This window comes from Schistocerca gregaria, chromosome 2 (assembly GCF_023897955.1).
Source record: "Schistocerca gregaria isolate iqSchGreg1 chromosome 2, iqSchGreg1.2, whole genome shotgun sequence".
Classification (NCBI taxonomy): Eukaryota; Metazoa; Arthropoda; class Insecta; order Orthoptera; family Acrididae; genus Schistocerca; species Schistocerca gregaria.
Genome location: NC_064921.1, coordinates 813597799 through 813886156, shown reverse-complemented (window position 1 = coordinate 813886156; position 288358 = coordinate 813597799). Strand labels below are relative to the sequence as shown.

At 42.8% G+C, this 288358-nt stretch overlaps 2 protein-coding genes across 2 annotated transcripts; one reads left to right on the top strand and one right to left on the bottom strand.

Annotated features, from left to right (window-relative positions):
* Positions 1–40171: 40171 nt before the first annotated feature.
* On the top strand, positions 40172–40990 carry LOC126335989 (uncharacterized). The gene is made up of 2 exons (XM_049999465.1): positions 40172–40319; positions 40374–40990. The coding sequence occupies exons 1-2, from the start codon at positions 40172–40174 to the stop codon at positions 40988–40990; spliced, it is 765 nt and encodes a 254-aa protein (XP_049855422.1).
* Positions 40991–98640: 57650 nt separating this feature from the next.
* LOC126335987 (uncharacterized) lies at positions 98641–251376 on the bottom strand. Its single transcript, XM_049999464.1, has 5 exons — positions 251347–251376; positions 249590–249999; positions 231612–232056; positions 201128–201283; positions 98641–98781 (listed from the first exon to the last, which is right to left on the bottom strand). The coding sequence occupies exons 1-5, from the start codon at positions 251374–251376 to the stop codon at positions 98641–98643; spliced, it is 1182 nt and encodes a 393-aa protein (XP_049855421.1).
* Positions 251377–288358: the final 36982 nt, after the last annotated feature.

The following is a 288358-nucleotide window of genomic DNA, read 5'->3' as shown; positions in this document are numbered from 1 at the left end:
CTTTCACCACAAGTACCCTTTCATTAGCAACTTTGATATATTGTATATCGTAAATAGTTTAGCAGGTTGGACATGGAGGCCTTAGCCTTAGTTTCTAGATTTAACGTACTCTAATCTCTTCTAGTTAAGTTAGTTTTTAGGATGGTAGATGTTAAAGGCATGGTGAGCGACGGCCAGCGTCTTGAGCGTCATTCCAAGACCTGGGCCGCCGCCCACCACCAGGTGACGGGCAACATTATACCTATCCCTTCTCTATTCAGTTCTCTTCCTTTCTTCTTTCTTTGTTTATTAATATCTAATTTGATTTAGTATTAGTTATAAGTTTTTTTTAATGCTGCACACACAAAAAAAAAAACATATCAAATGGATGTAAACAGAGCCCGCCTCCCTGTGGCGGGACACGGGCAACGGTGTAAGTGGGGATGGGAGCCGGGGTGGTGGTGGCAACATACGGCCCACTATAAGAAATTAGACGGTGGGTCATAAAATATAAGCAGCAAGTGAAAAAAAAAAAGATCCTAGCGGTTAGCTGACGACGTGGGTATCCGTCCCTTATCGTAGGGCCTTCCAGCTTAACACGGTTCTGCTCTCGGCTTCTGTTCTCGTTTCTCCCTTCGGAACTGCGTCTGTCTCACGGTGGGAAGGTATGTCATGCATAAGGTGAACATCAACAAAAGCAAAATGAGGATAATGGAACGTAGTCGAATTAAGTCGGGCGATGCTCAGGGAATTAGATTAAGAAATGAGACACTTAAAGTAGTAAAGGAGTTTCGCTATTTGGGGAGCAAAATAACTAATGACGGCCGAAGTAGAGATGATATAAAATGTAGACTGGCAATAGCAAGGAAAGCGTTTCTGAAGAAGAGAAATTTGTTAACATCGAATATAGATTTAAGTGTCGGGAAGTCGTTTCTGAAAGTATTTGTATGGAGTGTAGCCATGTGTGGAAGTGAAACATGGACGATAAATAGTTTGCACAACAAGAGAATAGAAGCTTTCGAAATGTGGTGCTACAGAAGAATGATGAAGATTAGATGGGTAGATCACATAACTAATGAGGAGGTATTGAACAGAATTGGGGAGAAGAGGCGTTTGTGGCACAACTTGACTAGAAGAAGGGATAGATTGGTAGGACATGTTCTGAGGCATCAAGGGATCACCAATTTAGTATTGAAGGGCAGCGTGAAGGGTAAAAATCGTAGAGGGAGACCAAGAGATGAATACAATAAGCAGATTCGGAAGGATGTAGGTTGCAGTAGGTACAGGGAGAAGAAGAAGCTTGCACAGGATAGAGTAGCATGGAGAGCTGCATCGAACCAGTCTCAGGACTGAAAACCACAACAACAACAACAACAACAAATTAAGAATTCAGGAAGCCGCACAAGATTTCATCAACGCGGAGACCACTTGTGTGAAATCAGAAGACTGCAATTAATTTAAAGTCACAGTTTTTCAGACATTCATACGCAAAAATGCTGTTGGTTTCTACAAAGAGCAGCTCCATAGTCCACGAATGGGACGGGACGGATCTATTAGGAACATTGCTGACAGAATTCGAAATATTGACGCTCGAATATACGAGCTGCTTGAAGACAGAATGAGAATCGCATTCAGCTGTGCGAAGCCGATCAGAGAGCTTTAGACACATTCATTCACGAGTCGTACGGTGAGGAAGTATGCAAATCAGTCAGATTGGCGTTATTTAAGATCTTTCAGGAAACAATAGAACCTGTTGTTAGCTTTGTGGAAGCATTAAGATAGCCGAACGATATAAGAAAACAAGAGCTTCGCGTATTCAACACAAATACACAATGTTACAGATGTAACAAGTCTGGTGATAACGGAAAGACTGTAAGGGAAAACCACTTTGCTACAACTGTGGGATACAGGGTCAGATATCGAAAGACTGCCGCAGTAAGACAAAGAGTAATGCGAACAGAACACAACTTGGCAGATCGTTAAACGAGTACGGGGACCTGCGTGCCACCACATCGTCCGCCCCCTGTGCGAGACAATGATTCCTGTTAGCTCCACCGAAAATCAGACGAATAATGACTTTGTGATAGGTGCTGAATATCGTGGACGTCAGATCAAGCTACTTATTTTATTGACACTGGAACGCAGATCTCACTAACATGGTGTTACATTGGCAAAAGAGATAAGACCGCCAAACAAATAATGAAACGCGCAACGACAATGTACTTGGATTTGATTTCTTGTCCGCTAAGGAGGAAGAAATATTTGTAGAAACTACTATCTAGGAGATCACACTCCAGATCGTAGTCAAAGGATCAGCAACACTGACGTCGTGGGATCGATCAACCAGACCTACGCATCAGTTCAAACCCTCCGAGTCGATGATAACAGATTGATCAGCCGCAGCGAATTCCCCAGGGAACAGGAAAAACAATCTACCTCGAAGTCAAGTCATCCCGATGCAAAGAAGGAACTTTGTTATTGAGCGGTCGCATAAATTTCACTTACTGGACAAAATGCTTGGTTATGTTGCCAGAGGCGTTGGAATAGCTACAGTGGCGAACAGAATGTAGCTGGAGTCCCAATAACAATAATGAGTATGAGCAACGAAGACGTTTTATTGCCACGAGGAACCAAAACTGCTGCAAGAGTCGAGCATAAGTAAAAGTGATGCCATACAGATTCGAAATGAAGTTTCAAATGTCGCAGTTACGAAGACAGATGTTTCTAGTGTTGTTGTTGTCTTCAGTCCTGAGACTGGTTTGATGCAGCTCTCCATGCTACTCTATCCTGTGCAAGCTGCTTCATCTCCCAGTACCTACTGCAACCTACATCCTTCTGAATCTGCTTAGTGTACTCATCTCTCGGTCTCCCTCTACGATTTTTACCCTCCACGCTGCCCTCCAATGCTAAATTTGTGATCCCTTGATGCCTCGAAACATGTCCTACCAACCGATCCCTTCTTCTAGTCAAGTTGTGCCACAAACTTCTCTTCTCCCCAATCCTATTCAATACCTCCTCATTAGTTACGTGATCTATCCACCTTATCTTCAGTATTCTTCTGTAGCACCACATTTCGAAAGCTTCTATTCTCTTCTTGTCCAAACTAGTTATCGTCCATGTTTCACTTCCATACATGGCTACACTCCAAACAAATACTTTCAGAAACGACTTCCTGATACATAAATCTATATTCGATGTTAACAAATTTCTCTTCTTCAGAAACGCTTTCCTTGCCATTGCCAGTCTACATTTTATATCCTCTCTACTTCGACCATCATCAGTTATTTTACTTCCTAAATAGCAAAACTCCTTTACTACTTTAAGTGTCTCATTTCCTAATCTAATTCCCTCAGCATCACCCGATTTAATTTGACTACATTCCATTATCCTCGTTTTGCTTTTGTTGATGTTCATCTTATATCCTCCGTTCAAGACACTGTCCATTCCGTTCAACTGCTCTTCCAAGTCCTTTGCCGTCTCTGACAGAATTACAATGTCATCGGCGAACCTCAAAGTTTTTACTTCGTCTCCCTGAATTTTAATACCTACTCCAAATTTTTCTTTTGTTTCCTTTACTGCTTGCTCAATATACAGATTGAATAACATCGGGGAGAGGCTACAACCCTGTCTCACTCCTTTCCCAACCACTGCTTCCCTTTCATGCCCCTCGACTCTTATGACTGCCATCTGGTTTCTGTACAAATTATAAATAGCCTTTCGCTCCCTGTATTTTACCCCTGCCACCTTTAGAATTTGAAAAAGAGTATTCAGGGCAACATTGTCAAAAGCTTTCTCTAAGTCTACAAATGCTAGAAACGTAGGTTTGCCTTTTCTTAATCTAGCTTCTAAGATAAGTCGTAAGGACAGTATTGCCTCACGTGTTCCAACATTTCGACGGAATCCAAACTGATCCTCCCCGAGGTCTGCATCAACCAGTTTTTCCATTCGTCTGTAAAGAATTCGCGTTAGTATTTTGCAGCCGTGGCTTATTAAACTGATAGTTCGGTAATTTTCACATCTGTCAGCACCTGCTTTCTTTGGGATTGGAATTATTATATTCTTCTTGAAATCTGAGGGTATTTCGCCTGTCTCATACATCTTGCTCACCAGCTGGTAGAGTTTTCTCAGGACTGGTTGTCCCAAGGCCGTCAGTAGTTCTAATGGAATGTTGTCTACTCCGGGGGCCTTGTTTCGACTCAGGTCTTTCAGTGCTCTGTCAAACTCTTCACGCAGTATCGTATCTCCCATTTCGTCTACATCTACATCCTCTTCCATTTCCATAATATTGTCCTCAAGTACATCGCCCTTGTATAAACCTTCTATATACTCCTTCCACCTTTCTGCCTTCCCTTCTTTGCTAAGAACTGGGCTGCCATCTGAGCTCTTGATATTCATACACTTGGTTCTCTTCTCTCCAAAGGTCTCTTTAATTTTCCTGTAGGCAGTATCTATCTTACCCCTAGTGAGATAAGCTTCTACATCCTTACATTTGTCCTCTAGCCATCCCTGTTTAGCCATTTTGCACTTCCTGTCGATCTCATTTTTGAGACGTTTGTATTCCTTTTTGCCTGCTTCATTTACTGCATTTTTATATTTTCTCCTTTTATCAATTAAACTCAATATTTCTTCTGTTACCCAAGGATTTCTAGCAGCCGTCGTCTTTGTACCTACTTTATCCTCTGCTGCCTTCACTACTACATCCCTCAGAGCTACCCATTCTTCTTCTACTGTATTTCTTTCCCCTATTCCTGTCAATTGTTCCCTTATGCTCTCCCTGAAACTCTGTACAACCTCTGGTTCTTTCAGTTTATCCAGGTCCCATCTCCTTAATTTCCCACATTTTTGCAGTTTCTTCAGTTTTAATCTACAGGTCATAACCAATAGATTGTGGTCAGAGTCCACATCTGCCCCTGGAAATGTCTTACAACTTAAAACTTGGTTCCTAAATCTCTGTCTTACCATTATATAATCTATCTGATACCTTTTAGTATCTCCAGGGTTCTTCCACGTATACAACCTTCTTTCATGATTCTTAAACCAAGTGTTAGCTATGATTAAGTTGTGCTCTGTGCAAAATTCTACTAGGCGGCTTCCTCTTTCATTTCTTAGCCCCAATCCGTATTCACCTACTATGTTTCCTTCTCTCCCTTTTCCTACACTCGAATTCCAGTCACCCATTACTATTAAATTTTCATCTCCCTTCACTATCTGAACAATTTCTTTTATTTCATCGTACATTTCTTCAATTTCTTCATCATCTGCAGAGCTAGTTGGCATATAAACTTGTACTACTGTAGTAGGTGTGGGCTTCGTATCTATCTTGGCCACAATAATGCGTTCACTATGCTGTTTGTAGTAGCTTACCCGCATTCCTATTTTCCTATTCATTATTAAACCTACTCCTGCATTACCCCTATTTGATTTTGTGTTTATAACCCTGTAGTCACCTGACCAGAAGTCTTGTTCCTCCTGCCACCGAACTTCACTAATTCCCACTATATCTAACTTTAACCTATCCATTTCCCTTTTTAAATTTTCTAACCTACCTGCCCGATTAAGGGATCTGACATTCCACGCTCCGATCCGTAGAACGCCAGTTTTCTTTCTCCTGATAACGACATCCTCCTGAGTAGTCCCCGCCCGGAGATCCGAATGGGGGACTATTTTACCTCCGGAATATTTTACCCAAGAGGATGCCATCATCATTTAATCATACAGTAAAGCTGCATGTCGTCGGGAAAAATTACGGCTGTAGTTTCCCCTTGCTTTCAGCCGTTCGCAGTCCCAGCACAGCAAGGCCGTTTTGGTTAATGTTACAAGGCCAGATCAGTCAATCATCCAGACTGTTGCCCCTGCAACTACTGAAAAGGCTGCTGCCCCTCTTCAGGAACCACACGTTTGTCTGGCCTCTCAACAGATACCCCTCCGTTGTGGTTGCACCTACGGTACGGCCATCTGTATCGCTGAGGCACGCAAGCCTCCCCACCAACGGCAAGGTCCATGGTTCATGGGGGGGTTTCTAGTGGTACCGAAAAATTAATAATGAAAGAAAGAGCAAGATTTTTCTTAATTTGGAACATTTGACAGTTGGAGAGCAGAAGATTTTTAGCGCCTGATTTACTGGAATATGCAGATCTTTTCCAACAACGTTCAAATTTACCTGCCACTCACCTGGTTCAACATTGTATACATACTGGAAACGCATCACCGGTCACTCAGACATCTTACAGAATACCATTCAGTCAGAGAGAGCTGATAGAAGAAATGGTTAATGAACAGTTGGAAGCCGGAATTATAGAATCAAGAGATCCTGCAGGTTAACCATCATATTCAGCAGCTATCATTGTTAAGAAGAAATCTGTTTCCGGAGAACCACAGTTCCATTTTTGTGTGGAGTACTGACCACTGAATGCAGTAACCACACCAGACATCTACCCCTTACCAAGCCTGGTAGAAACCCTGGATTACTTGGGTAAATGTCGAAGTTCTTCGGTTTGTGATCTAAGAAGACGATATCATGAGCTGACAATGCATCCAGGTTATCGAGCGAAAACTTCGTTTGCTACAACATGTGCGTATAAATACTTACGTTTGTCATTTGAATTCCGCAACTTGCCAGCCACCTTTCAGCCCCTGACGGATTCCGCTTTACGAGGTCTCACACTAACACAAGCTCCTGTACACCTCTGCGACGTAATGATTTTCGATGAAAACATGAATCAGCCTACTGAGAGACTTCAAGCAGTTTTAGAGCGTATAACAGGCTCAAAACTGTCCTTGTCAATAGATTAACGTCACTTTGCGCAGAATCAAGTGAACTACCTTGAACATGTTGTAACTAGTGAAGGTGTCTGTCCTGATCCAAAATTAATTGAAGTTGTCAAGAATTTTCCGCGACCACTGAATTTAAATGAATTACAATCATTCTTGGGAATAGCAAATTTATACAGCCATTTCACAGCCGGCTCTGGAAATACAGCTACTGATAAAGGTCAATAGAATACATGAAGGCAGTCCAAGAACTTAAATCTGCCCTAACTAAATCTGCTTCAAATCTTGCTGTCGGTGCTATTTTGTCTCAAGAAATTGATGAACACTCAATAACATTAACTTACAAACAATTAAACAAAGCAGAATGTAACTATACTACACCAGAGAAGAGTTTTGTGCTTTGGATTTTGGTATAACACATAACAGAAATTTTTTGACAGGGAGAGAATTAACAATGATTACAGGCCATGTCACTCTTAAATGACTATTGAGCTTAAAGGACCTAAGTTCCAGACTAACAAAGTGGGCTTTGAGACTGAGTGAGTTTCAATTTAAAGTTGTTCATCGACCTGGCAAACTACACGTGATGAGCCGAAAGGTACGTGTTTGTGGTAGAATAAGTCGCAAGGATAAGTTCAAAGCAGAACAGGAGGAGGATCTACTGTGCAACATATGGAAAAATGATCTCCGTCTTGTCGAAATGGATGCTTTGTTGTACAAGATCACTAGCAACGGAAACCGCCTAGTTATTCAGGTAAGCATGAGAGAGCAAATCATGAGAGTACAACACGATTCTTTATTATCTGGTCACTGTGATAAGCAAGCAAGAAACATTAAAATAACTGGGGTATATTGGTGGCCAAGACGTAAAGCTGACGATTTTGAGTTTGTTTCACACTGTGATTCGTGGAACAGACGGAATAATTCGGGAAAAACTAAGACACCATCACAAGAACTGCCAGAGACTAGGTTCCCAGTCGAAAGAGTTAGACTTGATGACATTGGACCTTTGCCTAAGACTAAAGGTGGGAATAAATACATATTGACCATGTTAGATCATTTCTCCATATATCCTCTCATGATACGAACACCAGATCAGAGTGCTGACACTGATGTTAAGATTTTTGTAAAAGAGTGGATTCTATAGTCTGGATCACGATTAAGTGTAATCAGTGACCAAGGATCAAATTTCATGAGTAAACAGCTTAAACAGATTTGTAAACTAATGCAAACAACGCAGCTAAGAACTTCACCAGCACACCCAGAAGGAAATGGACGCGTTGAGCGAGTTTACAGAACAGTGATTAAGATGGTTAGCCACTACGTAAGTGGCAAGCATGACAATTGGGCTGTGTGTTTTCCGTACGTCGTGATCGCTCACAGTGCAAAAATGCACATGTCAACTGGCATAAGTCCGTACGAAATTGTATGTGGAAGGAGGATGCATTCATCATTGGACTTTACACGATCAACGCCTGTAATCATAAATGAACACGTGAAGTAATTAGCGCGCAAGCTAAATGAGGCATGGAAGGGGGTGAGAAGGCGGAATCATCAATCTTTTCTGCAGCAAGCGAAACAACACGATCGCCAAGCAGTTGTACCACAGTACCGAGTCGGAGATACCTGAGCAACGTGGGATTAAAGAAGAGTCAGGCGAAGAAGTTTAAGAAGTTTTGGAAAGGACCGTATTCGATATTGGAGATGTTGTCGCCAGTCACTCTTAAGCTCCAACTGCCTTTTCGTTCGATTGTCGTTCATGTCAATCGTGTAAAGCCATTTCTGGGTATACTTCCTGTAGCATCGCTACCCGTCGACGAAGACCGATGTAGGGGCCACCCAGCTGTTCCAGGAGCAGCGCGAAGTTGCAGTCCGGACTTCGAGGCCGAGGCGTCGCAGTACACAGAGCGATCCAGCCCCAGACACTCCTACGATCTTCGTAGACGTGTGTAGTGTGAGTGAATGTAAAACGTGTGCTTATTTCTGAGCCATGTGCCCATATTAACGTGTTGTGCAAATATAGACTGCAGCTGTTAAGTAAAGTTAGCAAGTGTAACTAAATATTACTCCACAGATTACCACAAGAGACACAATTGTATTACATGTATATACATTGTTAATCTCTAGTGCTTGGAAATATTTAACCATGTTTACTGTTATTCTAATCTTTTCTATGACAATATGCTCCATTAATGCTATTGTAGTAGTACCACATCGACGTGCAAGTCGCCGAAATGGCCTCAAATCGAAAGACTTGCACCCGGCGAATGCCCTACCCGACGGCAGGCCCTAATCACAGTAGTAGCACAGACAACAGGTGTTTTGTTTGAGCCACGATCAGACATGGTAGCTTCAATAAATAATGCTAAGCTTGTACTTAAACACAGTTTCACTGAGATTCAACAACAATTCAATTGTATTAAGAAGCAAATTGATGTTATTTGTTCAGTCAAAGATTATGACACAGTTTTGGAAATGGGAATATCTTGGTATAATAATTGGAGTACCGCCAAAATTCAGGTAGAGTCTACATTTTCTAGCTATGAAAGAGAGATTAACTGTTTCTCAAACCTTTTGCCACACAAAATCTTGATTAGGTACAAACGTGCCTGGTTTGAGTTTGGAGGAAGTGTCCTTCGTACTGTATTTGGTACTTTAACATGTCGAGATCTATTAGACGTTAAAGACAAAATCGTAGCTCTTGAACAAAAGTCTAGTACGAATTCAATTGACCTGTCTAATAAAATAATTGTATTAAGTAATATGCAAAGAACCATTGCTAATCACAAAGTTTTTATTGAAAAAATTGTAAAGCAATTTCTTAACATGATTCGTGTTGAGATGAATGCAACCATCCGCGAACTTGCAAGTTATCCAGGCATGGGACGCCACAATGAAAGTTAACCAATAGTGGTGACTGTATAAAATGACTGAGACTGTAGTAACATTTACTAAGAACATTTATTTTTTGAAAGAAAAAACAGACATAAATTATAGTTATTGATTGAATACTGTAAACAATTAACAGTTGGGCTAATAGAACAATGGACAAGGATCCTGGGTGGTAGAAGTGAGTCAAGTACTCTGGCCCTAAAAAATGGATAACGCAATCTGAATTGACCTGACGCTGAGCAGACTTTGATTGATCAAACCTACTGATGTTTATGCAGGTGCAGCTGAAAGAATGTGGCGATTGAGATCTGTACGCCCTGACAAGGCTGGAGTAGCGGTACATTACCCTGTTTGCTTCGTGTGGTGATGTAAACTGCAGCTGGTGAGAAGTGCACGGAGGTGGCGAGAAGTGGGGGCGGCACCTGTGAATCGACCGCGGCCACGAAAGAAATGCAAAAATTTTACGGTCTAGCGATCAGGCAGACGGATCGCAATTTACTGTCTACCAGAGCCCTGAAATCATGGTAGATTTCAGTGTATGACACACCCGTTCGTACCAAGGACCAATTTGGCCACTTATACGACAGAGTGCACAAGGATACCAAACGTCAACACTAGTAAACCAATAATGAATAACTGTGTCCTTGGTAAACGAGTAGTCTGAGACACACTGAGTCACACTGTCGGTACAGTAAGAACTTCACCACAGGCTCTCCAGTCTAACTACTTGCAAGTGAAGTCAGTCTCAGGACAGGTCCCAAGCACCAACCACACATGCCACAGCTTCGACCAGAAGATGCTTCCAGACCGTATTCCAGAACCCGAATGCCTTACACCTTTTCAGATAAAAAAAATCCGTTTTTCCACAAAGTGCACGAATGACACCGCCTTCACCCCATCTTGAGCCAATCACAGGGCTTTAGAGGGTCTAAGTCTCCCCTCTTCCACGAAAACACAAATCCCTCCTACACAACAGCACAAACTCATGTTGAACCAGCCCAAGAGCTAAGAAATCTGCATCTCTGGGAAAAAAGAAACTCCCAATTACTAGCTTTCTTAAGTTTTAGCAGAGGGACAAGATGTTTTTCTCTGAAGTCGCGCCGCTTTCCACAGCAACAAGCGAACAGATACAGTCGTAAATATCTTTAACTGATTCTCCTGTGCCTTGGAGAATGTTAGTCGTAGCTATGAGGTGTAATAAAGATTGTATCTCTAAAAGTTTCTCAGCTGCCGAAGTTTCTTATACAACCAAGGCGGCCGATGGAAGTGAGTCACAGGCCTATTTGGAGTACTGGCGAACACTTATTACAGGAGGCTCTGCACACAATGCCTGGTTCACAACTCCACTGTGTAGATGCGTGCCCTCTGTCTGTCGTCCCCAGCCTAGCCTTCAGCTGGCGCCAGTGCAGGTATAACGGCATTGTCCTACTGGAGACCCATATCTACTAGGGGCTGTTCTGTCTGCCCTGTACAGCTGTGGGCCTGTCCAGCTAGATTTACTGCGGGATGGGCTCGTTGCCAATTGCTTTCCAATTCCAACATGCCGTGTCTACAAACTAAGAACCACAAAAATACCCCATGCCTTTAGCAACCTACCAGGCTCCATCAACGTCTGCTCAGGCCGTTAACTTTCTAGAGTCTCATGGTGCGTAAAGTTGTAACAAAATGCTTAATAATTTTCTGTATACGACAAATAGGTGAGAGAGTAACTTGTCCTCTCTCAAACTCAGTGAAGGATTAAATGCTGTGAATGGCCACTTAGATTTAAACACTCTGTTTTTAAAAATTACTGAAATTCTATCAATTGCTCTTAATTTAAGAACAGCTCTAGAAAGTAGTTCAAATTATTGCTTAAGCAGTGTGCTACTGCACCCAGACCAATTCTTACAGGTATTGCTAATAAGTGAACGTATGTTAGATGTAATGTTAGATGTAATGTCTACTATGATTTACCCTGTTAATTATTATGCCTAATATAATTTAACTACAAGACACTCTTTAATGATTGAAGATAAATTAACTGTTATTGTTTCTATACCCATTGGTACATCAAAGCATAACTTTGAAACGTACAAAATTTATATTTACCCTGTGATGCGGCAACAGGCAGGACTTAATCACGTAAGGGACTACTTACTGATCAGTAAGGATGGAAAATACTTTTCGTCTCTAAATGAGCATAAACCGTATATATGTTAATGTAGTCATAACTTAATTAGCCCAAGATTGGCAGTATTTTTAGACAGTAGAATGTATAGTAGTGAGAAAAAATTGTTCATGGATAATCCTCCGAGAGATGATTGCCCAAGGAAATTAATGTATTTGCATCAGCCGTTTCTTAAACGATCTTCTGAAGGTATAAATTACTCTTCAATTCGTCTCTCGATGTCACATTTAGATGTACAACTTCTGGTACGCCGGATCACCCTTACACACTCAAATTAAACGGTAGTGGATTAATTTAAATGCCACCCGTTCTGATTTATTTCATGTGATCTGTTTGCTATGCCTTCCATATTGCCAACTACTTATCATGCAATTGGAAAGCTCCCATTAACGGGAATGTTACCAGTTGATTATAACGTACCATACATAGTAGCATATACAAACCATTCCCTGTCCAGTTTCCGCAGGGATAATGATATAGGTATGGATATTCAAGAATATATAATGACTACTGACAATGAGTTGAGTTCCATTTGAGCAGCAAATAGGATTAAGTCTTTTGTAATCTTCCACTAATGTTAATACATACAATACTGGCCATTAAAATTGCTACACCAAGAAGAAATGCAGATGATAAACGGGGATTCATTGGACAAATATATTATACTAGAACTGACATGTGATTACATTTTCAAACCATTTGAGTGCATAGATCCTGAGAAATTAGTACCCAAAACAACCACCTCTGGCCGTAATAACCGCCTTGATACGCCTGGGCATTGAGTCAAACAGAGCTTGGATGGCGTGTACAGGTACAGCTGGCCATGCAGCTTCAACACGATACCACAGTTCATCAAGAGTAGTGACTGGCGCATTGTAATGAGCCAGTTGCTCGGCCACGTTGACCAGACGTTTTCAGTTGGTGAGAGATCTGGAGACTGTGCTGGCCAGGGCAGCAGTCGAACATTTTCTGTATCCAGAAAGGCCCGTACAGGACATGCAACATACGGTGGTGCATTATGCTGCTGAAATGTAGGGTTTCGCAGGGATCGAATGAAGGGTAGATCCACGGGTCGTAACACATCTGAAATGTAACGTCCACTGTTCAAAGTGCCGTCAGTGCGAACAAGAGGTGACCGAGACTTGTAAGCAATGGCACCCCATACCGTCACGCCGGGTGATACTCCAGTATGGCGATGACGAATACACGCTTCCTATGGGCGTTCACCATGATGGCGCCATACACGGATGCGACCATCATGATGCTGTAAACAGAACCTGGATTTATCCGAAAAATGACGTTTTGCCATTCATGCACCCAGGTTCGTCGTTGAGTACACCATCGCAGGCGCTCCTGTCTGTGATGCAGCGTCAAGGGTAACCGCAGGCACGGTCTCCCAGCTGATAGTCCATGCTGCTGCAAACGTCGTCGAACTGTTCGTGCAGATGGTTGTTGTCTTGCAAAGGTCCCCATCTGTTGAATCAGGGATCGAGACGTGGCTGCACGATCCGTTACAGCATGCGGATAAGATGCCTGTCATCTCGACAGTTAGTGTTACGAGGCCGTTGGGATCCAGAACGGCGTTCCGTATTACCCCCCTGAACCCACCGATTCCATATTCTCCTAACAGTCATTGGATCTCGACGAACGCGAGCAGCAATGTCGCCATACGATAAACCGCAGTCGCGATAGGCTTAAATCCGACCTTTATCAAAGTCGGAAACGTGATGGTACGCATTTCTCCTGCTTACACGAGGCATCACAACAACGTTTCACCAGGCAACGCCGGTCAACTGCTGTTTGTGTATGAGAAATCGGTTGGCAACTTCCCTCATGTCAGCACGTTGTAGGTTTCGCCACAGGCGCCAACCTTGTGTGAATGCTCTGAAAAGCTAATCATTTGCATAACACAGCATCTTCTTCCTGTCGGTTAAATTTCGCGTCTGTAGCACGTCATCTTAGTTGTGTAGCAATTTTAATGGCCAGTAGTGTACTTAATTGTCAGTATTGTGTTATTCTTGCTTTTATCAATGTGTCTTGTGTCTACAACGTATGTTATGTATCAAGTCGTCACTTTGAAACCCGCTCGTCAGTAACAATCGTTACTGTGTCTGCAATTGAGGTAAGCGTTGCAACGCTTTCTGATGCCACAAGCGGCGAAAGAGATTCGTTAGGGCGAGGTGGTCGTCGTGAGCAACATTCGGTAGCTCATCTTTTTTGGGGGCTGTGATATAAGATTGACAGGCTTAGACGGAGCCGCCACGTGCGGATAAAAGTGCGAGCTGGCGTTGTCGTTGAATCCCAACGAACTCCGGTGTCAGCACTCGCCGTCCGCAGTGCTCCTCCACGCACAAACACACACACACACACACACACACACACACACACACACACACACACACACACAGAGAGAGAGAGAGAGAGAGAGAGAGAGAGAGAGAGAGAGAGAGAGAGAAGAGAGAGAGAGAGAGAGAGAGAGAGTAGTCGCGTCGTTCCGCTGGCCACGTGCAAGGACGGAACAGTTTCCAACGCTCATGGTTCGTACACGGAATTATGTGTTTTTTGACTCACAATGGAGTATTGACTAATCCGTATTTGTTCGTGGTAGGACGTTAGACACAGTTATGACGGGTCGGCGTAGCACGTACGTTATTATAAATCAAATGAAATTGCAACTGCGAATAATGACTGCCGTCAGCTATCAGCTGTAGAATGTGATGACGACAGTGAAAATTTGTACCGGACCGAGACTCGAACCCGGATTTCTTGCTTATCACGAGCGGTGGCCTTACCACTCAGCTATCCGTGCACGAGTCTCGGCCAAACCCAAACTTCCATACGTCGTCAACCATACGTCTACTATCTGTACTAGCACATCCATTACGTGTATTCCCGAACAGATCAGAAGTTGTGCTTGAAAGTCGCATGCCCGGTACCGGTAGATAACTACGATATTGCAGTGTCTGTGTTGTTCTGCTGGCGATGCACTGCGGCGACCACAGCTGTTACGATTACCGTCGTCTTTCCATTCTACAGCTGATGGTAGTCATTATTCGCAATTGCAAATTCATCTGTTGCGTTCCGTTGAAAGGGTACAGTACTGCCCGACATAGAAAAAATGTACAACAACATACTTTATTGTTCTTGTCAGAACAGCGTTTTTGTAGAAAACACCACTTTATTTAATACACCGATGCCAATTACCAATGTAGGAAAGAAGGGCTATTTGTATGTTTAATTATTCAGATGTGCACTTCCTTAAAATACATCCGTTAATCCAGTTTGGTAATGTCTGTGAATTGAATGAATGGCTGGTCGTCTGCTGACCACAGTTAGTGAAGGTAGATTCTATAATCATATTTGAGACGGTGCTCTGGTCACCTATGGCCGAACCAGAGAGAGGAAGTATACCAGAGCACTAGAGGGCCTGGAATGTGGCTAGTACAGCACCGAAGGTCGCTAAATTCGTTATATTTGTCTTGAATGAGGTTAAGAGAGTGTGGGAGAGAATGAAATAGCGAATACGGTGGCAAGGACCTCCCCACTTTTGCGCAAGCGCGGGATGACCGGATGAATGGCCATGTTTCAGCACTCTGTCGCTGGTTCCTGAGGTGTGAAGACGTGCTCTGTCTGTGATCCAGAAAAACAAATTTAAATGAAAGTGGCATGCATGTGGAATATTTAGGAGTAGATGAATTAATAATTTCTCTTTTCAGAAACTTTTGGTGGGAGGCTGATGTAAATAGTTCTGGAAAAGAAAGGGAGGTAAAAATTCATGGGAAACATACGAAGTGACAAAGAAATCACGTGTTGTAATCGTAAGACGGAAAGACTAGCGTGTGGTAGTATTAAGATGAAATACTTGCGTGTGTAATTCTAAGTTGAAAATAATTAAGATTTCCATGTGCAGGAATTGAATTAGAGACAAGCACTTCCACGTGGTTGGTACAGTGTGAGTCTCAAACTGACTGTGAGACATTATAAATAATTAGAAGAGCTTGTCAAGGCATTCTGTTGAGGATCACCGTGTGAGATAAATAAGATACCAAAACTTAAATTATGAGATACATTCGTGTGACGCCAGCTTGACAATCCTCCAGACTTTGTGGTAGGAAAATCATTACGTGGGTCAGTGACGTGTCAATCTGGGATGACTATTGTTTGATGTGGGAAAGCAGAACGAGTAGAAAACCAAACATTTTGTTTTTAGAAATGTGTTTTATACTGTCAGTGTGATTTATTTTGTGTATTTAATCTGTGTGATTTGCATGAGCAGTAGCGAATTTTGTGAGTGAATCATGATTTTTTCTAGTACAGCACGAAAGTCAGTATATTCGTTATGTTGGTCTTGAATGAGGCTAAGAGGGTGTGGGAGAGAAGGAAGTAGCACCACATTTCGAAAGTTTCTATTCTCTTCTTGTCTAAACTATTTATCGTCCATGTTTCAATTCCATATATGGCTACTCTCCATACAAGTACTTTCAGAAACGACTTCCTGACACTGAAATATATACTCGATGTTAACAAATTTCTCTTCTTCAGAAACGCATTCCTTGCCATTGCCAGTCTACATTTTATATCCTCTCTACTTCGACCATCATCAGCTATTTTGCTCCCCAAATAGCAAAACTCCTTTACTACTTTAAGTGTCTCATTTCCTAATCTAATTCCCTCAGCATCATCCGATTTAATTTGACTACATTCCATTATCCTCGTTTTGCTTTTGTTGATGTTCATTTTATACCCTACTTTCATGACACTATCCATTCCGTTCAACTGCTCTTCCAACTCCTTTGCTGTCTCTGACAGAATTACAATGTCATCGGCGAACCTCAAAGTTTTTATTTCTTCTCCATGGACTTTAATACCTACTCCGAATTTTTCTTTTGTTTCCTTTACTGCTTGCTCAATATACAGATTGAATAACTTCGGGGATAGGCTACAACCCTATCTCGCTCACTTCCCAACCACTGCTTCCCTTTCATGTCCCAAGACACCTATAACTGCCATCTGGTTTCTGTACAAATTGTAAATAGCCTTTCGCTCCCTGTATTTTACCCCTGCCACCTTCAGAATTTGAAAGAGAGTATTCCAGTCAACATTGTCAAAAGCTTTCTCTAAGTCTACAAATGCTAGAAATGTATGTTTGCCTTTCCTTAACCTATTTGCTAAGATAAGTCGTAGGGTAAGTATTGCCTCACGTGTTCCAACATTTCTGCGGAATCCTACCAGTTTTTCCATTCGTTTGTAGAGAATTCGCGTTACTATTTAGCAGCTGTGACTTATTAAACTGATAGTTCGGTAATTTTCACATCTGTCAACACCTGCTTTCTTTGGGATTGGAATTATTATATTCTTCTTGAAGTCTGAGGGTATTTCGCCTGTCCCATACATCTTGCTCACCAGATGGTAGAGTTTTGTCAGCACTTGCTCTCCCAAGGCCGTCAGTAGTTACAATGGAATGTTGTCTACTCCTGGGGCCTTGTTTCGACTCAGTTCCTTCAGTGCTCTGTCAAACTCTTCACGTAGTATCGTATCTCCCATTTCATCTTTATCTACATCCTCTTCCATTTCCATAATATTGTCCTCAAGTACATCACCCTTGTATAGACCCTCTATATACTCCATCCACTTTCCTGCTTTCCCTTCTTTGCTTAGAACTGGCTTTCCATCTGAGCTCTTGATATTCATACAAGTGGCTCTCTTTTCTCCAAAGGTCTCTTTAATTTTCCTGTAGGCGTTATCTATCTTACACCAAGTGAGAGAAGCCTCTACATCCTTAGATTTGTACTCTAGCCATGCCTGCTTAGCCATTTTGCACTCCATTCCATTTCATTTTTGAGACGTTTGTATTCATTTTTGCCTGCTTGATTTACTGCGTTGTTATATTTTCGCCTTTCATCAATTAAATTCAATATTTCTTCTGTTGGCCAAGGATTTCTACTCGCCCTCGTCTTTTTACCTACTTGATCCTCTGCTGCCTTCACTACTTCATCCCTCAGAGCTACCTATTCATCTTCTACTGCATATCTTTCCCCTATTCCTGTCACTTGTTCCCTTATGCTCTCCCTGAAACTCTGCACAACCTCTAGTTCTTTCAGTTTATCCAGGTCCCATCTCCTTAAATTCCCAACTTTTTTCAGTTTCTTCAGTTTTAATCTGCAGTTCATTACCAATAGATTGTGATCAGAGTCCACATCTGCCCCTGGAAATGTCTTACAATTTAAAACCTGGTTCCTAAATCTCTGTCTTACCATTATATAATCTATCTGAAACCTGTCAGTATCTCCAGGATTCTTCCATGTATACAACCTTCTTTTATGATTCTTGAACCAAGTGTTAGCTATGATTAAGTTATGCCCTGTGCAAAATTCTACCAGGTGGCTCCCTCTTTCATTTCTCTCTTCCAATCCATATTCACCCACTATGTTTCCTTCTCTCTTTTCCTACTCTCGAATTCCAGTCACCCATGACTATTAAATTTTCGACTCCCTTCACTACCTCAATAATTGCTTTTATCGTATCATACATTCATCAATTTCTTCATCATCTGCAGAGCTAGTTGGCATATAAACTTGTACTACTGTAGTAGGTGTGGGCTTTGTATCTATCTTCGCCACAATAATGCGTTCACTGTGCTGTCTGTAGTAGCTTACCCGCACTCCTATCTTTTTTATTCATTATTAAATCTACATCTACATCTACATGACTACTCTGCAATTCACATTTAAGTGCTTGGCAGAGGGTTCATCGAACCACAATCATACTATCTCTCTACTATTCCACTCCCGAACAGCGAGCGGGAAAAACGAACACCTAAACCTTTCTGTTCGAGCTCTGATTTCTCTTACTTTATTTTGATGATCATTCCTACCTATGTAGGTTGGGCTCAACAAAATATTTTCGCATTCGGAAGAGAAAGTTGGTGACTGAAATTTCGTAAAAAGGTCTCGCCGCGACGAAAAACGTCTATGCTGTAATGACTTCCATCCCAACTCGTGTATCATATCTGCCACACTCTCTCCCCTATAACGCGATAATACAAAACGAGCTGCCCTTCTTTGCACCCTCTCGATGTCCTCCGTCAATCCCACCTGGTAAGGATCCCACACCGCGCAGCAATATTCTAACAGAGGACGAACGAGTGTAGTGTAAGCTGTCTCTTTAGTGGACTTGTTGCATCTTCTAAGTGTCCTGCCAATGAAACGCAACCTTTGGCTCGCCTTCCCGACAATATTATCTATGTGGTCCTTCCAACTGAAGTTGTTTGTAATTTTAACACCCAGGTACTTAGTTGAATTGACAGCCTTGAGAATTGTACTATTTATCGAGTAATCGAATTCCAACGGATTTCTTTTGGAACTCATGTGGATCATCTCACACTTTTCGTTATTTAGCGTCAACTGCCACCTGACACACCATACAGCAATCTTTTCTAAATCGCTTTGCAACTGATACTGGTCTTCGGATGACCTTACTAGACGGTAAATTACAGCATCATCTGCGAACAACCTAAGAGAACTGCTCAGATTGTCACCCAGGTCATTTATATAGATCAGGAACAGTAGAGGTCCCAGGACGCTTCCCTGGGGAACACCTGATATCACTTCAGTTTTACTCGATGATTTGCCGTCTATTACTACGAACTGCGACCTTCCTGACAGGAAATCACGAATCCAGTCGCACAACTGAGACGATACCCCATAGCTCCGCAGCTTGATTAGAAGTCGCTTGTGAGGAACGGTGTCAAAAGCTTTCCGGAAATCTAGAAATACGGAATCAACTTGAGATCCCCTGTCGATAGCGGCCATTACTTCGTGCGAATAAAGAGCTAGCTGCGTTGCACAAGAGCGATGTTTTCTGAAGCCATGCTGATTACGTGTCAAAAGATCGTTCCCTTCGAGGTGATTCATAATGTTTGAATACAGTATATGCTCCAAAACCCTACTGCAAACCGACGTCAATGATATAGGTCTGTAGTGAAATGGATTACTCCTACTACCCTTCTTGAACACTGGTGCGACCTGCGCAATTTTCCAATCTGTAGGTACAGATCTGTCGGTGAGCGAGCGGTTGTATATGAGTGCTAAGTAGGGAGCTATAGTATCAGCGTAATCTGAAAGGAACCTAATCGGTATACAATCTGGACCTGAAGACTTGCCCGTATCAAGCGATTTGAGTTGCTTCGCAACCCCTAAGGTATCTACTTCTAAGAAACTGATGCTAGCAGATGTTCGTGTTTCAAATTCTGGAATATTCCATTCGTCTTCCCTGGTGAAGGAATTTCGGAAAACTGCGTTCAATAACTCCGCTTTAGCGGCGCAGTCGTCGATAACAGTACCATCGGCACTGCGCAGCGAAGGTATTGACTGCGTCTTGCCGCTTGTGTACTTTACATACGACCAGAATTTCTTCGGATTTTCTACCAAATTTCGAGACAATGTTTCGTTGTGGAACCTATTAAAGGCATCTCGCATCGAAGTACGTGCCAAATTTCACGCGTCTGTAAATTTTAGCCCATCTTCAGGATTTCGCGTTCTTCTGAACTTCGCATGCTTTTTCCGTTGCCTCTGCAACAGCGTTCGGACCTTTTTTGTGTACCACGGGGGATCCGTTACATCTCTTACCAATTTATGAGGTATGAATATCTCAATTGCTGTTGCTACTATATCTTTGAATTTGAGCCACATCTCGTCTACATTCGCATAGTCAGTTCGGAAGGAATGGAAATTGTCTTTTAGGAAGGCTTCTAGTGGCACTTTATCCGCTTTTTTAAATAAAATTATTTTGCGTTTGTTTCTGATGGATTTGGAAGAAATGGTATTGAGCCTAGCTACAATGACCTTGTGATCACTAATCCCTGTATCAGTCATGATGCTCTCTATCAGCTCTGGATTGTTTGTGGCCAAGAGGTCAAGTGTGTTTTCGCAACCATTTACAATTCGCGTGGGTTCGTGGACTAACTGCTCTAAATAATTTTCGGAGAATGCATTTAGGACAATCTCGGAAGACGTTTTGTGCCTACCACCGGTTTTGAACAAGTATTTTTGCCAACATACCGAGGGTAGGTTGAAGTCCCCACCAACTATAACCGTATGAGTGGGGTATTTATTTGTTACGAGACTCAAACTTTCTCTGAACTGTTCCGCAACTGTATCATCGGAGTCTGTGGGTCGGTAGAAGGAGCCAATTATTAACTTAATTCGGCTGTTAAGTATAACCTCCACCCACACCAATTCGCACAGAGTATCTACTTCGACTTCACTACAAGATAAACCACTACTGACAGACACCAACACTCCACCACCAATTCTGCCTAATCTATCTTTCCTGAACACCGTCTGAGACTTCGTAAAAATTTCTGCAGAACTTATTTCAGGCTTTAGCCAGCTTTCTGTACCTATAACGATATCAGCTTCTGTGCTTTCTATTAGCGCTTGAAGCTCAGGGACTTTTCCAGCGCAACTACAACAGTTTACAACTATAATTCCGACTGTTCCTTGATCCAAGCACGTCCTGTAATTGCCAAGCACCCTTTGACATTGCAGCCCATCCCGCACTTTCCCGAGGCCTTCTAACCTAAAAAACCGCCCAGTCCACGCCACACAGCCTCCGCTACCCGTGTAGCCGCCAGCTGAGTGTAGTGAACTCCTGACCTATTCAGCGGAACCCGAAACCCCACCACCCTATGGCGCAAGTCAAGGAATCTGCAGCCAATACGGTCGCAAAACCGTCTGAGCCTCTGATTCAGACCCTCCACCCGGCTCTGCACCAAAGGTCCGCAGTCGGTTCTGTCAACGATGCTGCAGATGGTGAGCTCTGCCTTCATCTCGTAAGCAAGACCGGCAGCCTTCACCAAATCAGATAGCCGCTGGAATCCAGAGAGAATTTCCTCAGATCCAAAGCGACACACGTCATTAGTGCCGACATGTGCCACCACCTGCAGCTGGCTGCACCCTGTGCTCTTCATGGCATCCGGAAGGACCCTTTCCACATCAGGAATAACTCCTCCCGGAATGCACACGGAGTGCACACTGGATTTCTTCCCCTCCTTAGCCGCCATATCCCTAAGGGGCCCCATTACGCGCCTAACATTGGAGCTCCCAACTCCCAACTACCTACTCCTGCATTACTCCTATTTGATTTTGTATTTATAACCCTGTGTTCACCTGACCAGAAGTCTTGTTCCTCCTGCCACCGAACTTCACTAATTCCCACTATATCTAACTTTTACCTATCCATTTCCCTTTTTTTAGTTTTCTAACCTACCTGCCCGATTAAGGGATCTGTCATTCCACGCTCTGATCCGTAGCATGCCACTTTTCTTTCTCCTGATAACGATGCCTTCCTGAGTAGTCCCCACCTGGAGATCCGAATGGGGACTATTTTACCTCCGGAATGTTTTACCCTAGAGGACGCCATCATCATTTAACCATACAGTAAAGCTGCATGCTCTCGGGTAAAATTACGGCTGTAGTTTCCCTTTACTTTCAGCCGTTCGCAGTATCAGCACAGCAAGGCCGTTTTGGTTTGTGTTGCAAGGCCAGATCAGTCAATCATCCAGCCTGTTCCCCTGCAACTATTGAAAAGCCTGCTGCCCCTATTCAGGAACCACACGTTTGTCTGACCTCTCAACAGATACCCCTCCGTTGTGGTTGCACCTACGGTACGGCCATCTGTATCGCTGAGGCACGCAAGCCTCCCCACCAACGGCAAGGTCCATGGTTCATGGAGGTAGGTCGAGACCATAGAATAGTAAAATGCTTATATCATATCATTCCCCACTGGGTGGAGAACCACTTGTTCAACTATTGCGTTTAAGTGTAATGTTAGGGATTTTTTCATCATTAGAGTGAAAGAATTTATTGTAATAAAAGAGGAGATATATGAAACAAATAGTGGTCTTGATTACTGAGTTGTGGGTAGCCATTTTGTTGCGGTATTTTACCATAACCTCCATTTTATTGCTGGGATGTCTAAGCTCTGGATAAAATATAGACCACAGGAAGGAAATGTGGCCTTGCCAGAGTGGAGTGAGTCCATCAGAAATGAGCACTAGCTACTAGTCAGATGCGTTATCCATTCCGTTGCATTAAAAAGTAAGGACGAGAATAAATTATAGCTAAACTGATAGGCACTAGGGCTCATATGCAGTGGGTATGATAATTATGAAAACATTTCTTATGTGCGAATAATAAAAGCACTCGCTTGGCAAGCCACTCATCTAGTAGGCCTGACTACTAGATGAAACAGAATGGGGTAGGAACCTCCCATTGTAAGAGCTGTGGTCGCCGCAGTCAATTGTCACTAGAATAACACAGGCACTGCGATATCGCTATTATGAATGTCCTTACAGAAATAAAGTAGTGATGACTAATAACTTGTAATTCGCGTATTTCTGTACCTCATTGACCCAAAGCCCGCAATATTCCTGACAAGTACCAAGGGAGACCCTCAGCCGAGGATACAGTCCTCATAAACGCCTTATGTCAAAGTCATTTGGGTTTATTCCTTTTTTAAATTACTGAAAGTATGATTTAAAATGTTTGGAAATTAAGATAAGTGCGATAGGTAACGACAATGAGAAGTCCTCACAGAGCAGCAAAATAAATGTTTTCTCCCCTTATTATTTTTCACGTTTCTTTCTCTTGCTTGTTTGCCAATTTTAAAAATAATCCACTCAGTTTTGTCACTAATCTCTTTCCACGTCCATTGTATTCCGATAATCCACTCTCTAAACTGCCCATTTCATGTTTACTTCTGTTAAATCTTTTTTAACCCATTATTATTATTATTATTATTATTATTATTATTATTATTACCTTTTTATTTAAAAAAAATTATTTTTCGAGCCTTCTGCTCACTCCCAGTTGCACCTAATTTCCTTGATATTTCCGCTGTATTAAATGATTTTACAAAATTTTTTGAAAGTAATTTCCACCGTTTGACTGTTAATTATTCATTTATTTTACACAGTCGCGATTTCGGCTTCATAGCCATTCTCCAATCCATGTTGAAATGTTGAAATATATCTGACCTGTCTGTGACTAGTCACTGTCGAAGAAGCACATTTCTGGTCTTAAAGGCCAGTTGTAGTGTTACAGGATATGAGTACAATCCAAGATAAATAATATGGCTGGCGTTGTGCGCAGAAAAACCATTAACACAGACCATGACGTATTTAAAATACTCTGTATTAATAGCTCTTCTGTGCACAAAGTCAGCCATTTTATGTATCTTCGATATGTGCTGATATCCTGCTACACGATAGCTGTCTATAAGACCAAAAATGTGAGATCAGAGATGTGTTTGTTCGAATATGACAAGTCAGAGGCAGATGAGATATATTTTAACGTTTCAACAGGCAATTGAGAATGGCTATAAAGCCGAAATCATGATTGTGTAAAATAACTGAATAGTTAACTTTCTAAATTTCTTTCAAAATGTTTCACTTGACTGCTGTCCGCCACGTACAAAGGGTTTTACTATACTTTTTAAATGTAAATGTTGTGAGCTGCGACTGTGTTACTATCGAATTTACTTGCGACTGGATAAATACTGAAGTTAATGTTGAAAAACAAACCACTGAAGACCCGTATCGTTTCACGCACCAAACACTGTGGTGGTGCGTGAAATCATGTGGATTTGCAGCTGTTTGCTACTCATTAGGAACTTCAGCTAAATTGTACATAGTTCTCCGACGTGCACTGCAAACGTTCTGTCCCTGTGTGGTGGAGATAACGGTAGCGTTCACAAGTGAAGATATAAACATACACTCCTGGAAATGGAAAAAAGAACACATTGACACCGGTGTGTCAGATCCACAATACTTGCTCCGGACACTGCGAGAGGGCTGTACAAGCAATGATCACACGCACGGCACAGCGGACACACCAGGAACCGCGGTGTTGGCCGTCGAATGGCGCTAGCTGCGCAGCATTTGTGCACCGCCGCCGTCAGTGTCAGCCAGTTTGCCGTGGCATACGGAGCTCCATCGCAGTCTTTAACACTGGTAGCATGCCGCGACAGCGTGGACGTGAACCGTATGTGCAGTTGACGGACTTTGAGCGAGGGCGTATAGTGGGCATGCGGGAGGCCGGGTGGACGTACCGCCGAATTGCTCAACACGTGGGGCGTGAGGTCTCCACAGTACATCGATGTTGTCGCCAGTGGCCGGCGGAAGGTGCACGTGCCCGTCGACCTGGGACCGGACCGCAGCGACGCACGGATGCACGCCAAGACCGTAGGATCCTACGGAGTGCCGTAGGGGACCGCACCGCCACTTCCCAGCAAATTAGGGACACTGTTGCTCCTGGGGTATCGGCGAGGACCATTCGCAACCGTCTCCATGAAGCTGGGCTACGGTCCCGCACACCGTCAGGCCGTCTTCCGCTCACGGCCCACATCGTGCAGCCCGCCCCTGGCCAGCAAGATCTCCGGATCTGTCCCCCATTGAGCATGTTTGGGGCTGGATGAAGCGTCGTCTCACGCGGTCTGCACGTAAAGCACGAACGCTGGTCCAACTGAGGCGCCAGGTGGAAATGGCATGGCAAGCTGTTCCACAGGACTACATCCAGCATCTCTACGATCGTCTCCATGGGAGAATAGCAGCCTACATTGCTGCGAAAGGTGGATATACACTGTACTAGTGCCGACATTGTGCATGCTCTGTTGCCTGTGTCTATGTGCCTGTGGTTCTGTCAGTGTGATCATGTGATGTATCTGACCCCAGGAATGTGTCAATAAAGTTTCCCCTTCCTGGGACAATGAATTCACGGTGTTCTTATTTCAGTTTCCAGGAGTGTATTTAAAGTGGCACGTCAGAGTGTGTTTTACAAACTTTTCATCTGTTACAGTGAGCCTTTGTGATGGCTGTTTTTCAAGTTTCGTTCTTCATAGTACTTGTGCACCAATTAGAGAATATTCCTCTTCTAAGCCGCAGGTGTGTCTGCTCCTTCGCCATATCTTTGTTCTTCCGGCTGCTGAGGAGTTAATAAAGAGTGGCTTTTCCCACTGACGTTGTTTAAACCTCTTCTGAATGCATTTCCGATGTTATCGCAAATGGATCAGTGTTTCCCTAATGTATTTTTATAATCTCTCGTTGGATCTTCTTAGCCTGGCGCACAATTCCTCTGCCTTCATTTTTCATTTCAGATTGTATCAGTTGACGCATAATATGAGAATTCATATGCTGAGTCACAGAAATGACATGAAACCCTACGGTGTCACAACGTGATGCCTCCATTCGCCTGAGACCTCGCCTTCCCACTTTGCGGGTCTGTCGATGTCCGGCGAGTGTGTCGATGCTCTGCGAGTCTGTATCAGCTCAGTGGTGTATAAACCTGTTCGTTATCAGCAGTCTTCCTGTATTTCCGCCTGCAGACAAGGTGCCATGTTGTGTCAAGTCTAATAGCCCAAACCTGTGTGCATTTAGTGGGACATTATAATTCTTCAGTCTGAATCTCTTATTTCGAATCAGCTATACACTGTTGTTAGTATCCCTGCGTTAACTTAATACTCCAAGTGCTTGGAGAAGGAAAGGTTTCTTTAAATTACTTTTGGTCTCTTATTCCCCTTTTAAGGACAAAGTGATTGATTTTTATTGTGTGCAAGATTTCCTTGTTATTGTTTTGTCGACACATCTCTTTATTTCTTTGGAGCTCAATCACACAATGTTATTTTACATTTATGAGTTCATATTTTTTGATCAGTATCGTATGCTAATCTCTAGAAAGGCAAATTATAACGAATATATGAGAATAGTCGTGCACTATGTCAATGCAATCAAAAGACAAGGATATTTATGTCACATATTTTGATACTCGCAAACTCACTCATTAAATCTATAGGGTACTTCCCGTTGGCCTAAATTCATGAATTTGGCAAGAAACAAGCTTTCACAATACAAATAAGGGAAAAAACTAAAAAATTATTAATTTTCAATTACATCACACGGAAAAAACATTTTTTGCATTTGTTATCCATCTGTCTGTTAAGACTCATTTTTCTGAGGGCCATTTAAAGGTTTCAATTCGAAGTTTATGTCACATATTAAGGTCAATAGTCCCTTGGAGACGTAAGCTTCTAACTCAACGCAATCATAGATATGGCCAGTTACATCAGACATTTTGACACTCGCAAAGTCACTCATCATTACCGTCCTGCAGATTACTTCTTGTTCACCTAGAATCATACAGTTTCAAAGAATGCAAGGTTTCACAATACAAGTAAAGCAAAATATGCTAGAGTTGTTAGCTTGTAGTTATATAACACGAGAAGCATATATTTATCATTCTAGAAAATCTTGGAATTCCCAGGACCGATATCTTGCCAGTATCGATATAACAGGAAACATAATCGTACATATTCTCGATTCCACGGAGGGGTGAGCTATCTACATACATTATTAAGTTTTTGCGGTCCTACTTGCACTTACCCAGATTTTCGTTATCGATTTTCTGCACCAGGTCATCAGTAGTAACGGATGATTGCTCAATTCGTGTGAGTCGATCTTTAAACACTTTACACCATTTTCTATCCGTTACTTTTCTCATAACGATTTCTGCATACATTTCACTGATTTATCGATGAATTTCCGCTGTTTTATGTCTCTTGTAGTTAAGAAATGAATTATTGTTATTATTGAGCCGTGCTTCTCCAAATTAAGCGTTTTCATGAACTTCGCTGTCTATTTGTGTTTGGCTTCCAGCCCTTGTTGCGGTTACGTCGTGGTTCTTCTTCCTTCTACGTGTGGCAGCAGTGATGTGTATCAATATATGCGCCGTGTACCATCTTTGGTTTGGTGTATATAGTTTCCGGCAAGGGGGTGTGGAGTCAGTCGGTCGGTTGTTGCGGACGAGGGAAGTTCTTCGCGCCGTGCAGTCGGCTGAGGCCGCCGGCAGTGCCTGTGTGGTGTCGGAGCGTGTGTGGAGCTGTCTGATCGCTACGAGCTTCGTGGTTCGCCGACTGAGGACGTCAAGTTGAATAGTGGTTTCAACTACCCAAGCCACGTTTATTCATGATGTTATGGTTCACTGTTGGGAGGTTTTCCGATGAGTAACACTGAGTGGTTCTATTGCTGAGATTTAGTCGCCATGCGGTGCAATTAACTGTTTTGGTCGACTACGATTTGAGTGCACCAGTGGGGTTTTCTGTCTTGTGGCCGTTAGTGTCCCGGTTACCTGCCCTGGCCACTATCTTCAATTCAGGCAGCGCTCTTTCCTCACCTGTTGTCGCTGTCCAACAAGGTGTATAATTTTGACAGATAACACGTACTCCATTGTGGATTATCACGTTTGTAACATTGCCGGTTGGGGTTCTCACGTACTGATTGACGGGAAGCAGTTGTTGTGTCGGTCGGTCCGTGCCTGACCCCTGGTTGGGTCCCGACGGATCAAGTATAGTTTGGCTCACCACCCGTCTCACCTAAGTGAACGAGGGCAGACCGACCTCCCTGGAGGCCTTCTTAGTGCCACCTATGTTTAATTATCTGTTGTCAGGTATTTTAAATTTTAGGCTTATGGTTATTGTTGTTTCTTAAAATTTTGCAAAACTAATTTTCAGATTTACCTTTCAAGCTTAAATATTGCGGCCTTGTGCCTTTCAAGATTATGGTTACATATTTTGAAACTTTGAAGTGTGATTGTGGCCCTCAGCTATTGGTTTTTGCACCTTGCATATGTTGTTTCTTCACATTATTTTATTGCTATCTTAATTGGATTTTGATCTTGTTGATTTTTAAAATTTCTTGTAGTTAAACATGCTGGCCTTCTGCCTTTAAAGGTCTATGGTAATATATACTGAAGTTTTGAAATTTAATTGTGGCCCTCAGCCATTTGTGTTGCACCTTGCATATATTGCCTTTGGGTTTTAAATTATTTTATTGCTATCTTAATTGAATTTTTGATTCCTTAGAGGATTTTTGTTGGCCTTCTGTCTTTAAAGGTCTGTGGTAACATATTCTAAAATTTGTGAAATTGTGACCCTCAGCCAATTGTATTGCACATTGCGTATGTTGTTTTTGAATTATTTTAGTGCTATCTTAATTGGTATGTTGTTAAGATTTCTTGTTTAAGGTCTTCAGCCGTGAAAGAGTTACTAAATTACAATGAATGACTGATCTCAGCCCCTGGCCCTTTCCACAATCCTATTACCTGTTCTGCCCAGCGGGTTTAGCGCGCGTATCAATTATTATTAGTAGTATTATTATTATTGAACATCCGACGTCGTTTTCGGTCAGATGAGCCATTTTAAACACATATAAATGTTCATGTAAGCGAAAGCTACCATAGTGACGTTCCTGCATATCGAACAGCTGAAGTACTTAAAAAGCATGTGCATTACGTAAACAGCAAAGCAAAAACGGTCGTATTTCAAAACATCACTTATTTTAAAGATGCGCTTAGTTTTAATAGAAAATTCAAAATGCGGCAGGATTTAGTTTGTAGGTAAATATCAACACGGTAGTCCGCAAATAAATACGTATATTTGTAAATAAGTGCGCTGTGAACGGTAGTGTTTCCTCAGCATGGCGTGCTAAGCGGCGCGCGCCGCCCATTATGGGCGCCAAATTGAATCGGAAGCAGGTTCGCGTGCAGATAACGGCAGAGGAGCAGGGAGCTGCTAATTAACGCCTCTGCCGAGCAGATGGCTCACCCCCCACCAGGTCCACCTGCCCCAACGCAGATTAGTTTCCTTCTAGTTATTTTATTCCAGAAATGTAAAGGAGAAGAAAGATTAGGTAGAATTAACCCGGTAACAACAGTTCACTGTGCCATTACTGACAACTTCTGTACCATATACATTTATGGCCATCAAAACTGAAATGCTAGGAAGGTAGGGAATTTCAGTTATGAGTGATTCGAAAAGAAAGAACAGATCTCAATTGTTTATTACAAACTATAGAGGAACGTTCAAAGTTTTAACACAACTGCGCTGCTGTATTTTTGTGGTAACATGAGAACTACCCCACAAGAGAAATCAATTTGCGTGTGGAAATATGCGCAGAGTGAATCCACTGTTAAACTGCAACGTGCATTCCGCTTTTGATACAGTAATAAGTCGCCTATGTGCAAGCAGATCTATGATCAGCACACAAAATTCTTGGAAGGTGGTTGCATATGCAAAGGGAAGAGTACTGGTCGGCCACGCCCGTCTGATGAGAATGTCGAGCGGATCCGAGATGCGTTCACACGGAGCCCTCCGAATGCCGCAAGACGGGCAGGTCCGAACTTCAACTTCCTCAAACAGTTGTGTACGTGTTTTGAAACGACACCTGAGTATGAAGCTTTTCAAGTTGCATTTACTAAAGCTATTGCGTTCCGCCCACTATAACATAAGGTACGAATTTTGCCATTAAATTCACTAGGAAATAGCAGACTACGCTTTTTCCGAACGACTCATCTTTTACCGACAAATCGACGTTTACTCTATCGGGTAATGTGAGCCGCCATAATATAATTGTTACTGGGATCACGAAATCCTGGCATTGCCATTGAACATAAAAGGCTCACCGAAATTGAATGTGTTTTATACTTTTTTGTTCACATACACCTTCAGGTGCGGCCTTATCTTAACATCACCATCCCACAGCGTTGGAATGGAAGAGGTGGGCAACAAGCTCCTGTTCATTGCTTTTGGCCTCCCAGGTCATCAGGCATCACACCTTGCGATATTTTTCTGTGGGAGAACATAAAAGACAGAGTCTTTGTCCCACCTACGGCAGTTATTCTTCAAGAGCTGAGATATCGATCTGTTGAGGCTGTCGTTCCAATAAACAGGATCCCACTGACTCGTGTGTGGAATGAAATGGACTACCGTTTCGATGACTGTCGAACAACGCGTGGTGCTCATGTTGAGTTCATGACATGGCGTATGTGCGAACATAAAAATCTGAAACTTCCTGTATCCAGTGTCATGCGCTATGTCTTCTTTCATAGTTTATCTGTAATAAAGAACTAAAATCTGTTCTTTCTCTTTGAATCACCCTGTATTATATATAGACAATGAAATAAGTAGGACACATCCATAAGTTTTTTTTCAGCATGTCAAATCAAACACCTATAAGATCGCTCAACAGTGTTTGTGGTGGACACTTTTGTAACATGCTTTGCTGAGAGGTGAACGTCACGCAACAGGTTACCACTCGGAAACTGTTTAGTGGCAGCCATGAGTAGCTCTGACTGGTGACAGTGCTGACAACCCGAAGCTTGCAAGAAACAGTAAATTCTCACTTTATAAAAATAATGGACAGTAGTGATTGCATATAAACTACATGAAACTTCTGATAAGTGTGTTAATCGAAGTGTTAACCAAAGAAACAATTTAAGAGCATCCCAAAAATGTGATTTTAACTCAACCTTCCAAATATATCAAATCCCTTTAAGATATTAAACTTGCAATAAATGCATAATGTTTTACAAAGCAAGCAGTAGCAAATTTCTTTTAAAAAATATATGAATCATTTAAGATATACCCACCCCCAAAAGGAGCTTTCAACTCAAGCTTACAAATATGTATAAACTGCTTTATGTAAGTCTTGATTCGGTGAGCTGTGTACAGAACAGTGGATCCTCTGTTGTCGCAGGTCCATGCGTCCTTCCACCCCCTCAGACCGGCGTGGCCCTGATGTTGGCAAAACTGGAACACACTAAGGCGTGTGTTAACGGTCGGTTCTACACCATTTTCTACGAAGTAGTATTAATAAATGCACTCGGGAATGGAATATGAATCCGTTCAGAAAAAGGACAGTGCCTTTGTGAAACTACAGTCAATATGGAAGCACCGAGCTACCAGAGGATCAAAAGTCAGCTGGCAGAAACCAAGGCCTGCAACCTCCACGCAACCATATTGATCCAAAACACAAGAGAGACGTTACAGACAGCCAGGAAAACTCAGAAAGGTGGCCAACAGATGGAAGGTTAAACCTAACAGCTGCCTAAATTAGGTAACTCCAAAGCAGAGAGCAGCTTACAAACTTCAAGACTGGGGTTCCAGGACATACACCCATTACCTTTAAGATATCAGGAAATGTCTAGAATAGAACGCCAGGTGGGCCTTCATATTAATAGACTAAATATGAAACAGCTGTCACCAAGCTCATTCTTTCGGGAATTACTTAAGCAAACAGCTAAGACATCAGAGTTTTTTTAACCATGCTCATGATGTCTGGGATCACAGCGCTACAACCACTCTACCAAATAACAGAAGGTCACTAAGTAGTGGAAAAACGACCTGAGCAGACTATTTTCCCCTTCAACTAAGCGGAAACACCTGTGGGCCTCTCATTCTGGAAAGCGATGTGGCCTCCTCCTGTCAGTTCTGGCGCTCACATCCAGATTCACGCTGCCACTTCCGTCCGGCCAGAGCCGCTCCACAACACTCTCTTGCCTCGATCAGTCCATCCACCGTACTGCCGGTCGTGATCCCTGGAATCTAGCTGCCGCCTCGTGATCATCGCCTCCACCAGAACAAGGACATCTCAGAAGCGAATAAACAATGGACAAGCAGCCGCCGGAGCACGGCTCACGAGCAAATGCTGGTGCGAGCGGCAGGCATTTGTTCCTGTCAGCTGGTGTGGGGCCGGAGACACAACAGATGAACAGATGACACAGGTCGCCCACCGTGTCCATATCTACATATATACTGCGCTAGCCACCAATCGAAGTGTGGCGGAGGGCACATTTCGCGCCAAAGTTGTATCCCCCCCCCCCCTCTACTCTGTTCCACTTACGGATCGTGCGAGGGACAAACGACTGTCTGAACTCCTCAGTACGAGTTCTAATTTCCCTTATCTTTGAATGGTGATTATTGCGTGATTTTAAAGATGGTGGTAATAATACACTCCTGGAAATGGAAAAAAGAACACATTGACACCGGTGTGTCAGACCCACCATACTTGCTCCGGACACTGCGAGAGGGCTGTACAAGCAATGATCACACGCACGGCACAGCGGACACACCAGAAACCGCGGTGTTGGCCGTCGAATGGCGCTAGCTGCGCAGCATTTGTGCACCGCCGCCGTCAGTTTCAGCCAGTTTGCATACGGAGCTCCATCGCAGTCTTTAACACTGGTAGCATGCCGAGACAGCGTAGACGTGAACCGTATGTGCAGTTGACGGACTTTGAGCGAGGGCGTATAGTGGGCATGCGGGAGGCCGGGTGGACGTACCGCCGAATTGCTCAACACGTGGGGCGTGAGGTCTCCACAGTACATCGATGTTGTCGCCAGTGGTCGGCGGAAGGTGCACGTGCCCGTCGACCTGGGACCGGACCGCAGCGACGCACGGATGCACGCCAAGACCGTAGGATCCTACGCAGTGCCGTAGGGGACCGCACCGCCACTTCCCAGCAAATTAGGGACACTGTTGCTCCTGGGGTATCGGCGAGGACCATTCGCAACCGTCTCCATGAAGCTGGGCTACGGTCCCGCACACCGTTAGGCCGTCTTCCTCTCAAGCCCCAACATCGTGCAGCCCGCCTCCAGTGCTGTCGCGACAGGCGTGAATGGAGGGACGAATGGAGACGTGTCGTTTTCAGCGATGAGAGTCGCTTCTGCCTTGGTGCCAATGATGGTCGTATGCGTGTTTGGCGCCGTGCAGATGAGCGCCACAGTCAGGACTGCATACGACCGAGGCACACAGGGCAACATCCGGCATCATGGTGTGGGGAGTGATCTCCTACACTGGCCGTACACCTCTGGTGATCGTCGAGGGGACACTGAATAGTGCACGGTACATCCAAACCGTCATCGAACCTATCGTTCTAACATTCCTAGACCGGCAAGGGAACTTGCTGTTCCAACAGGACAATGCACGTCCGCATGGATCCCGTGCCACCCAACGTGCTCTAGAAGGTGTAAGACAACTACCTTGGCCAGCAAGATCTCCGGATCTGTCCCCCATTGAGCATGTTTGGGACTGGATGAAGCGTCGTCTCACGCGATCTGCACGTCCAGCACAAACGCTGGTCCAACTGAGGCGCCAGGTGGAAATGGCATGGCAAGCCGTTCCACAGGACTACATCCAGCATCTCTACGATCGTCTCCATGGGAGAATAGCAGCCTGCATTTCTGCGAAAGGTGGATATACACTGTACTAGTGCCGACATTGTGCATGCTCTGTTGCCTGTGTCTATGTGCCTGTGGTTGTGTCAGTGTGATCATGTGATGTATCTGACCCCAGGAATGTGTCAATAAAGTTTCCCCTTCCTGGGACAATGAATTCACGGTGTTCTTATTTCAATTTCCAGGAGTGTATATACTCTACATCCTTGATGAAGATCGAATTTCGGAAGTTAGTGAGCAGCCCCTTCCGTTTAGCGCGCCGTCTATCTGTAAGTGTGTACCTCTTCAAACTTTCCAAGAGATCTGTAACGCTCTCGCGATGGCTGAATGTACAAGTCACGAATCTTGCCGCTCTTCTTTGGACCTTCTCAATCTCTTGAATCAGACCCAACTGGTAAGGGTCCCACACAGACGAACAGTACTCTAAGACTGGACGAACTAATTTATTGTAAGCTATTTCCTTTGTTGAAGGATTGCATCACTTCAAGATTCTACCAATCAACCGACATCTAGATATCGCCTTACCCGTTACTTGTGTAATCTGATCATTCCATTTGAGATCATTTCGAATAGTAACACCCACATACTTGATGGATGTTACCGCTTCCAAAGACTGGGCATTTCTTTTGTACTCGTGCATTAATGGGGATTTTCGCCTTGTTATACACAGTACGTTACATTTACTAATATTGACAACTGCCAGTCATTACACCACTCATTTCTTTTCTGCAAATCCTCCTTGATTTGTTCACTACTTTCGTGTGATACTATTTTCCTGTAGACTACAGCATCATTCGGAAACAGTCTAATGCCGCTGTCAATACCATCAACCAGTTCGTTTATGTAAATCGTAAAAAGCAGAGATCTATTACGCTGCCCTGGGGCACACCTGAAGTTAGTGGACGCCGTGTCAACTACGCCGCACGCCGCCGATGCCGTCACAGTTGTCTGCAGTCAGCGAGCTGGTGACCACGTGTCCACATTGTGTTTCTATACAGAGTTATCTAAAATGAAATGTTTGAGAAAAGACTTTAATGCTGACCTGTGTCACATTAATCTGAAGTTACTCATCGTGCCACATTTTATCTTTGCGTGACACAGAAAGAAGCGACTCTATCAAATTTTGTCAACTGTTGAACCAAAGACAACTCAGATTTTAAAACCATGACTACAATTACTTTGATAATACCGGTATAAAGCAAAACAACTTAATGTTAAATTATCCCTCTCTCGTAATGGTAACTTACCACCAAATTCTAAATCTGAAACAAAATTTTTTATGCCAAACAAAGAAAAGTAAATGGGATTTTATCCCTTAACACATTTTTTTCGTCAGCTGTGGCCAAATGCCAAATGAGCAGGGATGGAATTGGACAAACTGTAATGTGATGTTGTGCCTCATCAAGTTAAATCTAAACATTGTAAAGAAGTCTCGTCCGGTGGTGAAGGAAAGTAAACCTTGTAATAAGGACAGATAATTTATCAATACAACACGCAAATAACCAAATAACTGAAAGTTTACTACGTGGTTAAAGCAAAAGAAAATATTTCTGAAAACAATTTGTCGTCAGAAAATCTGTACTAATTCATTCAATAAACAGTAAAATTCTTTTGCAATTTTTAAGCAAAAGCTTCTATATGGAGCTGTTAATTGGTTGAATGCATGCAATGTGTTCTGTCCATCACATCACATAACAAGAGGGATACAAAACTTTATATACTGCATGAAGGATGTTTATGTCTTCCCCCCAAAGTGATTTCAGAACTGTAAATGTATTAATACTCTGATTTACGACAAAATAACATTTACTGTTTTTCTCTATATAAAGAAATACGCTTTGTAGTTGAAGTCGAAATAATATCGTTTCAACAGAGACATTTGCTAATAGAGCCAAGAGAAAACGAGCAACGTATGGTACGGTTAAAGAAACAAGCGACGAATTTGTACTTCATTTAATCTCGCCAGTTTGTGGCGCTTTTCTCTCTTGCATATCACTAAGTATAATCATTTATTTCTATGTACGTCTGTATTTAGTTAAATATATGATATTTAATTGAAATGTGGAAGTCGAGTATATTTAGAAAATCACGTCTCTATGATTCCTGCGATAATAACTATTAACGTGAATGAATATTTGTGTCTTTCTGTTCACAGCCAGTAAATAAAGGATTGCTGGCGGATTATTCGAGGATAGAACTTATTTTATATATTTGAATATCCGTAAGACGGACCGCCCTTCACTTATGAACAATGTTAAGCTCATCTATCAATTACCGCCGAACAATGACGTTGGCAGTCGTTTCAATGGATTGATGGTATTTTGCACCACGATATTATTGGACAGCTACGTAAATGGATGGTTAATTATCATCTGTTATCAGTAATAATCAATATCATTTTCTCATATTTTCTGCTAACGTTTGCCATCTATGGACGTTTTTCTCGTCTGTCGCTGAAGTGTACAACAATTAGTAACTTTCTTTACCAAGAGATACTGGGAAAGCCTTGCTTAAGGGGATCACACCGTGGCTCGGTCGAAAACCGATTTTCGGTTTTCATCATATTTCGATAAGTTAGGGTTTCATTGAAGTATTCTGAAACGGATTTTGCTTAAAAAACTTTTTCGAGCATTCAAAGAGCATTTTTCTACCAAGTGTGTTTATGTGGCACACCCACTTTTCCATCACCCACTTTTCTACATATATTTTAGATCTTTGTATCCCCTACATTGCACGTTAGGGACTTTTTTTTAACTCCCGAGTGTGTTGGCTACCCTTGGAAGACAACGGTCGGCATTCTTTTGTTTCTGCTGTTTGTAAACAACACGCTTTCAAACACGTGGTTAGTTTTGTTGAAGTGTGATTGCGAGTAGCTGTTATCCTTGAGTTTATAGTGCTTGTTTACGTGTGGTTTGTTGTGTTTATTGAAGATGACGAAACGTAAAGGCAGTTTAAAGAAGCGACAATTTAGAGGAAGCAAGTTTAGAAAGCTCTCTGTAGAAGAGGTTAAGTCGCCTGGCAACGATGTTTATAATTGTAATTCTTCAACAAGTGCACCATCAAAGAAGCTCTCACCATTTTGAGAGAGTTACAACGAATTTACTGTAAGTGACAAGGGGTGCAGTAGCATTATTATAAATTTGAGAACGTTATCAGACGTAATTTCTAAATTTGTACAATTTAGACAGTGTGGTGAGTCATAGAGTGTAAAAATTTGTGAATGTATCAGTGAGAGAAAAGGCCTAGCAATTGCTTTTGGATTTAATTTGCACTAACTGCTCAGCTGTGATTTCATTCACGAGTTCTTCAAAATCAGATGCAAGTGGCCCTTGTGAAATCAATACTACATTGGTTTATGCATTACGATCCATTGGCAAGGGCTTGGCTGCTGGAAGAACATTTTGTTCAGTGATGAACTTACATCAACCTCCAAATAAATTTTAAAAACAGATTGCAATATCAGAGAAAGCTGTATGTGAGGTCAGTGAGGAAAGCATGAAATTGGCTGCTAGGGAGCAGTGGAAGAAAATGATGAATGTTTGTATATTGCAGTTGCACTTGATAGAAGTTGGCAGAAAAGAGGACATATTTATCTGAATGGAGTAGTGGCTGCCACGAGTGTAGACACCGGAAAAGTGTTAGATGTGGAGAAAAATGTCTAAATATAATGTTGTAATGTCAATCAACATAAAGAACACAGCTGTGTAGCTAATTTTATAGGAACAAGTGGTGGTATGGAAATTCATGTAGTACAACAAATATTTCATCACTCTGAAGAAACAAGAGGTGTATGGTACACCAAATATTTGGGCCATGGCTACAGTAAAGCATACAACAATGTGGTGAACTCTAAACCATATGGAGATGCCATTGTTAGCAAAGTGTAATGCGTAGGCCATGTTCAAAAACGTTTGGGAACAAGGCTAAGAAAACTGGCTGTTGATATGAGAGGGAAAAAAAATTAGAAGATGGAAAATTGTTGACCGGACAGGGTCGGTTAACGAAAACTGTATATAAGACTTGCAGGTATACTATGGGCAGGCAATTAGGAGAAACAAAGAAAATCTTGAGGCAATGAAGAGAGATGTTTGGGCCATATTCTTCCATAGGTCCTCTGCTATGTCATGGATTGTGTCCATCAGGAGAAAATACGTGGTGCAAATACAATAAGGCTCAGGCAACTGGAGAATCTTATTCTCACCAGCATTCTTAAACCTATTTTCAGAGACTTGGCTCATCCTGACCTTCTCAGGAAATGTCTGCATGGGCAGACACACAACCCAAATCAATGTTTCAACAGCATAATTTGGAACCTCCTTCCTAAACCTGTATTTGTTGGCATGTATACAATGAAAGTAGGAGTTCGTGGTGCTTTTATTACATTCAATTGTGGTAATATTGGAAAGTGTTGGGTACTGGAAAAGCTGGGAATTAGTCCTGCTGAAAATATGATCACTGGGCTGCAACATTGCGATAAAACGAGGATAGCGGATGCAGACAGGTCTGCATCTAATATGGCCAAGAAAGCGAGACAGATATCCACGAAGGTGAAAAAGAAGCTAGAAGCTCTGCTAGAGGCCAAAGAAGGGCCATCATACGCAGCAGGACAGTTTTAATTAACTGTAAGTAACAAGTTTCAAAAGTTTTTTCTTTAAAGTCAATTTCCCGCAATCTAAATTTTTCAGTGCATTTGCCATATCAGAAACTATCATAGATAAATGAATAAAATTTTCATGACTGTGCATGTCATAAAAAGCAACCTCTGGTAATACATTCATTAATATTCCCCCATTACGAAGTTCTCAAAAAATATTTTCTGCAGAAAAAACTTAATATTTTTTGTTAATAAGTTTAAAAAAGTATTTCTTAAAAACTATAAAATGGATGAAGTAGATTTTAGTACAGTTGACTGTATTAGCATAATGTAACATACAGTAAAAATGTTAAGGTCCTGCATCAAATGTTTTTTTTTTCAGAAATGGGTTAAATACTTGTCTAAATTAACAGGGATTTGATAGGCAGGGCGTGGTCCCCTTAACGTTTATCTCCCAGAATCTTTTCGTGCACTATAAGTTTGTAGAGAGAGAGAGAAACGTTTCATTGTCAAACAGTGTATATGTTGCAAGAGCAAGTCATTAATGCTTACTTTCGCATGGGCAGCATGTCAGGTGGTGTAGTGTGAACGCGTGGATACAGAATGGGTACAGCTTCGACCATGCTGGAAACGTCAGATGTGTGTACATATTACAGTAACACATAAAAAATATGTGCTCTTATACGCGTTACACCCAGCACGCTAACGTTTTTCATTTAATGTAATGTGCTTAATTGTGTAAATGTTTTAGAGCAAAAAAAAATCTCTGAAGCTGCCAGTATTTCGGCAAAACTAAAAGTGTTTATGTTAAGGTAGACCCACAATCTCATATTATTTGTGACACGGCTGCTGAAGCTGGGTGGGACTTCTCGACCCGTCACAACCTGACATGCGGAACGCTGTCTTCTAGAACGGCGAGGCTTCCGGCGCGAGCGGTGGTGTGGCGCCACGAGCGGCTGCAGATGAAAGGAGGAAGCGCGGCGCATGCGCAGAAGCGCGTGCTGTACTGCCACTGGCAGAAGGCGACCGCAGACTGCGCCGCCGGCAGTAGCGGGCCGGTCCTGCTCAGCTCGCGAATCAGTCTGCACGCACGGGGCTTCCGCGCCCCTGAAAACGAACCACTTGTTGCTGCGCGCGGTCCAACCGGTTCACACCGGACTGCAAATCGTGCGGTGTCTCCCACGTGATAACAGTGCGGGAGTTTTAAGCCTCTGAACTCGATGTGTCCACGTACTGCGAGAGTATCGTCTTCCTGACGTCAGGGGACACTGATACCGATTGCAGGTGTGCTGGTACTAATTGGTGCAGAGATACTTCACCGCTGGCGGGAAATAACAACTGGAAGTAATATATGCTCAGTGTGTGTCGTATCTGGACAGCTGCGACACGGGGCGTGTAGACGTGACTTTCCGCCGGCTACAGATCACCGTAAATTACGCGTTGACGATAAATGCAGACGTCTAACGGCGAAGTCAAACAATGTATACTGAACCCCTTAGGAGAGTAAGGAACAGTTTCAGAACACAGCGCTGTGGTGCTGTTATTCCGCATTACAGAGCGAGCTCGAAGTAGCCTGGCGCCGCAGTGTCTCGTTCTGTGGCTAACTAGGGCGCGAGCCGTTATGAAGCTGGGCGGTGGCGTAGCGGAAGTGCGAGCAGCGGCCGGCAGCGGCGGCAGGTAGCAGCCACCGGAGCGGGCGCACAGATGCCGGCGCGCTGGGCGTCGTCGCAGCGGCCGCTGCTGGTACGAACGGTGTGGGTGGACGGCGCGCGCCACGCCATCCTCTCCGCAGACGACCCCGCCGCCCACGGGACGCCCGCCGCACGCTGCTGCCGCTCCGCCCCCGGGGGCGGCGCAGCTTCCTCGCCCGCGGTGGCGGCCAGGACGGTGGCGGCGGTGGCAGCAGGGGGGCGGCGCCTGCTGCGCGTCAGCTTCCTGTTAGGGCCCGAGCCGCCACAGGGACCCGCGCCGCCCCCGCTGCACCCCCACGGCGCCCGGGGCCACCCGCGCCGCCGCTGGCCCCCGGCGTCGCGCCGCCCCCGCTGCTGCGGCCGACCCTTCGTGCCGCTAAGGCCGCCCCCGTCTCCCAGTAGCAGCGACTGCGGGGGCGGCGGCAGCGCGACCGTCAGCGACGACGAGGAGGCGGCGGTGGCGATCGAGAGTCCGGCGGCGGAGCAGCTGGCCGGCCCTCTGTCGGAGCGCGTGCTGCGCTGGCTGCACCTGGCGGGCCGCGACGCGCCCGCGCCGCCCTCGCCGCCCCAACAGCCGCCGCCGCTGCCTCCACCGCTGCCCGCGTCGCCCCGGCCGCTGAGGACACCGCGCCGCGTGGTGCGCACAGTCAGCCTGGAGGCGTCCCCGCCGTCGCCGCCGCCCCCGCCTTCGCCCCCTTCTTCGCCGCTGCCTTCGCCGCCTCCGTCCCCGGAACCGGAGCAGAAGGCGGGCCAGAGTCGCCCCCAGCTGCACGTGTTCGTGCCCGCGTTGCCGCGGGACTGCGACACCCTCAGCTGCCACAGTGATTCCTGATTCACGATTCATCTGCACGGTCGCATGAACACCATCACCATACACTGTGCCTCGTTTCCATTAAACACTACATATCCTACCGCAATTTGACATTAAATGACCCGTTAATACTCTCGTTTTAATGTTATCATCACCAGGAAGGTTGAAGAATTTTCAGGGCAGCAGTAAGAACGTCTATCATTATTTTTCTTCTTAAAGCATCTCAGCTTTCTCTCAAATAGAACGATTTTTCTGTGTACTACATCACAAAGAATGCCAAGTTGACTATTTTCATTCTTACAGTGGCTAAAAGCGGCCATTGCAGACCGTTAATATCTTACGAGACATTATACAGATTTGTAAGACGCCTATCAACATTCACACATTAACCGACAACAAAAACCACACATGTTTACAATTCATTGAATCACGTGACACGCTTGTGTTGCACAGTAATCCTGTCGCGAAATTTGATAGTTCTTGCTATCCTTCACTGAACAATTCTGTCTAGAAGAAATATTTTAAATAAATTTTAAAGGAGCATTCAAACCTTATAAAAAGATTCAAGTAACTGGATTAGCTTTTAATAGTTCTTTTATTACAGGATCATACACAACCGGTTTCGCGACGATTTAATCGCATTCTCAGAGGTATACATATCACTAATTTATTATGGGTCATTGAAGATACACCGTATCCCAGTGCTAAATTAGTAATATGTACATCTGATGATGCGCTTAAATCTTCGTGAAGCTGGTCGTATATGAACCCTTAATAAAGGAACTATTAACAACTAATGCGGCTATCAGAAGTTTCTTGAAAGATTTTAATATCTTTTATATTTAAAAAAAATATTTCTATTATGCATCTAAGATGTGGATACCCAAAACGTAAAATCATGTTTCATACGTAAGAAACTGTGTGAACAGTGAAATGTTGCTGCAATACGATTCTTTCCTGGAACGCTGGATAAATTTCTTTATCTCAAATGTTCTTCGTTTGTTGTGGACAATATTATTCTCTCTAACATTTTCAGATACTATTTTCTCCTCAAAGTTATGACAAATATTATTTATACGCTATATTATTGAAATGCACTGTAAAGCAGCAGAATTTCCTAGTACCGTTTTATGCGTATTCTTGCTATTTAATTTAAAGGGAGTGTTACCGACTTCCGATTTAGCAATGTCTGAACTCCTGTTACATTCCTTTCTATGCATTGTCTTATGTTACAGATTATTCATTTTGTCACATACATACAACTGAAGCAAAGAGATGCCTGTTTATTTCCCGAAGGTAAAGTTAATCGTTTCAGACATGGGTGTCTGCATTAATATCCGCAATTCAGGAAATGACAACTTGCGAACACAAAGACTTGATGATATTACGTTTCATGTACACACTGAATCGTAATTTTTTCTGCAGTGAATTGCTGTCGAAACCCTGCTGATGTAGATATCTGCTCTTTATGCCTATCTACTACTTAATACCATAAACGGCGTTTCGTTTAAATTAACATATTACTGACTAAAAATGTGAAACTTTAGATTTAACAGCCTGCTAACGGAAAATAAATGAAATGTTTGACTTAATAGAGATTTATTGACTGTTACTGCGCTGTATGACGTCAAATAAAAGAAATATATTCTTCACCTATCAGATGCTTGAAACATAAAACATTCACTGAAAATAAAGATACCTATTTCAGAGTTCTGCCACACTACGTCTGTTAATTTAGTATACAGTTTATAACAGGTTTAAGTGCAGATATTTTTAAATGTGGTGCCTGAATATCTACACACATCATTGTGTTGGTTGCTGTTTTCTCCCTGGATCAAATAGTCTTGCCAAAAATACATCACGAACTTAACAACCTGGTGTTTTCTGCACAGCTGTAACTGCACCACTAAGTAGAATACGCCTGACCTACTGCCCAGCGGGAAATAACCATTAATGCCTTGCTCTGGCCACATGTGCTTGGTGATACTGAGCAACTTAGAAACTTACGTCTTATTATATCCTCATCATCGTCATCATCATCATCATCATCATCAGAATCAGTGTTCTTCCTCTACGTTTTCTCATAATTGTTTCCTACCCTTATGATATAAACCATTTTGTATCTTCTGCGTCCTATTCCTTTTCTCCCATTCACCGTTCCTTCCATTGTATCCAACAGTAAACAATCTTTTCCCATCGAGCGTTTCCTTTTCCTGATTACCTTTAAAATTTCCCTCTCAATCCCCATTCTTCTCAGCACCTCCTCATTTCTCACTTCGTCTACCCATTTTATCCCTGCCATCCTCCTCCAAATCCACATCTCAAATGCTTCTATTCTTCATTCTTTCTCTTTCCTTAGTGGCCATGTCTCAGCTCCATATAATAGCATGTTTCATATGAAGCACTTCGCCAGTCTCTTCTCAGGTCCTTGTCCATGCACGCAGTTAGAATCCTCTTCTTCTTATTAAATGCCTCGGTGACAATTACGTAGGACTTGTAAAAGCTATAATTATCAATATGCAAATGACGTAAATGCAGATACAATGTTGTTCAGTATACCGTCCTCAGTCATTAGTAAAAATATCTGCACTTGAACCAATTACATTCTGTATAGATGTTCCTGTGATTACAGTTCTAAGAGTCCTGTGACGAAGAAGTCAGGTGTTGAGGTTGGTTGGAATATGTCTTTGAAAAGGTAAGTTCTCTGCCACTGGCACGAGTCTAGGCAAATTACATATACAGTGTCTCCTTTTGGAAGTAATACAGTTATGTGCCCTCCTGTAGGAAGCCGAGGGGGGGGGGGGGGGGGCAGACGAGTATGGATAACCTTCATTTAAAAGGTCCGGGCTGATAGACCGTGGTCGATATATAAAACTTTCTCCTAACGCTTCGTCTCCGACTGCGGGAGACATCTTCAGACGTAAAATGGCGAACTGCAACCAGAAGTCGAGGGAGTGCTGAATGTATGGGCAGTGCAGAGAGCACCACACTCCATCACGTGACCTCGGCTGTGTGTACTCGGTTCACCTCTGTGGTAGAGCCAACATTCTCGAATCAAAGTAATCGAACGTCATTCTTAAGTTGCACTGTTGACATGCAAACTTTATCTAATTTAACAACTTTCTCTTTACTGTTAAAATTATTATTGCGTTTATAAATCTGACTAGCCTCTGTATACACACGGGCATCATAATATGATGTCTCAATGAATTTTATGTCATGATCAAGATGTTCCTGTAAGGCCGATTTATCCATATGTCCCAGACGGAAATTCCTCTTGTTCAACCAGAAGGGTGTTAACACTTCTTTCTGTGGTACCTATATAAACTCGATCACAACTACAAGGAATTTTATGTACACCCCGTGTAGCCAAAGATGTCGTATATCTTTTGGCGATCTTTGCGTCTTCCTGGTGGGTCTGAAGGTAGTTTCCACACCATACCTGCTCAATGCTTTCCCAATGACATATGAAATCATAGCGATGAATGAAAGGAAGACATTGCCTTTGGGTGGCCGTCGTTCCTCGTCGATTCTGAATCTCTCCCTAGAGGGAAATGCTCATTCTATCTCCTTGTTCGAATAACCATTCTTCTCGAATGTCGACCGTAGATGTTCAGGTTCATCTTTTAAATACACTATGTGATCAAAAGTATCCGTACACCTCCAAAACCATACGTTTTTCATGTTAGGTGCATCGTGCTGCCACCTACAGCCACGTAGTCCATATCAGCGACCTCAGCAGTCATTAGACACCGTGAGAGAGCAGAATGGGGCGCTCCGCGGAACACGCGGACTTCGTACGTGGCCAGGTGAGTGGATGTTACTTGTGTCACACGTCTGTGCGTGAGATTTTCACACTCTTGAAGATCCCTAGGTCCACTGTTTGCGATGCGATAGTGAAGTGGAAAAATGAAGGGAAATGTGTATCACAAAAGCGTACAGGCCGACCTGGTCTGTTGACTGACAGAGACTGCCGACAGTTGAAGAGGGTCGTAATGTGTAATAGGCAGACATTATCTATTCTGTTGGCCATTACTCTCCGTCCCCATAGTAATTTTTTTGGGGGTTGATACTGTTAAGATGTATCAGGAAGGCATCCAATTCCTCTGCACCGTATGTCCATACTACGAAAGTAATATCGACTTAGCGGTACCATCTGGCTGGTCTTTTACTGTCAGTCTACACCGCCCGTTGTTCAAAGTTCTGCATAAATTGCTTATAGCCGAACTAAGAGGATTGCCCATTGGCACCCCTTCAGTCTGTTCATAAAAATCGTTATTCAACTGGAAATATCTGCTGGAAAAGAATCTGCTGCACATGTCATAGTTTCGTTACTGTAATTATGGTAAATAATGACATCACGTCAGAAATAACAAGGATATCACCTTGGTCAACGTGCATTTCTTTTAATTTCCCTGTGAAGTGATATGAAGTTTTAATATGACTCTCAGTTCCATCAACATGAGGTTGCAGCAGTGAGGCGAGGTGTTTAATTTGTGGGTGGGAGACACAATTAGGCCTCAAAGAAATCTGTGGTTTGTGCACCTTGGGTAATCCATAGAGCCTAGGCCGCTACGCTTCCGTTATCGTCAAAGGTCAGTGAAGGCGCTTTGACCAGTCGATTAGTGACTTTTAAAATCTTCGTCGTCGGATCATTCTGAAGTTTTTTTTATAATTGATGCGATCAAAAATATTATTGTTCGTTTTATGATAGTCCTCACTCCTCAACAGTCCCGCAGTCGGAGGGGAAACGTTAGGAGGAAGCTTTATGTATCGAACATGGCCTATTTACCTCGCCAGTTTTAAGTGATGTCAGTACTAACAGTGAACGCTTACATTGTATGATGGACAGTCTTGTCAACGAGGCATTATTCGCTTCAACGTCATTATTTCACACAAGCATGACATAGCATGGCATTATGTTCTTATTCCTTTATCATTTGCTGCATTCTCATAAATACCGCTGTTACTGCATGTAATACGGGTTAGTGAAACTGCTGGGCACCTAAACGACGGTGACCGAATGAGTATTTGAGCAACTGAGAAATTAAAGGATTGACGTGTAGTGTCTTAATCATTGCTAAAATAACTCGATTTAGCATACCAGGTGATTTCCTTTTACTATGGAAGTGATTTGCGGTGTACAGTCAAGACTCCACGTTCCACGTTGGTTTCGTGAGGAAGAGTAACGATTTCCGTATTCTTCTTCAATAGCACGTTACATCAAAGTTGTAGTTCTCCGGAAACATTATTACACAGACAAAAATTTTAAACAATTTTGCGTTCTTGTGTACTTCCGTAGTATCAGTTTCATCATGTATGAATGATTCAGTTTTGTTAACATAAGAGTTGGGCTATTTATTTACAAAATCGAATATTTAATGATGTCATAAGCGAATCCAAATGTGAGAGGATTAGCGAACCTCACCAGTATCCAGTGCCATTGCCTAATGTAGGATTACTCCTATGCGTTTCCATTACAGCAAGATATGAAACATAGGTTTTCAGTTCGAGTATCTAACATTGAAACAACCTCCGGGAAACTGAGAAAATTTTACAACTGATTTATGTTTCTCCGAACACATAAACTCTTGACAAATAGCGCAATTTCTACCTAAAGATTTGTGTCCTTTACAGTGGCAATAAAATATATCATTTCCAGATCCTATTTTTATCGTTCACCACAAGATTGCGTTTTTTGTCTGAGCAGTGAAAAATATTTTTCGAGAATATTTTCTCCTTAAAATGACTTGTTCACCACACTTTTGTCTGCCGTTGTTGAGCAGCACCCAAAACAAATCCTATACAACTTTCTGGTGGGACCTTACAGCTACTGCGGTGAATTATGAGGTATCTTGTGCTTTTAAATTCTTCTCGGATTTTACCTCTGTTTTTGTCATAGGACGGTAAGGTTAGTGGCAGCTGTTCTTTTCCAGCTTTTTGTGCCGTTTCTTTGACTGTAAATAAACCATCGGTTATTTTGTATCACTTATCGCATTCTTCCTAATAAGTTCGCCACATAATTCTCTTAATTCGTTTTGTGTATGTGGTACTCGTATAAGCTGTAATGGATCGACATTTTTTTAGATGAATGTTATATGTTTCATCAATAATTGCTCAGTTCAATAAATGTAATAAATTCATTTGTTCACTTTTCCCCTTAAGAGTTTTTTTATTGTTTTTCTATTTTTGAACTCCGCCTTTTGCAAAACACAGTTTAGTTCCTTCTATATATCGACGCATGTTTCGACGCCATTCGTCATGTTCTGTGGGCCAAATTTATTTCTGTAAAATATAATACGAAGTTCATGGCGATTCTCCATTCTAGGCCTAAAAACTACAACACACATATTTTTCTTGGTTCTTTGGATTGGTCATCTGAAAATTACATTGCTAGTGAAAATGTATTTTTACAGATCAGCTTTACTGTGCCATTTTTTGTCGTTTTGACAGCATGTCATCTGCAAAGTAGTCACAAGAAATTTTGTGTATTTCTGAAATACTTTTTGGTGGGTAGTGGCTATGTATGTTACTGTACTTGCAAGTTTCATCCTGTCGTGTGTGTCTTGTGCATATCTTCTTCTGTTGCTATTGTGTACACCGTTTTCACACCGTTTTTATGTAATTTCACTCCTGCCTTTTTTATACATACGTATTTTCCACAAAACGTGGTTTGAGCAGACACTTACGTCTCCATACTCATTGACAGGTGCTACGTTATTGTCGTTGCTCTCTTGTTCGTGCTTGCCTTTGGTAGGAGAAATGTGTGTGTGTAATATGAGGCAGAGCTGGAAAAAGTGTGTGTGTGTGTGGGGGGGGGGGGGGGGAGGAATTGAGAAAAAAAGATATTTCTGGTTATTTGATTACTATATTTTAATTGGGGAAGTGTCTCTGTATACACTTTAAGGAAAGAAAATTCACCGCGCAGCTGGAGATGATAGTAGTAAGACGACATGTCGATACCAGGACCTACAGTTTTTGCGGATTTCATTCCGTGTAATCAGCTGAACAGTAACTGTGCCTCATAGACAGGCGCCTGAACAGTATAAGCAGATGTCTATTTGAGAGAGGACGTATAATTGGACTCAGAGAAGCCGGTTGCAGTAATCGGCGAATCGTTCAACATTTGAGTAGGAACCATGCCAATAATCGAGGATGTTGGCAGGAATGGGTGAACCATGGTCGAACAGCGTCACGAAGGAAGCAGTCGAACTACGGAGACGATAGAACATGAGGACAGAACAATCGTCAGAATGGCACTCAGATCCCCGGTGTCATCATTATCATGTAAGGCTGGTCCTGGCGGAGGTCCGAGTCCTCCCTCAGGCATGGGTGCGTGTGTTTGAGGAACCCTTAGCACAGGATGGGGGCACGTAGAGGAGCTATGGCTCAAGCTCAGAAGAATAATTGACCATGCACTGCATAGGCATTTCATCGGAGGGATCCTCCGTGGTAATCAGTCACTGTAAAGATTTATAAAGAAACAGGGACTACTGCATACTATCTCTAAAGAAAAGCATAGGGCTTCAGATAGAAAGATGTTGAATGAAACGTCTTCGGTTGTCAAGAGAATAATGCGTGAAGCGTGCAGTGACTACCGCAGGAGAAGATCATGGAATGACCTTTCACAAAACTCAAAGAAATTCTGGTCGTATGTAAAGGCTGTTAGTGGCACCAAATTTAGTGACCAGTGGCTCACGGATGAGACAGGAACTGAAATTGAGGGCAGCAAAGGAAACGCAGAAATGCGTAACTCTGTTTTGTAATGTACTCTTACGTAGGAAATGAACAAAAACTCCAGCACCCGATGGAAACCCTATCAGGTTCTATCCTGAATTTGCGCTTAAGGTAGCCCCTATTCTAACTGTAATCTATGGTGGATCCCTCTAACAAAAAATTGTACCCAGTAGATGGAAGAAAGCATAGGCCACACCCGTTTACAAGAAATATGGTAGAAGTGATCCACAAAACAACCGTCCAATATCATTGACATCGATCTGTTGTAGAATTATAGAACTTATTTTGAGCTCAAACGTAATTGAATATCTGGAACAGAATGACCTCCTCCATCCCAACCAGCATAGATTCTGAAAAAATGATCATTTAAAACCCAGCTCGCACTTTTTTCATGTCTCATACTGAAGGCTTTGGACAATTCAGTCAGGTGGAATAGTATTTCTCGATTTCTGTAAAACAGTTGGTTCAGTAACACAGCTGTGCTTTGGAGTTGCGACTTGAAGTCGCTCAAGAGGTATGCTAGCATTATGATTAGACAAATAAACATATATCATGCTGATTGGAAGCTAATGACAGATCTCTTATGTTCCATAGAAATGTTGTATTGACTTCATACTCTTTACTACGTGTTTCGAGCATGGCCCATTATCAGACAATTTGTTAAAAAATATAAACATCATGAGCACAACTCACACAGTAAGGTAATACAAGCGACAGAAAAATTTAGAGAATACAAACCAATGCATAAATAAAGTTGCATAAGCACTGACATACAATGCACGAAATTTCACAGAGCAAGCAGTCAAGTGTATTAGTGGAACACGAAATCTAAAGTGAACAAATGTGGCTGACCAAAGCGAAGTAAACAAAAAGTCCGCCAGATGGCGTGCCGACTTAGCTCTCCAAACGATGCCAAATACAAGACACATTACAGAAAGTTACAAAAAGCCGCTGTAACATGGAATATCATCAAGAATCATAGTTTCAATGGGGACAACCAGTATAGTATAGTAAAAGACATTAAAAAATAAATGTATTAAATGCCAATAACAAATCATATCAGTATCTTATACAGACTATGTGATTCATCTAGAATCAGGGATGTAAGGTATGAAAAATAGAGGATATTTTACAAAAAAAAATAATTTTTACACAAGTATAGGATTTCAGATTTAATATCGCGAAATAAAAGCACAGGAATAAATCATAAAACTATTAGTAAAAAAGCTGCCGAAAGCTGCACACAGGACAGTACAGACGCAGTCCTTGCAACCACTTTCAAGAATGAAATATATATATATATATATATATATATCACACAATAATCAAAACAGACGAAAGTACATAGGTAAATAGTAATCTCAGTGGAACATCCTTGCATGTAAAGTCAGTGCGGCCAGAACTTACGAGGACACCATTTAAAAATGATGAGCAAACCACCAAATCTTTATTAAAAAAACACCAGAAACCTATCGCAGGAGTAGCATGCAGTTCGAGGGGGAAAAGGTGGGGGGAGGAGGGCGAAGCCCAATCATCGGTAATATATGTACATAATAACAAGAGATAACAAGCGACACTTTGTGAAAATGTATATCTGGCTGTCATAGCTTGCCTAACACTTGGAATTTTACTAGCTACTGGGACGGATACATGATACGTGGACGACATAATATGCATGATAGATGAACCTAAGAATAGAGAATAGCAACTACGCAAAGGCACATAAATACTGTACACAAAAACTTAACGTTTATAGTACAAGAAGGACAAGAAAACTTACTCTAGACATAACCAAAAGAAAAGACAATAACAAACACGCATTTGACATATACCGAAAACCGGCAACAAGTGACACTGTCTTAAATGCAACCTCAAACGACCTACAGAATCAGAAACAGTGTCCGGGTCAGATACATGTTCAACAACTTCATCTCGATTCCCCTAAACATTTCTGATTATGAAAATGAGTTGGTTTTTATAAAACAAATAGCATTAAAGAAGAAACAACGGTAGACAGCACACCAACACATACAACCTGCACTACAATAAAAGAAATGGCATACAACGACCTACCACAACAAATTCACTCATAAAATAGGTAACATATTCAAGACACTAGGCTTAAACATTAAACACAAAACAAACAACTCACTAGTAAAGCACACCCGAAAACTGATATTAAAACCGGAAGATATCTACAATGTGATATCTAACAGTTCAGTTGCAGAGATTGTGAAAAAGTAGAGTGAGTGGCAGCATTGAAATACGGTACAAACCATTCAGTATCTGCAGGTCATCTAAAACAGGAATACAATAGACCAAGCAATATTGAAGAATATATGAATAGCGCAAGAGTCAGTAAAACAGACACCTCGTCCCTTTCCCAGAAAACTTACGCATACACAAAGCATTAACACGAGATAAATAGTTGTTCAATGACCAAATAAATATTGGGAACCAATCACTATATAAAATAATCGAAAAATCCACACGAAAACAGCGTTTTTCATCTTTCTCCTCTCTCACCCAACCCTCCCCCAATTTCTTTTCACTTCTTACTCCTTACCTTTTCCTCCACCTCACTCTTCGTCACACTACTGTGCACGTATGCCTACTCATCTTTGGTTCTCACTCCACCACCTATTTAAAAAAAAAAGAACCTCTCCATGACCATTTCTTGATCACTCTTACACGGCATTTAAATACACAGCAACATAAATAAATAAAATAACACACATATAAATAACTAGAAAAGCATACGTCAAAGACAAACCAGTGTCAGTGATATGTCGGCAGCACAATACACACCTAGAAGTATAGAAATAAACAGTAAAGACTGGTGTACGAAAAAGTGTGCTATGTAAAACGTAAGAAATGCATAGTTCTGCAGAACACCGAAAAATTAGTCTATAGGTATCAGTGTATAATGTCGAAATACACCAAAGACGTGCTAGCACATTACGTTTTCTGGTGTAGGCGAGAAACCAATTAGAAGTCACCGTAAGTAAAAACCAGCAAATTGTTGACGAACTGTTTTTCGATCTTAGAAAAATATCAAATTGTAAATATTTTAATTGTAGACCACTTCACCTAACAAAAACACGCATTTTCTTGTAACGACGGAACGAAAATACCCTCAGCAGTTTCCGAGAAAGCCTACTTACGAAGTTTCAAAAACCGGCTTTAAATCATGACTGGGAATATACTACGACCACCAGCGTACTGCTCCCATAGGGTTCATGAACACATGTTTAGATTAATCACAGGACGCCCAGAGGCATTTAAACAATCATCCTTCCCGCGCACCATATGTGAATGGAACTGGAAAGAGCCCTGATGTCTGGTGCGTACTCTCTCCCATGCACTTCGCAGTTGTTTGCAGACTACAGATGTACACTGTCCAGTAGTATCAATGTGACCACCTGTCAAAAGCTTGCTTAACCACCATTTGCAGCGTGGTCCATTGTGAAACGTGCAGGAAGAGTGCCTGTGGGTTTCAGATCACAACGCTTCCTCCTCTGGACCCTCCTCTTTCAGACGCTTCACACCATTAATGCCAGCGATCATCTGTCTGATAGAGCATAAAATGTGGTTCATCTGTAAACTCCACCTGTCACCTCTCAGTGGACACGTAGTTAAAGTTACGGTGGGCAAATTCGATTCTTCGTCATCAGTGGACAGCTGCCGGCACAAGTGCTTGAAACAGACGCCTGCTGTGGAGGCCAATATGCAGCAACGTTAACTAAACAGTCGTTGGAGAGGCCTTGTTGACAGCTTCTTAGTTCTGTTGAGTGGTACATAAGATAAGAAAATAAATTAGTGAAATCAAGGTGAAGTAGAAATTACAAAATAAATGAAAAACTTGGCTTAGTTTAGAGAGTTACATACTGGCAAACAGCAGGCAGAGCAGAAGAGACAATGACCGTGAAGTTAGCAAGTTCAGGAGAAGCCATCGTCCTCCCCACATAAGCGGACGCTGTCGATTCAGCCGTCAGGGCATCCCCGACCGGCTCACGTGTTTCTCAGTTGTCACATGTGAGCAAAGGCCCTCGCCTACATTCCAAGAGCCAATGGCCGATGTTAAGAAGATTCTTCGAGAAGCTTTTCAACGTGGCAGAAGAGGCAATGACCGGCTCACGTGTTTCTCAGTTGTCACATGTGATCAAAGGCCCTCGCCTACATTCCAAGAGCCAATGATCGACGTTAAGAAGATTCTTCGAGAAGCTTTTCAACGTGACAGAAGTCGTTTACCTCCAGTGAACTGAAGTGAATACATAAGCGAGACGCAGTGGGCCCGACAAGGGAGAAGAGTAGCAGTAGTTTTCAGACAGTTTCGGTGCTGAAGACCGTCATGCAAGAAGAGACTACATCATACCCAGACGCACCAAGTCCTGCGCTGTAATGGAATAGCAAGCAGCAGCCTCGGCCCCAGAAGACAGAAGTTAAAAGGTATTTGAAGACTGATTTTTACGTACCCGGGTGATTCGTGAGGACGGGAAGGAGACGGCCTCACATCAGCAGTCACCTGTGAGCTGGGAAGAAGATCGGACAGCCAAAGATTGGCAAGCTGGAGTCCGTTGTTCGAGTCCGGGACACTGGCCTTCCCCCGCCGCGCCGCTCCGCTGGCCGACGCACAACACTGTCACACGCGACCGCTTAGAGAAGAGAAACGCTGTGACGCCACATCCAAGGTGTCACCATCGGATGCACGACTTCGCTCTCAATAATTAAACGGGCCACAGCACGATGCGCGTCTCCAGTCAACGGCGGGGTGGCGACACGAGATACATTCCACCACGCGTAATCAGACGCCGCCGCTGCCGCAGCAGAAGGCTTCGCAAACGACACAGCTGCCGCTCTCCAAGCCAGAACATCCAGTAAGAAACAGTTGTACAAAACTTTCAATAAAAGTTATCTTATGTAACAAGGCTGTTTCATTCTACCTCATACCCGAGCCAAGGAAAACCCACCCTGCCCACATGTTGTTAAGAGAGAAAAATTAATTTATTTAGTATTTTCACCCTGACATAATGCTTTAGAATCAAATGTCCTTTGCAGTAATGCTCATCCTGACAATTGCCTAGCACCAAAAGAGAAAACCCAGCAACATTTAGTATCAGAGGTGTTAACAGTTCATATGGGTAGTCAGATGGCGACACTTTGCTAAGCACAGCAGACCACGGCTACACACGAACAGTTTACAGATTTAGCAGTTTCAGAAATGCTTCCCTGTTTGGCCAGAAGCCAACAATCATACCCTTTTGGATATCAGATAAATCGTTCCGTTTCCGCATTACGACAACGGCAGGTCCCGAGTTCGAGTTTCGGTCCGGCACACAGTTTTAATCTTCGAGCAAGTTTTAGCGATTGCTCTGTTTTCCGCGTCCCCTCGGCAAGCTTTATACACCCTCTACTGTTTCTGCCACCACCTGCACACTGACGTCGAACATATCCTGTAGCGACATCAATGTGCGTGGACCGTGTGTATATAGATGCAGAAGTAGGAATAATCATCCCACATCTTTACAGGCGTAACTGACAGTCATCTGGACTCTAGTTCCTCGTAACTGTGCAGATGTTAGCCTCGCGTCCAAGCCGCAGTGAGTGCAGTGTGACGCCTGATACTAGATAGTCTCTGTTCTCAATTGGCACGCCCTTCTCGCGAACTACACGTTTTTCAGTGGCGCCCTTTTGTCTCCTTGACACAGAAGGACTTCAATCCAGTTTTTCCTAACCTAACCTAACCTATCCTATCGTTAAAATTACAACTAACGATCGTAAATAAGGACTAGGGAACTATACAGTAGTTTTATAGATGATCTACATGTATAGAAATTGTTCATATTTATTACAACAATGATTAAGCAAATCCTAAATAATAACGGAGTATAAGCAGAATACCGGGAAAGCATTATTTATAATCAACTGAAAATTACGAATATCATGTAGTCCTAATGTTAGTTTTACAATGTGACACATTATCTGTGTACAACTATCCAATGAAATGCAAGAAACATAGCGTTGGCCATGCTTGCCTCATGAAAGTAAATGAACGTCAGAGATTGGTTCTCTTTTCAAGACAGAGCAGGAGGCTGTCTTGCAACAGAACAAGGATTCGTAGAGAGCAATTAGTCACAGTGTTGAAATTGGAATGAGCTCCGCAATACCCTCCCCGGTAATTTGGTTATTTCAGAAAGCACCACGAACTTTAATTGCTCGTACTCTTAATGGTTTCACATTACAGATGACGCCTTAGAGGTGAAAAACTATCCATGTCTCAAGAGCGACATTGTACTATGGTGGTTTTGGAGCAAGAAGACGTGATGCATTTGATTTTACTGAACATAAACGTTGTTATCGAACATCGGAACATAACTCGTTCGATACAGTTCCCGACAGCCGTTTAATGAACAAAGTAAGAGCATATGGACTATCAGAGCAATTGTGTGATTGGATTGAATAGTTCCTAGATAACAGAACGCAGCATGTCATTCTCAATGGAGAGAAGTCTTCCGAAGTAAGAGTGATTTAAGGTGTGCCGCAGGGGAGTGTCGTAGGACCGTTGCTATTCAGAATTTACATAAATGACCTTGTGGATGACATCGGAAGTTCACTGAGGCTTTTTGCGGATGATGCTGTGGAATATCGAGAGGTTGTAACAATGGAAAATTGTACTGAAATGCAGGAGGATCTGCAGCGAATTGACGCATGGTGCAGGGAATGGCTATTCAATCTCAGTGTAGACAGGTGTAATGTGCTGCGAATACAGAGAAAAAAAAATGTTATATCATTTAGCTACAATATAGCAGATCAGAAACTGGAAGCAGTTAATTCCATAAATTATCTGGGAGTACGCGTTAGGAGTGATTTAAAAGGGAATGATCATATAAAGTTGATCGTCGGTAAAGCAGATGCCAGACTGAGATTCATTGGAAGAATCCTAAGGAAATATAATCCGCAAACAAAGGAAGTAGATTACAGTACACTTGTTCGCCCACTGCTTGAATACTGCTAACCAATGTGGGATCCGTACCAGATAGGGTTGATAGAAGAGATAGAGAAGATGCAACGAAGAGCAGCGCGCTTCGTTACAGGATCATTTAGTAATCGCGAAAGCATTACGGAGACGATACAACTCCAGTGGAAGACTCTGCAGGAGAGACGCTCAGTAGCTCGGTACGGGCTTTTGTTGAAGTTTCGAGAACATACCTTCACCGAGGAGTCAAGCAGTATATTGCTCCCCCTACGTATATCTCGCGAAGAGACCATGAGGATAAAATCAGAGAGATTAGAGCACACACAGAGACATACCGACAATCCTTCTTTCCACGAACAATACGAGACTGGAATAAAAGGGAGAACCGATAGAGGTACTCAAGGTACCTTCCGTCACACGCTGTCAGGTGGCTTGCGGAGTATGAATGTAGATGTAAATGTAGCTGTAGAACTCACGAATCGGCTTCTTGTACTTGGGAAGTGCTGTGTATCTGTCCGCAGGCATCTGGTAACGTCTATCTCGATCTTCTACATTAGATGTTACAACTCATTAGCACTACTTTTTATTCCAGTGGTTGAACAACACCTAGTTACATGAGGCTGACCGGCTAATGATCATCTTCAGTGCGGATGCACTCACATTGCTCAAACTCTTACGGGATTCGGTAGATTGACTGCCGCAAGTAACGAGTATAGTGGGCAGGGGCACTATAAATGTAGTGTGTGAACAGTAAGTTGGGAATGTGGGTCTCAAGGCGAGCGTGCCAGAGACGTCCCGGCAGTCGCGCTGTGCTCCGTGTCCTCGATCGCTTAGTCGGATAGACTGTCTGATAAGCAAGCAGGAGATCCCGGGTTCGAGCTCCAGTTGGGACACACATTTCCAACTGTTCCCGTTGATATTTATCGACCCCTCTAAGCAGAAAATGGTCTGGATTTCATTGTAATTTCATTTCTAGTTAGACGGTGACATTAACATCCCGTTTCCAGAATTCTGGAAAAATCTCCAGGCTGTGGCTAAGGCATGTCTCCGCAATATCCTTTCTTCCAGGAGTTGTAGTTCTGCGAGGTTCATAGAAGAGCTTCAGTGAAGTTTTGAAGGTAGGTACGAGGTACTGGCAGAACTGAAGCTGTGAGGACCGGTCGTCAGTCGTGTTGGATAGCACAGTCAGTAGAGCACTTGCCCGAGAAAGGCAAAGGTCCCGAGTTCGAACCTCGGTCCGGCACGCAGTTTTAATCTGTCAGTAAGTTTCAACATTCTGGTTGTTCAGAAGATCAGGAGCCTTCGTGCATGAGAGAAATATTAAATTTCAAAAAGTTAAGAATTTCATTCTCATGTTAATCGATCGTCCAATTATAAGTTTTTATAGGTGGTACTGTTTTCTTTCACATTCGAATAATTCAAGTTAAAGGGGCGAATCGCATTCCGCAGTGCTTGATGACAAACATTGGTTTGGAGTATCCTTTCTAAATTTCTCAGACAATTTCATTAAAGACCTTCTGTCACAGTTAGGTTGATGTTAGTCCCAGCTATCGCTTAGGTACAGAAATTTGTATATGCTGATTCATTGCTATTATTCTTCTAGTTGGTGTTATTACTAGTCAGTTATACACTACACGCAAATCAGTGTAGTGCAAGGAATAAAACGTTGGTCATTCTTACCCCGTCAAAAGAAACAGACGAAGGAGGTTTGTCCGCTCATCAAGTCAGAAAGGACGCAATGACGCGATTGGCAATGCACCGTTGCTGCGTTGCTGCGTTGTGGCAATGATCGGCAACGGGCAGTTCTGGAAAGCGCCGAGCAGTCACCATCGGAGCAACAGGACGCAGTCCGGATTCCTCGGCGACCGAAGTTTTCAATCGATTTCCGAGTAATATCCACGTGCGTGCGCGGTCTGAGGGCCGAGGCAGACACGCGACACGCGCACAAGAATACAGACGCAGGAGGAAGGTCGATGCCAGCTGCTACATAACACATATACGCATATTGTACACAGCGGGGAACATCGCACACTAGTTCGAAGTTGCCACGTTACCGGCACTTTGAGCGCTCAGCAGCAGTCTCGAGTAAATGTTGACTCCTATCATGTTTTTACGCAGCCAGCGGCTGAGAAGTGTTTATTGTGCTATATCTAACGAGTCAGCCAAAACCGGTGTATCCAGTAAACAGATTATCTGAGCACTGACTGAAACAAATGTTTGTAATGACGTATTGTATGCTGTTCTTCCCCACTGGAAAATGGTGCGCTGAGTAAATGACAGAGTACGGTTCAGAACGCACCATTGCTTTCAGTTAGTGTGGTCATACCTGAGTGATAATGTGTGGCTGAGGAGGGAAGGTAGGAAGTGGAACCATTTTGTGTAATTGGAAGATTAACCCATCTTGTTACGTGCAGTGTCTTTCATTACGTAAGGGACTGTAGTTTATCAATGCTTCCATGCTCACTAAACTATCTTGTCGTGAACCAGCAATTGCCATATCAAGGCAACAGCTATAGCCATTTCTTTTGGGTAAAAGTCAGAAATCAAATGAATGACAGTGTTATAAACAAATTGTAAGCAATAAACCAGTACTGCTCACGTTTCGGACGGTGAAACATTGCCTGTTATTTGCTTTCCCTTCCATTAGACCAGTGGTTCTCAAAGTTTTGAACTTCGGGAGAATTTGAAACAGCGCTAATAACTGTGGGCGTACTATACACACATTTCTGAAGAATATTTTACAACAGTCAATATAGGAAATAAATACTGTGATAAAATAACAATTGAATCATTTTATTTTGAATTTCGTGTCCAGACTACAAAAAATTCAATTTATATTAATAAAAAAACATAATTATCACAATATGAACAAATAATTTTTGTGTAAAAATGTGAAAGATTCATGAAGCACGGTTGTCACCCAAATGCGACGGTAGAGCGCTATGTTGCCTCCTACCCTGCCAAGAAGAAAGGCATGAGAAATTGTTAAGTGAAACGTATTAAAATGATATAATACAATAAAACTAACGATTAATTCAAATTATAGAGAAAAGTAATACGGCAATACAAATGGAACGTATCTTATGTCTACCCATTCTAGTGTTTATGGGAAACATGAGCCTGATGTGTCTTCGCCATTTCTTAAATGTTCGGAGACATATTTCAAAAACAAACTCTCACTTTCTCGTCAACACACTGAAGTGTTCCTCACTTTCTACATTTAAATGTGGTGAGGGCAGAAAATCCTAACTCATATAAGTATGACATAAAAAGTTGAATTAAAATGTTCAAAGCCTTTTTAGATATTGACACATATTTTTGTTTTATAGAAGTCCAAAAGGCTCCAAGAGACAACTACTTATGCTCAGTTATCAGTCCACGATCAGTAGATATAGCTGCCAGTTCTTCTTCTTCTGTTAATGTTAAGTAGGAATCACCTGAAGTTTCCATGAATGTGTTTGGAATCCAGTCGTACTGTTCAATGTTGAGGGGTGGAAAATATGACTCAGTTTCTCTTCTAAGCTTATTAAATGATCTACTACTTTAGGAAGTACTTCATTTACGCACGTGCTCCTTATCAACGAGAACATATCCAAATTACCTTGAACAGTTTTTCTTTTGTGGGTCGCTTTAATTTTGTCGGTGAATATGAGAATATTTTCTTCTTTCTCTTGCGAGCTAGTGTTCAAAATATTGAACTGCTGAAATGTATCGGCCAAATACTGCAATCTGGCAATCCAGAATTCACTCTGAGGGGGTTGCAAAAATGTAAATGTTTCATTTCCTCGAAAAACACGAGAAGTTCTTTTCGTAGCTCATACAAACGGGTATTTTCCCCCTCGATAACCACCTGTGTGTAAAAGCGACCGTCTGTGTTCCGGCTCCATATCGATGTAAAGTTTTTCGAATAAACGGGTTCTGACAGGTCTTGTTTTAATAAAATTTACCATCTGAACAACTTGCTCTAAGACTCCTCTCAATTTTTCTCCCAGTGTTTTTGCTATTAAGGCCTCCCTATGAAGAAAACAGTGTGTTATGATAACATCTTCATTTTGTTTTCAAAATAAATAAATAAATAAGGCCCTTCGCACAGTCTACAATTGAAAGGTCGCCATCTATACAAATGCCTACACACGACTTCCGTGTTAACTGCCACTTATTAAGATAATCATTTACAATGTTGAAAACGTCCTCACTTTTAGTAGACACACTTAATTTTTTTGTAAAAAGGAACCGGTTTTACTATTTGATCTTGATTAATGAAACGGACAAATGTTAACAGTTGCGATTGGTTGGTAATGTCTGTTGATTCATCAACTTGCAATGCAAGGCCTGAATCCTTGATTTCATTGCTGCATACATTTTTTCTCAGTATCAGTAGAAATTTTTATAATACTCCTGTTGCTTGTTTTCATAGCTGCTTTATTTCCTAGCATCGTCATCGTTTTTTGCAAGTAGGCAAAATAACTGACTCACCTAGAGTATGAGCTTTCATACTCTTTCCTATTATTTCCTAGACAGGTAGGAAGCGATCAGAGCTTTATCAGAAACAGACATTACACTTTAAATGAGTTTGCTGCCCTTGTTTGCTGTTCAGACAATCCCTTGAAATAGCTTACAGGTTTATCTTGCCAATGTGAATACATTGTTTTAAAATGCTTGCTTAGGTTACAACGAAGCAGAGATTAATTTGCCGTTTTATATCCACATACTAAGCATAGTGGGGACGATACTCTTCACTCCCAGTCCAAGTGGAACCATAGCTTATGTAGCTTTCATTGTGCTTACGAGTAGGGCGCTGTTCTGCTTTTTTACTTGTGCTTAGCAGAATCGGATTCTTAGATGGCATGCTTGTTTTCCAGAAACCTGCCCATTTTATTCGATTGTATTTTGCATATAAGATGCACTTCAAGTACTTTGAAAATAAGCACTACGCTGTATAAAAAACACTAGTTCCACGCACGTTAACAACACCTCTCTGATGTTTCAGCTGAAAGCTCTACGATAACGTCAAGCGCACAACAATGGAAATGCGTTGTCTTCCGGGCCTTGATTCTTGTGCCTCCATAGGTTAACAGTGCTGCCAACGATAATTTACAAGTTCTTCGCTGGATCAGTAAACTGCCGAGGAAATGACGCTCGGAAGTAATATGACTTTCATGTTCACAAGTGCTACTCATCTGTAGCAAAGAACATGAAATGAAATTCTTTCAGTCACGGACAGCTCGAGGTCAAACAATAAGCACCTCTCACAGATAATTTCCTCTTTCAGTTTCTCTTTTCAATAATATTTCATTGACAACACAAAGGTATGCATTTTCAATAAAATATTATTAAAACGTGTCGGATTGCGAATGTTATTTATAATTTTTTTATACACGGTCGCGGTACCTAAATAGGTCATAATGGTCAGTGATAAAAATATGCAATTCACTTCCTACGTGCTTTTGCAGCACCACTCGGAGTTAGGTGGCATAGGTTGGCAATCATTGGGAACGACACGATACCTTCCGAATTCCATGGATAAGGTATGATCACATGCCTAGCGCCCAAGGCTCAATTTCAGCATGGCTATCATCATAAAAGAAAAACGTCCATAGGTAAATATCAGCTGCGAAACAAAAGCACGACGGTATCAGATAATATCCGTAAGAGTATCCGTCGGAAAAATCCATCAGTCGCAAATATTTTTTCACCGTTTTGTCCTGATTCTGAACGTTTGGATATGACCAGAAATCCATTAACGCTTGACAACGCTGTGGATTAACTCAATGTTTATTTACAAACTTAAAGAGCGACACAAGTGTCGTACCGTTTGGATACGAAAAGAAGGAACGGAACGAGGCGTGCGAAAATAATTTGCACGGCGCCTAAAGAGTGAAGGGTGGTCAGAGGGGGATGGTTAGGAAAATTTCACTACCAGTACTAGTTATCCGCGGATGCTTGTGCACCTGGTACCGACCGGCGACTAAGGTAGTTGTGCTTTACACACAGAAGTAAAAAGGTTCGCTAAAAGCGCATTATTTCTATCAAAAATTGTGAAATGGAGGTAACGCTGTTGTAATGCAGTTCTAGTGCAAGGAGTTGAAGAAAATGGCATTTGAGGCATTTATTAATTATGAATGACCATGAAGCATTACAACATATCAAGTAAGTTATTGTGTTGGCCACACCAAACTTTACCATGGATATAGTCTTACAATTAAATACAGTTACGTTTATTATTGATGATGAGGTCCGATACTCCGAGGAGCGTAAGGGGTCGGTGCGAGTCTCCCGCCGACTAGGCAAGGTCCTAGAGGAAATGGTTTGCCATTGCCTTCCTTCGACCCTAATGGGGATGAATTATGATTAAGACGACACAACAACACCCAGTCATCTCGAGGCACGGAAAATCCCTTACCCCCCGGGAATCGAAACCGGAACCCTGTGTGCTGGAAGCCAGAAGGCTACCGCAAGACCACGAGCTGTGGACTCAGTCAATATTAAACGAATTAATCACTCGGACCACTGCATATTGTTATGATTGTAGCAATGTTACAATTATATGACCATTTTGTTTCTCCAATCCGCAGCATTCTGCCACACGAATAATTATTTTTCTCGCCCCACTGCGAATAACATTTTCTCAAAAATTCCTTACACTTATCGGTGGTGTAAGGGATGTTCTCGATGGGCCAGAAATGGGTTTATCAACTCTCATTATTTTGAAATACCTTTGCTGAGTTCCCAAACAGCCGCTACTGTTAGACAGCTAAGGTTAGCAGCAATGGAAGAGAGAAGACAGTCGGCATGAAACCTTCCGAATCCTATCAACACTACAAGGTGAATCAGCCACCTTATTTCCTTAACAAAAGTGAACTTTTCGACAAAACTAAAGGACTCGATCCATATTATACCTGTCGTCGAATGGATAAAATTGTGTAGCTATATGTTCTCTTATATTCGGCCATATGTTTTCCTAAAATTTTGGAAGACACACCCGTAAAGGTTCTAGGGCGCACCAGTGCGCATTCTTGAGAACCACTGCATTAGAATGATGAAATAGTCCCATTACCTCGTTTGTCGGTCATTCTTGCATAATTGCATTTCGCCTTATATTACATTCAAAGCATTACGCAGGTTTTCATTCATTTCTATGCATAACATTTCGCTTGGGCACCATGGTAAGTCGTGCCATAGTTATTCTTAACAACAATGGCATTACATGGTATTCCTCGAGGGGACTATGCTACTATCGCTCTCTGCATTCATATATACAGAATCATGTTTCGTCATTATATACACATGCAATAAAAGCGTTACTCATACTTTTCTTTTATACGGCATTGATATCGGAATCTGACGAAATTCACGATTGTCACCATGAATGGCGACATACTTAGTACAGTGAAAGGACAACAGCATTGCAAGGTCCTGTTACACAGAACATCAGACACCTGTCAGTTATGTCCCAGAAATTATCGACGCACACACGTGAGACAGTAGTAATGGACTGTACAAATACACTGCTCGCCATTAAAATTACAGTCCCATGCAAGCGGGATGCAGAAAACGTTAAACTGGCGCGAAGCGTATGCATGTTTGGATATGCAACTGATTAGCATTTCAGCACAGCCGCCCAAAGCAGCTAAGACCAACGCCGTCTGCATCACGTACACAGGGAACCACCTGTAATGAAGTTACAAACTTTGAGGGAGGATGGAGAAGGGTAAACGTATCAATCTGAGGTAAACAACGCTGGTCCGTAAACGATATAACTGAAAATTAACAGGGTGGCGCATGTAACACTGATTAAAAATTGTACCTCTAGTTATATTTGATTCAAATTTCGCTCCACCATGTTTTGTTTCATGGGAATGTCGGCAAAGGTCATGTTACAGCAATATCGCGTTTCTATTGTTTCGCAGTCAGCGTTTGATCATTGCCGATTATAAACGTTCATCTGTTCAACAGAGTGACAAGGTATTTCTCCTTTATGCTGAGTTACAAAATGTCGCAGCAACGCAAAAAAGACGTAGCGCAATATTCCACATGCTTGAGCTCCATCAAGGAACACAATTTATTTTATTTATTTATTTATTTATGCATTTATTTCACCTGGCAAGATTAGGGCCTTCAGGCCCTCTCTTACACCTAACCAGGCATACTCAGATTGAACGAGTTACAGTTTCTACATAACATTAAGGAAATATAGCCTATTATGCAGTATTGATGTTAAAGAAAAAATAGATATTATAACAGTAGTACAATGATAATTATAACAATAAAAATAATTATAACAATCAAGAATAATAATAATAATAATATTAATGACTATGTATATGAAAGTCCCATTGTTAGTTGGGAATTTTCTCGTTATGTTCTTGCAGCTTGTGAGTTATTCTCATCGAGCAGAGACATAAGACGATAGGATGGGGTGAAAGAGATATATAAGAGGTAGATAGGTTAGAGGAAGAGAAATAGAACGGTAAAAGTCGAAGCTGTGATGGAGAGGAGAAAGAAAGAGATGGGAGGGGCACAACAATGGTGGCTATACCGTCCCTAATACGTAAGTCTTGAGTTCCCTCTTGAATATTGAGTAGTTCTGGATAAGACGAAGATCATAGGGGAGCGCGTTCCATAGTCGTATGGCTGAGATGGAGAATGACACGGAGAAAGATTTTGTGTTATGTAAAGGTACAGCCAAGATGATAGACGTATCCGATCTGGTGTTGCGATTGTGGAATGATGATAGGTGTTTAATGTGAGAAGATAAGTATTGGGGGCACCAGTGGCTAAGAAATCGATGAAGTAAGCACACCGTGTGGAGATCGCGTGCCTTATGTGGGCGTATCCAACCTAGCTTGGAGTATGACGGACTGATATGATCATACAACCTAATATTGCACACGTATCTAACGCAAACATTCATCACTAGCTCGAGGCATCTAGAATTTTCACTATTTGTGCCGTGTTGAACTACATCGCAGTAGTAAAGATTAGGCAAGACTAGTGTTTGGACTAATTTTTGTTTAACATGGGTTGGAAATATTTTTCTAAATTTTTGAATTGCATGTAGGGAGGAGAGCGATTTCCGACAAGCTGTGACTGTTTGTTCTTCCCAGTTTAGGTGTTCATCCAAGATTATTCCAAGGTCTTTTACTCTTTTTTGGTATGGTAGTTCTCAGAGTAACAAGAAAATCTGAAGGAGGTAAGTTGGTGGAAGTGAAACGATCCTCCGGAAAACATCACAGCGTTACGGCTCGCCATTCACTGAAGCCCAAACAAGTCATACCTGCAGGCAGCAAGAGAAATGGAGGTACCTCACCTTTCTGTGCAAAGACTTTTACAGAGAGATTTCAGGTTCCTCCCTTGCAATATGACTGTGTTGCAGAAGCTGACTGAGCACAACAAACCGAGAAGACTGGAGTATTCATTATGGGCAGAAGGAAAAGATGAAATAATGCTCAACATATGGTTCGCAGACGAAGCTTATTTCCACCTCGACGGAAGAATAAACAAAGAAAATGTCTGATTTTGGGGTAGAGAAAAACTGCAAAATGTTCTTGTTTGTGAAAATACGGCGCTTGCGAAAAAAGTGACTGTATGGGTAGCTCTGTTCAGAAACTGTCAATGGTGACCGAAGGAAGACAATGTTGGAAAATGACTTTGTACCATATCGTCTTGCCTTCAATCTTCCAGGGAACACGCAGTCTTTTATGCAAGATGGTCCAACACCTCATATGGTAACGCTGCACTGGATTTTCCACGGGAAATGTGAGGCAATCGTGCCATGTCCCGTCATTAACAGAAGCTCCACCATGGGTGATCCTTATAGCCTCCTTCAACTTCAGATTTAAACTCCATGTCCTTTTTTGTGGGTAGATTTTAAAGAGAAACTGTTCCCTTTTAGATGAAAGAATATTATGGAAATGCGAGGTCGGATAGTGCAATTATGCAACGAGATAACTGAGGAATATGTCTACTCGCCTTCGCGAAGTTGTCCGCATTAGTGGAGCGCGTATTGCACACATGATGAAGTGAAATGCATTTATGTGGCCTGTACTACCTCTGTGAAACATTTTAAAACTTTAGTTTCGGAAATAAAAGTGTTGTGACAATATCAAATGTGTCAAGTATTCTTGCGCCCCTCGTTCTGACACCTCTGACAGTGGGCTTCATCTACTGCAAGCTCTTTGCTGTCCATATTTCGGGAGGAGGCAGTGTGGACCAAAATAAGAAAAAAATGTCCAGTAAGTACTGGCTCTGAAGTGTATACCGTAAGAGCTATGAGCACTTGTTCAGTGGAAGACATGCAATTCACAGTAGCACAGAGGCTACGAGCACTGGTTCATCTTCGCTCCTGTGAAACACATCTCTTCTACTGAACAAGTCCTCATAGCTCTTACGGTATTCACTTCAGATCCAGTACTTACTGGACGTTTTTTTCTTATTTTGGTCCGTACTAGAGGAGAGAGAGAGCTTGTAGTATAAGTGGGCCACTGTCAGAGGTAAAAGAACGATTTTGCCTCAAACCTTTCGTCCTGAACCAGGTTCCCTTGCCTAAAACTGATACATTTACCCTAAACAATCATACCTCAATATTTGTAACGTCATCACCGATATTACCAAGTATATAACGAAAGAATATGAAACACATTTGACTTTTGTTTGGTTGTTAGAAGATCGTATTGTGCCAGGTGAACGAGGATATAACGCCCGTCATCACGTGTAGTGTCGGAATTCGACAGCAGCGCGACCGTGGCCCGTCCATATTGTAGTTCACCGTTCTGCTATATTGCTGTTTGGCTTGTTCGGAACATCAAGCTTCTCATGTTATAAGAGCATGAAACAGATAGTTCAGGCTGACCAGACTGGACCACTATGTCATCGGATCTTACGCCCATAGAAAATGTCTGGCGCCATCTGGAGCAGCAGCTGAAACATAGAGAGCAATATCCCATCATTTTCTCACTCTGTTCATTGAATCACCAATATGTATCTTCAGCTGTATTTGGCCTTCCTCAAAAGCTTTCATTCTCTTCCTCATCGGATTGAGACCATTATCAAGGTTAGAGTATTTTAGCTTTCTCTCTCCTGGTGGGTGATTAATTTTATGCCCAGTGTGTTTGTGTTAAATGTATAAGTCTTCAGTTCATTATAAAAAATTATTGACATTGTACCATCACTACATTACTTTTCTCTGATCTAACGAAAGGCGTATAGAAGTAACGACTGAAAACGTGCCCAGCTTCTTGACAAAGAGAGAGTGATTAAGTAAAACGTAATTTACATTTCCGGTCCACGATTCGGATTCTCCGTAAAATAACAAATCGATTCACGTAGGTCAAGGGTTGCTCCAAATATTACTTCAAAGTTTGGTGGAATTAATTTTCAAGTAAATTGTATCAAAAGAATTTTCCCCGACAATAGGATGGCTTGCCTAATCAGAGGAATGTCGTCTCGTGGGGGGTGGAGTAATTTTCCTAAATCCGGATTAATTATTCCTAATATCTTGTAAAATAGCGAAATTCCACAAGAGCTCGCTAAACCAAAACTTTGAAATTCACGTCGCTACTGCGCGGCGGAGAGACGCTATACTACACAGCCCTTCTCAGAATAGTCGTCACTGCAGAACCACCGATCTCCGAGCTATGGTCTGGCTTCTCTGCCCCTGACAAATCGTATCTGGCACCCTAATTTGGTTGGCCGCGGGCTCTTTTTTCTGCTGGCGTACCTATACAGTCGTACGGTGTCCACGAGAACATAGGTGTAGAGAGAGGTGTTCGACATCTCAGTCGGTCGCAGTTCTTGGTCATAGCAGGTCGTTATCCTAAATACTGAGGGTGTCTCCGCCATTTTCGTCTCTGAGTTCGTATTTCCTTTACTTTGGAGCACCCATGAACTGCACAGCTTGTGTTAATCCAACAGTGATCACTAATCTCAGCTGCTATTTCATAGTGATGCAACCATTAGCATCCTGATCGGCTGGTGAGGATAGCTATGTGTGCCTTCGCTGTAAGTAATTTATGCTGCATCCTCCTGGACGTGAGTCATCCTGGTTCTCTTCGCTAGTAATCATTCTAACGTAACAGCCTAATTTCTCTCTCTCTCTCTCTAAACAGGGCCGTACGACTTATACAGACGGCCGTTTATATTCCAGTTACTTGTTTTATATGTCTCGGCAGCAGCAAGACATCTTCGTGCCAGGTTCGACTTCATTATGGGTGCAGTAATCGTTTTTGGATTTAAGAGGCTACCTCGCATTTCAGTGTCTTTTTGGAACAATAATATCAACTTTTACAAAATCTGTCTGCTTTCTTGGCTGTAGGATTTTACTCCCTCCTACACTGAAGAGCCAAAGAAACTAGTACACCTGCTTAATGTCGTGCAGGACCTCAGCGAGCACGCAGAAGTGCCGCAACACGACGTGGCATGGATTCGACTAATGTCTCAAGTAGTGCTAGGGGGAACTGACACCATGAATCTTGCAGAGCTGTCCCCAAATCCGTAAGAGTACGATGCGGTGGAGATCTCTTCTGAACAGCACGTTGCAAGGCATTCTAGATATGTTCAGTAATGTTCTTACCTGGGGATTTTGGTGGGCAGCGGAAGTGTTTAAACTCAGTAGAGTGTTGTGGTAGCCACTCTGTAGTGATTGTGAAGGTTTGGTATGCCGCATTGTCCTGCCGGAATTGCGCAAGTCCGGCCGAATGCACAATCGACATTAATTGATGCAGGTGATCAGACAGGATGCTTACGTACGTGTCACCTGCCAGGGTCGTATCTATACGTATAAGAGGTCCCATATCACTCCAACACCCCCAGACCATTACAGAGCCTCCACCACTTGAACAGACCACTACTGACATGCAGGGCCCATGGATTCATGAGGGTGTCTCCACACCCGTACTCGTCCATCCGCTCGATACTATTTGAAACAAAGCTCGCCCGACCAGGCAACTGGTTTCCAATCATCAACAGTCCATTGTCGGTGTTGACGGGCCCAGGCGAGACGTAAGGCTTTGTGTCGTGCAGTCATCAAGGGCACACGAGTGATGTTCGCCTCCGAAAGCCCATATCGATGTTGTTTCATTGAATGAATCCCACGCTGACACTTGTTGAGGGCCCAGCACTGAAATCTGCAGCAATTTGCGAAAGGGTTGCACTTTCCTCACCTGGAAGGATTCTCTTCAGCCGTCGTTGGTCCCGTTCTTGCTGGATCTTTTTCCCGCCGCATCGATGTCGGAGATTTGATATTTTACCGGATTCCTGATATTCGCAAACTCGCGAAATGGTCGTAGGGGAAAATCTCCACTTCTGGAAGATGCTGTGTCCTATCGCTCGTGCGCCGACTTTAACACCATCTTCAAACTCACTTAAATCTTGATAACCTGCCATTGTAGCTGCAGTAACAGACCAAAGAACTGCGCCAGACACTCGTAGTCTTATACAGCGTTCCCGACTTCAGAGCCGTTAGTTGCCTGTTAACACATCTCTGTCTGAATACGCGTGCCTATACCAGTAGCATTGGCGCTTCCGTGTATATAGTATTAGAAACCACTGCCAGACGAAACAGAATCATTTGCTGTCCACGGTCAACACAACAGCAAGAGACCAAATGTCCAGCTAAATGGGAACCAAAAGGTATACAGCTTCAGTAATTCATCAGTCTTCATTAGAATACACGACAGTTTCTACAAGATGTGCACGTGCCCAAAAATATAACTTCGCTTACATTCTCAGAGCTGAGACCGTCGCCAGTTTCTATTGCCCGTTGTACGTATGAGAACGGCGTGTTGCAGCAAAGGCAGAAGAGCAGGAACGTTTCGTCGAGCAGGGGCTGCGTTATGGCTCTCGCTGTCGTGCAGAAATACGCTCGCGTGACGCAGGCGTGCTGTGCGGCTTCCGGCCGCCTGCGTTGTCGGTCGGCCGGTCTCACATATTCAGTGCAGCGACGCCCCCTTCATCTTCGTGGCCTTGTCCCCTTTCGCAACGGAAAAATGGAACAGGAAAAGAAAATATTGCGCTCGTGTACGTCTAAAATTTCTCTTTATAAAGGTCGTAAATTTTACTTCGTGTACGAGGTCTGTTCAAAAAATTCCGGAACTTTGTCCACAAAATTTTTCCACGCTTACCTTTCACTTATTGTGCACGGTCTTCTTCGAAATACTCTCCTCCACAACTGATACATCACTCTCAACGCCATTTCCACATCCGGAAGCAGTCTTGGTACGCCTCTTGTAGGTCGCGCGAAGCACCCTCTGAGGATTTTCTTTTATCTCGTCTATCGTTTCAAATCACTGTCCTTTGCCTGCATGTCGTGGTCGTGCGGTAGCGTTCTCGCTTCCCACGCCCGGGTTCCCGGGTTCGATTCCCGGCGGGGTCAGTGATTCTTTCTGCCTCGTGATGGCTGGGTGTTGTGTGATGTCCTTAGGTTAGGTTTAAGTAGTTCTAAGTTCTAGGGGACTGATGACCTAAGATGTTAAGTCCCATAGTGCTCAGAACCATTTGAACCTCGGTCCTTTCATTGGGAAACAAGAAAAAATTCCGCATGGGTCGGGTGTGGAGAGTACGGAGGATTATTTTATCCAATAATCACGCACCGATAGCGATGAACGTGCGGGTGTGTTTTCATGATTTTCTCGCAGATGTCGCGATACGTCCCGAGAGTACCATCGATTAACAATTTGTCCCTGTGGCACGAACCCATGATAACCTAATCCTTCAAAGTCAAAGAAAACTATCAGTATGGCTTTAACATCTGACCTGACGAGCTTTTTTGTAGTCTTGGAGAACCTTTCCCGACCCATTGTGAAGACTGGACCTTGGTCTCAACATCATAACCGTAGACCCACGTCTCATCACCAGTTATGATTCTCTCAAGGAACATATCGTTCTCATTTGCGCGATCCAAAAGCTCTGCACAGATTGTGAAGCGAATGTCTTTCTGGTCTAGACTCATAAGCCCTGGGACGAACTTGGCGGCAACACGCTGCATTCCAAAATGATGTGTCAGGATTTCATGACGCGGTTCTTCTGAAATGCTACATTCTTCTGCAATGTCTCAGACAGTCAGTTGTCTATTGGTGCACAGAATTTCGTTTACCTTCCTGACTTGAGCGTCGTCGATATACGTCGAATAGCGTCCTGAACGAGTGTCATCTATAACTTAGCTCCGGCAATTTTTGAACAGTATGAACCATTCGTAACACCGAATACGGCTTAGGCACTCATCATCGTAGGCTTCCTGCTTCATTTGGTGTGCATCTATTAAGGTTTTCTTGAGTTTCACGAAAAATTTAATGCAGACTCGTTGCTCCTCTAACTCTGCCATCTCTAAATTCGCAAACTGTGCGACACAACGTTCTGCTCAATACAACACTGAATAAGAAATAACAGACGTACAACATAGAAACTTCTATCAGTTACACATTATACACTGGTATGTGCAGGGATGCCAACTGCATTTCACTCCGACTCGTCACTGGCGCTAAATTACGAATGTTCCGAAATTTTGTGAATAGACGTCGTATACGTAAATAAAATTTTGCTACCGATAATTAAACACGACGTTTTTGAAGATGGAACTGTTTTTCATCCCTTTATCCGTGATATATTAAGCACACAACTGAAGAACGGTGAAAGTTTTTTTACATATTTATTGAACGAGTTGGGTGTCCTTGCCACGTTATATTTGAAGGAAAACTCAAACTTCCGCCGTCTTCTTTTATTCGTCATCAGAAACAGCTGAATGTCGTGTCTGCTTTTGTAATTGCCAACTATTCTGTCTCTGCTGCATGAAGGATATTAAGTCATTTAACAGCTTTCTGAGACAATTAAACTAAGAACATTCTAGGTATATGAAAAATCGAATTACTAAAGTCACAAATTCAATCATCAAATTAATACGTCATACTGTCACTGTCAAAGCTGTGAAGTTTAGCTTTTTTATTTGCTTTTTATTTTTATATCCATAACAACGAGTTGTGTGCAATGGTCATTTTGGACTTAACATTCTTTACGGAGAAAACACACCTATAACCAGTAGTAGCTCAAGTTTTGACAGATCTAAATCAGCGTCCGGTCGTGGCAGTCCTGCGGTCTTGGGCATCTCGTCACGGCTTGCGCGGCTCCCCCCGTCGGAAGTTCGAGTCTTCCCTCTGGCATGGGTGCATGTGTTGTCCTTAGCGTAGGTTACTTAAGTTAGATTAAGTAGTGCGTAAGCCTAGGGACCGATGACCTCAGCAGTTTGGTCCCACAGTCCTTACCACAAATTTCCAAATTTTCCCTAAATCACCGTCACGGCCTGTATATGCATGCTACTGTGTTTATGTCATGGCACGTGGGCTAAAAATATGTAGGACTTATTGTTAACTGTTTTGCTACTGTGATGGATGATATTTTTCTATTTATTTCTTTATCTTTTGTGAAAGTATCTTAGGTTATAGAACTTGTGTAATTGCGCGTTTTGAAGATTTGTTGGGGAATTTATGTATATTTCCTACGTACGAATGTTTATGTGATTTATATTTATTTGTCATTTTGCGCGAATGTGAGGCACACCCAGAGAAATTAATTTTCTATATATGACCACAGACGTGTGTCTGCGTATGTGATATCTGAAATTGGTTAAAATGGCTCTGATCACTGTGGGACTGAACATCTGAGGTCATCTGTCCTCTAGAACTTAGAACTACTTAAACCTAAGTAATCTATGAACATCACGCACATCCATGCCCGAGGCAGGATACGAACCTGCGACCGTAGCGGTCACGTGGTTCCAGACTGAAGTGCCTAGAACCGCTGTGATATCTGAAATAAATCCAGATGCCAGAGAGAAAGACACATGGCAGTAGCCATAGATATCAGCAAGAGAGAGAGAGAGAAAGAGAGAGAAAGAGATTTTGAAAAACTATTGTGTGGATATTATTTCGTAGATTCGAATTGTGTCTTGCGACATAAAACGTGCAGATACAATTTACAAAATTTTAGTGTCTGTTCAAGTAACAGCAACTGCTCTACGTGAAACTTTCTATTGTCGGTATACGGTGATTGACTCGTTTTTTGCATTTAATATTTTCATTAATGTTTTCATCATATTAAAGTTCCTCGGTCAATAAAAATATCAAATGTACAAAATCCATTTATTACATAACAAAGAATTTCCGCCTACATCCAAAAATTTGATTCTGTCAAACCATTTATAGTTTTCAGAACATCAAATTACTTAGAGAAGGTTGTTTGTGCGCAGAAAATAAAAGGTCAGAACAAGTGGTATTATCGACCTATTGGAATTAAATGCGCCTTAAACAATTGTTGGACAGCGTATGGCGTGCATAGATAATAAATTAACAATACAACGAGAATGGCTTTCTTCAGAGAAGGTAAGATCGTTGGCCTTATCGTCTAAACGAAAATCAAGAAAACCTAGATGTGTGAAACAGAGATTTCATTAACGATCCAAAAGCTTAGTGAAGACTGACCACCTTCCCATCTCCTCTATATCTCTTTTGTTACGCAACCTTCCCTTCTACAATAACCTATGAAACTTTCCCTTAGGATTTATATATCTTGCTTAATGATAACAAATGAAACATTCCGTTTGAAATTAATTGTCTTTCTCAATCTTCGCATACAAATTTAAATGCTGCTTATTAAAAGTGATTTTCTGATTATTTCTAGGAAACATAGAATGTGTCGTCGTGGTGGCCCTCAGTCGTTACCTGCAATAAACCAAAACTGTTCCTTACCTTTTTTACTGTTACTGGATCCCCCTCTGACTGCTACATCGAACTGCGACATGAATATACTTACTATGTTTTACTATACTCTATTATATGCTGATGGGCTGTCATAAGAAGTGGCTGTATTTATTACCAAAGGTGACGTCATTCTTTAATAGCAAAGCTGACCTTATACTTTACCTAATTTGACTGAAGTTACGTAATTCATAGCTACACTTTCTCTTGACAACAATAAAATTTTGCAAAGTTTTACGTTGATGGTTTTTGGGATGGATTATAATCAATAATGCAATATTTCTGGCAAAAATTAATTATATTCTGAATGAAATGATTTTACAAACGTTCAAATTGGACTTACTTTTTACAATAATCTTACAACTAGCATTGCGCAAACATACCTTCAGTAGTCTTGAGTTTCTCAAAAAAATAATTCAATAATATTAGTTCCTCTTATGATAGTAGTTAGCTGATGTCTCTGTACATCCTTTTATAATCTCTTGTAAATCATAGCTGGTGGCTGGCAGGCACACCGGTCCTCTCAAGCTCTCGCTTCAGACCTGCTACCGACTCGCTCTACATCTCGCTCACTACTGACTTCTTACGAACTTCTAAAGTGCGGTCTCTCCCGCCAACAATGCTTTCTAATGCAGAGAAAACCTGCTAACATTACAAAATATATCAATGCGCTGTATTTCCCGCTCTTTTCATAAAATGTATCTATACGCGGTCTCTCCCGCCCGTTTTAAAATATATCAATGTACGGTCTCTACTGCCAATACTTTGGTTCATAGATTCCCTGCTGCCACAATTATTTCCAACATGACAAATATTAATTATTCCTACTTAATCCTATTAATAAAATATAAACATCTTCCACAAATTGTGGTTTGACAATAGATAATAGAAATATACACGTCTTACAAGGCTTCCAACAAACATTAACTGAAAACACTATGGGTTCACAAAAATATATTAAGACTGTTCCATTCAATATGAAAGTGTTTCACGTAGATGAGGTTGTGTGACTGATTTATTGGATAACAATTATTGATAAATGAAAAATACTCTGTAAGAAGAGTTTTCTTAAATTTTTTAACCTAATTTTGGAAACGAATTTAAAATCATTCAGCTGAAAGGTCTTAATAATAAACTGCACATAACAAGTTTCGTTAAATTCAGTTTTCTGTTTGTGAAAATGATAAGTTACTTTTAGTAAGACAGATACCTTGAACTTTACGTAAAATTCACACAAATTAATCAACTCATGCTACACTGTTAACTAGGTGCTATTACTTTTTTTTATTCTGTCTCTAATCTATAAGACTATATGTACGTCGTTTGTGTAATTTTGTTATTTTCAAGCTGAACAGGTTTTGTCTTTATGACGCTGCATTTGAGACTGATTTTCTGGTATCAATATGTGTGACATCAGAGCGCTGTAATTTATCCATTTAGGTAGAAGTAATATTCTCTCCTGGGAGCACAGTTTTAGTACTTGACATCGTAGATCGAGTTGGAAACGAGGAAAATAATGACAATCACTATATAATCGAAGCACATAGTATTCTCAGAATCATATAGTAAAATTCGCGCCAGAATAATTAAGAGGCTGCATAGAGTAGAAAGCAATCGTTCACGTTGCCTGGTTACAACACACCAGTCTGAAAAGTAATGAAGGGCTACCGACCAGTTAGAATGTTGTATGTCAAAGATCATGTAATTAATCTTTTCCTTGTCCTGTAACCATTCTTAATTTCTTTTCAGTATATATTATCTATGATGTGATATGATACGATAATATATGATTAACTTCGGGACACTAGTTCACTGTTATCTTCTGTGAAGAATTCTTAAGATTACGATATAACCTGTAAAAACCATACTGAGTCGAGTCTTAGAGTAAACGTGCTTATTTACTTTGTCCGTTATTGTAATTCTCTAGGAGCCTGCGTTATTATGTTGCATCAAGACAAAACATATGATCATTAGAGTAGAGCAAATGAGTGAAGACACTGACGGGAGATATAATCCCAGCAGGCAATTAATTTTGTTTCAGACTGGATACTTCTTTAATACATCATATGATTCTGTTGCACAAATGTAATGGAAATGTAGAGTTAACATGAAGATTGATGTACATCTCGGAGAACACACACGAGACTGTTACTCACTGGACAGAATGCTACCGTACAAATGGAAGGTATTGTGCTTCTGAGAAGTAGTTGGTATATGCCGTTAACATGTTCGCCACAACTCTAATTTATCAACTAGCAAACAAGCCGGTTTAGTACCTAAATCTAAATACCTGTTTAGCAGGATGAATGTACACAATACCCACGAATTTCTTTATATTTGTCCGAATATGCAATCGGAAGATACCTCTACATCTACACCTACATCATACTCTGCAAGCCACCTAATGGTGCGTGGCGTAGGGTACGTTCGGTACAACTATCTGATCCCTCGAATCCTGTTCCTTTCGCGAATAGTGCATGGAAACAATAATTGTCGGTAAGCCTTTGTATTGGCTCTAATTTCTCGAATTTTCTCCTCGTGGTCAATAAGTGAGGTGCGTGTGGGGGAAGTAATATGTTATCTGACTCCTCCTGAAAATTGCTGTCCCGAAATTTCAATAGCAAATCGCTCCATGATGCATAGCGCCTCTCCTGTAACGTCTGCCAGTGGAGTTGGTTTATCATCTCAGTAACGCTCTCTCGCCATCAAAACGATCCCGTGACGAAACGCGCCGTTCTTCGTTGGATCTTCTCTATCTACTCTATCAGTCCTCCCTGATAGGGATCCCAGGTAGACGAACCATACTCAAGAATCGGCCGAACAAGCGCCTTATAAGCCACTTCTTTCGTGGATGAGTTACATTTCCTTAAGATTCTTCCGATGAATCTGAGTCTGGTGTCTGCTTTTCCCATCTGTTTTAACGTCGCTCTCGATAGTTACTCCTAGATATTTTACGGCAGATGCTGTTTCCAGCAGTTTGTCATCAATAGTATAGCGGTACAGTAGTGTATTTCTTTTCCGATGTATTCGCAATATGTTACATTTATTTACGTTCAGGGTCAACTGCCAGAGTCTGCACCATTCATCAATTCTTTGCAGGTCGTTCTGCAAATTCTTAATATCTTCTATCGTTGCTACTTTGGTACAGACAACTGCGTTATCTACGAATAGCCTTGCAGAACATCCGACGCTTTCTACTATATCATTAATATATATTGTAAACAGCAACGGTCCTATCACACTTCCCTGTGGTTCTCCTTATATTACCTTTACATCTGTCTATTTAGTTCCGTAAGAGCGACGTGTTGAGTCCTATCAGCAAGCAAGTCTTGAATCCAATAGCAGGTCTGCTCCGATACTACGTAAGCTGGTATTTCTTTTGTTAAACCGCAATGCGAGACGGAGACAAGAACACGGCATCAATCTGAGCGCCGTTGTCCACTGCTCTGCGCATCTCATGGAGGAACAGAGTTTCGCAGGATCTCTGTTTGCGGAATCCATATTGATTTTTATAGAGGAGATATTCATTTTCCAAGAGCGTCATATTCTTGAGCATTAAACATGTGCCATAATTCTACAACAGATTGACGTCATCGATATAGGACTATACTTGTGTGGATCTGTCTTACGGGCTTACTTAAAAACGGGAATGACTTGCGCTTTTCTCCAGTCGTTAGGTACCTGAAGACTTTCCGCTACTAAGCGATTGACGCTGCTTTTCAATTTCACGATCGGTTATCTCAATATCTGTCATTTCGACGTTTACACGACAATTGAAAGGAAGGACAGTGTTACGACCTTCCGCGGTGAAATAACTTCTAAAGACAGAACTCAGTATTTCTGCCTTCTCTCCGTTATCTTCTGTTTCGGTGCCGGTGTGGTCGCTGAGAAAATGAATAGATGATTTTGACCCACTTACTGATTTTACACTTGACCAAAATCTCTCAGGGTTTTGCTCAGGTCGGTTGACAACGTCTTACTTTCAAAATCATTAAACTCTTCTCTCATTGCTCTCCTTACGCTCATTTTCGCTTCGTTCAGCTTTTGTTTGTCAGCTGGCTTTTTACTTCTCTTGAATCTGAGATGAAATGCTCTTTGTTTACGTACCGCATTTCTAACACGACTGTTAAATCATGGTGGATCTTTCCCATCCCTTAAAATCTTGCTCGGAACATACTTGTCTAGGGCGTATTAAACGATGCATTTGAATTTTTTCCATGTGTTCTCCCCATCTTCGTCCTCATCACCGAATATTGAATGCTGACTGCTGAGATAATCTGAAATTTGTATCCAGTCACTCTTACTGAGCAAATATATCTTCCTACCTTTCTCAACATTCCTTGTAGGACCCGTCGTCACAGATGCGTTCACAGCCTTATGATCACTGATACCTTCCTCTACGTTAACTGATTCGGTAAGCTCAGGTCTGTTAGTTGCCAGGAGGTCTGAGAAGTTACACTCGCGAGTTAGTTCTCTAAATATCTGCTCAAGGTAGTTTTCGGACAAGACATCCATAACAATGCCACACAATTCCCTGTCTCACATACATATAGTGTAAAGTTCGTAGCAGTTCTGAGTGAATAACCTAACATAGTAATTGAAATTAAGTTTGACCATCGAAGTATTGTTATACAATCAGAACAGATTTTTAGGGTTGATATAGTTTAGAACATTTAAACAACTTTTAATATAAAAGTTAGATTTCTGCACTCTTAGTTTTTTCTCTAGATACTGTTGTTCTTCAAAATTAGAAGTGCCTGAAAGATAGGTTGGAGACCAGTAGACATCTTTCTGTAGAATCATTTGAAAAACTTTTTACGTTCGAAAGTTCCGAAGACGGTGAGAGATCTCGCGGCTGACATGTCGACTTTTGTCAGAGCAATGACAGATATCTCCTGCCAAGTCTAACAGTCTTCTCATTAGGTGCACTTTCACTATGAATGCTTAAGGTGTAAAGTTGGAGCCAGTACTGTGGTAGTAATGTGGCGAAGTACTCTCATCATTAAGGCTGGATAGATTGTTGTTCTTATTGTTTCTATTGTCGCCTTCAGTCCGTAGAGTAGTATGATGCAATGTCCCATGCTAGCCTGTCTGTACAAGTCTCTTCACCTGTACAAAACTATTGCAATCGACATCCACTTGAACCTGATCACTATATTGGAGCCGTGGATTCCCGCTTCAATTTTTATTACCCAGGCTTCCCACCATTACAAACTGACTATTCGTTGATACCTCAGGATGTGTCGTAGCAACTAATTTCTTCTTTCAATCACGTTTTGCCGCAAACTTGTTTCTACCTCCTCATTAGCCATTATATCTAGCCGCCTAATCTTCAGCATTCTTCTGCAGCACCACATTTCAGAACTTTCTATTCTCTTTTTGTCTGAACCTTTAATCGCCGACATTTCACTTTCGTACAAGACTACACTCTAGACAAAGGTGTTCAAAAAGACTTCCTAACAGAAATTTATATTCGATGTTGACAGATTTTTCTTTTCTGCATTTTATATCTTCTCATTTTCGTTCGTCATGTTATTTTCCTATGCAGATAGCAAATCACATCTGCTGCGTTTACTGTGTCTTTTCCTAATCTAATTCTATCTGATTTAATCCGACTACATTCCTTTAGCCTCATTTACTGATGTTTAACCTCTTTCAAAAACGCTATATTTTGGATTTCAGCAGCTCTCCCAAGTTCTTTGCAACTCTGAAAGAATTAGAATGTTATCAAAAAATCTTAAATTTTTTTATTTCTTCTCGCTTAATTTTAATTCCGCTCCAAAATTTGTTCTTGATTTCCTTTACTGCTTGTTCACCGTACAGACTGAGTAACTTCATGAATAGGCTTCAGTCCTGCAGTCGGTTTACTGTACACGTTTCGAATAGCCTGTCGCTCCCTGTATTTTATCACTGCACCTTCAGAATTTCAACGAGCATATTCCAGGTAACATTGCGAAAGCTTTCTCTAAATCTACAGAATTTATAAACGAAAGGTTCAACCTGTCTTCTAAGATAAGTTGTAGCGCCATTATTGCCCTACGTGTTCTTACGCTTCTCCGAAACCCAAAATGATCTTCCCCAAGGTCGTCCCCTATCAGTTTCTCAATTTTTCTTATTAAACTTTCGGGGCAGTAACATTTACATTTATCAGCTCCTGCCATCTTTGGAATTGGAAGCACACTGACGGAAAAAAACCACAACACCAAAAAGTAGTTAATGTATAGTAATGAAGTTCCTGGACTGCATTTGTCTAGTGACATATTTAAGTGATTAACATTGAGAGATCAATGTAAGCGCGCGATATCCCGTTGCAAATGTGAAATGCTGGTACATTAACAACCGGTGTAAGTGCCAGATTTTTTGCATGCAAGCATGCAAACGTGCGTGTACAGGTGCCGGATGTCAGTCTGTGGTACGGAGTTCTATAAGTGTTGCACTTGATCGGTCAATAGACGTTCAGAAATAACAATGACACCGTAGTAAATAATATTTAGAAATCAAAATCAAGAAAATATTTCCTTTTGGCTATTGATTTACTTAACTACCAGGTTTCGTTGAACACTGACACAGCCGGCCGGAGTGGCCTTGCGGTTCTAGGCGCTACAGTCTGGAACCGAGCGACCGCTACGGTCGCAGGTTCGAATCCTGCCTCGGCCATGAATGTGTGTGATATCCATAGGTTAGTTAGGTTTAATTAGTTCTAAGTTCTAGGCGACTGATAACCTCAGAAGTCAAGTCGCATAGCGCTCAGAGCCATTTGAACCATATGAACACTGACACAGTAAAAGAATGTTGTGAGAGTATATGAATTATAACACATTACAGAGAAATTTCTGTGCTGCTGCGAGGAACTGCTGTACAGAATAAGGGAAAGAGATAAGCCATTAAAAATGAAAACCTTCTGTTCACACTTTTCTCTACTATATGTAAGAGTACCCCCCCCCCCCCCCCCCCCCCCCATGAACCATGGACCTTGCCGTTGGTGGGGAGGCTTGTGTGCCTCAGCGATACAGATAGCCGTACCGTAGGTGCAACCACAACGGAGGGGTATCTGTTGAGAGGCCAGACAAACGCGTGGTTCCTGAAGAGGGGCAGCAGCCTTTTCAGTAGTTGCAGGGGCAACAGTCTGGATGATTGACTGATCTGGCCTTGTAACACTAACCAAAACGGCAATGCTGTTCTGGAACGGTTGAAAGGGAAACTACAGCCGTAATTTTTCCCGAGGGCATGCAGCTTTACTGTATGGTTAATGATGATGGCGTCCTCTTGGGTAAAATATTCCGGAGGTAAAATAGTCCCCCATTCGGATCTCCGGGCGGGGACTACTCAAGAGGACGTCGATATCAGGAGAAAGAAAACTGGCCTTCTACGGATCGGAGAGTGAAATGTCAGATCCCTTATCGGGCAGGTACGTTAGAAAATTTAAAAAGGGAAATGGAGAGGTTAAAGTTAGATATAGTGGGATTTAGTGACTTTCGGTGGCAGGAGAAACAAGACTTTTGGTCAGGCGAATACAGGATTATAAATACAAAGTCAAATAGGGGTAATGCAGGAGTAGGTTTCATAATGAATAAAAAAATAGGAATGCGGCTAAGCTACTACAAACAGCATAGTGAACGCATTAATGTGGCCAAAATAGACACGAAGGCCATGCCTACTACAGTAGTACAAGTCTATATGCCAACTAGCTCTGCAGATGATGAAGAAATTGATGAAATGTATGATTAGATAAAAGAAATTATTGAGGTAGTGAAGGGAGACGAAAATTTAATAGTCATGGTGGACTGGAATTCGGTAGTAGGAAAAGAGAGAGAAGGAAACATAGTAGGTGAATATGGATTGGGGCTAAGAAATGAAAGAGGAAGCCGCCTGGTAGAATTTTGCACAGAGCACAACTCCATCATTGCTAACACTTGGTTCAAGAATCATAAAAGAAGGTTGTATACATGGAAGAAGCCTGGAGATCTGGCAGATTTGAAATAGATTATATAATGGTAAGACAGAGATTTAGGAACCAGGTTTTAAATTGTAAGACCTTTCCAGTGGCAGAAGTGGACTCTGACCACAATCTATTGGTTATGAACTGTATATTGAAACTGAAGAAACTGCGAAAAGATGGGAATATAAGGAGATGGGACCTGGATAAACTGAAAGAACCAAAGATTGTAGAGAGTTTCAGGGATAGAGGAAGGGAACAAATGGCAGGAACGGGGGAAAGAAATACAGAAGAAGAAGAATGGGTAGCTCTGAGGGATAACGTAGTGAAGGCAGCCGAGGATCAAGTAGGTAAAAAGACGAGGGCTAGTAGAAATCCTTGGGTAACATAAGAAATATTGAATGTAATTGATGAAAGGAGAAAACATAAAAATGCAGTATTTGAAGCAGGCAAAAAGGAATACAAACGTCTGAAAAATGAGATCGACAGGAAGTGCAAAATGGCTAAACATGAATGGCTAGAGGATAAATGTAAGGATGTAGAGGCTTAGCTCACTAGGGGTATGATAGATACTGCTTACAGGAAAATTAGAGAGATCTTTGGAGACAAGAAAACCACTTGTATGAATATCAAGAGCTCAGATGGAAACTCAGTTCTAAGCAAAGAAGGGAAAGCAGAAAGGTGGAAGGAGTATATAGAGGGTCTATACAAGGGCAATGCACTTGAGGACAATATTATGGGAATGGAAGAGAATGTAGATGAAGGTGCAATGGGAGATATGATGCTGCGTGAAGAGTTTGACAGAGCACTGAAAAACCTAAGTCGAAACAAGGCCCCTGGAGTAGACAACATTCCAATAGAACTGACCGCCTTGGGAGAGCCAGTCCTGACAAAACTCAACCATCTGGTGAGCAAGATGTATGAGACAGGCGAAATACCCTCAGACATCAAGAAGAATATAATAATTCCAATCCCAAAGAAAGCAGATGTTGACAGATGTGAAAATTATCGAACTATCAGTTTAATAAGTCACAGCTGCAAAATAGTAACGCGAATTCTTTACAGACGAATGGAAAAACTAGTAGAAGCCGACCTTGGGGAGATCAATTTATATTCCGTAGAAATATTGGAACACGTGAGGCAATACTGACCCTACGGCTTATCTTAGAAGCTAGATTAAGGAAAGGCAAACCTACGTTTGTAGCATTTGTAGAGTTAGAGAAAGCTCTTGACGATGTTGACTGGAATACTCTCTTTAAAATTCTGAAGGTGGCAGGGGTAAAATATAGGGAGCGAAAGGCTATTTACAATTTGTATGGAAACCAAATGGCAGTTATAAGAGTTGACAGCCGTGAAACTGAAGCAGTGGCTGGGAAGGGAGTGAGACAGGGTTGTAGCCTATCCCCGATGTCATTCAATCTGTATATTGAGCAAACAGTAAAGGAAACAGAAGAAAAATGACATTGTAATTCTGTCAGAGACAGAAAAAGACTTGGAAGAGCATTTGAACGGAATGGATAGTGTCTTGAAATGAGGATATAAGATGAACATCAACAAAAGCAAAACGAGGATAATGGTATGTAGTCGAATTAAGTCGGTTGATGTTGAGGGTATTAGATTAGGAAATGAGACACTTAAAGTAGTAAAGGAGTTTTGCTATTTAGGGAGCAATATAACTGGTGATAGTCGAAGTGGAGAGGATATAAAATGTAGACTGGCTATGGGAAGGAAAGCGTTTCTGAAGAAGAGAAATTTGTTAACATCGAGTATAGATTTAAATGTCAGGAAGAGATGAATACACCAAGCAGATTCAGAAGGATGTAGGTTGCAGTAGATACTGGGAGACGAAGAAGCTTGCACGGGATAGAGTAGCATGGAGAGCTGCATCAAACCAGTCTCAGGACTGAAGACCACAACAACAACAACAATGTAAGAGTAGTGGAATAAAACCGACACGAGGACATTTTTGATATCAAATTAACTCCAGCCTTCCACACCCCTCCCTTCTGGGAGTACCAGGACTCGAACCTGGTTCCTTTCCCTTTGAAGTTTGGAACGGAGAAGAAGAGGTTCTGCGCAATTAATTGACTAATTACTTAAATTAATCGATTAATTACCCCTCTCTCCCATACAAGAAAAATTGGCGGGAAATTACAAAATTGACGGGAAACTTAAAATCGCCATGAAATTCAAATTTTCGTGGTAAATTCGAATTTTCGCTGTAAATTCAAATTCTAATTCCATTGATTTCCAGAGGACATAGTAATAATAATAATAATAAAAATAATACATATATACATTCATTTTGCTTAAGGATTACAAGGATAACGCACAAGAAATTAGCGTTCATACGGAGGCATAGAGACAGCCTTTTTTCCATCTCTTTACTTGCTAGTGGAGTAGGAAAGAAAATGACTACTAGTCGTACAGTACACCCTGAACCACGGTCCGTAAGATGGCTTGCGAAGAATGTACTGTATATAGAGGTAGTGTATAGTTAATCTACCCTTATTTAGATGTGGTCAATCCATTATAGGCCCGTAAAACACACTGAAAGATATTGTCTTTTATTTATCGACAAAACAAAGGACGAAATATCTGCTGCTGATTGTGTGTCAGTAAAAGCTTTCGTATTAACCTCTAATTTTCTCATTGCAGTCGCTTCGCGAGACGTGCGTGAGACGCTGTAATATATTTGCCCACAACATTTAGAAGAAGATCTTAAGGTCGTATGTTGGAAGACTCTGTGAGAAGTTGTGTCAGAAAATATAACTCTTAGGCCTTTCAGGGGCAGAGGAGGGCTGGACGTAGGTCGGAAATAGCATGCCTCGTCTCAGTGGTTGGAGCAAAAAATGGCACTCTCCTCAACAAGAAGAATTTTAGTGTGCCTACACTCACTACAGGACCGTTTTGCCATAACAGTTTTAAAGCGTGTAAGGCCGATGGAGACGTGACCGCCCTGCAGGAGCGCCACCGCACACGCCCCTCCGCCGCAGGCAGAGAGAAGTTCGCGGTGTAGCGGGTGCGCGGGTTGCCTACTGGGCCGGCGCGGTTGGCGGAGTGCGGTGTGCGGTGCCAGGCACGGCGCCGCCTCCACCGCCGCCGCCGGTCTCCCTCCCTCCGACTCTTCCTCTCCGCCTCCGTCTGAGCACTGCGCGCCCACCTCTCCTGGAAACCAGCTGTCCGCTCACCACCCGTACGGTACACCGCACTCCACTATCCTAAAACAAACTCGGGAAATACGAATCCACCAGTGAAATACTAATCCAAAAGTTTACGCCCGTATTAATGAGATACACTGAGGTGACAAAAGTAACAGGATAGCGATAAGCACATACAGGGACAATTTTTGAAATATGAAACAAAACGAAAATTAGATACAAAATACGGACTGCGCACACTTTATTCAACGTGTTAAGGTCACTACAGACATTCGGATTTAGGTTGTGACATGTTCGACATGCCTGCCATCATTGGCGCAGACAAATAGCCAAATTCTGTACGACCCGCTGAAGCGTCGGAACATCTGTGCTGTCAATGACTTTCTGAATGGCTGTTTTTCGCTCAGCAATGGTTTTGGGGTTGTTGCTTGCCAGAAAGGAGTCGCATTTATTCAGATCCGGAGTATATGGTGGCCAATCGCGGCCCATACCAGTGGCCTCTGCTTACCCCGGAGTCAGAATGCGGTCCCGCTTCGATGGGGTGGAGCTCCGTCTTGTATGAACCACATCTTGTCGAAATCAGGATCACTTTGGATAATGGGGATGAAATCATCTTCCAAAACCCTCACGTGCTGTTCGGTAGTCAGTCTGCCATCATAGAACATCGCATCGATTATTCCGTTACTGGACACAGCACACCACAGAGTCATCCGCTTAGTGTGAAGAGACTTCTCGATCGTGAAATGCGGATTCTCAGTCCCCCGGACGCACCAGTTTTGCTTATTGACGAACCCATCCAAATGAAAGTGGGCTTCGTCGCTAAACCAAACCATAATGCAAATACTAATTCCCATCATGCCACACGGCCATCCATGCAGTTTGAACGTCCTAACGCATACCGTTCAAAAGTTATGACGATTTTATTTCATGAAGTTCAATAATTTTCACTATGTACAGAGACAGTGGTAGTATGGTGTACAGAAGATATAAAAGCGCAGTGCATTGTCACAGCTATCATTTATACGCAGGTGACTGGTGTGAAAAGGTTTCCGACATGATAATGGCCACACGACAGGAATTATCAAATTTTGAACGCGGAATGCTAGTTGCAGCTAGATCCGCGGGATATTCCATTCCGGAAATCGTTAGGGAATTCAGTATCTCGATCTACACAGTGTCAAAGAGTGTGTCGACAATACATAATCTCAGGATTACCTCTCACCACACAACGCAGTGGCTGATGATTTTCACTTAGCGACCGACAGCAGCTACGTTTGAGTGGAGGTGTCAGTGCTAACAGGCAAGCAACACTACGCGAAATAACCGCAGAAATCAGTATGGCATATATGGCGAACATTAGGACAGTAAGGCGAAATTTGGCGTTAATTGGCTACGGCAGCAGACGTCCTACGCGGGTATTATTGGTAACAGCAAGACATCGTCTGCCCCGCCTCTGCTGGGCTCGTGACCATATCGGTTGGACCCTAGAGTACTGGAAAACCGTGATCTGGTCAGATGAGTTCCGATTTCAGTTGGTAAGGGTTGGTCATAAGGTTGGAGTATGGCTCAGACCCCACGAACACATGAACCCAAGTCGTCAACAAGTGACTCTGCAAGCTGGTGATGGCTCCATAATGCTGCTGTATTTACATGGAATGGGCTGGGTCCTCTGGTGCAACTGAACCGATCATTGTCCGGCTGCTTGTGCTCAAACAACGCTGGGTTTTTATTGATGACAATGCGCCATGGCAATGTGCCACAATTGTTCGCAATTGGTTTGAAGAAGATTCTGGACAGTTCGAGCTAATGATCTGGCTACCCATTGAACATTTATGGGACGTAACTGAGAGGTGAGTTCATGCTTAAAATTTTGAAACACTTTCGCAGTTATGGACGACAGTATTGCTCAATATTTCTGCGGGAGCTTCCAAAGACTTGTTGAGTCGTTCCCAGATCGACTTCCTGCACTACGTTGGGGACAAAACCAGGTGCAACACGACATTACGAGGTATCTCATGACTTTTGTCACCTCGGTGTACATATAGCCTCCGTATGTCTTGTGTATCTACAACATTTAGGACCATTGCCAGATTACTCCATTTCTGAATATTCGAACTGTTTTTTTATTGTTGTAAAATACTTAATTTCCGTACAAATATCTCTTTTTTAACCCATCTTCAGTGGACTTCTTTCTGAAATGATACGGAATTTCGCTTTTACAGATGATGCTTTCAGACAGGAGGCAGCTGACACCATAATGTTTACGTAAATAAAGTTTTACTACGGCTACTTGTCCGTCCTCCCAAATCAGCGTTTCCTCTCATCTGGTTACAGTTAGGAGACACACCGGCAAACATTCGGCGCAAATGCGCATCAAAATATTTTTTCTCCTTTTACCCTTGGCTTTCCATTGACTAAATATATAAAGGCCACACAGCCACTAAAACGAAATGTGAAAAAGAGAAAAGCAAATTCCACAACATTCAATATGTTCCTCTCAAGATAGGTCTTAGATATGCTCACCATATTTTGCTGTTAGTATGAGTGGAGGTTTTGGCAAGTGAGAAGTTCTTAACCAACTATATTCAGTTTTGCATTGAAAAATTTGGTTACGAATCACTGCTGAATCCTGGAACTTCTGCTCCTCACACCACTGCTATCCTTATCGGCAAATAAATCAACATTTTGACTAGTCTGCATTTTCTTAATCATGAACAATTCATGACATAACTTCCTGGTTAGTTCAAAAATTAGAAACAAAGTACTATTGCATACAGGCGATCTCTGATAATACCAGGACGTGGTGAAAAATGCCAGCCGGAGTGATCGAGTGGTTCTATGCGCTACAGTCTGGAACCGTGCGACCGCTACGGTCGCAGGTTCGAACCCTGCGTCCGGCATGGATGTGTGTGATGCCCTTAGGTTAGTTGTGTTTAAGTAGTTCCAAGTTCTAGGGGACTGATGACCTCAGAGCCATTTAAACCACTTTTTGCGGTGGAAAATAATGCCTCCGAAGTTTTTATGTGAAGACTTTTAAGGATTTGTAAGTAAAACAAACTTTATTAACATTCTACATATTTATTCTTCATGTCTACATATTTATTTCTCAGCGTAGTCACCGTGGTGACGAACACATTATCCCAATGAGAGACCAGTTTGTTGATACCACCACTGTAGAATGTTTGACTTTGTTGACGGAGCCAAACCCTCACCTCTGCTTGTACCGCTTCATCACTATGAAACTGGAGTCCAATAAGGTGTGTATAACTTTTGGAAACAGACGAAAATGAGATGGGGCCAAGTCGGGATTGTACGGAGGGTGATCTATGATTGTGAATCGAAGGCATCGGATCATTGCAGATGTCGCAGCACCAGCGTGTGATCTGGCATTGCTATGCTGAATGTGAGGGTGCTCCATGTGTGGACTAACATTTCTGCGGTTAGAAATTGGATTACAGCACGCTGTTTCTCACGCACCAACGTAGTTACGTTACACATTGCCATATGACACGCTATAATTCAAATAGTTCAAATTGCTCCAAGCACCACGGGACATCTGAGGTCATCAGTCCCCTAGAACTTAGAACTACTGAAACATAACTAACCTAAGGACATCACACACATCCATGCCCGAGGTAGGATTCGAACCTGCGACCGTAACAGCCGCGTGGTTCCGGACTGAAGCGCCTAGAACCGCTCGTCCCCAACGGCCGGTGGAGAGGCTACATTTCAGAGCGCTCTAACGGAAGAGGATTGCTACTTGCGTCAGTGAAGTGGCAAAGTAGACCGAGTAATACCAGTGACATGTAGTACCTCAACTGATATTAAAAACATAATAAAAAAATTCAAAAGCAAAACTTTTCAGCATGCTCTCGTAGTATGTGCTGTGGCGCCTCTCCACGGAGTTAGGCATTCTAACTGTCTCATTTACCTGTTGTCCCTCCTAAGAATCATCAGTTCATTTTCTCTGGTGTTTGCCGGCCTGTGTGGCCGAGCGGTTCTAGGGGCTACAGTCTGGTACCGCGCGACCGCTACGGTCGCAGGTTCGAATACTGCCTCTCGCATAGATGTGTGTGATGTCCTTAGGTTAGTTTGGTTTAAGTAGTTCTAAGTTCCAGGGGACTGATGACCTCAGAAGTTAAGTCCCATAGTGCTCAGAGCCATTTCTCTTGTCTTTGGCAGAAACTGATAATTTTTTTAGCAATGTATACCTGGTGTCAGCTCAAACACTGAACGAGACGTATTTCATACGATGTCCAGTGGCGACGGAAAGCGTCGGTTTGTTTCACGTTACAAACAAACCGAACTTTAAAGCAAAATTTTACGTCCCCATTGAATAGAGCGATCCCAAATAAGTGTATTGTTTTATTTTTTTATCCGTATGTATTAACGGGTGTTTTGTGATGTTTACAAACAATTCAGACTAATCAGAGGATTACGCAACTGAAATTTCATTTTACCTAGGTAAAGTTCTACGAGATTTACCGATGCTTTAATGAATTAATTAACAGTCCTTTGAGTAAAACTATCTATCGGAATCAAGATATTTTGACCTAGAGTTCCGACTGAAATACGTCAGTTGTTTCAAAAGGCTTTAACTAAAAGAAATGTAAAAAGTAAGATCAGCAAAGCATTGCAGTTTTAATTTATGAAAGCTGTCCCCCACAAAACGTGCGATTAAGATGTAGTTGTTACTTCCAGTATATGTTACTAAATCTTGGGATGATATTTAAGCCACACAAATAAAGCTGCTACACTGAATCTGAATCCAAGTAGAAAAATGAACATGGAAGGTGATGGACAATTTCAAGCAATTTTATTAGTGGCGTAAGGTAACTGCATGTTTCATCAGAATCAACTTTTGTTCCGTAAAATTTTAAGTTATACTTTTCAAAGGAAATTTCACATGAGGCAATCGATTAGTAAGTAAGTCAAGCGGTGCGATCGATCTTTGACTGACATCACCTTATAATACTTAAAGTGATATTCTCTATTAAATTGCTCTATTGAAACATGAGAGTGAAAAACGATATCCATTTGTGTAAGCAACACCTTTTGCATTCACTTTCCCGGTTTGCAGGGACAGTGACGTAGAACTGCCCTAGGGGCGGCAGCAGCTGGCGTGGGCTGCAAGCTGCATTCCTGCGGCTTGCTGCCGCTTCCTGCCCCCTGCCATCCACCCCCGCAATAGCCGCTGTCACGCAAACCTAGAGGCTCCGCTGCTTTGCCTGAACAGTAACACCGATGCTCACGGCAGGACTGAAACAGTGCAAACAGGGCAGCAAACCAGTCGGCGCTGGTGTTCGAGATTCCTGCCGTCTTCACGCCATGTTTGCATTTCTCTCTGCCTTGTTTCCGTCCCGTTTAGGAACGCAGGCGAGAATCACAGCACTTGTTGCTCCAAAATACAATGCGATGTCTATTTCTTGGCACGCACCCAACCAAAAGTGATTTATGCTGCGGCTAAGTTGACTATGCATCTGTGTATTCTATTTATTAACTCTGTATGAGCAACCATTTCTCTAACGTTCGATATGCTAGGCGTTCCAGCTCCTCATTAGGAATCTATGATTATACACTGAATCGTTAAAACTGGTATAGGCATGTGTATCCAAATACAGAGATATGTAAACAGGCAGAATACGGCACTGCGGTCGGAAACGCCTGCCTAAGAGAAGTGTCTGGCGCAGTTGTTAGATCGGTTACGGTTGCTACAGTGGCAGATTATCAAGATTTAAATGAGTTTGAACGTAGTGTTATAGTTGGCGCACAAGTGATGGGGCTCACCAAGGTAGCGATGAAGTGTGGATTCTCCCGTGCAACCATTTCACGAGTGTACCGTGAATATCACGAATCCGGTAAAGCATCAGTCTCCGACATCGCAGCGGTAGGAAAAAGATTCTGCAAGGACAGGACCAACGACGACTGAAGAGAGTCATTCAACGTCACTGAAGGACAACGAAACATCATCGGTATGCGCTTTCGGAGCCGAACGCTCACTCGTGTAACCTTGATGACTGCATAACACAAAGCTTTACTCGTCGCCTGGGCCCGTCATCACCGACATTGGGCTGTTGATGACTGGAAACCAGTTGCCTGGTCGGACGAGTCTCGTTTCAAATTGTATCGAGCGGATGGACGTGTACGGGTATGGAGACAACCTCATGAATCCAAGTCAGAAGGGAACTGTTCAAGCTGGTGGAGGCTCTGTAATAGTGTGGGACGTGTGCAGTTGGAGTGATATGGGATTCGTGTACTTGTAGATACGACTCTGACAGGTGACACGTACGTAACTATCCTGTCTGATCGCCTGCATCCATTCATGTCATGTGTGCATTCTGACGGACTTGGGCAATTGAAGCAGGAAAATGCGACACTCCACACTTCCCGAATGCCTACAAAGTGGCTTCAGGAGCACTCTTGCGAGGTTAAACACTTCCGACGCCCACCAAACTCCCCAGACATGAATTTTATTGAGCATATCTGTGATGACCGGCCGCTGTGGTCGAGCGGTTCTAGGCGCTTCAGTCCGGAACCGCGCTGCACTTACGGTCGCAGGTTCGAATCCTCCCTCGGGCATGCATGTGTGTGATGTCCTTAAGTTAGTTAGGTTTGAGTAGTTTTTAAGTCTGGGGGACTGATGACCTCAGATGTTAAGTCCCGTAGTGCTTAGAGCCATTTGAACCATTTTTTAATCTGTGATGCCGCGGAACCTGCTGTTCAGAAGAGATCTCCACTGTCTCGTTCTCTTACTGATTTATGGACGGCCCTGCAGAATTCATGGTGTCAGTTCCCTCCAGCACTACTTGAGACATCAGTATAGTCCGTGCTACATCGTGTTGCGGCACTTCTGCTTGCTCGCTGGGGTCCTACACGATATTTGGCAGGTGTACCAGTTTCTTTGGCTCTTCAGTGTATATGTGCAGCCATTTACCTATCGTTCGATTTGCTTGGCGATCTAGCTCCACATTATGGAGCCAAGGTTATGGCTCACTAGGTGTGCATGAAGTATTCAGTTTAAATATGAGTGCAATTATCATTTCGTTCTTTTATTCCTTATATGTATTGTATTTTAAGAAGGTGGTACAAACGACAGGTTTCGTTTTTAATTAGAAAGGCTTATCAGTGGTAATTCTATAAGCACTCCACATGTAATACTTTTCTATGATTGATTCCTGGAGATTAAAACAATGTTTGCTTCTGAATACGGATTGCAAATGATCTCTTTCTGGAATGTCAGTATGAGTACAAGTTAGAATTATAACGCGTTTATGTGTCGAGTGTATTAAGTCATTGTAATCTAATCACGTGCTACAAGTCCATAGCCATATTTGCCTTCTTGGTGTTTCGACTGTTTTTTTCACGGAAAAGTTTTGTGACATTACCAAATTTTTGTCCTTAGTTTTAAAGGAGATTTAAATGGCATAATTAGTAGCCGTCCATTCTCTGATTCTTAGGTTTCTTTAGATAGTACTAGTGGATTTATTCTTATTTAAACTTGTATTATTTATAGTGCCATGAAGAATATTAGAGTCTCGGTATAAGCATAAAACTGCCACAGGAGGATGGCTACAATTTGTGGCAATAGTTACTGCCTGAAAAAAACTTCCAAGACAGGTCAATCCAGTGCACTTGAGTCTAGGGGAAAAAAAAGAAAAATCTGCTGCAACTGTGATGTTTTCACACAGGTTTAATATTTCTCACAATAAAATAGACACTGATTAGTAAATGTAAGGGAAGAGAGACAAACGCCTAAGTCATTAAAATGAACAGGAAAATGACTGCTGAATGATGGGACTTTCATGACAGAGACCGCTATCGCCAAGTACTAATGCCAAGATAGTGGATGGAGCCGCAATTAAAGTCCCTGTGACAGATCTTTTTATTTCTAGCCAGTAAGGTCTTTCTACGCCCCGTTAACGGCTGCTGTTGGTAAGTACTGAGCGACTTAGAATATGGAAAGACAGAAAGTGGCAAGTGGCAATTACGAATCACGGTTTAATTACTGCATTTAATTACTGCACTGCTTTCGGTTTTAAATGGAAGACACAAACTTTGTTTGCAATTTTCCGTGTAATAAATATTTGTGTTTTTTTATTCTGTAGTAGACAAGGGAAAAAACAGTTTCAGATAAACCATAATGACAGCTCGCTCGGTTAGCCGTGCGATCTAACGCACGCCTTTCCGGGCGGGAAGGAGCGCCTGGTCCCCGGCACGAATCCGCCAGGCGGATTTGTGTCAAGATCCGGTGAACCCGCTAGTCTGTGGATGGTTTTTAGGCGGTTTTCCATCTGCCTTGGCGAATGCGGGCTGGTTCCCCTTATTCCGCCTCAGTTACACTATGTCGGCGATTGCTGCGCAAACAAGTTCTCCACGTACGTGTACACCACCATTACTCTACCACGCAAACATAGGGGTTACACTCGTCTGGTGTGGGACGTTCCCTTGGGCGTCCACCGGGGGCCGAACCACACAATAACGCTGGGTTCGGTATGGGGCGGCGAAGGGTTGAAGTGGACAGTGGTTGTTGTCGTGGGGTTGTGGACCTCTGGGGCTGTGGCGGGGACGGAGCCTCTCCATCGTTTCTAGGTCCCCGCTTAACATACAATACAACCATAATGACACAAGGAGTCAGTGACTTTGACAGCCATTTGCGCGAATTGATCGGCAGCCAACCGCCTACGCCAGAATGCTTCGTCTGACTGGCCATACGATGCATTCTTCGGCTGTATTCCTGCAGTCGGGCAGTCGTAAGTACGTTGCGGCAAAATGTCCCACTAACCTGTTGTCTCTCGAAAGCGCTACGTGTTATGGTGACCCAGTTGCAACAGAGGCCGTCCACTGCACTGGCGGCTAGCGTCGTCTTAACATATTTAGAGCCATAGAAAGGTCTCAAAACAACAAATCGGCTATAAGACACTCTTGTAACTCTGTTAAATTGGACTCGTGTTTTTCGTATCCTTATGACGTCGAAATTACTGTGTCACTGAAGAACTTCGACTGGCTTCTTTCGTCGTCATGAAATGAAAAACAACTTTCGGTGACAGTCAATAGAAGAGAGGCTTCCAGCAACAAGCATATACGAGCACAAACACCAGCTACAGACAACGAAAAATTAGATTCAGTTGTTGATTCTACTTCCAATACTGAAGAGCTCCGCCAGATTTATTGGTTGTAGCAGGTAAAAGTTTTTGTTTCACATTATGTAATCTTTAAGTTGAAATGGTTCAAATGGCTCTGAGCACTATGGGAATTATCTTCTGAGGGCATCAGTCCCCTAGAACGTAGAACTACCCAAACCTAATCAACCCAAGGACATCACACACATCTATGACCGAGGCAGGACTCGAACCTGCGACCGCAGTGGTCGCACGGTTACAGACTGTAGCGGCTAGAACTGCTCGGCCACCCCGGCCGGCAATCTTTAAGTCGTACATCGTAAGCAATAAGCACTATCTAGGAATGCACTATAGAATAAGAATCACGGTTCTGCGAGGAACAAACCGCGGCACGATAAACAACGCAACCAAACAGCGACTGCCATTTGAAATACTTTTTTCAACTGTGTGGCGCGTTGGTTAAGATTACGCTGCAAGACAGCGAGAAAGATTACGCAAGTGCTCTTACTCCCCCAACCACCTCACGCCCACGCACACGCTTCCTCTTCGTTTCTAATGGTTACTAATTCAGGGAGGCCCATTAGACACACATATCAGCGCTTTCTTTCGAGCTGCATGTTCTATAGCAGCTGCAATCCAAACAGCTGAGAAACGCTTCGAGTGAACGGGAACATTCCCGTTCAATTTGGATGTCTTCACAGCAGAAGACCACTCTGTCAGAAATCACTGAGAGACCTGAATGTCTAACAACTGAAGAAGGCAAAGGAGTTTAATAGGAGCCCACCAAAAGAATGCTGCTCCTCAGCGAGAGATGATTTGTCTGTGCAGACACGAGAAGAAAAACCGAGTACTTGTCACAAATGAAGTTCAGAGACCTGATGTACGAATAGGTATCGAGTATTTATCCACTGCCAAGATATGATCGATCCACAACAAAGAAGAATGTGGCGACAAATAAACATCCGCGATTTTGTTTAAGTGAAAGTACAAATTGTATCATAAACAAACAAACTAAACCAGAGAAAACCAAGAAGAGACAGAATACCAGTATCAACAACGCAGAATCTCTTGGGCTTATCTGGAATTAACCGCGCCGTCTTCAGGAGCAACCAGGTCCAAATTCAAGGAGGAATCTGATGCTTTGAATTGACCAGGGTGTGGTGAAGTTTACAAGGAGGCTATCACGGAACACTGAATTATGTGTGATAATTGCTCCCAATAGTGAAATGAAGAATGCGCAGGTTATGAAGAACATGATGAATTTTGTCGTGATTTATGTTGGTGCATACTGTTCGACTACGTGACGCACTCTTACAGACGATGCGGCCAAGAGTACGAGCGACTTGTTTCGGCGTAACGACAAGCGCCGACACGAGGATCAAGAGCGTAACCGTATAGAGGGCTGTGACACAACATCAGCCAATAGCAGGCTGACTAGGACGTCACCACAAGAGCGCCACCTATACGAAGAGAATAAAAGCGACTAGCCTCGGCCATATACGTAGTTTGCAACCACTACAGAACAATTGTTTGAAGTGGAGTCTAGGTGTCCCAAGACAAGAGAAATACACGAGCTGACTGCAGAAAAAACGTCACTGAGAAGATAAAAGATCAGGCCACTCGTGTTTTTCACAAATTTGACGATTATCGGGGGAATGTCCGCCAACCTGCGAATGTGGGCCAGGCCCCACCACGACAATGACACAAATTCAAGGTGCCTCGATCCATTATTGCACCCCCACGGGACCATCAAAGATGATGCAATCTTCAGTTATTCGGTGTAGTTACTGTCCATCACTCGTACCGCTACCTAAACAACACTCTCAAAGGACTCAAGGACCCACAGTGAGCCCAAGTCCCTTTGCAAGCGAATACACAATAAGTGAAACCACTTCTCACACCTTACCATTCCAGAAGAAAAAATCGCCAAAGGCGATCACTCTTTAGACACAACACACACAAAAAAAAAAACGGCCGCTCTAGAAGAGCCGCACTGGAAGACGAGCCGTGACTTGTGAACAATATCACTTACTTGCACGGAAATTGTAAACATTGAAGGACACTGCATGCCGCCCAATTGCTTGCGACCAATCTTGGTAAAGACGCCAAGTTAAGTATTGTCAATCTACTTTATTGTAATAAAATCCATTAATGTGATTTTCTTGAATTGTTGTTTAGCTATCTGAGAAAGCAGCATCCTAGACATCCTATATTGCACGAGTGGGCAGGATACCATACGAGAAGTGTATGTTGACATGTAAACTTTGTGTTAAAAGTTATGCAGTTGTAACTGATACATGTTGTTCTCAAATAAACCAAAATTATTTTTTTCTAAGAAAAGATTGTTTTAACCTCCTAACCTACCACATATGAGCGGTTAAATTCTAAGTGCGTACTCTTTCCCATCCTTCCCCTGTATCTCGGTCATACCATTTTCAAATGGAAAAGGAAAGAAGGGAAGTGACAATGGTACGTAAAGTGCCCTTCGTCTGCAGGACTTGCGGGGTGTAGAAGTGGGTGTGGTTGTAGACAGTAACCTGTTGTATCCTGGCCGCTCGTCAAATAGTGGGTGTCTAGGAAACCTGCTTCTTGGATCGCTAAACAATAATTCAAGCAAATCGAATTAATGAGTATTATTACAAAAAATGAATGACACTACTTAACTTTGAGAAGTACAGAGGCGTCCCAAGCAAACGGCAACTTGTAATATAATCAACGTCTTTCAGTGTAACGATTCCAATCCCCTTAGGCTTCCAAGCTATAGAAAATTCCCCTTAGTAGGATTTCGTATTTCTCATTTCTACAGCAATGCAAGTTAGTGTATTTTTGGTTGGTATTCTTGACATTCACAACAATCAGTTTACTTTCAGAGTAAGTGATTGTTGATGTCAGTCAGCTGTTATTTATCTTGTAACCTTGCAGTGAGTGGGTGCAGTTCCCTACTGTTCACATCGAGACTTAGAAGTGACAAAAAGAATACGTGACTCGTCTTTAGAAAGAGTTCTGAATGAAATTTTAGATGAAGATTCTGACTCAGGTAGTGAAAGTGAATATGAGGATCGTGTTATGGAGTATGATTCAGATCGAGAAAGTGATGTGGATGTTAGAGGAGATGAAGATAGCGCAGCTTCAGGCAGTGACCGTCAGGATGTTATTGTGGCCAATTCTGGAAGAAGGTACGTAACCACACAACGTAGAATTCCTCGGAGGTCTGTTGCTAAGATAGTAAGAGAGCAGGCAGGAGTAACTCCAACTGGTGTTTTCCATTCACCTGGAGAAGCCTTGAAGTTACTTCTTACGCCTGACATCATGGATGTTATAGTAAAACATTCAAATGAAGAGGCAGTTAGGCGAAATGTTAATTTGACTAATGAGAAAGAATTGAATGCCTTTATAGGAATCCTGATACTTATGGGGGCAAGTAAGGGCAATTCTGTCAGTGTACACGATCTTTGGTCAGACCTAATGAGTCGGCCAGTTTACAAGGGTATTATGGCAAGAGAACGTTTCAAGGAACTTATTGCAATCATAAGGTTTGATGACAAAAGTACCCACCAGCCAAGAAGGGAAGCAGGCAAGTTCACAGTAATCCGGGACGTTTTCAACAAAGTGAATGATAGGTTTCCACTACTGGATAAACCAGGGGTCCACCTCACAATTGGTGAGATGCCCAGCTTGTTTAGAGGGCGGTGCCCCTTCACAGTATTTATGAAGGATAAATCAGGCAAGTATGGAATCCTTATACGCATGATGCAGTTGACAGATACGTCTTGAATATGGAACACTATGCAGGTAATGTTCATAATTTGTCGAAAGAAGAACGGGGTTCAGCAGCTGTTCTCAAACGTCTGGTAGCACCTGTGAAAAATACTGGTCGAAATATTACTACAGACCGATACTACACATCGGTGGATTTGGCGGAAGAGTTATACCAAGACTACAAAGTTGCTACAGCGGGAACTCTCCAGTCACACAGGAAGCATATTCCAGACATAATGAAGAACACGTCAAATCGAGAGCTATATTCACCAATGTTCTTATCCACAGACCCATCAACAGGTAGGCCTCCAGTAACTTTGGTGTCCTACATGGCAAAAACGAAACCAAGTAAAAACTTACTGATGTCAACAATGCACCAAGATAAAGGCACTGTTGTAGGAGAGAAGAATAAAACCGAGATAAATGCATATTATAAATCCACTAAAGGTGGAATTGATACCATTGATCAAATGGTGCGTATGTACACCTGCAAGAGGGATACAAAGAGATGGCCTCTATATGTATTTTACTCTCTCATCGACATTTGTGCTATCAATGCAACCACCATATTCATCCAGCAACATCGAAGATGGAATGAAAAGAAACACAACAAACGGAAACTTTATCTTCTTCAAGCTGGGATGGAACTAGTGAAATTGCAGGTAGAAGAAAGAAGCGCCAATTCAAGAGGGTTATCTAACCAAATTGTTCAATCAAGGGAGACTATTCTACAAAAGAAAATCAAAGAAGTGAGAACAGAAGCTCGTCAGTGTCCTGCAAGGAAAGGTCGGTACCATGTTTGTGTACGGAAAGCTAAAACAAAGAAGCAAAAGTACAACAATCTAAGTAAACCAAAACAGTATTGTGGACAGTGTCATAAACATGTGTGTAACACACATTCAGAAAAAACTGTAAAGTGTGCCTCTTGCCTTGAAGTTGAGGACTCAGGGTAGTCTATTGTATATGAACACATCTGTATTTTGTATTGTAATATGTCAATTTTTAGTCACTCAATCCAATATTTATAACAATTAACAACACTTATAAACCGATGCCTTAGTTAAAACACATAAACAATTTTGAAAGTTGTAATTTTTCGTCAGTAAATTTATTTAATACCTGTGGCTTCGCCGAACCCTCCCCCCCCCCCCCCCCCCCTTAGGCATATAAGTTAGGAAAAAAGTCTTGGCCGTCCTAGTATTAATATGTCGCGGCGTACGGCTCTAATTAACATCCTCGTCACAGTGTCCGGTCTGACAGGCAGCACAGTATGTCAGTGCCTGACAGCTTCTCGCTAGCCGCTGCGTCGCTCGCCGCGCGGTCACGACGTTCTGCCACGAGGACGAGCAGCGGGCAGCCGCGCGACAGCAAGTAGAGCAGCTGTCCGCCACACACGTCGCCATAAATTCGCGCCATTGATCTGGGCCGTAATGCCGCACGACATCGGCCCTTGTGTGTCCTCTTTCTGTCACTCCTACTGTTCGTAGCCACGGAACCGACAGCTCGTACGATGGGAAGCGCAGCAATATACTCAGAGGCCGCGTCAGACTAAACGGTGACCTAAATACGGACGATCGTTCATCTTCGTCCTCCGTAACTTGATAAAATCTGAAAACCGCCAACTGCCAGTCAGTCGTCAGGCAAGTAAAATTCTTTCCGGAAAACGGACAGAGTGTTGAACTTTATACAAAATGCTAGTCTCATAAAGCAGCGAATGCAGAGAGAGCAATGTTACGTAAAGCAAACGAACCAAGCTGATAGAATTGCACCACCAATATGAATAATGCAAGAGGGCCACGTGAATATTTATCTTTTACTTTATACCCCGAGTGAGGTGACGCAGTGGTTAGCACACGGAACTCGCATGAGGACGACGATTAAAACCCACGTCCGGTCATTCTGATTTAGGTTTTCCGTGATTTCTCTATATCGTTTCAGACGAATGCCGGAATTATTCCTTTCTAAGGCAATACATGTTCCGTTTCTCATCCTTCCCTAATTCGATGGGACAGATGATCTCGGTGTTTGGTCCCCTTCTCCACATCAACCAACCGACCACCTTACAACTTTAGACAACCATAGGCTTCCCAGTATACCCTTGCAGTTATTCAGTAACCGATTTTTCCTCAACAGTTTTCTTTGTATGACCTAACACTATTCATATAAATCTGCACTGTTTTCCCACTACGATTTCTTGATCTATTTAACTGTGGACTTCCCCTAGGCCAGCGGTCAGCCAACCACGGCTCATGAGCCACATGCAGCTCTTTGCCACCTTGAGTGTGACTGTTCCACAAAACACGTCTTGTGGGAGCACACGTACAGTAGGACGGAAACTTCACGGTCCATGCGCGAAAGGCTTTAATTGTTCAAAATGGTTCAAGTGGCTCTGAGCACTATGGGACTTAACTTCTGAGGTCATCAGTCCCCTAAAACGTAGAACTACTTAAACCTATCTAACCTAAGGACATCACACACATCCATGCCCGAGGCAGGATTCTACCCTGCGACCGTAGCGGTCGCGCGCTTCCAGACTGTAGTGCCTAGAACCGCTCGGTCACCCCAGCCGGCACTTTAATTGTGCTTAAAATCCACGCCACTACGGTTGGCTCTTCCAGCCACCTCTGTGTAAGGGGATTTGCTTCCTCAGCGTTCATAGACGAAATAAGGTTGGGCAGTAAGGGTACTGCACTACTATTGCCTGACAATGTGACGTCACTGAGAAACGGGCTCAGCCTCGGAAAAAGTGCTATAACACGTAAGCCACGCATTTACGCGATATATTTCTGAACTACTGTAGTTTCTACTGAAATAATGAAATTTAAGATGTTATTCTGTTAGTGGTAGAACGTTACTGCCACATTCTATAACTTGCTCAACTTTTACAAAGGCAGCGGTGATCTGAATAATGTTCTAGTAACTAAGGGCCCCGATTACTGGCATCACTCTGTTGAGTGTGGTTGCACTCAGTGGGGTAATGGTGCTGAAAACGGGCTGGGAGTCTCAATGGATACACTGATGACTAAAAGGCAAGCGTTTATTCAACTTTGCGTACAGACTGTATCGCTGGATGAAGGGGGCAAACACACTTCAATAGCTCCTTCAATTCGGAGGACAGATGCTCACGCAGGCGTTCTGCAATGCCGACGGCAGAGCTGAAGACGTGCCAGCAGTCCCTGTGTGCCAAGGCCATGAAGTGAGCGGCGCTGCGTCTGTGCTACAATGGCTCTCCAGTCGGTGAATGGTTCCTTCCCGAGCCTCACCGTGGCGCCACTTGGCGACTGCTGTGCGCGGGATGCAACGGACCGCTCTCCTCCCCCCTTCCCCTGCAGGAATCTTGACAGCAGCTGATACGTATGGCAGTGGCGCTGAGGCAGCAAGACCTGCAAGGTACTCAGTGGTGTGGCAGGCAGCTAGCCCCACCTGGGCTCGAACTCAAGGCTGGTACTGGTGATGCCCAGTCTCTCATCGTCTGGCGTGGGTCTGGTACCGTCGTAGTGCTACTGGACTCCAAATTTCCTCTGCTTCAGTCCTATTTTTATACCTCTGGCTTCAACAAAACATGATCTGACTTCATTAAACTCTTACGCTTGGTATCTCGCTTGTATATCGGGTGGTTTCTTAACCCTTTGACTTGGAACCACTGTCGGAACTTCATCCTTCTAACAACAGTTCTCCTTACGCTTTCCCAAGTCAGCATATTTCCAGAGCCACCCCTCTCGAGAAAAACCACCCGGAACTGCACTGCTGCTACGGTCGCAGGTTCGAATCCTACCTCGGGCATGGATGTGTGTGGTGTCCTTAGGATAGTTAGGTTTAAGTAGTTCTAAGTATATGGGATTGATGACCTAAGATCTTAAGCCCCATAGTGCTTAGAGCCATTTGAACCATTTTTGAGAAAACCACTTACAGTATTACCATTCCGAATACTTCGAGAATGTTCTCACGTAACTCCTTCAACTGTAACGCTCAGTACAAACTGACTTCTCCTCAAAAGTCTTAGCTCCCTCGCACTTCAGCTCACCCAAAATAATTTCCTGGAGCCTGGTGATACTATACACTACGGATTTCTACTTAAACTACGGTTTAACTGGTTTCTCTTGTACAGGAGACACAACTCGTGACAGTTCTACATTGGCAACAGTTTTCTGTCGCCACATTTTAACTTCGGAATGATTTTCAGACAGAACGTTTTCGTCCTTCACCCAGTTCATACTCGTCTCTTGCATCAGACTTCGGCTGTGCTACAAACTGCTCGCCGCGCACGTAATCTACCTGCCCTGCAACGCCAAGGCTGCAACCCAGTGTTTGCGACCGCACTTCATCCTGAACCCCTGGCGTACACTCTTCAACTATTCATCTACACCGTAATTCATACAGTAATAGAACAATAATATATTGAATTTAGACGTGGAAATAATATTATGATATTTAATGTAATACGCCATTATTCTTACTTTATACAATCACATAAACTGTAATGTTCCAAAAAATCGAATAAATGAGCAGAATTGACTTAGTACATCAATGAATTGGCTTCTAAAAGCAACTTCCCTAGTAGTGTACCTTCGGTGTTCCATTCTTTGTACTAATAGGCTACGTTGCTTCTAATCATATGCAACTCGCAATCTATGGCTGATATCGTACCAATATTGCACGAAAATCTCATTGCAAAGTTCGGCTCTAGCCACTCAGTGTCGCTTATATTAAAACGGTCACTTATTATTGTATTAAGTTCTTCAATATAGTCGTCTGGAATATGTCTATCGGTTGTCAGCCTTTCTGTCTTCACACAAACTTCATTCGTTCCATAGATGCAATCGTTTATCGCTGGGATGACGATGAAAATTTATGTTTCCACATCGACAACATAAGGTGGGTTTTACGTGTTGCCCACACATCGTTTACGCGTCTTCTTCAAAACAATTGCCATAATAATCTTCTTTTGCTAAAACGTCACCTCCGTTACAGATAACTCTTAGTGAGTATAGTGGTTTAAAAGGTAGCAGATTTTTTTTTGTTAAAATTCTCTTTATGAAACATATAATACCACCAAAGATTATAAGTAAAATACAGAGTATGTGTTTTTACTATTGAGATTCGACAACAAGATCAAAACTATAGCGATTTCCTCAGCCTGTTCACTATCAACAACAAACTGATCGATTAGGCATCACTACAGGCATGCTAGCAGCTGTTGCTGAATGGATACCTTTCCGCACGTTAAATTTGTTAGTTAAATCTGCTGCTATTATAAAATCTAACAATATTTTTTTAATTTGACAGTATTTCAGATAAATGGTTCGTAAACGGAACGGAGTCGGTAGGAGAGGTTTATCAAAACAGGCTGTGAACTTCAACGTGGTGATGCTTTCAACAGATGACCGAGATAAGAATATTCTTTGGTCTTATCGGGAGATTCGCCAGCTGCAGGCTCTTCAAACACCTTGAAACGTTGACTGGCACTGAACGACTGAGACTGCATCAGACTACTTTGCAGCTCCTTACTCGACAGGATTGACAGTAGCGGAAGTACTCACAAAGTAACCAAGGATTACAATGCCTGGAGTGGCTGCTACCCACTGACTGCCAAAAAACCAGCATCTGAAATTTAGGATAGCCATAAGCGTTCTCCGTAACTGGAGACACTTACGTAAATGAAAAGTTAAATACACAGTTCCGCGCACAGTCTTAATAATATTGTGTTACAGTGATCACCATCAGTAGATCTCGACTTACTACTGATTAAAAAGCCTATTTTTGGATGTTGAAGTAATTTGAAACGAACGGTTCACAAACTTAACATTAGAGCGTAAAAGGAAAGCTTTAAGTTTTCAGTTACCTGTAAATGATGTGCGGTATTCTTTTAAACTACACCACAAGGTAGTTCTCCATGTTATTCATTTTGTAGACTCTAGTACAATAAACGAATAAAAATTTGAGATCAATGTAAGTAATTTTGTATATAGTCTCAGTTATAATTTATTATTCGCCTCTTAAAGTTTCTCTTGTTAATTGTCAAGTAAGCATTGAACCCAGCTACCCGTAGATTACGTTAGGAACAACTACGAATTTTAACAACTTATTCTCATTTTACGAACAATGAGCCGCAGTCTTTACATCAGGTTCTCCGCACAGTAACTTACAGAAAAAGTGCAAAAGGGGTCAACAAATAATATTTCGCACAGAGTAAGAAATTAAAGTTGCGTATCATTCATATCCCATGAACCATGGACCTTGCCGTTAATGGGGAGGCTTGTGTGCCTCAGCGATACAGATAGCCATACCGTAGGTGCAACCATAACGGAGAGGTATCTGTTGAGAGGCCAGACAAACGTGTGGTTCCTGAAGAGGGGCAGCAGCCTTTTCAGTAGTTGCAGGGGCAACAGTCTGGATGATTGCCTGATCTGGCTATGTAACCCTAACCAAAACGGCCTTGCTGTGCTGGTACTGCGAACGGTTGAAAGCAAGGGGAAACTACAGCCGTTATTTTTCCCGAGGGCATTCAGCTCTACTGTATGTTTAATGATGATGGCGACCTCTTGGGTAAAGTATTCCCGAGGTAAAATAGTCCCCCATTCGGATCTCCGGGCGGGGACTACTCAGGAGGACGTCGTTATCACGAGAAAGAAAACTGGCGTTCTACGAATCAGAGCGTGGAACGTCAGATCCCTTAATCGGGAAGGTAGGCTAGAAAATTTAAAAAGGGAAATGGATAGGTTAAAGTTAGATATAGTGGGAATGATTGAAGTTCGGTGGCAGGAGGAACAAGACTTTTGGTCAGGCGAATACAGGGTTATAAATTTAGGGTAATGCAGGAGTAGGGTTGTGAGACCTTAACTTTTCCCCACGAATTGAATGTTCAAATAACTTAGTGGTTTGCTGCCGGGTGACGTCGTCGACCACCGCCGATATTTCGACAGGAGCACACCCTGCCATTCTCAAGGCACAAATGCAAAAAGGAAGCAATGTGCAAGGAAATTTAATACCTTGGTTCACAGAGGAGAAACAAGGAAGATACCACACACAGTAACCGCAAAGTAAACAAATCAAAGATAACCACCATCAGAAATGTCGATAGTTACTATTATTCAACAGGTGAGGTAGCCATAATTCTGTCCCTCTGTTTTTTGATGAGAGACAGAGCCGGATTCCAAGCAGCATTTAGACAAAATCCACTATCTCTGTTTATAAGGTTTGCTTGATAGTTTGATTTCAACCGCCTCCTTAATAACACTATCCCAATAGCTGGACGTGCAAGCCAGAATCTCCGTGTTGTTGTATTCCATAGGATGACCGGTGTCGAGGCAATGTTCTGCAATAGCGGATTTGCTCGGCTGTTGTAAGCGTGTGTCACACTTATGTTCAGTACACCGGTCTTCCACAGTCCTGATTGTCTGACCAATATATGACATGCCACAACTGCAAGGAATCCGATAGACACCAGCCTTACGCAAACCAAGATCATCTTTTACGGACGCCAACAGGGCCTTAATCTTAGAAGGTGGTCGAAAAACACATTTCACATCAAATTTCAGCAAAATACGGCCAATCCTGTTAGAAATGCTTCCTGCGTAAAGCAAAAAGGCCGTAGACTTAGGTGCGACTTCGTTGCTATCATCACTCACCCGTTGCACCGAAGGCTGATAGCGCAACTCACGTCTGATCTGCCTCTCACTAAAACCATTCTGACGAAAGGTGCCTTCGAGGTGTGATAGCTCAGCCGCCAAACTTTCAGGGTCTGAGATAACGTGGGCCCTGTGAACCAAGGTATGAAATACCCCTTTACGCTGAGCTGGATGGTGACAACTATCAGCTCGCAGATACAAGTCAGTGTGGGTGGGCTTCCTATAAACAGAATGTCCCAACGTACCATCAGTCTTCGTTCTGATCAAAACATCGAGGAAGGGAAGGCATCCATTCTTCTCCACCTCCATAGTAAATTCAATATTTGGGTGGATTGAATTCAGGTGTTCCAAGAACCGGTTTAAATTCTCACTACCATGAGGCCAAACAACGAAAGTATCATCTACTTATCTGAAAAAGCATCTAGGTTTCAAGACTGCTGACTCCAATGCACGTTCCTCAAAGTCCTCCATGAACAAATTAGCCACAATAGGTGACAATGGGCTTCCCATTGCAACTCCATCAGTCTGTTCGTAGTACTGACCATTGAATAAAAAGTAAGTGGAAGTCAGCACATGTCGAAACAAATTTGTTAACTCGACACCAAACTAACCTCAATTAGCTGCAATGAATAAGAGAGAGGAACGCGAGTGATAAGAGAAACCACATCAAAACTGACTAAGATATCAGAGTCTTTCACACGCAATCCCTGCAAACGACGTAAGAAATCTGCAGAGTTCTTAATGTGGTGTTCACACCTACCTACTAGTGGGCTCATCAAACTACCAAGATGTTTAGCTACACGATATGTAGGAGCACCAATATTAGAAACAATAGGCCTCAACGGGACAGCCTCTTTATGGACCTTAGGAAGGCCATATAATCTAGGTGGTACAGCACAGTAAGAATTAAGACTCTTGATGGTCTCCTGTGACAAAGAACTTTTCTTCAGGAGGTTATTAGTCTTTCTCTCAACACTCTTAGTAGGATCAGCACCAATTTTGCGATACGCCGAATCAGAAAGTAGACACTGCATCTGTTGAATGTAATCGTGCTGTTCAACAAAACCGTGGCTTTTCCCTTGTCCGCAGGTAAAATAACAATATCAGGATCCATTCTAAGTGAGCGTAAAGCAGCCGCCTGAGCTGCTGTAATGTTACACTTGGGTGGACGGGCCCCAGTCGACACACGACAAGCTTCCCTCCTAACCTCTTCCGCAGCCTCGGAAGGTAGTTTATAAACAGCCTGTTCAATAGAACTAATAAAATCAACGACTGGCACGCTCTTAGGCGTCGGTGCGAAGTTCAAACCTTTCCTCATCACAGACAAAGCTGCGTCGTCAAACGATTTCTCCGTGAGATTGATCACAGAACGTCGAGAATTAAAATTATTATTAGACACTGAGCCAAGGAAACATTCAAACTTCGCCGAATGACGGGCAGATACAGATTGAAATTCCCAGTCAGACTGCGACCAAAACTACTTTCCGAGGCTGCGGAAGAGGTTAGGAGGGAAGCTTGTCGTGTGTCGACTGGGGCCCGTCCACCCAAGTGTAACATTACAGCAGCTCAGGCGGCTGCTTTACGCTCACTTAGAATGGATCCTGATATTGTTATTTTACCTGCGGACAAGGGAAAAGCCACGGTTTTGTTGAACAGCACGATTACATTCAACAGATGCAGTGTCTACTTTCTGATTCGGCGTATCGCAAAATTGGTGCTGATCCTACTAAGAGTGTTGAGAGAAAGACTAATAACCTCCTGAAGAAAAGTTCTTTGTCACAGGAGACCATCAAGAGTCTTAATTCTTACTGTGCTGTACCACCTAGATTATATGGCCTTCCTAAGGTCCATAAAGAGGCTGTCCCGTTGAGGCCTATTGTTTCTAATATTGGTGCTCCTACATATCGTGTAGCTAAACATCTTGCTAGTTTGATGAGCCCACTAGTAGGTAGGTGTGAACACCACATTAAGAGCTCTGCAGATTTCTTACGCCGTTTGCAGGGATTGCGTGTGAAAGACTCTGATATTTTAGTCAGTTTTGATGTGGTTTCTCTTATCACTCGCGTTCCTCTCTCTTATTCATTGCAGCTAATTGGGTTAAGTTTGGTGTCGAGTTAACAAATTTGTTCCGACATGTGCTGACTTCCACTTACTTTTTATTCAGTGGTCAGTACTACGAACAGACTGATGGAGTTGCAATGGGAAGCCCATTGTCACCTATTGTGGCTAATTTGTTCATGGAGGACTTTGAGGAACGTGCATTGGAGTCAGCAGTCTTGAAACCTGGGTGCTTTTTCAGATAAGTAGATGATATTTTCGTTGTTTGGCCTCATGGTAGTGAGAATTTAAACCGGTTCTTGGAACACCTGAATTCAATCCACCCAAATATTGAATTTACTATGAAGGTGGAGAAGAATGGATGCCTTCCCTTCCTCGATGTTTTGATCAGAACGAAGACTGATGGTACGTTGGGACATTCTGTTTATAGGAAGCCCACCCACACTGACTTGTATCTGCGAGCTGATAGTTGTCACCATCCAGCTCAGCGTAAAGGGGTATTTCATACCTTGGTTCACAGGGCCCACGTTATCTCAGACCCTGAAAGTTTGGCGGCTGAGCTATCACACCTCGAAGGCACCTTTCGTCAGAATGGTTTTAGTGAGAGGCAGATCAGACGTGAGTTGCGCTATCAGCCTTCTGTGCAACGGGTGAGTGATGATAGCAACGAAGTCGCACCTAAGTCTACGGCCTTTTTGCCTTACGCAGGAAGAATTTCTAACAGGATTGGCAGTATTTTGCGGAAATTTGATGTGAAATGTGTTTTTCGACCACCTTCTAAGATTAAGGCCCTGTTGGCGTCCGTAAAAGATGATCTTGGTTTGCGTAAGGCTGGTGTCTATCGGATTCCTTGCAGTTGTGGCATGTCATATATTGGTCAGACAATCAGGACTGTGGAAGACCGGTGTACTGAACATAAGTGTGACACACGCTTACAACAGCCGAGCAAATCCGCTATTGCAGAACATTGCCTCGACACCGGTCATCCTATGGAATACAACAACACGGAGATTCTGGCTTGCACGTCCAGCTATTGGGATAGTGTTATTAAGGAAGCGGTTGAAATCAAACTATCAAGCAACTTTATAAATAGAGATAGTGGATTTTGTCTAAATGCTGCTTGGAATCCGGTTCTGTCTCTCATCAAAAAACAGAGGGACAGAATTAGGGCTACCTCACCTGTTGAATAATAGTAACTATCGACATTTCTGATGGTGGTTATCTTTGATTTGATTACTTTGCGGTTACTGTGTGTGGTATCGTCCTTGTTTCTTCTCTGTGAACCGAGGTATTAAATTTCCTTGCACATTGCTTCCTTTTTGCATTTGTGCCTTGAGATTGGCAGGGTGTGCTCCTGTCGAAATATCGATGGTGGTCGACGACGTCACCCGGAAGCAAACCCGTAAGTTATTTGAACAAGAGTAGGGTTAATAATGAATAAAAAAAAGGAATGCGGGTAAGCTCCTACAAACAGCATAGTGAACGCATTATTGTGGCCAAGATAGACACGAAGCCCACGCCTACCACAGTAGCACAAGTCTATATGCCAACTAGCTCTGCAGATGACGAACAAATTGAAGAAATGTATGATGCAATAAAAGAAATTATTGATAGTGAAGGGAGACTACAGTAGCACAAGTCTATATGCCAACTAGCTCTGCAGATGACGAACAAATTGAAGGAATGTATGATGAAATAAAAGAAATTATTGATAGTGTAGGGAGACGAAAATTTAATAGTCATGGGTGACTGGAATTCGGTAGTAGGAAAAGGAAGAGATGGAAAAGTAGTAGGTGGATATGGATTGGGCCTAAGAAATGAAAGAGGAAGTCGCCTGGTAGAATTATGCACAAAGCACAACTTAATCATAGCTAACACTTGGTTTAAGAATAATAAAAGAAGGTTGTATACATGGAAGAAGCCGGGAGGTACTGACAGGTTTCAGATAGATTGTATAATGGTAAGACAGAGATTTAGGAACCAGGTTTTAAATTGTAAGACATTTCCAGGGGCAGGTGTGGACTCTGACCACAATCTATTCGTTATGAACTGCAGATTATAACTGAAGAAACTGCAAAAAGGTGGGAATTTAAGGAGATGGGACCTGGATAAACTCAAAGAACCAGAGGTTTTACAGAGTTTCAGGGAGAGCATAAGGGAACAATTGACAGGAATGGGGGAAAGAAGTACAGTAGAAGAAGAATGGGTAGCTCTGAGGGATGAAGTAGTGAAGGCAGAAGAGAATCAAGTAGGTAAAAAGACAAGGGCTAGTAGAAATCCTTGGGTAACAGAAGAAATATTGAATTTAATTGATGAAAGGAGAAAATATAAAAATGCAGTAAATGAAGTAGGCAAAAAGAAATACAAACTTCTCAAAAATGAGGTCGACAGGAAGTGCAAAATGGCTAAGCAGGGATGGCTAGAGGACAAATGTAAGGATGTAGAGGCTTATGTCACTAGGGATAAAGAAAAGAAAACCACTTGTATGAATATCAAGAGCTCAGATGGAAACCCAGTTCTAAGCAAAGAAGGGAAAGCAGAAAGGTGGAAGGAGTATATAGAGGGTCTATACAAGGGCGATGTATTTGAGGACAATATTACGGAAATGGAAGAGAATGTAGATGAAGATGAAATGGGAGATACGATACTGCGCAAAGGGTTCGACAGAAAACTAAAAGACCTGAGTCGAAACAAGGCCCCGGGAGTAGATAACATTCCATTAGAGCTACTGACAGCATTGGGAGAGCCAGTCCTGACAAAACTCAACCATCTGGTGAGCAAGATGTATGAGACAGGCGAAATACCCTCAGACTTCAAGAACAATATAATAATTCCAATCCCAAAGAAAGCAGGTGCTGACAGATGTGAAAATTACCGAACTATCAGTTTAAGAAGCCACGGCTGCTAAATAGTAACGCGAATTCTTCACAGACGAATGGAAAAACTAGTAGAAGCCGATCTCGGGGAAGATCAGTTTGGATTCTGTAGAAATATTGGAACACGTGAGGCAATACTGGCCCTACGACTTATCTTGGAAGCTAGATTAAGGAAAGGCAAACCTACGTTTCTTGCATTTGTAGACTTAGAGAAAGCTTTAGACAATGTTGACTGGAATACTCTCAGATTCTAAAGGTGGCAGGGGTAAAATACAGGGAACGAAAGGTTATTTACAATTTGTACAGAAACCAAATGGCAGTTATAAGAGCTGAGGGCCATGAAAGGGAAGCAATGGTTGGGAAGGGAGTGAGACAGCGTTGTAGCGTCTCCCCGATGTTATTCAATCTGCATATTGAGCAAGCAGTGAAACAAACTAAAGAAAAATTCGGAGTAGTTATTAAAATCGATGGAGAATAAATAAAAACCTTGAGGTGAGTAGCGTGGAGAGCTGCATCAAACCAGTCTCAGGACTGAAGACCACAACAACATCATTCAATAATTTGTCTGTGTCAAAACATTAAAAAAAATTGTTACGAGACTGTATTGGCTGCGTATAGATTTATTGTACACACTGATCTGTACAAGTGGGTAACAATAAGTTCTAGAGCTACTGGAAGCCTTGTAGGCTGAGAGCTGTTCTCGAATCAACAGTATGAATCTGTCTTTCCGCTCACCGCTGGTGACTGGAACAGGAAAGGGAGAAGTGGCAGTCTTACACAAAGTACTTTCCACTCTGAAGCTTCCTACCAAATTAAACTGTGTGCCGGTCCGAGACTCAAACTTGGGACTTTGCCTTTCCTGGGCACCTCGTCGACCTGCAGACTGTGTGTTATGTCGCTTGATGTTGTGGAGGTCCCACAATGACACGCAAGTAGGCTGTGTTACAATACCTTCCTCTTCTGTGATAACAAGTAATTTACATTTAAGTAAATTAGTTATACGATATATATTCATAAAGGGTACACGAGATGTAATTTTTTAATTTTGTAGCTATAACAATGTAAACATATAATTCCAGGTACTAATCGTAACTAAACTTTTGCAATGACAATGGAACTCAAGTTTTGTGTATGTTGTTTCGATACAGCAAGATTTTAGCAGGCCATATGTAGTATTGTTACGGTAAATACGTTCATATGAAATTCAGACTGACAGACAAATCTATATTTCGTAAATTTAAGGGTTTCTAGTGATGAACAGTTTTGTAATATAATAAAGTAATTGTTGATTGATGTACTTAAATCAGAGCTATTTCATATATGCTCCTTAACATTTTGATAGGGTTAATAGCTGTATATTGTGCGTTTTGTAGACTCTGATCTTCAGACAGTCTTTGAATGTTCTATCGCTAGTATGACACCTATGGATGAATAGTGTCTTCAGTTATCACGCCATTAAGCGTCTCGTATTTTACATAACAAAACAATGTAACTTCTTTAAGAATTTTTCACAAAACTTTGCATGGTCTCGAGAGACTGCATGTTCAGCATTCCTGAAAATTTATTTTTTATGTAATGATATCAAGTAATATGACCATGAGCTGTATGCAAATTTTGTATGGTTTGAGAGGTTGGTACGTTCAGTCATCCTACAGGTATCATAACGGCTTCTTTGTATCACTTAGTTCTTTTAATATTGTGACTGGATCTGCGTTAGGAATATTACACATATGAAGCAGGTACCTAACATTTCATTTATAAGAGTATTCCTTGGTTCTGTGTAGTATCTATTGATATGATCCTACCATGTTTGATAATTTTGAGATGACTGAAATATGTCTTGCCATGTGTTTCACCACATCACCTACTGTGTGCAGTCTGAATTCGAGTGTTATAGATGAACCTAACATGTTTTCTTTATGGCATGATGTTTTTTGATAGTTATGATTTGCCACGCATGTGCGTTATTGATATTACATTGTAATTATAATATAGGTCATGAATGGCGATTGGTATATAATGGTTGCTTTTAAAATAACAGTGCCAAATTTTTGTCTTTTTCGTGGTTGTAGTTGCCCGAGGATGGTCCATTTCTGTCTGAAACTGATTACTTAATAAAGTAAAAGTGTGCTCCCTGCCGCCGTTGGATAAGGAGCTGCCAGCAGCAAGTCGTATACCCCTAGCTTACTTATTTGTTACATAGTTAAATTCTTAATTTCTTTGCGTGTTTTTGGTACTTGCATTGTTTATTTCATAAATTTCGGGCGTATTATAGTATTTGAGAGTTGTAGCATCGCGTTTTAGTACCTGAATAGTGCAAATTCACGTAGTCGTCTGTCTTCTGTTTTTGTTTTGAACGGCCAGTGTCGGTTCGTCACAGTCAATGTGCTCCCTGCCGCCGTTGGATAAGGAGCTGCCAGCAGCAAGTCGTATACCCCTAGCTTACTTATTTCTTACATAGTTTAATTCTTAATTTCTTTGGGTGTGTTTTGGTACTTGCATTGTTTAATTCATACATTTCGGGCGTATTTCAGTATATGAGACTTGTAGCATCGCGCTTTAGTGTTTACATCGTAGATTCTTACTTAAATTGCGTGTGAGTTTCGTATAGGAGGTGTAAATTCGAGTTTTAGTTACTGTAATCGTAAATTCAGGCAGATTGTAGAACAGTCTTTAGGCATTTGTACAGGTTAGTTGATACATTCTTTGCGTGTTTCGCTTGCGTTATCTAGGCACAGACTCGTGTTTCAGTAACTGTTGTTCAACACCGATTAGAATGGACAGGGACTGCGATTGCTGTGTTCGGATGAGGGCTGAGCTGGCATCCCTTCGCTCACAGCTGCAAGCGGCGCTGACTTCGGTCGCGCAGCTTGAGGCTGTTGCCAATGGGCACCACTGTGGGGAGCCGGACTTGGGTATCACGGGGATGTCAACCTCGTCCCGTCTGTCCCCAGACCGGTCTGCCGCTGTGGTTGCCCCGGTTGCTGCCCGCGGTGGGGCTGAGCCCTCGCGTGTGGTTGATTGGGAGGTCGTTCCAAGGCGTGGCAGGCAGCGAAAGACGTCCCCGGAGGCTGATCAGGAAGCCTCCCCGGTGCGTCTGACAAACAGGTTTGAGGCACTGTCTCTGGCTGAGCCAGATGCAGCTGCCTGCCCTGTTTCTGAGGATCATTCTCAACCTTCAAGGTCCGGGCAATCGCAGAGGGTGGGCTTATTGGTAGTTGGAAGCTCCAATGTTAGGCGCGTAATGGGGCGCCTTACGGATATGGCGGCTAAGGAGGGGAAGAAATCCAGTGTGCACTCCGTGTGCATTCCGGGAGTGGCCATTCCTGATATGGAAAGGGTCCTTCTGGATGCCATGAAGAGCACAGGGTGCAGCCAGCTGCAGGTGGTGGCACATGTCGGCACTAATGACGTGTGTCGCTTTGGATCAGAAGAAATTCTCTCTGGATTCCAGTGGCTATCTGATTTGGTGAAGGCTGCCGGTCTTGCTTACGAGATGAAGGCAGAGCTCACCATCTGCAGCATCGTCGACAGAACCTACTGCGGACCTTTGGTGCAGAGCTGGGTGGAGGGTCTGAATCAGAGGCTCAGACGGTTTTGCGACCGTGTTGGCTGCAGATCCCTTGACTTGCGCCATAGGGTGGTGGGGTTTCGGGTTCCGCTGAATAGATCAGGAGTTCACTACACTCAGCTGGCGGCTACACGGGTAGCGGAGGCTGTGTGGCGTGGACTGGGCGGTTTTTTAGGTTAGAAGGCCTCGGGAAAGTACGGGGTGGGCTGCAAACTCAGAGGGTGTACGGTAAATACAGGACGTGCTTGGATCAAGGAACAGTCGTAATTGTAGTTGTAAATTGTTGTAGTTCTGCTGGTAAAGTCCCTGAGCTTCAAGCGCTAATAGAAAGCACAGAAGCTGAAATCATTATAGGTACAGAAAGCTGGCTAAAGCCTGAAATACACTCCTGGAAATTGAAATAAGAACACAGTGAATTCATTGTCCCAGGAAGGGGAAACTTTATTGACACATTCCTGGGGTCAGATACATCACATGATCACACTGACACAACCACAGGCACATAGACACAGGCAACAGAGCATGCACAATGTCGGCACTAGTACAGTGTATATCCACCTTTTGCAGCAATGCAGGCTGCTATTCTCCCATGGAGACGATCGTAGAGATGCTGGATGTAGTCCTGTGGAACGGCTTGCCATGCCATTTCCACCTGGCGCCTCAGCTGGACCAGCGTTCTTGCTGGACGTGCAGACCACGTGAGACGACGCTTCATCCAGTCCCAAACATGCTCAATGGGGGACAGATCCGGAGATCTTGCTGGCCAGGGTAGTTGACTTACACCTTCTAGAGCACGTTGGGTGGCACGGGATACATGCGGACGTGCATTGTCCTGTTGGAACAGCAAGTTCCCTTGCCGGTCTATGAATGGTAGAACGATGGGTTCGATGACGGTTTGGATGTACCGTGCACTAGTCAGTGTCCCCTCGACGATCACCAGAGGTGTACAGCCAGCCCACACCATAATGCCGGGTGTTGGCCCTGTGTGCCTCGGTCGTATGCAGTCCTGATTGTGGCGCTCACCTGCACGGCGCCAAACACGCATACGACCATCATTGGTACCAAGGCAGAAGCAACTCCCATCGCTGAAGACGACACGTCTCCATTCGTCCCTCCATTCACGCCTGTCGCGACACCACTGGAGGCGGGCTGCACGATGTTGGGGCGTGAGCGGAAGACGGCCTAACGGTTTGCGGGACCGTAGCCCAGCTTCATGGAGACGGTTGCGAATGGTCCTCGCCGATACCCCAGGAGCAACAGTGTCCCTAATTTGCTGGGAAGTGGCGGTGCGGTCCCCTACGGCACTGCGTACGATCCTACGGTCTTGGCGTGCATCCGTGCGTCGCTGCGGTCCGGTCCCAGGTCGACGGGCACGTGCACCTTCCGCCGAGCACTGGCGACAACATCGATGTACTGTGGAGACCTCACGCCCCACGTGTTGAGCAATTCGGCGGTACGTCCACCCGGCCTCCCGCATGCCCACTATACGCCCTCGCTCAAAGTCCGTCAACTGCACATACGGTTCACGTCCACGCTGTCGCGGCATGCTACCAGTGTTAAAGACTGCGATGGAGCTCCGTATGCCACGGCAAACTGGCTGACATTGACGGCGGCAGTGCACAAATGCTGCGCAGCTAGCGCCATTCGACGGCTAACACCGCGGTTCCTGGTGTGTCCGCTGTGCCGTGCGTGTGATCATTGCTTGTACAGCCCGCTAGCAGTGTCCGGAGCAAGTATGGTGGGTCTGACACACCGGTGTCAATGTGTTCCTTTTTCCATTTCCAGGAGTGTAAGTTCTGCAGAAATTTTTACGAAGTCTCAGACGGTGTTCAGGAAAGATAGATTAGGCAGATTTGGTGGTGGAGTGTTTGTGTCTGTCAGTAGTAGTTATCTTGTAGTGAAGTAGAAGTAGATACTCCGTGTGAATTGGTATGGGTGGAGGTTATACTTAACAGCCGAACTAAGTTAATAATTGGCCCCTTCTACTGACCCCAGACTCCGATGATATAGTTGCGGAACAGTTCAGAGAAAATTTGAGTCTCGTAACAAATAAATACCCCACTTATACGGTTATAGTTGGTGGGGACTTCAACCGTCCCTCGATATGTTGGCAAAAATACTTGATCATAACCGGTGGTAGGCAGAAAACATCTTCCGAGATTGTCCTAAATGCTTTCTCCGAAAATTATTTCGAGCAGTTAGTCCACGAACCCACGCGAATTTTAAATGGTTGCGAAAACATACTTGACCTCTTAGCCACAAACAATCCAGAGCTGATAGAGAGCATCATGACTGATACAGGGATTAGTGATCACAAGGTCGTTGTAGCTAGACTCAATACCGTTTCTTCCAAATCCACCAGAAACAAAAGGAAAATAATTTTATTTAAAAAAGCCGATAAAGTGTCATTAGAAGCCCTCCTAAGAGACAATCTCCATTCCTTCCAAACTGACTATGCAAATGTAGACGAGAAGTGGCTCAAATTCAAAGATATAGTAGCAACAGCAATTGAGAGATTCATACCTCATAAATCGGTAAGAGATGGAACGGATCCCCCGTGGTACACAAAACAGATCCGAACGCTGTTGCAGAGGCAACGGAAAAAGCATGCGAAGATCAGAAGAATGCGAAATCCCGAGGATTGGCTAAAATTTACAGACGCGCGAAATTTGGCACAGACGTCAATGCGAGATGCCTTTAATAGGTTCCACATCGAAACATTGTCTCTAAATTTGGTAGAAAATCCGATTAAATTCTGGTCGTATGTAAGACGCAGTCAATACCTTCGCTGCGCAGTGCCGATGGTACTGTTACCGACGACTGTACCGCTAAAGCGGAGTTATTGAACGCAGTTTTGCGAAATTCCTTCACCAGGGAAGACGAATGGAATATTCCAGAATTTGAAACACGAACAGCTGCTAGCATGAGTTTCTTAGAAGTAGATACCTTAGGGGTTGCGAAGCAACTCAAATCGCTTGATACGGGCAAGTCTTCAGGTCCAGATTGTATACCGATTAGGTTCCTTTCAGATTACGCTGATACAATAGCTCCCTACTTAGCACTCATATACAACCGCTCGCTCACCGATAGATCTGTACCTACAGATTGGAAAATTGCGCAGGTCGCACCAGTGTTTAAGAAGGGTAGTAGGAGTAATCCATCGGACTACAGACCTAGATCATTGACGTCAGTTTGCAGTAGGGATATGGAGCATATAGTGTATTCAAACATTATGAATCACCTCGAAGGAAACGATCTATTGATATGTAATCAGCATGGTTTTAGAAAACATCGCTCTTGTGCAACGCAACTAGATCTTTATTCGCACGAACAATGGCCGCTATCGACAGGGGCTCTCAAGTTGATTCCGTATTTCTAGATTTCCGGAAAGTTTTTGACACCGTTCCCCACAAGTGGCTTTTAATCAAGCTGCGGGCCTATGGGGTATCGTCTCAGTTGTGCGACTGGATTCGTGATTTCCTGCCGGGAAGGTCGCAGTTCGTAGTAATAGATGGCAAATCATCGAGTAAAACTGAAGTGATATCAGGTGTTCCCCAGGGAAGCGTCCTGGGACCTCTGCTGTTCCTGATCTATATAAATGACCTGGGTGACAATCTGAGCAGTTCTCTTAGGATGTTCGCAGATGATGCTGTAATTTACCGTCTAGTAGGGTCAGCCGAAGACCAGTATCAGTTTGCAAAGCGATTTAGAAAAGATTGCTGTATGGTATGGCAGGTGGCAGTTGACGCTAAATAACGAAAAGTGTGAAGTGATCCACATGAGTTCCAAAAGAAATCCGTTGGAATTCGATTACTCGATAAACAGTACAATTCTCAAGGCTGTCAATTCAACTAAGTACCTGGGTGTTAAAATTACGAAGAATTTCAGTTGGAAAGACCACATAGATAATATTGTGGGGAAGGCGAGCCAAAGGTTGCGTTTCATTGGCAGGACACTTAGAAGATGCAACAAGTCCACTAAAGAGACAGCTTACACTAGACTCGTTCGTCCTCTGTTAAAATATTGCTGCGCGGTGTGGGATCCTTACCAGGTGGGCCTTGACGGAGGACATCGAAAGGGTGCAAAAAATGGCATCCCGTTTTGTATTATCACGTAATAAGGGAGAGAGTGTGGCAGATATGATACGCGAATTGGGATGGAAGTCATTACAGCAAAGACGTTTTTCTTCGCGGCGACATCTTTTTACGAAATTTCAGTCACCAACTTTCTCTTCCGAATGCGAAAATATTTTGTTGAGCCCAACCTACATAGGTAGGAATGATCATCAAAATAAAATACGAGAAATCAGAACTCGAACAGAAAGGTTTAGGTGTTCGTTTTTCCCGCGCGCTGTTAGGGAGTGGAATGGTACAGAGATAGTATGATTGTGGTTCGATGAACCCTCTGCCAAGCACTTAAATGTGAATTGCAGAGTAGTCATGTAGATGTAGATGTAGATGTAACAATACAGATGTGTGCAAACCAAGCTTTTCCACATATTTCCAGAAGCTGTAACTCATCGCCTCCTCAAAATAATGTGCACAAAGTATCTTCCATCACATACAACAAGGTCACAAATAGATTGTAGATCTAGATATACATTAATTAACCTTTTAAAAGAAATTATTCTGCTATTGTCACGTCGGAAAAGGTGGCAGTTTGGTATTACTAACGTTATCGGATCATCTCTCTGTGATATTCTTATTGTGAACAGCTCAGAAAACATCATTACACGTCTCGAGTTTCGTGCATGCCTGTGGGATACGAAGATAATTTCAAAATAAAAGTAATAAAATGTAATAAATATTTACTATTTTTATTAGAATTTACTTTTCTTTAACATACAGAAGATGAATGCTACGATACTTTTATTTCATACGATTAGCTTGTTCATACGCAAATCACAGATAGTATTGCGATAATATTTTGGGAAATAATTCAAATCAACATCGGAACACTGTCGGCGCTGTTAACCATTCTCCGTGACAGACGGACATTCTGTTGGGTTCCTGACAGCGGCAACATTAGATTTACTGGCGTTGTAACAGCCGCAGTGATCTCGTTAAACTTCGACCAAATACATCCGTTGCCTCACAGAAATAACCACATCTGGCCTCAGAGAATGTCCTTATTCGTGCTTTCTCTTAGAAACTATGAATGGCTGAAGGTAATAAAAGAATACCTTACATCATGAGTTTACCACAACAGCTTCAAGTCTTTTTATAGACAGAGTTGCATGTCGGAAACTAATTTTGATCACTTTTTCTTAACTTCCTGCAGCAAGACGAATCAAAAATAACTGCACTGTTTGCTGTTTTAGAGAAAAACTGATGCAGCGAAAGTGACATATTTCTTGAAAATTCTAGCGCGAATGTATTACCCATTATGGACTCCTCGTAAAGGTTACGATTCACTAGATAATATACAAATTATTGTCGATAAATACTTCAGTCACTAACATTTTCATTTTAACACCATTATGCGTTTAGATGGTCATGCCATTATCTTCAGGTGGAATATGGTATTTTTACGTGGTTGAATTAACTTGAGACATATAGATGTCTTGTCTGTCCGGCAGACGGCACTGTGGTAGTGAGGTTACGTGTCATGTTGCTCAGGTGCACTCATGACGACACCCTTGTCTCTGATGAACACTCGCTGTCGAGGACATCATACTGGGTTCTATTACTTGGGTAGTCCTCGAGGCACACACATATCTGTGAACTTTTTCCATATGATCTTACCTTAGTTAACAGCCTGCAATGGGGCACCATGTCAAATGCTTTCCGGCAATCTAGAAATATGGGATATGTCTGCTGCCCTTCATCCATAGTTCTCAGTATATCGTGTGAGAAAAGGGCAAGCTGAGCTTCGCACGAGCGACGCTTTCTAAAACCATGCCGATTCGTGGACATTAGTTTTTCAGTCTCAAGAAAATTGAGAATGTGTTCAACGATTCCGCAGTGAACAGAAGTGTGATTTGACCGCTATTGTTCTCTATATGCATAAATGGTTTTGCTGATAGGGTGAGCAGAAATCTGCGGTTGTTTACCGATGGTGGCGTAGTGTACGGTGATGTGTTGAAATTGAGTGATTGTGTCTTACACAAAATTTCCAGTTGGTGTGATGAATAGCAGCTAGCTCTAAATGAGGAAAAATGTAAGTTAATGCTGATGAGTAGGAAGAACAAACCTGTAACGTTCGGATACAGTATCACTAGTGTCCTGCTTGACACAGTCAAGTCGTTTGAATATCTGGGCGTGACGCAGCAAAGCGATATGAGGTGGAACGAACATGTGAGAAGTGTGGTACGGTAGGCGAATGGTTGACTTCGGTTTATTGGGAGATTTTTAGGAAAGAGTGGTTCCTCCATAAAGGAGACCGCATATAGGACGCCGGTGTGACCTATTTTTGAGTACTGCTCGAGCGTTTGGGATCCGTACCAGATCGGATTGAAGGAAGACATCGAAGCAATTCGGAGGGTGGTTGCTAGATTTGTTTCCAGTAGGTTCGAACAACACGTTAAGCTTTATGGACATACTTCGGGAACTAAAATTGGAATCCAGGAGAGAAGACGACGTTCTTTTCGAGAAACACTATTGACAAATATTAGGGGACCGGCATTTGAAACTGGCTGCAGAACTATTCTACTGCTCCACATATGCACTGCGCGTAAGGACAACGTAGACAAGATGCGAGAAGTTAGAGCTCATACGGAGACATATAGATTGTATTGTATTGTATTAAGCCAGGGACTTAGAAATGACGGAGAGGTTTCGTCCCCCCACAACAGACCACAGCAGTCCATCCACCTCACCGCCGCCCCACACCGAAACAACCAGAGTTACTGAGCCGTTAGGCCCCAATTGACACCCCCCTCCCCACCCCCCCCCCCCCCCCCACCCCCACGAACGTCACAGACCAGACGAGTGTAACCCCAAATGTTTGCTTGGGGAGGTAATTATGGTGTATGCGTACGTGCAGAAAGTGTTTGCGCAGCAATCGCCGACATATTGTAACTGAGGCGGAATAAGGAGAACCAGAACGCATTCGCCGAGGTAGATAGAAAACCGCCTTAAAAACTAGCCACATGCTGGCTAGCACACCGGACCTCGTCACTGACCTGTTCATGGTACAACCACACTCTATTATCCGAATCCTTTCCTGGCGGAGTGGGCGAATGACAGTTTCAGGCGGCCTTGATAGCTTTCCATCATGGTGAACGTACCCGGTGGAGTAGTTCCTTATCGTGTTTAACGTACGCCTACAATACCGACATGCACAATACGCACGAGGCCACACCATCTAGCTTGATCTTTGAGTTCAAACATAATTCGTCATTCGCGAATTAGTGGTCACTCAATGATTTGCTTCTAGAGAGGATGAACTCTCCTCGGATCCGTGCTAATTGGAAGCGCGCCCTTGATAACTTGATGGTTGCCCAGGAAAGATGGAAATTCATTGTAATACTGGAAGAGGGCCGATCGCTCTGAAACGAAGGCACCAGGAGTGGGTGAAGGATTTTGGGGCAACAAGAAGTGGGGCAGATAAAATTATGAAAAACCTTTTGCCCACATTTCTGGAATCTGTCCGAATTTTGCGCTTCCTCACCCCGGTCACCTTGCTAGTCGAGAACCCCCACAACAGGACTTTTAGAGCCCATGTATCTCAAGGCGAAATACCCTCAGACTTCAGAAACAATATAATAATTCCAATCCCATAGAAAGCAGGTGTTGACAGATGTGAAAATTATCGAACTATCAGTTTAAGAAGTCACGGCTGGAAAATAGTAACGCGAATTCTTTACAGACGAATGCAAAAACTAGTAGAAGCCGATCTCGGGGAAGATCAGTTTGGATTCCGTATAAATATTGGAACACTTGAGGCAATACTCACCCTACGACTTACCTTAGAAGCTAGATTAAAGAAAGGCAAACCTAAGTTTCTAGCATTTGTAGACTTAGAGAAAGCTTTTGATAATGTTGACTGGAACACTCTCTTCCAAATTCTGAAGGTGGCAGGGGTAAAATACAGAGAGCGAAAGGCTATTTACAATTTGTACAGAAACCAGATGGTAGTTATAAGAGTCAAGGGGCATGAAAGGGAAGCAGTGGTTGAGAAGGGAGTGAGACAGAATTGTAGCCTATCCTCTATGTTATTCAGTCCGTATATTGAGCAAGCAGTATAGGAAACAAAAGAAAAAGTCGAAGTAGGTATTAAAATCTACGGAGAAGAAATAAAAACTTTGAGGTTCGCCGATGAAATAGTAATTCTGTCAGAGACAGCAAAGGACTTGGAAGAGCAGTTGAACGGAATAGACAGTGTCTTGAAAGAAGGATATAAGATGAACATCAACAAAAGCAAAACGAGGATAATGGAATGTAGTCGAATTAAGTCGGGTGATGCTGAGGGAATTGAATTAGAAAATGAGAGACTTAAACTAGCAAAGGAGTTTGCTATTTGGGGAGCAAAATAACTGATGATGGTCGAAGTAGAGAGGATATAAAATGTAGACTGGCAATGGCAAGGAAAGCCTTTCTGAAGAAGAGAAATTTGTTAACATCGAGTATAGATTTAAGTGTCAGAAAGTCGTTTCTGAAAGTATTTGTATGGAGCGTAGCCATGCATGGGAGTGAAACATGGGCGATGGTGCTACAGAAGAATGATGAAGATTAGATGGGTAGATCACATAACTAACGAGGAGGTATTGAATAGGATTGGGGAGAAGGGAAGACGAGAAGAAGGGATCGGTTGGTAGGACATGTTCTGAGGCATCAAGGGATCACCAATTTAGTATTGGAGGGCAGCGTGGAGAGTAAAAATCGTAGAGGGAGACCAAGAGATGAATACACCAAGCAGATTCAGAAGGATGTAGGTTGTAGTAGGTACTGGGAGATGAAGAAGCTTGCACAGGATAGAGTAGCATGGAGAGATGTATCAAACCAGACTCAGGACTGAAGACCACAACAACAACATATCTCAAGTTAGACGATATGTGAAGAAGGATGCACCAAAATAAAAACTGGTACTTCTGTTGGTGGAACTAGTGCTATAAATGTTTGTTCCTCAGCGTAGTAGATGGAGAGCCTTGCCCAGTTGAGGCCACCATGTTGCTTTCCCTTTGTTAAAAATAAGACTTTTGAGGCTAAGATTAACTGTTTTATCGCTCCTTACTATTGTAATAGCGAGTTGCAACCAGGATCCGCTTCCCTTGGGCTTCAGTTTGGCGGGTGAGGATGTACCGACATTAAGTCGTCACGAGCTGGAGCGACTTGGATTCCAGCGCCGCCTCGTCGGCACTTGCTGTGGTGCGGCTCCGGGAGCGGTGTGGGGGTGGGGCCCGTCTGCTTGCAGCCGGTCCTTGCCGGCCACATCGCGACCTCTTTATCCGCGAATGTGTGCCTGTGAGTGTAGCTGTGTGTGAAATTTATGTGTGAATGTGTCATTCCACGTGAGAGTGCCTTTTTTAGCCAGAAAACACACAACAAAGTAGAACACACACCACCACCACAAATTTCACCAAAAAACTAACAAACCTCACAGGTACAGAATTAACAGAGAAAGAAACAGCTATTAGAGAAAGGGCTGAAACACATCAGCACAAAGATAAACAACAACTAAACAGAAAATCTTATCGTAGAAGTAGGAAGTATCTCGATAGAGGAAGTGAGACAAGAAAATAACACTGTAACTGTTGGGCTAGCAAGAGAACTAGTGAAGAAAGAAATAAACATAATCTCCATGCCAAAGAAAGAGCAAAAAACAGAAAACACCATTTAGAAATTAAAAGAAAAACCACAATCCAACATTAGTCATAAAAGCTGATAAAGTGAACATCACAGTGCTAGTCAATAAAGAACAACAGAGAAAACAAAACATGTCATCTCTCCAAACAGTATCACAAAATTGAACTCTGATCCTACAGCACGTTCCCCAGCATACATAAACAGCAACCTAAGACATCAGACAGACTCAAACAAAAACAACACATCACACAGAAGTACCCAGAAGCACCAACACTCAGAAGCCAAACCCAAGTTCAAATGGCTCTGAGCACTATGGGACTCAACATCTTAGGTCATAAGTCCCCTAGAACTTAGAACTACTTAAACCTAACTAACCTAAGGACATCACATACACCCATGCCCGAGGCAGTATTCGAACCAGCGACCGTAGCAGCCCCGCGGTTCCGGACTGCAACGCCAGAACCGCACGGCCATCGCGACCGGCTAAACCCAAGTTCACAAACCACTTATTCCGTTAAGGCCAGTACTGTAATCAATATCATAAATGCACCATCATATCATGCGGCAAAACACCTGAACAAAATGATAATGCAACACTATGAAATGAAAAACAGTGTAAAACAAAAATGAACTCATAACACAAATAAAACTTATGCCTTTCACAAACAGCATCACCCGTTTCTTTCGATATAGAGAAAATGTACACCTCGACAGCCACTGCAGACACAATAAAACTAACTGAAGGAAACCCTACTGACATACAACAAACTACCTGCAGACAGAATTCATGAAATAACCAAAAGCCTTGAAGGAGTAACATCCTAGAATTACTTAAAATTAGAAAAGTAATTTTATTTACAAAAATATAAGCTTCCACTGGGATCCCCAACATCAGGAACATTTGCGAATAGTCATCAACCATGTAGAAACACATTCTTCGATTCAACCATAAAAAAGAAAGGATACAAAGTTCTTTGCTGGTACAAGTATGTGGATGACATTTTCCATGTGTTATTGTTTCATTGCAGTACATGAGACACGGATTCATTCGCACATCAATGTTATTCACCATTAACAGTTCTTGTAGGGGTTTTTCATATGTCCTTCATATGTTATGGCCATAGGTAGTGCCTATATTTGGTCCTCTGAGACGCCTTGGATATTCATTTTACGTATATGATGTTAGTGTGCCCCTCAGTGGTTTACATCTCAGCACTTTATTCTTTGACACAACGCATAGATCATGTTTCTTCACTTTACTTGTTTCTGATGTTTTAGTCTCTTTCACTCATTTATCATTTTCTACAGTTATTTTGTTGTTCAGTAAGCTATTTCAGGATTGTGCAGATAATGTATCTTCCGACTGGCCAATAAAAATCATAGAATATTTCTTTAATCAAGTTATTAATTAATAGTATACTTGTACTATGTAATGGGTGTGAATTCGTTTAGTATATTTCAGTTATATGAACTGTAAATTCACTTGCAGAGTCTTGTCCTGGATTCTCAATCTGTTTTTAATCTGTCTTAGTATTGTGTCATTGATAAGTTGGTAATGCTATCGTTACAGTTTATGTATACAGGCCAGAAGATGGTGCACTGAAGCGCCAAAACTCGTAGCTACACAATAAATAACATAAGGACGGCTGTAGGTGTTTCATTGTGTTACAATAGCGAACTACAAATCTGACAAAATTGTTCATGCGTCGTCCATGCATCTGCAAAATACAATATTAGCAGGTCTACGACACATGTTACAGGTACTAATTAATGTGAAAGAATTACAAACAATTCAACTCGTAGCCACAAACACAACAACCGTATAGGAGAAAGACAAAATCAAAACATAACTAAATAAAAATGAAAAAAAACAGAGAACACAAAGACAAAAGGATCCAGAGACACTACAGCACATGTGAAAACACAAAACAGTAACGCTCATGACTTGAATAACAGAAAGTAATGGTACACTTTAACATACAAAGACAAATCAATGCACAGGATAGCAAATATGTTAAAGAAACTGATATTACATACTCCTTACAGAATAAGAAACACACTCCAGTCACATTTAAAAACAGACAACCCAGGTCAAAAATACCAAGGAGCATGCATACACCAGTAACCAGTAAGAATGCCAAGAATGTGAATCAGTATATTTGAGGATGACGGGCAGGGACTTCAAAACTAGGTATAAGAAACATATAAGAAGCTAAAAGTATGAAAATAACTAGTCTACCTTTCCTGAACACCTGATAAAACATGAACATGAGCCATCAAATATGAAATTATTAGAGTTAACAATAACAATAACTCCTCACATTATAGGAAAGCTCATATACAAAGAACCCTTGCAATGTAAACGATCTCTCCCTCTCTCTCCCTCTCCCTCTCCCTCTCTCTCTCTCTCTCTCTCTCTCTATATATATATATATATATATATATATATATATATATATATATATATATATATATATATATATATATATACTACACCCAATAAACGCCTGAAAGATAAGAGAATAACACGAGAAAACGTAACATAGTAACATAATTGTAACTTCAACTTAATGCATTTCTCTTACAGCGGTATATTAAACGGAACACGTATTACAGACCACTGAAGATGCTTCATAAAAGAAGCGAAACAAGTATGACAAAAAGCAAACTGCCTTTCATTTAGCTGCAAAGAAACATGCCTCCATGAATTTTGAAGCAGCTAAGGATCGACGGAAAACGGATATAAGTGACAAGAAAGTAAAAGAATTTCTGAAGAAAAGGTTTATTTGAAACTGTCATGAAGTCATTTTTGAAAGAGAATTTTGTAATATTAAGTGAATAACTGATGCACCAAACGTTGACCCAATGGGCACTAATCTGTTTCTTCCCAATCTAACAGACGTCAGGGACCGAGGTCGTGCAGTCCTTCGAATAGTGGGATCGCATTCAGGGCGACGATTTTACGAATCCTCGTCCAGCCACCCCGATTCGGGTTTTCCGTGATTTTCTTAAATCGCTCTACGCAAATCCCAGGTTGGTTGCTTTGAAAAGGGCATGGCAAGTTTCCTTCTCTGTCCTTCGTGCTCCATTCCAAATGAGGTCAATGTCATTGGGATGTTACTATAATCTTCCTTCCTTTCTTCATTTGATAGATGTTACTCACTTCCTTGTGGTCTCGACGGCACAGCACTCTTGGCGACAGTGACTCCTTACTGTTTGACCTTCGTTCAATGTGAAAACCGGAAAGGCACATCAAGGTGAGTCCGAGGTGTGCAGTCAAGTGGAATAGGTGTGAGCAAATTAGCAGAATTGTTTATCATCATTCAAACCTGCATTCAAAGACCAGTCATCAACTCTATTAACACATTTGGACAGTGTCACGTAGGCAGTGAAAACTTGTATTGCTAGGAGCTCACTCAATTTCGCATAACAATCTCGTAAACACTATCCTAGCTAAGAAAGTAGTGTACTGTGTATGAACTCGAAATCTATTTTCGAAAGTGAGTGCAACTGCCCCCCTGCACTGCGCTAGGTATCACATCTCTTATACAGGTTTAGGCTAAAAGAGTTCGTGTTTCCGACTCCAACGCACTCACGCTCGTGACCCATCATGTCTACCACTCATGCAGATACCCGCACTCCATGCCTGACGTCCCAGCATCGAAAATCTGCCTGCCTCGCTGTTGGCTGATCCATTTTACCTTCATGGTGTGGGACGGCGGGTGGAAATTATTTGTTGATATTAAAATGTTTTGTAATGTAGAAAAGACGCATTTCCCGGCCGAGTAGCAACATATGTGGGGCGGCAGGTGGAATTTATTTGTTGTATAATAAATGTGGAATGTCTTTCCCAACGATGCACCCTATGTGGGGCGGCGGGTGGAAATAATTGTTAATGGAATGTTCCTATTATTTATTTAATGCTGTTGTTTGCCGTTCTCAACACTGGCTCTCTAACTACAATATTGGCAACCAGAAAGTGATTAGCAAAACGTGAAGCCCGTAATTAGAATTCATAGTGCCCACTTCAACTGAGAAATACACTTATAGCTACAGCTTATAGCTCTAAGGAATTAGGAGATTGTCTGGGATTCATAATCAAAAATGATTCTTCTAAAAGGTGCACTATATTCTGAAAGTCACAGACCAAAAAAGAATCCACACAATCCAACTACCAGAGCAGTTCAGAATCTAATGCGCTGATACAACTATAACTGTTCAAATTAAATGTTTAAGTGAATGCTCGCCATAATTTGATGATAATGTTCATCAAACGCCACGCTAAATAATGGTAGAATGACTGTCCCGCAGCGGCACGTGAAAATACGACATACGCAAACTAAAGATAGATCATTAAAGTCATCACAGAATTAACACTTCACTCGTAAATGATCTCATGGTTACGTGTATCCTGAGTAACTTATTACAGCATCCGAGGCTGTTTCTAGCAACGATAACGACGCGACGCGACTCCCGGCACACGTGGTGCGCTGATCAGCGTCTGGAGAGAACTGGGGCCTTTTTTCCTCGTACAGCATTCTTATATATAAATCCGCGATGCGGACGGCTAAGGGAACGCCTGAGTAAATCTGCTGTCCCGACTTGCCGCTGGGCTAGTAATGCACCACTTTTAGTTATTGAATAAACCATTGCTTCCTTTGGTGATGGCCAATGAAGCTCTCAATTTAAATGTGCAATCAGCACACAGGTAAGTAATCATAATAAAAGTCTGACATAGCTAAGTCAAATATTTTGGGCGAGAGAATTAATTTAATTACACTACACGCCGTAGACAAGCTCTGAACTTGCCCTTTGGAGATACGTTATCACTATAGTTTTACAGTTATTCAGTTGAAATTTCTCACATCCTTATGAATATAGCGGATCTACCTTCTACTTAAATTTAGACATCCTACCTTTATTTATTCACCTACTTAATCTATCTTGCTTCCTTAATTTTTAAGACAAAAATCAGAAAATCATGAATTTCAACTAAAATTTTAATTTGTGAGATCCAGAATACTGTTCCTACTAAATTGTTATGCAAAAGGAATCTAAATATAAATTTTTAAGTTTCTAGCTCTTTTCTGTTGCGCTAATGATTTTTACAGAAAAACTTCCAAATTTTGAAAGCGGTTAAAGTTATTGAACTGATATTCAACACATATTGATTTAGTATTACTCCTGACATGTAGCAACGTTTCAGGTTATTTACTTGATTTTTAAAGTATTGAGCAACATTTATGACGTCAGAGCTAATTACAGCGGACTGGCTGGCACACAATGGAAAGACTGATGTGAATTTTATACGGCATGAGTAGGCTGCTTCCCTACAGTGGACCCGCTTTGACACATCTTTTCCGCCGCCGTGGTGGCCGAGTGGTTCCAGGCGCTACAGTCTGGAACCGCGCTACCGCTACGGTCGCAGGTTCTAGTCCTGCCTCGGGCATGGATGTGTGTGATGTCCTTAGGTTAGTTAGGTTTATGTAGTTCTATGTTTAGGGGACTGATGACCTCAGATGTTAGGTCCCACAGTGATTGGGGCCATTTAAACCATTTGATAGCAGGAAAAGGAATTTGTAGTTCTCCACTTGTAGACTTTGTAAACAATACTTTTTAAATCCAACTTACAGGCCAAGCGAAGTATGTGTCTCGCGATGAGGGCAGTACTCAACGTGCAATAATCACTTGCAGAGCCGGCCGCGGTGGTCTCGCGGTTCTAGGCGCTCAGTCCGGAACCGTGCGACTGCTACGGTCGCAGGTTCGAATCCTGCCTCGGGCATGGATGTGTGTGATGTCCTTAGGTTAGTTAGGTTTAAGTAGTTCTAAGTTCTAGTGGACTAATGACCACAGCAGTTGAGTCCCATAGTGCTCAGAGCCATTTGAACCATTTTCACTTGCAGATGGGATATGGCAGCACTAGCAATGGAGGCTACATGAACATCGGTTTTCGGGCCAATGTTGGAAGCATTTCAGGAACGGTTATATCTGTAAACACTTCGCGTGCCGCTATGGTTAAAGTATGCCGTGCATGGTAAAATGGCGTTACTCGAAGCAGGAAACTTTAGTGCACCACTGGCCACAGATGACAGAGACGAACGACAGCTGCGGAGAGATGCACGGGCGAATACAGGTGCAACAGCTGAGCAACTGCTTGCAGATGAACGAAGGAGCTATCAACAATGTCTCCTCAAAGAACGTTCAGTGAAAGTTGCTGCATATGGGCCTCCGCTGCTGGCGTCTGTTTTCTGTACCCATGCTGATTGTTGCACATCCGTCACGAAGGCTGGAATTTGCACGCCAGTACAGCAACTGGACGTCCACTAGGGGCGATAGGTGGCCTTTTCAGAAAGTCACGTTTTAAGCTCCATCGACAGATGGCGTGAAACGTCTGAAAGGGTACATCCCGCAACGATTTTCAGAGCGTTATTATCTCGGGTAAATTTTCGTGGGATTTCCTAGATAATCTCATCATTCTGACAGACACAGCGGAGCAACCGAAGCATGCATGGGATGTGTTCACTCTTACTTGCAGTTTGTTTTTTCCTCGGCGCTTTGGCATCTACCAGCAGGATAATGCAACATGTCATACAGCTCACAGTGTACGTGCGTGATTCGAAGAGCATCAGGATGAGTCTACCGTATTCTCGTGACCACCAGACCCCCGATTTAAACCGAATAGAGAATTTGTGGCACTACCTGTATTGGGCTATTCACGCCCTGGATCGTCAATCGAGAAACCTCGCGCAGCTGACCTAGCCAGCTGGCCATGGCGCTAGTCACCATGGTTCAGCACCCATGTCGGTTCCTTTCAGAACCTCACTGACTCTCTTCCTGCATGTATCGTAGCGGTACACTCTGCAAAACGTGGTTATTTAGGCTTTTGACAGTTGTTCTTATGAATGTGATTGGACAATACATATAATCGTAAGCGCTCGTGTATCAGCGCAGACGGAAATTGGCTGAGTTAGTGATGCTCTTGTTCACGGTGAACGACTGTTATGTGTAGGTGCCTAAGGTGATCTTAGGCTACTGAAAATCTGAGGAAAGTCATTTAATACAAAAAATATGTTTCTTTATTAGGATAGTGCGGAGAATGATACATTTGATTTCCGTATTACGATATATATGTCTAGTAATAGCAAAATTTATTGAACATTCCATTCCGTATTGTCCACTACAAGTCTGAGTGTTTACTAAAGCTATAATACTTCCTTTGAAACTGTTATGACAGATATTAGTGAAGTGTCGTTCTGTTGCTTGAGACTAATTTCGATGTACGCCTACAATACTAATTGTTTGGCGCAAATGACTCTACTGAGAATGTTTCTCCAGACTCAATAACATCTTGTCCCGCTACATCTAGTCGCTATTAGAAGGCCGGCTTCTGGAGACAGGGACAGGACCTGCTCTCCATCTTGGAAATACTAGACAGAACTTCCCTCAAGTCCAAAGAGATTTTTGTCGTATATGAAGTATGTTAGTGGCAAGAAACAATCGATGCCTTCTCTGCGCGATAATAATGGAGATACTATCGAAGACAGTGCTGCCAAAGCAGAGTTACTAAACACAGCCTTCCGAAGTGCCTTCACAAAAGAAGACGAAGTAAATATTCCAGAATTCGTATCGAGAACAGCTACCAACATGAGTAACGTAGAAGTAAATATCCTCGGAGTAGTGAAGAAAACTCAAATCACTTAATAAAAGAAAGTCTTCTGGTCCAGACTGTATACCAATTAGGTACCTTTCGGAGTATGCTGATGCATTAGCTCCATACTTAACAATCACATACAACCGTTCGCTTGACGAAAGATCCGTACCCAAAGACCGGAAAGTTGCACAGGTCTCACCAATATTCAAGAAATGTAGTAGGAGTAATCCATTAAATTACAGGCCCATATCGTTAACGTCGATATGCAGCAGGATTTTAGAACATATATTGTGTTCGAAAATTATGAATTACCTCGAAGGAAACGGTCTATTGTCACACAGTCAACATGGGTTTAAAAAACATCGTTTCTGTGAAACACAACTACCTCTTTATTCACATGAAGTACTGAGTGCTACTGACAAGGGATTTCAGATCGATTCCGTATTCTTGGATTTCCGGAAGGCTTTTGACACTGTACCACACAAGCGGCTCGTAGTAAAATTGCGTGCTTATGGAATATCGTCTCAGTTATGTGACTTCCTGACAGAGAGGTCACAGTTCGTAGTAATTGACTGGAAGTCATAGCGTAAAACAAAAGTGATTTCAGGCGTTTCCCAAGGTAGTGTTACAGGCCCTATGCTGTTCTTTATCTATATAAACGATTTGGGAGACAATCTGAGCAGCCGTCTTCGGGTGTTCGCAAATGACGCTGTCGCGTATCGACTAATAAAGTCATCAGAAGATCAAAACAAATTGTAAAACGATTATGAAAAAATATCTGAATGGTGCGAAAAGTGGCAGTTGACCCTAAATAACGAAAAGTGAGAGGTCATCCACATGAGTGCTAAAAGAAACTCGCTAAACTTCGGTTACACGATAAATCAGTCTAATCAAAAAGCCGGAAATTCAACTAAATACGTAGGTATTACAATTAGGAACAACTTAAATTGGAAAGAACACATATAAAATGTTGTGGGGAAGGTTAACCAAAGGCTGCGTTTTATTGGAAGGACACTTAGCAAAGGTAACAGACCTACTAATGAGACTGCCAACACTACGCTTGTCCGTCCTCTTTTAGAATACTGCGGTGAAGTGTGGGATCCTTACCAGGTAGGACTGACGGAGTACATCGAAAAAGTTCAAAGAATGGCAGCACGTTTTGTATTATCGCGAAATATGGGAGAGAGTGTCACAGAAATGATACAGCATTTGGGCTGGAAATCATTAAAAGAAAGGCGTTTTTTGTTGCGACGGAATCTTCTCACGAAATTCCAATCACCAACTTTCTCCTCCGAATGCGAAAATGTTTTGTTGAGAACGACTTACATAGGGCGGAACGACCACCACGATAAAAAAAGGGAAATCAGAGCTCGCACGGAAAGATATAGGTGTTCATTCTTTTCATTCTATGTTGTTGTTGTTGTTGTCTTCAGTCCTGAGACTGGTTTGATGCAGCTCTCCATGCTACTCTATCCTATGCAAGCTTCTTCATCTCCCAGTACCTACTGCAACCTACATCCTTCTGAATCTGCTTAGTGTATTCGTCTCTTGGTCTCCCTCTACGATTTTTACCCTCCACGCTCCCCTCCAATGCTAAATTTGTGATCCCTTGATGCCTCAAAACATGTCCTACTAACCGATCCCTTCTTCTAGTCAAGTTGTGCCACAAACTTCTCTTCTCCCCAATCCTATTCAATACCTCCTCACTAGTTACGTGATCTATCCACCTTATCTTCAGCATTCTTCTGTAGCACCACATTTCGAAAGCTTCTATTCTCTTCATGTCCAAACTAGTTATCTTCCATGTTTCACTTCCATACATGGCTACACTCCAAACAAATACTTTCAGAAATGACTTCCTGATACATAAATCTATACTCGATGTTAACAAATTTCTCTTCTTCAGAAAGGCTTTCTTTGTCATTGCCAGTCTACATTTTATATCCTCTCTACTTCGGCCATCATCAGTTATTTTGCTCCCCAAATAGCAAAACTCCTTTACTACTTTAAGTGTCTCATTTCCTAATCTAATTCCCTCAGCATCACCCGATTTAATCTGACTACATTCCATTATCCTCGATTTGCTTTTGTTGATGTTCATCTTATATCCTCCTTTCAAGACACTGTCCATTACGTTCAACTGCCCTTCCAAGTCCTTTGCCGTCTCTGACAGAATTACAATGTCATCGGCGAACCTCAAAGTTTTTACTTCTTCTCCATGAATTTTAATACCTACTCCAAATTTTTCTTTTGTTTCCTTTACTGCTTGCTCAATATACAGATTGAATAACATCGGGGAGAGGCTACAACCCTGTCTCACTCCTTTCCCAACCACTGCTTCCCTTTCATGCCCCTCGACTCTTATAACTGCCATCTGGTTTCTGTACAAATTGTAAATAGCCTTTCGCTCCCTGTATTTTACCCCTGCCACTTTCAGGGCAGTAGGTTTGCCTTTTCTTAATCTTTCTTCAAAGATAAGTAGTAAGGTCAGTATTGCCTCACGTGTTCCAACATTTCTACGGAATCCAAAATGATCCTCACCGAGGTCCGCATCTACCAGTTTTTCCATTCGTCTGTAAGGAATTCGCGTTAGTATTTTGCAGCTGTGACTTATTAAACTGATAGTTCGGTAATTTTCACATCTGTCAGCACCTGCTTTCTTTGGGGTTGGAATTATTATATTCTTTAATTCTATAAGAGATTGGAATAATAGAGAATTGTGTTCCAACATTTCTACGGAATCCATACTGATCCTCACCGAGGTCCGCATCTACCAGTTTTTCCATTCGTCTGTAAGGAATTCGCGTTAGTATTTTGCAGCTGTGACTTATTAAACTGATAGTTCGGTAATTTTCACATCTGTCAGCACCTGCTTTCTTTGGGGTTGGAATTATTATATTCTTTAATTCTATAAGAGATTGGAATAATAGAGAATTGTGAAGGTGGTTCGATGAACCCTCTGCCAGGCACTTAAATGTGATTTGCAGAGTATCCATGTAGATGCAGATAAAGTCGGTTCTTTGGTTGGTGGTCTGGACCGACCACGCTGCTTTGAAAAGCGAATGATTTTCGCAAGACGGACGAAATTTCTTAACACCTTTTTGATCATAAACACCTGTGGGAGATGGTTGCAAGCAGTGCTTTATACCACTTACTGTGGGCCTTAACAGGAAATGGCCAGATGAAATGCTCATGTGCATTATATTGCTAGTTTTGTAACTCGTAAAAACTGGAGTTAACCGACAGTGATCACGATGGTAGGACAGGAACCGTGGGCCCTCATTGTTGGCAGTGGTAATCACGAGAATGTATGGTCTAAGAAGATTGGGTCCCGAATGGCCACGTAGCGTTACTGAGAGGAAAGACCATCGTTTTAGGGGTGTGGCTCATGTGCATTATATTGCATCTGCAGCAGCTATTTCAGCAGAAGTTGGCACCACAGTGGTACAAGGAACTGTTATAAACCAGTTTCTTCAAGGACACCTCTGATCCAGATGCCCTGTACCGTGCTTTCCACTGACTCCAAACCACCGCTATTTGCTACATTAGTAGTGACAAGCGAGAGCTCATTGGAGGACAGGTTGTAGATCTGTTGTGTTTTGTGATGAAACATGGTTCTGCTTCAGTTCCAGTGATTGCCCTGTTTTGGTTTGAAGGAAACCAGTTGAGGGCCTGCAACCAACTTGTGTGCATGCTATACCGAATGGACCTACGTCTGGGGTTTGATTTCGTATGATAGCACAAGCGCTCTTATGGTTATTGCACGCACGGCAACAGCACATTTGTGCATCGATCTCGTGATTCGACCTGCTGTGCTGCCATTTATGAACCATGAACAGTATTGCAGGTGGTGTTTTCCAAGAGGATAGTGCTCGCCGACATACCGTTGTTGTAACCCAGTAGCACTACACATTGCCAACATGTTGCTTTGGTTTGCTGGTTCACCAGATCTGTTTCCAGTGTAGCTCATATTGGGAAATCATCGGACGACAACCACAGCATCATCCACAAACAGCATTAACCATCCAAGTATGTAGTACCTATACCATGAGTCGTCAGGTATACTTGTGGACTCGTATTCTCGTATTTCCTTCTACACTAGTGTAGTCCACTTATACCAGACATCAAAGTCAAGTGACGAGTTCTCAGTTAAAATATAAAGTGGCGGTAACTGGCAACACAAGTCTCCTGGATGTATGGGAACTCCAATGCAGGAGATGACTTCATACGATCTGCTGGTGAGTTGAAAGCGAGTATACAGACCTTATTTCTGTTCTCTAGCAGGGAATATGAATCCTGTCGAAAAGAAGAGCAAGTTACGCTGTACAGTTGATTATAAAATTAAAAAAGTAAAAGTGCTAATACTTTACATGCATTTATTGCACTCGTGAATCCCAATTTCCACTCTTTTTCTACATCCTTATGAGAATAACGCTCAGTGTCGGGACAGTGAGTGACAGTGAACGTTCGTTGAGTGACGCAGACTTACGTCGATAGGAGGCGGGCGGCGCCGCAGCAGAGGTGAGTCGGGACCGACGCTGCTAACCGGCGGCAGGGGCAACCGCGACGACCCGCCGCACGCGATCGCTATCGAGGACGGTCGCCGTTTTGCGCTCGCTCCCGCCTAGAGCTGCCGATGTTATCGCTGTCACTCGCGCTGAAGTGACAGTCCGCCAGAGACGAGTGCAGTCACATTCCGTTCATGGATTTTCATGAATGGAATTAGGTTTTGACGTTATATACTCAAAACATGTCTGGTCTCACTTTGTCAACCAATGTTAAGACAAATATGTCGTGTCCGTCGTAAATGTCTACACTGTATAGAGTGGAAGGTGGTGTGCAATTTGCTCCACCACTACCACTTCTTACCATCGTTGTGATACGTTGTTTATTGTCTTCACCCCACAGACTCATTCGATTCAGCCCTTCCCACTAGTCTACCCTCCGAAGTTCTCCTCATCTCTGCATGAATATGGCAGCCTATATCAATTTGAACCTGCTTACTATAGTGAAACCTCGGTCTCTCTGTATAGTTTTTATCCCCCATTACCAAATTCAGGATTTCTTGATTGATCAAGATTCAGCCTGTCAACTGATCCCTTTCTATAGTCTAGTTGTAAGATAACTTTCTTTTTTCTCAATTTCGATTCACTACTTTTTCCTCACTTATTCGACCTACCCACCTAAGATTCAACGTTCCTCTGCAGCAGCACATTTCAAAACCTTCTATTCTGCTGTCTGAAGTGTTTGTCGTCTGCGTTTCACTTCTTCCAGAGAAATACCTTCAGAAAATGCTTCCTACCATTTCAGCGTATGCTCGATTTTAGCAGTTTCTTCCTTTCAGAAATGATTTTCTTAATATTGCCAGTCTATATTTTATAGCATCTCTACCTCGGTCCTCATCAAATACTTTACTGCCCAAACAGCAAAACTCATCTACTACTTTTATCGTCTCATTCCCTAATCTAATTTCCTCTGCATCGCATTTTTCAATTCGATTACACACCACTATCCCTGTTTTACTTTTTCTTATGTTCATTTTATAACTTCTTTTCAAGGTACCATCCATTGCTTTCAACTTCCAAGTGCTTCACCATCCCTGATAGTATTATAATGTTGTCAGAAAAAGTTTTTTTCTTCTTTAATATCCTTCGACTTGTCTAAGTATGGTCTGGTTTCTGAGCAAGTAATGGATAACATTCCCTCCATGGATTTTTTCCCTGCTACCTTTGGAATCTCAAAGTATGTGTTCCAGTCAGCACTGCCAAAACATTTCCCTAATAATGAACAAATGCTGTTACGTAGTTTTGTGTTTTTAAACTTCGTATTTACTAAATGTATAACGGTTTCTGTCTTGCATGTTAGGCTTTGTTAAATAAATTACGAACAAAGACAGAGACAATTAAGAATGGATATAACGTGAAACTCATAGCGAAGGCTACAACAAATCCGATACCTAATCAGAACACACCATTTACCCCTCCAGTACTTTTCTTTCAGATGGGCCAACTAAGAACCACGAGTCAATATCAGTTACTTATTCGTTGTTCTCTTCTTTTCTTCCAGTACTCTTTCATCCGTACACTATGTTTTTCCTTCCTGTATTCTGACATCTTCTTATCAATATCTTCCACTTTTATACGTTTGAGACCTTCCATATTCAATAGTTCTTCCCTAAATTCTTCTTTGTTCATTGTTTCTTCAGATTTTTAATTACTTTTTTCTGAATCCTTTTTTACTTCAAGGGTCCATCTTGTAGTTGACTTCTTATCCCAATAATATACGAAGATCTGCTTGGTTAATCTACTGTCTTACATTAAATGTAAATGCCTAAAATTAACCAATGTTCTATTTCTTACTGCTCCTGATATTTCTGTCTAACTTTCATCATTACTACATCATTTCTAACCTTCCGCAATTTTTCGTGGGCGTAATATTTTCCTAATCATTTGCCTTTCTAATATTTCAAATTTATCTGAATTATAGTTTAATGCTACATATTCTCTTGCATATAGACAGCCTGGTTTCAGTACTCTAATATAATGTTTTATTTTTTGCATTTTTTAAACAGGAATGTTTGATTCTAAATTTCTTTGGTTATACCTTATGACCTTAGTGTTTTACATATCCTTTCCTCTACAGGAACTTTTCCTAAACCGTTTCCTTGGTTTACCTCCACAAGATACGTAATTTTTTTAACTTTTCCATTTGGCCAGTTCCTGTTTTCAGAAATGTTGGTGCACTTTTAATGTTTGTACAAAATTTGATTTTCTCTGCAGAACTTCTTAAAGTTGTCTTACTGGAATTTCGTTCTAAGAGATTAACTTGTGTTACAGCAGATGTTACATTTTCAGAAAATGTAGGAAGTCATTTGCAAATGTGAGTCAATTTATTTCAGTATTTTTCTTTCCTCTCCCCAGCCTTATTTGTGATGTTATATTAACTGAGTTTTTCATTCCAAATTCTCATTATTTTTTCTACAACACAGTTGCCATACACCTGTGTTTATTTCGAAGGGCTGAGATATTTATCCCATAAACTTCACTTTGTATACAGTGTCTGTATACTCTCAAGTACATTTGTAGATGTTACACTTGGTGAGCTTACTACATTTGTAAAAGTTGTGCAGAAACCACAGTTTGCATACACACTTACTTCTAGTTGGAACAGGTGCCCATATTGCATCACTGATAAACTGTCGACTCTCCATTTGATGTTAGACCGTTATAATCACGTAATTTTTCTTTATATAGCGTATTTTTGCTAAATACTTTCGGCAGATGGAATGTTGGTTTATTCTAGTTGATGCTTTATGTTTACATTGCAATCGTTGCTAGTCAGTGATGTTAGTTTGGTCTGATTCATGAAGGTAAGAAAAAAAATGGAGTTGTCATTACGACAAAAACGTGAGGCTGACGTCCGTTGTCTTATATGGCACAAAAACATTAGGTTCATAGCGTTTATACCTCCATATGCCACTGCGGTGATACTTCCCCATAGCGTCACTCTGACGTGTTCATATCCAGTTATAATAACTATCGACTTTCGTGGTCGAATCGCAAATAACATCTGGTGCTTTGATTGTGTGGAGATGTAGTTGTTTCACAAAAAATTGAACTCCAATAATCGTTGGCTTTGTTGACGTGCACAAGATACGATACCATGCCTTTGGTTCTTTTTCCATTGTATACATTTATGTGTTAACAAAGAATTCACAGGTACTTTTTTTTTGCAAACGAACATTAAAAATGTTGTGTATACGGAGTGAAAGCTGAAAATGAAGAATAAGAAGCAGTACCAGTAAACAAACAAACATTGATTTCGGAGTTCCTGCTTCATTTGCTATCGATACAAATACAGTAAAGGTGATATCAAATGGAATACGAATGTATCCTTTTCGCATCATAACCGTCCCTTCTTGGTTATTCGAAATATATCAACAAAAACAAGTGACATTAACGAACCCCTTGTTCATTAAGGATGTCGTCTGCATCATTTGTGTGTGTGTGTGCTTGTGTGTGTGTGTGTGTGTGTGTGTGTGTGTGTGTGTGTGTTTGTGCCCGCGTGTCTAGTTCTAATTCTTCCAAGATGTTCTTCCAAGATGTCCATGTTATGTCGTTTCGGTATTCTGTGTAAAACCTGTAACGTATTTTCGTAAGTTCTGGCTTGTGGTTTTGCTTGTTGAGATGCTGGTAAAAGCTCGATTGCTGTCGTAAATTTCTTGTGTGTTCTTTGATCCCGTGTTAAAATTTCTTCCTGTTTGACCACTATAAAGTTTTGCATAGTCGTTACACGAAATTAAGTATACGCCTGGGTTTGCAAAAATCGGGATTTTTTCCCCGAGATCGAATTTTCATTTTTAGATCGTTATTTCTTAGGAAAGCTAGTTTTATGATTGGTTTGTTTAAGATTTGGTTTATTTTATTCGATATTTGTCCCAAGTATATCACCGCTACGAATTTTGCTGTAAGTTTTATTTTCTCTTATTAATTTTATGTCTTTGTGAATGGTTTGCGTTTTAGGTTTCGTATGTTTTTGTCCAGTTTGTTATTTGGGATGAAATAATTTTGTAGGGCTGTATATTGTAATACTGTAAACTCTTTTGTATTGCTTAGTGTTCGAGCGGTAGAATAATTGTTCTACTGGTCATTGATTTGAAATAGGCGTATTTTTGTGATTTTGGTGACAGGAACGTTCATTGATCATGCTGTCTGTAGTAGTTAGTTTCCTGTAAATTTCAAATGTGTGATGATTATTGTCGGTAATTTTAAGGTCAAGAAAGTTTATGGAGTTGTTTGTTTCTGTTTCCAGTGTAAATTTTATTTTTGTATGCAAGTTGTAGATTTCTTGGTGAATTTTTCAAATATCTTCATCGTTTCCATCCGCTAGTACCAAGTGTCAGCAACATATTTGTGGTAATATATAATTTTGCTGAGTATTGGCAATTTTAAGCAGATTTTTTTTTCTTCCAGTGTGATGCTAAATATGTTCCCAATTGTGCTGGCAATATAGTTTCCCATCGCTACACCATCGGCCTGTGTGTAAATTCTGTGATTGAATTCCAAATAATTTTGTTTGGGTGTTAGTTTTAGGTGATTTTATATGTTCCTGTGATAGAGGTTTTTACGTGTCGCAGAAGGTTGTTTTTTATAATTGTGATTGTTTCCTATACTGATATGTTTGTATAGACATTTTTAATAACAAAGGAAATAAATTTGTCATTTTGAGGTATTTTTATATCTTTTATCTCATGTGCTAATGTTCTTGAGTTGTTTATTTTGTGTTTCTTGTTATATGTATATAGGTTGGTTAGTAATTTGTTAAGATACTTAATAAGATAAGCAGAGCTGTCAGTATAGTTAATAACTGGACAAATAGGAATTATTTGTTTATGCATTTTCGACTGTGTGTGTAGCGTTGGTGTACTGGGTTCGTGATTATGGAAGCTTTCTTTCCTTGCTCTGTTAATCTTATATTATAATTTTCAATGTATTTCTTTATTTGTGCTGTATACTTGTTAGTGGGATTGTTTGGTAATTCTGTAATGTTGTTGTCTTTGAACGAAGTTGATACTTTCTTAGCATAATCATATTCATTGTGATTTACAGTAATTATACTACTGCCTTTACCGGATTTTACTGCTATTTCGTTATACGAATATGTTGATTGGTGTACCATATATTTTTTTCTCCGAGGCTATGTGAAGGACAGAGAGTTCGTCGCCATATTGCGTGGCTTTCACGAATTCTGTACTCCGACTGTGGAAGTTATCGGTACTATAAATCTGGGCATGTTGCCGCCATCCTGGATGGAAATTGAATCCGCACAAAACGTCCTTCATCTCATGATCTGAGGCTATAATTTTTTTGAAAACTTATCTTTATATACAACTTACTGTTGAGAAAGAGAAAAAACTAATTTCTTTTAATTTTGTGATGGGAGCAAATTGAAAACAGGCATTTTGGTGTAGATCCCTGTGTATAGATGTACTGTAGACATCGAAAAACAGTGCTCTCAATTTATTAACCCTTAATGCTATGTAACATTTTGCTAATTAAAATTTAAATCAGAAGTGTATAAAAAGACAGAAGCATGTAAACGCCACTTAAAAACTAAACACTTAATCATTAGTTTATAAATTTAATGTTGACATGGGTCATTAAACGCACACAGGAAACATAAAGTGTACAGCTGATGCTTTGACTGGCGGTACGGGTTGGCTTAGTGTACTTTTATAGTGGACGGACTCGAGCAACAAGGTTCTATAAAAACGTTAGCCTTGTTACTAACAATGATCTTATACAAGTTCTAATGGAGTCCTGACATTACGCCTAGTGTTCGGAATGATTTCCTAGTAGCTAGTTCCAGTTCCGTGCAGATGCACATGGGTTACGTGTCGATGACCGTGACTTTTGTCGAGTGGAGAAGTATTTCTTTTGATGGGAAACTAATTAGTATGACAATAGTGTACTTTCTTTGATCAAGATTCTGCTATATCAAAATATATGTTTCTGACGCTAAGCTTTGCATTTGCGTAATAATTAGTGTTTGCCTAGTTCTTGCACAGGCTGATAACTTACAGGTCGTGTGATGAATTTTTAGGTCTTGATTTATTATTATATCCAGAACATGGAAGTAAGCCAGTACTGCAGTTAGAGGCTTTTCCATGTACTTACTTTATAGATAGATCAAAAGACTCACGCCGCACTGTATTTCCGTTCCTAGTGTTGCCAATATGAGATTCCTAGAGACGTTCATAATTCTCTTAGACATTACTTTGAATTACGTTCTGGCTAACGCATAGATTGTTTTACTTTGGTGAATATTTATTCTCATGAGGTTGGTGGAAGTGTGATTGGTTGGTTGGCTGATGTGAGGGAGGGGATCAAACAGCGAGCTCATCGGTCCCATCGTATTAGGGAAGGATGGGTAAGGGAGTCAGCCGTACACTTTCAAAGGAACTATCGAGGCATTTGCCTGAAGTGATTTGTCTATATCACGGAAAACCTAAATGAGGGTGGCCGGACGCTGGTTTGAACCGTCGTCCTGCCGCATGCGAGTCTAGTGTGCTAACCACTGCAGTACCTCGCTCGGTGAAGAGTGATTGACAGCCACCTTGTTAAGCTATATATGGAAAGGCAGATACCTGAAATCAATATATATAGTGTGCTCTTGGTAATTTAATGCTGCCAAACAGTACTGGATTTTCTAAATCCGTATATTTATGTCATTCCGTCACAAATAAGTTACTTGGTGCAGCTGAGTAAAATTAAGACAACTTCCTGAGAAGCGTGTCAACACAGAAGTTATGCTAGGGCTCCCTGCTGTTTGGCGAGCACGACTACCAAAGCATCAGGATTGTCACATTATTCGTCACCAAGCGCAGGGACCACGAGCATAAATAATATCGATGCAGCCTGTAGGCAAAGAAACCACTATTTAGATAGTCCACTTACTTCACACCAGAGCTTCAGACATGTTGTGGCGTACGTGACCAGCTCCGTACAGTAGCAAAACAAATACGCTGTAGGCAAATATATATATATATATATATATATATATATATATATATATATATATATATATATATATGATGGGCGGGGACTACTCAGGAGGATGTCGTTATCAGGAGAAAGAAAACTGGCGTTCTACGGATCGGAGCGTGGAATGTCAGATCCCTTAATCGGGCAGGTAGGTTAGAAAATTTAAAAAGGGAAATGGATAGGTTAAAGTTAGATATAGTGGGAATTAGTGAAGTTCGGTGGCAGGAGGAACAAGACTTCTGGACAGGTGACTACAGGGTTATAAACACAAAATCAAATAGGGGTAATGCAGGAGTAGGTTTAATAATGAATAGGAAAATAGGAATGCGGGTAAGCTACTACAAACAGCATAGTGAACGCATTATTGTGGCCAAGATAGATACGAAGCCCACACCTACTACAGTAGTACAAGTTTATATGCCAACTAGCTCTGCAGATGATGAAGAAATTGAAGAAATGTACAATGAAATAAAAGAAATCATTCAGATAGTGAAGGGAGACGAAAATTTAATAGTAATGGGTGACTGGAATTCGAGTGTAGGAAAAGAGAGAGAAGGAAACATAGTAGGTGAATATGGATTGGGGCTAAGAAATGAAAGAGGAAGCCGCCTAGTAGAATTTTGCACAGAGCACAACTTAATAATAGCTAACACTTGGTTTAAGAATCATGAAAGAAGGTTGTATACGTGGAAGAACCCTGGAGATACTAAAAGGTATCAGATAGATTATATAATGGTAAGACAGAGATTTAGGAACCAGGTTTTAAGTTGTAAGACATTTCCAGGGGCAGATGTGGACTCTGACCACAATCTATTGGTTATGACCTGTAGAGTAAAACTGAAGAAACTGCAAAAATGTGGGAAATTAAGGAGATGGGACCTGGATAAACTGAAAGAACCAGAGGTTGTACAGAGTTTCAGAGAGAGCATAAGGGAACAATTGACAGGAATAGGGGAAAGAAATACAGTAGAAGAAGAATGGGTAGCTCTGAGGGATGTAGTAGTGAAGGCAGCAGAGGATAAAGTAGGTACAAAGACGAGGGCTGCTAGAAATCCTTGGGTAACAGAAGAAATATTGAATTTAATTGATGAAAGGAGAAAATATAAAAATGCAGTAAATGAAGCAGGCAAAAAGGAATACAAACGTCTCAAAAATGAGATCGACAGGAAGTGCAAAATGGCTAAACAGGGATGGCTAGAGGACAAATGTAAGGATGTAGAAGCTTATCTCACTAGGGGTAAGATAGATACTGCCTACAGGAAAATTAAAGAGACCTTTGGAGAGAAGAGAACCATGTGTATGAATATCAAGAGCTCAGATGGCAGCCCAGTTCTAAGCAAAGAAGGGAAGGCAGAAAGGTGGAAGGAGTATATAGAAGGTTTATACAAGGGCGATGTACTTGAGGACAATATTATGGAAATAGAAGAGGATGTAGATGAAGACGAAATGGGAGATACGATACTGCGTGAAGAGTTTGACAGAGCACTGAAAGACCTGAGTCGAAACAAGGCCCCCGGAGTAGACAACATTCCATTAGAACTACTGACGGCCTTGGGAGAGCCAGTCATGACAAAACTCTACCAGCTGGTGAGCAAGATGTATGAGACAGGCGAAATACCCTCAGACTTCAAGAAGAATATAATAATTCCAATCCCAAAGAAAGCAGGTGCTGACAGATGTGAAAATTACCGAACTATCAGTTTAATAAGCCACGGCTGCAAAATACTAACGCGAATTCTTTACAGACGAATGGAAAAACTGGTAGATGCAGACCTCGGGGAGGATCAGTTTGGATTCCGTCGAAATGTTGGAACACGTGAGGCAATACTGACCTTACGACTTATCTTAGAAGAAAGATTAAGAAAAGGCAAACCTACGTTTCTAGCATTTGTAGACTTAGAGAAAGCTTTTGACAATGTTGACTGGAATACTCTTTTTCAAATTCTAAAGGTGGCAGGGGTAAAATACAGGGAGCGAAAGGCTATTTATAATTTGTACAGAAACCAGATGGCAGTAATAAGAGTCGAGGGGCATGAAAGGGAAGCAGTGGTTGGGAAAGGAGTGAGACAGGGTTGTAGCCTCTCCCCGATGTTATTCAATCTGTATATTGAGCAAGCAGTAATTGAAACAAAAGAAAAATTCGGAGTAGGTATTAAAATTCATGGAGACGAAGTAAAAACTTTGAGGTTCGCCGATGACATTGTAATTCTGTCAGAGACGGCAAAGGACTTGGAAGAGCAGTTGAACGGAATGGACAGTGTCTTGAAAGGAGGATATAAGATGAACATTAACAAAAGCAAACCGAGGATAATGGAATGTAGTCAAATTAAATCGGGTGATGCTGAGGGAATTAGATTAGGAAATGAGACACTTAAAGTAGTAAAGGAGTTTTGCTATTTGGGAAGTAAAATAACTGATGATGGTCGAAGTAGAGAGGATATAAAATGTAGACTGGCAATGGCAAGGAAAGCGTTTCTGAAGAAGAGAAATTTGTTAACATCGAATATAGAATTATGTATCAGGAAGTCGTTTCTGAAAGTATTTGTTTGGAGTGTAGCCATGTATGGAAGTGAAACATGGACGATAACTAGTTTGGACGAGAAGAGAATAGAAGCTTTCGAAATGTGGTGCTACAGAAGAATGCTGAAGATTAGATGGGTAGATCGCATAACTAATGAGGAAGTATTGAATAGGATTGGGGAGAAGAGAAGTCTGTGGCACAACTTGACCAGAAGAAGGGATCGGTTGGTAGGACATGTTCTGAGGCATCAAGGGATCACAAATTTAGCATTGGAGGGCAGCGTGGAGGGTAAAAATCGTAGAGGGAGACCGAGAGATGAGTACACTAAGCAGATTCAGAAGGATGTAGGTTGCAGTAGGTACTGGGAGATGAAGCAGCTTGCACAGGATAGAGTAGCATGGAGAGCTGCAACAAACCAGTCTCAGGACTGAAGACAACAACATATGATGGAGAGGAGAAAGAAAGAAATGGGAGGTGCACAACAATGGTGGCTATACCGTCCCTAATATGTAAGTTTTGAGTTCCCTCTTGAATGTTGAGTAGTTCTGGATAAGACGCAGATCACAGGGGAGCGCGTTCCATAGTTGTATGGCTGAGATGGAGAATGACACGGAGAAAGATTTTGTGTTATGTAAAGGTACAGCCAAGATGATAGACGTATCCGATCTAGCAATATCTACGACTTGGCGACCATTACAACAGGAAACATACAGAAATATGCAGTCAAATGGCGATGTATTCTTTTAAAAATGCTCAGCTCCATTGGAATATTTTTATTTCAGTACAGTTGGAGAGTATCTGAAATGCTTTCCGATTAGAGGCGGAATACCAGTTGGATGAGACATGAAAGGGAACCAGGATTGAGGAGGGAGACGTGCTAGCCTAGTACGTGTACTTGTGCAAAGCCCATGTGCGAGGGCATGTGGCTAGTGAGCAGGAGACCCGGTTTCGAATCCTGGCCTTGTATTGTAATCATGTGAACCGGGGACCTAGAAAAGACGGAGAGGCTCCGTCCCCGCAGCAGCCGCAGTGGTGCACAACCCCACGACGACCACAGCAGTCCACTTCACCCCTCCGCCGCCACACACCAAACCCAGGGTTATTGTGCGGTTTGGCCCCCGGTGAACGACCAGTGTAATCCCTATGTTTGCGTGGTAGAGAAATGGTGGTGTACGCGTACGTGGAAAACTGGTTTGCGCAGCAGTCGCCGACATAGGTCCTGGCCTTGGTACAAATTTTCATTCGTCGCTTCAGTCTGCATTTATACGTCATAGACGTTTGAGATTTCAGAAGTTGCATTTGAAGTACAAATAATCCTAATTTTTGGTCAAAGGGTCACAGTCTGACAGCCACCATCTATGAGGAGAGGTGTACTCCGGTCATACACTCCTGGAAATGGAAAAAAGAACACATTGACACCGGTGTGTCAGACCCACCATACTTGCTCCGGACACTGCGAGAGGGCTGTACAAGCAATGATCACACGCACGGCACAGCGGACACACCAGGAACCGCGGTGTTGGCCGTCGAATGGCGCTAGCTGCGCAGCATTTGTGCACCGCCGCCGTCAGTGTCAGCCAGTTTGCCGTGGCATACGGAGCTCCATCGCAGTCTTTAACACTGGTAGCATGCCGCGACAGTGTGGACGTGAACCGTATGTGCAGTTGACGGACTTTGAGCGACGGCGTATAGTGGGCATGCGGGAGGCCGGGTGGACGTACCGCCGAATTGCTCAACACGTGGGGCGTGAGGTCTCCACAGTACATCGATGTTGTCGCCAGTGGTCGGCGGAAGGTGCACGTGCCCGTCGACCTGGGACCGGACCGCAGCGACGCACCGATGCACGCCAAGACCGTAGGATCCTACGCATTGCCGTAGGGGACCGCACCGCCACTTCCCAGCAAATTAGGGACACTGTTGCTCCTGGGGTATCGGCGAGGACCATTCGCAACCGTCTCCATGAAGCTGGGCTACTGTCCCGCACACCGTTAGGCCGTCTTCCGCTCACGCCCCAACATCGTGCAGCCCGCCTCCAGTGGTGTCGCGACAGGCGTGAATGGAGGGACGAATGGAGACGTGTCGTCTTCAGCGATGAGAGTCGCTTCTGCCTTGGTGCCAATGATGGTCGTATGCGTGTTTGGCGCCGTGCAGGTGAGCGCCACAATCAGGACTGCATATGACCGAGGCACTCAGGGCCAACACCCGGCATCATGGTGTGGGGAGCAATCTCCTACACTGGCCGTACACCTCTAGTGATCGTCGAGGGGACACTGAATAGGGCACGGTACATCCAAACCGTCACCGAACCCATCGTTCTACCATTCCTAGACCGGCAAGGGAACTTGCTGTTCCAACAGGACAATGCACGTCCGCATGTATCCCGTGCCACCCAACGTGCTCTAGAAGGTGTAAGTCAACTACCCTGGCCAGCAAGATCTGTCCCCCATTGAGCATGTTTGGGACTGGATGAAGCGTCGTCTCACGCGGTCTGCACGTCCAGCACGAACGCTGGTCCAACTGAGGCGCCAGGTGGAAATGGCATGGCAAGCCGTTCCACAGGACTACATCCAGCATCTCTACGATCGTCTCCATGGGAGAATAGCAGCCTGCATTGCTGCGAAAGGTGGATATACATTGTACTAGTGCCGACATTGCGCATGCTGTGTTGCCTGTGTCTATGTGCCTGTGGTTGTGTCAGTGTGATCATGTGATGTATCTGACCCCAGGAATGTGTCAATAAAGTTTCCCCTTCCTGGGACAATGAATTCACGGTGTTCTTATTTCAATTTCCAGGAGTGTATGTCGACATGGTTCTTCAAGCAGCCACCACGAGACTTGGCCACCACCAACTGCAGACCTCCTGCTGACTCTAAGTCGGATGCTCTCAGTCTGTGGGCCACGATCTGCTCTCCTTCCAGCCGCTGCCAGCTATCTGTCCTGGATGGATGGTAGCTGCTCGAGTCTGGAGCAGTTCATCCACACGACCACCTCCGCCTATGTGGGCATACTGTCTCTGTACGCCTCTGCTCATAAGAGCGGGCGCTTATGACGAGGGCAGTCTTCCTCAACAATGACCACAGTGGGGCTCCGCATCCCCCGGTGTGTCCTATCCTGAGCTCCAAAGCTGCTCTTGAGTGGCACATATGATGCCCTCCCCACCCCTCCCAACCCCCCTCGTCAACTGCTGGCATCTCAGCAGGCCGCGCGCTGTGAGCCGCCTGATGCATCAGACCCTTCCCATTTGCTGCCTTCAGCACTCGACTGGGAGCCCATTGCCACGACAGAGCATTGCTTCGAATGTTGTAGTTTGCTGTTTAATAAAATATAGGATTTCTCATGCTCTTGCTCTGAGCAACCATTGGTCATCGCCCTGATAACAACGCCCTCCTCCCCCCACAACCGAATCCTGCCGCTGTGGAGGCATGATGAGAGGACTTTGCACCTCGAAAGTAAATACTGCACTACTGGCAATTAAAATTGCTACACCACGAAGATGACGTGCTACAGGAGCGAAATTTAACCGACAGGAAGAAGATTCTGTGATATGCAAATTATTAGTTTTTCAGAGCATTCACACAAGGTTGGCGCTTGTGGCGACACCTACAACGTGCTAACATGAGGAAAGTTTCCAACCGATTTCTCATACACAAACAGCAGTTGACCGGCGTTGCCTGGTGAAACGTTGTTGTGATGCCTCGTGTAAGGATGAGAAATGTGCACCATCACGTTTCAGACTTTGGTGAAGGTCGGATTGTAGCCTATTGCGATTGCGGTTTATCGTATTGCGACATTGCTGTTCGCGTTGGTCGAGATCCAATGACTGTTAGCAGAATATGGAATCGGTGGGTTCAGGAGGGTAATACGGAACGCCGTGATGGATCCCAGCGGCCTCGTATCACTAGCAGCCGAGATGGCAGGCATCTTATCCACATGGCTGTAATGGATCGTGCAACCACATCTCCATCCCTGAGTCAGCAGATGGGGACGTTTGCAAGACAACGACCATCTGCACGGACGACGTTTGCAGCAGCATGGACTGGCAATTCGGAGACCATGGCTGCGGTTACCCTTGACGCTGCATCACAGACAGGAGCGCCTGTGATGGTGAACTCAACGACGAACCTGGTTGCACGAATGGCAAAACGTCATTTTTTCGAATGAATCCAGGTTCTGTTTACAGCATCATCATGGTCGCATCCGTGTTTGGCAACATCGCGGTGAACGCACATTGGAAGCGTGTATTCGTCATCGCCATACTGGCGTATCACCGGGCGTGATGGTATGGGATGCCGTTGGTTACAGGTCTCGGTCACCTCTTGTTTGCAATGACGGCACTTTGAACAGTGGACGTTACATTTAAGATGTGTTTCGACCCGTGGCTCTACCCTTCTTTCGATCCCTGCGAAATCCCACATTTCAGCAGGATAATGCACGATCGCATGTTGCAGGTCCTGGTCAATGGTGGCCGAGCAACTGGCTCGTCACAATACATCAGTGACTACTCTTGATGAACTGTGGTATCGTGCTGAAGCTGCATGGGCAGCTGTACCTGTACACATCGTCCAAGCTCTGTTTGACTGAATGCCCAGGCGTATCAAGGCAGTTATTACGGCCAGAGGTGGTTGTTCTGGGTACTGATTTCTCAGGATTTATGCACCCAAATTGCGTGAAAATGCAATCACATATCAGTTCTAGTATAATATATTTGTCCAATGAATACCTGTTTGTCATCTGCATTTCTTCTTGGTGTAGCAATTTTAATGGCCTGTAGTGTATCTTCATTATAGTCTCCGGAACATAATTGTAGAGGTTAATCACTTCCTTCCCTGGCCACTTCTTCAGAAGTTTCCGAAGAGTGTAACACTGAGAGAGTGGAGTGGCTAGGTTTGGGTGCAATGAATACTGTAAGTGCTATTTCGTCAGTGTTTAAAGTTTTCTCAGGTGCTACAGCCTGTTGCTAATTCTGTTGGTACACAACCTACATTGGGAGATAACAATCAATTCACCAAGCACTTATGTTACTGGACACTGACACACTGCTGGTATCAAGCTTCAGGTTTCATCATAGTTGTTATGAGCATCAGTCCAGCAAAAGTGGTCTTAAATACACATAATTAATTATAAAAGCCACAAACCCATTATGTTACCAGGTCTTTTCTCCCTACCTGTCAGCTTTGGGACCTCACATACGTCGCATTCACATTTTTCTTTATTTTACAGTGTTTTGTTTAATAGTGTGTCCAAAATGTGCTCCTAATGGAGGTGACCTTTTTTCAGCTCAAACAATACTCTGTTTTCCAACTCAGTCGTATTATAATATGGAGAAATGGATGCTACTGTTCCGGGATACAAGCTGGACGTGTTTTTCCCAGAAATCGTGCTGCTACAGGAAATACATAATGTTTTTCTCTCCTCTTCGTTTCCTCGGCCCTCATTGCCATCCTACACAATGAAAGCTGGTCAATAGAGAAACACGCGAAAGTCTCCATTTTGCTCATTTAAATGGTTTTATTCCCAAGGACACCAATTTAAATTCATAATTGCCCTCGTATTTTATGTAACCTACTTGCAAACTAAATGTATCAAAAGAGTTTTTAGAATTATGACTATTAGATCACATAGTAATAAGGTACATAACGGAGGGTTTGGCACATACCCGTTATATTGGCTGCTTTCAAACGTTTTACCAGAAGTTGGCACTTTCCGCGAGCTACTTAAAGTGATTCTCTGAGCGGTTCCCTCGTGGAACCTGCAACTTGTAATGCGGCCAAAGTTCCTCAGATTTACGGACGGAGCGCCGTCAGCGGTGACCCGGTTTTTGAGCCGACTTTAAACTGTGGGGGTAAGTAACGCTCTTGTCACGCACGCAGGACTAACTGTGACCCGCCGCCGCCGTCGCCGGTCACGCCACCTGTCAACTGCAGCGAGTTTCGCAGTAATTAGGGCGACGCAAGCTAGCAGGGGACGACCCCCATGGCCACTCTCGTCCCCCTACCAGAGCAAAAGCACCAGTAATTTGTAACATGTCTCGTCTGTGGTCAGATCACGAGAGTAAGTAGCGTATTTATCTAACTGGCGGCGAGAGTTCTTCACTAATCGTACAGTAGTCTTTGGCATTTCGGTAGTATTTGTGCGTTTACCGATATCAATCGAACTGAAACTGTTCGTGTCGTCCTCGTCGCCTCAGCAAGAGAGAAATATACCGACGTCTGAGCAAGAATATTAAGAAAAGCCAACGCAGAGGTGGGGGAGTGTGTATTCACTGCATCCGCAATTCGGAGGATTTCATACAGCTGCGCAAGCAACTACATATTACGGAATATGATATAATGGCCATTTTTCATGTGGTCTCCCTGTTTAATGAGGTACCACTGAAAGGCTGCCTGGAAACGATTGTAGAGAAGTTTGACGAGTATCTGATGAACCCGTTCAGGCATAGATTTACGTCAACATAGTTTCTGCATGCTACTTCATGTATGTGGATGACACCTTTGTGTTCTGACCTCATGGTAGTGAAAGTCTCTATAACTATTTGGAAACTCTTAACTTTAGCAACACAAATATAAAGTTCACCATGGAACTGAAAAAGGATGGTCAGATGCCATTTCTGGATGAGCTGCTGCAAAGGACAGCAGATCGTTCGTTTGGCCACAGTGTGATGCACACTGATTTATATCTGCAAGCCAGTAGCTGTCATCACCCAGCGTAGGGGAAGGAAGTTCTTAAGATATTGGTCCACAGATGCACACACATCGTCAGACCAAGGTAGTGTGATATCAGAAATAGGGCATCTATGCTCAGTCTTCTGCAAAAATGGGTGCATGATCAGAGGGATTCAGAAGGTGATCCAACCAGCCACTCTGCCACTAGCTAGAGAAGAGGAGCAAGATGAGGCAAAGACTGTGGTTTTCATGCGTTATGTGGAATCTACGTCTGTCAAGATCAAGAGGATTCTCAAAAACATAACTACAAGTGTGTGATAGGCCCACCTATTAAAATGTTATGCCTACTGGGTAGTGTGAAAGATGGCCTTGATTTACGGAAACGATGAATTGTACTCCTTTTGGTTTCTAAAGTAACGTTGACCAAATAGGACTTCCTAGTGTTCACTATATGTTTCTCCAGAGCACAGTAAATTTCTTAGCGTTTGTCAATAACTCCCGTAAATTTTCCGTTATATGTTGACGTCTCTTAGTTGATTCTGAACCCGAACTACTGCAAACTTTCTTTACCTTTTTCGTGTAGCAATAGATTCATTTCTTACATTTAGTCCACCGTTCTCAGTAAGCTGTTTGATTCTTCCTGCTAGATTAGATTTATTGCAGTTAATCTTCTGGCTGTCATTTATCCAATCCATGAGAAGTGAAAGAGACATATTGCATACATTGATGATCTAAACATACTTAACGGTGTGCTGATTCACTTTTGGAGCGCAATACAGCAGCAGTTCCGCTCGGCAAGTCCTTGGTGAGTTTCCGGGGGTGTACAGCACCACCAGATGCCTACATGTAATTTACAAGAGTCAGCCAGCGAATTGCGGGCGCGGAGCTGGCGGCCGATAGCGTTCTAGCTGTGTTCCGTTGTGTTTAGATCAGGCGAATCTCGTGCCCAAGATTCAACGTGAGCTCACTCTCATATGTACACTTACATTCTTCTTTAACACATTGATTATCAGTGGTTTCTGCATGAAATCACCATTTATGAATTTTTTTTCGAAGTACCAGTGCCTTTCGCATAAAACCACCAACGCTATTGGAAGGTACAGTCACCTAGGGGTCTACCGAGATACTTCCACGAATGTAATGGTTCGTAGCAACCACTTACAGAGTTCAAAGCAACAATAGGCGCGGATATTATGCTATATCGTTGTAAGAGATTCTAACATGCGTTTTTGGAGGTGATTATATAAAGGTAAAGAGAAAGTAAGTATATCTAATGCTATTGTAACGTAAAGTGCAGTTTGTGGTACCGCTTCTATGAGCTGTTGCGAAGTGAAAGCACTGGCACAGTACTTTTGATATGACTTCACTAAATTTTAGGCTCATTTTGCTTCTTATTTTGGACTTTGTTTTAGGCATTATGAGTTATAGAAAGTTGCGAGATGTGGGACTGTATCTACAAAAAATACGAAATGGCCTTCAAATTCTCTCATGCATGACGACTGTTTGAAAACTATATGTCAAATGGTTCCATAGTGAAACCACTTCCTCAAAACAATTAGTTGTTTATTTTATCCGATTTTTTCTTGTACTCGTTGCTCGCTATGATAATAAACATTAATTTTGTTAAACATTTAAAAATTATATTCCAATGTGAAATCATATTTAAAACAATTGATTGTTTACTTTTTGCCATTTTTTTCTTGTATTCGTTGCTTACTATGATGATAAAAGTCATTTTGTTAAATATTTTAAAATTAACTTTTTTATGTTTTCGGGAGTCAAATGGTTAGTTATTTTTAAACTGAATGACTAATTATGTGTTTTATTGTCGTGTGAGTGTTAATAAATGAAGATTCTACAAAACGTGTTTTTACGTAAATCCTAAAACACAATTAATATCCCATAAAACTAGGAATAACACCACTGGACTAGCCAGTTAAGATAAGTTTTGGGTACCAATGTAGTGGCTGCACTGTGGTGACAAATGGACCTGGGCCATCTCTTCTCACTACAAAGGCGAGTCAAAACAATGTGACCACTGCTCACTGCGAGGGAGAAAACCGCCTCGTCCTGTTGTGGAAACGTGGTGAGGTAAGCAAAGGGAAATGGGTGTTTTAGCTGCACCTACCTGTGGCTTTTATGCAACCACAGTGCCTTTGGAAGCATCAGGGAGATGGCGGCACCACCCCAATTTTTACATCAAATTTATATGCAAATTAACTAATTTGATCAATTATTAATACCCAAACCACGCCCGCACCCACATCCTCTCACAGATGACATGTGTTTTCCTCAGCCAGCATGTCGGTCCCCATCCCTGTCCTCTACCTATCCCCACCCCTCCCACCTACCCTATTTCTAAGAATTTCTAATTTTGGCTGGAATTTTGAATATTGGTGGAAATTTCGAATTTTTGTGGGAATTTCTATGTCCCAAGGCTGTGCTGATGACTCACCCCATCCCACTCGCGATTTGGAGGGGAATTAAAAATGGCGGTGCACTTTCTGGGACTCGAACCCTGGTCTGTTTGGATGGAAAAGCCCATCTGCACCGCCCAATACTTGGAAACTGTCCAGATGCAGGAGAGGAAGGTAAGGTTAGTGTCTTTCTTCTTTAGTGTTCAACCCTGAGGTTGGTTTGCAGCAGAGCGCCATTCCTCTCTTCTGTCTGCTTTCCTCTTCATTTCCACATATGTGTTACATCCAACGTCATTCATGATCTGTTGCATGTATGATATCCTTGGTCGCCCCCGCCGATTCCTTCCCTCAATAACTCCTTCTGCTATTGTTCCAATGATATTGTTGTGTCGTAGGATGTGCCCTACAAGTTTGTCTCTTCTTGTTTGGATGTGCCTCCACAGAGATCTGGTTTCCTGTACTCTTCTAAGCACCTCTTCATTTGTTACTTTGTCTGTCCAGCTGATCTTCATCATCCTTCTATAGCACCACATCTCCAGGGCCTCTAGCCGTCTTCTCTCTGCTCTTCCAACTGTCCAACTGCTCTTCCAAGGTTAGTGTACTTTATATATTTTAGTTGGAGAATGAAGTAAAGATTGGTCCTAATTACACAACTACAGTATATGCACAGTACTACAAACAGACTGCTAAAATCACAATATTGCTCAATAACTGACGATGACATACAGTTTGTGCTGTCCTGTTGGGAAAAACTTTCGCAACACCACTCTACAGACGGACTCAAACTCTATCCTTCACCAACAAGCCATGGGAGAAAAAAGCTGGACTGGGTAGGTACTATCGTCATTTGTTTGAGAAATATGGTCATTTGATGAGCTGCTGATGTTGGACAGCGGTGAGTTTAATCATTCTCTTACCTGTAAGGATACAGCTAAGGACTGAATCTATCGCTGTTTGGCGACGGGGTCAGGGATATTCTCTGCCTCGTGATGGCTGAGTGTTGGATGTTGTCCTTAGGTTAGTTAGGTTTAAGTAGTGCTAAGTTCTAGGGGACTGATGACCATAGATGTTAAGTCCCATAGTGCTCAGAGCCATTTGAACCATTTTTTTTTTTATCGCTGTCCGCTGAGGAGCGTAGGGGACGATGCGGGAGACCCGCACCGCCGACTAGGTACGGTCCTAGCGGGGGTGGTTTGCCATTGCCTTCCTCCAACCGTAATGGGGATGAATGATGACGATGAAGATGACAACAACACCCACTCATCTCGAGGCAGGAATCGAACCACGAATCGAACCCGGGACCCCGTGCGCAGGAAGCGAGAACTCTACCGCAAGACCACGAGCACCTTAACTAATGGAAAGTGCTTCACACCTCTAATTTCACATCAAAATTGTCATCAAAAATACCTGCACTCGTAATGAATAGATCACAATGCAACACATACACAGAGGCAAATTGTTGTCCCAAAACATTGCAGATGGGCAGCAGGTGGGGGTGCATTCTCCTTAATGTACGATCACTAACTGCCAAAGTTAGAGGCCCTCTTATCTCCCCTCACTCCTCCCCCCTTTCCACGATCCCTCCCTCCACCTACGGGAAGGGCACAGGCTCTTTCAAATGATCAACTGCTACTGCGCACAGTGCATTTATCTGTGGCCTATCTCCCTTCTGCCGGCAGATGAGCGACACCCAGCCTGCCTTGAAGCGACAAAAGTATGTAAAGCCACCTACACAATATGAGATAAATGAAGGCCGTCCCCCACACTGGAGCAAAGGTGCCTAGGGCGACCCCCCCCCCCCCCCCCACACACACACACACAAAAGACCATCACCACACCACTTCCGTAATACAAACCATTCTGAATGTGTAAACACTGTACCTTAACAATTGTATTTAACGTCAATACACTTCCTATAATCGTGCTGCAGGATACTATTTGCATCTCACTATTTTCCAACATCCAGTGAAGTGCACCTCCATCAATTACAGATTACCAAAATTCAAATATCAGGCTATACACCCACAATACATGTCCATGAGAGCTTGCCTTGTATTAGAACCTCCTATAAGATTTTACCATGTCTCACTTTTTTCCATTATATCAGAACCAATTACTGTCTCCCAGTTTTGCTCCATAACTCCCCAGTATCGACCTGTGTGTCAAATTTCTGCCGTACCACAGACAATGATTCGCAATAGGAGCTGATTCTTGCGTTCTAGTTTTATAAGCAATTTCATCATCACAGCTTGTTTCATGCAATCTACTCACACGTCGGGAAAAATCACTGTCATTTCTAGTTTCCACAATGACCGATAATTCAGGTGATGTCTACCTTTACACCTATTTTTAAACATGCAATCGTCACGATAATAAGAAAAACAGTCATGATTCCATGAGACTAGATACAGTTGCCTTCTATTAGTTTTATGAGCAAAGTCAATGTAGTTTTGAGAGAACTATCTGCATCCACACTTTGTAATAGAACCTCCTATAAGACGTAACTGCATCTCTTCCAGTATGTCGAAAAATCAATACCATCATGAGTTGACATTGAGCATATTACATATACACATATCGTTGGACGTAGCCAGTGCTCAACGTCACTTGTTGAGAGCTGCAAAAAATTTTCTCAGCTGTACTGGAGGAAGACAACAGAATATTATCACAAGAGAGGTTTTCTGTATTGTTCCTTCATAAGTAGTTTTGTAAGGCAGCAGATTGAATGAATGTCAATTTTGCACCTTACAAGAAATTTTTTGTGTGTCGAACAAGTAGAGGAATATGTCACCTGCCATACTTTGGCGGTAATGAGTAGATTTACCTAGCAAAATGTACAGTATGTAATGCAAAGTGATGACACTCAATTCGATGGTATTAACACACTGAACCCAAACCCTGCATGTCAATGAGCATAATGTGAAAAAAACTGCTGGAAGAAACATTTTTGTTTGTGGGCAGAAGCGAGTTGAGCCATCACGGCCCGAGTACAACGAAACACTTGTAAAAGAGGTGTAGTGACCCGCATTGAGAGGGACAACGAACGTTCCAGGAGATACATCAGGGGAGCAGGTAGTAGCACTGAGCTGCTTGCTACAGAGAAATTTAAAGGTAGGCCATCTGCGATTGGAAGATGTAGTTCCCACAAGATGAAAGGAACGCTCCCATTGGTTTGAAAAAGTCATGACGTGAAGCACGAAAGGACACAGGTGGGGACAGTTTGCTACGAAAGACACAAGACCGCAAACTTTGGAGATTCTCCTCTGAACCAGTGGCAAGTGTAGAACAGGGCGCTCACGCTCTATACGACGCCAAAAGAGGAATTTGGTGTGAATACTGCGTTCACGTGTGCTGACGTTCAGCTACATCTACATCTACATCCATACTCCGCAAGCCACCTGACGGTGTGTGGCGGAGGGTACCCTGAATACCTCTATCGGTTCTCCCTTCTATTCCAGTCTCGTATTGTACGTGGAAAGAAGGATTGTCGGTATGCTTCTGTGTGGGCTCTAATCTCTCTGATTTTATCCTCATGGTCTCTTCGCGAGATATACGTAGGAGGGAGCAATATACTGCTTGACTCTTCGGTGAAGGTATGTTCTCTAAACTTTAACAAAAGCCCGTACCGAGCTACTGAGCGTCTCTCCTGCAGAGTCTTCCACTGGAGTTTATCTATCATCTCAGTAACGCTTTCGCAATTACTAAATGATCCTGTAACGAAGCGCGCTGCTCTCCGTTGGATCTTCTCTATCTCTTCTATCAACCCTACCTGGTGCGGATCCCACACTGCTGAGCAGTATTCAAGCATTGGGCGAACAAGCGTACTGTAACCTACTTCCTTTGTTGTCGGATTGCATTTCCTTAGGATTCTTCCAATGAACCTCAGTCTGGCATCTGCTTTACCGACGATCAACTTTATATGATCATTCCATTTTAAATCACTCCTAATCCGTACTCCCAGATAATTTATGGAATTAACTGCTTCCAGTTGCTGACCTGCTATTTTGTAGCTAAATGATAAGGGACCTATATTTCTATGTATTCGCATCACATTACACTTGTCTACATTGAGATTCAATTGCCATTCCGTGCACCATGCGTCAATTCGCTGCAGATCCTCCTGCATTTCAGTACAATTTTCCATTGTTGCAACCTCTCGATACACCACAGCATCATCTGCTAGAAGTTAGCTGAAGAATCGTTGAGCTCTGATAGTGGAGAAACGAAATAGACACATAGTTTCTAGTTCTCACAAGAACTGAGAGGGCATTGAAGTATACACGCTGCACCATCTATGCACTTGCATATCGCCATATTTTCCATACTAGGGGATGAGAGCAAGTTTTCTCGCCTAACAAGAGACATAGGAGAGTTTCAGCTGACAAAATCAGAAATGATTTTGATTACCTTTTTACAGGATTTTCAGAGGGCGAGATTAGCCATGAAGCTGACAGCACATAGCAGCTAAAAGGTAATTGACACTGGCAGAGGCATAAACTTGTTTGTTCACCAGCCTGCATCCACTGTGAGCTTGAGCAACCTTGAGTAATATTTTGCTCATCTTGTCCAAAAACTAATCATCATCCGTAGACTAGAATGATCCTAAATAGTACCAAACCTAGAAATTGATGATTTGTCGTAATATTGGCCAACTTCATGGTGTTGTAGTGTGAGTGTGTGTGTGTGTGTTTTTTTTTGTCAAGCAGCGTAATGGATTGTTCCAACAAGTACCCTTTGACTCCTGAACCCTTTGACCACTAATGAAGTCAGACAGACGCTCCTACTGTACCAACAAGAACTGCTTGAAAAACATTCAGAAACAAATATCTTCTAGAGTCATCCGCTGTAAGGAAAAAGACACAAATATATTCTATATTCTTAAGTAACTAGTGGAATACTTGGGTATTAGAATACTGCTAGGTAGTGTTAGAAAAACATTAAAAGAACGAAAAATATTATTTACTGCAAAAAAATTCTGAGAAATCAAGCGAAACTTTTTCTTATAAATTAATACATTTCCGGGTTCTTTCCAGAACAGTAGATTGCCTCTTATGGATAGGAATGCTATTATTTTACAAAGTATGGAAAGGTTCTGTTTTCCCTTTTCTTTAAGAATGTTATTTACTCAGCAGAATGGATGAGAGCCGCGCCTACACAACTTGGATATCTTTTCTAAGTACGGTCAAGGCTGTCGTGTGAGAAATGTAATGGAGTGTACTGTTAGGGAGGAAAGATGGGGCTTGTATACGCTGTAGCGCATAATACCGTGAGCTGCGACGACTGCTTATTGCGACGCTCGCTGCTGACAAATTGACCTTCCCCAATCAAAATCTCCCTACCTCTTGATGAAGTCAAGGAATCCTATCTGCCCCTAGTCTATTGGCATGGTACACCGGTCAGATAATCAGACCACAGCGATGCCACTCAATATTCGCTCGCAGGCATTTAACTAGTGTTCTGTTCGTGTTCACACCGCACAATAAGTGTGGCGGCCAATGCAGTGAACAATGCTTAATCGCGAGCGACTCAATACAGAGTATCACTCCGATTCGATAACGACAGAGGTGCTCTCCTAATTAAGTACTGAGGAGAGACTTTGTTCCTCACTCTTTGCATACACATACGAGCGCACTCACTCTCGTTACGAGTTCCTGCTGCAAGAGCGACAACGGGATGGCCCCTTTTTCTGGAAATATTGGAAGGGTATATCATTCACTGTCTTCCCTCACTCCTCTGACTCTTTGCGTCAGAAATATTCCGCCAATCAGCGTTGCTCTTTTAAACGGGAGAATGACGTGTCATTTAAGTCGACCAACGCGGAAATAAGTACCATCTCTGCTGGCGTATACTGTCCTCCTGTGAGAACACTGTAACTATGCAGTCGGTCCATCAAAAAATGCGTCTTCTGGCCGCTCCCACACAATGTAGTAGAATTAGCTTTTAAGTCGAACACGGGAGTCATCCCTTCTCTCTGGCAAACGCTATCCTCTCTCTGGGCGGTCGCTCCGGCCGAAGTAGGTGTGTGTTGCCTCACCCCTCTGAAAGGACGGGCCTCCCAGCGGGCTGATGGCCGTCATGCTGTGCACCCTAGCCTCGACTTTTTGAATCTCGGTGCGCACTTGCGATTTACTTATTACACTTGCATACCGCTTACATAAATTCATACAAAATCGACTCTACCTTATCGAGTTTGGGTTCGAATGAAGCGTCTTAATGAGCAGAATACGATTGTGAGGACGGAATATGTAAGAAATGAAGGTCAGGAGACCACGCCACCTTGCGGTAGTAGGAATAATTTTGTAGAGAACCTTCTATTTAACGTTGATATTATGGCGTTCAGTGTTATTTCTACTAAACAGGGCGTAATGCATGATATTGACAACTATCCTGTAAGTGTATGTCACAATCTATGTAAATTCGTGTACTTCTTTCCCAATTATTCTGAAATTAAACAAATTGGCTGACACCACGTGGTAAAGATGGAGAGACCTATGCTGGCACAGTGGATATCTGTTACTTGATGAGGGGGAGCGTGGGAGTAAATGTAGAGGTCATCACCCTCAGACAGTTGTTTGGAAGCGCTCCTCAATGCTGCAACTCTTCCTGTTTCCAATGCTGCCTTCCACATGTCTTTTCCTTTCATCAATAAGACAATAGCATCTCTTCATTCCTACTGCCTCATATGTGTTATGAACAACACATTCCTGTGATGGTCAACACCAGAACCGTAATCATGTACATGACTGCAAAATGAGGAAACAGTACTCTTGAAATGGAACACCAAGTCATCTGCTACGTGCTACCCGTAGCTGTGGAAGATGAGATTAAGTGTATAGGTCATCACCTTCTAATAGGAGTTGGAAACACTCTATAATGCCACAAACTGTTGCATTTTCCATATGTTGTAATCTCTTACACATTTTCGTCAATAATAAATGTAGCCTGTTTTATTTCTACCGCCCTGTGTGTCGTGGGAGCTGCACAATTTACACCATGCGATATTCAGCTCTCTGTTAGAGCCAATGGATCGAAATGTGTTAATTTCAGTTTAGGATCTGACACAGACCTCGATGTCATGGTAGAAAAACAAAATATACGGCGGTGTACAAAGCTGTAGTTATACACTGCCTGTATGTATTACAGCCGAAAAAACAATATACTAAACTACTTATGAAGGACCAATATTGGAAACCTCTCTTGTCATAATATTCTGTGGTCTTCCTCCAGTACAAATGACAAAATTTTACACAGATCTGAACAAGTGACTTTGAGCACTGGCTACCAGCAGCGTTATCTGTATGTGTAATATGTTCAAAGTAAACTCATGATTATATTTGTTTTTCGATATAGTGGAAGAGACACAGTTCAGTCTTATGGGGGGGTTCTATTATAAGGAGTGGTATAACTAGTTAAAGTGTGGATGTAGATAGTTCTCTCAAAACTACAATGAATTTGCTCATAACGCTAATAGAAATCAGCTGTATCTACTCTCGTGCAATCATGACTGTTTTATTATTATTGTCACGATTGCATGCTTAAAAATAAGTGTAAAAGTAGACATCACTAGAATTATTGGTCGTTTTGGAACCTAACAATGATAAAACTAGAACACAAGAACCAGTTGCTATTGCGAATCATTGTCTGTGGTACGGTAGAAATTTGACACACAGGTCGGTACTGGGGAGTTACGGAGCAAAGATGTCAAATTTAAGTTCAGAGACAGTAATTGGTTTGATGTAATGGAAGAAATTGAGACATGGCAAAATCTTATAGGAGGTTCTATTACAAGACAGTTTTTCATGGACATGTATAGTGGGTGTAAAGCCCTACATCTGAATTTCGGTCATCTGTAATTGGCGGAGGTGCACTTCATTGGATGTTGGAAAATAATGAGATGCAAATTGTATCCTGCAGTCAAAAGTAAAAACTGTACTGATGGTGCATATAAAACTAAAAGAAAATGGACTATGCCTATTTTTGAGGAAATAAGACAATTATTAACGCCACCATCATGTTTTTCTCCTTAATAGATGCACGGTTATAGGAGGTGCGTGGACATTAAATAAAATTGTTAAGGTACAGTGTTTTCGCACTCAGAATGGTTGGTATTTGCAGGATTGTTGTGGTGATGGTTCTTTGTGTGTGGGTGTGAGTGTGTGTGTGTGTGTGTGTGTGGTCGCCCTAGGCAGCTGTGCCCCAACAAGGGCGCAGCGTGTGGCTTGAGTCGGCCTTCGTTTATCTGATATTGTTTGGGTGACTTTACATGCTTTTGTCGCTTCAAGGCAGGCTAGGTGTAGCTCATCTAGCCGCAGAAGGGCGATAGGCCACAGATAAATGCACTGTGCACAGTAGTAGTTGACTATTTGTAAAAGCCTGTGCCCTTCCCGTAGGTGGAGGGAGGGATCATGGGAAGGAGGGGACGGGTGGGGGCAGGTAAGAGGGCCTCTAATTTCGGCAGTTTGTGATTGTACACTGAGGAGAATGCACCATCAACTGTTGTGCATCTGCAATGTTTTGGGGCAGCAATTTGCCTCAGTACTTGTGTTGCATGTGACCCATTCATTACGAATATACGTTTTTTCATGACAATTTTTATGTGTAGTTAGAGGTGTGAAGCATTTCCTGTCAGTTGTGGTAGCATGTTTTGGCTTCGATTACCTGGGCTGCGGGGCGAGGCGTCTGTAGCGAACTCTGACGTCAAATAGCGAGAGATACAGTCGCCAGCGGTATGCTTATAGGTAACGGGCTCATGAGTTTAATAACTCATCTCTGTCCAACACCAGCAGCTCGGCAATTGAATGTATTTCCCAAACAAAAAGTGATTGTAGCTGCCATTCAAACCTTTTTCCTGGGGATTGTAGGTGTAGGATAGAGTCTGAGTGCATCTATCACTGGTTTCGAGTGGTATTGTGAAATTTTTTCCCAGCACTATAACACTAGTTGTATGGCATCGTCAATACTTGAGCTGTATTGCTTTTTTTCAGTGCTTTTGTAGCGCTATGCATATACTGTACTAGTGTAGTTAGTACCCCATTGTAAACTTCAGTTTCCCAACAAAAATAAATGAATTACACTAACCTAACCATCCTCTCCTGCATCTGGACAGCTTCCATGTGTTGGGGAGTGCTCGTAGGCTTTTCCATCTCAAATTACCAGAAAAGGCACCGCCATTTTGAATTCCTGGACAGTTCCCAAGGGGAGGGGGGGGGGGACGCCAGGACTGCTATGATACAAGGAAACTCCCACTAAAATTCAAAATTCGCGCCAAAATTCGAAAGTACCATCAAACTTCTGAATTCAAGGCAGTAGGTTAGCGGGGGAACGGATGGTGAGGGGGGAGGTGTCGGGGACCTACATGCAGGCTGAGGAAAACACATGACGTTATCTGGGGATGGAAGTGACGGTGGGCGTGGTTGTGGGGGGGGGGGGTAATTAATTAATCAATTTCATTATTTTGCATATCAATTTGATACCAAGTTGGGATGTACAACCATCTCCCTACTATGTTCAGATACCACGAGCAAGATTTTCATATTCTCTCTCTCGCAATGGATGAACTATTGGTCCTACAGGAAAAATGAACAAGATCTTCTTGTATAGCGTTTAATGAAACTTATAAAATATAGAGTGCAGCAATCAGTCGTCCTTTTTTAGACTTTATTACGCAAATCCATATTTCGGCTAGTACCTAGGCATTCTCAATGCACTATTTTACATTCTCAATGCATGTAAGTCCCTGTTGCTCGGGCGTCAGTCACAATTGATTCAAAAACTGTGACTGACCCCTGAACAACACGGACTTACTTGCATTGAGAATAGAAAATAGTGCATTGAGAATGGCTAGCTACTAGCCGAAATATGGATTTGCGTAATAAAATCTAAAAAAGGGCGACTGATTGCTCCACTCTATAATTTATTAGTCACATAACAGTCGCTGACCTGAGAAGTTATGTCCCATAGTGCTCAGAGCCATATACTCGAAGCAGGGAGAAATGGGGACTCGTTCCAGCGACGATACGGGCTGCTAATAAGGAAATCCATTCGTATAAGCGATTCTGACAGAAGGCAGGTTGTTGTGGCCCAGAGCTCGGAAAGAAGCAATTGGGAATCTGCGAAGCTGGTCGACTGTTCGCTTGCTACTACCGTTGCGTCTATGGAAAGTGTTTCAAAGACGGTAAAAGAGTAGGTAAAGAAGTATTGGACGTCCACCATTCACCGCAGAACGTGGGTTTCGGAGGCTTGTCCGTTCTGTAGAGCAGGATAGGCGACGGTCTGTGGCACCTCTGACGCCAGAGTATGGTGCTAGTGCAAACACGAGTGTTCCGGAGCACACTGTTCGGCGCACACTGTTTAAAATAGAGCACTGCAACAGACGGCACCTATGTGTTCCAGTGTTGACCCAATGACATCGGCAGTTGCACCTGCAGCGCGGACGGCATCATAGAGACTGGAGCGAGTGTCAATGTCAGCGTATGGTCGATTAGTATTTCTTGTTATACCATGTCGATATCCGTGTCTTGATACGCCGTAATACAGGCGAAACTGCAGCTCTAAACATGCACTGCCTCATGGACTAAAGCTGATGGGAGCTGTGGGACATGCACCTGCGCTTCCTTGAGGCCTATGATAGCAGTCGAAATCACCATGACACCTGTGGACTATATAAACTTTATTGAGGACCATCTGCATTGCTTCGTTACAATGTTACGGTAGGCCGACATTGTCTGAAGATGTTTGGTTTGTGGGGAGCTCAACAGTGCGGTCATCAGCGCCCGTACGAAGTCCCAATTTTTACACAGTCCAATTTCTAACACAGTCCAATCTAGCCAATCTCACGAATGACGATGATGAGGATGAAATGATGAGGACAACACAAACAACCAATTCTCGGGGCAGAGAAAATCCCTAGCTCGGCCGGGAATCGAACCTGGGACCCCGTAATCCAGAGGCGACATTGTCCGTGTTGACAATTCGCGTTATGCAGGGTGTTCGCTAATTCCCGTTACAGACATCTAGGACTTGCTGAGTGGAGCGAGTACATAATATTTTAAATAGGAACCCAAGTCCGGAAACGTACTCTTTCCGTTCTACGACGGTTTTAATTCAGATGTGTAACGCGTCCATAACTGCTGTGAGAAAGTCAAAAGTCTCAGAGCTGAATGTTCTGGTATGCAGTAGGGTGGACAAGATGGCGTGTACTACTTCTTGAGCGGTCGTATGCAACGTTTAATCTGATAGACTCCTGTAGAGACGAAGGCACATCTGCTGGCACAAGTTGTGGCCGATGAGCTACAAATTGAAGAGCCACCAGATAGGGTGGAGAGTGTGTACCAAAACATGCTCCGTCTAACGACATATGTGGTCGCCAAATAAAGCCGCTGTTGTAATGCGTCAGTACTGCTCTGCACCTACAGTTTGCTGGGTTCTTTCTGTTTTGGAATAATGTAAATACGTAATGTTTAAGTGTTAATTCAAACAAATGTGCGTAAGTGATAAATGGATGTTTCGTTAAGTCTCCTTTCGAATTGTTACCTAATAACTGTACTGCGCACACATAATTCAGTTCCTCAATCAGAAGTGGATGAGTTAAATATCTGGAGTCAAACCGTCGCAAAATGGAAACGGTACATTTCTGAACATGGGTTCCTGTTCAAAATACTATGTACTCACTCCCTTCTACAAGTCCTAGAAGTTTGTAATGGGAATTTCCGAATATCCTGTACAATGCTCCTATAGACATTCATGTACACTATGTGATCAAAGATATCTGGACACACGCAAAAACATACGTTTTTCATATTAGGTGCATTGTGCTACCACCTGCTGCCAGGTACTCCGTATCAGTGACCTCAGTAGTCATTAGACATCGTGAGAGAGCAGAATGGGGCGCTCCGCGGAGCTCACGGACTTCGAACGTGGTCAGTTGATTGGGTGTCACTTGTGTCATACGTTTCTACGCAAGATTTCCACACTCCTAAACATTCCTAGGTCCATTGTTTCCTATGTGATAGTGAAGTGGAAACGTGAAGGGACACGTACAGCACAAAAGCCTACTGGTCGACCTCGTCTGTTGACTGACGGAGTCCACCGACTCTTGAAGAGGGTCGTAATGTTTAATAGGCTCACATCTATCCAGACTATCACACAATTATTCCATACCACATCAGGATCCACTGTAAGTACAATGACAGTTAGGCGGGAGGTGAGAAAACTTGGATTTCATGCTCTAGTGGCTGATTATAAGCCACACATCACGTTGGTGAATGCCAAATGACGCCTCGCATGGTGTAAGGAGCGTAAACAATTAACGATTGAACAGTGGAATCACGGTATACAATGTGGTGGTCCGATGGCAGGGTGCGGGTATGGCGAATTCCCAGTGAGCGTCATCTGCCAGTATGTGTAGTGTCAACAGTAAAATTCGGAGGCGATGGTGTTATGGTGTGGTCGTGTTTTAAATGGACGGGGCTTGCACCCCTTGTTGTTTTGCGTCGCACTATCACAGACAAACCTACATTGATGTTTTAAGCACCTTCTTGCTTCCCACTGTTGAACAGCAATGCGGGGATGGCGACTGCATATTTCAATACGATCGAGCACCTGTTCATAATGCACGGCCTATGGCGGAGTGGGTACATGACAAAACGTTCCTGTAATGGACTGTCCTGCACAGAGTCCTGACCTGAATCCTATAAAACACCTTTGGGGTGTTTTGGAAAGACGACTTCGTGCCAGGTCTCACCGACAGGTGATACCTCTCCACAGTGCAGCACTCCGTGAAGAATGGGCTGCCATTCCCCAAGAAACCTCTCAGCAACTGACTGAACGTATGCCTGCGAGAGTGGAGGCTGTCATCAAGGCTACGGTTGGGCCAACATCATATTGAATTCCAGCATTATCGATGGAGGGCGTCACAAATTTGTAAGTTATTTTCAGCCAAGTGTCCGGATACTTTTGATCACATAGTGTATGTTCGATGGTGGCACAGACGCTGCGCGACGAGACACAGATGCTCATTAAATATTACGAAATTTTATTTGCAGATTGTGAAACTAAATTTACTTCCGCTGTACTACTTATCGTTGACATATGAACATTTGTGCCGGCCCAAGGCTCAAACCCAGATTTCATTGTTGAAGTCGCAAGGTCAGAATTGTACTGCTGTATTCTGAGGGACAAGATAGTGAACTCAGGTTGTTGTTTTTTCCACCAAATTCGCCTGATCTGAACCCGCTATCGGGTGTCCTCATCGCGCCCACTAACTACGGGTCGCAATTTACTTGAATAGCGTGACCTGTGCTGAGATATACGGAGCCACGTACCTTCGGAAACCTTCTAAGGACTTATCGATTTCATGTCACTCAGAATCTCTGCTGTATGGCATTCCAGATGTCTATCATCACTCATTTAAGCAAGTGGTTAAGTTGTTTAGGCTCGTCGGTTCCTTATCTCTTTGGCACTTATCGAAGCACATGCTCTGACATTTCTCTCTCGCATATCTTCAGGAGTAATTGACACGTCTTTATAAACAACGTCTTTTACGAATCCCCACAAGAAAAAATACAGAGGCGTCAAGTCTCGCGAACGAGCCGGTCACGACACATCTCCTCCACGTCCAATCCAACAATTTGGGAATTGTCTCTGGAACTCATTCCTAGCCATCAGCAAAAAATGTTCCGAACACCCATCGTGTTGATACCACATTCTGTTCCTTGATCCTAAAGGTATTTCTTCCAATAACAGACCTAATGTTTCTTGCAGGAATGTGGTATACTTCCTACTATTAAGATTTCCTTCGATGAAATAGGGGCCTATAATTCTGTCCTCCAGAATCCCACACGACACATTCACAGACCACGGTGTTTGGTGTGTAGCTTGCCGCAGCCAACATGGATTTTCAGTTGCCCAATAATGCATGTTACGCAAATTAGCATTTCCATGGTTCGTAAATGTAGCCTCGTCAGTAAATAAAATAAAATTAATAAACGTGTCATACCTCTGAATCTGAAGTTGAGGGCATCGGCAGAATTCAATGCGATGCATACAATCCGTACCAGCTAATTCTTGGTGGGGACTGATGTAAGGATCATATTTACAGCGATTCAGAACACAAACAACCCTACTCTGTCTCTTGTCAGTTTCTCTTGCGATTTGACGCGAACTAACACAGGGACCTCAAACCACAGTGACAAGAGTACCACTTTCCGCTTCCTCGTTAGTAACTTTCTTTAGACGGATATGCTTCCGATGCGTTAAAGATCCATTTCTCATATTTATATGTGCGATGTGTAGGATGAGTACACTGAGGATATCTTTCAGTGTATAAGTCTCTAGCTCTCATTGAATTTCGTTGGCATTCTCCGTAAACAAGAAGCATATAGTCTTGTTCTTCGAATGAATACATCATTCACATTAGCTTGATTCGACAATACTAGTCTTACCGTTCCTGTTAGTGTTGTATTGCGAAACCGTCGAATGGTGTTTACATGTCAGTGCCACGTTAGATGGATACGTCGTATTCGGCGAATATTTATTATTTGCAAGATATACGAGAGAGAATTGTCATAGTATGTGCTTCGATAAGTGCCAGAGTGATAAGGAATACCACTCAATCCATGATAAGAAGATTGCAGCACTGCATTGATACCAATGGTGATCACTTTGAACACCTTCTGTAAATGGATGTTCATTCCACCTTTGTGACATTCATTGACTTTCAAAGACCTTACTGTTATACATAATTGGATTCGTCTCGATAGCCGTTGTAAGAAAATAAATACCAAACTATAGCATCCCAAGTAAAAACAAAGTTGACCTCCATATCTCTGACGTGACCCCACCTAGCAAAAAAAAAAAAAAAAAAAACTGACGTCATATTATGGCCCCCGTTGTCCCGTGCAACTTTTGTCCCCCAAACGTTTCAACTACTATCATACGTTCGGTTCTAGGTGCCAATAGTTAGTGACTCACCCTGTACACACTTCATCAGGGCTGCATAGCCAAGGAGTCTCATTTTAGGCAAATTTCTGGCTGTACGAATTTGAACTGTATCTGTGTCTTACCTTTTATGAATGAATTCAGGTTAGTAATGGCAACGAAAGAATAAATTGTTAAGTGCTCGTTCCTTTTAATGTTAATATTAGAAATTGAAACTTGTTTGTCTCTTTATTTCAAACTCAGAAAATGATTTTTTGTTATCTGGTGTGATGAGCGCTTGAGAAGGATGTCCAGCGACGTGAAGAAATGAAATAAATCAAGATTACGTATTTTCGTCTCAAAGTTACTCTCGTAGTCGTATTTATGTACACTAAGTAAGGATTCTGGTTTTTGGGCCACTTCAAAGATTATATGCTATCGATATAACAGAAATGCATATCCATTTCTCATAGACTCATCGAAAACATTTTCTCCAAACCAACAGAGATAAAAATCTCCATATTAAGTAACTGCCCCCTTACAACATAAGACTTTCCTGATCTAATTAAATATTTGTGAATTTGTGAGGGGAGCACTAAAAGTTCGGCGCGCCAGTGAGAAATGTTTACTGGTACATGTCATTTACGTTGACATAGTACTTATATTTCGAAAAGTTCATCAGAACGTGTTTAATCGTCAAACTTTTCTCAAGACATTCCCTGAAGAGAGTAATGCGGAACATTGATGTAGGACAATAAAGAGCTTGTGATGTGCGTTCTCGATAGCCGTGGGTTGAAACCGAACTTCAGTCTCAGAGATGGATTCGATAGGCGGAGAACAGACTGATATATATAGGACTACCTGAACACTAAAACATTCAAAAAATATTCGATAATTATGTGACAAAATCAGAAGGGTCTATTTTGATGTTTCCGTGACTCCATTTACCGCTGAATCTGACAGGACGAGTTACGGTTAAAGAAACGTTGTCTTCTATTGGACTCAGCGAGGTTTAGTGGAGCAAACAACATTACGGATATCTCAGCCATGCAATATTCCTTGCATTTCATCAATTGTCTTACGTCACATGGAAATTTCCTCAGCGATTAAGAAGCGACAGTTTGCCCCGTGGGATCGTGCTCCCTAAATTGATTGCTTAGGTAGGTCAGGGTTACAGGAAATTAACTTGTCGCATATGAAGGACAAACCTCGTGCTCCTTCTATGTTATCGTTTCTTTATTTTAAGTTTTCCATCTGCACTTTGTAAATGCTGATTCTTACGACTCTGATTGTTCTATTCTCTGAGGTTCAAAGTACACTATATAAAATTGAAATGAAAAAGCACTTAACTGCATTAATTAAGTCAAGTGGATCCTCCGTTGTTATATCCACTGGCTGCATATTTCCAACTAAAGAACATGCAGATGATTAAAAATAGTGATAAGATTTGTTGACTGAAAACACTAAAGCACTTTTATTCTACATTTTATTGACATTTTAAAAGTATGTGCACTACGATTAAGGTGTTAAATAGCCTACTATTAGAACGAGGGGCACTCAACGAGCAATGCAACACATGTTTTCCTTGTCAATTTCTGTTGAAAAATGGTGCAGAATTTGTCGTGGCACGCCGTGGAATATTCCCGCTTCAGCCCCTATAGTTTCATAATGTTCCGATAGATGGAGGCGCTAAACAGAGCCTTTTAAATGGTCTCTGTAATGGAGGTGCGTTCGAAGCAGAGAACTATCATTGAGTTTCTTTTGGCGGAAAACCAGATCACCACAGGTATTCAGAGGCGCAGGCAGTGAACAAAAGCACGGCGAGTCGTTGGACCAAGTATTTATCATCATCGCGTAAACTTGTCCAATCTCCCGCGTGACGGCTGGCCGCACACAACTGTTGGAAATTGAAGGAACGATTAAGCGTGTTCGTCGCCAAAAAAATGCAAATGAACTTATCATTTTCTATGACAACCCAAGGCCTCACACAAGTTAACGCACCCGAGAGAAGCTCACAAAACTTCATCGGACTGTTCTTCTTCATCCACCCTACAGCCTGGAGCTTGCACCTTCCGTCTTCCGTCTATTTGGCCCAATGAAACAGGAGCTCCGCCGGAAGCAGTACGTGGCTGATGGTGAGGTTATTGATGAGGCAATACGTTGGCTCCGACGCCCAACAGTAGAGTGGTACCATGTGGGCATACAGACCCTCCCAGTAAGACGGTCGCATTGAACGGGCGTTTGGTTGAAAAATGTGGTTTTGTAGCCAAAACAGCGGAGAATAATGTAGTGTACTGGAGTCCTGAATAAAACCAACCTTCTTTCAAAAAAAAAAAAATGTGTTGCGTTACTTATTGAAGGCCCCTTTCAAAACGGGGATATATTCTGTGCATCACTTTTCTGACAACGTCCGATAGCACCAAATGAGTTGAAAACCATAACAGAATGTGAAGTCGGAACTGTAGGGCTGTTAAATAGAGTTGCACCTGAAGGCTAGAATAACGAGGAACATTGCTGTTCCCTGGCTGGTGTACGAGTCGCATGAAGGAATGCACTCTAGAAACCAGCATTTTCTACTGTTATTGTTTTTATTAGACAGGATGTGGCGTTTCGTATGGCGTTTGTAAATATTACGTGTTCTTCATATTTAAAAGGTGTATAATACGTTAAAGCTATTATGGAATTTTATGGTGACTAAACTCCCATATATTTCTAAAACTAGTTACATAACGTGTGGACGGTTGAGTCATACTTCGTAGATTAGATAGTTAGTTACAGGTTTCATATATTCTTTAAACGATTCCTTTGTCGAAATAATGTGGAACGAATAAGTTTTCATGATATGTACACAAGAACATCGTTAACATTACAGAGCACATTATTGTTACGTCCTACTCATGCAACTACACTTAAAAAACAACTAGCAGTTTTTAATTAGAAAATCGTCCATTGAAGAGACAGAGCTGTCCAGGAGAAATGATTATAGGTTAGATTTATAATTTGCTTTGCTGCCTGTCAGTGATTTAATGTTATTGAGCAAACTTTACATATGTTGCATACTGAACTCGTTTCTGAACATTTGACAGCTTTTATAGTGGGTAATAAGGGTCTTTTTTTTCTTCTAGGTTTGTAGATATAGACTTCACTGTACTTCATTAATCAATATATGTGATGTGACAGCGCAGTTAAAATGTCTAACTCCATGAAGAGACACCTACACGACGACCATGAGTGAAGACTACACATTATTCTTACTGCACGCTATTGTGCACAGCTGATCATTGTAACGTCTTCGATCTCTTCTGTTTTTAGTTGACAGAGTGGCTGAGTAATTAACACTGGAGCAAAGAAGATATGCAGCAGGCCTGATGGAAGTGCCCGTGAAAAGCTTAGACAGCGATTTTCACGTGAGTCACCAAGCAATTTAACGGTGTACCTCGTCTTAGAAGTTTGTGGATACTGAATCGGTAGCTAGCAACTATCGAGACAATGCAGATCATCCAAGATCAGGGGAATGTGAACAAAACATAGCTGTTGTACGGGAAACCGCGTTACAGAGTCTTTCGAAATGTAGTTTAGAAACAGGAATTCCTCAAACAATAGTATGGAGCATCTCTAAAAACAGCCTTGGGATGAGACCATGCTACATCCAAGTTACCCAAGCTTTAACACTGACGGGTGGAATTCTGTTAGATTTTAGCTGAAATGATGAATATCCAGCAAGATGTTCTGATTGTAATGGCATTCGCCGATGAAGGCGCTTTTCACACAAGTGGATTTGTGAATCGACTTAACACGATTTTCTCGGCCACCGAAAACCCATGAGTCATTCGGGAGCATGAATGTGACTCCCCCCAAAGTGAATGTCTGCTGGCATAATTGCGCCCTACACGAACAGTAACTTCGGACGTCTATTTACATATGTTGCAGCAGAACACCACTGATGAACTATCACTAAAAACCCGCCTTGCAGGATATTTCCAGCAACATAGCGTAGTGTTAGCGACTAACTTGATGCGACGTTTCCAGGACGAACGATTGGTCGTGATGGACCATTAAGCTTGCCTCACAATCCCCTGACTTAATACCATGTGGTTTCTTTTGAATAAAGGGAGGATATATCTACAGAGTGGGACATGGTTTTTGTTAAGATCTCTAAAAACGAGGCAAGAAGTCTTGTTCAAATTGCAAAGGAATTAGTGCAATATCTTCAGTAGAAAAACTTTTCTCTACTATCCCCAAAAAAAGATTGAACAGAATGTGATCGGTTTCTCAGAGGAACAAAGTGACATCAAGCATGTTAGATCATGTCTCGGTATCATCCACTGCCTTAGAAAAGGTTAGACCAAGTAACAGGGAAATGCACATGGCGTTTGTGGGTCTGGAAAAAGCATGTGAAAGCATCCCAAGATCTGAAAGTACACCTCCCATGAAGATATTAAAAGGATGGTTAAAGATATTAATATACTTATGAGAATGACTAGAAGAGCAATAAGGCATTAGCAACCAAACAGGGTCCATCGCCAACATTGAAAAAAAAAAGAAGCCTGAAGATGTGAGATACAAACATGCAGAGGCAGGGCTACCAATCATACACATGACATCGTCATCAATACGTGATAAGCCACTCACCTTACCTATTTCATTCACGATCCCAGCAGCCACAACTCGCTTCTTGAAATGGATGCAGCCATTAAAACCCAACAGCCGCTCACATCCAGGTACTTTACAGACCATTAAAACGAAACAACCAATCACAGTTTAGCCCCAGAGCTGCCTTCTTAGGTAAGTTCAGAAGTATCCAAAAGATTTCAATTTTTTTGTGCCATGTTCGAAAGTATCCAAACGACATGAATTATTTGTAAAGAAATTACGTAAAAAGTGTAACTTACATTTCTTCCATTCGGCGACAAAACACACACACATACACACACACACACACACACACACACACACACACACACACATACACACACACACACACACACAAACACAGAGAGAGAGAGAGAGAATGCCATGAACTCGTAGCTTAAGCAGCACTTCCGAATTTCCATAGTTCGATCTCTGTACCATACTTGGTCTAAGGTACAGTGAATCCTAAAATTAAATATTTCGCATCTAAATTCCAGGGTGTCTCATTTATCTTGATGTCTCATTTATCTTGACCACCCTAAACAGCTGTTGGTCCAGATGAAAATTACAAAATATTTCAAGCAAATGTTCTTTAGCCGTCAGGGGGACATCAATTTGCATGATTTTCTTCGTTGTAGCATTGTTTTTTACAGAGATATGAACAGCGGTATGCTTTTTTTAAATGGCATCCAGTATTTTTTATTCGGTATTTCATTTCTTCTCCTAAATATCTATTCAAAAATGTATCACAGTGTACCATTCACCGAAACACAACATTATTACGTAATTACATAACACAACATTGACTTTGAGTCCGAGACCATAAACTCGTCCACTTGCTGGAGTTGTCAGAAAACAAATGAAAGCCAAGTAAAAACATAACACAAAATTGACTTTGACTCTCCTGTACCGTTTCCCATGAGTAGAGCATTCAAACGTGCTCAAAGTGGTGACCCTGGACACCAATACACTGGTGCACTCGTTGAATGAAAGAATTATTTACTCCAGAATGAGATTTTCACTCTGCAGCGGAGTGTGCGCTGATATGAAACCTCCTAGCAGATTAAAACTGTGTGCCGGACCGAGACTCGAACTCGGGACCTTTGCCTTTCGCGGGCAAGTGCTCTACCAACTGAGCTACCCAAGTACGACTCACGCGCCGTCCTCACAGCTTTACTTCTGCCAATACCTCGTCTCCTACCTTCGAAATTTTACGGAAGCTCTCCAGCGAACCTTTCAGAACAAGCACTCTTTCAGGAGCAGTTGCCCGCGAAAGGCAAAGGTCCCGAGTTCGAGTCTCGGTCCAGCACAAAGTTTTAACCTACCAGAAAGTTTCAGAATTATTTACTGCTTCCAGTGTTGCCTGCTGAAGAGAATTACAATTTCGCATACGTCTCTGCAAGTCCTCTGAAGTTGTTCGAATGTCGCGATAGACATCATATTTAATGCATCCCCAAAGAAAAAAGGCCAATGTATTTAAATAGGAGACCTAGAAGACCAAGTAACTGTTCCTCCTCAACCAGTCCATCTGGCAGGATACTTTCGGTTCAGAACACGACGTGCACGCAATGCATTATGTGCTGGATACCCATCGTCTTGATACCACATAAGCATTCTGGTTCTTAGCAGCACTTCATTCAGAAGAGGAGGAACAATTGGTCTGAGAAATTTGGCATATGCTGTGCCGTTTAGGCTACCATTGATGAAATAAGGGCGAATAATTGTAGTACCAAGCATCCCACACCAGACGTTAACTCTCTATTGACGCTGATGTTCCACCTGTCTAAGCCATCGTGGGTTATCTCTGGACCAATAATGCAAGTTCCTTGTATTTACCTGCCCTTTTTTTGAGAAGGAACATTCATCGGTAAATAGAACATTGGAGAAGAAGTTCGGGTTGGCAACGATATGCTGCTGCGCCCACTGACAGAACTGTACACGATTCTGGAAATCATTCACATGCAATTCTTGATGTAGGTGTACATGGTATCGATGAAACCGGCGACGTGTAAGAATTCGATGTACACTGGTTTTGGGAATGCCAATCTCGTGCTCAAGCTGTCTTGTGCTCACATGTGGATTCACAGCAACAGAAGCGAGAACAGTAACTTCGTCAGCATCGTCTGTGCGAGTGCTACGACGATTGAGTTGTCGTGGGTTGAAACTTCCCGTTTCCTGAAGCGTCACAACAAGACGAGAAAACATTCGTCGGGAAGGTGGGCTCTTGTCAGGATATCGCTCTCTGTACAGTTCCGCTGCCTGCGTAGCATTTCGCCTACCTTCAACAACAATAATAAAAGAAACGTTGTGTCGATGCATTTTGTATGAAGGACAGACTTTACTGTATGCCTACTCTACACAGCAGTATTTAAAAGGACTAAACTACTGTACTAAATGCACCCGTGCATAAGAAAACAGTATTGCAATTACTGTTCTTCTAACTTACATTCCCCATACCTGAGTAGCATTTCAACCTTCTCTTCTTTGGAGTACATTCTACTCACAAAACTCTTCAACGGGTGTGCATTCTACTTTACATTTGTCCTCTGTCAACGTCAGCACGTGGATGTGTTCCATTACCCCGAGTACCTGCACTAAGCGTCAGTGTTGTGTTATGTAATTATTAACGTTGTGTTTCAGTGAACAGTACACTCTGATACATTTTTGAATAGGTCTTTACGAGAGGAAATGAATTATCGAATTAAAAATTCAGGGTGCCATTTAAAAAATCATACCGCTGTTCATAGCTGTAAAAAGCAAAGCTACAACGAAGGCATTCATGCAGATTGGTGTCCACCTGATGGCTAAATAACATTTGCTTTAACATTTTCTAATTTGCATCTGGACAAACAGTTATTTAGGGTGATCAAGATAAGTGGGACACCCTGTACAGGGTGGTCGGAAATTCCCGTTACAGACTTGTAGGACTTGTACAGGAGAGTGAGTACATCGTATTTTGAACAGGAAGCCATGTCTGGAAACGTCATCCAACGAGACTACAGAGCGTCAAAGTTAAAGGCGCGGGTATCTGTAAATGTACGTACTCACGGGGTGATCCCGTGATGATGTTACACACCTTCTAGGATGATGGAGAACGATAAATGTATTAATTTGAATTAAGGATCCCTCTACCGGAAACGAACGAGTCGGAAGTTATAAACGAAAACCGCTCTGATGCGTCTGACAGTTGAATACATGTACCGGTTCTTGTGTTGCGAAGAGCGTAGGGTTGGTAACTTTCAGTGGTGGTAGTGTGGACAAAAACGAGAAAAAATGTCCAATAAACGTGGGATCTAAATTGCATAACTGAGGAGTTATGACCATACTTTCATCTTCGCCAATCTAAAACACATCTCCCCTACTGAGCAAGTGTTCGTAGCTGGGCTCCTATTCAAAATACGATGTACTCACTCCCTTCTACAAGTCCTAGAAGTCTGTAACGGAAATTTCCGACCACACTGTATGTGACTAAAAAGTAACATCATAGGGAGGTAGGCGACATTCCTTTTTTGGTCTAAATGATGTACCAAAATGAGGAGTGACTAAGTCAACAACTACGTGAAAACATGTTGGCTAACATATTACGCTAAGCTAACAAGTAAACAAACAACTAACCAGTTCTCAGGAGAGCTTCTGTGAAGTTTGGAAGGTAGGAGACAAGGTACTGGCAGAATTAAAGCTGTGAGGACTGGGCGTGAGTCGTGCTGAGGTAGCTCAGTCGGTAAGCCGGCACGGTAGATCAGCGTGTTCGGTCAGAGGGCTGCGTGCTCTCTGTAATAAAAAAACTGAGTCAAGGAATCGACGATCATCTTGAAAGGATGTCTTGTGACGTCCGCCCAGACCAAACGCAACGAACTATATCGAACAAAATGAAAAAAAAGTCGGTAGAGCACTTGCCCACGAAAGACACAGGTACCGAGTTCGAAACTCGGCCCCGGCACACAGTTTTAATCTGTCAGGAAGTTTCATATCAGCGCACACTCCGCTGTAGAGTGAAAATTTCATTCTAGAAACAATTAACCAGTCTGAATTACTGTCAACATTGAAAGAATGGAATTAATGACATCCTATGCCAAAAGAGTATGTACAATAACAAACGTGAACTATCAGCATTTTAGGGAGAAGATACCAACTACCAAGCCCCCCAATATTGTTTTCGTATTTAAAACGCCCATAAAAATATATAAAGAATTGTGTGTCTGATTCGAACAAGAACTACACATTTCAACATGGCTCACTAAGCTCACAACTTTTGGCAGCATTTATGCCGCCCCTTGACAAAGCAAATGCAGTTCACAATTCTCTAGTATGACCATTACTACCGACGCTAGCTGCAGCTATGCATAATCTGTTCTTCCTTATGCACACATTTCACAGCAGCCTTCTAACTGATTACACCACTGAAGGGAATCAGAACAAACAAGGAAAGCATTATGTGATTCATATTTGCATGACACACTCTCTTCACCGCTGCTTGGCAGTTTCATAGACTGATTCCCACTTACTTCAAAGACTTTAAGATAAACCAGTGAAGCAGAACATTAGTTACTGCACATATAATCGATTATTGGTTACATGTATTACAATAGACGACTGCTTGCGAATAAAAGATATGTGAAACGTAAATCATGGAATTTGGCAATAATAACAGACAACTTTCAGAATGTAGCTTAAGGTATACCCACGTCTAAATCATATGTCAAAACTTGTAGAACTCAGTAATATTTCATCTTACCAAGCATCATTTTCCGGGGGAAACAAGATAATGCTTCATGTTCAACAGTAGATGAATATAATCAATGAGATAGACTGGCTGATATCGCTTCTTCTTACATTCGATCGAGAGCTACTCCAGGTTTCGCACAGTAACAAGATTTCGAGGAACGTTGTGACATTTGCCAATTGAAACTATGGTGGCAATGCTCTCTAAAACGTCTACAAACTATATTTCGATAATCAGGTACTAAATAATATCAAAATCTGATCATAATGCTGAAAAATAAGAGAAATAAAACACAAGCAACATAACAAAAGACAAACGAACTGACCAAGCACCGTTTTATAAGGGAAGAAGGCATTTTGGTGAGATCTTTATGAACTGTAACATTTGCCTACATTTTTTGGTAATGTGCAGATATAACTCCACAATGCAAATGTACATGGCTAAAGATAATAGTGACACAAGCTTTCACACAGAGAGTTGATTCATCAATATATCTTTGCAACACAGAGCTCTGATAGTGAACAAAAATTCGATTTTAGCACCAAAATAAAATTTCTTACCAAATTAAATCAGATTCTGAGCGCAAAACGCACGTGGCACTGCTTAACTTGACTGTTGTGTAAGATTAAAAAAATACATATAGCCTGCGTATTGCCACCACTGATAAAACATACAGGTTAAGGCACACTGACGCTGACTAAAGTTTGATTATTTTACCACACTGTGCAAGCACAATGCACCTTTAAATTAAACATTTATATATCTAAATTGTATACATTACTCATCAAAGTACATATAGCTCACTTATTGACAACAATGAAATAAATTATAGTTTATTTGACGAGCTGAAGTCGATCTATGTATTATGCATTAAATAAACCAATATACACAAAAACATTTCACACAACAGTGGCATTGACAACATCTTGTGCTACCTCACCACTCATTCGTACACTTCCCCACACTTGGGACGCATTTAGCACAGCAGAAAAATCAGAATGACTACCACCTGCTAATTCTGTATATACACACTTCAAACTACGATTGCTCATACCAATAACGAAAACCTCTGCGAAAGTGGGGCCATTGGCAGCCATGTTTCCTATTGCATCATTGCGAAAACCATGTTTCCTGCGTCGTCACCTTACTCAGTTTTTGATCAGTTGGTAACATAGAAAGAATCTAGTCCAACAGAGTAATCCTCTAAGTAAGACTTCAGCTTCAATTATAGCATCAGTAGGTGGAGGCTAAATTGCCCTGCTAATATAAAGTGTTATTGCTCCTAAATGTAACAATTTTTCTGACAAAAACTTGTCTGAGTTCGGATAAAGCTGATATCAAAGTCAACTAGACATTATATTGACTCCATGCTAGGGTATTAACTTTACCTTGCAGTGCAAAACGTTTGACATCTTCTATTGGCAATGCCAAATAAAGCTGTCACACAGTGGAGACTGCATGACACGTTGATGAACAGTGGCTATACACATTCGTGTAGGTAAGGAACGAGGGTGGTTATGCTTCCTAATCACTTCCTAAACCCAGCCAAACTTAAAAGTGATGAAATTTTAAGGTATTAATTTCATCTTAGTACAAAATGTGTGTCATTGGCTGCAATCACACAGTGGAAACATAAAGTTAAACGTAGAGATCAAAATCTCCATAACGCAATGTATCTACTGGACCTATCAATGATTGGCTTCAGCTGGACATGACACATCTGAAAAAACTTTTTAGACTATCTTTCTCGCTCAATTAAGGCCATTATAACAGCTGAAGACTCTGTTAAGTGGTGTTAGCCTGATGTTTTGTGAGGCTGACGAATTTATTGTTCAGTGTCCTTTTATACATGAAAGTTTCTGTTGTTGCACTTGAGTGTTTATTTCATGTAATTCTCTAACTTTTAAAAGTCTTGAAGACACCTCAGTGTATGGTCCCAGTAAGGCAGAAATAAAACGCATTTAAAGGTGAGGCCTCTAATCACGAAGATAAAGTGCTTCTCTCACAGTATTTTTTCCATTGGTATCATGGACTCGGGTAAGACGATTCCTGTAATTTTGATAATACAAAAAGTTATGGAAAGGAACTCATGATAGTTTAATGGGTAATTAATGTTTGAAAAGTTGGTACATTCAGTGCCACAAATCATGAATTCAATTGGCTTGCCCCGTGTTTTTTGGTTGTCTTGCTTACGAATATAATAACTTTGCTCGTTTTAGCTTGCTCTTTTGTTTATATAAATAAGATATATGAATATCAGGTCACCTTACACATTTGGATGATTTAATACAACAGTAGTCAGTTTAAGATATGCAGCATCACATGTTAGTGGTACAGAGTTTATTTGCTTATGGATAAAGCTGAAATGTTTCACGTTCAGGATAACACTGACTGACATCTATGTCTATCCAGAGAATTCATACTAAAGTAACATAGAACAGTCAAGGAACACAAGATAAGACTGCTCTACTCGAACAAATCAGGAAACATATTAATTTACACATGCCAATTTTTCTACACCGCCAGTTTTGATGCAGATGAACTGACAACATTCGCTGTTGTTGCCCTCTGTTGCTCTTGAGTCTAGCGTTGATCGTAATGTCGGCTGTGGCGGGGCTCCTTAGCGGCTGTTAACCTGGCGAAATAGCGCGTAGCACGAGTAGGACGCATTCAGCAGCTGCAACAGGCCATGACAAACCAATGCCTTAACTGAGAAGGAGCTAACGCACAAGAAAATAATACTATCTGCTGACGACATATCTTTAATATTTCACAAGTCTCTTAATAAATCAGCTTACCTACAGTTATTTAAGTTTTTCACCTATAGCACTGATAATATAGGTACGTTAACACAAAATTTACTGTGTATTTACTTCTGTTACTACTCTGAAGAGGCATTAAAGAGATAAATCTGTTTCGAATTTCGGAAAAGGAATAAATAACAAATTCATGAATATTTGTAAGACCATCTCCACCTTTTTTCTGTCCTTTCTCCCTCCCTCCCTCCCCTCCCCCTCTCCTCCCCCCCCCCCCCCTCTCTCTCTCTCTCTCTCTCTCTCTCTCTCTCTCTCTCTCTCTCTCTCTCTCTCTCTCTGTCTACATCTCTCTCTCTCTCTCTCGCTCTCTCTCTCTCTCTCTCTCTCTCTCTCTCTCTCTCTCTCTCTCTCTCACACACACACACACACTATCTATCTTTGTCTCTCTCTCTCTCTCTCTCTCTCTCTCTCTCTCTCTCTCTCTCTCTTGTTTCATTACAAAAATTGATGTATGTGTATGTCTCTATGTTCCACATCTCCTCCTAAAACACAGGACCGATTTCAACCAAATTTGCTACACACATAACTTTCTGTCAGACAAGAATCGCAGCAGGGGATAAGAACCACATTCCTATCATGGTTGAGGCGATGACGTTTAAATTTATTACGTCTGTGCTTCTAACTCCATTCACAATACATTTCCTAAACAGTACCCACATATTCGGCTAAATGCATCTAAAAATTATATCATGGTACCACACATAGTTGCAGAGACATGACGTCACAAACACTGAGATTGATGAAAAACTGCCACAATGTGCATGACGTTTAAGTTTATTACCTGTTTGCCATTACCATGTTCGCAACACATTTTGCACACGTTGTCCACATATGTCGCTGAATGTACCTACAAAATTATATCATTATGACAAGTAGATCAAGAGATATTATATCATAAACACTGAGATGCGTGAAAAATGGCCGCATCATGCACGAAGTTTTAATATACTAGGCTACACTTCTTTGACACTTCTATACTCGAATAAAGTTTATAATCTCTGTGTAGCTCCAAATGATTTCCCCTACTGTTTCTTCCAGTGCCAACTGAACTATCCCTGAATGCCATAGTTAAAATCTAAGTAATGTACCCCATCGTGTGCTAGTGGTTTCTCGCTGACTTTTCGTATTAGGGTATTTCCATAAAGCAGTTTGTCTTTCTACTGAATTGCCCAAGTTCTTTTGTTTCACTAGTTTCAAAATTCTGCCAATTTCTTCTCCGATCTCATCAGTAAACCAGTTTCAGTATTACAAACGCTGTACTGGAAATTAACAGATTCAAAAGCTTCTTTCTCTATTCCTAATCTGTCTTAGTGCTCTATTGTCAGGAACATTTTTTTCACCTGCATCAGTAGACTTCTGTTGTGTCTCGTACATCACCATCTCGTGTATTTCTGGTTCTCGGATAAGCGAATTCGCTTTATCTGTCTTACCCATACATGTAGCTTAGCTAGATGCTGTTCTCTTCTGTCTGTGTTTTCATTACCTTAAACTCAAAGTCTAAGTAAAAACTGTGAGCCCCATTCAGCAGTTTCCTGGAGTTTCATACTTGCAATCAGAATAGCTCTGTCGCCTGTGCACTTTTTCACTCGCATATGACTGCCCGGTACATTTATTCTTCTTCTGAAATTTCCTTTCGCCTCTTGCATTGTGTCCTCCATATCTACTTTATAATGACAGTTGGCTGTTACCCTGCGTTATACCCCTCGTAACACGAACACCCGATTTTTGATTTTCATCTTCTATTGTTTCTATCTGTTTTTAGAGTATTTCGTTTATTAATTTTGCTGCCACTTTTTGTTTATTTCCAGCCTTCTCTAGAACGCCTTATTATGTTTTACTTTTTGTAAGCCTCTTTTCCAGATAAAAAATTCGATGTAGGCTTCCTGATCTATTTTTAGCCATTTTGCCATTCCTAAGAGAATGTATTAAATTATTGTAACTTAAAAGACCAGCTGGTTCATTTCGGCAGCCATCGTATAAGAGACACTTCGGAAAATACAGGAGAACTTCCGACATAAGTCATTGACATAAAAGCAACTTTTACCTGAGAACTTTGTTCCCACCACATGTGCTACGCATTTCTCTGCATAAGCGTAAAGATATAGTGAAATGATGTAGACATTGCATGTAAACACTGATTGACTGCATCCTTAGCGAACTTGGACGATAAGGCAGCAAAGAGCTACACACCTCAGCGGTTACGCCGCATCCTGTATGAGAAAATCCACTAGTTAATACATTCCTTGAAAAAATAATAATTGAAATAATTGAACGCGCATTGTCTGGCTGTGAAAGACATAAAATTTGAAAGGAGAATTTAGGACTCTTAAAGATGTGCTACACTTGATTTCTAAAGTGAAAAGAGGACCATCACAAATGTTCCTGCCGGGCCACGTACTTGTCATTTTTACTGGCGTGCAAAAGCACTTTCCGTCAAATGAAAGCAAAATAGAATTGGAAATAGAAACTGTCAACTGAATTAAATTATTTTTACACATTCGCCATGGACTGAGAGCCTACAGGCGTATGGTATTTGATGTACCAAAAGGTGGAAGGAATCCACAGAGGATCTACAGAATTTGTATGTCTATACTCTGCAACCCGCCGTGAGGTGCATGGTACAGGGTGCTTCCCACTCTACCAGTTATTAGGGTTTCTTTCCTTTACATTCGCATGTGGAGCGTGGGTAGAATGACTGTTTGAATGTAACTGTGCGAGCGGTCATTATTCTACTCTTGTTCACGAACCCTATGTGAGTGTTACATAGGGGGCTGTAGTATTCCTTGAGTAGTCATTGAAATCGGTTCTTGAACCAGTGTTAAGAGACTTTATCTGGATAGCTTAAGTCTATCTTCAAGAGTCTTCCAGCTCAATTCCTTCTGTATCTCTGTGACACTCTCCCACGAACCAAACACTTGTGTGACCATTCGTGTTGCCCTTCTCTATATACGTTCAATATCTCCTGTTGTCCCATTTTTTACGGGCCCCACACACCTGAGCAGCATTCTAGAATCGATCGCGCTATTAGTTTTTCGGCAATCTCCTTTGTAGACTGATTGCACTTCCCCAGTACTCTATCAATAAATCGCAATCTACCACCTACTTTAGCCGCGACAGAGCCTATGTGATCATTCCATTTCACTTACTTATAAAGTGACCCAACCACGTATTTGTGTGAGTTGGCATATTACAACAGTGATTCCTATTAGAGTCTTAGGATACACGTTTCTCCGTGTTGCGAAATGCACAATTTCACATTTCTGAACATTTAAAGAAAGCTGCGAGTCTTTGAACAACTTTGAAATCTTATAAGGATTTCATTGCACATTTATGCAGCTTCTTTCACAGTACTTCATTATAGATAACTGCATAATCTGCAAAAGTCTGAGTTTACTATTAATATTGTCTGCGAGATCATTAATATACAACATGAACAGCAAGGGACCCAACGCACATCCCTGGTGCAGACGTAAAGTAGCTTCTACATACATCAAAAACAGTTTTGCATCACCCCGGTTCCCAGAACTCCTGAAGACAGACATTGGCTGTGAATACTGTATCACAGACATAGTCCCTTTGACTGTTCAGAGATGTAACTAAACCCGCCTGAATATGTAAACAACCATGCATGAGCAGCGTCTATCAGACGGAGGTGGTCCGACAGCCGATCAATTCAGTCATTCCATCACGAAGGAGGTGCACGGCTGAACGCCTTAGACACACTGTCCAGCGAGTGCAGCAAGGTGGAGGTTCCCTGCTGTTTTTGGGTGGCATTATGTGGGGCTGATGTACGCCGCTGGTGGTCATTGAAGGCGCCGTAACGGCTGTATGATACGTGAGTACCATCCTCCGACAGATAGTGCAAGGCATTCGTCTTCATGGAAGAAATTTCGCGCCGCCATCGTGCACATCTTGTGAATGACTTCCTTCAGGATAACGTCATAGCTCGACTAGAGTGGCCAGCAAGTTCTCCAGACATGAACCCCATCGAACATGCCTGGGTTAGATTAAAAAGGGCTGTTTATGGACGACGGGACCCATCAGCCACTCTGAGGAGTCGGAAAAACTGGACCAGCAGTCCTTGATGAACTTGCGGATAGTATGCCACGAGCGAATACAGGCATGCATCAATGCAAGAGGACGTGCCACAGGGTATTAGAGGTACCGGTGTGTACAGCTATCTGGACCACCACTTCTAAAGGTCTCGCTGTATGTTGGTATAACATGCAATGTGTGTGAGACCTTAACTTTTCCCGGCGAATTGAATGTTTAAATAACTTACGGGTTTGCTGCCGGGTGACGTCGTCGAACACCGCGATATTTCGACAGGAGCACACCCTGCCATCTCAAGGCACAAATTCAAGGAGGAAGAAATATGCAAGGAAATTTAATACCTCGGTTCACAGAGGAGAAACAAGGAAGATACCACACACAGAACAAGTGTCAACACAAACAAAGATAACCAACATAAGAAATATAGATAGTTACTGTTAATCAGCATGTGAGGTAGCACTAATTCTGTACCTCTGTTTTTTGATGAGAGACAGAGCCGGATTCCAATCAGCATTTAAACAAAATCCACCATCTCTGTTAAATAGGTTGCTCGATAGTTTGATTTCAACAGCTTCCTTAATAACGCTATCCTATTAGCTGGACGTGCAAGCCATAATCTCCGTGTTGTTGTCATCCTATGGAATGCGACGAATTGGGAACTGGTGTTGTGACGTTGTGGGCCTCACGTCGGGAAATCCACCGACACAAGCGCTTTACATGGAGGTAAGGTAGTTATGGCCCGGCGGCCGAGAAGGCCATCTCGGATTTGGCTGAGCTGGTCGGCTGTTCAGGTGTCACCGTCGTGAGAATCTGACGGTGAGAGCACGAGGAGGTGACCAGGTGTTGGACGTCCACGTGACTTAACAATCTGCTTCTCACACTCGAAATATTATTTATGAGAAGTGTGTAAATTTATTATGTTACACGGTTACTCAGTTCAGCAACTGCGCCACCTTCACCCTGCCTCCATTTCTGAATACTTGAGACCTGTTTCATACAAAAGGTGCTCCATTCACTTATTGAAATTTTCTCACGGGCTACGCTACATACAGTACAGTCCAGCTGTTCCAAACTAACTGGAACCGAACATTATTCGGTTAAGCGACCATTCAGAATGATCCCGGTGGAGGTTCGAGTACTCCTTCAGGCATGGATGTGTGTGTTTGTCCTTAAGATAATTTAGGTTGAGTAGTGTGTAAGCTTAAGGACTGATGACCTTAGTAGTTAACTCCCATAAGATTTCACACACATCAGAAATTTTTTTAACCATTCAGAATAGGTGGGTTTCAAGAATAATATCAAACTATTGACTTGTTAAAGTGTAAATTAAGTGCGGGGACATTTGCTGGTAGCCTTCGACGACTCACAGCGCAGGCGCCCTACCTATACCTCTCCCTCCACCTTTCCAAACATGTTACTGCAAATTTATTGTTGAGCTTTATTTCATTAGCCTTGAGTTCCTTTATCGAATCACTAGCTCTTATTATTTATGTTCGTAGTGCTTGAGGTCAACAGTTGCATATTAAACATGGCAAGTAAACGAAGTTGTTTTTTGTATATCATAAAAGAAAAACCTGAAGCGTTAAGAAGACTGGACAATGGAGACGTTGCTACTACATTATCACTCGGATACGATGTCGGAAATGCAATGATTAGTAACTATAAGAAAGTCACGTTGAAATGGAGTAGTTTTGTTCTGCTTTAAATGAAATAACTCTAGAAAAGCGGCAAAAAACGACTGTGTCTTCACATGAAAAATTTGACGAGGCCTTATTCTTTCGGTTCACTCAAGACAGACAGAAAGCAATCCCTATTACCGGTCCTTTGGTAAAAGAAAAGGCTTTTCAACTGAACGAGCTCATAGATAGTGACCGATCGTTTTCAACTAGTTGCGGTTTTTTTGGATCGTTGGAAGAAAGACACGAAATTAGACAGCTCATGATTGCTCGGGAGTAGCAGTCAGCTGACAAAGAAGCAGCTGCCAATTACCTAAAGGAATTTAAAGAACTTTTTTCTTCTCATAACTGCTCACCGCAGCAGGATTACAAAACGGATGAAACCGGACTGAATTTTAAAGCTTTGCCTACCCAAAATCTTGCGTCGCAAGAGGAGAGATGTGTCCCAAGGATTATAATGGACAAACAATCTTTAACTGTCTTACCTTGCAGCAACGCCTCGGCAACGAACAAACTTCCGCTGATGAGAACAGTCAAAGCGGCGAAACTCCGAGCGTCCATAAACGTTAACATCAACTCCCTTCCTTCGTATTATAAGAATGAAAAAAAATGTTTGGATGGAGCGCGACTTGTTTAAGGAATGGTTCGAACACTGATTTAACCCTAAAGTTACTGCGATAAATAGAGAAAATGAATTGCCTAATCATGCTCTGATGTTTATAGACAATGCTCCGCCCAACCAACATGAAAAGAAATTTGCTGTTTTTCTACCACCGAATGTAACTTCAGCTCTTCAGCCTATGGTCCAGGGTGTGTTGCAGGCCATTAAACAAAAATACAGAAAAATTCTTCCTCACACCTTACTTGTAGACGATCAAAATGAAATCTCAATCCTGCAGAAACTTAAGAAAATTACAATAAAAGATGTGATTTACTGGTTGGCCGAACCTTGGATTAACACCACTAAAGGCGCATTACAAAAAATTATGGAAAAATCTCTGACCTACACTGGAATTTGTTCAAAGAACTTTTACACGATTGAAAGACTTGTACATTTTTCCACTAGTCAAGAAAATCCCTGGCTGTGAAGACATAGAAGAAAGCTGTGGTGATGAGTGGACTGCTGTTAACGGCTACGGCCAGCAGGAGTACGGAAGCGAAGACATCGCAACAATGGTGCAGGGCTCATCGGTTCATATCGGCTCGGAGGAAAGCGAGGAGGAGGCGAATGCTCAAACTGAAGTCACATCACACGCAGACGCGGCAAATGCTCTCGAGCTCGCCTTACGCTACGCCGAACAGCACGCTTCATCAACACCAAATGAGGTTACGTTCGCGCGTCGATGGCGGAACATTGGATCGTCAGGTCGATTCAGTGCTCTTCGTCAGATAAAAAGGACTCACTTTACTTCTTAAGTGTATGTATATTGGTTATTTTTGTGTTTAACAGTTATTAAAAATAATTCCATAGAACTGTAAAATGGAGCCGACATGTAATGTAGTACTGTACTGTAAGTAACCACCTTTCATTCAGATATGGTTTCAGGCGTTTTCATCAAAATTAGGGTATAAGTGTGTCTTTATTTAACTCCTCTGTGTAATAATAAATGTACGTTTCTTCGCGATCGCCTTTTTAATTTCTCCTGTTTTACCTTAAGAAACCGATGTTTTTCTGAACTATGTACAGAATAGGCAGATTTTCGGAACGGCGGGTTTCGCAATAGCGGGACTCTACTGTACAATAACGGATCTCATTCATCTTCCATAAGAAATTTCAGTAGTTCATGTCAGGCATCGCAAATGCAGTTCTTTCTAGATATGTATCGACAGAGAAGGCATCATCGGAAATTACTGTTTCCTCACATATACCGTATATATTCAGGGTATTACATTGTGTAAGGCACAGATGATAAAAACATTTGTCCTGCACAAACCGAATCTATAAGATCCAACTTTAATATAGCTTAAAGTAGGTATGATGTCTGCGGTCGATGTTATACTTCAAAACTGCGTTGTGCTACTTTCGAGTAACTCCTCCTTCCCCTTTGTCGTTGCGCTTTGCGCAAGTGTAGCCACCTTCTCAATATATATTATTTAAAGTCAGATTGCATTACTATTACGTGGCTTATTCAGAGAAACTCGCTGGCAGATTCAAACTGTGTGCTGGACCAGGAGACGAACTCTGGATTTTTGCCTTTAGCAAACAAATGCTCTGACACCTGCTGTACTCAAGCACGACACACAACCCATTCTCACAGCTCAAATTCCGCCAGTGCCTCGTCTTCACAGAAGCTCTCCTGCCGACCTTTCAGAAGTAGGACTCCTGGAAGAATGGATATTACCTGCAGCGGAGTGTGCGCTGATATGACACCTCCTGTCAGATTAAAACTGTGTGTCGGACGTGAGGACGGGTCTTGAGTCGTTCTTCGATGGCTCAGATGGTAAAACACATGCTCGCGAGAGGCAAAGGACCGGCGTTCGAGTCTTGGTCCGACACACAGTTTTAATCTGCCAGGAAGTTTCACATCAGCGCACACTCCGCTGCAGAGTGAAAATTTAGCCTGTGTTATTCAGTGTCTTGGGGTGTATTTAAGGGCAGAAATCAGCTTCGTAATTGCATAGGTTCACAATCTTACATGAGCACTCAGAGTTTCAGAAGGAGTGGCTGGCTTACAAACTATGTTTTAGAAAAGCCTATGACAATTTGGAATTCAAGACTTGAAAATAAAGGAAAATGCCCGGTGTATTTTGCCTATAACTTCGCGGTAATCTCGGAAAGCCCAGAGGAAGCGACCATCCAGATCGACGTCCAAGAAAGGATCGCCAGCAGAACGCGGGTGAGGATCTCAACAGAAAAGATTAAATTCAACACAAAAGACAAATACGAACCGATACCCTTGAAACATAGATAGTCCAGAATATGAGGGTAAAGAAACTGAAGTACCTCGATGGGACCATACAGGAAAATGGATTGGAAAAACTGCGATTGGCGATCGGACCTCAAACGTGGAGCTGACTCAGAAGTTTTACGACGAAAATCGTATCTCCATAAACACAAAACTATGACAGAATATGATAAGAAATGATAATTAAAAAGTCCTTAAGGATTGGAACCGGTTACTCCGAATAAAAGAAATCTACGATCAAGGTTGTTTTTTAATTCTCATATTAATATAAGATCGCTGATAATGTTTTCAAAAATTTCATGACAGAATGCCTGTACTCCATTGAATCTCTCTCGATGAACTACATTCTAGAGAAGTTGTAGATCCTGGAAAGGAGAATATTACGAAATTTAAGGCTGAGGCTGTCTGAAAATTTCGGAGCAATAAAGAATGTGAAGAGTGTCTAGGAGACTACGAGAAAAAGGAAATTGATATTTCTTGGACACTGTAAAGAGCCAGGAAATATTTTGCGCAGTAGGTTACAGTCAGTTGTCACTTCAACTCATTTCGGGCCGACCGAGGTGGCGCAGTGTTTAGCACATTGGAGTCGAATTCGGGACGACCACGGTTCAAACCTAAGTCCGGCCATCCTGATTTATGTTTTCCGTAATTTTCCTTGAGGCAAATGCCTGGATGGTTCCTTTGAAAGGGCGTGGCCTACTTCTTTTCCCATTCTTCCCTAAACCGGTGGGACCGAAGAACTCGCTGTTTGGTCCTCTCCGCCAAATTAACCACCAACCAATCATTTAGGACAGATTTATACCAAAATGTGTAGCTACACCTTGTGTTTTATAGAATACTTTATTATAATGTTATAGTTGTGTTGCCTGTCTATTGTTGTAGAGAAAGATAGACCGTGTTGAGGCTGGATGCTGCCGTCTCAGAGAGAGCCAATGATTTTCGCCGTCAAGGATTCCAGGCGGCAAAGGTGACACACAACCAGCGTCTTTCCACTATTCCACATCATAAAGCAGAAATGAAGAATTATACTGTTGTTATAAGTGAGTTATCCTTACTCATTTATGCGGATTAATGTTTCCAACATGTTCTAATACAGACACGTGGAGTCTATAGCATCAGTTGCGAGTGTGGCAAACAGTACATCGGCCAGAAGCAGCGACGTATGTTGCAGCGCTGTTGAGATAGCATAAGGAGCGTTCGCCTGGCCAAACGGAGAAATCTCCAGTTGCGAAACACAGCCTCAAGAAAATCCATATGTTTGATTTATAACAAACAAAGCTGTTGTGCAGGGCGAACGGGTTCTGGGATTCGATCTTCAAAGAGGCTGTCGAGATACGAGTCCATGATAACCTGGTCAACCGAACTAGTGGTTTCGGTCTTAGCATCGCAGTTCAAGTTTGCTCAGAGCCAAGTACGCATACTTCGCTCTGAACGTAGACGGGGTGGAGTGATACTAGCCTACTCCGGCCAGTTTGACGCGAAGATTGAATTCCCACTGGAACTACTGATTCTATTATTGACAGTAGATAATTCCGTAAGGTTTTATTCAGGTTCAAGAGGATATCATCAGAAGAATACTTCATTTAAAGTGTGGAACTTAGTTGCGGATCTTGTGCCGCTTTGTAGCTATGCTGGGGTGTGTAGGGCTGGCTTAAATCCTAAACCGGTCCTTAAGCGTGACGTTGTATTATCGTGAATATTACGTGTTTGATTGAGGTTTGAATTGTTGCTATTTGGAGTCGGCGTAGGTTCCGACTTTGTTCCAGTTTTCTAAACTAGTAGTGTGCACAGAACACCCACGCAGTGGAGAGTAGGTTCTGAATATTATGGGTTATAGTACACCCACGCAGTGGAGAGTAGGTTCTGAATATTGTGGGTTATAGTACACCCACGCAGTGGAGAGTAGGTTCTGAATATTATGGGTTATAGTACATCCACGCAGTGGAGAGTAGGTTCTGAATATTATGGGTTATAGTACACCCACGCAGTGGAGAGTAGGTTCTGAATATTACGGGTTATAGTGTGTCGTAGCGCTGAGATGGTGGGACGACTCATGTGCTAAATTTATTTAAATTTGCGGGACAGGCCCTAGATAAATAGTTCTCTCACTTCTGGAATTTGTGATGCAGCACAGGTAACACGCTCCAAGGGAACCTCTAATGTGAATCACGGATAACGACAGTACTCACTTCAGAGATATCTGCGGCTACTATCCATTTAATGGTGACTACTGGGGAAAGAAGAAAAGGGTAGACGCCAGAGCATGAAGAGCCAGAGCTTTGATTAATCATGTTAATTTAGAGTCGAAGTGGAGATGGCAATTAGATTTTTTTGAACATAATAATTTTGGGTGGCAGGCCGCGTCATTGTAAAACACTAAGGTAGCTAAATTGACTACGTTTCAATCGACGTACTGCGGTACTTCTGAGAGCGTTTATCTGGCCTGAGGAGTAACGTGGTAAGTCGATCGAAACGTCGTGAGTTTAGTTGCGGTAGTGTTTTACAATGACGACGCCTATCACCCAAAATTATCTTAATGAAAATGACACTAACAGCGGAAGCCTACGAACGTATATAGGTTCTCCTTTTTCTTCAGTAAGCCAGTTTAGTACCAGTATTTGTGGGAACCCAGGCACTCATGCGTAGTGACGTGTTGTATGTATTTGTTTGTGGTAAATAAACCACGTTAGTTATCTAAATTAAAAGAAAAAAGGTAAAAATTACATACTCCAAATCTATTTGGAAATAAAAGGCCAGTTAAGAAAAGTAATGGGAAAGAAGAAAGTACGATGACTCACTAAAAATGGATACGTTTCGAAATGAAACATAATAGAGATATTCTTTAACACTGACATACAAGTAGCATTAGGAGCTAATAATACTAAATAAAATTAAAATCAAGATTAGCAGTGATAGATTTGGAAATACTTACTTTGAAAAGAAGGATGAACAAAAGAGAAAAAATATATTTTCTTGATTTCACTGATAAAATATTTTTAAAAAAGTAATATATTATTCCGATCAAATAATTAGCAAAAGAGTTAATGCTACATTACTGACTGAATGTAGTTAGATTTTTGTTCCTGAGATTTAATTTTCTCGGGACAATGGACGGCATAGAGACCGTGAGCTAATCACAGTAAGCCGGCCGTGGTGGTCTCGCGGTTCTAGGCGCGCAGTTAGTCCGGAACCGTGAGACTGCTACGGTCGCAGGTTCGAATCCTGCCTCGCTCATGGCTGTGTGTGATGTCCTTAGGTTAGTTAAGTTTAAATAGTTCTAAGTTCTAGGGGACTGATGACCACAGCAGTTGAGTCCCATAGTGCTCAGAGCCATTTGAACCATTTTTTAATCACAGTAACAAGTACAAAATAGTAAGTAAATGTGCATGATTTAGCTCGTGTTTGACCATTAAGTAATGATCGATGTTAACGAATTATATATACGTTGTTCGTGGAAGTTATTGTATTCAGAGACAAAGTATCACAAGCGCAGTGCAGTCCTTCGCTATTTATAAACCGAAAATACATCGCACTTTCTACAAAATAAAGTCGTAACTACACTTGAAAATGAAAGCCTATAGGAGAATTAATAACACGAAGCTCCCTTATTATGTATTAGAGTAAGCATTCTCGAAAGTGTCAATTGTGCTTATTGATACATAAACTTACACAGCTAACAGCCTTACATTTGTACATTTGAACAGATAGCATTAATTTATCGAAAGAAAATAAACTTTGGACACAATTTCATTAAAGTAATCGGCTATCTGTACAGTACAGATAAGAATATGATCGTTGTTGTTGTTGTAGTTGTGGTCTTCAGTCCTGAGACTGGTATGATGCAGCTCTCCATGCTACTCTATCCTGTGCAAGCTTCTTCATCTCCCAGTACCTACTGCAACCTATATCCTTCTGAATCTGTTTAGTATATTCATCTCTTGGTCTCCCTCCACGATTTTTACCCTCCACGCTGCCCTCCAGTACTAAATTGTGATCCCTTGATGCCTAAGAACATGTCCTACCAACCGATACCTTCTTCTGGTCAAGTTGCCCCACAAACTTCCCTTCTCCCCAATCCTAATCAATACTTCCTCATTAGTTATGTGATATACCCATCTGATCTTCAGCATTCTTCTGTAGCACCACGTTTCGAAAGCCTCTATTCTCTTCTCGGCCTAACTATTTATCATCCATGTTTCTCTTCCATACATGGCTACACTCCATACAAATACTTTCAGAAATGACTTCCTCACACTTAAATCAATACTCGATGTTAACAAATTTCTCTTCTTCAGAAACGCTTTCCTTGCCATTGCCAGTCTACATTTTATACCCTCTCTACTTCGACCATCATCAGTTATTGTGCTCCCCAAATAGCAAAACTCCTTTACCACTTTAAGTGTCTCATTTCCTAATCTAATTCCCTCAGTATCACCCGATTTAATTTGACTACATTCCATTATCCTCGTTTTGCTTTTGTTGATGTTCATCTTATATCCTCCTTTCAAGACACTGTCCATTCCATTCAACTGCTCTTCCAAGTCCTTTGCTGTCTCTGACAGAATTACAATGTCATCGGCGAACCTCAAAGTTTTTATTTCTTCTCCATGGACTTTAATACCTACACCGAATTTTTCTTCTGTCTCCTTTACTGCTTGCTCAATATACAGATGGAATAACATCGGGGATAGGCTACAACCCTGTCTCACTCCCTTCCCAACCACTGCTTCCCTTTTATGCCCCTCAACTCTTATAACTGCCATCTGGTTTCTGCACAAATTGTAAATAGCCTTTCGCTCCCTGTATTTTACCCCTGCCACCTTTAGAATTTGAAAGAGAGTATTCCAGTCAACCTTGTCAAAAGCTTTCTCTAAGTCTACAAATGCTAGAAGCGTAGGTTTGCCTTTCCTTAATCTTTCTTCTAAGATAAGTCGTAAGGTCAGTATTGCCTCGCGTGTTCCAGTATTTCTACGGAATCCAAACTAATCTTCCCTTCCCCGAGGTCGGCTTCTACCAGTTTTTCCATTCGTCTGTAAAGAATTCGTGTCAGTATTTTGCAGCTGTGGTTTATTAAACTGATTGTTCGGTAATTTTCACATCTGTCAACACCTGCTTTCTTTGGGATTGGAATTATTATATTCTTCTTGAAGTCTGAGGGTATTTCGCCTGTTTCATACATCTTGCTCACCAGATGGTAAAGTTTTGTCAGGACTGGCTCTCCCAAGGCCGTCAGTACTTCCAATGGAATGTTGTCTTCTCCAGGGGCATTGTTTCGACTCAGGTCTTTCAGTGATCTGTCAAATTCTTCATTCAGTATCGTATCTCCCATTTCATCTTCATCTACATCCTCTTCCATTTCCATAGTATTGTCCTCAAGTACATCGCCCTTGTATACACCCTCTATATACTCCTTCCACCTTTCTGCTTTCCCTTCTTTGCTTAGAACTGGGTTTCCATCTGAGCTCTTGATGTTCATACAAGTGGTTCTCTTTTCTCCAAAGGTCTCATTAATTTTCCTGTAGGCAGTATCTAACTTACCCCTAGTGAGATAAGCCTCTGCATCCTTACATTTGTAATCTAGCCATCCATGCTTAGCCATTTTGCATTTCCTGTCGATCTCATTTTTGAGACGTTTGTATTCCTTTTTGCCTGCTTCATTTACTGCATTTTTATATTTTCTCCTTTCATCAATTAAATTCAATATTTCTTCCGTTGGCCAAGGATTTCTACACGCCCTCGTCTTTTTACCTACTTGATCCTGTGCTGCCTTCACTACTTCATCCCTCAAAGTTACCCATTCTTCTTCTGCTGTATTTCTTTCCCCCATTCCTGTCAATTTTTCCCTTATGCTCTCCCTGAAACTCTGTACAACCTCTGGTTTAGTCAGTTTATCTAGGTCCCATCTTCTTAAATTTCCACCTTTTTGCAGTTTCTTCAGTTTTAATCTACAGGTCATAACCAATAAATTGTGGTCAGAGTCCACATCTGCCCCTGAAATGTCTTACAATTTAAAACCTGATTCCTAAATCTCTGTCTTACCATTACATAATCTATCTGATACCTTTTAGTATCTCCAGGATTCTTCCATGTATACAACCTTCTTTCATATTTCTTAAACCAAGTGTTAGCTATGATTAAGTTGTGCTCTGTGCAAAATTCTACCAGGCGGCTACCTCTTTGATTTCCTAGCCCCACTCCATACTCACCTACTACGTTTCCTTCTCTCCCTTTTCCTACACTCGAATTCCAGTCACCCATGACTATTAAATTTTCGTCTCCCTTCGCTATCTGAATAATTTCTTTTATTTCATCATACATTTCTTCAATTTCTTCATCATGTGCAGAGCTAGTTGGCATATAAACTTGTACTACTATAGTAGGTGTGGGCTTCGTATCTATCTGGGCCACAATAATGCTTTCACTATGCTGTTTGTAGTAGCTTACCCGCATTCCTATTTTCCTATTCATTATTAAACCTACTCCCGCATTACCCCTATTTGATTTTGTATTTATAACCCTGTACTCGCCTGACCAAAATTCTTGTTCCTCCTGCCACCGAACTTCACTGATTCCCACCTATCCATTTCACTTTTTAAGTTTTCTAACCTACCTGCCCGATTAAGGGATCTGACATTCCACGCTCAGATCCGTATAACGCCAGCTTTCTTTCTCCTGATAACGACATCCTCTTGAGTAGTCCCCGCCCGGAGATCCGAATGGGGGACTATTTTACCTCCGGAATATTTTACCCAAGAGGACGCCATCATCATTTAATCATACAGTAAAGCTGCATGCCCTCGGGAAAAATTACGGCCGTAGTTTCCCCATGCTTTCAGCCGTTCGCAGTACCAGCACAGCTAGGCCATTTTGGTTATTGTTACAAGGCCATATCAGTCAATCATCCAGACTGTTGCCCCTGCAACTACTGAAAAGGCTGCTGCCCCTCTTCAGGAACCACACGTTTGTCTGGCCTCTCAACAGATACCCCTCCGTTGTGGTTGTACCTACGGTACGGCTATCTGTATCGCTGAGGCACGCAAGCCTCCCCACCAACGGCAAGGTCCATGGTTCGTAAGAAAGTAATACATCGTACAGCATTATTTAGCACGGCGGAAGGTTGTTCGTGGAATCGATTTTAAGAACAGTGACTGACAGGGTATCTAATATAAAGATTTTTACCATTCTTGTGGAGTAATAATTTAAGCAGTTTACTCGAATAACACGAATCACCAATGTAACGTAAAGATTCTGAAACTTAATAATTAGTCAAAGTCAGCCTACTTGTCAAATACGTCTACATCTACATAGATGCCTTCAAGCTGCCGTACGGTGCGTGGCTGAGGGTACCCTGTACCACTCACTACTAGTCATTTCCTATCCTGTTCCACCTCGCAAATAGAGCGAAGAAAAATCGACTATCTTATGCCTCCGCATAAGTCCTAATCTCTCGAATCTTATTTTCGTGGCCCTTACACGCAGTGTATGTTGGCGGCAGTAGAAGAGTTCAGTAGTCAGCTTCAAATTTTAGTTCTCAAAATTTTCTTAATACTGTTTCTCCAAATGGATGTCGGCTTTCCTCCAGGGATTCCCGTTTGAGTTCCCGGAGCACTTAGGTGTTATTCAAACCTATGGGTAACATATCTAGCAGTCCGCCTCTGAATTGCTTCGATGTGTTCCTTCTATCCAACCCAATACGGATCCCAAACAGTACAGCAGTGCTCCAGATAGGTCGCACCAGCGTCCTATATAAGGTCTCCTTTACACTCTATTTTAAAATTCTCCCGATAGACCGAAATCGACCAGTCGCCTTCCCTACCACAGATCTCACATGCTCGTTCCATTTCACATCGCTTTGCAACGATACGCCCAGGTATTTAAACGACTTGACTACTTCAAGCAGTATCTTATTATTACTGTAACGGAACATTACAGGTTGTTCTTCCTGCTCATCCGCATTAATTTACATTTTTCCACATTTAGAGCTAGCTGCCACTCATCTCACCAACTAGAAATTGTACCTTCCTACCGTTCACCACAGCATCATCAGCAAACAACAACTGCAGTTTGCTGCCCACCCTGTCCTCCAAAACATTTATTTTGAAACATCCCCATAGAAAAATTAATGAATTACTGTGCTGATAAACAACTTATGTTATTTGATTTACCTAAACAGCTTACCTACAATTTATATAGAGAACAACAGCGATCCTATCATATTTCACTGGGGCATTGCTGACGATGCCATTGTCTCTGATGAACATTCGCCATCGAGGACAATATACTGGGTTATATTACTTAAGAAATCTTCGAGGCACTCACATATCTGTGAACGTACTCCGTATGCTTGTACCTTCGTTAAAAGCCTGCAATGGAGCACCGTGTCAATTATTTTCAGGAAATATAGAAATATGGAATCTGTCATTGCAGTATATCATATGAGAAAATTTTTGGACGAGCAATGCTTTTTAAAACCCTACTGATTCGTGGACATAAGCTTCTTAGTCTCAACAAAGCTTATTATATTCGAACGGAGAATATGTTGGAGGATTTAGCAGCAAACCGGTTACGGGTATTGGTCTGTAATTTTGCGGATCCGTTCTTTTACGCTTCTTATATACTGAAGTCATCAGCACTTTTTTCCAGTCATTTGGGAATCTGTGCTGGGTGAGTGATTCACGACAAATTCAAGTTAGGTAAGGGGCCAATGCCTGTACTGAACGAGTGATTCACGATACATTCATGCTAAGTAAGGGGCCAATGCCACAGAATATTCTTTCGAAAACCAAATGGGGATTCCATCTGGACCTGGAGATTTATTTGCTTTCTAATCTTTCAGTTGCTTCTGTACTCCATGGATGCTTATCATTATGTCGTCCACACAGGAGTGTGTCCGATGGTCAAATGATGGTATGTTTGTAGGATTCTCCTGTGTGAACGATTTCTTGAACGTGAAATTTAAAACTTCAGCTTTCGTTTTGTTATCGTCAACTGCCACCCCAGTGTGGTCAAAAAGCGGCTGAATGGAAGCCTCAGACCCGTTTAGCGATTACACTCAGTAGCACAGTTTTCTCGGTTTCTCAATGGGAAAATGGGAAATTTGTGGTAAGTTCCTATGGCACAAAACTGCTGAAGTCACGCTAAGGACAACACACACACCCATGCCTGAGGGAGGACTCGAACCTCCGACGGAGGGAGGCGCGCGAACCGTTACAAGGCGCCTCATACCGCGCAGCTTCCCTAGCAGGGCGGTTTCTCAATAGATTGCTGTTCTGTACAGTTAAGTGCAACTGTACTGAGAATGAGAGGCGGTTATTTGAATAAGTTACAGGGGCCTAAACCTATAATATTTAATCACCGTTTCTCCACGGATTTCAGTTAGTGGTAGAGACCTGACAGGAGGATTTCATCACCGATAGCTCGATTCTTGGAATATCTGTACTCACCACCTTTCCCGCAATGCTTCCTCTATCGACCCGTTATAAACAGCTGGACACAATGGATAAAAATGGACTATCCAAACAAATATTTGATCACCTCTGGAATAAGAAGCAGACCAGGACGTGGATTATAGTACACTACTGGCCATTAAAATTGGTACACCAAGAAGAAATGTAGATGATAAACGGGTATTCAAGAGACAAATATATTATACTAGAAGGGAGAAGTGATTACATTTTCACGCAATTTGGGTGCATAGATCCTGAGAAATCAGTACCCAGCACAACCACCCCTGGCCGTAATAACGGCCTTGATACGCCTGGCCATTGATACAAACAGAGCTTCGATGGCGTGTACAGGTACAGCTGCCCATGCAGCTTCAACACGGTACCACAGTTCATCAAGAGTAGTGACTGGAGTATTGTGACGAGCCAGTTGCTCGGGCACCATTGACCAGACGTTTTCAGTTTCTGAGAGATCTGGAGAATGTGCTGGCCAGGGCAGCAGTCGAACATATTCTGTATGCAGAAAAGCCCGTACAGGACCTGCATCATGCGGTCGTGCATTATCCTGCTGAAATGTAGGGTTTCGCAGGGATCGAATGAAGGGTAGAGCCACGGGTCGTAACACATTTGAAATGTAACGTCCACTGTTCAAAGTGCCGTCAATGCGAACAAGAGGTGACGGAGACGTATAACCAATGCCACCCCATACCATCACGCCTGGTGATGCGCCAATATGGCGATGACGAATACACGCTTCCAATGTGCGTTCACCGCGATGTCGCGAAACACGGATGCGACCATCATGATGCTGTAAACATTTCTTCCGAAAAAATGACGTTTTGCCATTCGTGCACCCAGGTTCGTCGTTGAGCACACAATCGCAGGTGCTCCTGTCTGTGATGCAGCGTCAAGGGTAACCGGAGCCATGGTCTCCGAGCTGATATTCCATGCTGCTGCAAACATCAAACTGTTCGTGCAGATTGTTGTTGTCTTGCAAACGTCCCCATCTGTTGAGTCAGGGATGGAGACGTGGCTGCACGATCCGTTACAGCGATGAGGATAAGATGCCTGTCATCTCGACTGCTAGTGATACGAGGCCGTTGGGATCCAGCACGGGGTTCCGTATTACCCTCCTGAACCCACCGATTCGATATTCTGCTAACAGTCATTGGATCTCGACCAACGCGAGCAGCAATGTCACGATACGATTTACCTCAATCGCGATAGGCTACAATCCGACCTTCATCAAAGTCTGAAACGTGATGGTGCACATTTCTCCTCCTTACACGAGGCATCATAACAACGTTTCACCAGGCAACGCCGGTCAACTGCTGTTTGTGTATGAGAAATCGGTTGGAAACTTTCCTCATATCAGCACGTTGTAGGTGTCGCCACCGACGCGAACCTTGTGTGAATGCTCTGAAAAGCTAATCATTTGCATATCACAGCACTTTCTTCCTATCTGTTAAATTTCGCGTCTGTAGCGCGTCATCTTCGTGATGTAGCAATTTTAATGGCCAGTAGTGTAGCTAAGATAGACCTCGAAAGCTCCAACACCCTGAAAGTGCTATGTTAGAATGGGGCATGTTTCGATACAGAATACAGAGTGTGGAAGAGTTTCAAAGAAGAACAGCAAAGACAAAAAGATATTTTCCTGCCGCTGCTTATCGTCATGACAACACAACCTTGTCGTCGGGCATGAGAGAGTGAGCAAGAGTTGCAACGACCATTGCCTGCCTTCAAAAAGTTATGAAACTTGTCTCCTGTAGGCCAATGTCGTGTAAAATAGTAATGACTGAATATGGGACGCCGAACTGCGTCTCGTATGAAAGGAAGCAATAGTGTTCAACCAGCGATGCTGTTTGGAGCGGTGTGTCGCGTCGCTCACCGAGAGGAAGGTGCCGCGGCTGATGGAGCACAGGCCGGCGGCGCTGAGCCTGCAGGGCGCAGCCGCACGGCCCATCACCAACAGCAGCGCGCCGCGCACGCGCCGGCTCGCCGACTCCCAGCCGCCGCAGTACACCGACAGCGACACCGCCTCGCTCTGCCGGCCGCGTGCAAGCAACAACAACACTGCCTGTTTACTTAACGTAAAAAAAAATGTTCAAATGTGTGTGAAATCTATTGGGACTTAACTGCGAAGGTCATCAGTCACTTAATCTAAATTATCCTAAGGACACACACTAATGCCCGAGGGAACGTAACGTCACTGGATTCTGCGTAGCTGCAGCACAACCGAGGCCCACGAGAAAGCCAAGCCGCGCGCTCACTCGTTCAGCTCAGCAGACAAAATGCGTTTCTAAACCTGTTAACTCGCAACTGGGCGTGTATGTACTATCGAGAATTGCATCTTACAGTGTAATCTGCTATTATGAAGTCTTACTGATTAACAGTACCACACCAAAATTTAATTTTAGATCAATACTCGATATAAATGGTATAATGGCTTGTTTACAGCATAACAGTTTATAGCTTAACAGTACTCACTACATGCTGGAAGTGGTACCTTATGCAACTGATAATCATTTTCGTTATTTTATTGTACCCCAGTACAGCCGTAACATGTGGAAGGGGTACCTTATGCAACTGATAATCATTTTCGTTATTTTATTGTACCCCAGTACAGCCGTAGCAAATTATAAATATGCCCATGGACTTCGCATCATTATAGGACTAATAACAGTAAGATTCCATAATAGCATATTCTAGTAGAAGATTCAGTTTTCGTTTGTACGGACACGAGTAGTTACGAGTTAACAGGTGTTCAAACGTAGTTTGTCTGCTGATTTGAGCGAGCGAGCGAGCGAGCGCAGAACTACCTCCGTGACGTACTCGCCGCGGCCTGCCTTTCTCGTAGGCCTCGAGCACAACGTACGTCAGGGTTCCACACTAGCAACAAACAATACCTGTCGTTTACTCACGTACCAATAATACAGGGTGTAACAAAAAAGTGTGGTAAAACTTTCACGGAATATGCCTCACGCCTAAAGAACGAGAATATGTTATACGGGCGCGGGTCCGGTATCGCTTTCTTTCCTTGTTACAGCTCAGTTTCTGTAGCTCTTCAGTTCATTAATCGTGGGAAACATAAAGGAAAAGAACGTATCAGCACCTTATGAAACACTTCCTGGAAACTTTTTTTGTTTATTTACTGACGCAATCACATTCCTATGACACAGTCATAACCGGTAAGGAGAGCACAAGGTAAGAAATTGAAATTCGCCGAGAAACCAACTCTAGAACCGTGCCTAAGTCCCGTAGAGGGCCGGCATGACATGTGAATTTTCGTGGCCGCCGACGCGATACCACGGATAAACACCACGGCTGACTACGTGTAAGTCACGCTGTCATTTAGTCTAGAACGCCTCTATCTACAAGCTGCACATTACTCTGAACCCAGACTTCCCTGTTTTCTTTTCTAGGTTTGGAACCAATGACCTCTGCAGTTTGGTCCCTTAGGAATTCACAGACGTTCGAACATTTGAAGATCCGTACATATGAAGGTATTAATTTACGCGATACAAATCGAAGTGGGACTCAAAATTATCAGTATTATATTAGCACTAAGATTTTGAACACTGGTCTGCAAACTATGGATGTGTCAGTGTGTAAATGGGTGGGGTACCATTTCTTTGAGTCGTTTCCGATTCCATTTCGGGAAGATTTTTTTTTTTCAATGTCTTTCCCTTTTCGTCTTGCCAGATTGTCGAATCTATCTGTGGTCTTACGAACTGTGTAGGACTGTTGGCTGCATTTGCCGTCAGCTTGTGAATAAGCACCTTTAGCTGACTGGCATGTTTACTGTTGCATGCCAGGCCACAAGTGCTTCGATGTCGTGTAGCCCACAGGCGAGTAAGTGAAAAGAGTCCAGTGTCAAACACAAGGGGCCAATTTCTAGAAAATCGTGCCACTTTAGACTACTTTTCTCAAAATTTTAACTTAATTCAGTTGGCAAATTCGGAAATTGATAAATTTAAACAGGAAAATGTTCTTTGGGGAGGGGAACTTATCATGACCCCCATTACAACTCTCCCATCCCCCCCCCCCCACCCCGCATCCCCTTGTATCCATGTATCACCTCGATGGCTACACACCCTTAGGTTTTCTGATCGCGCATCTGTAGTTCTCGATGGGAAAAGATGCTATGTCCCATCGAGAACAGTCACAACGAAGTAGACCTGCATGAGTTAAGAGATTATCCGACTGTATGAGAACAGAAATGTCATCTCAAAGGTAAATTTTGCGTTTACAGTCCACACATACCCGTATGCTTCTGGTAATAGGGAGCTTATGGCCAAAAATGTATGAACAAAATGGCTACTGTGTGATGAATGATCATGACCACCATTTTTATGATATCTCCTCTTTTACTTTCTGAGATTCTACCACCGCAATGACACAGAATTTCCTTCAATACATTTAAACATAAGAGAAAACAAGGAATTCTCTGCCTAGTGGACATGATATTACGTACACATTTCAATATCCGATGGTCTCTTAATGTTTTTCTTTATCACTGTAGTGTACTTTCTGGATTCGTACCGATATCCACGACTTCTCTGTCTCTCTCTCTCTCTCACACACACACACTATCGTCAACTCATTCATTAACAACCTAGAGAATTTACTAGTGGTCAGACTATTCAAAGAAAATTCTTACTTTTTGATACGGTACTTGTAACTAAGTCGCCACATTCAAATTACACAGATTAAACATGTAAAATAAAACAGAACAACCGACTTTAGGCAGGACGTATCAAATCTTCCCCACAACAACATTTCAACCCAGATTAACAAGCCACAGACCTTCGGATTAAATTTCACACGTAACCTAACGACCTACCACATACTCTGGAGAGTTTATGCTCATCTCCCACTGCAATGTAACCCTCACTGCGTTGCTGGGCAGATGGCTAACTCAACTTTTTCTCTCTCAGAGTATCAAAATTTCTAACTTACTTCACGCGAATGTAATTAATAACGGTACTTTTGGTATCACGATTACTTAATTATCTCACACACGGATCGTCAACTGAAAGCTTGCACAAGCACTTCTGTTTTGCACTTTCTCCTGGTCAGATAGAGACAAAGTCAGTACTCACATGTGGAAGTGCTTGTTCCTACTTCAAATTCTGCACACGCAATTCTTAAATATTCTGAGCTTCAAGTTATACATACTAGTATCTCAACTTAAAATTGACACACCCAAGTATCTCAGCTTAAAATTAGCACACCCAAGTATCTCAGCTTAAAATTACCACACGTGGTTTCATTGTGACCGTTGGTCACTACCAAAGAATCCTAAGTTCCCCTTGAGTCTTACCTGCCAACCTTTACAAGAATCTCCCACCAAAAAGTTTTGTTCTCGTCGATATTCTGAAAAGGGAAATAATTATTTCTAGCTACTCTTAAATATTCCACATGCATACAATTCCCATATGTGTTTCAGCTTCAGGAACCAGTGACAGAGTGTCGGAATATGGTCGTTCACCAGGACATCCCAAGCTTCCTCAGAAGTGGGTGAGGATCCTGTTACCGCATTGGTCAGCCACACCCAGGCCCTCTAGCACTCTGGAATACTTCCTTTCCTTGGTTCTGTCAAAGGTGACAAGAGGACTGTCTCAAAGATAATTGCAGATTATATGTGCACTATCTGTGGTCAGCAGACAACAAACCATTCAGTGATTTCTTAAATATCAAAAAATGGCTCTGAGCACTATGGGACTCAACTGCTGTGGTCATCAGTCCCCTAGAACTTAGAACTACTTAAACCTAACTAACCTAAGGACATCACACACATCCATTCCCGAGGCAGGATTCGAACCTGCGACCGTAGCAGTCGCACGGTTCCGGACTGCGCGCCTAGAACAGCGAGACCACCGCGGCCGGCTCTCAAATATCACAAAACTGGATATTGGAATCTCTTTTTGAAGGGAGTGCGCATATGAATAACTAAATATAAAAAATTGTCCTTCTTTTCTACATCATTATCCGGTTTCAGGGTATTGAATAAAATTGTGTTTCCATAAAACCGCTGTTCTGACAAGAACAACGAAGTATGTTGTTATAAAACGGGTATTACTGTACCCGATGAGACAAATCTTTTCTATGTCGGGTAGTACTGTACCCTTTCAGCTGTATCAAAATTAATGGAACCTACTGGTGCTACATATGTAAAGGTTTTGTTATTTTTATCGATTTTTCTAATTATGGCACCATATTCGTCGCGAAGGTAGTGTGGTAATCTTAGAGTGAGTCGGTACTAGCCTTTGTTGGTCGAATTTTCGATTTGTATATTTGCAGAGCTAGGAGTCTGTTGGTTGAACTTCCTTGTACTATATCGATATCGTTCTTTCAGTCGCAATACACCGGCCAGTAGATGAAGTCTTCGCGAGGGATAATCCAGAGGAATGCGGAGAGGCTGTCGCAGAGCTATTTTCTAAATTCCTTGTAGCCGTCGGGTGTGGATGTCGCCAACATGGCCCCAGGCCACTGCTGCATATTCGAGGAGAGATCATACGAGGCATTGTAGATGACAAATTCGGCGTGGATAGGCAGCATAGAGTGTGGGTTGAGAACCGGATATAGGTCCCTCAGTCGTCTAAGAACCCTACCACGCACTTCTTCTGTGCCTTGGCGTTAAGTCAGACGTCTCTCGTGCGTGTCGCCAAGGTAACAGGTAGACGATGACCAGTTTACGGATGTTGCCCTGACGATGACAGATGGCAGAGCTGCTGATATCAACCTCTTTGTGATGATGATGGACTGCGTCTTGTTTAGGTGGAAAGGTAGCTGCCATGTTGTCGCCCAACCGCTGTCTACTGTCTCCGGTACAGTGTGCGTTCGTTAAGGCTCTTGGTGCAGAAGGGTGTTTCATTGGTGGATACAGCCATCTTCACCCGACGTGTTGTGGGGATGTTTGCTGTATACAACTTATATAGGATCGGGCCAAAAGCATCGACTCTTGCGGCAAACTGCCGGCGATGGGACATGATGACTCTCAGTCGACAGCACGGACATGGAAGGGGCGTCCATCCAATAAGTTGCACGGTAATAGCACGTGTGCTGTTGGGACTCTGTGTGTTGTCGTTAATGCCACTTGGATTCGAAAGCTCGCGTGACATCGAACAGCAGGACTCCAAGGGCTCCACCAAGTGCAGTACTTGATGGGTCTGTTGTTATCCCCCTGTCCAACCTCCGGAAATTCGGTAGGCGGAAGGACACTGAGTAAAGCTGTATTTCCAACCACGTAATCGGCGCAGCAAAATAGTACGGCAAAGGCGGAGCCGCCTGTGTCTCCTCTTTGCCCTCCGTACGCTAGACAAGAACTATAGTGTCGTTCGGAAGCATACGCCTGCTCTGCCGGCAACCGCGCACACTCTACTGTAACGCGTGGAGCTTCCGTGCCCCGTGAATGCAGCAGGTACGCGAACTGTTACGCTGATTGTACGGTAGTTCGCACATTTCTCTGTCCCCTCTGTTTTCAGAATTGTGTGAATGATATTTTTCCGAAGGTCTGATGCTATCTACCCAGCCTCAGAGATTCTACATATCAACTTGAACAGCTGTCTGGTTGCCACTTCACCCAATGGTTACAGAAATTTTAAAGAAATGTTATTTATCTTGCCTGCCTTACTTTGTCGCAGGCCTAGCAAATATCTGTTACATTGTGACTCCAATAACTGATGTCCTATGTCTTCCTATCTCCTATGATATTAACTGTAAATAAACTGAAATACTTTGTGCTTTCCAGATTCCATGACAGTACTGTATCCAAGTAATAAATTTGTACATGCCCACTATTTTCAAAATGAAAGTAACAGCTATTTTGTTCCATGTGTTTAAATTTGTTACCACTTACCTTCTGTTAGGGAAGTTATTTTGACCGCACAAAAGCTATACAATTGCGAATTATCTGTAACTGAGCTCTCAAGAATACTAACGGAATAGGAATCGCAACACTAATTAATACAGAGCAATAAAATATCGGGAATACATTTGTATAGGTAACACTTTTAAGTGATTAACATTGCAATGTTAATGTAAGCGCGAGATAAGTCATTGCAAATGTCAAATGCTGGTATATTAAGAAGCGATGTAATCACTAGGATGTTTGGTGCAGGCTGGAACCGCGCGACTGCTACGGTCGCAGGTTCGAATCCTGCCTCGGGCATGTATGTGTGTTATGTCCTTAGGTTAGTTAGGTTTAAGTAGTTCTAAGTTCTAGGGGACTGATGACCTCAGAAGTTAAGTCCCATAGTGCTCAGAGCCATTTGAACCATTTTTGTTCGGTGCAAGCATGCATTATGTTGTACAGGTACCGGAAGTGACTTAGTGGGAAGGAGTTTTATGCCTGTTTCATCTGGTTAGTCAACACAGGGACGGTTAATGCTGGTTGTGGATGACGCTGGAATTGTCACCAATGATGTTCCTTATGTGATTGAATGGAGACTGACTGATGATCGAGCAGGCCAACGCGATATTCCAAAACTCTGTAGAGCATGTTGGGCTACTACAGAGGCAGTGGGCGAGCGTTTTTCTGCTTGAAAACACCTCCTGGAATGCTTTTCATGAATCACAGCAGTAAGTCGAATTATTTGATTACCATACAGTTTTGCAATCAAGGCGCTGTCATACGACATCGCACCCCAGACGATAAGTCCAGGTGTAGGTCCAGTGTGTCTACCACACAGACAGGTCGGTTTCAGGCCCTCAGCTGCCTTCCTTCTAATCAAGACACAGACATCACTGGCACTGAGGCAGAACCAGCTTTTAACAGAAAACTGACCTCCATGCTGCCCTCCAATCAGGTCTCACGTGAGGCCAGTAAAATCGCAAATGAAAGTGGTTTGGGGCCAGTGGAATCCACGCTACAGGGCACCTGGCTCGGAGCTGAGATGCTGAGATGCTGCTGCAGATGCAGTGCGATGTGCCAGAGCCATACGCCAACACGACGGTTTTGCCTCTCGCCACTGCCAGGTGATTGTCCTGAACTCAGTCTGCTTTCGACTGTACATATTCTCATGACCACCGATGCCAGCAATCATGCACAGTGGCTGCATTCCTGCCAAGTCTTCCTGCAGTATCGCAGAAGGAACCTGCAACATCTTGTAAACCTATTATAAGATCTCATTCAAGCATAGTGATGTGTTATCGCCTCAAAGGCATTGTTGGCTAACATCAATCAACAAAGTCCGATCTCATAGGTAAGTAATGGTCATGACCGTTACACCGTCGTGTATTTGAAGCAAACCTGATTCGTATCCCCACAGTGGCGCTACTAGCGTCACTCTCACGAGACTGGCACGAAATTTGAACAGACATCATTTTTCAGATGTAGAAACACCACTACCAACTTTCATTTATGTCGCACATCTCCTTGTTGTTGAGCTTTCCCCCCCCCCCCCCCCCCCCCCCCTCTGTGTATTATGTAAGTTCTTAAAAAGCACACATATTCTACTATTAGGTGTTGATTCCCTTCGGTTGAACATTTCTTTTTCTTCTTCGCATATCTCATTCACCAAATGACTTGAAAATTTCTGTGTATATATAGACCTTTTTTCTTATACTTGCCTACAAATGGTGAAAAAATTTAATTACATTATTTGCTTCTTGCTATGGAAATTTGAAATTTGTGTTAAGTTCTACGTGACCAAACTGCTGAGGTCATCGGTCCCTAAGCTTACACATTACTTAATTTAACTTAAACTAACTCACGCTACGGACAACACACACACCTATGTCCGAGAGAGGACTCGAACCTCCGACGGGGGGAACCGCGCGAACCGAGAGAGGGCGCCCCTGACCACGCGGCAGCACCCGCGCGGCTCTTGCTATGTGTCACTCTGAATTGCTGCCATTCATTGACAACATATGACCATTGGCAGCATGTACTTCTTCTGATTCATCTCCTTCAGCTCTAAATGCTATCTTGTCTTTTTGTGTTTTCACTCGAGTTTACGCAAATACTTTTTGCACGTTTTGGATGTGGACACCACTTACCCATTACGTATGAATTTTGTAAATCTCACAGAAATTTTTAAATAAATTTGTTCTCTGAGTTTTCACTTATTAGCAATGTTTTGAGCAGAATTTAGCTGCCTTATATACTTCCAGCTATCGACATTTCTAGGAAATAACAGTGATGTTTATAGTTCAAAAACATTGTACGACACATTTCTAAATACAGAACATTGCAGACATTTCAGGACATCCAAGTAAACTTTCCAGAATGTTTAGAGCATTATAAAGATTTCCTGAAACTTAGTGAACAGTTCCGAACAGAAACATGATCGTTTCAATATGTTCAGCATCAAAATATACGTTCCTGTTATCTGAAGAATAAGGAAGAGTGGTGTGGCATAATAGTATGCCACACCACTCTTCCTAGGAGACCTCGAAAAGAAGAAGGAAGATTAAGGTTTAACGTCCCGTCGATATCGAATTCATTAGAGGCGTAGCGGAAGCTCGGAATTTTGCAAGGATGCGGAAGGAAATCGGCCGTGCCCTTTCACAGGAACCTTTCCGGCATTTGGCGAGAGTGAGTTAGCGAAATAACGCTAAACCTAAATATGGATGGCCAGACATGATTTTGAACCGTCGTCCTCCAGAATGCCACGACGAATACAGGCATGCATCCATGCATGAGGACGTGCTACTGGGCATTAGAGGTACAGTTGTAGAGCAATATGGATCACCACCGCATTAGAGGTACAGGTGTAGAGCAATATGGATCACAACCGCTGAAGGTCTCCCTCTATGGTGGTACAACATGCAATATGCGGTTTTCATTAGCTATAAAAAGGGCAGAACTGATGTTTACGTTGATCTTTCTTCCAATTTTCTGTACAAGTTCGGGAACTCTCGGAACGGAGGTGATGCAAAACTTTTTTTGATGTCTGTAGGAAATAACCTCAGATCATAACCCATATCTGCTAATTTTATTTAATTTTCGATAATGGAATACTGAAATAACCATTATTTCTACAGTCTATAGCAATGTGTGAAATATTAACTGATAAGCAGTTAGAAGCTCTTCTTAATGACAACAGAATGCAATTATCCGATTAGAAAGGTGGCTAATTTTCGTCTCTGACTGACGACTGCCCTGATGAGGTTGATGACACTGACTGGTAATCAATAAGAACATTAAGTTGTCGTCTCAGCTGCTAGAAGAAGAGGAGTTCCTCTGGCAGAGAAGATGTTGATGCTGCAGAAAATGGCCAGCCGCAGTGACCGAGCGGTTCTAGGCACTTCAGTCCGGAACCGGGCGACTGCTACGGTCGCAGGTTCGAATCCTGCCTCGGGCATGGATGTATGTGATGTCTTTAGGTTAGTTAAGTTTATGTAGCTCTAAGTTCTAGGGGACTTATGACCTCAGATGTTAAGTCCCATAGTGCCCGGAACGATTTGACAAGTTTTCTTTTTTTATTTTGCAGAAAATTTGTCTAAGCAGGCAAGGTTCTACAATGTTGGTCAACCACTAAAATTTGTTGAGTCAAGGAACGCCTCAAAATGCAGGAAACTTGGATGCACTTCCAAGAAAGAGGCACATGAGGAAATGTATACATTTGTGTATTGTGAAAAATAATTATTTTGAGGCACATCATAAAACGTACCATAAAGATTAATTTCCTTCAGTAGCATATTAGACTGAAGAGCCAAAGTATTTGGTACACATGCCTAATATCGTGTAGGTCCCCCGTGAGCACGCAGAAGCGCCGCAACACGACGTGGCATGGACTCTGAAGTACTTCTGGAGGGAGTTGAGACCATGAATTCTGCAGGGCTGTCCATAAATTCGTAAGAGTGTGAGGGGTTGGAGAGCTCTCCTGAACAGCACGTTGCAAATACATCCCAGATATGCTCAATAATGTTCATATTTTGGGAGGTTGGTGGCCAGCGGCAGTGTTCAAACTCAGAAGAGTGGTCCTGGAGCCATTCGGTAGCAATTCTGGATGCGTGGGGTGTCACATTGTCCTGCTGTAACTGCCCAAGTCCGTCGGAATGCGCAGTGGAAAAGAATAAATGCAGGTGATCAGACAGCATCACCTATCAGATTCGTATCTAGAGGTATCAGGGTTCTCGTATCACTCAAACTGCACATGCCCCACACCCTTACAGAGCCTCCAAAGGCTCGAACAGTCCCCTGCTGACATGCAGGGTACATGGATTCCTGAGATTGTGTCCATATCTGTGCACGCCCATCCGCTCGATGCAATTTGAAACAAGACTCGTCCTACCAGCAACACGTTCCCAGTCATCAACAGTCCAATGCCGGTGTAACGGGCCCACGCGAAGAGTAAAGCTTTGTGTCGTGCAGTCATCAAGGGTACACGAGTGGATCTTAGGCTCCGAAAGCCCGTATGTTTCGTTGAATAGATCGCACGTTCACACCTGTTGATGATCCAGCATTGAAATCTGCAGAAATTTGGGGAAGTTTCTCCTCAGTCGTCGTTGGTCCCGATCTTGCAGGATTCTTTTGCGGTCACAGCGACGTCGGGAACTTAATGTTGTACTGGATGCCATATTCACAGTACACTCGTGAAATGGTCGTAGGGGAAAATCCCACATGATCGCTACCCCGGAGATGCTGTGTTCCATCGCTAGTGCGCCGACTATAACACCACTTTAAAACTCACTTAAATCTTGATAACTTGCCATTGTAGCAGCAGTAACCGATCTAACAAGTGCACCATACACTTTCTGTCATATTTAGGCGTTACCGACCACCGCGCCGTATTCTACCTGTTTACATATCTCCAGTTTCAGAATTTAAGTTTTACAGTGTTGGTCAACAGTTCCAAGGTAAGAGATTTGTGCGCCAATTGTGTGTATTTACGAATTGTGAAAAATAATGATTTTGAATCTTATAATAAAACGTGCCATAAAGATTTATTTACTTCAGTCGCAACCTGTTGTTTGCCACAAATTTTGTATGCTTATTATTTACTTCCATTTATCAAGTTGCTTTAGAGCATCAGCGAAAACCTGTACTGGAGATGTGCCTCAGTGAATCATCAAAAAATAATTAACTTGCATTTATGTCATGCTTGTTTATTAGTTCACTAGAAAATATGAGAAGAAAACAATCCTGAAATTTTTTCGTCTCATCAGTGAAGAGGTTGAGTGTATCTGTTGAGTGTAGGTTACTGTAATGGATGTGCGTGTCGTGGTCTTGTATGATTATAGCAGGGAAGGGCAAAACCCGGCGGCCAAGTCTTTCCGGCAGTAGCAACGAGCTGCCGAGCATGACGGATCGCCATCAGAATTGTGACATGACGTCACTCCATGAACACTGGGCGCGGCACCACTTTAGTTAGCACAGTGTACTAGCATTCGGAGGACGACGGTTCAAATAAGCGTTCGGCCATCGAAATGCAAGTTTTCCGTGATTTCTCTAAATCACTCCAGCAAATTCCGGGGTGGTTCCTTTGAAAGGGCGCAGGGGATATCGTTTCCCATTGCTGAAACATTCCAGCCTTGTGTTCTGAATCTGATGGCCTCAATGTCGAAGGAGCGTTCAGCGCCAAACTGTCTCTTTTTTTTTTCGCTCTACGGAACACTACAGAGTGGCCTGGAATACAATCCCGCACATTGGCGCAAACTTTGTTGATCAGGATGTTATCACCACTAACTCTCCTCCACTAAATATCCAGTCAATTAAATCTCGTAGGAAATAAAGAGAAAGGTGTGACTTCGATCACCCCTCATCCTCATAATATCCACGAAAATCAAACCTACCACAATGGAACTACCTTAACATTACAATGTAACACCTGTACACACAAACCAATATCTTAAACACGCAGACAGACTAAAAAGTGATTTTTCAAAAAACTGGTGCCCCTCTTTATCTTTTCAGGCTATGTGGAATTTATAGTCCTTTCTTTCACAAGACAGATCAGCCCTAGTACCGGTATGTGGGCTTGGGACACAGACAGTTATCCGACTGGAAGATAGCTCCGCTGCCAGGTAAGACATGAAGCATGAAAGAATGCAGATGGTCCGCAAAAATTTTCACGTAGTCCACAACTGTCACGGTACTTTTGATTACTACCAGAGGCACCATGCAAAGCCATGTGACTGTCTCCCCTAGCATAAAACTGCCGGCTAGGACGTGCGTCGGTGGCGCGATGCATGTTTTTCAGAATGACGGCGTTTCCAAACACTACCATCGACCTAGCGTAGCAATAAAGATTATTCCTGAGACCAGGCGACGCATCTCCATTGATCCACGGTCCAGTGTTGATCATCCCGTCCGCAACGCAATCAGAATTAAAGACGTCGTTGAGTCAATATCGGAACAGTTACGAATCTTCTGCTGTGGAGGCCCGTCTTCAGTGATGTGCGCTGAAAAGCTAACTTCGAAATACGTGATCCGGCACCATTGTCGTACACTGTCATTAGATCTTCCACAGATCTTCACCAATCCTGCTTTACAGAGCCGGCAAGCCTCCAACCTCCACTTTGTGTGATGAGACGTGGACGTCCAACACCTTGTCATGCACCCCTAGTTTTACCATCCTTCCACCACTATCCACTGATGCTGACGACAGCAGCACACAGACAGCCGAGAAGCTTCTTCGTTTTCGAGCTGCTCTTTCCCACATGCCGTGCACAACACTCTGCCCTTCGTCGAACTCGCTTACGTTAGTGGAGTTCCCCATTTGCGGTCCTCATCGTGGCCAGTTCGTTTGTGCTCCGTTTATGTGTTTTGAATCCCGTCAGCTGTTGGCGCATTGTCCAAAACGATTTGTGACCAAGCGCCAGCACGAGGAAGCCACGTGGAGCCTTAGCGGATTGGCGCTACTATGAAGACCGGCGAGAAGTCACGACAGCCAGCGAACATCTAACGGGGAAGCCAGCCGCACGAGGCAGAGCAGAAGTTGGAGTAGCAAAGCAACGGAGGCAGCATGGTGGAGTTGAGGGTCTAACAGCAACAAACAGACCTGACCTCTTTGAGGAAGTCCACATCAAAACTGGTATCAATGACCATGAGGCAGTTATACTAGCAATGAATACCAAGCTGTAAAAAGTAACTGAAACAAGCAGCAAGGTTTACATGTACAGTAGACAGAGAAGCGGTAGTGTCATATGTTACTGAGGAACTTGTGACGTTTAAATGTTTAACTCAGGACAAGAGCTGGAAGGGGAGCTATGCCCCAAGTTCAAAAGAATACTTGAGCATGAACTGGATAGATATGTAGCCAACAGAACAGATCATAATAGGAGGTAAACTCCACGATATACAGTAACTGTTAAGGAACTTCTAAAGAAACAAATATTACTGCCTAATAGGTTTAAAAGGAAGCGTAGGACCATAGATAAACGCTGAATGCATTGCGTTTGGCTGAAAAGAGACCAATTAGTGATGCCTTCAATGACTATCATAGTAGAATAATAAAGTGATCTATCAAAGAAACCAAACAAATTCTTTTCTTATATAAAGGCTGTTAGTGGCACTATAGTTAGTGTACAGTCACACATCCACAAAGCACTGGCTGAAAATAAGAGTAAAACACTTTATTCTGTTTTCAAATGTTCCTTTACAAAGAAAAATCCAGGAGTTTTGCCTCAACTTAATCTCGTACCTTTGGAAAGATGAATGAAATAGATATTAGTGTGAGTGGCGTTGAGAAACAGCTGAAATCGCTTAAATTTAACAAGGCCTCAGGATCTGATATCATCCCTGACAGATTTTATGCCTAATTTGCGGCTGGGTTAGCCCCTCTCTTAACTACACTCTTTTGTAGATCCCTCAAATAAAACAACCGTGTCCAGTAGCTGGAAGAAAGCACAGGTCGCACCTGTGTAAAAGAAGTAATCTAATTATTTAGCTTTCTCTCAGATCTCTCTGAAGACTGGACTAAAATCCCGTGAGGCGGAAGGATCAAAAGTTGTTTCTTACTACTACTTAAGTGAACTCCTACTCAGTATTACGAAGTGGCATTTTGTTGTGCATTTCTGACATCACATTATCAAGATCCGTGTTCTACTTCAGTTCTTACGACATACATCATCAGCTTCTGGAGCACTGCAATAAAATCTATTTTCCTTTCTAGAAATGAATAATCTTTACATATATAACAGGCAATGTCCTGGCTATTATCATCACCGGCCCAAGCAACTGACGATAAAAACTCGAAACTTGGGGAGCGAGTTGATACTACACTGCAGGAGTCGTTTAAGACGTATTTTTCGAAATTCCACCTCTACGGGAGTGAAACAGGAAATGAGAAAAATGTCACTCTTAAGGCATTTTTGAAGCTTGACCTGCGAAAATTGGTATTTGGTTCTCTGGTCACAAATAAATAAATACGTCTTTCGGCATTTTCGGAAATGGGGGAGAAACAGTGGGTTAAAGGTTTTTAAATAAACCACTATTAAAGTACTGCTATAATATTTCTAAAGCTATGTCTATGAAAATTGGTATTTGAATTCACGGTTACAGATATAAATACAAGTTACTGAAATTCTGGAAATCCAACCCATAAGGGGGTGAAATAGAGGATGAAATGTTTTATGAAATATTCGTTATGAGGGCATACGTAAAGCTGAATCTAGGAAAATTTAAAGTTGGCTTCCAGGTTAGAAATTAAAAAAAAATCTTGTTTCACTGTGTTTGGAAATTCAACCTCTATGGGGGTGAAATAGGGGATGAAAGTTTTTATGGACTTCATGCAAGCATTTTTAAACTAAGTCCATGAAAATTTGTATTTGGTTTCTCTATTGGAAGTAAAAGATGGGCATTTCACTCTATTTAGAAATTCAATCCATAAGGACTTGAAATAGGAGGCGTAATTTTTTATAAAAATATTTCATTGTGAATCCATTTTTAAAGCTAAATATATGAAAACTGGTATTTGGCTTCTCGGTTAGAAATGAGAAAAAATACGTGTTTCCCGTTTTATGAAATCCAACCCCTAAGGCGGAGAAATAGACCATGGCTGATTCTCTGACTGATAATCATCCAGCTCAAACCGCTAAGAATAGACACCTGAAATGTGGATAGGGTGTGGATCTTATACTGCAGGAATCATTTGAAAAGGGATTGTTCAGGTTCCACTCCTAAGGGGGTGAAACAGGGAATGAAAGGTTTTTTGAAAAGATATCGTTTTAAGGCACTTTTGAAGTTAGTACTAGGAATGTTGGTATTTGGTTTGTCAGTCAGGAATAAAAAATACGTGTTTCAGAATACCCTAAGGGGTTAAGTAGTTGATTGAAGTTCTTTCTTTGAAAATAAATTAGTATTAAGGAAGTTTTAAAGTATTTTAAGGCTACACCTGAGAAAATTGGTATTTGACTTTTCGGTTAGAAATAAAAAATATGTCTTTCCACTATTTTTGGAAGTTCAACCCCCTAAGGGAGTGAAACATGGGATGAACAGTTTTAGGAAATTATTTCGTTATGAAAGCATTTGCAAAGCTAAATCTATGAAAATTTGTATTTGGTTTCTCTGTTAGAAATTAAAAAATACGTGTTTCGTTTTTCATGACGTTTTAACCGTAAGGGGGTAAAATGAGGATGAAACTCTTCAAGAGACTGTTTCGTTATGTTAAAAAAAATTTGAAGCTAATTCTGTGAAAGTTGATATTTCACTTGTCGGTTAGAAATAAGTATTAGGAAATGAAAGTTCCTACGGAAATATCATCGCAAGAACGCAAAAAGCCTGATTAAGGAAAACCTTGGATTCCAGCTACCACAATCGCATTTTGTTCAGAAGTACATTCGGAAAAGACCATGCTTCTAAGGTCTTAATTAGCGTGACAAGTTTGGAAGATGTTGCGATTTGTGAACAGCATATAAATTCGATCAAAGAAAAACAAAAATATCTGTGCAGACCTACGGTCTACGCGAGCAAAGCAGTGGACGCAAAGCTCGTATTTTACAAATACAGACACATTTTCTGTTGTGATCCGCATGTGTGTAAGGATACTGCACAAAGTGTAAGTTGCAATATTTGTTAATTGTATGTCGTACAAATCATTACCAGTTCGCTTTGTGTGTGAGTGCTGTTTGAGGGTGCGCATAAGCAGACACACTGTAAGAGAAAACAAATCACTGTGAAACACCTGCTCCATGATGTCGTGGGCAAACCAGCAGTAGAGGTAGACCTGAATGGCGGGTATTGGCATGTAGACAGCAGCCTTCATTGCGCTGCCTGTGTCCGGGTTCTGAAACAATTACCAACAATCGAGAACACCGTAAAACCAATCTTAAATTAAATTTAGACACACAAAACATATTACAATGACTTGAAAACAGAAACTCGATGTTCCGTCCACAACATTCCAATCAACCGATTACAAACCTAAAATGAAAGTAGTACAGAATTAATACAGAAATTACAAAGCTAGATCTGGGTTCGTTAAGGGGAAACAATTTATTTAAGGAACTCGGGATATTCAGAGTACCTTCGCAATAATACACTCCTGGAAATTGAAATAAGAACACCGTGAATTCATTGTCCCAGGAAGGGGAAACTTTATTGACACATTCCTGGGGTCAGATACATCACATGATCACACTGACAGAACCACAGGCACATAGACACAGGCAACAGAGCATGCACAATGTCGGCACTAGTGCAGTGTATATCCACCTTTCGCAGCAATGCAGGCTGCTATTCTCCCATGGAGACGATCGTAGAGATGCTGGATGTAGTCCTATGGAACGGCTTGCCATGCCATTTCCACCTGGCGCCTCAGTTGGACCAGCGTTCGTGCTGGACGTGCAGACCGCGTGAGACGACGCTTCATCCAGTCCCAAACATGCTCAATGGGGGACAGATCCAGAGATCTTGCTGGCCAGGGTAGTTGACTTACACCTTCTAGAGCACGTTGGGAGGCACGGGATACATGCGGACGTGCATTGTCCTGTTGGAACAGCAAGTTCCCTTGCCGGTCTAGGAATGGTAGAACGATGGGTTTGATGACGGTTTGGATGTACCGTGCACTATTCAGTGTCCCCTCGACGATCACCAGAGGTGTACGGCCAGAGTAGGAGATCGCTCCCCACACCATGATGCCGGGTGTTGGCCCTGTGTGCCTCGGTCGTATGCAGTCCTGATTGTGGCGCTCACCTGCACGGCGCCAAGCACGCACCATCATTGGCACCAAGGCAGAAGCGACTCTCATCGCTGAAGACGACACGTCTCCATTCGTCCCTCCATTCACGCCTGTCGCGACACCACTGGAGGCGGGCTGCACGATGTTGGGGCGTGAGCGGAAGACGGCCTAACGGTGTGCGGGACCGTAGCCCAGCTTCATGGAGGCGGTTGCGAATGGTCCTCGCCGATACCCCAAGAGCAACAGTGTCCCTAATTTGCTGGGAAGTGGCGGTGCGGTCCCCTACGGCACTGCGTAGGATCCTACGGTCTTGGCGTGCATCCGTGCGTCGCTGCGGTCCGGTCCCAGGTCGACGGGCACGTGAACCTTCCGCCGACCACTGGCGACAACATCGATGTACTGTGGAGACCTCACGCCCCACGTGTTGAGCAATTCGGCGGTACGTCCACCCGGCCTCCCGCATGCCCACTATACGCCCTCGCTCAAAGTCCGTCAACTGCACATACGGTTCACGTCCACGCTGTCGCGGCATGCTACCAGTGTTAAAGACTGCGATGGAGCTCCGTATGCCACGGCAAACTGGCTGACACTGACGGCGGCGGTGCACAAATGCTGCGCAGCTAGCGCCATTCGACGGCCAACAGTGCGGTTCCTGGTGTGTCCGCTGTGCCGTGTGTGTGATCATTGCTTGTACAGCCCTCTCGCAGTGTCCGGAGCAAGTATGGTGGGTCTGACACACCGATGTCAATGTGTTCTTTTTTCCATTTCCAGGAGTGTATATTCACTTACGAAATCTGTTATTAATAACTTACCCCAATCCAAAAATAACAGCGAAGTGCATAGCTACAACACTAGAAAAAAGTTCAAAATATTCAAATGTGTGTGAAATCTTATGGGACTTAACTGCTAAGATCATCAGTCCCTAAGCTTACACACTACTTAACCTAAATTATCCTAAGGACAAACACACACACCCATGCCCGAGGGAGGACACTAGAAGAAAGGATTATCTTCACTATTCTGGGTTAAATCTGACTTTGGCAGAGAAAAGGGTGAATTACGCTGCCACAAAAATCTTTGGTCATTTGCCAAATAACATTTAAGGGTTGACAGAGAGCCAAACAACATTAAAAAACAATTTAAAAGGATATCGGAATGACAACTCCTTCTACTGAACAGATGAATTTAGAGATAGGAAATAGTAGCTTTAAAAAAAAAATATTTTGTGTAAAGAAAAACTGTGTTAAAGTGACAACTTCCACATCATTACGAAATGTCGTATTCATGATCTATGGAACAAGTATTTATTATGTTTGTGCACACCTCTGAAAATAGATTCAATACATAAGAAATGTTGCAGCGTTTTCGGAAATCTGAAAGAAAGCCAATAACATGACACGTTGCTGTTCTTTACATCCTCCGTAACCAACCTAATAGATATTCCATACTGACGAATAGTACTCACAAATTGATCGGACAATAGTGTGTGGTGTGCGAGACGACTTTCTGCGTTAACGTATTACGCAATCTTGTGTTCCATCCGGGAGAATTCAGTCTGACACTGCACGAAAATAGACTTACGTGCTCGCTCTATCACCAACATCTCCCCCCTCCCTCCTGAGATTTATTGATAGAAACACAATGCTTCAGAGTTCTGAACAATATTAGGAACTGTAGATATATAAACTAGTACTTACGAAAGTAGATATGCACAAAGTCATACACGCCACGGTCACACTCGATGCGAACTGTATCAGCACAACTGCACTCATTGCCTCCTGAAGGTGGTGCATAAAACTGTAAAGAAATCACGTATCCATGAAACCGAAGCATTCAACGTCGACTTGATGATACCAACACAAATATTATGATTAGCATTGTTATTAGAATTACACGAATTGCCACAACAGGATACAAATAAGAAAGAAACAGTTGTTCTAAAAAGTTCCCAAAAACAGGTTCTACCATAATGAAAAGAATTATTAAAAGTTTTGTACTTAAGAACAACTATTACATCAAATTTCATAGTTTAAGATTTCTCAAATCCAAAACACCAATATTTTTACTGCACTGTCATAAGCTTCCCAATTATTTTACTTTAGTTTAGCAACATCAGACGACGATTTAAAAAAATCATGAATTAAAGTACCGGGTGATCCAAAAGACAGCATAAATGTCAAAAATTAATAAACCACGGAATAATGTAGATAGAGAGGTAAAAATTGACACACACGCTTCGAATGACATGGGGTTTTATTAGAACGAAAAAAGTTCAAAAATGTCCGACAGATGGCGATGGACAGCAAAACGTCAGTGACTGCGCATGAAAATCGTGTAGAAAACGAGCTGTACTGAGAGAGAGAATCAGATGCACCAGCAGTCGCAGCATGTTGACGTTACCTGAAAAGGCGCTTTTAGTGAAGCTGTATTATCAGAATGGGGAATGCGCTAGTTCAGCGCTACGATCCTATCGCCATAGGAGGGGGATTCGAACGGGTAAAGGTCCGTTGACAAATGCAGCTGTGGCGAGAATGAATTCGAAGTTCGAAGCCACGGGTTGTTTAGACGATAGACCCCGATAATAGTGGCCGACCGAGCACAAGGCGTAATGCTGCTAAGACAGTTCAGGAAGAAATGGAGACTGCAGTGAGTTCGTCTATGCACGGGGAAGTCAGCGCTCGTGCAGTTGCACGTCGCACCGGCATTCCATGGACTACTGTTCGGTTGGCAGTTAGGCGTACCCTCCGATACCATCCGTACAAAATCTGTCGGCATCATGAACTGTTACCTGATGATTGAGTGAAGCGGAGGGCATTTGCGGTGTGGACGTTTCGAAACATGGTGGAAGATGATTGACTGAGTAACGTGTTTTGGACCCACGAAGGTCATTTCACGCTCCGAGGGTCTGTCAACGCCCACAACTGCAGAATTTGGGCTACCGAAAATCCTAGAACTATCGTGGAAACTCTATTCCACGACGAGAAAGACACGGTATGGGTTGGATTAACCACATCTACCGTTATCGGCCCTTTTTTCTTCGAGGAAATTTGTGATTCTGGTTTTGTAACTGCTACCGTGACGGGTGAGAGGTACGCCGATATGTTACAGAATCGCATCATCCTCAGCCTTGCTGATAAACACCTGCTGGAACGTACGATGTTTATGTAGGATAGCGCTCCACCCCATATTGCTAGACGCGTGAAAGATCTCTTGTGTGAGCGTCGTTTGGTGATGATCCTGTGCTCACCCGCCATTTTCGTCATGCTTGGCCTCCCGTGCTATCATTGGCTTTGGGGTTACCTGAAGTCGCAAGTGTATCGTGATCGAGCGACATCTCTATGGACGCTGAAAGACAACATCCGACGCCAGTGCCTCACCGTAACTCCAGACATGCTTTACAGTGCTGTTCACAACATTATTCCTCGACTACAGCCATTTTTGAGGAATGATGGTGGACATATTGAGCATTTCCTGTAAATAACATCATGTTTACTTTGTCTTACTTTGTTATGCTAATTATTGCTATTCTGATCAGATGAAGCGCCATCTGTCGGACATTTTTTGAACTCTTGTATTTTTTGGGTCTAATAAAACCCCATGTCATTCCAAGCACGTGTGTCAATTTGTACCTCTCTATCTACATTATTCCGTGATTTATGCAGTTTTCAAATTTATACTGACTTTTTGATCACGCGGTATATAGGAGCGCGTTTTGAGACTTCCTACTTTTCATCTAACATAAGCTCATCAGACAATAAGTTAGTACCCCAGTGAGCTCACAGAGATCAATCACGCAGCGAGGTGGCGCAATGGTTAGCTAACTGGACTCGCATTTTGGAGGACGGCGGTTCAAAGCTGGGTCCAGCCATCCTGATTTAGGTTTTCCGTAATTTCCCTAAATCGCTTCAGGCAAATGCCGGGATGGTTCCTTTGAAAGAACACGGCCGACATTCTTCTCCATCCTTCCCTAACCTGATGTCACCGATGACCTAGCTGTTTGGACAGCTCCCCCGAACCAACCAACCAACAGAGATCAACGTTTAAGCCTTTACAGACGGCGCAGCAATCGAGTCACGTGCTCAACCTGCGAGCACTGACTCTGCGTGAGTATAAGGCTGTGGCGATCAGTGATGCATCTATGTTTCAAGAGAACATTACACGGAAACATGGGTAAATTGTAAGGAGAAGTGACAGAGTTGGAGAAAGGGGCAATCGTGTTTGGCCCTGCCCGTGGTCATACGGTCTGTGAAGTTGCTGGATTTGGTGGTGTTTCGCGGCGGACTATTCAACGTGACTTCAACCAGTGGTATAAAAAATGTGGTTACGAAACACTACGTTAGAACTGCGGTCGGAGAAAGCTCCTAACTGAAAGGTGCCGGAGACGCGTTTCACATATTGTGAATCACAATTGCTTCCAAACCCAACATGCACTGCTGCCGGCAGTGAATGAAGGTCCATCCCCATCTGTTAGCAAGAGAACATTGCGACGGGAACTGCATGTAATGGACACTTGGAATCGGTCACCTAGCAGGCGGCCACTGCTCAAACAGGCGCATAAAGACGACAGCAGAGAAAGTCATCGGTGTAAATTGAAGGGGATCACTGCTGTCAGCTGTGGTGGGACATTATGCAGAATCAGCGGCGACGACTGAAAACGTGTATCGAATCGGGATTCGAACCCGGGATTTCCTGCTTACTAAGCAGGTGCGTTAGCCACTGAACCGTCTAGGACACAAGGTTAACGCATCTGCACGGACTATCTCGGCACGCTTCACAACATTATTCCTCGACTACAGCTATTGTTCACGAATGATGGTGGACATATTGAGCATTTCCTGTAAAGAGCGCATCCCACCCGCAGTCAATGTCCTTTGGCTTCATGTTCACTACTCTGAGATTCCCACAGGAGATGGGACGTACCCGTCCATCGGCACTGAAGAAGGTGGATCCATTGCATAGCTAGGCGTATGAACTATATGTATTCATGGTGTCTGTTCTTTCGGACACGCCCGAGAAAACAGACACCACACATTAATAAAATCCATAGGGCTGTAGGTGTATGTAATTGGTTGTCTGAACACTTCCCCACACTATTACATCTCGACTGGCCTGCAAAATCATCTGCCTCGACCCCCACAGAAAATCTGTGGGCCATGTTGGATACTTCAACATCGCAGAGCGTCAGCAAACTTTGGTTAATATATTTAAAACTAAAAACCCACCTCGATTGGGAAAAAAGCACCTGGCGTTGTTAACCCAGGTTTCAGTGTAGATAACTACACCTTCTTCAGAACAACAATAAAACCGACAAGTGCCTAAGAAGACCTTTGTCAATGATTAAAAGCTCTAGGTCTCAGGTATAAAGAGCATATTCCTACTAGAAGCGGTGACGGTACTAAGGGCTCTACTTATGCGGAACACCTTGTGCGAGCCATCCAGTTAATATCGAGTTACTTCATGCCGAGCTTAAGGGCTTAAAACTGGATGTGTTAGAAGAAATGCAGATCTTTAAACATCTGCAACATGTTAAAGACAACATCCTCAATGACCAACCCCTACTAAGAAACAGAAAAGTTTTTGAAAGTTTCGCGCCTTTACTTTGTTCTTCTGATGATGATCTGGCGATTATCACATGCGCGCGCTGATTGGGGAGCGTGGTTGGTCAAGCTGTTCATTTTCTTTCTTTTTATCCTTATTTTCCTTTCACGATGAAGGTGATTTTAGCCCGAGGTATAGTTTTTAAGAGTTCCTCCTGTTGTCATAGATAGCTTCATATATTAGTTTCTTTACTAGAACAAACAACGGTGTGCGGTTATTTTTAGGTTTCATTTCCTATTAAGCTCGTTTCTTGTTCTATCCATTTTAGTTTTCAATATACGTTTATCCACGGTTGAGAATATATGGGCTATTTAGCCGCGACCCATGTATAAACTTTCTCGTATTAGTATGCGAGTGCGTATTCAAGTAACTTCCCTTGTCTTGCGCATATGCGTAGGTAGCGGGTCAGGTTTGTACGTGAGCGACCGTTTGTAGCTGCAGTTTATGGAGGGTCATGGCCCATCGAACATACCCCGGTGTGAGGTGGAGCGTACACCATTAAGTTAAGTAGTGGTTTTGACTTTGTTCATATGTACTGATTGTGTTTTCCTTTTCTTTTACCTTTATAAATATATAGCTATGGTGTTCTTTTAATCATTGACAAAGGTCTTCTTAGGCACTTGTAGGTTTTATTGTTCTTCTGAAGAAGGTGTAGTTATCCACGCCGAAACCTTGGTTAACACTTAACGCTAGTTGCTTGTTTCGCAATCGAGGCGGGTTTTTAGTTTTTTAATACATGTTGGAACAGCGGGTAAAACGCCGACGTCAGCATTCCCGCAATATTGTGAAACTGCGCGATCAGATACTGAGTGAGTGGCTTTATCCGGGTGTGACTACCTCTACAAGCTTCTGGACTCACTTCCTAACCGGGTCCAGGCGTCTAAGAAGTCCAGGGACGGAAGTACACGATGTTAAATTATGCTTTTAACGATTTCGCCAGGGGCGATTAATTTTTTGTCGGGTACGTTTACAATGGAGTGACAAAAGTCGTGGGATAGCGATATGCACATATAGAGATGGCGGTAGTACCGCTTATCACATATCTGCAAAGGGACTTCCAACGACTAGTTGAGTCCACGTCAGTTCGAGGTGCTGCACTGTGCTGCGCAAAAGGAGGTCCGACGCGATATTATGATGTGTCCCATGACTTTTATCACCGCAGTGTACACATGTTAGTAGCTGACTTCAGCTGATCTGCATAGTGCCTATGCGAATCGCGAAACCACAAGTAATTCGACCCAGTTTTTAAATGGTTTAAAAGGCTCTGAGCACTATGCGACTTAACATCTGAGGTCATCAGTCCCCTAGAACTTAGAACTACTTGAACCTATCTAACCTAAGGACGTCACACACGTCGATGCCCGAGGCAGGATTCGAACCTGCGACCGTAGCGGTCCCGCGGTTCCAGACTGAAGCGCCTCGAACCGGTCGGCCACACCGGCCGGCTCCCAGTTTTTAATGAAGTCACTATGGTCCGATGAAAATTACTTGATAGCTGACGTCTGTCACTTTCCACTGCAGTGTTGTCACATCGGCTGTCGGCTACCGCTCGACCGCTCCTTTATAGGCGACACACAAACACGGAGGGCCACTTCACAAATGCTGTTAACGTATAACGCGGAGCATTGTTGGAAGCGGCCATCGCGAGGTGTCACGAAAATTCGAGATGCTCTATCGACAGCTGATTTTAAGTGACTATTGTAGCCCGGAATTTAAACTCATGTCATAAGGTAACCACAACCTCGTGATATGCAATGTGTCCGAGAAAATGGCTGTCAGCAATTGCGGAAGACCTTAAATCACGAATGCTTTGCTCAGAGCAGTTAAAGCTACCTCTACCAGAAAAAAAGGGCAATAAATTTCACTTTCAGCCGTAAAAACAAACTGTAATTTGTCACAGTCATTTGTTACCTGTAACCATCCTCACATTGCCTACACGAGATGCCGCATTACCAACCGATGAGCAGTCCTAGATGGCGCTTGACTGCAGTTTAGAATGACACAATCAGATTGCAAACGGAGAAAGAATGATAGGAAGAAAATTAAGAGCAAATAAAAATGTCAATATCCTGATGAAAATGACACGGCAGAGTATTAGAAATAAAAAATAAAAAAATTCCTTATATTTGATATTATTCAAACGTACGACGTTTTACTTGTGAGGTTTATATGCTATCCATTCGTTACTCCACTTCACTGCATTTGCTTTTTATATTTATGACTCTCGTCATCCAGTTGCAACCATGAATTGCACTCTTCAAAAAATCAGCTTCACGAAATGTCGAGCGAAGCTTATTTAATGTAAGCCGATATCTGTGATTATAATGGCTGTATATGAGATGCTGAATTTCGTCTTGTGTGGAAGCACCCAGTAGTGTTCGGTTAGTTCAAATGGTTCAAATGGCTCTGTGTACAATGGGACTTAACATCTGAGGTCATCAGTCCCCTAGACTTAGAATTACTTAAACGTAACTAACCTAAGGACATCACACACATCCATGCCCGACGCAGGATTCGAACCTGCGACCGTAGCAGCAGCGCGGTTCCGGACTGTGTTCGGTTAGTGTTGTGTACGAAACGTGTGTATTTCATTGACATGATTGTGTGTGTTTGTTGTTTCGGTGTGGTTGTCATGTGTGATGAAATACGAAATAAAAGCGCCAGATTTCGGGAGCCAAACACACCAAAAAGTAATGGTGGACAAGGAATTTTAAGTGAACTGGCCAGTTGTGGTGACAGTTTGGCAAAGGCGAATGGTCCGTTCGTGACGTTCAGTGCTCATATTGGAGGAAACCAGCTCCAACGCGCGAAGTATCAATTAAGTAATTTTAATACAGGGGTGGCGAAGAATTCAGATTGTGTGCCATGCCTTGACACTAGTGACATAGCGCTCAGCAAGCTGGCACGCTTCCCCCACCAGCACGCCACGCTGCCTCACCATTTAAATGGCAATGCAACTGGACTGCGTACAGCTTGGTTTTATATTTCACATTTGTGGAGCACATAGATCAATAACAAAACAAATCTCCTGCATAACTAAATTATTTTGTCTGGTACAAACTATTGACATACGGATAGACACAGAGAATTTAACAGATTTTTTCATTTAGGTTGCCACTTAATCGCGACTTACTTAGTTTCAAAAGCGAAATAATTCTCTTTCGCGCGCATGTGTTGGTCGAGACACGGTAGCACTTTTGTAACCTCATCATGGAGGCGTGGAACTATACCTGAGGAAAGCAATGCAGAACACTTTGCAGTGTCTTACTATGGTGACTGTATAGTCAATTACACTTAAAATGCAAGGTCTGCAACCCATTCCACATGTTCTAATTTTCGTTCCTGCACTCCTATTCTCTTCATAAATTCCATAATAGCGGGTTTTAAATCGAAAAAGCTATCCCGGCATTCCCCTTGAGTTAACTAATGCTCTTTGCAGTAATAGACTGTATAAAGTCTCCATATACTTCGTTTAATTCCACTGAAAAATGTTGTAGCTGACACCCTGTGTGTGACTTCAGAAATTTTTCATAATGAATAAATGGGCACCAGTTGTACTTCAGTAATCCTTTATTTGAATGAAATTATACACGTGACTCGGATTTCAGGATGTATATCCCATCTTCAGATGCTTGGTTACGTACGGGAAAGTAGTACCAGTCACGTAAAAATGATTTTCTAGTACACAATTGCTATGTCGTCGCCAAGGTAGCTCCTGCGGGCCGGCAACACATCTAAAACCATACAAGACTGAGGTTGTCTATGGCCAGGGCGTAGGCAATGGTTAACATCGGCTGTTTTGGAAACAGATATTCAGCGTACTACGTACTGTAGACGGAGTTCGAAATGGCCCCTCCGCCACACACCGTCAGGTGGTTTGCGGAGTGTAGATGTAGATGTAAAAGTATTACTACACCAACATCTGATTGGTTGGCCAACACTACTTAAAGGCTAGACCCAGCACCGGACATCAGTTCACGCCGAATACCGATCTCGAGGACGTCTCCACGGAAGACTACGTATTCGCTACCGGAATAGGACTTCGAATTAAGTGTATGTGTGTTACCACGGACTCTTGTGAAAAACTTAGACGTTACCTTTTGTTGCCTCTAGTACGAAATTCTTATTGGCTTTGTTATTGTGACTTTTCATTGTCATTCAGTCATTTCCGTGTAGACTCGCGAAAATAAAAGTTTTGTTGTAAAAACTTTCAAATTGTCAGTTACTACATCAATCAAGTGCCTGAAATTGAGATTTACATCCTGACACCCAGGTCATGTGCTCGATTTTATCCAAATAAAGGATTTATTCATGAAAAAATTTAGCAACAATTGTGGATGTACTGCAAAGAAGATATTACAGAGAAATTTTTCTATTCGTGCCACCAATTTCCTCATGTGCTCCATGCCTGCAAATTCAGGACAAAGTGCTTTTGATGTACAGAACAATAAATCCCATATGTCAATCGCTATAACATTTTGCTGTTTCATGACCATGTAAATCTTTAAATTCTTTCTTCATGGTACTGTAACGTCACTGCATAGCAAATTTGGATTACTCCTCGCTTATACGAGTGCCTAATATAGAGGGTGTTTCAGTAAGAGCGCCCAAAATGTGACATGACGTAGAGAATGCTCCACTGAACAATTTGAGGCAGGGAACCTAGCCTCGAAGAAACCAGCCTGAGGAGACGCGGAAGTGAACACGTCTACCGCTTTGTCTAGCATTATTGTTTTCCAGCTTATTTACAGCTAATATGTTTGTTTCAAAATGATTCAATTGGCTCTGAGCACTATGGGACATGACATCTCAGGTCATCAGTCCCCTAGAACTAAGAAATACTTAAACCTAACTAACCTAAGGACAACACACACATCCAAGCCCGAGGCAGGATTCAAACCTGCGACATAGCGGTCGCGAGGTTCCAGACTGAAGCACCTAGAACCACTCTGCCACACCGGCCGGCTGTTGTTTGTTTACATGTACATTCTTTATTTCCCGTAAGGGAACAAGGAAGAGTAAACTAATTATCAGTTATCAGGAAGTCATGATGCACGTTTTGTTTACTTTATTTGTCTATATGGTGGCTCTGTTGTATCGTATTAAGATTGTCCCATGAGAGAACGTGCTATGAATGAACGACAGACCCTTTCATTACTCAGTACTATTCAGAGACGTACAGTGCAATACGATGGAGGGTTACCGGTACAGTATTTCCTGGTCGCTGCATTGGAAAGGGAGGGGACCTGGAATGTCACTTGACCTGAATCCCCTTGAGTATTTCCTGTGGGGATATCTAAAATCACTTGTGTAAGAGACTACAGTGGATACAGAGACGAAATTAATTGCCAGAATTGTAGTTGCCTGTGACGTGATTCAAAACACACCGTGAATATTTGTCAAGATTCGTCAGCATCTCGTTCGCCGCTGTCATACTTGCATTGAGGTTTATGGCCGTCGGTTTCATCACATTTTGGAGGATATTGCAGATATTTGCACATATTTGCAGTTAACTAACGTAAAAAAGTACTCAATTTCTGTGATTTTATTTCTATTACCTCCTTAAGCTGGCTTATCCGACCCCAGGTTCCCTGTCTCAAATTGTTCAGTAAAGAATCCTCTGTGTCCTGACAAATTTTTGGCCGCTCTTACGGAAACACCCTGAATATCGAAAATTCGCATCTCTCTCTTGCGTCATTCACATTCATTTTTAAAGGCTGGTGACTATAGATCGTTAAACTGCCCCTTTTTGTACAGACAGCCACTGGACCTGTGAACGTCCTTGATATCAAGAACAAACAGCGAGGGATAAACAGCGCTGACATCACGATTCGGCCGATGTGAAGAGATTGGTGCAGACCGAAAAATGTCGTACCGCAATGCTAAGCGAAAAGTCACGCTGTGCCGGGTACTTTCGGGAGGGACCGAGCAAAGCCGGATGACTGGCCGACGTTTGGCCCGCCCGTGGCCCGGCTAAGTTACACGCGTGAAGTTTGGCACGCCGTGGCCGGCTCTGTTTTAATCGGCTATCCTGACAAAACTCTACCATCTGGTGAGCAAGATGTATAAAACAGGCGAAATACCCTCAGAGTTCAAGAAGAATATAATAATTGCAATCCCAAAGATAGAAGGTGTCGACAGATGTAAAAATTGCCGAACTATCAGTTTAATAAGTCACAGCTGCAAAATACTAACGCTAATTCTTTACAGACGAATGGAAAAACTGGTAGAAGCCGACCTCGGGGAAGATCAGTTTGGATTCCGTAGAAATATTGGAACATGTGAGGCAATACTGACCCTACGACTTATCTTAGAAACTAGATTAAGGAAAGGCAAACCTACGTTTCTAGTATTGGTAGACTTAGGAAAGCTTTTGACATTGTTGACTGGAATACTCTCTTTCAAATTCTGAAGGTGGCAGGGGTAAAATACAGGGAGCGAAAGGCTATTTACAATTTGTACAGAAACCAGATGGCAGTTATAAGAGTCGAGGGACATAAAAAGGAAGCAGTGATTGGGAAGGCAGTGAGACAGTGTTGTAGCCTCTCCCCGATTTTATTCAATCTGTATAATGAGCACGCAGTGAAAGAAACAAAAGAAAAATTCGGAGAAGGTATTGAAATACATTTAGAAGAAATAAAAACTTTAAGGTTCGCCGATGACATTGTAATTCTGTCGGAGACAGCAAAGGACTTAGAAGAGCAGTTGAACGGAATGGACAGTGTCTTGAAAGGAGGATATAAGATTAACATCAACAAAATCAAAACGAGGATACTGGAATGTAGTCGAATTAAGTCGGGTGATGCTGAGGGATCTAGATTAGGAAATGAGACACTAAGAATAGTAAATGAGTTTTGCTACTTGGGGAGCAAATAGCTGATGATGGTCGAAGTAGAGAGGATATAAAATGTAGACTGGCAACGGCAAGTAAAGCGTTTCTGAAGGAGAGAAATTTGTTAACATTGAGTATAGATTTAAGTGTCAGGAAGTCGTTTGTGCAAGTATTCGTATGGAGTGTAGCCATGTATGGAAGTGAAACATGGACGATAAATAGTTTAGACAAGAAGAGAATAGAAGCTTTGGAAATGTGGTACTACATAAGAATGCTGGAGATTAGATGGGTAGATCAGATAACTAATGAGGAGGTATTGAATAGAATTGGAAAGAAGAGAAATTTGTGGCACAATTTGACTAGAAGAAGGCACCGCTTCGTAGAACATATTCTGAGTCATCAAGGGATCTGCAATTTAATATTGGAGGGCTGCGTGGAGGGTAAAAATGGTAGAGGGAGACCAAGAGATGAATATACTAAGCAGATTCAGAAGGATGTAGGCTTCAGTAGGTACTGGGAGATGAAGAAGCTTGCACAGGATAGAGTGGCATGGAGAGCTGCATCAAACCAGTCTCAGGACTGAAGACCACAACAAGAACAACAGTCACAGCAGTGAACGTTCAAATGGCTCTGAGCACTGTCGGACTTAACATCTGAGGTCATCAGTCCCCTAGAACTTAGAACTACTTAAACCTAACTAACCTAAGGACATCACACACATTCATGCCCGAGGCAGGATTCGAACCTGCGATCGTAGCGGCCGCGCGGTTCCAGACTGTGGCGCCTAGAACCGCTCGGCCACTCTGGCCGGCACATGAGACTGTTGTGAGTACTTACTTTAAAATCTGTTGATGAGTGCGGATACAGTTTACCAGTGTCGTGTACCCTAAATGCTCTGTAGCGGTCGTCTTTGGCGGCTGGTACGCTTCGCACGAGGATAGGGGCCCGTCGGTGATTTCGGGAGGGCCGTCGCTCTGGTGGTCCCTCCCCAGGCTAGACAGACGCCAGTTGAGCAGTCGGAACTGCGCCGTGACGTGCGTCATGATGCTGGCGAAGAAGCAATCGAGGCCGACGCTGATGTAGATCCAGTAGAAGGTGGACGCGAACTCGACGCCGTAGGCGAGCTCGTAGAGCGGCAGAGGGCCGGCGTCGAGCCCGCGGATCTGGCTGAAGGGCAGCAGCCGCTGGGCGGAAGAGCCTCGTAGGACGAGCGGGAGGGCCGCCCACAGGAAGAAGATGGTCGTCACGTAGCCCAGCAGCAGGAGCGTCAGCCGCGGGGCCAGGCGGCGGCGCCGCTCGTACGCCTCGCCCATCTGTCTGGCAGAGGACGACGTACTTTTTTAATTTTTTTAAAGTCTGATTTCATTCTCCTGCCCCATATGGGCAGGGAAGGACTGGCAGCGGTACAATCCGCCGCTCTTCAGCCGAGTGATACATTTAATAAAAAAAATGAAAATGATACATATAAAGAGCGATAAAAGGGGACATAAGAACACAATAAGGAGAGACAGTGGGGGTTGAAATACAGGGTGTTACAAAAAGGTACGGCCCAACATTCAGGAAACATTCCTCACACACAAATAAACAAAAGATGTTATGTGGACATGTGTCCGGAAACGCTTAATTTCCATGTTAGAGCTCATTTTAGTTTCGTCAGTACGTTCTTCCACCTACGCTCTCTATGGAGCACGTTATCATGATTTCATATGGGATGCTCTCTGCTAGAACATGTGCCTTTACAAGTACGACACAACATGTGGTTCATGCACGATGGAGCCCCTGCACATTTCAGTCGAAGTGTTGGTACGCTTCTCAACAACAGATTCGGTGGCCGATGGATTGGTAGAGGCGGACCAATTCCATGGCGTCCACGCTCTCCTGACCTCAACCCTCTTGACTTTCATTTATCGGGGCATTTTAAAGCTCTTGTCTACGCAACCCCCGTACCAAATGTAGAGTCTCTTCGTCCTCGTGTTGTGGACGGCTGTGATACAATAAGCTATTCTCCAGGGCTGCATTAGCGCATCAGGGATTCCATGCGACGCAGGATGGATGCATGCATCCTCGCTAACGGACGACATTTTTAACATTTCCTGTAACAAAGTGTTTGAAGTCACGCTGGTACGTTCTGTTGCTGTGTGTTTCCATTCCATGATTAATGTGATTTGAAGAGAAGTAATAAAATGAGCTCTAACATGGAAAGTAAGCGTTTCGGGACACATGTCCACATAACATATTTTCTTTCTTTGTGTGTGAGGAACGTTTCCTGAAAGTTTGGTCGTACCTTTTTGTAACACGCTGTATACACGTACACACGAACGTTTATTGTGAGACAAATAGTTCAAATGGCTCTGAGCTCTATGGGACTTAACATCTGAGGTCATCATTCCCGTAGACTTAGAACTACGTGAACCCAACTAACCTAAGGACATCACACACATCCATGCCTGAGGCAGGATTCGAACCTGCCACCGTCACAGCAGCACAGTTCCCTACTGAAGCGCCTAGAACCGCTCGGTCACAGCGGCCGGCTATTGTGAGACACTTAAAAAAGTAGTCCACATAAAGTAAAAAAACACAGCTGGCGATGTAAGTAGGCTGTTTAGGTTTTCATATTGGTAACGCCACGTAGCGCGTAGCGTTGCGCAGTTGGAGGTGAGCCGCCTGCAGTGGTGGATGTGGGGAGAGAGATAGTGGAGTTTGAGAGCGGATCATCTGGACGTGTGTCCATCAGAGACAGTAAATTTGTTAGCCTGGACTTTTGAACACTATTAAGGTAAATACATTGTTTGTTCTCTATCAAAATCTTTCTTTTGTTAAGTATGTCTATCAGTAGTTAGAATCTTTTATTTAGCTGGCAGTATTGACGCTCGCTATATTGCAGTAGTTCGAGTAACGAAGATTTTTGTGAGGTAAGTCATTCATGAAAGGTATAGGTTATTGTTAGTCAGGGCCATTCTTTTGTAGAGATTATTGAAAGTAAGATTGCGTTGCGCTAAAAATATTGTGTGTCAGTTTAGTGTTGATCAGAATAGGTAAAGAGCGGAATGTCTGAGTTCTGCTCAGCTGTTTGAAAATCAAATAATGTAAGAGGTTCATCAGTATAGTAATTCATAAATTTTTCTAAGGGGATGTTTCAGCGATTTGCGTAGCATGTAAAAAACAATGAACTCATAGGCACAAGTTAAAAGTTGGCCACCAGAATTAAAACACTCCTAAAAGACGACACTTAAAAACCACTGCACGAGACGGAGCACACGTCATGAAGAGTAAAACCTGGTAAGAAGGATCTGCCGAGTGAGGGGAGGTCTCAGCGGAGGGAAAAGACTGGACAGGAGGGGCAGAGGGGGATGTGGCTGGAGAGGGTGGGAGGAAAAGCAAGGGGGGGGGGCGATGGTGCACCAAGGCGCAGGAGACGGACGGGCTGGGAGATGGGGATGGAAGGCAAGGCAGGAGTGAGCGCAGAGATGTAGAAAAGGGAGGGGTGAAGGAGGAAGGAAGAAACCGCTCAGGGGAAGGGGAAAGGGAGCTCTGAGAAGGTGGGGAAGGTGAGGTAGGAGGGATAGATATCAGGGCGAAGCTCATCATCCGGGAAGGGTAGCATTGGAAAAAGAGGTAGATGGTGTGGAGATGGAGAGAGGGCGTGGCACAATGGTAAAGACGCAGCAACAGGGGGTGGGGAAGTCGAGTAAGCGGGCGACGTACAGGGTGCGGATGTGTTTCAGGAAAAGGAGGAGATGTCAGAAGGGGATGAGGTCGTATCAACGTGTAAATTCAGACTGTTAGCTGTAGCAGCACACATGTGAAAAACAACCGAGCATAAAAAGAACGGAAAGAGAAATAAGCTTCCTGGAGTCAGCTTATGAATTAAATGTCAAAATCCTGAATGCAAGACTTAAAAATGTCATGGAAAAGGCTAATACCTGAAGAAATGTTCTCGCATTTACTTTAGACGAACTTCGTTTATATAATTGAGGCTACATATTTTGACGATGATTTGCGTTCTATTCAAGTCTAGTGATTTTTAACATTTGGCACTTGAAAATGGCTTAAGGCTGTAAACTAGTATGTGGTAAAAAATTTGTTGTACACTCAAATGGCGGTTACATGTACCAAATAAACATTGACAATGTTTTTACGTTTCCACAAGTTACAGAAAAGAGACGAGAGTTCAGTATAGAAAATCATCTTGCTTTTTTTGGATTTTGAGAAAGCTTTCGCCGCGCGGTTAGAGGCGCCATGTCATGAATTGCGCGGACCCTCCCGCCGGGGTTTCGAGTCCTCCCTCGGGCATCGGTGAGTATGTTGTCCTTAGGGTAAGTTAATTTAAATAGTGTTTAAGTCTAGGAACCGATGACCTCAGCAGTTTGGTCTCTTAGGAATTCACACACATTTGAATAGAAGGCTTTCGATAATGTGGATAGAGAAATTCTATGGAATATCGTGGTTGAACGAGCCTATCCAATTGGAGGAGTAGAAATGGGTACACGACGTGCTACTCAATGGCACTTGAATATCCAGTGGTACGTGGGACGCTACATCCATGCTGCGAGGGTATGACAAGCCAGTAATTCATAACTTCTGATCGGAAATTCCATTCGCAACGTTTCAGTGCTCCGACAAATCGAACAGGGGACTAAACGCGCAACCGTGGCCGTGTAGCGAACTACGACGTATCATAACAGGCAGTACACTGTGACTGGAGCTCACGTATCGTGCAAACTTAGAATAAGTAGCTGCTCTAAACATCACAATATTTGCTCAGTGTTAATTACCTGCACACCTTCTTATCATTCGGAGCACAGACATGCAACTGGACGATGAATGTTGCAACCAAAGAAGAAAAAATTGAAATGATCCTAATTTACGGAGAATGTATGAGAAATGTTGAGAGTGCTGTTGCCTTACATGCCGAGCGTTTTCCAGAGAAAGCTCGCTCTTGTTCGTTTTTTTTACAAGGCTGTGAACGCCTTATGTCTGATGGCAGTGTGCAGACTGGCAAAAGGAAACGAAGCAAACGTGTTACAGGAAAAGTTAATGAAACAGCTATACTAGCACTAGCGCACCACAACATCTTGACTCAAAATGGTATACTCAGAGCTAAACAAAGCAGTAGGCTTTTACCAGAAATGTTGACCCTTAGAAAATGTGTCTAATAGCATATTTTAAATACGACAGTATCTCATCTTAGGCACTGTATAACATTAAAACACTTGATAATGGCAACTTAAAGCCGAAATCATGATCTTGTAAACGTAACACTGCAAATAAAAAAAAAAACAGTCTAATGGTGGTACTGACCTTAAAGAGATATTCTAACAAAGTTTGTGAACCATGTTACAAGATCAAACCACAGAAATGGACTGTCAACAGAGCTGCAGAGGCCAGGCAGTGTCCGTGGAGGAGGCAGCTGGTCGGTTGCAGGCGGTGGTGCCATAGTGGAGCAGATGTCCGTTTGTAGCTCTGGCATGACGTGAACTACCTCTGCATGGCAGTGTGCAGACCTAATACTGTTGCGCGGCTAAATATCGCAGGAACTATTTTACGTTATGTAGGTTGTGGACGTAAATAGGTCTCCCCAGGTCCGCGACCCTTGATGGTGCTGCAAGGACCTCCCAGTGGAACCGCTGTAAAACTATTTTCTTGTGTCGAGCGGTTGCGTGAGATTTAGGCAGCCTGTGACGTTGTTGTGCCAAATGAGTTGTCGGCCTTACAGGCGGAATGCCGCACCATGTCAGTTAGCCATAAAATTGCAACGTCGTGAAGATTGCATGCGACAAACGTGTACTACGTGCTTGGGGTGGAAATGGTTAGCCTCAACGGCCAACTTCGGTAAATTTCAGTAACAAGACGTTAGGAGAGAGATGCTTCCTATACGGCGAGATGTAAGGAGCTGCGCCACCCTGACGCTGCCTAAACACCGACAAGGTAATGAACGCACGCGATGCCGCATTTTTGAGTGCATAAGGTTTCACTCAGAACTGCAGAAGTCTCATCTATTACATCCCCGTTTTGCGTAATACTAGTGTCGATCGTCTATTAAAGCTCATGGTATTCACATTTGCTACGTAAGTTAAAATCTGAAATGTTATGATTTTTCTGTTATATAATTACTGAGAAGCCACATCAGCCACTGTAATTTACGACAAGTTAGCTAATTAATTAAACATAATTGAGGGTCACTGTAGACCATATTGATAGTTTTCTCTTTTGTGAAACTTAATTTAAACCTAGATTATAGATGTGATATGGCATAGGTCATCCGACACATTCAGGGAATATTCGTGATATGGCATAGGTCATCCGACACATTCAGGGAATATTCGTTCATATTTTTGTTCAATGCAGTTGGTTTTTACCGTCTTGTATTAAAACATTGCCTTTTATCAATAGTGCAATTTATAAACAATGTTTTGTGACTAGATTAAAATTTCCAATAGTAAACTTAACTGTTTCTTCGACGTTATTTTACCAGTTAACTAAAAATAGGAAAGCCTTGAACCCCTTCCACTAAATTTAGTTAGTATTAAGATTCTTTTACAGGGAGTGCAGTGGAACTGAGGCTGAAAACGTTAAGTATTTGGTTATATCATCGCTAGTCTCACTGAACTCTTCTGAACTCTACATGTCATGTGCGGTCTGGTGTTTCGTTACAAACAACAGGTCCCAGGTTCAAACTAGTCAATTCCCTAAAAAACACGCTCAGAGCGTCGTTGCACAAAAGTGGTAGGGAGACACGATATAGAACAAACAGACACCATGCAGAATGTTAGAAAATGGCGACCCTGCCAGGATGGTAAAATCCCATGATTGAAGGTCGACCTCATGCCTAACTAGGTCAGAAAAATAAACTGTTAAAAAATTTCGTAATAGAAATTTTTTTAAAGGCATAAATAGTTGAAAACAGTAGATGCAGCAATAGATAGTAAGAAAGTGTTCAATAGATAGTGAGACATTCTAGCAGAGACAATAGCATAATTGAGTTATGAATTTCAATATTGTTAGAACTAAGTTTTCTCCTCAAAGCAAGCGCACAGGTGGCGGATACATCGTTGACGAGTTGGTTCTGACCCAACAAGTAAGTGAATGGATTGTCAGTCTTGGGTATAAAAAGTGTCAAGTCGTGTGAACAAAAAGTTTATGAAAAGCATGAGGTCGTATGAGCGCGTGTTGACGCCAAGTGGGGCGCGTGAATTGCTTTTAAGACATAAAATAAGGGATTCGGAAAGATTAGCAATGGCAGATCGAGACCTTGACCGAATTGAGGTAGAGACCCAGCATGAAAATGGACAGAGAATAGAGGACAGTACAACAGACGATGCAGTATCGCGAGAAATAGGACATATAACGTACCATAACGATGATAATGTACATCAAGGCATCGAAAACGTAAGTCGGCAAACGACAAAGGAGCAGGAAAGTAGAGAGACAGTAGATGAGGATTCTAACTTGCGTCTTGAATACGTAGAACCCATAGTACAAGTAATCAGAGCTCCCTCACCACAGAGTACAAGGAATGCGAGCACAAACGTGTCACAGCACAGTTCAATGCAATCGGTTGCGAACCAACACTTGGGCGAAAACACAGAGCGTAGGACGTCGGAAGAAAACGCAATAGGACCCACCAATCTGGCAGAATTATTACAACAAATTACGGAAACCATGACAAGGCAAAATAAAGACATAGCGTACCAAATTCAAATTCAGAATGCAGAAACCGCGAGACAAATGCGTGCGATTAAAGAACAAAACAAAAAAAAAATCAGTTACACCTAAGTCATATTGAAGATGAGGCAAAAGAATCTCGAGAAGTGATAGGAAACTTAATAACAGGTCACAATCAACTGAGAACAGACATTGACAAGGTACAAGCGGACATAGAAACATTAAGTAATGACACTCAGGACGAGATCAAAACATTACGTAACAACACCCAGGGAGAAGTCAAGAAACTAAAGAAACAGATAAACGAAATTACTAGACAAGCAGCAGGTACAGCGCGTGAAGTTGTTGAAAACTGTGTTACACAAACGTATCACAAAAGCAGCACTGAAAAGATAAGATAACCGCATAGTCAAAATAGAAGCGCGAACGAAGCGACAATTTCAGAAATTGTGAACAGAGTTGTTGCAAACCATTGAAGAGCGTAGTGAACAGGATCGAACAAGCACAGAGTCTGCAACCACATCCGTATCTGTAACAGCACCGAAAAAACAAGCAATTAACCAAGATATTACGCATTTGCGATTACAATCACAGGCGGAAAGTAACATACGCGAAATCAGACAGCCTGCACAGCAACAAACACGTTTCGAAATTATTGATGAACAAACGTCATCACAAACACATGCGGAACCACAAATGTATGTTTCAAGACAGTTTGGATCTTGCAATGAAGCAGCAAGGTTAGCCAGACAAGATACCGAACCAATACGAGACAATGGAAAGCCAGGTCGCGAAGAGTACAGTGCAATACATTCAGCTACACGTTCACAACCGATGGAAGAAAAAAATTATTGCGTACCACTCCGACGATACTACGCAAGGGTAGGCGAAAGTTACAGTGGACAATATCCAATGGGTCTACCACAACCGGAAAGAACGACGGGAGAAATGGTCAAAAATAAAAGTGGTGAAGAATCGCGAATTTCATATCGAACTATGACGAAGTACGACAACGATCATTTCCTCACACTCAGAAAATTTCAGCACTTTCGTGAAGGAAACTCATTACATCCACGAACTTTTATTGATCAATTCCGAGTAGGATTACCAGAACACTGGACGCTAGCACACAAATTAGACTTTATATGTGCACACATGTCAGGAACAGTCGCAGAAACCATGCAGAATGTTGCAGCGACATGCCGATCGTACGAAGATTTCAGAGAGAAGTTTCTCTCACGAGATAGGTCCAGCGATGCACAGAACAGAGTGAAGTACGAATTATTACAGAACCCATATTTTGAAAATTCAGGAGAGAAGAATCCCGTGAAAATTTTCGAATTAATGGCAAAGAAAAATCAATGCTTAGATGTACCACATAGCGACGGAGAGTTGATTAAATTATGCGCGATGAAGCTACCATTGAAATACCAGCAATCATTAGTGGGTCGCGGAGGCAATGACGTCGAAGCATTTAAAGGTATTCTAAGGGAACTAGAGTTCATATTTTTGGAAGATGACGCAAGAAAAAGACGAAGCGCACGTCAAAACGAAAGCAAAAAGCAGTGGAATCCACAAGACACAGTACGAAGAAACAATAATTACGAACCACATGATAACTTCGCACCAAGAAACGACAATAGATTTCAACAAAGAACCGGTTATGGATTTAGAAGAGAATATGGCAATAACTATAATTCACCCAGAAACGGCAACAACTATTACAGACGGAATAACGACAACCGGAACGGGTACTGGAGAACCAATAGACCGACAAATTATCAACAAAGAAACCACTATCAACAAGGTGAACAAGAAAAGAGAATACAGATAGAAGAGGAGGAGGTAAGACCACCAAACCCCGATAAACGTTCGCATTGACAGCTAAGCGCCCATGCCAAAGAGAATGACGCACCGACCCAGGACAATTGCAGCACCTTGAACAGACAAGTAAAAACCTTACTACGAGAAGAGAAGAAGGAAGAAACAAATCCACAGGGGCCAGATGAAAACGAAGACAAGAAAATAGCACTGTCGTGTTGGGACGAAATTGGGAGAATACTGACGAGGAAGATGAATTACCAGAGGCATGCACAACGAATGTAGGAGGAAAGGACGAAGTAATGAGTATCGCAGAGCTATTTGATATGGAAACCAGGGAAAGCGAATTCAATGAGGATAATGGGCAGTCAACAGAAGTTGAAAATAAGTTACTAGTGGGCACACAACACAACGTATATAATGATGGAAGTTATGAAGCGATAATTAGAGCATTTAGATGCGATTATGTGGAAGTAGCGACGAAGAAGGAGAAGATACACGAGGATGAGGAAAAAGTAGAGGATGTTGAAGAAAGCGTAAATGAAGAAATAGAGAAGAGGAAATAAAAGAGAGAGAAGTAGCACTCGAAGCTTATCCTACAGAAAGTTCGAATTCACAAGGGAAATTCCTAAAAAGACTCATGTATGATTCAGTGGAGGATTCGTTGATGCAAGAAGAAGAAGAACAGAACCAACCCTTTCAAATTCAACCAATTGTGAAGGACATGGTAAAGCGTATCCCAGTCAATATTGTAATTGATAGCGGAAGTGAACTGACTGCGATCACAGAAAATTTATTGATGCAGTGTAATGCCAATGAGGAACTGCCAGTTCTGAAAACACGTAAGATTAAAGTAAGAGGTCCTATTAGAAACAATGCTGCGGAAATTACGAGACAAACAAGGTTAACTCTTTCGTGCCAAGGTCAAAAGATCGAAGCCAACTTCGTGATTATACCTAAACTAACTGTAGATTTGATTATAGGTGCAGATTTTTTAAATGAGAGACGAGCGATAATAGATATGGGGAAAGGTAGCGTAACATTCGGGAATGTCACACTTCTGTTTGAGCAAAAGCTAAAACTAGAAGAAATACCAGTTATAAACAAACAATTAAGAATGATGCGAGATAAGGAGGATGACGAATTAGAATGGTATGCACAAAAGGGGGAATCGCCTCAACTCATGTTAGAAGTCTATAAAGAAATCGACGAAAAATTGCAAGAAGTTCAAGGTATTTCGGAACGCAGTAAAAGAGAATTAGAGGGTATTTTACGAGATGCAGCAGACGTATTTTTACCTAAGACTGGCAGTATTAAACACTTTCAGTACAAGTTTGAAGTAAAACAGCGCAAACCATTAGAGTACCACCCTATAAAATCCAATTAAGCTACAGGAATAAAGTATTCCAGGAGATATCTAAATGTTAGATGACGATATTATTGAACCAGCTACCTCCACATATAACAGCCCGCTCCATATTGTAGAAAAACGAGATGAGAGCATCAGGTTAGTGCTTGATTCCAGACAGATCAACACAATCATAATCACTGAGACAGATCGCCCTGTTATGTTGATGATGTGATAATAGCAGAACCCACTTTGGAACATCACAACGACACATTAAATCAGTTTTTACAGATCATGAAAGAGCATGGGGTCACAGTAAATATAACAAAATCCAAATTTGGAAGGCGACAGGTCAAATTTCTAGGATACATATTTTCCGAGAAAGAGGTAACGCCCGACCCAGAAAAACTAACGGCCGTCAAAGAATTCTGTACTCCATATAATAAGAAAACTCTCAGAGGATTTCTAGGTCTCACCGGATTCTATAAAAAAATTATTTGGATCGACTCTCTCGCAACACAACGCCTATGTGCATTGACTGAAAAAAACACGCCATGGGTATGGGATCAACAAGCCAATGAAGAATTTTTGAAAGTGAAAAATGCACTAACAACAGCACCGATTTTAGCACATCCTGATCTAACACAAAATTTTTGTATGGCCACTGAGAGCGCGAAAACAGGGTTAGGAGTTGTGTTATTCCAAGAATACGAACAGACAGGGCTAAGATCATATAGAACAATTGCATTTGCCAGTCGGGTACTCACAAAAAGCGAGAAAAACTATTCAATCACGGAGCTGGAAGCATTGGCCATTGTATGGGGCATCCAACAATTTCGATATTTCCTATTTGGAAGATAAACAAAAGTATACACTGACCACAAAGCATTAGAATTTCTGTTATCCGCCAAACTAACTCATGGGAGGTTAGCCAGATGAATGTTAATACTACAAAAATTTGACTTCACTATTACACACATACCAGGACCAACGAATGTATTAGCAGATGCTTTATCACGATGTCCACAGGGTACATCCAATAACATAGGTTTGGAAGCAGCAGAAGACCAGTTTACAATGTACTATATGAAACAAGTACCTTTCGAAAACTACATTACGACAGCATTGAAAAACGTAGGCAAAAAACAGGACAAGGATCCCGAAATACTAGGAATCAAACACAAGTGGAGAAGTAAGGATTTTCCAGACATTCGACAGCACTATCTTGTAAAAAACAATGTTTTATTTTTTAGACGAAATGTTGCAACGAATGAATGGTTAATTTATATCCCAGATGAACTAATTAATAAGTACATATGGTATACACATTTAAGTAATGGCCACTTTGTACCAAATAAATGCTTTTTAAAAATAAGACATACAAGCCATTTTCCTAATATGGAAAGACGAATTAGAACAGTATTAGTCAAATGCAAAAAATGTATGTGGGCTAAACACGTCACTTTCCAAACCAAACCACATATGTTTCCAATAATCCCTAAAAGATTGAAAACAAGTAGCTGCAACAGATTTGATGGGGCCCCTCCCATGCACAAAAAATGGATATATTTTCATATTTGTCGGTTTGAAACTTACTTCTAAATATGTTACCTTGACACCATTAAGACGGGCAACAGGTCTTACTATAAGTAAAGCATTTAGACAAGATTTTCTGAGACAAGTAGGTCGAGTGGAACGAATAATTTCGGATAATGGCCCACAATACAAATCAGTGCAATGGCGGAACACGTTAAAACAACACAAAATAAAACCCATCTACATATCTAAGTACAAACCTAGCGTAAATTCAGCAGACCAATCTATGAAGGACATAGGCACTTTATGCCGATTATATGCAGGCCAAAGACACAACACTTGGGATATATACCTTAAAGATTTTCAAGAAGTAATAAATGAAATGCCACACAGCACTACACTGCTACCTTCAGTTACTGTTCTTAAAAATATTGAACCCCCAAACATAACCAGAGAAAATGTTAGATTTCCTATTGTACCACATAGACAGCACAAACAAGTCATAGCAACAGCACTCTCCAACATCAGAAAGGCAGCCATTAAAAGAAAAGAAAGAGGAGATAGAACAGCAATTAAAAGAACATTCCCAGTAGGCCAGAAAGTATTTGTAAAAACACACCATCTCTCCAGCAAACAGAAACACAAAATACGTAAGTTTAACGCTGCATACAAAGGACCTATCATAACTAACCGAATTGCTCATAAGGCTGTGGAACTAATGAACCCAAAAACAGGCAAAACCTTAGGACTTCATCATGTGAGCCATATCAAAAAGTTTGAAGATTAATTTTATTACTGGTAAATAATCAGTACAATATTTCAAGATTATGTTGCAGATAAGATCGTCAGGAGAAAGAAGAATGAAGAGAGAGGAAGGTGGGAAAAAGAAAGTAGCTTCAATAAAAACAAAAACAAAAATAACACCAATAGTACCATAGATTAAGGTGAAGGGATAAGGCGTAGATAGTCTAACAGCATGAAATACTAAAATGGTATACACCACGACACTACACAAAAATAAAAAACGAATTTGAGTATTCTTGTCGACGTTAAGACTCAAAATATCTTAGAATTGTAACATGGAAAGGGTGCCGAAATTTGCAAAGCTTTTAAGAAGGCGTAAAACAATGTACTAGACATATGTTAAATGATTATAAGTAAAACTTTTTGTAAGAACCATTGTAAAAACTCCAGCAAGGACGAGATGCAATGACCTACAAGTTGCAATGAGAGAAGTACCAAGAAAGGAAAGGACGTAATTAGTAAGACACGATTCCTACAAGGCAGAAGCGTCGAGAGAAGGGGAAGGACAGCGAGACCAACAGAAGGTCCTTGTAGCCGAAGTGGACAGTAAATAAATCTGCTGCCAAGCTGAACCACAGGGTGGCGGAACCCTGCTGGGACAGAACACAGAACCACACAGTGGCGGAACCCTGCAGAGACACGACAGGACACCGAACGCCAGAAGGGTCTCCGAACGCCCCGACTCAGCGGAGCGAGCAAAAAACGGCCCAACGAGAAGACCGCTTGATCAAGCCACCACTGGCAAAAGATATGTGTAAAAGTCACACTACTGCTATTAAACAGCACGCTGATGTACGAAACTGAAGAAAACTTCCACAAAGTAAAAATGACACGCCCAAACAATTTATCTAACTGTTACTAAGAGGAGAACTTCAAAGCGACTAGTTATCAATAAATATTTCCATATCCTGCCCAGAGAAGAACCAAGAAGCAAGTAAGGAGCGTAAACATTGGACTATTGCACAGTGGAAAAATGTTGTGTGGATTGAAGACTGACGGTACACAATGTGGTGTCCGATGGCAGGGTGTGGATATGGTGAATTCCCGCTGAACGTCATCTGCCAGCGTGTGTAGTGCCAACAGTAAAATTCGGAGGTGGTGGTGTTATGGTGTGGTCTAATTTTTCATGGAGGGCGCTTGCACCCCTTGTTGTTTTGCGTGGCACTATCACAGCACAGACCTACATTGATGTTTTAAGCACCTTCTTGCTTCCCTCTGTTGAAGAGCAATTCAGGGATGGCGATTGCATCTTTCAATGCGATTGAGCATCTATTCATAATGCACGTCCTGTGGCGGAGTAGTTACACGACAATAACATCCCTGTAATGGACTGGCCTGTACAGAGTCCTGACCTGAATCCTACAGAACACCTTTCGGATGTTTTGGAACGCCGACTTCGTGCCAGGCCTCACCGACCGACATCGATACCTCTCCTCAGAGCAGCAATCCGTCAAAAATGGGCTGCCATTCCCCAAGAAACCTTCCAGCAAAGGATTGGATATATGCCTGCGAGAGTGGAAGCTATCGTCAAGGCCAAGGGTGGGCCAACACCATATTGAATTCCAACGTTACCGATAGAGGGCGCCACGAACTTGTAAGTCATTTTCAGCCAGGTGTCGAGATACTTTTGATCACATAGTTTATGTGCATCAATTGGCTTGTGAACAGCACCGACCGTTCGTATCCTGTACCGTTACTGGTAACGAGGAATGGTGTCTTTATGTTAAAATAAGGGGAAAACAGGATTGGTTGAGGCTAAAAAAAGTATCTCGTTCCATACAGAGACCTGCGGGCATCAACAAAAGATAATGTTATGCATATGGAGGCACAGCGACGGTGTGGTGACCTACTAAGAATTACTTCCCCGAGGTGTAACCGTCTCGCAAACGCAGTTCAGGAACAACGACCAGGAAGACTGTATGAAGTGGCGCTTTACCACGAAAACGCCCGCCCGCATTCTGCTAGGCTGACAAACAAAACTTTAGTGGAGTTCCGTTGTGAAGTCATTCCGCAGCCACCTCACTCACCTGATCTTACAGCCTCGGATTTCACCTTTTCCGCTCTCTGTTGAACAATCTTCAACGAACTTCCTTTCCGGATGAAAATACGCTCCGAACATGACTCGACGAGTTCTTTGTCTCAAATCCGCATGATTTCTACAGTCGTGGAATAGAAAAGTTACCCCAGCATTGGCAGTCTGTTATAAGTAGTGAAGGAGAATATACACCGTGTACAAAATTAAAGCAGCAAACCGAAATTTTGCAAGGTTGTGTTTATTTTGTAGCAAAACAGTATAATTATGTAATAGTAAAGTAGGAGCAATATAAAGAATGCAGAACGTAAACAACTGAAACACGCCTAACGGTAGACAAAAATGTTCTTCGTTTTTTCCAACTTAACGGATTCATTCACACATTCCAACAACTGGTTAACGCACTCAGTATTGGGTCTGGCCACCTGTGGTAGCAATACAGGCCTGAAAAAGCGACTAGGCGTGGTGTGAATGACTTTATCAATATCATGTTTAGGCAAATAACGCCGATTCTTCGTGCGGCGCTGCTCGCAAGTATTGGAGAGTGGTTGGTGGATGCTGATGCGATGCAACCCGTGTCTCTAGTGCATTCCAGGTGTGCCCTATGGGATTCAAATCGAGAGAGCGAGTAGGCCACGCCATGTGTGCAATATTTTCCGTTTCCAAGAAAACATCAACCACGCTTGCTCTACTGCAATACGGAGGCTCGGCTCACACCACCTCGGAAGAACCGCGTAAGGTCACAAGATCTCGTCACGATACCTGACCGCAGTTAAACCTTGCCGATTTAACAGTACACTTTCATGAAGGGATGTTGGAGTGGTCAACATAATCCTATCTCACACCATTAGGAAACATCGTCGATATCACTCTTCCGACAATGGCTGGGTCCCGAAATCGTGTTCCACGTTCTCTACAGATGCGGATCCGATGAGAATCACTGTCCAGGCCAAATAGGGACTCATTTGTGAAAATAGCTTTGGTCCACTATTCGAATGTCTAGGTGGAATGTTGACGACCCCACTCTACAGCAGGTCTCTGACAATAAGGGCCACTCTACTGAAGCCTTTTGTACACTCTCTGCCTCTGTACAACACGTCCAGTGTATGCTGCGAGGCCAGATGCCAGTTGCCGTGCAGTACTAAGGTGGTACCGTCGTTCCCTTAGAACCAAATAACGGTCCTCTCTTTCTAATCTTACACGTAGTCAGTCCCGACCTGGTCTTCGAGGTAGTTTCTATCTCTGTAAACTGTCGCCACTTTCGAAAGATAACAGAACGATTCACATTAAGCCATCGGGCCACATCAGTTAGCGACTGTCCTGCTTCCATTATTCCCGTGGCCCTCTTCCGCAGAGAGCCTGGTGGGTGTCTTCTCTGTGGAATACTGCATCGTCTGTGACTGTGTACACAGCGATTGTGGATGTGAGACTACCCGGCAAATACTACCCCGTTTGATAGGTGCCCTCATTTCTTCGTTTGCGTGGTTGTCCGTTGACCAGAATGGCATCTGCCGTGCAGGACACGATCGTACGGACATCTGTTGACGGTTTGTATGATTTTACCTTGAATTAGACTCAGGGCGAGGTCATTGTGGTTCCTTGCTTTAATTTTGGACACCACTGTAGCCTGCCGTAGTGACCGAGCGGTTCTAGGCGCTACAGTCTGGAACCGCGCGACCGCTACGGACTAAGGTTCGAATCCTGCCTCGGTCATGGATGTGTGTGATGTCCTTAGGTTAGTTAGGTTTAAGTAGTTGTAAGCTCTAGGGGACTGATGATCTCAGAAGTTAAGTCCCATAGTGCTCAGAGCAATTTTTAGAACACCACAGTATTATTGATGACTAAAGTCTCTGTTGTGTTTATTACACTTATGCTGCGAACTTATGCACCAACCAAATTTGTTTAGTTTTTAATTTACACAACAAGTTCCTTAGGACCAAATTGAGGAGCAAATATCCGAGGTCATGGAACGTGTCAGTACATGAAATTACAAAACTAAAGTAATAACGCTTAAAAATAAAGTTTTTATGAAACCAAAAAAGTCAAGCCACAAGTTTAAGTAAATGCAATCAACAATACACCATAAGAGTCAACTTAAATTTTAAAGGAACTCCTCGACAGAATAGAAGGACTGATCCACGAGGACACTCTTCAGTTTCGATTTGAAAGCGCCTGGATGAGTGCTAAGATTGTTGATTTCTTGTAGTAGCTTGTTGAAAAGGGATGTAGCACTACACTGCACACCTTTCTGCACAAGAGTTAAGGAAATCCGGCCCCAATGCAGATTGTATTTCTGCCTAGTATTAACTAACTGAAAGCCGTTTATCTTTGGCAATAAGCTGATATTGTTAGCAAGAAATAACAGTAAAGAATGTATATATTGAGAGGCCAATGTAAAAATACCCAGACTCGTGAACAGGGGTTGGCAAGAGGTTCGCTAACTTACACTACTTATTGCCCGAATCGCCCGCTTCTGAGCCAAAAATATCCTTTTAGAATGGGAAGTGTTACCCAAAATATAATACCATACGACATAAGCTAGCCGGCCGGTGCGGCCGTTCGGTTCTAGGCGCTTCAGTCTGGAACCGCGTGACCGCTACGGTCGCAGGTTCGAATCCTGCCTCAGGTATGGATGTGTGTGATGTCCTTAGGTTAGTTAGGTTTAAATAGTTCTAAGCTCTAGGGGACTAATGACCACAGATGTTAAGTCCCATAGTGCTCAGAGCCATTTGAACCATTTGACATAAGCTAATGAAGATAAGCAAAGTAGACTAATTTTCGTGGCGAACGATCACTTACTTCAGATACCGTTCGAATAGTAAAAACGGCAGCTTTAAGTCTTTGAACAAGATCCTGAACGTGGGCTTTCCACGACAGTTTACTATCTATCTGAACAACTAGAAATTTGAACTGTTCAGTTTCACTAAACATATGCCCATTTTGTGAAATTAAAAAGTCTGTTTTTGTTGAATTGTGTGTTAGAAACTGTAGCAACTGAGTCTTACTGTGATTTAGCGCTAATTCAATTTCCACAAGCCGTGAAGGACACTGTTTGAAACCGAGCCACTGTTACACAGAACATTCTTCACTGCCAAGCTAGTGTCATTAGCAAACAGAAATATTTTAGAGTTACCAGTAATACCAGAGGGCATATCATTAATGTAAATAAGGAAAAGGAGTGGCCCAAACACTGATTCCTGAGGCACCCCCATTTGACCGTACCCCACTCAAACCCAATATCACAGCCATTGACAACATCGAGAATAATGTCCTTTTGCTGTCTGCTGCTAAAATAAGAGGTGAACCAATTGTGAGCTACTCCCCATATTCTGTAATGGTTCAATTTGAGGAGCAACATTTTGTGATCAACACAATCAAAAACGCCTTAGTTACATCAAAAAATATGCCCAGGGCTCCAAACCTTTTGTTTAACCCAACCAGTAACTCACAGAGAAAAGAGAATATAGCATTTTCAATTGTTAAACGACTCCTAAAGCCGAACTGTACATTTGATAGCAACTGTGTGATATAAAATGATCAATTATCCTTACATACACAGCTTTTTCAAAACTTCATCAAGCACTGCTGACATAGAGTATATGCCAGAGACCATTCTCGACGATATCCGGAGCTAGTGCGAATACCTGGCGAACTCGGCCTGGCTGGAGACGAGCTGCTCCAGCATGCGCAGCAGGCGGCGGAACTCTCGCTGCCTGGAGAGGAAGACGGCGGCCTTGGCGATGCCGGCCAGCAGCAGGATGGCGTTGCCGAGGCTGGGCGACACCTGCTGCGCGTCGCCCCAGTAGGAGCGCAGGCTGAGCGCGCAGGTGCCCACGCCGGCCGCGCTGCACGCGAGCACCAGCGCCGTGTAGAGCGCGAACAGCCGGCGGCCGGCGCGGCCGCGCGGAGACCACAGGCCCGCGAAGCGCAGCACCAGCACGCTGGCGCCAGTCAGCGACGTGCCGCCGTCGCCGCCGACGACGACACTGCTGCTCCTAGCGTTCGTGTCCTGAAACCGCGCCAGAGTCTGCAGGCGCCTCGGCTTCTCACCGAACTGATTCAATGAACAACGTTCCACTGAGGTGAAAATTCGGGGGACAGCCATATCCACATAGATTAGTGGCGGTAGTATCGCGTACACGAGATAAAAAAGGGCATTGCGTTGGTGGAGCTGGCATTTGTACTCATGTGATTCGTGTGAAACGACTTCCGAAGGTATTATGGCCACACGGCGGAAATTTTAAGACTTTGAACGTGGAACGGTAGTTGGAGCAAGACGCATGGGACATTGCATACCGGATATCGTTAACGAATTTAATATTCCGAGATGCACAGTGTCAGGAGTGCGCCGACAATACCAAATTTCAGGCAATACCTCTGACCACGGACAACGCAGTGGCCAAATACCCTCCCTCAGCGACCGACAGCAGTGGCTTTTGCGTAGAGTTGTCAGTGGTGCTGCGCCACGAATAAGTACAGGCGCGGGTTGGAACAATTCTCGTAAATTTCGTGTAGCTATGGCTGGAAGGTAGTAGTTAAGGGACCAAATGTCACAAAGGTTGGCAGGCGCAGACGATGTTGATGTATTGCAAACGATTATGCGACGCAGGTTTACGACACCACTCACAGGCTAGAAGGCACGACCCGACAGGCACTGTCAGTGTCAAGTAATGAGGGCAGCACAGGGACAGACGTTCAGTGAAGAACCCGTACGTTGCAGTTACAATAATGCCTAGTGACCGGTGTGCAAAGGCCGAAGCAGGCTGAGGAAAGCTCACATTGTAACTATCAAAGAACACTCCACTTGTCCCCTCCAGAGGGACTACGTCAGAGGCATAGGGAAAAGACGTATAAATAAGCAAATCTGGAGGCTAAAAGCAGGCAATCCTGTCGCCATTCTATCTGGGTATAGAAACGGAGAGAATGACGATTGTTTACCTTGCAGGACAACCACGACGACCTTTTGGTGATGGATATCGGCGACAAACCGGCCCGCTGAAACTACCTCCAACCTCTGCTGTACCGTGCGCCGTAACTATGGCGAGGTGCGCCTCACCTTGGAGCTACACTGGCGCGAGGAGCGAGAGGGTTGCTGGCCACCGTTCTCCAAGTAGCATCGTCCGGCAGAAGGCAAATCTGTCATCCACACGGGCAGAGTTGTCTGCAGGCACTGAATGAGCAGCCCTGGGCGGCCAGAGCTGCTACAGTTCATCACAACAACTGCAGTCGGCTGCTTCCCTTTGGCGCTCTACATGGGGTCCACGAGTGGTGCTTGAGGGAGCAGTCAGCCGGCCACAGTGAATGCAAGCGGGAGCCACTTAGCCGTGGCGAGTGTAAGACTGCTACGTCAGCAGGTCTGGGCAGCCGGATGCTGTCACTGCAGATTCCGGCGCTCACGTACCGCTGACCCTCCTGTGCTGCGCGGTGCCATCACCGAGTTCAGTACAAGGCCAGCTGTGTACCTCCGATGTAATAAAGTCAGTGACGGTGACATTATTGCCTGTGTTTCTCCGCACGCTTCGCCAAGAGTCATCCCTCTCTCCCAGACCATACCTCTCGGTCGTTTTGGCATATTATAATCCCTCAGCTCAGGAAGTTGTAACAGTGCTCCAGGCCCAAAACTCCATATGTTCTGGTGTTTTCATTTGTTGTGAAATGTGTTGCAAATGATGAGAAATCAATTTGCGAGTTCATTGTTAATGCAGTTGTTGAACATAACTGCAGTGTCTCAGACACAGCTCTGCAACTAACTTGGCTGTAAATGTCACATGTATTAAAATATTCCACCCTATTATTTCATAGTTGAACGAATGAGTTAACTGCCAATCTTGGTGTGCATCGAAAACATAAAAAAACTGCAAGACCTGTTGAAGCTGCCCTCCACAGAAGAGGACGAAACCTTGGCTTTCAGCAAGAAATTCATTTAACCAAGGTGTAATAGCCAAGAATACTTTAATAAGCGGATACAATAACAGCCACCTTCACTAAATGGCACGTTCGTGCCAGGGTCCCACTGGGATTGGTCCTCGGACCCGTTTTGTGTAGTGTGTACACTGCAGACACTCCCACAGTCCCCTTTGCGACGGGTCAGGCTCTTATCGCGCAGTTTCCTTTCCCTGAAAGAAAATCCACCTACCTCGTTTCTTAGGTAGTTACTGCACTCGCCTCTCCTGATAGCAGCTACTGGAAAAATTGCAGAAAAGCAGTGTTGAAGAAACTGCAATTTAATAGCCGCTCACCGGAGGCCGCGATACATGTTTGCTGAAATACAATCTATGAGCAATCTTCCTAAATAAATTGAGTTATTGGAATGGTAGTAATTGTTTACTCAAACGAGAACGCGAAGTTGGTAATTCTATTTAAGCTCTTTATTGTCTTTAAGCCTGATCATCAGCCCGCTAATCTACGTTTGAAGAAAGTTCAGTTCACAATTCTATCCACACTCAAACCCCGCCAGAATTAGCTTTCAAAGTTACGGAATTTACTTAACTGCAACACAGACGATTTTCTAACATACACGTTTGCAGTCGATGTTCAATAATAGTTCGTTTTTTAACGTTAATGCTCGCCATAAGCACTTAGTAAAAGTTTACGAAGTACCGCCACGCTTTTAATTATTAAAGTTACTCGCGTCTTTCGCGGAACGAAAAGTCACAACTCGCTCAAACTCACACTACGCGTTACTGGACTCTTCCAGTCTCAAATCGCACAGTACCGAACCGATGAAGCCGTTTTATGACTTCATTTTACACATTATTCGCGAGGACACATCAAGCATGTCTCTTCTCGATCACAGTTCCTTCGCGACTCCTCCTCCACTCCTCTCGCGACTCACTCTCCTAGTCTGCTAACCGTCCTCGCATCTCATTGGCTCACACATCACACAGCCAATCAGAATTAACTCTTTGGGTGCGCCTCGCGCCAAAATCTAGCACGCACCAGTCATGACTTCTGAATCATTTACGTCATGATTTCTTGTTACACAAAATTTACTGTATAATTTAACAAACCGAAAGGAAAACTAGACTTTACTTTATTTCCAGAAATTATTTAAATACTCGCGAACGTTCTGGCTGCTTGTACAATACCATACACTCTTGGACATCCGACATTCACTAAGATGGGGAACCACTGGCGACTCTGTTCCCACGGTTACATCGTCTGAACACTTGCGAGTTCCAACCTAGATTTTATACACTTGCAAAGAATGGCGAATGTCCCTCTTTCATTCACTCAGGCACACTCATTCACTCTCACCTACTCATATAAAATAACTGTTCACAAAAATTCAAAACATTTATGGTTTTAACAAAGTTATAGGTGAATTTCTAAAAGTAAAATTCTCAAAATAAATACAAAAGCACGGAAGGTGATTTTGTTTCATAGTTGGATGGTCACTGAAGGTGATCTATACATAATGGTATTTATTTAGACTCGAAAATTGTAGAAATTTGCGTTTTCTGTAAGATTTTTCTAATTTCCAAAATATGCAGGTTTCAAAGCTCAAATTTGGATGACTTATTTTTATTCATAACAGAAACTAGTATATTAACTTTTAATTTCCTCAGGTTCCTCAGTTAGAAGTTATTAAAGATGAAAGTTCCACGTTATACACGCGGCTAGTTAGCGCACAGGTCTTACATTCTCACGGTACAGACATGCCATATGGTCGTGACGTCAGACGAACGGACACCGGTAATCTGCCCGCTACAGCACATATGCTAATCTGATGGCTACTTTACAGTCTGTCTACATTTCACAGTAAATATTTGATAGAAAACTGTGCGCTCGCACTAGTTGCGACGCCACACACCTCCTGAGGAAACTAAATTTTTTCATTCATGACAAACTTTTAGTTTTCTAAAAAAATTTCTATTAAAGATTTACTCAAACAGCTATTTAACATTTATAGTTCCTGTACATCAATCATCCACTTATACCTAGGGCTGACGACCTACAAAACATCTTATATCTAAACATGCACTTTTATCATCATTCAAAAAAAAAAATTTTTCAGATTACAAAAATCTATTTACAAATTCCTGAAAGAGAAAACAAACCTAAATACTATCTTGATGTACGTCACACGCACACTAACACTACTATCGCTATGGTGAGCGTCACTTTTTTACCACTTACACTTAAGATTTTGATAGCACTCGTAGTTCGACCGGGTCCTGCTTGGGAGGTCCATTTCAAGTCTCGTGCTACCACCTCTGTTTACTTCGGCGCACCTGAAACATCAGCTGGCCTCAGTTCCCTTTCTAACTGCTACGTCTTAACCTACAGCAGCGATAAATGGCGCTATCTGCTTGACTCTAAAGTCTCATATTTTTGATAAAATTTACTTTACAGTATGTACAATTTTCAAAATTTTTTTTTTTTTTTTTTTTTTTTTTTTAAGTGAAAAGTGAATTGACTTTCCTAATGCAGTACCGAAGTGGCACATTTACTCTTTAATTACTTCTTCATCTCATAATCAAACAAGTTATGGTTACATAAGAAATACTAAGAAAAACAATTCCTACAAATAGTTCACAAATACATAATAAATCTCCGCCAGCACTGGTGACTCTCCAGTTCCTGTACAATACACAACAATATAAAATATACACAAAATTATCAATATTACAATTCTGTCTCCAGGCAATCTCCTGTAGTCCTGTATCATAAATTAAACACTGAAAAATACATATTTACTTATTCATTTATCAACACTACAATCCTTATACTAATCTCTACGACAAACTTGGGGAGCTTTGTGTGTCTCTGGTCAAAAATGGAATCGATGTCATGGGTACTTTCCTCATCTCACATATCTGGAGTTACTTCAATTTCTTGTCAACATCAGGTTTTCTCTAGTCACATTCGGGTTTAAATTACAACTCTCATACTCATACTTCACACACTCAGGTTAGTATTTGTTAAAGCGTTTCCTACTAATCTGCGAAACCTCGTTACCCATACTTTCTAACATACATCCACCTCCTGAGTTACCAACGTCGCCTCAGCTCTGTTTACATTCGTAGCCTCACTTCCTTTTGTTTACAAACATCTCCTCTGTTTACCAACAAACGCCACCTCTGGTTACCAACATTAAGCTTTTTATTTACTCACCTTCGTAGCCTCACTTTTTCCTAATATCGAGCTAGCCAAACACTATGCTCATTCTTTCTCCTTTTCTCACATATTTCTCTTCATTTGACAGTCAGTCCTGCTGCACTGTCCCTTTAACTTAACTTCCTTTACCCCTTTGACAGTCAACCTTGTTGCACTGTACCTTTACTCATTTTACCACTAAATCACCTCCTGAGGCTCTGACTTCATTGAACAGACAGTTTTGCTGTACTGCTCCATTTCCTTTCCTAAACATTAGCTTAATGCTACGTCTTAACATATCGTTCTGTTACTTAACAAACAGCTTCAATGTTCGTCACCATATTTTCTGAGGCTCTTACATTTCTTAGTTATTTTACCTTTCTAAGGGCATTACTCACACCTTAGGCCAAACATTTACTTTACTGAGACTTAATACTTATCTGAGGTATCTTAATCCTTTTTGATTTTCTCTTACACTCATTCCTTACGCTTAACCTATACTGCACTGAGGTTCTTTCCTACTCATTACTTAAACACTTTATCACTTAAAAACTACGATAGAGAAGAAGGAAAGACGATAGAATTTTAGTTCTGAATGAAAGAAGAGGTAGGTTGACAATACGGAAAAGAAAGTGGAAGAAATATTGTCAAACGACTCGAGACCTAGTGCTCGTCACGCACTTAGCTCTGCAAAGAGTGCAAAGCTCTCTGAGGTATTTTACTCACGCCTGGCCACGTCTCTCTTTTGAACATATCTTTTCAAATCCACAATGTTCCTAAGCCCTAACACCTTATGTGATTTCACAAACTCCAGTCTATAAGCATTTGGGTGAGGCTTCTCTACGATTCTAAATGGGCCCACGTACTCATTATAGCCCTCCAAGAATTTCTCTGTTTTACAAATACATATAGGAAAATCATTCTGCTCAGGATCCTCACATAGCTGCTTACCGATGAAAGGTATAGTAATTAGTTTACCCTTAATTTTTACCATAACATCATTGGTAGAAAAATTCACCCATCCTTCATATTTATTCAAAAAGTCAGCCCCCACCAATATGTCTACACTCAGTCCATTTATAACTAAGAAGTTCTGTCTTATTTCTACTTCCTTAAATGCTATGGGTAGAAACACTTCCTGTTTTACTGTCTTCTTAGTCTTACCGGTTGCTACTACAATGTTCAAGCCACTTACTGGCATCTTAACAATCTGTTTACTGTTAGGGAGTTCATTTACCAAGTTCTGGGATACTGCACAGACTTCCGATCCAGTATCTATCAAACATTTAACTGGTTCATTTAATACTCTTAGCTCTACTATCGGTTGCCCTAAGTACTCTTTATTTATTTTGGGTTCTGCTTCCTCCAATAAATCTTGCACAATTTCTCTCCTTTCGAAGCCTGTCTTTTGGGTGGCAATCACATTCACACTTACAGGGTTTATTTCATGCTTATTATCACCCTCAATTCTAGTGGCAGCTCCTATTAGCCTATCCACTATTGCTAAGTCAAAACATTTTTCCAATGTTTCCCCCTCTTTCTCATTAACCTCCTTTTCTACGACCCTATCCAAGGCGTCGTCATTAACCTCTACCTCCTCCTCTAATCTATCCTCTTCTTCGTAACTATCTACAACATCAATTATCTTATCAAGCACAGTCACAACCCTGCCATTATTACTGTTCTCACCCCTATCCGACAGCTCTTCATTAGTTTTACTGTGCATAATGTCTTTCTGATTATTACCCTTATAACTAGTACTTAGTTCTTCAATAAGTGGCTTCTTATGATTATTCTTACAGTTAATTGGTTCATTAACCTCCACTTGACTTAAAGCTACTATCTCTGTCTGTTTTACGTTATCCTCCCTAAATTTTGTAGCAACAACATTTATGTTAGGTGGTCGTTCAGGCTGCTTTCTTATGAATGGTTTTGCCAGCGGATTTAACTTTAAACGCTGTTGCCTACGATCGCCAGCACACTCGTAGACAATTAATGGTTTTCCGAGCGCGGTGCGTCATCACTATGCCTCCAGCTGACCGCCTCACCTCCTGACATCTGTCGGCCGCTGTCATACTGCTCGCGTTCATTGAACCTGTTAACATATGTTCTTCCTCTACCACGTGAACTGCCACGGTATCCGCCGCCTCGCTGAACACCCATCCTATTAATGTTTACATCCGCGCGATTGTCATTCTGCCTAGCAGGCGGGCGATGCTCCCTCCTCATGTTTTCTTCTTCTTTTTGGACGGATTCAACCCTTTCTAAATACTGTACGAACTTGTCAATGTTATCTCGGGGCGCAGATATGATCTTAGTTTTCCAGTTCCACGGTAGCTTATTTTCTACCCCTAATATGATCTGTTCTGTTTCTAACTTATTACTAAGGTAGGACAGAGTTGTTACCCACCTTTGAACAAATCGTTTGATGCCCTCTCTCTTGGGGTCATACTTCTCTCCCGACCAGAACCGATTAAGAACATCCATCTGCTTTCTCTTTCCCCAGTATTCCTCAAAGAACGCTAATTTAAATTCTGACAATTTCGCGTATTTTTCAGAGGCTAAATTCCCCCATACTCTGGCCTCTCCCATCAAATTTGAAGTGATAAAGCCTATCTTTTGTTTATCGCTCCATACTTTCGGCAAAACGTCTTCAAAATCGTTCCAAAATTCTCTGGGGTGCATGTTCTTACTTGGGTCAAATTTTAAAAACTGTCTGTGGGTAACATACGCAACCTCGGTAGATTCAATTATTCCACTGGAAATTATACTACCACTATGGTTAGAAACACACTGTTCTACTTTGGTTAGTCTGCATTCATGCCCACAAAGTTGCTCATTCATACTTTCACTGAAATGGCTTATGTGAGTCTCTAAATTATTGACCTTATTTACAACTTGCTCTCCAAGTTTCTCACACCGAATTTTGGTATCATTTACTTTACATTCTAAGGCGGCATGATTAATTTCATTGGAATTCTCTACCACTTTTATGTGCTCACATACTTTATCTAATTCTGCATCAACATGGGATTTAAATTGCTGTTGATCCTCAGTAACCTGTTCGATTCGTGTCGTCAATTCACTTTGCACTTGAACAATATTTTCTGTACATTCTAGTTTAACCTGCTGTATTTCAACATTTACTTTACTACTGAGCACTGCTAAATCTTGCTTCCAACAGTCTCTGAGATCGGATATTTTGGAATCTAAATCAGCGCCCATTTTAGTCATCTCATTACTTAAATCAGATCCTAATTTAGACATTTTTGAATCCATTTGTGACATATTAGTTTCCAATTTTGATATACTGGAATCCATTTTTGACATACTGGAATCCATCTTACTTGACATATTGGAATCCAACACGTTCATCTTAGTTAATAGATTCATCAGCATACTGGCGACATTATCCTTCGCCCCCTCATTTGCTGATACAATGTCCCTATTAACATTAACTACCGGCATGGGTAACTGTAACTCACTGGGCACTGACATATTTGGATCTGACCCTAAGCTATAATTAACATAGGATGAATCAGTCAAACTACTACTGAAATTGGGTTGAGACACGTCTAAACTAAAATTCATGGGGTCATTTTCCCCTGTCTCCATCCCACTATCACAACTTAGTTCCGCCTTTTTGTCACTTGGTTGAAACTCAGCCATTTTTCTCAGTTTGACTCCACAAACACACAAAGTTTTCAAAAGCACTGTACTTAACTTTGTGCTTCGGCGTGCTGCGTTGCTGCTAGATGAAACTGCGGGTCCGTTCACCATACACTGCAATGCTGTACCAGTTTCCGGGCCCCCGCTCGAATCAGCGCTGCCAACTGCCACTGCTGTCGTCGCCTCTGCGTAGTCTCCGTACCTCGTCGTCTGCCAGACGCCGTCGTAGACTGCTATTCCAATCGGCGCGTAGTCACCGAAAAATTCTTCCGTTCCGTACAACACATTACAGTTCACGGACACTTTCACTGTCCTTCCTATTCACGTGGCGATATCAATTTGTACGCTACACAGTTCCTACACATAGCGAGCACTTCTGTATTGTCCGGTAATTGTCACTACTGCTTTTTTTTTTGAAATTCACTGGAATTTACTATTTTTATTTCCCGGCCGATGCACCACTTGCGACGGGTCAGGCTCTTATCGCGCAGTTTCCTTTCCCTGAAAGAAAATCCACCTACCTCGTTTCTTAGGTAGTTACTGCACTCGCCTCTCCTGATAGCAGCTACTGGAAAAATTGCAGAAAAGCAGTGTTGAAGAAACTGCAATTTAATAGCCGCTCACCGGAGGCCGCGATACATGTTTGCTGAAATACAATCTATGAGCAATCTTCCTAAATAAATTGAGTTATTGGAATGGTAGTAATTGTTTACTCAAACGAGAACGCGAAGTTGGTAATTCTATTTAAGCTCTTTATTGTCTTTAAGCCTGATCATCAGCCCGCTAATCTACGTTTGAAGAAAGTTCAGTTCACAATTCTATCCACACTCAAACCCCGCCACAATTAGCTTTCAAAGTTACGGAATTTACTTAACTGCAACACAGACGATTTTCTAACATACACGTTTGCAGTCGATGTTCAATAATAGTTCGTTTTTTAACGTTAATGCTCGCCATAAGCACTTAGTAAAAGTTTACGAAGTACCGCCACGCTTTTAATTATTAAAGTTACTCGCGTCTTTCGCGGAACGAAAAGTCACAACTCGCTCAAACTCACACTACGCGTTACTGGACTCTTCCAGTCTCAAATCGCACAGTACCGAACCGATGAAGCCGTTTTATGACTTCATTTTACACATTATTCGCGAGGACACATCAAGCATGTCTCTTCTCGATCACAGTTCCTTCGCGACTCCTCCTCCACTCCTCTCGCGACTCACTCTCCTAGTCTGCTAACCGTCCTCGCATCTCATTGGCTCACACATCACACAGCCAATCAGAATTAACTCTTTGGGTGCGCCTCGCGCCAAAATCTAGCACGCACCAGTCATGACTTCTGAATCATTTACGTCATGATTTCTTGTTACACAAAATTTACTGTATAATTTAACAAACCGAAAGGAAAACTAGACTTTACTTTATTTCCAGAAATTATTTAAATACTCGCGAACGTTCTGGCTGCTTGTACAATACCATACACTCTTGGACATCCGACATTCACTAAGATGGGGAACCACTGGCGACTCTGTTCCCACGGTTACATCGTCTGAACACTTGCGAGTTCCAACCTAGATTTTATACACTTGCAAAGAATGGCGAATGTCCCTCTTTCATTCACTCAGGCACACTCATTCACTCTCACCTACTCATATAAAATAACTGTTCACAAAAATTCAAAACATTTATGGTTTTAACAAAGTTATAGGTGAATTTCTAAAAGTAAAATTCTCAAAATAAATACAAAAGCACGGAAGGTGATTTTGTTTCATAGTTGGATGGTCACTGAAGGTGATCTATACATAATGGTATTTATTTAGACTCGAAAATTGTAGAAATTTGCGTTTTCTGTAAGATTTTTCTAATTTCCAAAATATGCAGGTTTCAAAGCTCAAATTTGGATGACTTATTTTTATTCATAACAGAAACTAGTATATTAACTTTTAATTTCCTCAGGTTCCTCAGTTAGAAGTTATTAAAGATGAAAGTTCCACGTTATACACGCGGCTAGTTAGCGCACAGGTCTTACATTCTCACGGTACAGACATGCCATATGGTCGTGACGTCAGACGAACGGACACCGGTAATCTGCCCGCTACAGCACATATGCTAATCTGATGGCTACTTTACAGTCTGTCTACATTTCACAGTAAATATTTGATAGAAAACTGTGCGCTCGCACTAGTTGCGACGCCACACCTTGGTGCACACCACACAGTATGCTGATGACGCAGCCTTTTACACTCGTAATGCGAATAAGAAGCAGGTCATTCGTAGGCTACAAAGGGTTTTAGAAACCTGGGCCCGTCACTGGTGCATCACTATCAACCCTGAAAAGGCACAGGATATGCTGATCACCTCGAGACTCGGGAGATGCAGACCCCCTCAACGCCGCCCCCCCCCCCCCCCACCTTCACCTTCACCTACACGGATCCCGAATCCCCTGGCGCAGATCCGCCAAGTATCTTGGCGTAACCTTGGATTCGAGACTAACGTGGAAATCTCATATAGACGAGGTCCACAGGAAAGTCTGTGCCAGAATGCCCATCCAATACCCAGTCCGCAACACAACCAGCTCCCATACCTGCTCTGTAATAGTCAATGTCTAACAAGCCCTTATACGGCCAGAAATGGGATATGCATGTCCTGTCTGGGGATACGCAGAGAAGCAGCATCTGGACAAACTCCAGAGGCTAAAGAACCGCACCCTCAGGAGAGAACTACATCTACCCATGGGATTCCCCACTGACGATCTGGACGTAGCTGCCGAAATCTTCCTCCTGAAAGAAAAATTCCAAGGAATGGCAAGGGTTTTCAACCAGAGCTCTTCCAGATCTGGAAATAATCTCATCCACTCCCTAGGCCAGTATTGCGTGTCCCGTGATAAGCACGAACGCTCTATGACGATCTTCGACGACTAAGCCGAAGAGAAAAATCCCAAAGTTTCCAAGTCCTAATGCCAATCCTTAATCCTTAAAATACCCCACATCTCGCCAACCTCAGGCAAGTACAAGACACCACCACAACATATAGACAGTCAAAACTATCCAAGATAATCACTCACCCACGACATACATTGTGGAGTAAAAGCCAACGGGCTACAAACTTTCCCGTACACGTCCCCAAAGAGGGGAAAGTAAAGGGTGAAAGAGGGGCAGACAGACCATTCCATCAGAACCACCTGATGATGGTGGAAAGGTTATTCGCCGAAATATCGTGGGGTCTTCGACGATCGCGTCCAGCAGGACACCTGAGAGCCCTGGAAACACTCAGTTATCGGTTTTGTTGAAAATGTAACAGACTAACATATTCTTGGCTTTAATGTTGTTCTATTCATAAAACAATGCACAAACATTGGGGTCAAGTGGCCTTGGACATGGTTAGTGCCACGTGCAAAATGCGCCAACAAAGGTAGGTATCGGAAGCAGTGGTCAGACTGCGGTGAGTCGTTATGGCAGATGCACGTTGTTATTGCGAGTGAGATCCGATCTTGTGCAAAAATATTAGGAGTGCTTATTTAAATGTGAGTAGCATCAAGAGTAGCAGTTTTGGATGCTACGAAAAGTCGTCTCTGTAACATAAATTATCGGAGCCCAAGAATTTCTGACTGAATTAATGGCAACGTGGCGTGCGCCCAACTACGGCGTAATGCCCTCGAAATGGACAAATCCATACTTGTAACGATGTCTGCCAGCACGGGATCGTGAAGATATCATCCAGCCACCATTACATGTTAACTACGACGTTCCATGTTGTAACGAGAAAAGGCAAGGTAGAAAAGTTTTGTTAAACAATGTTCAGAACTGTGTCATCTCGCGAAATCGGGTGTACTGCCAGTGGTCTGCATTTTCCCAACACGATATTTCGACGTCGCAACTCGCCCCGTCTTCATCAGGCGTTTCCTGCGACAGATCAAGAAGCTGAGTGTGTCCCATACTTATGCTTGGGCGGTGTCTGGGGTTCCATACACCGTCCAACCCACTGTGGCCGATCCAGGTGGTGCTATTCGTCTCTAGGCGTTCCGTCTTTCGTCCTTGCGGGATCGGTAGGCCCCTGCAGGGAGCGGAGAAAAGGCCAAAAGGACGACAGGGATACGATTTAAAGCCGGAGTGGACGCGAAAGCATGAGAAACGTCTGTAGAGTGCTGATAGTGCTGGGAACCCTCCTGACGGGCGCGACTTTAGCAGGGAATGCCTTCGTTTTGCCGCTACCAGGGCCGGCCTGTGTGGACGAGCGGTTCTAGGCGCTTCAGTCTGGAACCGCGTGACCGCTGCAGGTTCGAATTCTGCCTCTGGCATGGATGTGTGTGATGTCCTTAGGTTAATTAGATTCAAGTAGTTCTAAGTTCTACGGGACTGATGACCTCAGATGTTAAGTCCCATAGTGCTCAGAGCCGTTTGAACCATATTGAACCACTACCGGGGAAAACAGCGGAACCCGGTGCGGACGGAAGACGGAACACCTAAGAGATAAATATCACCGCCAGGAACGGCCGCAGCGGGTGCAGACGGTGTAGGAATCACCAGACACCGCCCTGGCAAAAATATGGGAAACTGTCAGCTTGTCAACATGAAATGTGCGCTGATTTGCATTAAATAAATAAATGTAAATCAAACATAAAATGTCAAACACAATGGCTGAAACGGGTTTACAGCAAGACCTCAAATATCCCGCCTTTCTCCTTCAAAGTCCGAGCGACAGACTGTCAATCCTAAGGGCCTGGATTCGATTCCCGGCTGGGTCGGAGATTTTCTCCGCTCAGGGACTGTATGTTGTGTTGTCCTAATCATCATCATTTCATCCCCATCGACGCGCAAGTCGCCTAAGTGGCGTCAAATCGAAAGACTTGCACCAGGCGAGCGATTTACCCGACGGGAGGCCCTCGTCACCCGCTGTGTGTGTGTGTGTGCTCCCCTTCAAAGAAGGGAATGAAAAGTGCAAAAAATAAATAAACGATAGAAAGAAAGCTTGTCGGCCAGTCGCAGGAAATGTCTGATGAAGACGACGAATTACGACGTCGAAATATTGTTTTGGGAAGATGCAGAGCACCGGCAGTACACAAGATTTCATGTGATGACACTGAATAGCCGGGAAAGTCTAAGAAATTGCTTTGTAAGACTCTACAGGGAGGGATTGTACAAGAAGATGAATCTATTGCACAAGCTACGACAGCGCAAAGAGGATACGGTGAGCTCGTTCAGTTTCCTCCTTAGGCGCCGAGAACAAGACGTGGTGATTGCATCTGACAAAATTAAACATCATATAACGTCCAGGGCGGTTAATAGGATCACGCATCGTGTCAGTATGCCGCTGGTAAGGGAAACGATCCGTGATATATCACATAGACTGGACGTCACCTCCAGGGAACTACTACGCCTGCTTCTGGTCTTGGCAAATAACTTAACACCAGAGAATTGGGACAGGATGGACGGTACTTCATGGTCGCTCGCAGCATGCATCAAACATAACGCTAAAGCCTGACAACTGGTGAAATTTGAGCGCTTGATTAAAAGAGTGCAACAAACACATGATACCTGCAAGTTGGTAAATCTGAGTGATCGCACATTGGACGATGCCACCTTAAAATTACTGGGAAGCGGCTTCAACTTTGCCGTCACTCCTAGAGACCTACCAATTTCCAGCTTTATCATCTCTGTGGAGCAGGTGGTCAACACTACCATCAAGTGCTTTAGAGGAGATTCAGAGAAAGACGTGCAGGGTGGTCACCAAAGCAAGGCCATCCAAACCAAACATCTCAAAAGACGAGAGGATACTCTCAGGAGTTTTCGGGAAGATGAAAACTTATTGGACTTATCGGTGGACAAGGGGAACTCTACTTTCGTACTGCTGAAGACCGGCTATGACCAGACGATCTGTCAACTTTTACAGAATCCTGCTTACAGTCAACTGCAGAACGACCTACACCGATAGAGCGGACAGGAAAGCCAGGGCTCCTCTTAATGAAACAGGATGGCCTGACAAGTTTGTGAAGCAATTGAAAGCTAAGGCACCAGGACCACCCAGACTATATGGGTTAGCCAAGGTCCCTAAAGAGGGTATACCGCTTCGCCCAATCGTAAGCGACATTGCTGGAGCCACCTACCCTACAGCATCCACCTCAATAGGATGTTAGCACCATATGTGGGAAAGTGTGTCCACCACATCTGCAACTCCTCGAACTTATTGTAACTCACGAAAACCTACGAATCTCGAACACAGACATCATGGTCAGCTTTGATGTTGCGTCTCAGTTCACAAGGGTATTACTCCAGGACGCACTCAATTTAATCAGTGACAGATCTGATGGAACTCTGCTGGGCAAGCATATTTTAATATCGACTTACTTCCTATGTGGGGGATAATTTAATGAACAGACTGAAGCAGTGGCAATGGGTAGCACCTTATCTCTGAAAGTATCAGATCTGTTTATGGAGTGATTCAAGGATGAGGTAGTTACGACTTCTGCCTACCAGCCAACTTGTTTCTTCAGGTACGTGACGACCCATTCGTTATTTGGGCACAAGATCGGAAACGATTGGACGTGTTCCTCGACCGTGTGAACTCGAGACACCTCAACATTAAGTTCACAATGGAAGTAGAGAATTATGGCCAATTTTCATTCATTGATGCCTTGGTGAAAAGGAAGACAGACGCCACATTAGGCCACAGTGTGTATGGGAAACCAACACACAACTCCTTATATCTATAGGCTGACGGCTGCCATTATCTGGAACAGAAGAACGGCGTACTGAGAACACTTGTATATCGAGCCAAGACACTGTTCGATTCAGACAGTTTGACAGCAGAGTTAGAACATCTACACCAAGTGTTTACAGACAACAGGTACTCAACCAGGGACATCCGCAAAGCACTACATCCCACCAGACGACCTGATATAATGGGAGAAGCCCAAGAAGAAGAGACCAGTAGGGTACCCTTTCTACCGTATGCAGGGCCTATATCTGCTAACATTAGCAGGATCCTGAGAAATCACAAAGTCAGAAGTTTGTTCTGCCCCTCAAAGAAGATCAGGCCACGCCTTGGAATGGTCAAAGAGGGTCTGGTGTTAAGGAAACCTGGTGTCTACCATATACCATTTGAATGCGGTATCGGTCAAATCACCAAAACAATTGACATAAGAAGAACCCCAAAGTCATACCAGGCTACGACAGGCTACTAAGTCAGCGGTAGCAGAACATTGCTCGAAACTTGAACACGCCATGCATTACAATAAAACCAGACAGCAGATTCTGGGATAGCGTGATTATTGAATCTATCGAAATCGAGAGGACAGAGAACCTGATCAACCTGGAAGCAGGATACCAGCTCAGTACGGCGTTGAATGCGGCTTCAGAATTTCTAAAGAACCAACTAAAAGAAGTTTCCTTCTCTAGTGGCGAACCTCAGACAACCAGGGGTATAATTAACCGTAGCGAATCTCTTATGGAGCACCAAGTGGAAACTACACAACTGGTCATTAAAATTGCTACACCAGGACGATAACGTGCTACAGACGCGAAATTTAACCCACTGGAAGAAGATGCTTTGATATGCAAACGATTAGCTTTTCAGAGCATTCACACAAGGTTGGCGACACCTACAACGTGCTGACATGAGGAATGTTTCCAACCGATTTCTCATACACAAACAGCAGTTGACCGGCGTTGCCTGGTGAAACGTTGTTGTGATGCATCGTGTAAGGAGGAGAAATGCGTACCATCACGTTTCCGACTTTGATAAAGGTTGGATTGAAGCCTATTACGATTGCGGTTTATCGTATCTCGACATTGCTGCCCGCGTTGGTCGAGATCCAATGACTGTTAGCAGAATATGGAATCGGTGGGTTCTGGAGGGTAATACAGAACGCCGTGCTGGTTCTGAACGGCCTCGTATCATTAGCAGTCGAGATGACAGGCATCTTATTCTCATGGCTGTAACGGATCGTGCAGCCACGTCTCGATCAGTGAGTCAACAGATGGGGACGTTTGTAAGATGATAACCATCTGCATGAACAGTTCGACGACATTTGCAGCAGCATGCAGCAGCATGCTAGCGGTTACCCTTGACACTACATCACAGACAGGAGCGCCCGCGATAGTGTACTCAATGACGAACCTGGGTGCATGAATGGCAAAACGTCACTTTTTCGGATGAACCCAGGTTCTGTTTACAGTATAATGATGGTCGCATCAGTGTTTGGCGACATCGCGGTGAACGCACATTGGAAGCATGTATTCGTCATCGCCATACTGGCGTATCACCCGGCGTGATGGTATGGGGTACCATTGGTTACACGTCTCGGTCACCTCTTGTTGGCAATGACGGCACCTTGAACAGTGGACGTTACATTTCAGATATGTTCAGATGTGTTACCACCCGTGGCTCTACCCTTCATTCGATCCCTGCAAAACCCTACATTTCAGCAGGATAATGCACGACCGCATGATGCAGGTCCTGTACGGGCCTTTCTGGATACAGAAAATGTTTCAACTGCTGCCCTGGCCAACACATTCTCCAGATCTCTCACCAACTGAAAACGTCTGGTAAATGGTGGTCGAGCAGCTGGCTTGTCACAATACGCCAGTCAGTACTCTTAATGAACTGTGGTATCGTGTTGAAGCTGCATGGGCAGCTGTACCTGTACACGCCGTCCAAGCTCTGTTTAACGCAATGCCCAGGCGTATCAGGGCCGTTATTACGGCCAGAGCTGGTTGTTCTGGCCACTGATTTCTCAGGATCTATGCAGTCAAATTGCGTGAAAATGTAATCACATGTCAGTTATAGTATAATATATTTGTAAATGAATACCCATTTATCATCTGCATTTCTTCTTGGTGTAGTATTTTTAATGGCCAGTAGTGTATCGTGACGGGAGACAACTGTAGCACTCACGGACAAGAGAGGGAACAGCATCAACCACCGACGACTCAGGCACCACACTACCAGGGCGCAGACACAGTACAGAACTCCAGACGCCAGTCAACGCCACGAGGAATTGCTGCGGCGTGCACGGACAGAATATGCATTTCTGACAGCAGCCTAATGGGCAGGAAGCGCACCTTGAAGGGGCGTACCGATCCCACACGCCCGGTAAACTGACTGGAGTACGACGTAAAGTCGGAGCGGTCGTCAACAGTATAAGGAACGTCTGCAGCGTATCGATAGTGCTGGGAAAGAGAAGGCTGGCGCAGACCTAGTACGGAACGCCTTTGTACGGCCGCCACCTGGGGAAAAGAGCGGAAACGGGCGCGGACTGAAGACGGAACACCTAAAGACGAATAGCATCTCCAGAGACGGCCGCAGCGGGTGCGGACGGCGTAGAAAACACCAGACACCACCCAGGCATAAATATGGGATACTGTCAGGCTGTTCCGGGAGTGGCAGCTACCCGCCAACACGCGACGAAGCGACGCCTCAACCTCATGCGGAGGGACATCAAAGCAGCGGCTGAGGCGCACAGGAACAGCGTGTCGTCGTCCTTCGTCGCCTCCCTCAACCCAGAGGACGGCAGCACATGGTGCACAATGAAGTCGTTCCTGCGCCGACGACAGCGCATACCAATACTGGTTGGGCAAGACGTCATCTGCAGCCCAGACGGAAAAGCAGGTGTCCTGTGGGACCAATTCGAATAGTCATTCAGCGCGATGGACGACAATCTGGATGAAGACCACATCCAGCGGGTAGCCGAGCAACTCCAGGAGTTCCTGGAGGCAAGGGACGACGGGGACGTAATCGAAGCGATCTCCGCGGCGGAGGTGGCCGCACAGCTGAAGGCGCTCAATACTAGGAAGGTCGGAGACGCTGATGGGGTCACCAACCACCTGCTGAAGAACCTTCCAGCAGGGGCCGATCCACTGCTGGCGGGTATCTTCAACCAGGTCCTTCGCTCAGGTGTGTACCTCTATGTGTGGAAATATGCACAGATGGTGGCCATCCCCAAAGCGAACAAGGACCCGCGTGACGCCGCCAATTACAGATCCATCAGTCTGCTACCGGCTCCCTCCAAAGTGGTCGAGCGCCTCTACGCCAGGCTCCTGCTTCGCCACGTGACAGCAGAAGGAGTGATACCGGACGAGCAGTTCGGCTTCTGGAGGGGTCACTGTACGGTCCATCAGCTGATGCGGCTGGTGAAGGAGGCCATGCGCGCCCTGGAGACTCGGGAATACCTTGGGGCGGTGTTCCTCGACGTCTCCAGGGCATTCGACTCTGTGTGGCACGACGGTCTCGTGTACAAACGTTTTGTGCACGCAGTCCCGACGTCGCTCGGGGTCCTACTCCGATCGCATCTGGCCGACAGGACTTTTCACGTCCGCCTGGACGAGGGGATGTCCACGCACCGACCCATCCGTACTGAAGTGCCGCAGGGGTCCGTTCTCGGCCCACTGCTCTATTCCTTATTCATTGGCGCAAGTGAAGTTGGCATTCTACGCCGACGACACGGCGTTATTCGTGCGGAGTATGAAGGCAGTCGAGATGCGCCGCCTGCTCCAGCGTGGATGTGAGGCCCTTGGTGCGTGGTCGACAAAGTGGCGCCTGAAGCAGAATGTGGCGAAGAGCCAGAGGGTGGTGTTCACGCGAAGATTACTGCCACCAGATCTTCCGCCAGTCACCGCCATGGGAAGCCCCGTCCCGTGGAGCAGGACTGGCCGCTACCTGGGAGTCATTTTCGATAAGAAGCAAAGGTGGAAAGCCCACATCGAGGACGTCAGGGGCAGAGCAATCGGGCGCCTACGCGTTCTGTACCCTCTGCTCAACCCGTCGTCTGCCTTGCCTCCCCACCACGGCATCACGCTGTACCTGGCGCTGGTTCGTCCAGTGCTGGAATATGCGGCCGTGGTGTGGGGCAACGCGGCCGACGCACACATCAAGAGGCTGCAGAGGGTGCAGAACAGGGCACTCAAGCTCGCTCTGCGCCTACCGAAGCTCTATTCGACCGCTCGGCTACACCGGCATCCGCTTCCTCCGCGACCGATTTAAACAATCGGCGCGGGTGTTCTACGAGCGGGCCGTAAGGTCCGACAACAAGCTCGTTAGAGACTTTTTCCATCCTATTCACCACAGGCCAACCACGCGTTGGCCTGACCTGTTACGAGAATAATATCTCGCGACAGAGAAAGGACAACTCCCCCCAGAAAACAACTGATGCCAATTCGGACCGTGAGGAAGCCACTCCACAAATATAGGATTAGGAATAGCAGTATATGCTTAGCCTGCTCCCATCACAAGTCAGAGCAGACTCATATGGATAAGTGACAGGGATACTGTCAGCTTGTCGACCTGTCGCAGGAAACACCTGCTGAAGACGCCTCGTTGCGACGTCGAAATATTGTGTTGGGAAGACGCAGACCACCGGCAGTGCACCCAGTTTCACGAGATGACACCGAATTGGTGAGAAAATCTAAGAAATTACAACTGTTAGATCTGTTCAGGTAGCCGCTAGTTAGTAATTTCAATTTGTGATCAGTTCAGTAGCAATATACACTCCTGGAAATGGAAAAAAAAAACACATTGACACCGGTGTGTCAGACCCACCATACTTGCACCGGACACTGCGAGAGGGCTGTACAAGCAATGATCACACGCACGGCACAGCGGACACACCAGGAACCGCGGTGTTGGCCGTCGAATGGCGCTAGCTGCGCAGCATTTGTGCACCGCCGCCGTCAGTGTCAGCCAGTTTGCCGTGGCATACGGAGCTCCATCGCAGTCTTTAACACTGGTAGCATGCCGCGACAGTGTGGACGTGAACCGTATGTGCAGTTGACGGACTTTGAGCGAGGGCGTATAGTGGGCATGCGGGAGGCCGGGTGGACGTACCGCCGAATTGCTCAACACGTGGGGCGTGAGGTCTCCACAGTACATCGATGTTGTCGCCAGTGGTCGGCGGAAGGTGCACGTGCCCGTCGACCTGGGACCGGACCGCAGCGACGCACGGATGCACGCCAAGACCGTAGGATCCTACGCAGTGCCGTAGGGGACCGCACCGCCACTTCCCAGCAAATTAGGGACACTGTTGCTCCTGGGGTATGGGCGAGGAGCATTCGCAACCGTCTCCATGAAGCTGGGCTACGGTCCCGCACACCGTTAGGCCGTCTTCCGTTCACGCCCCAACATCGTGCAGCCCGCCTCCAGTGGTGTCGCTTCAGGCGTGAATGGAAGGAATAATGGAGACGTGTCGTCTTCAGCGATGAGAGACGCTTCTGCCTTGGTGCCAATGATGGTCGTATGCGTGTTTGGCGCCGTGCAGGTGAGCGCCACAATCAGGACTGCATACGACCGAGGCACACAGGGCCAACACCCGGCATCATGGTGTGGGGAGCGATCTCCTACACTGGCCGTACACCTCTGGTGATCGTCGAGGGGACACTGAATAGTGCACGGTACATCCAAACCGTCATCGAACCCATCGTTCTACCATTCCTAGACCGGCAAGGGAACTTGCTGTTCCAACAGGACAATGCATGTCCGCATGTATCCCGTGCCACCCAACGTGCTCTAGAAGGTGTAAGTCAACTACCCTGGCCAGCAAGATCTCCGGATCTGTCCCCCATTGAGCATGTTTGGGACTGGATGAAGCGTCGTCTCACGCGGTCTGCACGTCCAGCACGAACGCTGGTCCAACTGAGGCGCCAGGTGGAAATGGCATGGCAAGCCGTTCCACAGGACTACATCCAGCATCTCTAAGATCGTCTCCATGGGAGAACAGCAGCCTGCATTGCTGCGAAAGGTGGATATACACTGTACTAGTGCCGACATTGTGCATGCTCTGTTGCCTGTGTCTATGTGCCTGTGGTTCTGTCAGTGTGATCATGTGATGTATCTGACCCCAGGAATGTGTCAATAAAGTTTCCCCTTCCTGGGACAATGAATTCACGGTGTTCTTATTTCAATTTCCAGGAGTGTGGAACAAGATTTGCAATTCTTTCAAAGTTGTTTTACCTTACACAGCATTCTTTTTTCCTAAAGTAAATCAGTATTACTATTCCAGTCTATTTTTAGCGCAACATAAAGGCAAAAACTTGTCGTCTTATACATTGCTACAGTACGATGTTCTATGTCCCTTCAGACCAGCACTATTAGAGATAATACGGCAGTCTTCTTATAAGCCATTTGTTAAAAATTAACTTTCATTTAATTATGAAAGTTACTGCAAGGAATTGAGTGAAGTTAAAAACAGTCCAGCACGTCTTTGGTATTCCACTAGTAGAAAGTGTGCTAAGAATATTAAAATTTCAGTTCACTTTTTCATCTTACATCTGAATGTAAAGGGAAATGAAACTTCATTCACATGTGCAAGTTTTCACTCAAACAACATGTCAGTAAAATCTTCTGAAGTTTGCTAAAAATAATTCAAATTTGAAGTGTCAGAAGGTTCAAGTTTCTGTCAGAAGCGTGGAACAAATTTTGCTCCTTCAGAGCTGGCGGTTTTCGTAGAATTAGTCAGTTCTTTAAAGAAGATAACTCATTGACCAATACTCTGCTGTTACAGCTGAGTTAGCGCTATGTTCGGATGACAAAGCAATTTGTTGTGTACTTTATCCAAATGAAATATTTGCTGTAGGAACATGTGTCAGAAAGTTATTTACTAATTAGTAATTGCGTTAGATCACTGGTGAATATTGTGTGTAGTATCTCGCTAATGCTCAGCTGAGAGAACCGACAGTGAAATACATTTAAGAACGAAAGACAGCACTGGCGGCTCGAGCTTTTGTGAACTAGTGCAGCTTCACCAGCCACAGCAGCAAAAAACGTGTAGAGCCAGTTGTACTTGACGTTACAGGGACTGCAGTTAAATAAAACTTCACTTAGATGGTAGATGAAGCTAACGGTCAAAATAACGACACACAGGCAGAACGATATGGGTTCGTCGTTCATGGTACAACTCTTTACAACACCGTTTTAGTTCTGTTACCAATTAACGTTTTTGTACTGTTGCAACTTCTATTAAGAAGATAATGATTCCCAAAAAAAATTTAGCACTAGTAAACAAATGGCTAACTCATAGCTTTCTAGATACACAGGCCTACTCACAGTGGTCATATTGCAACATGATGTCACTAGCTGTTAACAGTTTATTTTATGTACGAAGTTTGAGTTCATGAGTACGTTGGCCTGAAAGTGTGTGTCACTTGCAAGTGTTATATTTCATGCAGTATACACCCGTAGTTCTTGTTTAAAGCATATTCTACAAGTAAAAATGTAAATGTCGTGTGACTAGGGCCTCCCGTCGGGTAGACCGTTCGCCTGGTGCAAGTCTTTCGATTTGACGCCACTTCGACGACTTGCGCATCGATGGGGATGAAATGATGATGATTAGGACGACACAACACCCAGTCCCTGAGCGGAGAAAACCTCCGACCGAGCCGGGAATCGAACCCAGGCCCTTAGGATTGACATTCTGTCGCGCTAACCACACAGCTGCCGGGGGCGGACGTTCTACAAGTGATATGTTGTCTATTGCCAGATTCAAAGAAGAAATGAATGTGCACGTGTTACGATTTCCCAAATGCGAGAGTCTGAGGAATCACTGGCGCAGCAGTACCCAGAAAGGATTTTGTACCTACACATCATTCAAGGGTAAGTAAATGATGACAATTCGTTATGCGTTATTTTTCCCCATTGCACTACTTGTGCCAACTGTTTTTAAAAGTAGTGTGTATTAAGACCAGGGTTGTTTGTTCCTTAATTGATCACCACAGCTGACAAGATTAGTATGAAGCTCGTTGTATAATATTTGTCATTAACGGAACTGTTTTGACAAAGGATAGTAATATCGTTTGTCTTTATGCTGTTACAGATTTGTCACAAAGATTTCCAAGTGGAAAATGTTGTTTGGACAGGAGGGAACTTATACGAGAAAACAGGACGGATTTTAACTGTAAATCTTGAACGATCAAGGCTAGAAGAAGGATGTGTTCCATTGATATTTTCTGGTTGTACATTCTATTTGTCATCGCAATGGCTTTCTGGAATCGCCTGACGAAAAGCGAACGCGTCTGGAACCAGCACAACTTCAGCAAGCCTAAATGAAAGTCTGAAATCAGCTGAGCAATAAGAAGTAGAAACAAAATTTCAAGTACGTCTCAGTTAAAACGTGAGCTTAAAAGAAATTTTTCTTCATTCTGGACCATTATCGGGAAGACAAACAGCGTACTTTTTGTTTACATAAGGCACATCAGGATTTGTGACACAGTTGTGTTATTATGTAGTTACTAACAGAAAGTTGGAAGATTCAGTTTTTGTTAAGGAAATGTAGCAAACAACTTGTCAAACTTATTTAAATTTCTTATGCAAGTACCGAGCGAGGTGGCGCAGTGGTTAGCACACTGGAGTCGCATTCGGGAGGACGACGGTTCAATCCCGTCTCCAGCCATCCTGATTTAGGTTTTCCGTGATTTCCCTAAATCGTTTCAGGCAAATGCCGGGATGGTTCCTCTGAAAGGGCACGGCTGATTTCCTTCCCAATCCTTCCCTAACCCGAGCTTGCGCTCCGTCTCTAATGACCTCGTTGTCAACGGAACGTTAAACACTAACCACCACCACCATCTTATGCAAGTAAATTACCATACTTTCATAATATTGAAAGTATACTGAAGTCTGTTGAAAACCGTGCGTCGCCAGATTTTGAAGATAAATAGCACTTATTAGAGACAATGCACGATAGTTTACATATACATATTGAAGACTCTGATGATAAAGGCTTTTCTCCAGTTGTAAAGTATTAAATACTTCTTGTGATTATCAGGCATATACTAAGATACAAACCAGAGGCCCTACTGTTTTTCTTTCTTGTGCAAGTTATTTCTTCAGTTGCCTGCATTTTCACAAGAGAATGTGGAAACTTAAAAAGCACCATACAAGTACACTTTCTTTCCCTCTACCTTTTCCAATAATGCTGCTAAAGAACTGACTGCTTTGTATGCTTTGTGAGCTCCTTCAATGAAGCTGTCATTGCTTTTTTCTTGGCTTGTTTTACATCCACTCTAAAAATTCTTTTTGCCTCTAAATATATGCTGTAAAACATTTGCTTTGACCTGGGACCTGTTTGTGCTTGGAACTAATTATGTAATAGCCATACACTGAATTTTAATATTTTCATTTCACTAGTATACAATATTTTTTTTATTTCACTAGTTTTTTCTGTGCTGTTACATGCTTGTAGGACATTTTTTGGTCTTCTATGGTTAGATATAGTCAAATTTTAGTTTTGATGATCTGGAAGAACTCTTGAAATGCATCAGTTGCTGCCATTCCTGCAACACTGGCTGCCAATCTAGTGCAGTTGGCACTATTTGAAAAGCACTAAGTGCTTCCTTATGTAAGACCCTTTTTGTGAACACATAAATAGAATGATAAGAAGCTAGGCGCGTAATGGGGCCCCTTAGGGATACGGCGGCTAAGGAGGGGAAGAAATCCAGTGTGCACTCCGTGTGCATTCCGGGAGAAGTCATTCCTGATGTGGAAAGGGTCCTTCCGGATGCCATGAAGAGCACAGGGTGCAGCCAGCTGCAGGTGGTGGCACATGTCGGCACTAGTGACATGTGTCGCTTTGGATCTGAGAAAATTCTCTCTGGATTCCAGCGGCTATCTGATTTGGTGAAGGCTGCCGGTCTTGCTTACGAGATGAAGGCAGAGCTCACCATCTGCAGCATTGTTGACAGAACCGACTGCGGACCTTTGGTGCAGAGCCGGGTGGAGGGTTTGAATCAGAGGCTCAGACGGTTTTGCGACCGTATTGGCTGCAGATTCCTTGACTTGCGCCATAGGGTGGTGGGGTTTCGGGTTCCGCTGAATAGGTCAGGAGTTCACTACACTCAGCTGGCGGCTACACGGATAACGGAGGGTGTGTGGCGTGGACAGGGCGGTTTTTTAGGTTAGAAGGCCTCGGGAAAGTGCGGGATGGGCTGCAATGTCAAAGGGTGCTTGGCAATTACAGGACGTGCTTGGATCAAGGAACAGTCGGAATTATAGTTGTAAATTGTTGTAGTTGCGCTGGAAAAGTCCCTGAGCTTCAAGCGCTAATAAAAAGCACAGAAGCTGATATCGTTATAGGTACAGAAAGCTGGCTAAAGCCTGAAATAAGTTCTGCAGAAATTTTTACGAAGTCTCAGACGGTGTTCAGGAAAGATAGATTAGGCAAAATTGGTGGTGGAGTGTTTGTGTCTGTCAGTAGTGGTTTATCTTGTAGTGAAGTCGAAGTAGATACTCCGTGCGAATTGGTGTGGGTGGAGGTTATACTTAACAGCCGAATTAAGTTAATAATTGGCTCCTTCTACCGACCCCCAGACTCCGATGATACAGTTGCGGAACAGTTCAGAGAAAGTATGAGTCTCGTAATAAATAAATACCCCACTCATACGGTTATAGTTGGTGGGGACTTCAGCCTACCCTCGGTATGTTGGCAAAAATACTTGTTCAAAACCGGTGGTAGGCAGAAAACGTCTTCCGAGATTGTCCTAAATGCTTTCTCCGAAAATTATTTCCAGCAGTTAGTCCACGAACCCACGCGAATTGTAAATGGTTGCGAAAACACACTTGACCTCTTAGCCACAAACAATCCAGAGCTGATAGAGAGCGTCATGACTGATACAGGGATTAGTGATCACAAGGTCATTGTAGCTAGGCTCAACCATTTCTTCCAAATCCATCAGAAATAAACGCAAAATAATTTTATTTAAAAAAGCGGATAAAGTGCCACTAGAAGACTTCCTAAAAGACAATTTCCATTCCTTCCGAACTCACTATGCGAATGTAGACGAGATGTGGCTCAAATTCAAAGATATAGTAGCAACAGCAATTGAGATATTCATACCTCATAAATTGGTAAGAGATGGAATGGATCCTCCGTGGTACACAAAAAAGGTCCGAACCCTGTTGCAGAGGCAACGGAAAAAGCATGCGAAGTTCAGAAGAACGCGAAATCCCGAAGATGGGCTAAAATTTACAGATGCGCGAAATTTGGAGCGTACTTCGATGCGAGATGCCTTTAATAGGTTCCACAACGAAACATTGTCTCGAAATTTGGTAGAAAATCCGAAGAAATTCTGGTCGTATGTAAAGTACACAAGCGGCAAGACGCAGTCAATACCTTCGCTGCGCAGTGCCGATGGTACTGTTATCGACGACTGTGCCGCTAAAGCGGAGTTATTGAACGCAGTTTTCCGAAATTCCTTCACCAGGGAAGACGAATGGAATATTCCAGAATTTGAAACACGAACATCTGCTAGCATGAGTTTCTTAGAAGTAGATACCTTAGGGGTTGCGAAGCAACTCAAATCGCTTGATACGGGCAAGTCTTCAGGTCCAGATTGTATGCCGATTAGGTTCCTTTCAGATTACGCTGATACTATAGCTCCCTACTTAGCACTCATATACAACCGCTCGCTCACCGATAGATCTGTACCTACAGATTGGAAAATTGCGCAGGTCGCACCAGTGTTTAAGAAGGGTAGTAGGAGTAATCCATTTAACTACAGACCTATATCATTGACGTCGGTTAGCAGTAGGGTTTTGGAGCATATACTGTATTCAAACATTATGAATCACCTCGAAGGGAACGATCTATTGACACGTAATCAGCATGGCTTCAGAAAACATCGCTCTTGTGCAACGCAGCTAGCTCTTTATTCGCACGAAGTAATGGCCGCTATCGACAGGGGATCTCAAGTTGATTCCGTATTTCTAGATTTCCGGAAAGCTTTTGACACCGTTCCTCATAAGCAACTTCTAATCAAGCTGCGGAGCTATGGGGTATCGTCTCAGTTGTGCGACTGGATTCGTGATTTCCTGTCAGGAAGGTCGCAGTTCGTAGTAATAGACGGCAAATCATCGAGTAAAACTGAAGTGATATCAGGTGTTCCCCAGGGAAGTGTCCTGGGACTTCTACTGTTCCTGATCTATATAAATGACCCGGGTGACAATCTGAGCAGTTCTCTTAGACTGTTCGCAGATGATGCTGTAATTTACCGTCTAGTAAGGTCATCCGAAGACCAGCATCAGTTGCAAAGCGATTTAGAAAAGATTGCTGTATGGTGTGTCAGATGGCAGTTGACGCTAAATAACGAAAAGTGTGAGATGATCCACATGAGTTCCAAAAGAAATCCGTTGGAATTCGATTACTCGATAAATAGTACAATTCTCAAGGCTGTCAATTCAACTAAGTACCTGGGTGTTAAAATTACGCACAACTTCAGTTGGAAGGACCACATAGATAATATTGTCGGTAAGGCGAGCCAAAGGTTGCGTTTCATTGGCAGGACACTTAGAAGATGCAACAAAAACACTAAAGAGACAGCTTACACTACATTCGTTCGTCCTCTGTTAGATTATTGCTGCGCAGTGTGGGATCCTTACCAGGTGAGATTGACGGAGGACATCGAAAGGGTGCAAAAAAGGGCAGCTCGTTTTGTATTATCACGTTATAGGGGAGATAGTGTGGCAGATATGATACACGAGTTGGGATGGAAGTCATTAAAGCATAGACGTTTTTCGTCGCGGCGAGACCTTTTTACGAAATTTCAGTCACCAACTTTCTCTTCCGAATGCGAAAATATTTTGTTGAGCCCAACCTACATAGGTAGGAATGATCATCAAAATAAAATAAGAGAAATCAGAGCTCGAACAGAAAAGTTTAGGTGTTCGTTTTTCCCGCTCGCTGTTCGGGAGTGGAATAGTAGAGAGATAGTATGATTGTGGTTCGATGAACCCTCTGCCAAGCGCTTAAATGTGAATTGCAGAGTAGTCATGTAGATGTAGATGTAGATGTAGCAGCAGACTGACTATTAGCTCTTTTTGTATAAAGTTCCTTAATTCGTCAGAGTTCATTGGGTCAACTGAAACTGCTGCCAATCTTGTTGTGGTGAGAACGAATTTCGTGGCGCGGTGGGGGGGGGGGGGGGGGGGGGGAGGAGGAGGAATGGTTATTTTTTCTGATTTGTTTTCTTGCATTACTGTGTTTTAAGTATTATAATAAAATGAGACTGCTACGACGTAAAGAAAAATTAATTAATTAACTTGCTAGACCTTTGACTTTGACACAGATAAGACAGGTACTGTATTTAAACACTCTTTTGATTCTTCTTCATATATGCATACATTTTTTAAAAAAATTTACCTGTCTAATACAAAAAAATCTGAGAAAAAATTTGACTATAGATGACTATGTTTCCTTTGTAGCTGCTGTAAGGAGAGTACGGGTTAGGTACAGGACGAGATGGCGGTCGGAGGTTTCCGTTTCTCCGGTTCTCAGAGAGCGCGAGCCAAAGTCGGAGAAAACTGCTACAACTCGTTATGAAGACTCCGTCTGTCTTGGCGACAAAAGTACTCACAGTCGCCATCAAGATTTTGTATAAACAGTTTCAGAATGAGAAGGCTGAACAACAGTGGTAGTACGATATCTTATGACTAACAAACTGGTCGCTTAGAACCGTTTTTAACACACAAGCTGACGGCGAAATACTGCGCCTCGTTCGGACCGTGATAGTAGCAGATTCGCCCAGTATTGTTAAATTGCGAAGAAATCACTATACGCTGTATTGCTAAATACACAAATCGTTTTATGAAGGTCCGGGGGTCCAACAACGAATAAAAGTTCGTAAACGATATTTACCTTCTTTTTCACAAATTAAATTTTTTATTCTTTATAATTGCGATTACAAGCTAATCTCTGCACTTCAAACTTATCTGACCTCAAAAAAGCACAATGTTCAATCGGCATTCCTTATCTTAAACAAAAAAAACAACATGGATGCTTTTCTTTTTTCACAGTAAATAGCGTTGTCGGTACAGCAAAGAGCGTTGTCTCAATTACAGTAGCGCTTCATCGCTGGTACTCGCAGCCGGAATATTAAATAATATTACATTACGTAGGGACGTAACAGTAATTAACTATGTGCTGTTTGTTATTGTTTGTTCATTGATGCATCATAAGTCACAAATCTGGTTCTGATGAACAGCCTAAGATATGCATTAACAGCTAGAAGAAGGCACTGACGGTTGTTCTACATCTACAGGTACTTAGACACTCCACAAACCACAATACGGTGCCTTCCGGAGGGTATCCTGCACCACTACAAGTCATTTCCTTTCCTGTTCCACTCGCAAACAGAGCGAGGGAAAAACGAATATCTACGAGGGTTCGAACTTTTATAGTGGCAACTATTTATTTACAGCTCGTACAAAGTAGATACGTGTTTCAAAGTTTTACTGATGTTCAAAGTAGTCCCCAGCATTGTGTATAACCCGTTGCAGCGATGTGGAAGTCGTAAGATACTCTCAGCAGTGACAATTGTGTTGACAGTTCGAGCGGGGCGATCTATTGACCGACGAATTTGTAGCAGTTCTGAAGCGAATGCCGTGAAGTGTTTCCTTCAGTTTAGAAATCGAGTTGAGCTCACGAGGGTTTACGTCAGGGGAGTGCAGTAGGTAGTATGGCACTTAGCAGCCCCATCAGGCTCAGTAGTTTTCGGATATAGTGTTGGTAGTGTACAGCTTGACGCGCTCACATTCATCAAATTTCTACGTGTATTGTTGGAAACGATATGAGATGGGATGAGGACATTAGTGGATCTGAGCACTATGGGACTTAACATCTGAGGTCATCAGTCCCCTAGAACTTAGAACTACTTAAACCTAACTAACCTAAGTACATCACACACATCCATGCCCGAGGCAGGATTCGAACCTGCGACCGTAGCGGTCGCGCAGTTTCAGACTGAAGCGCCTAGAAACGCTCGGCCACGCCGGCCGGCTGAGGACATTAGGTCGGTTGTAGGGAAGGAGAAAGACTGACTTCAGTTTAGTGAGAGAATTCTGAGAAAGTGAAGCTCATCTATAACGGAGACCATGTATTTTGAAACCAGTGCGAACTATCTTGAGTACTGCCCGAGTCTTTCGGTTCCCCACCAGGTCGGATTAAGAGAGATGCTGCTATATTTCTTTTACTAATGCGTTCGAGTCAAACACGAGACTTTTGGAGATGCTTTCTCAACTCAAGTGGGAATCTCTGGAGGGAAGACGACGTTATTTTGCGAAAAATAGTTGAGATTTTTTTTTTTATCAGTCTACTGACTGGTTTGATGCGGCCCGCCACGAATTCCTTTCCTGTGCTAACCTCTTCATCTCAGAGTAGCACTTGCAACCTACGTCCTCAATTATTTGCTTGACGTATTCCAATCTCTGTCTTCCTCTACAGTTTTTGCCCTCTACAGCTCCCTCTAGTATCATGGAAGTCATGCCCTCATGTCTTAGCAGATGTCCTATCATCCTGTCCCTTCTCCTTATCAGTGTTTTCCACATATTCCTTTCTTCTCCGATTTTGCGTAGAACCTCCTCATATCTTACCTTATCAGTCCACCTAATTTTCAACATTCGTCTATAGCACCACATCTCAAATGCTTCGATTCTCTTCTGTTCCGGTTTCCCCACAGTCCATGTTTCACTACCATACAATGCTGTACTCCAGACGTACATCCTCAGAAATTTCTCCCTCAAATTAAGGCCGGTATTTGATATTAGTAGACTTCTCTTGGCCAGAAATGCCTTTTTTGCCATGGCTAGTCTGCTTTTGATGTCCTCCTTGCTCCGTCCGTCATTGGTTATTTTACTGCCTAGGTAGCAGAATTCCTTAACTTCATTGACTTCGTGACCATCAATCCTGATGTTAAGTTTCTCACTGTTCTCATTTCTACTACTTCTCATAACCTTCGTCTTTCTCCGATTTACTCTCAAACCATACTGTGTACTCATTAGACTGTTCATTCCGTTCAGCAGATCATTTAATTCTTCTTCACTTTCACTCAGGATAGCAATGTCATCAGCGAATCGTATCATTGATATTCTTTCACCTTGTATTTTAATTCCACTCCTGAAACTTTCTTTTATTTCCAGCATTGCTTCCTCGATGTACAGATTGAAGAGTAGGGGCGAAAGGCTACAGCCTTGTCTTACTCCTTTCTTAATACGAGTACTTCGTTCTTGATCGTCCACTCTTATTATTCTCTCTTGGCTGTTGTACATATTGTATATGACCCGTCTCTCCCTATAGCTTACCCCTACTTTTTTCAGAATCTTGAACAGCTTGCACCATTTTATATTGTCGAATGCTTCTTCCAGGTCGACAAATCCTATGAACGTGTCTTGATTTTTCTTTAGCCTTGCTTCCATTATTAGCCGTGACGTCAGAATTGCCTTTCTCGTGCCTTTACTTTTCCTAAAGCCAAACTGAACGTCACCTAGCGCATTATCAATTTACTTTTACATTCTTCTGTATATTATTCTTGTAAGCAGATTCGATGCATGAGCTGTTAAGCTGATTGTGCGATAATTCTCGCAATTGTCAGCTCTTGCCGTCTTCGGAATTGTGTGGATGATGCTTTTCCGAAAGTCAGATGGTATGTCACCAGACTCATATATGCTACACACCAACGTGAATATTCGTTTTGTTGCCACTTCCCCTAATGATTTTAGAAATTCTGATGGAATGTTATCTATTCCTTCTGCCTTATTTGACCGTAAGTCCTCTAAAGCTCTTTTAAATTCCGATTCTAATACTGGATCCCCTATCTCTTCTAAATCGACTCCTGTTTCTTCTTCTATCACATCAGACAAATCTTCACCCTCATAGAGGCTTTCGATGCATTCTTTCCACCTATCTGCTCTCTCCTCTGCATTTAACAGTGGAATTCCCGTTGCACTCTTAATGTTACCACCGTTGCTTTTAATGTCACCAAAGGTTGTTTTGACTTTCCTGTATGCTAAGTCTGTCCTTCCGACAATCATATCTTTTTCGATGTCTTCACATTTTTCCTGCAGCCATTTCGTCCTAGCTTCCCTGCACTTCCTATTTATTTCATTTCTCAGCGATTTGTATTCCTGTATTCCTGATTTTCCCGGAACATGTTTGTACTTCCTCCTTTCATCAATCAATTGAAGTATTTCTTCTGTTACCCATGGTTTCTTCGCAGCTGCCTTCTTTGTACCTATGTTTTCCTTCCCAACTTCTGTGATGGTCCTTTTTAGAGACGTCCATTCCTCTTCAACTGTGTTGCATACTGCGCTATTCCTTATTGCTGTATCTATAGCGTTTGAGAACTTCAAACGCATCTCGTCATTCCTTAGAACTTCCGTATCCCACTTGTTTGCGTATTGATTCTTCCTGACTAATGTCTTGAACTTCAGCCTACTCTTCATCACTACTATATTGTGATCTGAGTCTATATCTGCTCCTGGGTACGCCTTACAATCCAGTATCTGATTTCGGAATCTCTGTCTGACCATGATGTAATGTAATTGAAATCTTCCCGTATCTCCCGGCCTTTTCCAAGTATACCTCGTCCTCTTGTGATTCTTGAACAGGGTATTCGCTATTACTAGCTGAAACTTGTTACAGAACTCAATTTGTCTTTCTCCTCTTTCATTCCTTGTCCCAAGCCCATATTCTACTGTAACCTTTTCTTCTACTCCTTCTCCTACAACTGCAGTCCAGTCGCCCATGACTATTAGATTTTCGTCCCCCTTTTATACTGCATTACCCTTTCAATATCCTCATACACTTCCTCTATCTGTTCATCTTCAGCTTGCGACGTCGGCATGTATACCTGAACTATCGTTGTCGGTGTTGGTCTGCTGTCGATTCTGATTAGAACAACCCGGTCACTGAACTGTTCACAGTAACACACCCTCTGCCCTATCTTCCTATTCATAACGAATCCTACACCTGTTATACCATTTTCTGCTGCTGTTAATATTACCCGATAGTCATCTGACCAGAAATCCTTGTCATCCTTCCACTTCACTTCACTGACCCCTACTATATCTAGATTGAGCCTTTGCATTTCCCTTTTCAGATTTTCTAGTTTCCCTACCACGTTTAAGCTTCTGACATTCCACGCCCCAACTCGTGGAACATTATCCTTTCGTTAATTATTCAATCTTTTTCTCATGGTAACCTCCCCCTTGGCAGTCCCCTCCCGGAGATCCGAATGGGGGACTATCTTTTGCCAATGGAGAGATCATCATGACACTTCTTCAACTACAGGCCACATGTCCTGTGGATACACGTTACGTGTCTTTAATGCAGTGGTTTCTGCATCCTCATGTCGTTGATCATTGCTGATTCTTCCGCCTTTAGGGGCAATTTCCCACCCCTAGGACAAGAGAGTGCCCTGAACTTCTATCTGCTCCTCCGCCCTCTTTGACAAGGCCGTTGGCAGAATGAGGCTGACTTCATATGCCGGAAGTCTTCGGCCGCCAATGCTGATTATTTATCAAAATTTAGGCAGTGGCGGGGATCGAACCCGGGACCGAAGACGTTTTGATTATGAATTTAGACAACTGGTATTTGCAGATGACTGCAGATCGGCTCTACTGCCACCAACGTACATTTCACGCAAGGCCCACAAAGATGAGATAAGAGAAATTAGAGCTCTATGTGCGACAGGAACAGCAACGGGAGTCACTACTAGTGGTACAAGGTACCCTCGGCCACGTGCCGCCGAGTATGTATGCGGATGTACAAGTGCATTGTGATAGGGAACTCTCGACAGCTGGGAGATTCTTGACAGTTTTACTAAACAGGACAGGCGGCAAGAAGCAGTAATACACAGCACTTCACTACATGCGTCACATACCATACCTTTCTTTAGCGAACTAAATAAACACACAGAAGTCCATCTATCCCACCAACTGATATTAATTGGGACACCAGCCTTGCTATAAAAGTTTCACCCCGTGAGGCAAGGGTGATTTTCTAAATATGAATGATCAGCCCACCTTTAACAGTCTCACAGACAAGGATCCATAGTATCACAAAGTTAGATTCATAGGATCATAAAGATATAATAATCGTCCCATGATCTGTTGTAAGATGAATGTACAGAGAATATTCATAGGATCGGCGAACTGAAGGGTAGCGACACAGTAACGTTGAAATAAATTAAATTAAACATTCGTCCGTTCACTTACATCTACAGCGTATAAAGACTACACCACACACTGGACACACAGCGACAACACAAAGTACCTGAAAGATACTATCTGTTAAGAAAGACACACAAAGATAAATTAAAAATGGAATTCCTTTACTTGTCTCTGGCAATTACCGTCCGCGTGCTGACAAGCTCTTTGAAATTTAAGCTGGAAGCTAGTTATCGTGACAGAAAACTACGTGTCCTTCAGTCCTCTACCCAGCACAAGTCCTCTTCCCTACCCGTAAATAAACTGTAGGGAATTTAAGAGCACAACGACGGCTGTTATGTGCCGCTATCAGTGTGGGAAGCAAACGACCTAATTATTTTTTGGCATGACTCCTTGTTATGTCACAGGGTTCGTTCGTGTACCGTTGCTTTAAGCTCCAAATATTTAACACAGAAATGATTCTGCAACCCTCATTTTGTAGTTCAACACATAAGCAGAAACAAAACATATGTAAGTAAATAAAAAGACAGGAAAATGTGTCGAATAATTGGATAAAATCCAGTACGATAATGGCACTGATGAAACCAGATATTTAAAGTTCAAACCAAACCATGCTTATGAATTAAAGATCGCAGACGTGTAAGAACGGTGACGTGAGATTTGCAGATTCCAACAAAAACAGTTGAAAAGATGGTGGTGGTGGGGAAGGGGGGGGGGGGGGAGAAAGGAAAGGAAAGAGGAAAGAGAAGGAACTGATCATATCAGCTGCATTAGGACTTTATGGGGAATCGGCGCCAAAGAGTGAAAATGTGTGCCAGACCGTGACTCGAATCCATGCTCTCCTGCTTACTAGACAGCTACCCTAACCACTGCGCCATCCGGACACAGTGTTCATCGAAAATGCACGGAAAATCTCGGCCGACCTCAATTCCCACCCAGCTCCACCTATCCACAGTTCCCGTCCATGTCCTCCACGATCACTAATTTTAGATTCCTGCCGGACATCCAACTGTTACGTTCGTCCGCACTGCAGATAGTGGATTCAGCGAATCAGTTGTATAAATGCATGGTCTTTGTTCTTTTGGACGTGTCCAAAGGCCCATACAGAAATACTGAGCCAAGCTGCCTCTATAACCGAGCATAATTGAGAAAATGTTTCCAGAGCAGGATTTTATGCGTGAACTGACATCTCGATTACATCCCACAAATGTTCGATAGGACTCACGTCGGGCGATCTGGGTGACCACATAATTGGCTCGAATTGTCCAGATTGTTCATCAAACCAACTGTGAACAATTTTAGTCTGATGATATGACACACTGTCGTCCGTAAGCGTTCCATCGTTTTTGGGAGCACGATGGCCATGAAAGCCAGCAAATGGTTTCCAATTACCCGAAAATAGCCATTTCCAGTCAATGATCGGTTCAATTTGACCAGAGGACCAATTATATTCCATGCAAACACAGACCGTTATGGAGCCACCACTAACTTGCACAGTTCCTTGTTGTCAACCTGGGTCCATGGCTTCCTGGGGTCTGTGCCACACGTGAAACGTACCATCAACTGTTACCAACTAATATTGGTTCTCATCTGACCAGGTCACCGTTTTCCAGTCGTCTAAGGTCCAATCGATATGGTCACGAGCCCAGGAGAGGCACTGCAGGCGACGTTGTGATTAGCAAAGGCGCTCGCGTCGGCCATCTGCTGCCATGGCCCATTAATGCCAAATTTCGCCGCACTTTCCTAACGGATACGCTTATCGTAGGTCTCAAATTGATTTCCGTGGTTCTTTTAAACAGTGTTGTTTGTCTGTTGGCGATGCCAACTCTGCACAAACGCTGCTGCTCTCAGTCGTTAAGTGAATGTTGTCAGGCACTCTATTGTCCGTACTGAGAGATAATGCCTGAAATCTGCTACTCTCGGCACACTCTTGAAACTTTTGATATGGCAATATTGAATTCCTTAATGAATTCCGAAATGGAATGTACCGTTTTTCTAGGTCCAACTACAATCCGCGTTCACAGTTTATAATCCCTGTCGTGCGGCCATAATCATGTCGTAAACATCTGCACGTAAATCACTGAGTACAGATGACATCTACGCCAATGCACTACCCTCTTGTACCTTGTATACGGGATACTATCTCCATCTTTATATGTGCGTATCGTTGTGCCATTCCTTTTATCACTTCAGCGTACATGACTTTACAGAAAGAAAGAAATTCTTCTCAGCTAGGAACTCACATTCACCACCCGTTCTGTAATAGCCTCGGAGTTCCCAGTTCCGCTATGCAGACTACACCAGGTAGGGCTTCGTACTATACATTTCTTCTTTATTGTTGTTTCATCCTCGTCCGCCCCATACGGACCTGGGGTGGGCTGTCAGCGGCTAAAGTTTGCCGCTCTTCAGCCACACGAGAGTAAAATTTTATAAAACATGGTAGAGAAGCTGCACATGGTGATTCACAAAAATAAACGTTTTATACAATGAAAAGACAGATCGACTGTTGAATAAGTTGGAATATAAAATGTTGATTTGATGTTTAATTAAAATATAGGCACAGATGAATGGTAAATGTGTATCACACACGATTACATTAAAGGAGATATAGAGTTGCATGAAGATAAATGTAAAGTTTGAGGTGTTGATTGATTAAAACAGATACATAGATTAGTGAAGAGATGAATGGATGTAGACTGCCAGGGAGAAAAGTATCATGCGAACATAGTATTTAGAGGTAGTTCATAGGAGGAGCTTTGTGTAGGTGGACATCTGGACGAGGGATGGGAGAAGATTTAGGATGTGAGTGGAGAGGATTGGAGGGAAAGGGAACCCTGACAAGAGGTAAATGGTAGGGATCTCCTAGGTCTGGTAGGATGGGTATATATCAGGGTGGATTTCATGGTTGGTAAGGAAACTTTCGTTGGGAGAGAATGTGGAGATCGCGGAGGTGTAGTGATCGGGAATGTTGTGGCAGAGGCATGGCAGAGTGCAAGGATCAGTGAGCAGAGGGGAACGTGGTGGAGTGATAGTATCCAGTTTGCAGGTAACGTAGGATATTCAGAGGTGTACAAGATGGAACAGTAGGTTGGGAAATTTTATATGTTGGTGGAGGATGCAGGTGGGGGAGGGTAAGCATATTCAGAAGGCTGGGTGGAGTGCATGACATTCGCGGAATGTAGGGCGCGATAAAAGGAGGGAGGAGCAGAAGTCTGTGCCACATTGACACAGCAGAGGACGTGTTGGATAAGGTCTTTATAGTTGTGTAGGATTGTGGAAGGATTAAATCTCCACGTTAGTATGGTTAGTAATTTTAGTCTATTGTGGGCTTTCTGTTAAATGGTTAGTAGATGGTACTTCCATGTTAGTTGGCAGTCAGGTGTTAATCCTAAGTAGTTTCGTGTGTTAGTTTACTGTATAGGTCAGCGGTGAGGTAAAAGTTACGGGGACGGAAGCTGTGGGTGGTTCGGCCTGTAATTGTTGCCTGGGTTTTGGTAGGGTTGATTTCGAGGACGCATTGATTGCGTCAGGAGGTGAACTGATTGAGATGGAACTGGAGGGATCGTTGGGATTTCCGGACAGTAGGTTAGAGGGCAAAGAAAGTTTGTCATCAGAATACTGGATGATTATGAACAGAAGGACGGAGGTTTCGTATATCAGCAGCGTAGAGGACATACAGGACAGGCGAGACGTTGGAACCTTGGTACGCACCTGCAGTGGAATGGAATATACGG

What these genes read in the sequence shown, in the direction of transcription:
- LOC126335987 (XM_049999464.1), bottom strand. Translation starts at nt 251,376, where the DNA reads ATGGCACCGCGCAGCACAGGAGGGTCAGCG. An exon ending in GCAGCACAGGAGGGTCAGCG is followed by an intron (nt 250,000 to 251,346) that starts GTACGTGAGCGC and finishes TCATTGAATCAG; the next exon opens with TTCGGTGAGAAGCCGAGGCG. An exon ending in GCCGCGGCACCTTCCTCTCG is followed by an intron (nt 98,782 to 201,127) that starts GTGAGCGACGCG and finishes TGTGGCGGACAG; the next exon opens with CTGCTCTACTTGCTGTCGCG.
- LOC126335989 (XM_049999465.1), top strand. Translation starts at nt 40,172, where the DNA reads ATGCCGGCGCGCTGGGCGTCGTCGCAGCGGCCGCTGCTGGTACGAACG. An exon ending in CCGCTCCGCCCCCGGGGGCG is followed by an intron (nt 40,320 to 40,373) that starts GCGCAGCTTCCT and finishes CGGTGGCAGCAG; the next exon opens with GGGGGCGGCGCCTGCTGCGC.